Source organism: Rhinolophus sinicus, linkage group LG02, assembly GCF_036562045.2.
Source record: "Rhinolophus sinicus isolate RSC01 linkage group LG02, ASM3656204v1, whole genome shotgun sequence".
In the NCBI taxonomy this organism is placed as follows: Eukaryota; Metazoa; Chordata; class Mammalia; order Chiroptera; family Rhinolophidae; genus Rhinolophus; species Rhinolophus sinicus.
This window is the reverse complement of record NC_133752.1, coordinates 16,966,063-17,254,420: the sequence shown is the minus strand read 5'-3', so window position 1 is coordinate 17,254,420 and position 288,358 is coordinate 16,966,063. Positions and strand designations below refer to the sequence as shown.

Genomic DNA, 288,358 nt, shown 5'->3' with positions numbered 1-288,358 from the left:
CAGGAACTTTTCTAAAGAGACAACAGCTCCAGGAAACCATAAGTTAGCTGTGGGCATCTGCTATGCCATGGGGTACCAATGCCTTTTAACAGGTGTTTCACTCAAGTAAGTTCTTTCCCTCACCTCCTCCTCCGGCCCCCCTGTACTGGACCTGAAGGTTCATAATCAGTAACTAGTGAGTGGGGAGGAGGTGGAGTAAGAAGGAGAGACAAATTGACCAGTTCCCCTTATCTACTGCAAGCTTGTGTTGGGGGATGGGCCAAGTTTTAACCAGGTGTAAGCTTGTAGAGTCCCTCCCACCAGCTTTGTTGAGGTATAATTGACATATAACATTGTGTAAGTTTAAGGTGAGCAATGTTTTGATTTGATGCATTTATAAATTGCAAAGTAATCACACCACTGCATTATTAGCCAGCCACCATGTCCCCCCCATCACATAGTTACCATTTCTTTTTTTGAGGTGAGACATTTAAGATCTACTCTCTTAGCAACATTCAGGTAAGTATATGATACAGTATTATTAGCTATAATCACCATGCTGTACATCAGATCCCCAAACTTGTTAATCTTATAACTAGTAGTTTATACACTTTGACCAATATCTCTCCATTTTCCCTACCCCATAACTCCTGGTTACCACTACTCTCTATATGTCTGAGTTTGGTTTTTGTAGGTTCCGCATGTAAGGGAGATTGCACAGCATTTGTCTTTCTCTCCTGACTTATTTCACTTAGCATGACATCCTCAAGACCCATCCAAATTGGGGGAATCTGCAGTTTTGATTATTTAATTTTACATTGGATTGGTCTCTTTAATGGTTGAAAATAACCTGAGGCCTTTTTAGGATCTAAGAATGATGGGGAAAGCTATGGGGCCGCACCTGACATCTCACCCCAGAGTAGGGAAGAGGGCCAAAGGGGCAGCACCATGAATGGGCAAGGAGAGAAAGAAAAAAATGGATTCTGTGTGCCCTCTGGCAAGTCTGCTTTATTCAGTCAGCTGGTGATAAGAGTTATTATTATAAAAGTATATTGAGCGTTGCTTCCGTTTTATTTTATTCAGTTTTATTTTGTTCACAAAATCAATTGAGAATTCAGGAGGAAATGTAGAGAAAAGAAGGCAATAGAGACATTCACAGCTTACTATTGCTGGTGTTTTTAATTCCCAACGGCTGGTTGTGGAAGACCAAGAAGGAGAGATATCAGCCTGGCAATAAGACAAATTCCTGGACAAGGAGGGACTTACTAGTAGCACTGTGCTATGTCCGTATAGTAAAGCATTAGTGTCTTTTATCCTCAGAGAGCCCCGGGAGGTAGGTATAATCCCCCTATCTTATGGATGAGGAAACTGAGCCTTGAACAAGTTAAGCAGCGTGTGCAGTGACACAGCTTTCAAATAGCCAGATGGGAGCTCTAGCCCTTAATCTTACTCTGATTTGTGCTGGGTCTTAGACGTGTCCCTCCCATTCTGGTTCCTTCAAGAGGGCCCTTCTCTTGCCATAATCATAGCTGGCTTTTATTGTGCACTGAAGATATTTGTCACTGTCCTATGCACTTCGTACATTTTCTCATTTAATACTCTCATCAGCTCTACAAGATACTAGATGCTATTGTTATCCTCATCTTACCAACACAGAGAGTCAGGCAAACTTGCCTGAAAGCCATGCAAGTGGTAAATAGTGGAGCGAGGATTTATATTCAGGCAGCCTGGCACTGCAGGCAGACTCTTAACCGTAATGTTCTACCACCATGGGGTGCATGAAAACTGAGTCAAAAGGAAAAAGGACCTGCCCAATAGCTTCCCAGCCTTACAGGAAGGAGAGCAAATAGAGTCTTTCTTCTTCTCTTCTTCTTCCCCCTCTGCCACTGTCAACCCCTGCTGCTTTACTCCCATCTCAACAGGAAGGGTTCAAGGTGAATCACCGTTTCCATCTGAGGAGGATGCTGTCATTTATCTTTCTTCTGGGATTTTGCTTCATAATAACCCTCTCTCCTGTGCTTTCAAATCCACCCTGTATCCTGATTTAAGAGCTCGTGGCAGAGTCTTGCTTGGAAGACAAGCTGTCTCAGTGGGCCAGTTTGCCTAGAGAAAGGGTCATCTGGACAGGCTAAGCTGGATGAGGAAGCAGACAAAAATCTAAACTGCTGAACAGAAGAAATAAATAACATTTTTCTGGCAGGAAGAGGAGGGTCTTGATGACCTGGCAGCATTTGGGAAGCAGGAACCCAAATGGATGAAAGAACCAAAGAGAATTCTTTGAAGGCCAAATAGGTCAAGAAACTTTTAAGAAAGGGCCTCTCATTCAACTCTGTGGTTTTCTGTACTAGGCGGTGATGTAATATCCCGACCCTTGAGTGAAGTCTGCTACACCCTGTCTTGAACTGGTAGCACTTTGGGAAGTTAAGGGTTTGAAGTGATGGCCTGAGGCAACACCTTGAAGAAAGGTGCAGGTCCTCTGGAGGATGGCATCCAAAGCAGAGATGGAGAAAGCGGTGGAAGGGGGAACCTGTAACGATTATAAGAAATGTGAGCACACTCTTCTTTCCAAAGCACTTCGGTGTGCTGGGAAGAAAGCTGGAATTACGAGGGTGTGTAGGATGAGCTTTTAAGCCAGTTTCTACCTAATTCTTAAGGACCAATAGACTACAACCATCAGGAGAACTTGGGGTTGCCTGGAGTTGCATCTCCCTCCTTGTTCCACACCCTCAACTTCTTTTGCTACAGACCTCTCGGCTCATCCTCAGGCTCTTTCATCTCAACCACTCCCATTTAATGCAGAATTTAATTTCTGCCTTTGGCTCCATTTCCTGGCTTCTGATGTTCTCTCTCTTTCACAACTCATCGATTCAGAAATGGCTTCCTGGGTAAAAATCTCCCTAGGCCACTGAAATCCTGGAAACACCCCTTCTGTTTTCTACTCCACCCCCATCCTCCTCATTCAGTTTGCCATGTGCAAAAAACTGGGAGGAAGTTGGGATGCCTGTAGCTGTACCTTTTGGTACATCAGCTGCAGAAAACAACGTGCTCTAGTCATTTTAAAACAAAAAGGGATTTATTAAGGAGTACTCAGTGGCTTACAGAATTATTGGGAAGGTTGGGCTTTCAGAACAACTCTCAAAGCCATGGTACGGAACAGAGACGCCACACTAGTGACTAAATCTTCCCTCATCAGCAAGCTGCTCACCGAATGTGGAAGTGGCTGCTGGAGCTGCTGGCTGCAGAACCACTGCCACAGTCAGGAAGCCAGTACAATTGGGGCACATAGTAAGGACACCAACACCATTAAGAATACACCCTAATCAGTGAGCCCCTGGTACCGGCCTAGAATCCATACTTGCTAAATGGATGGCTAGCACCCCGCCACTAGACTCTTGCAAAGCTCCCAACTGGTGACTGGGATCATACTATTTCTGCCATGGTGGTGTTTGCCTGTAGAAACTGTACAAGCAGAAGAGTAGTGTCCGTCCTACTCTCCACCTCAAATCTTGTACTAGTGATTCCAATGAATGAATCCAAATGATATTCAGAATTCTAGCTGCAAGGAAGCCTGGGAAGTACTGTCCAGCTAGCTGACCTCTCCTGTACAGGGAGGCGCCACTGAGAGAGGTTGGAAGGGAGCTTATGCTTTGATCAGTCATGTTTACCACAGAGGGTTAACTGCATTCTTCAATGGCGCGTCAGAATCTCTTTCTCCATATAGATTTATTGCCCACCTCTTTGGAATGGCTGAGGATAGTCCTATTTGGCTCAGGGAAGAATGACTCATTATCAGACGATTATTTATCATAGATTGCATTGTAGCCTCTTCCAGTTTATTGATTCACCATAACTTAGTAATGGCTGAGGGTTGACAACCTCTTTCTCCCCAGGGCACTAAGCCACGGCATCGATGTGTTTGGTATGAGGTCCACCAGGCAGATCTCTTTTCTGGGGCAGTACCAAAAGCAGAAAGACTAAAACCCTTCAGATTTCCCCCCTCCCCAGGGGAATAAAAGAAGCAACAAGTCAAGTAGTAGATACTTTGTTTTCAGTGCCGTGTTTCAATTATTTCCATCTCTGGCGAAGCGTGAACCAGCATACACCATCTTTTTTCTTTTTCTTTTCCCAATCTTTGAGTGTTCTCCAGTTATGTCCAGCTGGTTCCAGTTGTTAGTAGACTCTTCCCAAGATAGTCCAGTCCTACTGGAAACAGGAAATACTGGAAACCTCACTAGAAAACCGGGTCCATTTCTGGCCTAGTTTTGCTAGAGTTTTGATAAGCATCCAAATTTTTGCTTGTTTATTCAAATTGAACTTATGAATCTCTTGAGATTTACTCTTTGCAATTGGTAAGCCAACAGCCTGCAGGGGGAAGAAAATCACACATTTTCTGGCCAGTCCTTGGAAAAATGTCTGTCTTTTCTCTTTGCCAGGTTTACTAATTTGCACATGTTTCAAAGCTGAGGCTGACTGGTTCAAACTGGAAAGACAATTTTCAACAACTGAAAAATTCAACAGTGAAAGTGATTTGAATTATTTCAATACCAAATTAAATCTTTAAGGTTATTGAAGGAATATGTGCATTGTTTAAAATTATATAAATTGAGTCTCAAATATATGGGTTTGATTTATAATGATAGTTAAAGATTGGATCATAGAACCATAGAACTTATATTTAGAAGGGAACTTCCAAGCCCCAACATTCAGTTATCTTGGGTTAGTGGGTGTTACTGTAAATATGATTGAGTTTTCCATTCAATATTAGGGAAACTTTGGCAAAAAAACAAGGATGCATTTGTTTAGAGGGAGGCAGTAACTAATATTAAGAAGTAAAAAAACAAAACAAAACATGACATTGCAATGTTCCTTTAGAAGGATTTGGCATTGATTCAGATTGTAGAACTAGGTACATGAACTTGCGCAAGTTATTTAACTTTTCTGAGCTTATTTCTTCATCTATATGTAGTTCAATTTTTTCTGTTCTCATCTACCTGTTGGTTAAAAAGGGCTCAACTTAAACAAAATAAAGCACATTCAAGTAATTCTTTTTCCACCGAGGCAATGGAATACTCCTCAAATCTCTCTGAGAGTCTCAGGATTGTCTTGCATTAACTCTAATGCAAGACATGGTTACCATGTTGACTGCCATGTGGAATGTACCTTTCTCTTCAGTTTCTCCCCTTCTGATGGACATCGTCGTATCCTCTAGCTACTGCTGGGCAGTCATGTCTCCTGATGGTCACCACCTCTCTAATGCCAAATTCATCCTGGTGTACCCATCAATACGTGGCATGCCTCAAAGTGCCAAAGCTATAAGGTAGTTCGTGGCTAAGTGGGGGCGAGGTTTCCTCATGCCATTTATTACTTGAGGTGTTTTTGGTTGTAGGTTAATAGAAAACTCAACCCAATCTGGATAAAACAAGTGGAATATATTGTCTGTGAGACAATAAAGTAGAAGTCCGAAGATCAGAAGGCATATGCAGCAGTGAGGCATAGGTTAAGCTGTGAGAAACAGAGACCCAAACTAAAAGTGGCTTAAATGAGCTTGATTTCTCTCACACACATACAAAGCTGGAGGTAGGAAGGCCCAGGCTTCTATTGCAACGGTACTCAACAAAATCTGGGCCAACTTTCTTCTTCCAGGCTTCTTCCAACTCACTACTCTGTCATTTTTCTATAGGGATAAACGCTGTTGTCATGGTCCAAGATGGTGGCTAGACGTCCAGCCATCACACTCATGTTCCTGCAACAGGAAGGATGGAAGGATGAAGAAGATGCCCATGCACCAGCCTTCTTGTAAGGAAGGTCCCTAGAAGTGGCCACATGACATTTCTGCTTAGACATCATCAGCCAGAGCTTAGTCACCTGGATACGCCAAACCGCAAAGAGATGTCTTGGTTCTGTAGCCACATGTGCAGCTATAACAGGGTCTCTAATACATGGAAGATGGGGAGAACAGAAACAGGGAGGAATAGTTTCTGCCGAAGCACTTTTCAGGTGGGTGAACTAGAGGGGCTTCAACTTTGTTTTCCTATGATTCTCTTGGCTTTGTTCTACTCTGTGTTTTGGCTTCACTTGAATTTGGTAACAAAGCAACTGAAGCAGTTCCAGAACATGCCAGGGAGAGGAGGTTGCTCCTGGATATTCTCCTAAAGGAATGTGAGAGAATTTTCCCACAAAACCCCAGCAAAGCTGGATTGCAGTCCCCACCCCCTTCTTTCCCTCTCACTTTTGAGCCAATGAACGGCAAGAGGAAGGGATGACGTGGACGCCTCTCAAACCCACCATCAGAGTGGGAATGGGGCCAGTTTCCCCAGAGTAAGTGTCCTCTTGAAGGAGGAAAAGAGAATAATTGAACAAAGTTGGGATTGTATTAGGAAAGAAGAAAGAAAGAGAATAGATGTCAGGCAGAAAATTTTCTAGTCTGGGCCTACAAGGGTGGCACTAAAGCTTGCTGCTTATGGCCCAGGGGCATACGCAGTTCTTAGAGAAATGGCTCTTTATTTTTTGTTTTGTTTTTATGTCCATTTATCTTCTTAGGACCCAGACACGCGTCCTTATGAGTGAGTTCAAGAATATCAATGGCAAACACCATATTTTACTTACCCTTTCAGTAAGATGTTTGGAACTGGGTTAAGATCACTGTGCTCAACTTCCCTTAGTGTGAGTTCTCGCTCATAAAGGTTTTACTCCTCCATGCAAATAGACACCTGATGGCTTACTCTACAGGCCATCGCGAGATGGGCATACCGTGTTTCCCCGAAAAGAAGACCAGGTCTTATATTAAGTTTTGCTCCAAAAGACGCATTAGGGCTTATTGTCCGGCTAGGTGTTATTTTCGGGGAAACAGGGTAGAAGCAGAGAGGGGAATGGTGGTTACCACGGGTGGGGAGGTGTGGGAAATGGGGAAATGTTGGTCAAAGAGTACAAAGTTAGACTTATGTAGGATGAATACGTCTAGACAGCTAATGTAAATCGTGTAGACTATGACTAATAATACTATATATTGAATACTGGAAATTTGCTAAGAGAATAGATTTCAGATGCTCTCGTCACACACAAAACGTGGTAGCCATGTAAAAGGAAAATATGTTAATGAACTTGACTGTAGTAATCCTTTCACTGTGTATATGTACATCAAATTATCGTGTCGAGCACCTTAAATATTTATGACTTTTATTTTTAAATATGTAAATGATGCAGTATGATACTGGCATAAAAATAATGTATTATCGTACAGACATATACACCAATGAACAGTATAGAGAGCTCAGAAATAAATCCAAGCAAAAATCCAACCAATTTTTGACAAGGGTGCCAAGAATATGTAATGGGAAAAGGATAGTCTATTCAATAAATGGTGCTAGGAAAACTGGATATCCACATGCAAAAGAATGAAATTGGACTGTTATCTTACACCATACACAAAAATCAACTCAAAATGGATTAAAGACTAAACTTAAAACCATAAAACTTCTAGAAGGAAATATATGGAAAAAGCTCCTTGACACTGTTCTTCGCAATGATTTTTTGGGTATGACACGAAAAGCTCAGACAACAAAAGCAAAAATAAGTGGTACTACGTCAAACTAAAAACTTGCTGCACCGCCAAGGAAACAATCAACAAAATAAATAGGGAACCTACAAATTGGGAGAAAATATTTGCAAACCATATATCTGATAAGGAGTTAGCATCTAAAATATATATAAGAAGCTCATGCAGCTCAATAGCAAAAAGCAAACAACCTGATTAGAAAATGGACAAAGAACTTGAATAGACATTTTTTTCAAAGAAGACATTCAAATGACGAATAGGTATATGCAAAGGTACTCAATATCACTAGTCATCAGGGAAATGCAAATCAAAACCACAAAGGGGTATCACCTCACACCTGTTAGGATGGTTATTACAAAAAAAAAGATACCAAGTGACCAAGTGTTGGTGAGGATGTGGAGAAAAGGGAGCCTGTACACTGTTGGTGGGATTGTAAATTGGTGCAGCCATTATGGAAAGCAGAGAAATTTGCACAAAAAACTAAAAATAGAACTACCAGATGATCCAGTAATTCCTCCTCTGAGTATATATCCAAAGAAAGTGAAATCAGTACCTCTAAGTATATCTGTACTTCCCTGTCCATTGCAGCATTATTCACAATAGCCAAGGTACACACACACACATATATATATATTCACATTATTGACATTATTCAGCCTTAAAAAATGAGATCCTTCCAGAAGAATTTGCAATAACATGGAGGAACCTGGAAGACATTATATTGAGTGAAAAAATAAGCCACACACAGAACAACAACAACAAAAATGCAGTGTTTCCCCGAAAATAAGACCTAGCCGGACCATCAGCTCTAATGCATCTTTTGGAGCAAAAATTAATATAAGACCAGGTCTTATTTTACTATAATATAAGATAGGGTGTTTAATATAATAATAATATAATACAATATAATATAATACAGGGTCTTATATTAATTTTTGCTCCAAAAGACATATTAGAGCTGATTAGGTCTTATTTTCGGGGCCCTGGTTTATATCAAACATCAAGACTGAGTTCCTTTTAAACTATGCCAAAAATCATGTCCCATATCGAAACACACAGGTGAAAATCTCTTTATGTTTTTCCCTCTGGGAGAAAGTGAAAGGAAGAGTCATCGTTTCATTGTCATTCAGTGGAAAGAAGTTTTGTTGAGGTTACAGACTTGAATAGATGAGTCCCTTGTGGTGCGTATCTAGCAGTATGGAAATCGAGGTGCCCTGCGAAAATTGTTTTGACACTTGTAGTTATTGAATGAAACATTATTTTAATGAAAAAGCAAGCAATTGTTAGTAAATGCAATTTAACTATAATGAGGTTGTAAAATCTTGCATTTTATCATTGATCTTATAAGGACTGCAAGTAAGAAGAAATGGTGGAAATTAAAGGTCATTTTCTTTTTATTAGACATTTAATTATAGTCTTTCCAGACGAAGCTTATTTCCTGGGTTGTTTAAACTTTGTGTAATCAAATCACCTGAGAGTGTCTGCAGATTTTTTTTTCTATTTGAATGGCAGTTATCCTATTGGCACTTCATGTATTAGTTTTAAAGTGTACTCTATAGGCTAAAGACTCTCAGATATAAGTTTATATATTTGTGCACATGTGGCATTGACATGTGTGAAATCAAATTGTGTTAAATAACTCACTATGAACCATGTGGAAATGCTGCTTCATCTGACAGAATTTATTTTCTTTGTTTGTTCTCCAGGAAGATGCCATAAGTCAGTCATTCCATACCTAGGGTGAGAATCAGGGTTTGTTTCTGCCAGGGGCTGGTGGAAAGACAGGCTCCTCTCTCTTCTCTAGCCTTATGCAAATATGTCTCCTCCCCACGCTCAGTCTTGGGGGAGAACATCCCCCTTAGACTTCATCAGAAATGACATAAAACTCACAGACCAGAATTTTCCTATTGGGAAAATCATTTTACCAAGTACTTTTACACATAGAAAGAAGCTCTCATTTTTTTTTTTTTTTTTTTTTTTGCCTTCTTTTAGCTTCTAATTTTGAGTCTCTCATGTGCTCGTCCACAGGCCTTTATGGAGCATTGTTTTATAGTGATGAATAGGACAGAGGAAGCCTCTGTTCTCATAAGGCACACATGTTCAGGGAAGAGAGTGACCCAAATCTGGTAAATAAGAGATGAAATAACCATGACAATGTTAGATAATAGAATTGCTGTAAGAAAGTGAAACAAGGTACAGTGGCCAAGAGTGGCTGAGAACCATGTTCAGTGGAATGCTCGGGAAGGTCTTGGAGGAGGAGACATTGGCCCTTGGGCCTGTCTGAAGGTATTTTATCACTTTCTACCTTGAATCATAGTCATTGATTTTAATCTGCCATTCTGTATTCTAAACTTCATAAGGGTATTATCTCTATCTAACTCATCTCTGTATCCTGTAGTGTAGCTTATGCTTCGTGCCTTCTTCTCAAGAGGTGCTCAGTCAACAGTTGTTCTATCAGCGATATTATCTCATATATATCTACAAAGCTCACAGGTCTACCAATTATTAACCATGTTATAGAGACAGGTCAAGTTACTTGATTAAGGTAGTAAGTGGGGGTATTGGAATTCCAACCAGCTCCAGCATGCTGATCTTTCTGGAAGCCCATAGGTAGTTTTTGGAGAAGCATGGGAATGCAGTTTGAGGTAGGGGATTTCAAACTTTGAAATGGAAATACCAATTTAAAAAATATAGACCACCCGGATCATGAAATGGACAAGTCTGCAGTGTGACCGTCGGGAAATGATGAGGTGGGATACAGAACAGGAGAACGGAATGTTATCTAGGTTATAGTTACCCATTTTTAGAGCCTCTGAGTGGAGAGGTGATTTAGATCGCAGTCCAAAACAAAAACAAAAAACAAAGGTTTGGCCGTTTACAATTTAATTCTAATTACCTAGTTTCTAGTAAAGCCCAACACTGTCAATGAAGTTCGTACTGGGAAGTAGGAGAGTAGAATCGTGCAAATTCAGGACATAAATGAAGAAAATTCTCCAGTTATCATCTGGTTTAACCACATATTACTTCATTGCCCTTTTGTGACTTTTGTTGGACTTGGTGATATTTTAACCTAAGTTGGAAATCTATGTTTTTCAAGGTACCCATTCCAGGGAAGAAGATGTGAACAGAGTTTTGGTAACTATTAATCAGAAATGTTTCATTAGAGAAGGAAAAGGGACAAAGTTTAGATTATGGATAGATTAGATTATGTGTTAAGTTAGTGAATGCACAGGAACTTGCACAAACAGATACTGTGGGAGAGCGGAGGAGAGAAGAAGGGGGAGGCTGTTAATTGTTTACATTCTTCGGCTTGTGAGAGTGCGATGAGCCAAGAGCACAGTTGGAGTTCAGATGGACAGAGCATCTCCTCCTCTGTGTGAATGATTTTGTCATGAGAAAAGCCACGTGCAAATGAAGGAGGAAAAGTCGCATCACTTTGGGAAAGGTTTGCTGAGGCGATTAGGAAGACTTGTGCCCTGAACAAAGGATGAGACTTATTTATAGTGCCAATGCAAATAATTTTACTTCCAATTGTGGACTTGGTAACTTCTTGAGTAATGCAGACCTGGTGCATTTCTTGCTGACTAGGACACCGGGAGTATAAATTTGACAGATGTGGGTGAATTCACATTGCCTTACTTTTTTCCAGTGAGGGTTTTCCTGTATGGATGACACCAGGAACTATTCCTCTCATGACTATATTAAAATGGCTTGAACTATCAGCAATTGTGGTGACTTGTTACTGTTATTATTTTCCTGCTTCCCTTTGCTATCAAGGTTGCATGTCTGTGAGAGACCCTGGATTAGGAGCTCCCATTTCAATTTACGGGGAATCGTGACCCTCATAAACTGTGAGATAATAAATATTTATTGTTTTTAGCCATACAGTATGGCATAATTTGTTATGCAACAATAGATAACTAATACAGAAAGAAAAAAAAAGGGAGGGTCAACAGAGATACATGAAAGAGAAAGAAACAGCTTCAATGGAGCATTCCAACTCATAGTAAATTTTAAAACAGTACATCACTAAACCTGCTTCATTGTAATTCGAAAGCCATGATAATACTTGATATATTTGTTAAACTGTTTATAAATATGAAGGACTTCGAGCATATTTTTTATATCTGTTACTTTATTGACATTCTCTATTGGAAGAGCCATTCTTATACATTTCTTTAGTTATTTAGACATGACTTCCTTTGGTTCTTTGAACATATTTAAAATAGTTGAGCATATTTTTATATCTGTTACTTTACTGACATTATTTGAAGAGCCATTCTCACATATTTCTTTAGTTATTGAGACATGACTTCCTTTGGTTCTTTGAGCATATTTAAAATAGTTGATTTCAAAGTCCAAAACTTGTGTGTCTGCAGAGATAATTTCAATGGACTATTTTTTTCCTATGTAAAGGCCATACTTTTCTTGTTTGTTTGCACATCTTGTGATTTTGTTGTTGTTGTTGAAATTGGACATTTTGAATGAGATAATGTAGCAATTCTGGAAGTCAGATTCTCCCCCAACCCCTAGGTTTAGTGTTGTTGTCATTTGTTGTATTGTTTGTTCATTTTGTGACTTTTCTGAACTAATTCTGGAAAGTCTGTATTCTTGGTCATCACTGGTTTCCCTATTGCTCTATTCCCTCTACCAACGTCCATTAGCAAGTCGTTAGAAGGATCTTTTGGCTCTATCTCCAAAATCCAGTCAAAATCTCTACACTTTTTTCCAGCTTCCACACTAGTCCAAACACCAGCTTCTCTTTTCTAGAATTCTCCTAAATGGACTTCCTGCTTCCTCTTTTGCCCCTCTAACAATCCATTCTCCACATAGCAGCCAGAATGGTTGGACTCTTCCCAGTTCATCTTGAAACACTCTACCAAGGTTGCCTCACTGTGTCCTGCATGTAATAGGTGTTAAATCAGTATCTATTTGCACATAGTCAATTAGATTCTGTTACTCCTCTGCCTAAAGCTCACCAGTGACTTCCCATTGCACTTAGAATAACACATTCACTTCCCTTCCAAGACGCCTGAGGCCCTGGCAGATAGAGCTCCTGTCCACTTCTCTGATCTCATGTCCTCCCACCCTTACCCTCCCTCAGTGGGTTCCAGCTGTCTAGGTTTCCTACAGTTGCTTAAACACACCAGGTTCATTTCCATCTTAATGTGCCTTGACCTTTTTCCTTTCTTGTTTGGAACATTCAGCCCAACATTTTCATGTGGTTGCTTCCTCTGTATTATTCACTTCTCAGCTCAAATGTGCTGTCCTCAGAAAGGTCTTTCGTGACTATCCTGTTTAAAGGAGTGACTCCCCAAGTCTGTTTCAAGTCTTCAAGTCAATCCCACAATCCTGTTTGATTATCCTCACAGCACACATCAGTATTAGAAATGATCTCCTTTATTTAATTTGTTGTCATGGTGGTAGTCTACCTTCTCCTGGAGAATATAAACACAACAGGAACAGGGCTCTTGATGGTATTATTTTCTACATGCTTGACATGTAGAAAGTAGTAATTGCTCAATAAATATTTGTTGAATGGATGAAGGAATGATTCATTGAATGAAGGAATAATGGATGGTATACACACAAAAGTAATAAAGCATGGATGCATATTAAGAGTGAGGTCTGAAATAATTATAATAACAATAGTAATAACTACCCTGTTTCCCCGAAAATAAGACCTAGCTGGATAATCAGCTCTAATGTGTCTTTTAGAGCAAAAATTAATATAAGACCGATCTTACTTTACTATAATATAAAACCGGGTCTTATATAATATATATAATATAATATAATATAATAGTGGGTATAATATAATACAAAGCAACGTCTTATATCAATTTTTGCTCCAAAAGACGCATTAGAGCTGATTGTCCAGCTAGGTCTTATTTTCGGGGAAACAGAGTATTATAAAAGCCTCAGATGGGACTGGTCCCTAGAAGCAGTCTTTGTTCTCATCTTGTTACCATAAAATAGAAGTTGGCTCTTTGTCACATCCAACCCAAACAACAACAACAAAAAAATTGAATTTCAGAAAGTATTGGTAAGTAGTAATAAAGTGTGTATGAGGCTGATTGTAAGCCCTTTACATGTATTAACTCATTTAATTCTGACGAGAACTTTATGAGACAAGTGCTATTATTATCTTTGTTTTACAAATAAGGAAACCAAAGCATGCAGATGTTCGATTAAATCATTTCAAGTTGCAAAGCCAGTGGTGTGTGAGGGGCCAGGAGTTGAAGCAAAGCATCTGGCTCCAGAGTCTGTCTTCTCAACCACCACCCTGAGGGAAAAGCTGGTGAAGACACACAGGAGAAATGGCAGACAGTGTTACATCCCACTGCACAGGGCACAACAACGGAAACCCCCATGAAGTTCTTCCTGTAATGTTTCTTTTTAGCTAATAATGGCTCCTGTTACCCCACATTTTCCTCGAATAGAACCTGTAGCTTGAGGGGTACCAGCAGTTCTGGCTGCTCCAGAATTCTCATTTCCCCCTCCCAACTCGTCTCTTCCCTCTTCCTTTTTTCTTCAGCAACACGAGCTGGCTCTCCGAAGCCTTTCCCCAACTTGCACACTCACACTCGCCATCTCTCTTAGCGTGAACACTCAGAGAGGAGTCCTCTTTAGAACCCAGTGGGGAATAAGAAATTAGTTTTTCTGCCACAACTGTATTTTCCCTTTTGTCACACTACAAATATTGATGTTAAAATTAGGATTTGGGCTGATAGTTGTGAGAGATGTAATAAGGTTTCCCCTTCTAGTTTATTTTCTTCCTCTAAAAAAAGAGAGCATGGTAATACCAACTAAATAGATTTCCTGACTCTACAAAAATCACTTACCCTCTGGCTCTGTTTGTAATTGTACCTGGGAACAAAGGCACCCTATAGAGTGAAGATGAAAGTATGCATTCAAAATAGAAAGAAACAAGCTAAATGCAGAAATAATACACTTCAGTAGATTTTAAATAGACAAAAAGATGCTAGGCCATGCTGACCCTTGGGAGGGAGAGATACTGAAAGACTTGGGTGTATTCTATTTCTGCAACACTGTAGAGCACCAAGGGATCTGTCTCCCAACCCATGTAAACTGAAGAATGCCCACCTTTCAGGGAATCAGCTGTACTTGATAAATCCTCCTGACCCTTCCCTTTTTGCCGGGTAGCCTGGTTTATCCCTGAGCGTACCCACAGACCTCCCTGCCCTGGGGAAGGTCTTAGCTCATCAACCCTGGAGCCCAGAATGACCTGTTCTGGGTGACCCTGGCCCTGAGGCTCAGGAGGAAGCTGACCCTCTGTTGAGTACCTTATCCCCACATGCCACCTCACAAGGTAGGGGCTAGAACTTCTTGTGTGTGCTTTAGGTGAAGGCATTGGGCTGCAAGTATTTTGCTTAAGTTTGGTGGTTTTAAGCCCATACTCACACTCCAGATTTCCAAAAAAAAAAAAAAGCAAGGACAAAGTATTATAATCACATAGAGTTTTGAGAATGAAATCACTTTATAAAATGTTACCACTGGAAGGCCTTTGCGGTTCTCCAATCTAATCCACTGATTGAATGGAGGAAGAGCTGAGATCTGGAAGTAAACTGACTTGCTGTTGCCAGTTAGGGGCAAACAGTGTCAGGACTCCCCATTCAATGCGCCTTACACCCCATGATGCCACCCTTCGTAAAAGCTCGATTCTGCTCAGCTTTCAAGCAGAAGCCTGTAGACAAACACATTAGCGGAAGTCACACATCAGTCTGAAGATGGCCATTTGTGAAGAAAAACCAAGGCCACCTAGAGCTGGATTGGAAAGCATAGATGTGTTACTATAACACTTCTCTTGACCCTGTGACCCCACTTACCAAATGTCCTATTACTCTTACTTCCTTTTGAGACACTTGGTTACAAGAGACATGTGTACCTGTTGTTTCCTCTCGTTTTTACTGTCTATGACTCAGTAAAATTTCCTGACTAGACGTCTCTTTAACCCCCTGTAACTGGGCTTCTGTTTCCATCACTTTGCTGAAGCTGCTTTGGCAAAAGTGATCAATGACTTCACATGACCAAAGCTGATGGCAGATTTCCACATCCTTCCTTTTCTTTCTAGAACTCTCTGCTGTGTTTGACACAGTTGGCCTTTTTCTCCATCTTCAAGTAGCTTCCTTGTTTTCTGTTGCTGCTTCCTGGTCTCCTCCTATCTCTTTGAACATTTCTGCTCAGTGTCCTTTTGGGGCTAGCTTCTAATCACTTAAAATTCTTGTTCTCCCCAGAGTTGTCTTGTTTTATTTTTATTTTTTTATGTGCTTTCTTGGAGATACCCAATCTCAATGTGTTGTTGATCTTTATCTGTTTTGGTGACATGTTGCTACAACAAACCACCTGAAACTTAGTGGTTTAAAACAACAATAAATTATGATCTCCACAGCTCTGTGAGTTAAATAGGTGATTCCTCTGATTTTTATAACATTGGCTGGGGTGCTCAGAGGGCTGATAGTTCCCAAATGGCCTCACACAGCTGGCAGTTGGTGTTGGCCACTGACTGGGAGCTCAACGAGGGCTGACATTTGAAGGCCTTGGTTTTCTTTTATACAGACCTTGTTCTCATGGATGTCAAGCTTCCTTAGAGATGGTGGCTATGTTCCCCGAGGAAAGAGGTGGAAGCTTCCAGTTCTCTTAAGATGGAGAGTTGAAAGTGCCAGATGTCCCTTCCACTGCATCATATTGGCCAAAGCAGTCACAAGGCCAGCCCAGGGGAAATAAACTCTACCTCTTGATGGGTAAGTGTGACATCGATTCTCTTATTGACCAAATGCTACTCAAGCTTCCCTGAACTCTTTGTCAACTAGGCCTGACTTTTGGACTTCCATGTACATCTGTGTTGTCCAGTTTTAGCAAGAATCCTGCTAAGTTGGTTTAGCCAGAATCCCCCATCCTCCATATCTGATCACCCTCGATATCTAATCAGATTCTTTATCTTCCACCATCCCCCAGGTGATGTGTGATCACTCTGGGTCGTCTTCAGCAAGAATCTTGCTAGGTCAGTTGAACCAGAATCCGCCCTTACCCCAAAGTTCCTTTTTAGTAATTTTTCATCAACTGACCACCCCCTACACATACACACTGCTTCTTGGCTATAAATCTCTACTCTTTCTATCTTTCATGTTATTGTAGGCAGCCAGTCACTCATTATTCTGCCAATCCACACAACTCATGTCCCTTATTCTTAAATCTTCAGTAGCAATTTCCTCACTGCCCTTTCAACATCTGTATCTCTTAAAAGCCCTTCCAGCTTCTGCCTGCTGCCAGATTCCAAAGCCAATGCCATGTGTTAGACTTTTATTATAGCAGCATGCCACTTTCAGGTACCAATTTCGGTTTCTATTGCTATGTATTAAACCATTTAAAACTAGTGATTAAAATACACCACCAACCATTTGTTATCATGATTCTGGGGGTTCATAGCTTGAGTTTCCTCGTAGCATGGCAGCTGTATGCCATCCTATGTTCCAAGAGGAGTGTTCCAAGAGGAATTAACTTAAAATTACCTGCCTTCTTAAGGCTTGAACTCAGAAGTCCCAGAATGTCTCTTCCACAGCATTCTATCAGTCCAAGCATTTACAAGTCTAGATGAAATTCAAGGGGAGGGAAACAAATTCCTCCTGTGGGTGGGGGAGTGGCATACACATTCAGGGAGGGAAGAAAGTGATGGTGGTCATCTTGGAAATTAGCTATCACAGCCTCTAGCCAAGTTTACGCTGCCAGTGCTGACATAGCTGTCTGGGTTTCAGACCCATCTACTTCCTGTACCTGGATGTTTTCTGCATGTACCTCAAATCCATATGCCTTAAACTAAACCCATCACCTTCTTTCCTGGATAGGTTTTTCATTCTATGTGCTATATTTCAGTAGATGACAGCCATCCGGGCCAGAACCCAGCATTCATCCTGGCTCCTCTAATTCTGTTACCACCCCAGTTCCCCGCTCACACGTAGCTGACCAGTTTTAACCCTTAGCGATTTCTCAAACGTGCGCCCACTCATTTCTAGTGTTATTCCAGGTCAGGCCGTCAGCATAATCCCTCGCCTGGTTCATTGCAGTGACCTCCTACATGCTCTTTGCACCTCCATTTTCATCCCTGTGGTGAAGTTGAGGTGTGGTTTGGGGCCAATTTAGCCACTTGGTGAAATAAGTAAGATATGAGAAGAAAGGAGAGGAAAAGGAGGAGGAGGAAAGGAATTGAGGAAATTAAAAAAAAAAAAAAAAGTGAAAAAGAAAAGAGGAAGAAAAGAAATCTAGTCACGCATATGTTAAAATTCTTCAGGCTGATGGTGTCATGGTTTAATTTGTATATTTAAGAAGTAAATACTATGTTTGGATTAAGAGACTAACTTTTAGTAAAAAAAAAAAATTGTAACTTCAAGATATACCTCTTGGCCCACTTTCCACACAGTTGCTGACACAGAGCCTCCCGATAAAGAACGACTAGAGAAGACAGATAAACTGGTCCCTCTCCTAGCCTGGAAAAAAGAAAAAAAATGACCTGCAACAGAGTTGCTAAAGTGACCTTTCAAATATCATACTACTCCTTTGCTTAACCCCCCTCCCTCCCCACCGCACACACAGGCCACTAAACACCTTAACTTGGCCCACAAAACACTATGCTTGGCTGGACTCTCGTGTTCATTCAACAAATGTATATGGTCTGCCTTTAATGTGTTAGGTTCCCAGATATATCTCACCCCACCCTCTTCCTCATGTTTTATACCATCCTACCCTCAAACTGCGTGTTGCTTCTTACACACACACTTTTTTTATTCCTGCTGCTTTGGTTAGTTTCCTTCTGCTTCTTCAGCTCCCTAAATCATTCTTACCCACTCCCCAAGATTCTGGGTAGAGCCTACTTTCTCTAGGCAGCCTTTATCCCCTCGACTGGACTCAGGGCTTCCCAAACACCCTGCTCATATCCATCGTCTCTGTCGTCATAATATTGGTATTACCTGTTTATGAGTCCGTCTCCCTGTAACCTTCTTGAGAAAAGAAATTACGTCTCAAGAGACACTATAACATAGTGATTTAAGGCCCAGACTCTGAAGACTTATTGTCTCAGTTTACATTCCAGCTCTACCACTTACTCCCTGGGTAATTCTGAGAAGGTACTTAGTGTTTTGGTGCCTTGTTTCAGCATCCTTGCTGTGGGTATGACACTAATAGGTATAAACATTATAGTTTTGTTATGAAGCGTAAATGAGTTAATACATATGATATACTTAAAACAGCGTCTAGCACCTGGAAGGAGGGTTGCGAACATGAGCTGCTATTCTGACTATTGTGATTGTGATGATGAGTCAGCCAGCACAGCACCTAATGCTTAATAAATAGGTGTTGACTTGAATTCCTTCTTTTTCCTGTTTTTACTTTATGGTGCAACTTTCCATTCTTTTGTCAGTTTCCACAATTCTCTGTTTAAGTCACAAGTTGTGTTTAACCTTTGAAAGGTGGGATTTCCCACCCGCACTCCCTCTGACCTGGAGACAGATGCAGAGGTAGATGAGATTCCAAGATATACTTCTGTTTGCGTCTCTTAGTGCTGGTGACTGTCTCCTTGGCTGATTGCAAAGGTTCTTTCCCAACACCAGCCAAACAGAGACAATATCTATCTGGTTGTTACTAATTCTTTATCTGCCCACATCCTGAGCAAGACAGATGGGGGAATTCTTCACATACCCAGAGGAGTCCCAAAGGTAAATGGTCAAATCTGAACGGTTGATTGCCAACCATGATTCAAAGAAAATGTGGCAATAAAAAAGCACGTGAGTCCCTCGCCATAAAAACAAGGCTCCGCCTGAAGAAGGGAGCGTTCCCTGAAAGCTAGAACCAGCCAAGAACCAGGAATAGTGAACTCGTTTCTTCGCTATCCCTCTGGTTTCCTGTATAAAAATAAAATGAGGTTAATCATGTTTGCACCTTAACTTCTGCCAATATGGCTACCCCAGTTGTCAGGGGACATTTTCCTACAGCCTTATTCTGAGAAATTCTTCTTTTTAAAAAATTCCTTGAATTTCCCTGGAACTTCCTGCCCAGGCAGTCCTGACTTCTGACTTCACTCTTATTTTTGAAAAGGTCACATGATTCCTTTGTTGCAAAGGATTACATGATTCCTTTTCTGCTTCTCCCCAGTAATAGAGAGGGAAGGGTTTTGCACTGGTCTTTTGTCCCCAATTCTCTTTATGCTTTGTGTGCATGAGGTAGTAAAGTAGTGTGGCCTTTGACCTGTGGGCTTGGCTGATCCCTGAGAACCGCTTTGTAATATCTCCTGGAGGAAAAGACTTTCTCCTGGAGCTCTTGATATGAGTGTGGCATCTGAAAGGATGGTTTTACTCTGAAAAATGTCCTTCACTCCTTTCTTGGCACTTTAGAAAATATGTCTATTTATACAATGGCAAAGAATGATTTGGTTATGTAAAAACCATAATACGATAAAATAAAAACACCCCAAAATGACAACAACCTATCTCAAAACCAAAGCAAATACAAACAGTCATATCCCTTCTCCTTATCACATAGAAGTTGAGAGTGTCATACAGATTCAGCCAGGAACAGCCTGAATTACTCTAGTGCAGTGCTTCTCCCTGGGGGCATTGCAGGAAGTTGAGCTTTCTGGGTCCCTGCCTTCTAAGAGCCAGTAGTGCCCCCATCTCCACCCCCTCCCCAGATATAGAGACAGTCCAGTAGAATTCCACAAATTTCCAAATGCCATCCCCCATCCCAGGGGGCAGTACCACATTCTACAACATACCCAGGTGAAAATCCTACACTAAAGCAAGCAAGCAAACAAAAACGTTATATTAATTTTCCACATGCCCTAAAACCTGCCCTTAGCTGAGTAATCCAGTCTAGTCCAAGTTCTCCAGGTAGGCATTTATGGTAGACACTGATTCCAACGGTTGCTGGCTAATAGGACCACCTGCTCCTGCCCTTAGCTGAGTAATCCAATTGAATCCAACCCAGTCCAATCCAGTCCAATCCAATCCAGTCCAGTCCAGTCCAACCCAACCCAACCCAACCCAACCCAACCCAACCCAACCCAACCCAACCCAACCCAACCCAATCCAATCCAATCCAATCCCATCCCATCCCAACTGGGTCGGTCAGCCTCTTTCCCTCCAGAATTGATCACTCAGAACTTGAAGTTGTCCCATGCATGTCAGCTCCTGCTGCTGAGGACACTGATTGTCCCAGTCCTTGCCTTTTCCACGGTGCATTAACTTTCCATTTTGGGGGGTTAATCTCTCAAGTATCCTTCTCTGCAATTACCTTTCTTCTTAGGCCACCCACAATTGGTTTTTGCTAGAAGCCAGAAATCCTTAGCTGATCTATCATTTGAATCCCCATTTCCCCCACTTTGCTGTGTGGTCGGTCAAATGATAGGTCAGGGGGCTCAACTATCAACCAACAGGGGAACCACCAATGGGTTCATATATTGCCAAGCGAGAGGACCAAGCACTGAGTCCTCCCTTGGAAGCATCCATGGCCGCCCATGCCTAGCAGGGATGAGAATGTCCAGGCCATGGTACTTCTTCGTCTCTGGAAAAGTCCACCCTGACTTTCAGCCAGAAAAAAAAAATTGTCTATGCTCACATATTGGCAAGATACACCTCTTGCTACAATAGACAAGATTGCTTTTCGGGGGGCTTTTGGATAACTTTCCCTAAAGCTCCCTGCATCTTTTTGTCTTTCTGTCATCTTTGCAACCCCAACAAACATTGTCCAGATCTCAAACATATGATTAGCTGTTTTTTTTTTTTTCCCTTTAAGTTCATTAGCCTTTCTGATATATTAGTAGATTATCAAAAGCAGTTTCAGTATGTCATAAAATCTGTTTGGTATTAAGTTGATACATGATGTGTTTTTCTCCATCCAGCTAAATAGTTTCCTTCAAATCTGGACCAGATGAGCACCCTGGGACTTGCATGAGCTCATGTGTGCGTCTGCATGGAATGCAGTGCACTGGGTCCCACTGGACGTGTGCACAACGCACTTGGCCCAAATGGAAATATCCTTAAGCACTGATGCCTCAATTAGGGAAAAGATAAAGAAACACGATCAGATATAAATTTGTAAAACAGTAACATCCTGGTGGTGCTCTATTTTTCGGTTCTGTGTGATGGCTGGTTTAAGCAAAATGGTGATATGCATGGACTCGCCTTTATTGAGCACCCCTTTGGGAATAGCACCCCATCTCTGCCTAGAGCTGCCTCAAACTCACTAATGCCCCATTGTGTGCTCTTGCTCATGCATTCAGTAGGTCTCTTTCGAGCATCTATATGCTAGATATAGGGAAAAGGCAAGAATAAGAAAGTCCTCTTTCAAGATACAGAGGAGGGAACAGAACTGTGACCAGACAGCTGTCCTACAGCAGGATAGATGTGTGGTCAGGCACTATTGGAGCAGGTGAAGGGCTCAAATTAGGCTGAGTGTGGATCAGCAAAGGCTTCCTAGAGAAACAACCAAGGATCAGAACCTTGAAGAACAGCCAGGAATTAGGGCTGCAGCCGGCCCATCGGGTGCCTTTGTGTGACTAAGAGAAAGGTACCCCTTCTGACAAAGGGCAGAGGACACAGCTCGGCAGGCCCACTGTGATCTGGATTTCTTTCCTCCTTACCCTCTCAGCTAGGTGCCCTTGTGACTTCAGCAGCCTGTCAGCCTTGGATGACACCCTGGGGACAACCCAAGTATATTACTTTCCTATGGCTACTGTAACAAAGGACCATAAACTGGCTCATTTAAAACAACAGAAATTTATTCTCTCCCAGTTTTGGAGGCCAGAGTCTAAACTTTAGGTATTGCCAGGGCCACACTCCTTCTGGAAGCTCTTGGGAAGAATCCTTCCTGCCTCTTGCAGCTTCTGGTGGCTCCTGGCATTGCTTGGCCTGCGGCTGCATCACTCCCATGTCTGCCTGTCTTCACTTGCCCCTCCCCTCCGCCTGTCTCTGTCCAATCTCCCTCTGCCTTTTTCCTATAAGGACACCTGTCATTGGGTGTAGGCCCAGCCAGTTCATCTAGGATGCTGTCATCTTGAGATTCTTAAGTGCACTACAGCTGCAAAGATCCTATTTCCAAGTAGGGTCCCATTCGCAGGTTCTGGAAGTTCGGACTTGGGCATGTCTTTCTGAGGTTCACTATTTAACCCACTTCGCCATGTGAAGGAGGGAAGGAAGGGGTTTTCAGACAGACGCAGAGCATGTAAAGACACAGCGATGTTTGAGGATGCTTTGGGTCCTGAGAATGGCAAGGATGCAGGACACTGGGTTCTGGGGCTTGTGTAAGAGCTGAGGCTGCCCGGGAAGCAAGGAGCCCATCATGGAGGGGCTGGTGGGCTGGCCGACAGGCTGGGACTGTGCCCCAAAGGCAGTCAGCAGGCTTTGCATGATCTTCGTTTTAAACTTAGGAAGATTACTCGGCTTGAAGGTTAGAAAATGGATTATAGGATGGCAAGACTGGAGGCGAAGAAATTCCTCCCAGAGCTTATTGCTGCTGCTCCGGTGAGGAGTTCGGTGGCCTGGCCTGTGGAGAAAAGGAGGTGATCTTGTGATTCTGAGGAAAGGGGACCTACACACAGTGATTGGTGACAGATGGGAGCTGAGTGGGAGGGAGTGAAGAATCCGGACAAGGTTTCTGTCAGTATTCCAGCCACAGCGTGGTGCCCACCCCACCATCCACGTCCACACGGCACTGGCACATGAGCAGGGTTCTTTAGAGACAAGCCATTTGTTCTTTAGAACTTGAAAATGAGTTTTCGAAACAATTGCACTTCAACTTAAAATAACATCCCTCTTGTACTGGGTTGAATAGTACACCCTCCCCCCCCTGCCCCCCCCAAATTCATGTCTACCCAGAGCCTGTGGATATGCCCTTATTTAGAAAAGGGTCTTTGCAGAAGTAATCAAGTTAGGATGAGGTCCTACTGAATTAGTATGGCCCCTAATGCAACGACAGGTGTCCGTGTACAAAGAGGGAAACTTGGACACAGAGGTACACAGGGAGAAACTTGAAATGGTGGGGGCAGAAATTGGAGCGATGTGTCTGCAAGCCAAAGAAGGCCAAGGATTCTGGCAACCAGCAAAAGCTAGGAGGAAACAAGGAAGGATTCTTCTCTAGAGCCTCTAGAGGGAGGGTAGACCTGCTGACAACTTGGTTTCAGACTTCTTGCCTCCAGAACTGTGAGAGAATACATTTCTGCTGTTTTAAGACATCCAGTTTGCGGTCATTTGTTACGGCAGCCGCAGGAAACTAATACCTCCCTGAAAGTGGATTTCCAGATTCTGTGGACAGTCATGGGGAGTGATATTTCTGGGAACTTCGATGCGGTGCCGAGGAAAGAGCATGGACTGTGGCATCAGGACATGGGGCCCAGGCCTGTGCCATGAGTCTCAGTAAGGACCTTTCCCTCAGAGGGATCTTGTGAGGATTAGATGGGAAAACAAGGATAGATGTCTATTGAAGCATTGCTTAGAATGGTCCAAAGAAAGGACAGGATGGCAGTGTGACGGGAGGGAGAAACAGTAGATTGGGTATATAAATTGTAGATTTTGCATACCATAAAATTAAAAGAAGCTATATATGTATACATATTTTATGTATGTATGTATGTATGTATGTATGTATGTATGTATGTATACACATTCACTCTACACACACATACAGTCACTCTAATGTACTGTACATAAGAAAGGTAGTGGCCATAATCTATATGCCTTTTTTCCAATGAACTGAAATATATATATATATCTGTATATACATTTTTGTGTGTGTGGAGAAAGGGAAGGAAAGATACACAACTGATGATGTTTGGTACCTCCAGGAGAAATGATAAACTTTGAAAGAGTACATCCACGGAGGGCGTGTGTATATACAGCCACCTCAACACCCACACATACACACAAAGGTAGTTCTGTTCATTATCTTTATAATCCCTTTGCTCTTTCATACCTCTTTGCTTCCCAATCTGCAGTCCCATATCTTGATAGTTAAAGGTAACAGCTTCTTTTATTTAAAAGTAGCCTTTTTAAAATTATTATTATCATTAAGTCAGTCCAGAGTTTAAGGTCATTATTTTTCTTTTTCTCTACTGTCAGGAGCTCCTTTTGCCCTGCCTCCTTTCCAAGATGGCCTCCGAGAGGGTTGGAACGGAAGGTGCTCTTTCCTGGTCCTTCCCCATCCCCAGGTATCTGTCACAAATGCCTATTGGGGTGTAGCTCAATGATTTCGTGACTTTGGGGGGCTCCCACTGCAGAAGTCCATGGGCCCATGCCTTCACTTCTTACTGAGATTCCTGCATGTAGAGGCCTGGTCCCCATTTTCCAGGTCTCCCCTGGTCTATTGGTCCTTCCACATCTTCTTCATGAAGTCACACAGAAACTCCAGTATGACATTCCATGGGAACTGGGGTGTTTCCTCCGTCTGTACGCTTACACACTCTCTCAGCCTCCTTTAAACCACATCTGGGCAGTACCTTATTACTTGGCCACTGTGATAAACATGGGGCTTCTTGAAGGGATTTCCAGTTGTCTAAGCTACACCCTGAGTACGGATCAGCAAGTCCCTGGCACTTGGAGTTCCCAATTGGTCTGCATTGTCAGACTCCCCTCCCTTCTCCCCACCTAGGCTTTTTTACCTCAAGGTGGGTGGGGATCCAGATAGAACCTCAATCTGTCCTCTTGCCTTCACCCTCCCCTCTCCCCTTCTTGACCTGTCCTGGGACTGGGTGTACTCTCTCTTCCCTTTCTGTCCCTATAGCCTTCTTTTTTTCCTTTTACCTTTTTTCCCTCCTTTCATTCTGCTTTGTGGTATTTGCCCTCTCCTGAGACAAAAAAAAAAAAAAAAAAAAAAAAAAAATGAGGAAAGGCTGCAAGGAGGGAAATGAGTCTATTGAAAGGGGAAAATACATTGACAAAATTTTCCAAAACTTTATACCTCCCTCATATCCATCTTTAAATTCTATCACTAGTTAGTATGGTGGGTTGAATGGTGGTCCCCCAAAAAATATGTCTGTACCCTAATCCCTGGTACCTTTGAATGTGACCTCATTTGGAAAAGGGTCATTGCGGGTGTAATTAAGTAAAGGATCTCGAGATGAGATCATCTTGGATTGTAGGTGGGCCCTAAACCCAATGTCAAGTTCCTTACATGAAACACACAGGGAGAAGAAGAGAAGGCCATGTGAAGACAGAGACAGTGATTGGAGTGACGCAGCCACAAGCCAAGGCACACCAAGGATTTCCTTGGAGCCCCCAGGAGCTGGCAGAGCTGAGGAGGAGCTCCCCTCTAGAGCCTCCAGAGGGACTGTGACCTGCCAACGTCTTGATTCTTTTGCTTTTTGACCTCCAGAACAGTGAGAGAAGAATTTTCTGCTGTTTTAAGCCACCAAGTTTGTGGTAATTTGTTATGGCAGCTCTAGGAAACTAATACAGATTGATAATGAGCATGAAATACTTTTGACATTAAAATAAGAAGAAAAAGGCAAATGCACATTGCCTATAGAGGACTCGGCATATGGGAAGTCTCTTGTAGTAGCTGTTCTTGTTCTAATGGGAGCCAAAAGCCTTTGCTATGTCTCCAGGGACCAAGCTGTCTTGACCTTCTTAGCAAGTACACTAATCCCTCCACCTGTTCTCGTCGCTAATATAGCTGTTCTTTCTGTCATGCCAGCATACACCCGGGATGCTGACAGAGTTCAGAATCACTGTCTTTTGATACTGATCATGCAATAAAAATGGCAAGCTGATTAGTCAGCCAGAGAGGAGAAGCCTTTTTTCCATTATAAGCATGATCTAATGCTGTAATCACCTAGCCTGCTGCCAGCGGCCAAGTGCTTGTGGTCAGGGAGAGGCCCATAACAGGTGAACTCTGTTAAAAGGCATCCTGCTGCATGGTTTCAGCTGTCCTGCAGACCAGTTTAAGCCTCATTCCCTAAAACGTAACAACCACGTAGAGTTCATGTGTCCCTGAGTTTGTTACAGCCCCCCAGGGGCATCCTTATTTAAAAATATGCAAATCACCCAAGCTTCTAACCCATTAAGACTTCGAGAAACCCAAGGCTCTTCCAAGAGTGTGGACATAACCTCCATGGTCAGTTATCATTCTCCGTCTGGATGGTGTCCCTGACCCCGAAATGGACTCAGTGCGTGCTTTACCTTGGAGGCAATGTGAACAGGAGCTTGACTGAGAAGTTGAAGGAGTATCAGTGCACAAAAGGGAACGTGAAGTTCAGTGCCAGCTAGGACCGCACACCAAGACCCAGGGCCGTGTGTCACCCGGTCCCCACTGGTCTTCCTTGACCTTCAGGTTCCCAACAGATTGCTGAGTCTGGCCCTGCTTCCTCCTCACCTCTGCACAGGGCTTCACTCTGACTTTCCTCCCCAGGGCCGGCTTCCAGCCTCCCCTTCCCTCCCTCCCACCAGAAAATACGCACATCCATTCACATCAGAACAACTCCCCACCCCTTCACTTTGCTATACGCAGCATTTGAAGGTCTCCTTGTCTAGGCGTTCCCATTCCAGAATGGAATTTCCTTTTGTACCAATAAAAGCCCAATTAAATGCTTTTTTTTTTTCCCCTACAAAAAGCCTTGGCCACCACAAACCAATTTGAATTTCCATTTTTAGCAGCACAAAGAATTGGCAGAAGCTTTGAAATTACAATTCTTCTTTAAGGGCTCCAAAGAGCCCAGATCCAACTCTCGGCCAGGATCAAAGTCCACAAACTGAGTTTCCCTCCCCTTACCTCCATTACAGGGATAGTTTCCTCCAGCCCACTGGGAACTTGGTCTTTACAAAGCAGGAGACACATTTCTTCTTCCATTTACCAGGCATTGCGTGACTTTGGGAAAGAAGGTTAACTTGTCTGAGCCTCAGATTCTCTATCTGTAAAATAGAGTTCGTAACACCTTTTGCATAGGGTTATTGTAAGAATATTTAAAGAAGGAACTTAAGAAAACTCTCGAGCATGGTGTGTGGCACACAAAAAATATTTGAGAAATCCTAAGCTCGACTTCTTCCTCTCATTATATGATTAAACAATGGTCTGCTTTGTTGCCTTATACAAGTATTGTAACGGAGTTCTAAGGACTATATGAAGGTTCAAAAACTAGTTAACAAAGATACACGAGACCCCAGAGAAGCCAAAATGCTCTGCCTTGTTGAGCTTCCTTTTAGCTGTCTTTGCACATGTCTCTACTTGTTTCTTTAATATTAATACCTAGATGTGGAATTGGCGGTCTAAGGTACATACATTTTTAGGACTCTTGCTAACCATGGCCACATTGCCCTCCAGAAAGTTTGTACCAGTTTTCATTCCCCACAGCACCATGTCAAAGTGCCTTTTTTCTTGAAGTCTTGAGTTTTTCTTAAACTTCATTAATTTGATGGGCAAAGTGTGTTCTCTCATGGTAGTTGTCGAATTGCTTTTCAAACCTGGAAAACAAGAATTTAACAAGACCAACTCACATATTTTAAAGATGAAGATCCTAAGTCAGAGAGATTAAGGGACTTGGCCAATTCCTCTAATTAGTAAGGCAGCCCAAATTCATATCCCATGTATTCTGACTCTGGAATTCTTTCCATTATATCATACCAGAGAGGGAGAGGGAGCCTGGAGGTGAAACCACTCAGGACCTACTTAATAAGAAGGCTCAATTAGATTTGAGGAAATGTGTGGTAGAGGAAAGAATCAATGAAGGGAGCTTTAATTAGCTAATTTATCATGAGATAATGAGTATCGGCATTCTCCATGTTAGCGCCACCTACTGGTGACAATTCAAGCTGGTACAGGGTCAAGTTGAAGGTAGGATGGGGAAAATCACTGGGAGATTTGGACTAGTTTAAATGGTCTTATTCTAGGAAGAAGAAGATAGAAAAAAAATTCAGTATGGAGTCACTGAGTCGTGAGCCATTGGGACTTGCACTTCTGTGGTCTCCTGAATTGCTGGGAATGAAGTTCCAATTTCCTGTAGCAGCAAAGTCAGTTTCCTGTTCCTTCCTATTGTATACACAGAATGTAAGCATCTTCATTTTTCTATAACCTCATTTCTAGTTTAAGCCCACATTCTGGTGGTGGCAGGAAACTTCATATATAGGGACTTCCAGAGAAAAATCACTCATGTTGGTGTTTACTCATTTTGGTTTCAGTCACTTAATTCAACATTTCATTCCTTTCCCTTCTTCCAGGGGTTGCAGCTAAGGTCCTGGAAGCTTAGGATTGTTGAAGTGTCAAAAATGGGGTGCCAGGGGAGTGAGGAAGGGAGGGGGCGGTCTGGTCCACAGGCATCTTGAGACTGTTGCAGGCCTGATCTCGGCTGTTGGCATCTCTTCATACTGGTACCCAGTGGCCATACTTGGGCTTCTGCCCAGGTCCCAGTTGTTAGGGGGCCCTCCATCTCAAATGTATCCTCCTCATTCCAACTTCAAGCCCTGCTCAGGTCTGCTGATCCTGTTTTAGCCATTTTGTGTCCATTTGGGGGAGGATGGCGAGCAAGGGAAATGATGTTCTTCCTACTTCTGGCTGGGGGAAAATCAGAGGGCTTTCCCAGGGCTCCGCTGCCTCTTTTGCCCTGCTGCTCTGCCTTCTCCACTGTTGCTTAGCACAGAGAACGGGGGTTGGCAACCAGTGTCCTGGAAAGGGTCAGATAGTCAACATTTTAGGCAAGCCTTCCACTCTGCCAGTACAGCAGCGAAAGCAGCCACACACAGTTTGTGAACCAATGGGCATAGCTCTGTTCCAATAACATTTTATTTACAAAAATGGTAGCACTCTGAATTTGGCCTTTGGGCGGTAGTTTGCTAACTGCTAATGTTCATCTGTGAGCCACCCCCTAACTCCAGGCACCTCCCAGAAAACAAGGCACAAATTCTCTCAGGTCTTGGCATCTCCTAAATCTATCTTGGAGATTTGTTACCCCACCACCCAAAGTCACAGGTGGGGGAGAATGCAAGGTAAGGCACCTCAGGGATTTGTCATCCTCTAGCCCTCTTCTCCCCTGTCCTCTCTCTCTAGCCAGAGCAACCATCCTCTCCTGTCTTTCCATTCTCTTGGGTGGAGTATAAACTTTATGTCATGCTCACTTGGGAGTTAGCCGTTAGACTTGATCAGACCTAGCTCTTGCACATCACAAAGCTTCACTCTGGAGGCTCTAAACTCTGTAATAAGAGGCAAGAGCCTAACTAGCTCAAGGTCAAGAACTTGATGTTTTTGTTCTCCATGACCTTCCTAATCCTTCCCTTCTCTGGGAGCAGTCGATGTCTCAAGTGCCTGGAAATAATGGTCAATGATGTCTTCTCAACTCATGTTAAGTTTGGGGCCTAGACCGAGTCCAACCCATATTCTAAGGGCAGCCCAAAAATATTTGGTTGGTGCAAAAGTAATTGTGGTTTGAAAGATTTAAAAAAAAAAAATTGCAAAAACCGCAATTACTTTTGCACCAACCTAATAAATGTTCTGGCTGTAGTCTGTTCATTTGAGTTTATCTTAGGAGGAACCGAGAAGAATAAGGTTGACCTAAGATTCTTAGGGGAAAAAAATGGCCTACTCATGTGAATAGAAATAGATGCTTTCAGGGCAAAACCGTTTAGAACAGAGCTTTTCAAACTGCAGGTCGCAACCCATTAGGATGGGTAGGCCAACTCTTTCAGTAAAGGGACAAAAAATAGTATTTTTCGCTTTGTGGGTCATACTCAACATATAACTCTCCACTCGCAGCTACTCAACTCTGCAATTATAGCGTGAAAATGATCGTGGACAGCACATAAGTGAATGAGCGTGACTAGGTTCCAATAAGACTTTACTTATGGACAATGAAATTTTAATTTCATATAATTTTCTCATGTCATGAAATCTCATTCTCCTTTTGATTTTTTCCCAACCATTTAAAAATGTAAAAGCCATTCTTAGTTCGCAGGCCATATAAAAACCGGTGGCTGGTTGGATGTGGTCCTTGGGCTGTAGTTTCCTGACCTTTGCATTAGGGGGTCAAGAAATCAATTAAGGGAGGCTGGGTCAGGGATTGAAAAAAAAAAAAAGAAATACAATAAGGGAGAATGAAGAAGACAGAAAATGTTAGACTGCAATGTACCCAGAAAAGCCTTTGTGAAATGTTTATTCCCCTTAATTCATCTATGTGTGTCCATGGAATTGTGATGCAACATTTATTTCTTACTGTGGAGTGTGGCTAAAGAAAGGTGAAAATCATCCATTTTGAGAAATATTCCTTTCTGTATGACATTTTTATCTCTGAAGAGTTACTCGTCTATTCATTCCACAGACCTCAAGATGTGATGTTCGTATTATCAGAATACAGGACAGCAAGTTCAATTTTAATTTCAGATGTAAAAATATAGTATAAATATGTCCATACTTTAGTATACTCGTAAGTATGTCCCATGCAATATTCGGGAAATAGTTATACTGAAAGTATTATTCATTTTTTTTTATGTGAAATTCAAATTTAACTGAGCAGCCTATATTTTTTCCCCTGAAATCTGACACCCCTATTTGGTATATTGGTATAGAATGAATTGTTTTCATTATTATTGTAATGATCTTAAAAGTCGGGTAAGGGCAGTCTAGTCCAGTCGGTAACTTAAAGAAAAAATCTGACATTTAAAAATTCCTCCGATATGCCAGGCGCTGTACCCTTTCACAGTAGCGTAAGTACTAACCCTCATTACAAGCTCTAAGAAAGCAACAGTTTTATTGTTTCATTTCACAAATGAGGAAACTGAAATGCAGTTTGCCCACAGCGAAGGGTGGAGCAGGGATAAAAGCATGGCTCTTCTGACTCCAGTTCCTTGCTACCTCACCAGGTTGTCCTGGGAGGTTGTTCTGAGGAAACCACGCCAGCAGATGTTGGTCCCAGCGCAGAGGAGGGGAAGGGGACAGTGGGAGATCCAGCCAAGGTGCAGCCGATAAGGAGTACGGTGCTTGTGGAGAATTTAAGCACCATGTAAAGGCGATTCAGGTCTGTTTTTGCTATCACTACAGGATGCCAGTGATAAACTACCCCTCCTTATCAGGGCAGACTTACCCACGCTACTGAATATGCCGCTACTGGGTGCATAGTTGGTGCTTAGTAAAGTTACATTCCTCTTTCTTCCTTCTGTCTTGTCTTTCTTTCTTTCTCTCAACCTGGGGTTGGCAAATAAGTTTCAAACCACTGGCCAACTCTAATTGGTGATGGCAGTCTGGGTTGTTGTGTTGAGAAAGACTCTGAAGTGGAGTCTTTGGGCAAAAGAGTGCCCTGCTTGATCAGTGATATCTGCCACGGAAGGGGAGTAAGGAGTGGCAGCACCGATCCCACGTGTTTGCCATCCTGGAGTTAGACTCTGCAACCTCCAGGCAGCAAATGGCTACACTGAGCATCTATTAACCGTGAATCCAAAGCTCCCCCAACTTAAGACAAGGGAAGGAGGGAAGAAGGAGAGAATGTCTGTCCCTGGTATCACCTCTCCCATCCCCCAAACACACACAACTCCTGCGTGACCTGGAGCTCTATGAAGTAATACAATGGAGGCAAATCAGGCAGGTAGGGAAGGCGCACGTGTCCTTGGGGCCAACAGCCAGGCGCAAATTAATGTCTCCCATCCCACAGCCTCTCACCCCCTTAAGCTTTTGTGTGTGGCTTGTGCATACTCGTAGTGTGACCAGAGGCCTCTGCTCGTGTGTGCCCTCTTGGAATCAAGGAATACCTTTTCTTGATGCAGACGTGTGTATGGCTGAAGACAGGGCTCAAAAATAGGCCGAAGGCAAGACTTTCCATTCCTCTGTATCCCCAAAGCAGTTTCCTCTTGGACACAAACCTTCATCTTCCTTAAATTCCCAAATTGAGTAACTACTTGGAAGGCTTTCTTGGGTTTTTTTATGTTAAAATTATTTTTCCAGCTGTAATTTTTCTTCAGTCTGGAATTTTGCTCTTTCTGCTTCGAACTTCATTGTAAAGCCAAGTTTAAAATCAGATTTATTATAAATAGCCTTTGTGTACGGCAGGCGTTTGGGTGTGCCATGTTTTAACCTTGAAACAGTCTCCCGTTTAGATGGCTCCATGATTCCTCTACACCTCAGTTTATCTCCCTGCCCCGGAAATTAGAGGTAATAAAAGCAAGGCAAGTCTTCAGATGGAAGGAGTTGATAAGTTTAAGAAAGCCTTCAAGGTCAAAGTAAAGGAATGTTCAAAGGCACATAAGGGCATTTGGATATTTAATAGTATTGGCAATACCTTCTTGGATCTTTAATAGCGTTGGCAATACCTTATTTTGTTGAGTCAGTACCTTGTGGGTCTAGAAATGGCTTCTAAAATTATCTGGTCAGTTTCCTCTTAGAGAGTAGTGATGTGAAGGGGCAACAATTTCTCATACAGTTCAGACCAACTTTATATTTTGTACAGAAGTCAAGATATTAGTTATGATATAAAGAATATAATCTTTTTATGATTCTGGCATATGTACATCTAAAAACTCTGGATTTATTTTTTCTTAACACAGCAGTGAGACAAGGATCTCCAAAGAAATATGCCTCTACTTGTGCTTTGTTTTGTGTTGCTTCAGCCAAATGATTTAGTGAGTCATTCATTGTCCTTTTCCCTATGGATTCAGTGTTGTTTTCCAGTCTGTCCTTAAGCCCAACTTCTGGGCTACTTGGTTGTGTCTCTTCACCAGACTTTCTGGAGCCATATTAATTCCTCCCTTGGAAACTTTGTTCCTGCTTAGATACCCCAGCTTGTCTCTCCCCCTACACCTATTCCCCTCCTCAACTTAGCCTTCAAGGTACCATGGACATCAGGTCAATCAAGCCATCCTTGACTATTTGTCCAATAGTCTAGAATTTCGCCCATCTCTGATCTCCTGTTGGGATCACTGTCAATATTCAATCTTTGTACTTGATCTCTGATGACCTCCTACAGTTGTTCAAATTTTTCTTGAGGGAAAAGACCACGTCTTATGCTTTTTCTATGTTTTCCAAGATGTCTAGTCCACGTTGGGCATCCCACAAGCAATACTGGATTGATAAATGGTTGAGAAGTCTTAATTGTGCTTACAGTTTACACATCTAAGAACAGGGAGCTTCCCTTATTCTTTGTGGTATTTGACCAGAATTTGCTCCCAGCCTTACCCGATTACAGGAAAAATAGTGTTTGAAGTAGGAAGCTAGTTCTGTGAATCCACATTTCCTTTGTTGGGCAATGATCTAGCTGCATGTGGCATGACTTTTGCTGACACATAGTGTACTCATTCTTTTCCTTTTTTTTTTTTTTTTTTTTTTTTTAATGTCAGAAGAAGACTATTTCCATTCAAGTCACAAGTGGTGAAGGGTAGTAGTGGTTTCTCTGTGACCTTGGGAGAGTCGTTTCACCACCTTCAACTGCAGTTTCCTCTTCTACAACTTTTCCAGCTCCAGTGTTCAGTGATTCTATGGTTTTGTGGCTGCTCAACTCTTCTCACGTATCATCGAACAGATTTGTTTCTATGAGAAAGGGAAGAACTCCTTAGTTCCCTCTTCATTCTCTGCTCTGGCTCTGATGTTGATGGATGGAGCTACTGACGTTAACAATCGGTGACTGGGCTTGGCCTTCTCTCTACAGAGACTGTAGCTTCTTATATCCCACTGAGCTAAAACTCAGAGCCCACCTCGACGATGGTAGCTTTAACTTGTCCACCCAGGGACATCTAGATGTTCTGGTTTAGGGAAAATTGTTCTGCTAATCTTTCTCCCTACTACTGTGTGGATATCCTTGGTAGCACCGAATCTTCTGCCTGTGGTTTTGCAGTATGGGCCAAGCCAATGCTTCTGTTAGAGTCTTTGGAAAATTCATGACATGTACTAGAAACTAATAAACCGACTACTGCAGCCTTTATTAGATGCCCTTTCTTTTACATGGTTGATGGTAAAAACAAGACTATGTACCATTGTTAGCTGTAATTTTATGAGTTGTTGCCTTTGATGACTTATGTTCCTGCCATATCATTTTAGGTGTGACATCTTGAGGACAGATGTCCTGGGTAAGACATGAGTTGATTTTCATTCATCAGAAGTTGGCCCTTGTGCTAGAGGGGAAGTAGAGGAAACCACTCCATTATTAGCCTTTCAAATGAGTGTTTATATCCCTATAAAGTAGTCTGCTTTCTGCCATGATTGAGGAGAAATCTAAAGTTAGCTCTAAGAAATAGCTATGATCTAATCTCTGCTGTGTTTAATAAGCTGTTTAAGACAAAGAAATTATTTTGTGGAATTTTTAAAAGTCATTTGATTAGATGCACTTTGGTCTTCTAGAAGGTTTGCAGCATTTTCCCTAAGAAGGCGTTGTTCAAGTGGGAAGTGACAGTGGGATTAGTCCTCCATGTTAAGTAAATTTGGCGTGTGATTTACGTGCTTATATTTCCACGCACACTCAAGAAAGCAATTCTCCTTTGAAACTTACAAAATAATGATGCCAAAAAAATAAATAAATAAATAAGTAAAAAGAAAGTCAGACTTTCAGGAGAAAGTAAATTGTTTGGATTAAAGCTGAAACCATGTGGGGCCCAGAAAATCTTGTAACATTCTGCCCATTAGAAGTTCTTCAAATAAATGTGCACATACAGAACAGAGGGAGAAAAAAAAGCCCTTCATTTGGATTCAACAGCATGTCAGCTTAATTATATTAGACAATGGTGAGCTCAATAATTCCACGTTTGATCCATTGCTGTGTGAAGTTCATTATTATCTGTTTCGAATTATTGTTCATTTCAAGAGCTGTACAATGAAAAAGCATGTAAAGACTTTGAAAGGACACTTGGTGCCTTCCCCGAAAGCTTTGTGAAACATTTCTTTGGAAACATTTCTGCTGAGACTGTGCATTGGTTGTGAGTGGGCGTAGGGGATGGGTCTCTGTGCTTCCCCTTTTCACGTTTGTTTACCTTAAGTACGTCTCCATGGACACAAGGCCTACTTCTAAGCTGACTTTGGGGTTGTCCATAAGAAGAATGAATACAAAAATACTGATGACTAAAATTCTCATATAATCCAAAAAAGTGTCGGAGAAGGCAAGGGAAACTAGGGTTCATTGAACCCCTCTTCCGGACAGGTGATTTTAAATAAATTTTCTCATTTAATCCTGAGAGCTAAATGGTATTATCTCTGTTTTACAGATGAGGGCCTTGAACTTCTGAACATTTACTCAAATGGTAAGTAACAAACCCAGATTTGAACCCAGGCCTGTCTGATTCTGAAACCCACGCTCTTTCTACAAAACCACATTGCCAGTAGTTGCAACCTTTCCTCCCACCTCCCTCAAGCATTTTCCAGAACTGTATAAAAATGGGCCATGCTTGAGGTTACCTTCTTCTGGGTAGATAAAGTGCTTCTGAGGAAAGAGATGTTAGGAAGAAAGAAAATAAGTGGCCTGGATCATCCAAGCATGAAACTGACAGCGTCAGCATCACCGTGAGCAGCTGCCCAAAAGACTTCCAGAAGGCAAGGCTGGTGCAATAAAGCCTCAGTTAGCGAACGCTCTTGTAGGAAGGCCTCCACTTACCAGATTGTTGGCTACACTCCACTTTGAAGAGAAGACAAGCTGATGGGCTGGAAAGGGTGATGCAGATCTGGGTTCAAATCTTGACCCATCCTTATGGGATCCTCTGCAAGATCCTTTACGTATTTCAGTGTGTATTTCCTAACTTCTCTGAGCCTCAGATGTAAAGAGGGTATCTTGATGGGGCAAGATCTGGCCCCCAGGTGTTTGGGGCCATGGCGAGAGCACTCACACTAAGGGAAGTGGTACTGTGTGGAGAGATGGACCCAGGAACCAGGCCTGAATGTTGGCAAAGAGATGGAGCCCAGCATTGTATTATGGCTGATACTAGAATTCAGCCCCACCCAGCAATTTAAAAACGTTGACATAATATGCCATAGCACGAGAGTGTGAGCTGCTGATTGTGGGACCCCCCCGCCCCAATCTCCCACTGTAACTGGATCTAACACAAAAGGAGCATTCTTTTTATCTCAGAGGTGACAAGATCTTGGGCATTGAGGTACAGGTGTTTTCAGCTCTCATGGTACCCAAGCAGTGGAGACAGAGATGGAACCACCAACTTGGAGGGACCCCTCCCTGGAACAGTGAGGACCTGAGACCCAAAATCCTAGCTCTGTGGGCAGTAGATGCAAGTAGACAACCAAGTGTTTTCCATGGGCACATCTAAGGGCCCCTGAGTTTTCCCAGGAATATATGGGGAGGGCAACCCATTAAATATTGTGTTTCATACTCGTGTGGTCAAAGAAGTAGGGTTTTGGAGCCATTGGAATTTAGGTGGAGGTGACGCTGAGACTGGGTTATACTCACTTGAGAAGTTACCTTTTAGGTTATTGGGATAAAGTGCAGTGCTTGGCACATAGTACGCCATCAATACATGTTAATTATTTTGGTCTGTCTGGGGTATAAGCTGGCCAAGCAGGCAAGCACGGGACCTGGGCAGAATCCTGCAGTGCTGCCCCAGAGCTCAAGGGGTGTTAAGCCAAAGAGACCAGCTATCAGGGTACGGTCTGAAAGAAACATTAGACACAGGAAAATGAGAGGTGTAAATTCATAAATTAGCTGGGAGGATGTGGAATGAGAGAGGCCAGCCATGAGGACGCCAGCTGGAAGGGCTGGAAGAGACGTGAAGAGATCTGGAGGGGTGGAGAGACATAGCCAAAGTTACGCACTCACTCAGGGCCAAGTGGGAACTGGAGCCTAAAGGCTCTCCCCTCTTCTTTTAACTTGAAAACTTTGATATTATTTTGTACTCACAGAAAAGTTACAGGAACAGTACAAAAATCCCTATTCACCGTTCACCCCTATTTCCCAAATTTTCCACTTTGCTTTACCCTCTATCTCTATCTCGGTCTCTATCTATATATCTATACATATATCCTCATCCATAGTGTATTTTTTCTGAACTATTTGAAACATGAAGCCCCTTTACATATTTCAGTGTGTTATTTCCTAAAAATAATAACCTTTATTTTATTTTATTTTATTGGGGAATATTGGGGAACAGTTTGTTTCTCCAAGACCCATTAGCTCCAAGTCGCTGTCCTTCAATCTAGTTGTGGAGGGTGCAGCTCAGCTCCAAGTCCACTCGCCATTTTCAGGGGGCACAGCCCACCATCCCATGTGGGAATTGAACCGGCAACCCTGTTGTTTAGAGCTTACGCTCTAACCAAATGAGCCATCCGGCCACCCCAAAATAACATTATTACCCATGATCAAGTTCAAGAAATTAATGTCCATCGAATATCATTATCTCATGGACAGATCTTACCCATATTTCACTGATTGTTCAAATAAAACCCTTTAAAGCAAAAGAAAATCCCAGATCATACATTACATTCAGTTGTCACATCTCTTCAGTCTTCTTGAATCCGCAATAGTTCCTTAGTCTTTGTCTTTCATGATATTGACATTTTTGAAAAATACAAGTCAGCTATTTTAGAGAATGTTTTTCAGTTGGGGTTTGTCTGATGTTTCCTCATGAGCATTTTTGGCAGGAATAACACAAACGTGATGTCGTATTCTTCCTAGTGCATCATATCAGGCGGCACATGGGGTTGATTTTTCTCATGACTCAGAATGTTCACTTTGATCATTTGGTTGTGGTGGTGCCTGCTAGGTTTCTCCATGGTAGGGTTACTGTGTTTGCTTTGTCTTTAGTAAGAATGTGGATGGCAGATACTTTGAGACTATGTAAATATTCTATTATTCCTTAAACGTGCCCGCTACTCTTACCATCCAAGGATGTTTTGCCCAAAACAATTATCATCATGATGATTTGTCAAATGGTAGAACCCAGTCTCTTGACTTCTCTGTGTCAGTTTAATGAGCAGGGCACGGGCATGTCCTTCATATATCCTCCATGCCCTCCGTGCCTTAGCTTGTGTGCTGCTTCTTTCCTGGAATGCCCTCCTATCCCTGGTCCCTCAATATTTGCCAACAACTTCTTTCAAGACCTAACTCCAGATTCATCTTCTCGAACTTTTTCCATGGTTCACTGCCATGGACAGCAACCACTCTCTTGCTTTCGTCTGTCTTAGGTTTCTGGGTATTTCTTGAAGGCTTGGCTTTTCCTTACTATGTGACTAGGGCGGCATCATCTTGAATAACATGTTTTTCAAACTATCTGTGGTGGAGGGCCAGTTTTTGAACATTTCCAAAATACTGTATGTGACTCACCACCCGAGTTCAATAGTGCCCATTGCAGCTGGTCCCAGCGCCCTGTTCACTGAGACAGGCCCACTGACCACGTGCTTGGATGTCGTGGCAAAGTCATATTGCTCTAAAAGTTTCTAGACTTAAATAAGCCAGTAACATTTTGTACTTCACATGGGCCAGTAATATTTTGAGTAGCATGTTTTGGGGTATCCTTCCCCCTCCCTACACCTGCCTCTACTCCCAGATCCAAGAGAGTTGCATAATGATAATCAGGTGAAAGATAAAAGCCTTTTCCCTCCATTCCATTTGATTTTGATCAAGATTCCTCTTTGTGACATACTTGTCACCAAAAATACCTGAGACTTCATGAGTGAAGAAACAATGAATGGGTTGGGTGAGCAGCTTGCCAGACTCTGCCAGGTTTATTGAGCGTTGTGCCCAAAGTGAGTGATAAAGCCTGCACTTGAAGATACAACTTCTGTTTGCAAGCCTGTGTTAGCCCCTGTCACAACTGACTCACAGAGGTTAGGAGTGTGGGCTCTGAATGTAGACAGACCTAAGTCCCCATCCAGTCTACCACTTGCTCCCTGTGTGGCTTTGGGCAAGTTACTTGATCTCTCTGAGCTTCAGTTTCTTATCCGTAGGGTGGAGATAATTAACAGGAAAACGGAATAAGATAATTAATACAAAGAAAACACTTCATGCGTAGCACGTACTAAGCAAGGCTTTGATAAGACACATAATGCGTGGACATTTAATTTTACTGAAGTAGCTATTTGATTATACACATGCTAATTAAGTGCCTTTATTATTAAAATTTAGGGTATTTGCCAGAAGCTGCAAAAAGAAAAAGACTCAACTTTTCTTAAAGCAGTCACAAAAGGTTTGGAAAATACACTTATCAAATGACTCAAATTAATGGAATGGAACCCACTCCACAAAGGAAGGGCTTTGAGGTTTCAGAGAAGGAAAAGTTCATATCCTGTCAAGTGATTAGGAAAGGCTTTATGAAATATTTGGTATTTCAGAGGGCCTTGAAATGTAGATAGAATTTCATAGGTCTGGGGGTAAAGAGGGCACTCTTGGCAGAAGAGAGGAAGGAGTCTGAGCATAGGTATACAGGTTACTCGTGAAACAGCAAGTTTCCAGGGGGGTTTTCTTGTAGGCTAGATTTGAGAGACTCTTGGGATATAAGCCTGGAAATATAAGTTGATGGTCGACTTTATATTTAATCTAGGAGGTAAATGGGGAACCATTGAAGGCCACTTTTTACCCCACTAATGTCAATATTTTCCTATGCTTCCAAAGTGCAGTTATACTGGAAGGCAAAGGGTCAGTGGGTCCATTAGTGCTTTCCTGGCCACCAGCAGTGGTAGGGCTCTACCCAAATCCCCTTGACTGGGCTGCTGTGCTCATTCCCCAGCTGCTCTGAGGTTGATGTGGACAGCTCAACAGCTGTCCCCTTCTCCAAGCATTACCCCTGACCAACCCAACAGGACCTGCTTAGCCCGGAAGTTAATGCGCCCCTTCTGGGTGTAACCTGCTGCGAGTGACTGATGGCAATGGGCTACACAAGGCAGCACCCACCCTGTGGTGGAAACTCACACTCCCAGAGCTACTCAGATAATCCGGCTGAAGGAGACTCCGGCTGACTCCACATCCTTGTTTAGCTCCTGTCTGCCTTCTCCAGCTTCCTTCACTCCCCTTCTCTCCGGAGAGTGCTCCGCAGTGAGTCACACACACACGTGAATCCTCATCTCAACAGCACTTCTGGGAACCTGACCTAAGATACCCCTTCTTCCAAGAAGAGCTTTCCATCTTTGCCCCCTCAACATTTTTCTTTGGTCGACCTGTGGCTCTGGGCACATGATACAACTTCTTTACATTTTTCTGGGATTTAACCAGCAAGCGATTGCTGAAAATGTCAATGACATGGCCCTGGCACCTGGAAGATAGACTGCCAGTGCCAACAGGCCTCAAAATGGTTGCAGTGGTTTGAGGAAAAGGGGGTTAATAAGGGCATGGCTTAGTCATAGCACCTGGCCCATGATGAGCATGAAACCAGGAAAACTTACAGCTTCTTATTTACTTGGGAATCTTTCAATTCAAGTGTCTAATACTCAGTCGGTTAAAACATAGCACTAGTAATGTGATCAGTAGGGCTGTCCCTTATGGGAATGTGGCAGAATAGCCCTGCCCTCCCTGTGAAGCTAGGTGTGAGCACATGACTTTGTTTTGCCAATGAGATGTGAATAGAAGTGACGGTACCCTTTCTGGGCAGAAGCGTTAAGACCCAGTGTATCTTTTTTTATGTTCTGTTTTCCTCTGCATCCTTAGAAATGGCAGCTTCTCTGTCAGCTCAGATTCCTGAGTAACTAAGATAAGCAAGGTGCTTGCTGATACACAGTTGTATTAAGCCACTAAGATTTGGGGGCTGTTTGTTACTTCAGCATACTGAATGATACAATTAATTTTTAAAAATGGCAACTAACATGCTAACTATATGCCTGACACTGTTCTAAATGCTTCTCAAATGTTAACTCATTTAATCTTCATATCAGCTCTATGAAATACATACTATTATTGTCTCCTTTTTGAGATGAGAATGTTGAGGCCCAGAGAGGGTAAGTGTCTTGCCCAAGGTTATATAATTAGTAAGTGGCAGATCCAAGATTCCAACCCAGACCGCCTGGTTCTCGATCGCTAAATGTATATCAAATACAACACATAAAAGATAATTTAATGCCTCCTATAATGTAAACGTCCAGGTGGAACCTGCTTCAGGTACAGCTGTCCAGGTACTCAAAAGGTCGATTGGAATCACTCTGTGTGTTCTGCTTTCACCTCAGATGGTCTTCCAATGAAGAGACCTCAGGTTCAAATTCTTACATTAAGTAACTACAGGGGAAAGAACTTTTCCTCCCCCAAAATTCTAGCAAAAGGATTTTAGGGAACCATCCTCCCTCCGTTTTCAGTCTGTATCATTTAGTGTGACTATCCCTGAGAAGGGGCAGATGGGTACTGAGCAGGCAATGGCAACATGTCCCGGCACATATGGAATGACCACAGCCGTGAATAACTGAGAACTTCTGTGAAACTGCCAAAGAGCCCAGGAACTCTAAAATCTGCACTTGCTGAAGTTGTAAAAATAAACAAACCCCCCAAATGAATACCAGATAGATTGTCAAACACTGCCATAGAATTAAAGGTGGCAAAATTCCAGGTTGGAAATCCTTGGGACTTGCGTGCATATTGGAAGGATTTCTGAGTTTCATTTCCTTTTTCCCCTTTTTCTTCCTTGCCCGAGTTCCTCTTGCTCTCCATGGCTTAGCTGATGCTGTATGCTCACGCACAGAGTTTTATGCACACATATATTTTTCCCAGACCCCACAGACACATCCAGGCGCACACACACACAGAGACCCAGGGACACGCGTACTTTCTTTGCCTTTGTCTTCAGAGTGGTATTAGAAGGAGCCTTAGATGAGGGATCAGGAGACCTGCCTCTCATTCAGCTCTGCTCCCTGGGAACTTGGGAATGCCACCACCTTACTCTGGGTTTCAATTTCTCCACCTGATAAAAACGTGCCCTTGGACCAGCTGATTCTAGACACCCTCCCTGCTCTCACACTGTACTTGATTCCAGCGCCCCCCATCCCACTCCCCAGCTTCCTCCCTTAGCCCCACCCCCCCGGCCTCATCACCCTTCCAGCCCCACCCCCGTCCCACTGGAGACCCCCTCTCAGTGGCTCCCCAGTGTGCAGCTCCCTCAGTCCAGCCGCAGGCTGTGTCAGGGGATAAGGGGCACAGTTGAAACCTGACAGGCCAGGCTCACCTCTAGGGGTGGTCTGCCACTGAGTTGCCGTGTAACCTTGGGCCAGGGCCTTACTCTCCCAATGAGCCTCAGTTCCTTGTAGCAAAATGGCGGTGGTAACTACAGCTCCTTTTTCCCTCCTGGGGCTGTGAGGGTTCAGTAAGACCATGCGTGTAAAGCCCATGCCAGGTGCTGGCCCATAGCAGGCTTGTGGATCGCTGCAGGTTATTATTTTCTGCCACAAAAAGCTGTGAGGAATATTATACAGCTGGTAAAACAAGGAAGTTAAAGCAGTGCTCGATAGCAACAGTAAAGGGAAGAACACACAACATGTGTTGTTTGATAGCTTTTGTTTAAAAAGAGAGGAAAGCACGAATTTAGTTGACGTAAATGTAAATAAATATACACGACACACGTCCACCCTCTAACATTACACAGGAACCTAACAGGAATGGTGACCTGTGGGAAGAAGGAAACCGAGTAAACGGGGGTCAGGGAAGATTTCACTGTACACTTCTTAATCTATGTTTACGAATTTTGTCCCAAGCAAATATAGACCCCATTCCAAAAGTTGAACTTAAAAATGTTAGAAGTAAAATAAAAGACAGCCCCCACTTATTTGCTGGAAGTTGTGAGAGCTGTGGTTGTGGGGAGAAGGGCTATTGGGCAGGTTTCAGTTTTCAGTCTGAGAGAAAGTTCACCAGACTGAGGAAATGTCACTTCCAGGCACCCTGGAAAGTTACAGTATAAAGACTTCAAATCGATGGGGGAGCCCAGTTCCTGGTCAGAGATTCCTATGAGGGAGGCAGGGCAACTGAACTGGCTTATGAGTCACCCTTTTCATCCTCATCACCATCAAGAGTATCAAATGGAACATGCGGAACATTCGTGTGGTGCTTTAAAATTGACGCCGTGGTTTCACACGTATTACCTCATTGAGTTTTCCAGCCCTACGCTGAAGTTAGCATTCAAGTTGTTATTCTTCTTCTTGTTATCTCCTTTTATGGTCTGCAGCAGGCACTGTCATTGTCCCTCCCTCAAGGCCTGGGAGCTCACCATCCTGCTGGCTTCTTCCTATGAACATGGCGTCCCTTCCTGAGGGCGTTCTCTGGCCACAAGCTCATCTCAGCCTGTGTTGGGGGCAGGCCAGAGTATCGAAGAGTTGTGCCTCTGGGAACAGCCTGACTTGTGTCTGATGGGACCTGGTGGCTAAACACCTCTTGGGTAGGACACTGAGAGCAGTGCTTCCCAGTCTCCCCGAGGTCCCAGCTGGGATTCCTCCTGAGTGGCTGCCTGCCATGATCTGCCCCTTAAAGCACCCTGGGGTAGCTCCCTTCCCTTCCCTTCCTCACATCTCCCCTCCCCTCCTGGTGCTTCATGCCATCCCCGAACAGATGGATTACATGCTGGCACATCTTTGTCTCAAGGTCATCCTCCAGGGGGGGTGGGGGGACCCCAGCCCAAGTCAAGGTACATCACTGGTGAGTGAAGGAGCAAGGAGCTGGCTGCAGCATCCCTGCCCTCTCCACCCCTCTGCTCTGCCTCCCTCCTGAGCTTTCCTGGAAGACAAAAGCCAGACCACGAGGGCAAACTTTCTCTTCAAAACTCAGGCTGAAGAAAGCTACTAAATCAAGCACAAGAGCTCTGAGCGTCCAGGAGTCAAAGCAAAGAGAAACACGAAGCCAGTTAATGAGCACAAGTGTTTAAACTTGTCTTTCAGAACAAACATTTTTAAAGTTGTTGGGATTTTTTTCCCCCTTTAACCATTCACTTCATGTTTGCAAAATAACTATAAATATTGACGAGGGCTTTTCCACAAATGTGCCACTTTGATTTTTTTAATGCCTTACTTTCCTATCCAAGAATTAAATGGTCATTTAAAATTGTCATCATTTTCTTACGAAAATGTGATCATTTGTTGAAGGGAGCTCCGTATGTTTCAAGAAGGGTAAGGGGACTGCGAGGGAAGGCTTTGAGAGGAGCGGGCATTTGGGCTGAGACCCTACAGGATGAGTGGGGGTTCCAGAAGGCAGGAAGTTGGGAGAGGATTTCCCAGACCGAAGGGCTGGCCTGTGCATATGCAAGACGCCAGGAACATGCTTCCTGAGAGCAGGGCTCTGGCTCAACTGCACCGAGTAGAATAAATGTGTGTGAGTGAACAAGCGTGACCTCCCTCCCAGAGGCAGTAAAGACTGAAAAATGGAAAGGAGTGGTGAATGGGGAAACTTGCCTGGTTTCCACCAGACCAAGACTGGGGCCCTAAATGTGGGCCTGCCCTGGCACCCACACTGCATAGGACTTTGTGTGACACCCTTGAGTCATGGGGAGTGCCCGTGGTAATAGCTGTGGACAACTCCAGGACACTAGAAGCCTTGTTCATGACCCAGCCTCCTTCCTTACGACAGAATCTAGTGAGGTGGGGTGCCATAGGGAAACCTTCTTACCAGGTCAGGGTGTCCATCCATGGAACAGAACGGGCAGTCACGAGGGCATGCGGTACTCACAGCTAGCTTGTGTGCTAAATATTTTTAAGTGATAGAAGCTCGAGATCAAAAAGCTTCGAGTCCACTGTTCTATTACAGCTCCTATCACTTGTGTTATAACTGGTGTCCCCAGAGACACGGGTTCCTGCAGGCCAGTCTGTTTCACGCATAAATGTTTCATGCATATGGAGGGTCTCTTATCCAGCATAGTGCAGGGCACACAGTAGGACCTCAGTCAACGGCTGCGGAGCAGAATGTATTCGGACGCATTCTGAGTTTCGGCATTTTCCCTACAACGAGGGAAAGGAAAAAGATGGCTTTTTACTTCAGTCATTACAGATGAGTTGGATCGGCTGGTGATCCACACTGAGTGCATCTCTGAGTGACATCCTGCCGCTCTGTGTCTCTTATTGACACCTCAGCATGATGGCCGCACTTGCAGCGGTTTCGCTGCGACAGGACTCGTCTTGCTCAGCTGAGCTGCTGCCACAGCCAACTGATCATTCAGAGTCTGAAGGGTCCATTCTCGGTGACTGATTTTTCTTCACATTGTCACCTTCCCTGAGAAACCCCCTTTCTGTCTTTCCCTGTAACATGGACCTTCATGGTAACCTTAGGAGAGGCCAGGATTCGTGTGGAACTTTGACCAAGAGGGAATGAAAATACCGGAGCATAACTTTTTGGTCGAAAATGTGTTTATGAGGCAATAAGGACAAGAATGCAATGGGTGAGGCTTTCCCTCTCCCTCTCCCCCCCTGCACGCCTCTCCCCTGCCTGCCTCCATCCTGCCCTTAGCTCACTTTAACCTTCCTCTGACATGTCTGGTTTTCTTTCCTTTAAAACTCAAAGGGAGGCTGCAGGAGTACAGCCTGCTGCCGGGGTTCAAGTCCCAGAGCTCATGCTGGCCAGCTGAGCAATTATAGGTCTGTTTCTTTGAGTGATGGTAATGAGAGTATCTCACAGGTTTGCTTGAGGACTAAATAAATTAATAACTATAAAAGACTTAGGAAACTACCTGGCACATGGTAAGGGCCGTATAAGGTTAGTTAATGTTATTCGCTGGTAGAGTTAATTCAGGCAGAAGATACTAATGAGATAAAATACATTTTGGGATGACCACATGCTGCCCTTGAAAGGATGGCCAAAGCTCCTGAGGGTTTCCGGATGGAAGGAAGCTCACCTGGGAAACAAGATGGCCTTGTGCTGGGGCAGGCTAGGAGCTAATAACTTCACGTTCTGACTTACTCGCACATAGTCTTGGCCTTGCTGTATGACCCCTGGGCAAACCAATTAATCTCCCTGGGCTTTAAGTCTTTTATCAGCTAAAAAAGAGGGAGAGGGGGAAGAAAGTAAAAAGAAAATGATAGTACTGTCTTATTTGACCGAAAAACTTGGGTCCTAAGGGAGACTGGAGGGTCTAAACAATGGTAGGTGACGTTTTAAGTAGAGGCTGGATAACAGTGGCTTATTTATTATCTTTAAAACTCCCAAGGGCCTGGGATAAGCTTGTTGCTAGATGAGACAGAAATGAGCTCTCTCAGATTGTGCTTCCAATGAACGTGAATTAATGTAAGTTAAAAATAGAAACGTATTTCCTGGAAATCGTGGTTGATCAACGTCTTCTTTATCACTTCTCTGACCACAAGGGACACAACTGTCAACCGATGGTAGCTGGCACCAATTCAATGCCAACAGGAATCCCCAATTTGGGGTGCAGTGGAGAAGGAAACTTTATTCAGTGCAAACAGCTCAATTGTAATCTAGCACGACTGTGAGAACAGCATGGCTGTGAAACAGCTTAATAGTGGTACAGCTCAATTAGGAGACAGCATGGCTGTGAGGCGGCCCTGGAGTGAGGTGGCGCTGAGGCAAGGCCTGTCTCCAGCTACACAGCTCTGCTCTGCTCCACTTTGGTCAGAGGCAACATCTTCAGTGTTTCAACGCCAGCCAGGAAACACAATCTTAAGTCTTCAGTGGAAAAGGAAAGTGTGCTCCCTGTATGATTCCAACTATATAACATTCTGCAAAAGGCACAAGGAGGAGCTGACTTATATAGAGGAAAGTCACTACCCTGATCCCTGATTTGTCCATCTTCATGCAAAGGAGGACTCCAAATCCTCACAGTTTGATTGGTCCAAAAGGCACTGTCCTGGTTGGTCAGAATGGAGATGCTCTGACTGGTTGATGAAGATGCTGATGGGGGCTCTAGCTGCATAGCTCTGATTGGATGGGGAAAGTCTCAGTTCTATTGGTTCAAATACAATTCCATGTACTCCTCTGTAAGGACTGACTCAGGCAGCAGGAACACAGTGCAAGCAGGCAGTTCAGTGCAGACTTCTCCCTGAAGTGCAATTTGCGTGAGAGGCCTCTGTGTAGAAATGGCTGCTAGGCTCTGCTTTTAAATTTGAGCCCACTTAGCCACCAGGAGCCATCCTTGGTAAGTATCTTCTTTCTCAGGGTCCACACCTTTATCTGAGGCTCAGAACACTGGGTCTGTGTTTTCCTCCCAGCTTGGAGAGCATTGCTTTTGAGACCTAAATTGTGCTGCAGGGTTGATCGAAGGGTTATTTTTCATTTGTGAAGATATTTTAAAAAGGAATAAAGATCAAGTTATATTTGGATACACACACACATGATTTATGCTAAATATTTAATCTTTTTCAGAGTAGTTACAGGTTCACAGCAAAAATGAAATGAAAGTATAGAGGTTTCCATGTAACCCCTGTCCCCACACGTACATAGCTTCCTACATTATTAGCATCCCCACCAGAGGGTACATTTGTTACAGTCGATGAAATGACGTTGACATCATATCACCTACAGTCCATATTTTACATTAGGGGTCACTCTTGGTGCTGTACATTCTATAGGTTTAGACAAATACATAATGACATGTATCCATCATTGTAATATACAGAGAATGTTCACTGCCCTAAAAATCCTCTGTGCCCTACCTACTTATTCCTCCCATCCCACCCCTGGCAACCACTGATCTTTTTATTGCCTTCATAGTTGTGCCTTTTCCAGAATGTTATATAGTTGGAATCATACAGGAGGTAACATTTTCAGACTGGTTTCTTTCATGTACTAATATGCATTTACGGTTTCCTTCATGTCTTTTCATGGCTTGATATCTGAATTCTTTTTAGTGCTAAATAATATTTCATTGTCTCCACGTACCACAGCTTATTTGTGCATTCACCTACTGAAGGACGTCTTGGTTGCTTCCAAGTTTTGGCCATTATGAATAAAGCTGCTATAAACATCCATGTACAGGTGTTTGTGTGCACATGAATTTTCAACTCCTTTAGCTAAATACCAAAGTGCATAATTGCTGGATCAAATGGTAGGAGTACATTTAGTTTTTATAAGAAATAGCCAATCTGTCTTCCAAAGTGCCTGGACCATTTTGCATCTCCACCAACAATGCATGAGGGTTCCTGTTGCTCCACATCCTCACCAGCATTGGGTGTTGTCAGTGTTCCAGATTTGGGCCATTCTAATAGGTATATAGTGGTACCTCATTGTTTAATTTGCATTTCCCTGGTAACATATAATGTGGAGCATATTTTCATATACTTGATTGTCATCTGCATTTCTTCTCTCATGAGGTGTCTGTTAAGGTCTTTGGCCCACTTTCTTAATTGCGTTTTTTGTTTTCTTACTGTTGATTTTTAAGAGTTAATTGTATATTTTGGATAACATTCCTTTCAGATGTGTCTTTTGCAAATATTTTCTCCTAGTCTGTGGCTTGCCTTCTCATTCTTTTGCCAGTGTCTTTGTCAGAGCAGAAGCATTCAAATTTCATAAAGTCCAGCTTATCCATTATTTCTTTCATGGATTGTGCCTTTGGTGTTGTATCTAAAAAGTAATCAGTATACATTTGGTTAACTATTTTTTAAAGGATTGTATTTAAAAAAAACAACAGCAACAACAATAGAAATATAGATTGGGCCTGCCCTGGACAATCTGAGATGAAGTGCAGGGGACAATTATTGATCTCACCAGCATCCATCTATCACTTTCCAGGAAGCCCTGATTTTTGTTTGTGGGCCCTATGGCTCCATGCTGAAGCCACCTTGCTTTAGGAAAGGAACATGCGCTCCAGATTAAACCAATCAATGGGCCTGAGCCTTGGCCACAGTGATTGGCTCAGTGCTGGGGAAATGTCCAAAGCCAGTCCAAGCAAAGTAAAGTTTGGGGCTCTTATTTAGAAATTTGGGACAAAAGCATTCTCTCTCTTCCTCAGAATCAGTACAGTTTCTGGTTTTGAGGAATGGAGGTACTGTAGCTGTTTTTACTACCTACAAGGTAGCCATCCTGAAAACAATATACATACAGAAGAGATCAGTGCTGGAAAAATATTAGAAAACAGAATGGGGCCCTAATAAGATTCAGACCCTCTGGAACACATTGTGCCTGAAGACTGTTCTCAATCTGGACTTTTAGGTTACATGATCCAATAAATTTACTGTATCAGTTGAGGTCTAGTCAGGAAAAGAGAAACCACACTAGATATTTCAAAACACAGGGACTTAAAAGAATTTGTTACACAAGTAAGAAATCAAAAAGAGGATGCTGAGGTAATCCAGAGATTAATAACTCCTGAGGCTAGCAGAAAAATGGGGAGAGGGTCTTGGAGGAGAGTCTCATGAGACTGGTGCTGGGTTCCCGAGAAACTGCATTGCTTGTGTTCAGTGCCTTGAAGCACTCACCACTGAAGAGGGGGCGAGATTTGACAGGGGCTCACACCTCACCGAGGTTGCCCTGATGCCCCAGAGCACAAGGTCCGGTGGGTAAGGAGACATGTGCAGCTGGCCCGCCCCCTCCCCAGGGGCCATAGCTGATGGTGGGCTCCAGTCCCTCTGCAGGGTCCTGGTGAGGGGGTGCTGTGGGTGCCAAAAGGAGCTGGGAAGTGGAGCCCACTGTTTACGCCTCCTGGAGAGAACTGAAAGACAGAAATGAAGTCCTTCTTCTTTTCTCCTGCCTCCTGATCTGCCTCTAGTGCCTCCTATCGGCAGAACCTCACGGAAAGCCAGCTGGCAGGAGAGTGTGTGAAATGTGGCTTGCAGAGAACCATCCCAGCATCCCAGCCCCAAAGAGGGACCTGACAGGTGAGAGATCAGAGGTAAAGAGCTGGCATGATGGAATAGCCAATTTGAATGGGGTTTTCTGTTACTTGCATCCAACTGATAAACCTGATTGTCATAATTACCATACTTACAGCCGTATCCCATTTTGACTTCAGCTATAATCTGGAAACTATTTTAGTAATCCTAAATTCTATCGTTTGCTTTTAAATCCTCCATTGATTGCTGGGATATTCATCTTCTGTTCTCTCTGATGAGAAGATCCAGCATGAGGCGGCCATGGTCGCTCCAAGCTGACCACTTCCCTTTTGGGAAAGCTCCTAATGAATGGGAACTTTGGGGTCCGTTGCAAGAAGAAAAATCTGAGGCTTCTTTTTAGGTTGGGAATTGGTCTAGGATGTTTTGGGCCACAAGAAACAGAAACCCTGCCTAAAGTCGCGTAAGCAATAAGAAAATGTATTATCTCACACAACTGGAACTCCAGGGGTAGGCAGCTTTTAGAAAGGGTAATGCATCAGCTCAGTTATGTTATCAGACACTGGTTCTTTCCATCTTTTCTCCCTGTATTGGTCTTTGGCTTGATTCTTCAGATAACGCCGTGACGTGGTTACAATGGCTGCCTCAATTCCAACCATGGTACCCAGGTACAATGTCAAGTAGAAGAAGAGCACCATCTTCTTTTGTGTCTCTTTTTCAAATCAAGGGTGCTGCCACCGGAAGCCCCCTACTGAGTTCCCGCCACTGGCCAGAACCAGGTCACAAGCCCACACCTAAACCCATTATCAGCAAGGACACTGGGCACACATGATTGGCTCAGACCACCCAGAATTCACTCCTGAACTGGGGATATGATATCTATATCAGTCAGGATTCAATCAGAGAGGCAGAACCTCTCGTGATTCTCTATGTGAATGTGCAATAGGATTTATTGCAGGATGTGACCTTCTGCAGTTTTGAGAGCTGGTTACACCACCTCTATATGGCTGCTGTCTTTGCATCTGATGCTGTAGCTTGCAAGTCCACAGGAAAGGAGGTGGAGGAGGGAAGGAGGGTGTAAAGGGGGACAGAGTAAGCTGGACCCCACATGATGGACTGCAGCCCAGGTCATTTCTCACAGCCCCCAACCTCGCTGTCCTGCAGGAGAAGTTGGTGTCCTTTGTCACTGAGATCCGGAATCTCCAAGGCATTGGAGAAGCCAGAGGAGGATCCAGATAGAGGTCAAGCAGTTGCAGGTCTGGCCACCACTTCTTGACACCAAGGTATTATCTTGGTGACCCGCCCCAACCTTCCCAGCTTAAAATCTGCCTTCCAAATGGTAACATGTAGGAAGGGGGATTCTGGGAAACAAACTTCAGGCTAGCCCAGCTCACACACTACAAAGCCACCATAGTAACCATCCCTGAGGAAGGGATCTTGAACAAAATTGGGGAGCTGTAAGTGAGAAAGAAGTAAGGGGAACAGATCTGGGGGAGGCAACTCAAAGTGTCTGCTGTCAGGGAAGTTTTGCAGCTGTCTCATGTTGGGATTGAATGTCAGGAGTGTGTATGTCAAGTATACATGAAAATGGAATATAACAACAGTGAGTAAATGGAAGGCTGGCTCTCTCTCACTCTCTCTCTTTCTCTGGGCTTATCAGGGGCCAAGATCTGACAGAAAACACTAGAGAAAAATAAAGTCATGCCTTCAGCATTAACTGGAGCGCCTGGCAACCTCTGAGTCACCACCTTGAGGTTTGTTCACTTCCCCTGCCTGGAACCCCCTCTCTACTTCCTGTTCTCATTCAGCAAGCACGCATTGAGCACCTACTGTGTGCTGAGTGCAGGGAATACAAGACAAGAAGGAAATGAACCCGAGCTCCTGCTTTAGGGGGGGAAACCTCGTTCCTCTGCCCCAAATCCCCCTCATTCCAGAAACCCTCCCAGATGTCTTCCCAAGCTCTCCAGCAAAATCCCGCAGCCCCTGTGCAAGGCTTCGCAGGGCTGTTAGTGATTATCTACAAGTATGTGTGTATATGGACATGTCATTTTTGTTTTTAATGAATGCTTTATTTTTGTTGGTCCCATCTTCCCCCTGGAGCGCAGAAGAACTTTGAAGGTCGGGTTTCTGTTTCCTTTGCAGCTCATAACTACGTGCCATGTGCGGGGCGGCTGTGCTCAAAAGCTGGGAGCCCCGGCCAGGGTTTCCAAAGGCAACACACAGCGTTTCCACGTGTCTTGGAAGATGCAAAATGGGTTCCTCACACAACCATTCTGTGTGGTCCTTGACAGCCCTCCCGTTATCAGTCCTATGATTGTCCCATTCTACCAGGAGGAAAGGAAGGCCCAGGGTGGTCGTGTGACTTCCCTGAGGGCTCACAGCTGGAACGTCACAGAAGGAAAGCTCTAGTCATGCTCCTGCCTCCAGGTCTACACTTAGATTCAGGGTTCCGCTGACGGGGGTGGGGGATGAGAGACGTGTGGGTGTGGATGCGGTGTCACACATTCACAGGGCGAGGGGGTCTTATTCTGTGGTGGACACTGGGCTAAGCCTTGCCACACCCCTCCAGGTGTTATTAGTATCTCCCCTTTTCAGGTGGGGAAACTGAGGCTTAAGGAGTGTGTGTAACTTGTAAGTGGCAGAGCTGAAGCTCAAACCTAAGTCTTTCTAATACCAAAATGCACGTTTTTAACTGCCATGCCATCCTGCCCTCACTGTGATCTACAATGATGTGAACTTCTAGAATTCACTTTTCCGCACCCTCAGAACTGGGTCATGGAGTTAGACCAGGGTGGAAATCCCAGCTCTGTGGCCTTGGGCAAAATATTGCATCTCTCTGAGAGTGTTTTTTCTGCTGCACAATGAAGATTAAACAAATAAAAAAAAACAAAAAAAACAGCACCAACCCCATAGGCTTGTTTGAGGATTAAATGAAAGAAAAAAATATACACGTGTATGCTTTCCACAGTGTCAGGCATGAAGCGAGTGAACAGTAACTGTAGCGTTTATTCCTATAAGAGCAGTCATGTTTATTATTGGCCTCATCCAGTCAGTCTGGCCAACAGCTTACCTACATAGCAAAGCCACCTCTCGCAGGACATTGCTCTCGCTACCAAGGACTGAATTCCAGGGAGGCTTGGATTCCGCCAGAAGCTTGTAGGAGAACCATCCCTGCAGCTGCCCAGGAAAGCCCGTGCGTGAGGCAGGGCTGCAAAACCCAGGCCTTATTGATGTCCTGTCTTCACCGGCCCCACTCAGTTGCTCCACACATGTTGCATAAATGGGAGTCATTAGCGGTGAGCCCCGTAAACACTCCCTTCTAGCCGTGCTGTGCCGCGTGTGCTGGCTGTGTGGCAACCGCTCCATCAAACCGTCAGCCTCGAAAGGAAACAGCTCTCGGCGTGGCGTGCGTACAAATAGCATGCCCTAAAAAGAGACTTGCAGGGGCCAGCAGGGCGGCTTCTCCTGGCTGTGTGGATGGACTCTGCTTTCACTCATAACCCCGGAAAGGACCAGTGCATTCAGATGAGTAATCACAGGGCTCTGGCTCAGATTTCTTCACCAGGACTTTTGAAAGTGATGACATTCTTTGCTTTTAATAAAACGTATTTATTAGGGTACCCCTACCCCAGGGTAATCGAGGGAGCAGGTTCACAGCAAAGAGGGTGACACTCTTGGATTTGCAAAGCTGAGACAACTCCATTGCATGTACCAACTCATCGTGCGTGCAAGTGGCTGCCGAGGAAAACTTGAGAAGCTGGGAGCTGTGTCAAAACACAGTCTTGCTCACTCAGAATGGGTTCTGGTGGAGCCTGGGATGAAAAGAGCCACAGCATACAGGGAGCTTATGCTAAATTGGGGTGAGGGAAGGGACAGTGGAAGCAGGAGGAAGCTGTGTGTCCCAGTGAGAGGGTGCAGAAGGTGGATGAATCAGAGAACTGAAATTAATAACCCTGATGCAACCATGTTGACCAGACCTTTCCTAAGAAGAAAATGGAATTAGATGCATTTAGCAAGTGGTTCCTTAGTTAGGGGCAGTTATGGCAGCATAAGCTCCAGAGAGCAGGTACCTCTGTCTCTCTCGCCTCAGTTTCTCCATTTGCAAAATGGAAATAAATATAGGGATCAGATGTCAGAGGAAGCAGTGTCTCTGGGCTGGGGTTATACTGGGAGCTGGCACAAAGAACGACAGTTATTGTCCCACCCTCCCCAGAGTGTCTATGAGGCCAACTCCTGATTTCTCCCGGCCCTCTGCCAACGGCAGTGGGAGGGGAAGGGGGACTCCGAAGTTCAGAGGGGCAGAAAGAGGAAGAGAAAGAAAGAGGGGGCAAGGAGAAGGCGGAACAGAGAGGAGGCAACTGGCCAGCTGGGGAGAGGAAGAGGTGGGCAGCAGCAGGCTGGCGGGAGAGCCCACCGGCAGCTTCCTCAGCCAAGCAGCCATCGGGGCCCTTGGGTCCAGCCCAGCCCTGAGGGAGGGGATGGAGGGCACAGCTGGTTCTCCCACAGTGGCACCTGAGGCTCAGGGAGACTTAAGGTTCCTTCTGCCTGCCAGTGCTGGGAAACAGCACCAGCCCCACTGGAACATTCCAGAACATTAGGCAAACACCGTGGAGGCTAGGTTGCTGTCTCCCACAATCCAGCTGGTTACTGGATTAGGAAGGCATGGGGGCATGGGTGCCTTTGGAGGACAGATCCACAGATCCCAGGATTTCAGGGGCTGGAGAAAGCCCTTCATCCTTCCCCTTTTCTGCCCATCATCCGGGTCTTCCATCCTCCAGGGAAGCAAAGGCTATTTTTCTGTCTCAGGTCTTTGTCAAAATGCTGCTTCCTGTCTTTTCTCCATCTCTTCTCTTAGGAGTTCTTTCTGGTGGTGAGAGTGGGAAATGAGGTGAAGGACATCAGACGGGAAGCAGGTGCTACAGAGGGAAATGGTAGTGGGGTGGGGGTGGGGACACCATCATTACTTGGCCAACTTTGGAGACAAGAGGGCTAATGACGTGGACTCAGATACTGGGGACAGGCAGGTCCCATAACCGAGATTCGATCAGGGGCAGGCTAAGGCCCAGGACCCGTCCTGAGCACTGTCACTGAGTCCCCACAGCGCCCCTTCTGGCTGCCCCATGAGCTGCCTCTGGGGCCGGCACTGAGCATCAGAAGCCCCAGTCCCTTTGCTCCTTCCTCCTGCGGCCCATATTCAGAAAGCTTCCTACTCTGACAATGACCCAAACCAGAATGATGTCTCTTTCTGCAGAGGGAACTCCTTATATGGCCTCCATCCCCTTAAGAACCATATTTCTTTGTCCAGATGACACCCTGCTCTGGCTTTCAAGCAGGAACCTTCTTTGCAAATTCTCCACGACAGACAGCACTGTTCCCTATTTTCCCATCTCCTGTTCCCCTTAGATTTCAGGCCACTGAAATGTATCTAAAAGAATTTATGGTTCTTCCTGAGCCTTTAGGATTTTGCTTTCTCTCTGCCCTGCTGCCCTAGCCCTGCGTTAAATGTTAATAACTTTAGAAACAAATCTAAGAGGCCATGGGGAAGCGCTAGGCTGTCATCTCCTGAAAACGCAGATGGTCTCCTCCCTCCCTGCACCTCCAACCTGCAAACCCCTGACATTTCTATAGTCTGTTTCTTTCCCTTCATCACACCACTCACCCCTCTGGCTTTATGTTTTGTTTATTACCCCTTTAAATTGCATACCCCCTTAAGAGAGAAAAAGAAAGTTTGACATGGAGAACAAAGAAAGTTAAGGCCTTTTAAAGTACTTTACAAACGGAGTAAAAAACAAGTGTGAAAGGATTTTTCAAGGAAGAAACATGCTTTTGCAATTTGCTGGAAGTTTTCCCTTGTGTTCCAGAAAAGCAGCCTCCCCATTACTCACCAGGGAGGCACGCAGGCCAGGGAGGAAGGGGGCTCAGCGAATGAAAACAGGCCTTCCCCCATCCATGTGCAAACAGCACTTAATAATCAAATTGAAAAAACACACAAATGAAATTAAAACGTTTTCCAAATGGGCTGCAGCCCTGAGGCCAGACTTCATGGGGCCATGGCTTGCGAATTTGTATCTTTGTCTTAATTGGGCTCCAGGCAAAGCCGCTGTGGGGAAAGCCAGATTCTGGTGTCAACAGGAGGGTAGGAAGGACAAAGCCAGCGGAGGCAGGGAGGCCGTAGGGAACAGCTCCGCAGCCTCTGTTACCTCCTCTCGCAGGGTATTACCCATCTCCTGGGACTCAGTTTACCCACCTGCTCAGACCTCTCCCATGTGTCAGAGAACCCTCGGTTGACCTCGTATCTGCACTGGGTTACTCACTCATTCACTCACTCAGTCACATAAGCAGATGGACCAGCTATTTTTCTCCAAAATTAAAGCAAAAATTACTTCTAAAAAACCAAAAACTTCTCTTCACCTTTCTTCCCCTTTGGCTGTGAACCCGTCTCTCTACTCCTGCTGTAGTTATGTGTACTCACGGTGTCCAATTACACCCTTCCTAATTTCTCCTGCACCCCATCCGGTCCAGCGTGCTCCCACCTCAGTCCATCAAACCCACCCTGTTGAGCTCAAGGTCAGCTGTCCCTCCTTGTGGATGAACTGAAGTCTCAGGTCTTATCCTTGACCCGCCAGCAGCAGGGACCAGCACTTCCTTGTGGAGACACTGTCCTCACTTGGCTTTTTCTGGGTTCTCCTGCTCTCCTCCGTGCTGGCCAGTCCTGCAGGCCCGCCTTGGCTGGTCTTTCCTTTCTCCTGACCTCTTGCTTCAGAGCTCCCCAATGTGTCCCTCATGGACCTTCTCTTTATATTCATCCCCTTGGTGATCTCATTCAGTCTTACGGCTTTGGAATCAGCCACTATGCTGATGCCTCCCAACATTTTATCTCCTTCCCTAGCTTCTCCTCTGAGTTTCAGACTTGTGTACCCAACTGCCTACTCAGCATCTCTACCTGGATGTCAAATAGACATTTCAAACTGAACATATTGAAAACTGAGTCAAGTCCAAAGTCTTTACAATTACCCTGCACATTCTACCCTCTTTGAAATTTGCTCTCCCACCTCCAGCAATGCTGGGCCCCTTGCAGTTCCTTCAAAGGTCAGGCAGGGTCCCCCTCTGGGGCCTTTGCACTGACTGCTCCCTCTCCTTGGAAGGCTGTACCTCCAGATAGCCACACAGCTAACTTTCGTTTTTCAATTTTTTCCTGAACCAGGATCCAATCCAAGGCATTGTTGTGGTTGAATCTCTTTAGCCTCTTTTAAGTAGAAGTTCCTCACCACTTTTTAAAAAATGATACTGATTTTTTTTAAAGAAACCATTTCCAATTGTGTTGTTCAGTGTCTGATGCTCTACAGTGGCCTGACCATCTCCTCTTTGTGTCATTTAACTTGTTCCTCTATTTCCTGTATTGCCTGTAAATATGGCCGCTTTTTAGTCCTTCTCTGTGGTGTCTCTTCGTAGCATTTGACTCATCTTCCTGTTTCCTTAAACTCTCTGCTGGTTCCCTACCTCTGTGGTTAGCAGCTCCTCAGCCAGCCTCCTCAGGGCTGCTTGCCCTTCCTCACTCATGTGGTCACCTGAACCATCATCGTTCCCCAAGTTTTTATCCCTAGCCGCCATCTCTTCTCGCTATATGCAAACTCAGTTAGTTCCATTTCTTCATCTACCCTCTTTATGCTAATGCCCCCAGATTTATAGTTCAAACTATCTGCTAAAATCTCCAGTTAAATGATAGGCATTCCCCTTTTTCTTCTTCTTCCTCCTCCTCCTCTTCCTCCTCCGCCTCCTCCTCCTCCTCCTCCTCCTCCTCTTCCTCCTCCTCTTCTTCCTCTCTCTCTCTCTCTCTCTCTCCCCCCCCCCCCAACCTCACTCTCTACGACCAACTATGCAGCAGGCATTGCAGATAAAGTCATGGACAAGACGACATAGTCCTTGCCCTCTTTGAGTTCACTGTCAGGTAAGCTAGGCTGTGAACACATGGGCTGGAAAGTGGGCAGGGGCACTGTGTGTCAGGTACAGTAGGTCACCCTGAGGACTTCGGACTATAGTTAAGAAGACCGACAAGCCCGCATCGAGCGTGATCAGCTTGCCCTCGAGGCCATCACTCAGACTGCAATGTAGGAAACAAACCTGAGGGAACAAAAGCAGATGTGCACGCCCAGGTAAGAAACAGGTGGCAGTTGATGGTGCCATCCCAGACTCAACATAGCCCAAACTTGTCGTTATCTTTTCCTAAGATCTGCTCTAGTTTTTCTAATCTAGGCACCCAGTTATCTAGGCCGAAAGCCAAGAGCCACTGCCTTCATTCAGACCTCGCAGCTGCTGCAGGGGTTGCCTACGTGACCAGTTTCCCTTTATCTTCATTGTGGAGGTGATGGCTTCTTTTTTCTCTTGCTCAACTCATTCCCTGTACCCCCGGCCCCAAACTTTCTGGAGTGGTTGCCTCCAAGGCTAAGGGACTTGAACCTTGTAATTTAAGAAGACCCTCTCTCTATGCCGTGCTTAGGGGCTGGAACATGGCTAGTCAATTTACTGGTACATCTGGACACATATCTGGAATGTTTTTAAAGACATTCCATAATCAGAATAGATGTTCATCTTAAATTTTTATTCCACCTCCTCCACCTGCAAGATCTCCAGCCGTTCAGTCTCAATTGATGAAGTAGGTAGTGACCAACACCTAAGCAGGGGGTGTTGTGGATTGGAGTGGAAAGCAAATGAAAAGCTCAAAGGGCTGGGAAGGAGCTGAGATAGGATACAGGAGCAGGTTCTCAGGTACTCTGCTGGCTGAAGCATGGCTATCAGGTTGGTCCCAATAGTGTAGAGGTTAAATATGACATGGGAGGAGTTAAGTTATTCAAGGAGCCCACTCAAAACTCAACACACGCCAGACTCAAACTGGGCTGGGCTCTAGCACTTGAATTTTATTAGGAAGTGAATGCACTTGCTTCAAAGGTGAATGCCCATATGTGGGCATGTGCATCCCTAGTTAACAGAGGCAACATTCCCCTACTGTTCCCCCCTCTCAAAGGTGAGCAGATACCTGGATTCCTCCAGCATAGAGGACAGAAGGCGAAGGAAATCTGTGAATGGATGAAAGATTGAATGCCGTACTCTGTGATGTGCTGCATGTATCATCCTCCAAGGCAGGTGCGATGCTTTCTTCTTTCTGCGAATCAAGATCTGAGGCATGGTAAAGGCCAAGGGTGCACAGTAGGATATTTGGGAAGGAAAGGGAGAGCTGATGGGGAGGGCACAGGGCCAGGAAAAGGGGGAAGAGAAGGGTGGCTGGGGAGCTAAGACCTATCTTTTAGGTTTCCCACCGTTTTCTTATAACTACTACATTCTTTGCCTGTAGAAGAGTGGCTCTTCAGAGAGCTGAGAAAATCCTTTTCAGTTCTGAAGTTGAGAATTCATTTTAACTCTGAAACTCACTCTGCTCCCCAGGTCCTCAGTCTTGGGCATAAGTGGAAAGGTCTGAGTCGGCCAGGTTGAAGGTGTAAAGGAAACTTCAGCTGGCGTGAGTCTTCCCATTAACGCTATGTAGGTAGATGAGTCACAGGGTCAGAGGGGTTGCACTTCAGAATGTTTAACCATGGTAAGTCACCTCCTCAGAGACCCCGCAGAATAAGGACCCTGTGGCAGCTAGAAAGCACTTCTGAGGTCACATGTCTGTGTTGGATCTTTCCCTGACACAAATGGACAATAAAAGTCAACAATGACTAATATTCTTTGAGTCTCCACAGAGGCTTGGCCTGAAGAACACAGAGGCAATCCTTAAAACATTTGTTCCTAAATATTTATGGAACTCTGACAGTGGGCTAGGCGTGATATCTGGAGGAGAACGATGAACAAGGTAAGCTCCCTTTTTACTCAATTATAGTTTAGTGAGGCAAGATGACACTGACACAAATGATTGTGATTCAATGAAGGAAGTATAAGAAAGCATAGTGTATGAGAGAGAGGAAGTGCAGAGGAGGGCATGGCCACCCCTCCTTGATTAAATCAGGAAAGGTACTTTTGAAATGAGTCTTGTTGGGTAAATAGGAGTTCTTCAGAAAGGGGTGAAAGATGCCTCTGAGCCAACTCGTGTGCCAGAAGGAACATGTAATAGAAAAAGACACAGGGAGAAAAAGAATAGAACGTAGGGATTCGAACAGCTCCTTGCATACCCATGTTCATAGCGTCGTGATTCGCGATAGCCAAAAGATGGAAACATTGACAGATGAAGGGATAAACAAAACGTGGTATATACATACAATGGAAGATGACGTAGCCTTAAAATGGAATGAAATTCTGACACATGTTATGACATGAATAAACCTTGAAGACATGATGCTAAGTGAAAAAAAATCCAGACACAAAAGCACAAACTTTGCATTATTCCATGAATATAAGGTCTTTAGAATAGTCAAATTCATTCAGAAAGTAGAGTGGTGCTTTACCAAGGGCCAGGGGAAGTGGGGCATGGGCAGTTTTTGTTTAATGGGTGCAGAGCTTCCGTTTGGGGTGATGAAAAGTTCTGGAGATGATGGTAGTGATGGCTGCCCAACACTGTGACTATACGTAGTGTCACTGAACTATATACCTAAAAATGGCTAAAATGGTCATTTTTATGTTGTGTAGATTTTACCACAATTTTTAAAAAAATTAACTAGAACAAAGAGATGGAGAAAGGAATGGTTGTGATGTATTTGGGAAAAGGTAAACATGTAAGTGTGGTCAGAACTTCAGGGACAGGTGAGAGACTGACAAGCTAAATTTAGTCCAGGTAATGAAAAGTGTGGTCCCTTCAGGGGGTGGGACTTCACTTTGGGGGTCATGGAAAGTTAGCATTGGTTTGAAACAGGGAAGTACCATTGTGTTGTAGGAAAGTTTCAGCTTTCAGAGAAAAAGACCAGAGGTGGAAGGCTAGCTAAGAGGCTACTGCGGTCGTCCACGTAGGAGCTGGTGAGAGCTGGAATTGCCATGGAGATAAAGAGGAGGTGAAAAGATCAAGAGATGACGTCGAACTAATGGGACTGTATGTCTGTGGAATTGAACGTGGCGTTGAGGGACCCTGGGAAGCTGAGGCTGCAGCTGAGGCTTCTGGTTTGGGTGACTGAGAGGACAGTGACACCAGCCACTTACTGAAGGGTTTCAGGAAGAAGAGAGTGTTTCGTAGGGAAGAATCCAAATTTGATTTGAGATGCATTTAAATTTACGATGCACTAGTATTTTGTGCCATGTGATTCTATCGTGTCTTTTATTGGTCTGCATTTCTTTCACTGTGTTCTTGTCTCTAAAGCTAGGTTTTTAAGCACACAGATGTGGTGCATTCATTCATTCATTCATTCATTCCACAGCATTTATTGAGCACATCCTCATTGCTGGCAACACTTATTTAATTTTCAGCTCCACATACCCCAAAACCAAGAATAAGTGGTACAGCATTTTCCTCTGAAGGCATTTCTTCCTCTGGGCATGGAATGCAGATGTTCTGCTTTTAGGGTCTCTTCACTGTACAACAGCTTCTCCCTGACCTAAAGAAAGAAGACAGGGTGTGTAGCACGGCTCTCTCTAGGCTTGACTCTCATTTAAATTCGCTCAACAACCCTGTGAGGTCAGTACCGTTATTATTTTTCAGGGAGAGAAGGGTTATAAAGGGACAACAGGTAAGTTCTGATGATGGATATGTTCAGTCTGGTGGTGATAATTAACAGGAATATACACAAGTAAAACCTTATCAGAGTGTACATTTTAAATTTGTGCCGTTCATTCCATGGTGGTTATATTTCAATTGAGCTGTTTTATACAAGTTTGGTTACAACAAAGTAACTTCTGATAAGGCGTCATTCGCTGAGGGGAAATCAGTAATTTAGTTATGAAAAACAAGCAACAAAAATCTGTCTTTCTGTGTTTCCCTTTGTTTCTTTTCTCGCCATTTAGATTCTGTTTCCCTTTTTGGCGGGGAGGGCTACGTTTTTCCCTTCCTTCTCCAGAGTTGCTTTGGTTCCAACAGAACTGGTTTTGTTTGTTTCAGGTATGATTGACATTGGTCCAATCGATCCCTTTTAGTGCACCGTCCTGTGTACTTTGACAAACAGTCAGACGTTTAGACACCACCACAATCAAGACAGAAAACATTTCCATCCAACCTCAAATTCCCTTGTGCCCTTGGAAGTCCCGTCCCCTCAGCCCCAGCTCCTGGCCAACCACTCATGTATGTTTTTTCCCTACAGTTTTGCCTTTTCCAGAATGTCATATAACTGGAATCGTATAGTGTGGGTGGCCTTTGGAGTCTGCTTCTTTCACTCGGCTCCAGGTTTCTCAGCTTCAGCACTGTTGACGTTTGGGGCCAGACAGTTCTTGGTGGGGGGGACTGTCCTTGCTGTAGAGGATGGGTATTAGCATCCCTGGCCTCTACCCCCTAGAGTCCAGTAGCATCTCCCTACCCACTTGTCACAACCAAAAATGTCATCAGACATTGCCCCATACCCCCCTTGTGGGAGCAGAATCACCGCTGACGGAGGACCACTCATCCAGCATAATGCATTTGAGATCACGCGTGTTGGTGCAGCTAGCAGTGTGGCCCTTGTCACATACACAATCGTAACTACTACCACATACTGTCCGTGCAAAACATGACAGTGCAGGCTACACCCCAAAAGAACTGACAGGACACAGAGCGAAAACACAGGCATAGGCTTCTCTGAGAGGAGGTCTGAAGATGGCAGTTTTGTTTTCCTCTGAAAACATTTCTTCCTCTAGTCGAAGACTTGAATTACAGAGCCCACTGCTCTCCATACCGTGTTTCCCCGAAAATAAGACCGGGTCTAATGTTAATTGTTGCTCCAAAAGACACATTAGAGCTTATGTTCAGCGGATGTCCTCCTGAAAAATCATGGTAGGGCTTATTTTCCAGTTAGGTCTTCTTTTCGGGGAAACACGGTAGAATAGGAGGTGTGGGTCGAAATATCTACTGCCACTGGACTTCCCACAAAGTAGCCACACTCAGGTGTCAACAACCGTGATGGGCAGTGAGCCTCCCTCACAGGCGGGGTGAGTTTCTCAGTCCATCTCTCAGTGTCTCATATATAAAACAGGGATTCTAACACTAGCAGGGAGCTTAGCACTGCCATGAGAAGGTACTAGGAAATGAAAGCAAGCAAGTGCAGCCTTCTGTAAGTGGCTGGGGCAGGCGCAGCCATCTCACCGCTCTGGTTTCCAGTCTGCTTGTTGGCTCATTTGTGCATACTTCATGCCGTCTGTCCACTAACGGCCTGTACCCACTTAATTGTGTGTGACCACACATCTGCTGTGGTGGTGAGCAGCCTGCAGTGCCCTTAAGGGGGTGGGGGAGGGCTTTCGGCAGGGAAAGGCTCTCCAAAACTCTGGAGCATGATATGGGGAGCTAACAAGGCCCTGTGCTCAGCCAGACACCGTGCATTTGAGGTTTGCGCTGATTGGATGGGGCTCTGAAGTTTCTTTTTGGAACAAGAACACTTCTACAGAAAGCAGTAGAGGAATCAGCCTTTGCATTTTCTGTTGGAGTAGTGCTGTTTATAATAATAACAATCACATGATTTTACAAAGCTGCATTTGTTGACTGATTAAGTAAATAAGTGAATACACTTAGTATACATCTGGCCCAAGGCAAGACTGGGAAAGAGATAAAGCTGGTCATGGGTGTTTCCAAACTATACTTTCTCGGAAGCCCTTTTCTTGCTGTTTAACAAACTCAACCAATATTTAACGAGCAACTCTTATGCTACAGACCCTGGGCTGGATGGTGAGAGGGCAGAAATGGCATATGTATATCAAATTATCATGTTGTACCCTTGAAAGATATTACAATTTTATTTGTCAGTTATACCTCAATAAGTGAAAAAACAACAACAATGACCAAAAAAAAAAACAGAGAGAGAGTACAGGAATGATAAAATACAGTCTTCTCCCTTCAGTAGCTGACAGTTGTGTCACAGCTGGAGACGGCTGGATTATTGTGTGATGAATGGACAATAGAGGCACAGAGGCCACCCAAGCTCTTCGTTGTCATGCTCTGCTTTTTCATGTCACATGGGCGAGACTTTATTCAGATGCTAGATCCCAGGTTAATTCATTCACCAAATAGCATGTATCAGACATTGTTCTAGGCACTGGACATATAGCACTGCGGGGGAAAAACGATAAGAATCTCTGTTTTCAGGGGTCTTACAGTTTAGTGGGGTGAGGCCCACAATACAAAAAAGAATAAATACATGATATGGTAGATCAGATGGAGAAACATAAGACAAGCAAGAGAAATGGGCGCTGCAAGGGATTGGGCTGCACTCTTCACCAGTATAGTCAGAGAAGGCCTCCCTCTTGAACAGATACTGGAAGGAGTTGGAAGGTCAGATATCTCTGGAAAGAGCATTTCAGACAGAGAAATAAGCAAGTTCAAAGGTCCTGTGGTGGAAGCATCACATCTGTGGGACAGTAAGGAGGCCAGTGTAAGTACAGTGGAGTAAGCTAGGGGGAGAGCCGGAGACAAGGTCCAGGGGTGGGGTCTCAGGTGTGGAGGGCCTTGCAGGCTATGGGGAGGACTTTGGATTTCATTCTGTGTGTGATGGTGTACACTGTGGTCTAAATGTCTGTATCCTCTCCAAATGCACGTGTTAAATCCTAACCCTCAAGGTGATGGTAGTAGGAGGTAGGGCCTTTGGGTCATGAAAGCAGAGCCCTCATTAATGGATTAGTGCTCCTATAAAAGGGACCCCGCTGAGCTCCCCTCCCCTTCCACCATGTGAGGATACAACGAGAAGTCTGTGACTCAGAAGTGGTCTATTACCCGACCATGCTGGCACCCTGATCTTCAACTTTCAGCCTTCAGGATGGTGAGAACTGGATGGTCATCACCCATCACCTTTCACAGGTGCTACTGCAATGCCTGGTCTCCCTGCCTTCCCAGCCCTCCCTACTCTCCAGATCCATACTGCTGCTAAGATCCTACAGTGTCGGCCTGGCTTGGCTGTGTGTCTTGTGCTGGCATCATCCATGTTCCCAGCTACAATGCAGCTTTGTGTGCATATGGAAAATTCCTTTCCCAAGGCTGTGCCCAGTGCCAAAGTCTGTGCTCTCAAACACAACACTAAATCACCTCCAGATCCCCAGGCTATGTCATGTCCAGGGGTTACCCTCCAGTATGCCTACCGTACAACACCACCAGTCCTTGGAAAACAACATGGAAGTATGAAATAGCACATTGGTCCTGATTATTTTTACATACCCCCTAAACTCAACCTTGGGACCACTCCACAGGAGATGGCACTCTTTGGTACTCAAAGGCACTAGAAACTTTGGGAATTTCTTCTGTTGTGGAAACTGGAAGTGGTGTCTTGTTTTCTGTTTAGACTCTATGGCTACACCACCATCTTTCCCATAGGCTGGGGAAGGCTGAGGAATCTCAGATTACATCTATTTGGATATATATGGAGGAAGAGGACATTATAAAATTTTATGAGATGCTAAAAATGACACCCATTTGAGGCTTACTAATTCAAGTATCTCCCCACCCCAACATCCCCAGGAAATAGCAGATTTGTTCCAAAAACCCAACAAGATGATTCTATGGTCTCTCTTCCCTCAGCTTGAGCTCATATGGACTCTGACTGGCATGGTCTCTATCCCACCGAGGTTAGGGTGTTCAATTCCATTTCAGATGTACTTCCTTCTTGTGTGTAGACAGTTACAGTAACAACTCCCAATGGAGCCAGGGCTCCCTCCCTGTATCCACACCCTGGTGTAATCCCCTCCCACACTGACTGGAAGCTTGGCCATGAGACTTGCTTTTGCTAATGGTACAGCAAATATAACACAAGCAGAGACTGGAAAGATGATTTTGAGTTGAGCCTTTTCCTCTCCCTTGCTGCTTTTGGAACCCAGCCATCTTGTGAAGAAGCTGAGGCTGGTCTCTGGAGATGCACGGCCCAGCTAATGACCAGCATCAATTGCCAGAAAAGTTGAGTAAGGTCGTCGTAGACTACTCACCCCATTCTGAGCTGCCAAATGACTGCAGCCCGATGACCCCAGGTGAGATGGGCAGAAGAATCACCCAGCTGAGCCCTGACCAAACTGCTGACCCACAGAGCTATGACTAAATAAAATGGTGGTTGTTTTCAGCCACTGAAGTTCTGAGGTGATGTGTTATGCAGCAAAGGCTAACTCATACAATTTTCTTTTACCTTTTGTCTTTTTCTACCGACTTACCAGCACCTTCATCCTGTTAGTCAACCCCTCTGGAAGGACAGTATCCTTTTCTCCCTTAGAGGAACCTCAGCTGAACTTTCTGCCAAAGGGTTCCATGAGCAAAGACCCAATGACTGTCCTACTACTTTCCCTCAAGAGTTAAGCCCTGACTTCATGGCATGCAAAGTTTCCTTTAATTTTTTTTTTTTTTTTGGAAAAAAATGTGGTTTTGCTTCCAAATGATGTTCCAGAGCGCTCTGGCTCACCATGGAGTAATCCCTCAGCTGGAAAGACAGTGATGCTGCTATTTCAGTGTGGCACTAGGCCCCTGGCTTCTGGATTCTGCCAGGGCTGCCGATGCTTCTTTATGGAAAACCAAATCAACTGCCCAAAACATAGAGACTCATCCCAAAGGGACATTTCAGAAAGGAGAGGCCCTCTGCTGCCTTTCCATTCTGCCTCTTTCAACGCAACCCCTCCATCCCCCCACCAAAGCTGGGTCTTCTTCCTCCAGAGTAATGAACTTCTAACCTGCTTAAGTGGAGGCCCATCTGTTGTCCCTGACCCTCTGGCCTCTCCCCACACGCATCCTAATTGTTCTCTGATGAAGGCTGAGCATAAGCCTATGTAACACTCCAAAAATGCACGGCTGGCCGACCAAACATTAACAAGAGAGACAGCTAGGAGAAAACAATATGCCTGTTTGCTCAACCTCCCTTTCTGCCGGCAGACTAATTCTGGAAGCGTTCCCACTCTCTGAGGGAAGAGGTGCTTTACTAATAATGCCAAGTGTCAAAATGGATGGCGTTTGAACAGCTTCCTCCAGCTAATGCTGTTTTTCAGGCTGTCCCTTGGTAGAAATTCCTATGGATTCTGTGCCAAAAACATCTCCCCTGGACCCAGTCAAAGGGTTGGTTTGAAGAGGGGTCACTTCTTATGGAAGTAGTTGCTTTTTATCAAGTATGGTTGTTCCCAGAAGGATTAGTTGGGCAAAGGACACTGAGGAGAAGCAGAGGCTTCCGTGGCCACCTCAGGTACTGTAGATGACTCATCAGCCACAAGGAAGGAGACTGGGGTCTGGAGTGAAACCAACAGGTTAGGCGCCCGGGGCAGCAGTCTAAACGTCAGCTGTGACCACCTCTAGAGAAATGTATTCGAGATCCAGCATTCCTGGGTCTCACCAGTCTGGGTCAAAGAAGGCTCACAATGACAACAATGGGCCTTCCACCACTTCTTCTCTCCGTCTCCCCAGAAGTTCCAGGAGCACTTCCTTCTGGTCTCCTGTCCTCAGGGAAGACTTCCTTGTCCCCCTCCCATCTAGATCATCTCTGGAATCTGTTATCTAATTTCTTCCTTCTCTGTGTCTCCACTGAGTCCTCAACATTCTCCCATAGAAAACTTCTATACTTGATTATCCTTATTTGTTTGCAGGTTTGTCTCCTTTTAACAGACTCTGGCTTCCTACAGAGATGGCACATGCCATAGTTGCTTCATATCTGCAGCTACCAACCCAGTGTATGCACTTAGTAGGCACTCAGTCAGTGCTTATTGAGTATTTAGGAACGATCCTCTTCATTTTCCATTTAACTCAGAGAAGGCAGCAGGCCCAATGTCACCCAGCAGGTGAGTGCCTGAAGCTTCATCTCAAGGTTGTCCCAATCTAAAGCCTGGGCCAGTCTAACATTCCACCTCGCCTCCCCAGGTAGTGGCCCCTGTTCACCAACTACACACACACACACACACACGCACATACAAGTCATAGGAAAGCATGAGTAGAATTACAGAGACCCAGAGACGGAGATAATCGAAGACATCAAGGAAACCAACTCAATTGTTTAATAAAAGGAACTTAAGGCCAAAGAAATGAAAGAAATCATTTGTGTGAGTTCATGTGCTTTGGACCTACTTTAAAATTTGATCTAGAGCTATTCCTGTCACTAATCATCCTCAGTTTAATTTAACTGGTAGCCCCGTGGAAGGTACATAGCTGAGCGACATTCCTGCCCTCAGAGAGATGTCAGTGCAGGAGGGAGAGTAATACAAACATAGCTGTAAGTACAGGGCAGGACGTGGGGGGTTTAAAGTGGCTCAGGCCTCAGAGGGAGGAAGCTCATGGACTTGGAAGAGTCAGGAAAGGCTTCACACAGGAGATGACAGTGACAAGAGCCTTAGAAAAGGGTGAGATGATGGACAGTTCAGGCAGGGGGCGCAGCGAGTGCAAGGGGACTGAGGTAGAAAAGGCATCCTGAACACCAGAGGAATGGTAACAGGTCTGGGTTTTACCTGACGGTGTAGGTTGGGAGGTGAGGCTGCAGGGGGGTACATGCTTAAGGTGCTGAGAGCAGGTAGGAGCCAAAGCGTCTCTACCTGGTATCTTGGAGGAGAGATGCTGCTGACAGCCCCTTTAGGGGAGTGAGCGAACGAGATGGATACCTGGGCGTTTACAGAACAGTAAGAGAAAAGGAAAGCTAAGTGATTTGGATCAGAGGTGAACAAGTTCTTTGGGCTGCACTAAGTTTAAGGCACTAATGTGCTCTTCTCTCTGGTTTCCCACTCTCCTGGGTTCCTCCTAGATGTCCACCTGCCTATGGGAGGAGGGATGACTACGTGTGCAGTGAGGAAGAGGAGACGGGGGTGGGGCGGAAATCTACATGTATGAATTCATATTGGATAGGAAAGGAATTCCAAGAGAGACCTAGGTACTGTTCAGCTTTGGTCATTCCAAACAGGATTATGCAGACAGTTCCAGACTTAGAAGCCAGACCATTACCTGGAGAAGGGGTTTCCCAAAGTCTTTTTCCTCCTCCCTTTAGTACATCAAGCCTAAACCTAAAGCTCAGAGTTCTCCAACATACAGAGTAAGACACTGAAGCCAGTCATTGGGGCTCACGGGAGTCAGAAAGGAGGAGAGAAGTAAAGAAAAATCTCACCCTTTTTCTGTACCTGAGAATGTTAAAAAAGAGGGGGAAGTGGACAGGCTGAGAAGAGCTAAGCAATCAATAGAATTGCCCAACTGTCCCCATCTCTGGGCCTGCAGAGGAAGGGTGTTAGAGCAAGGAGTATCACCCTTGGCACTTTGGGAGGAAGCCACTTCACATGCTGCCCCATTAGAAGCCAGGGCGCAGACACAGAAAAGGAGCTGCATGTGGTCAGCCTGGGAGAGGCCTGAAGTTCAGCTTTCCTGGGCCACCCTCAGTCCCATGGGTGTAGATGCTGCATGGAGAACCCATGAACCCACCAAAGGGCCGTCATGTCTTCAGGGTGGACTCCCAGCTAACAGACTGAAGAGCCAATGGAAAGAGCTAGGACTGCAACCCAGCTGAGGCTGAGTCACCAAATTGTCACCCGGAGCAGTGCCTCGGCTGGAAGAACAGGCCACACCTTCAATACTGAAGGCCAGGAGGTCAAGCATGATCCAAGCAAAACAAGGAGTTCTCCCCAAAGACCAGTGGACAGCACATATCCAAGGGCCTTTGCGGGGCCGAAGAACCCACTGGTCCCAGTGCCCTGAGGGGAGAGAGACCCCTTGCTCCATTCACTCGGCCTCCAGAGTGGAAGGAAGAGGGAGCAGGGGTATCAAACTCACTGAGTATTTTTCTTCAAGACCGAACATTATCTGAAGGTTTAAAATATCAGCTCAAAGTTGAACTGGATTGGACATTTAGTTTATCCTCCCCAGCCCACTAACTAGTAGGTGGGGCTCAGAGGAGAAAGACCAGATTAGTTCTAAGCAAAATAACGACACTCTATTTTCCCTTCACATCCGATATGTGGTGAGTTATGTTTGTGCAACCTGGCTACTCTGAGCTGGATTCTGAAGGCCTGGGGAAGGGCCCCAGGGAGGCTGTGAGGAAGGCGTCCATGGCTGCTCTGACAAGAGGGGCTCTTCATGGGGGTCTTCCTGGCAGAGTAGGAGGCCATTCCTCTCTCGTCCTGCAGAGCGGCCAGGCCTCATGAGGGGGCCTGAGGAAGAGGTGGGGTCTTGCTCCACCAGGCGGGAGCCAGGAGTAGAGCTGCCCAGCTGTGAGCAGAGGAAGAGGTACACAGCCCTGGGAGCTAATACGGAGAAGAAAATGGGAGAATGGAAAAGTAAGATGCTAGAAAGAGACTTAGGAAAACAAGAGGTGCGGGCTTAATGTCCATGAAGGGAACCAAAGCTGCGCCAGGGTCTTTGCCACAAGCCCAGAATGGAAAGTGGTTCAGAGTGCTGTTGGGAAGCTGAAATACCCAGTGGGGCTGGGCTGAAAACGTGTGGGGAAAGTCTCCAGTCTGAGCTTCCAGGCACAGAGGACGGCAGCGAGAAGGAGAAGGGGAGGGAGTCCTTGAAGGAGAACAGTAATGACTCCGTTTACTGAGCACCCACCCTGTGCTGAAATTCGGGCACAGGGTTTTGGGGAACTCTTTGCCAAGGGCATGAGACCCAGGAAGAATGTCCGGGTCTTGTGGGGGCGCAGCAGGCCTGCGGGGAAGGTTGGGAGGGCACACTCACCCAAGCAGGGTTTCCCCAGTCGGGTGTCCCTGGGGACCCACCTTCCCGGGGAGGCAGCAGTGCCCCTGCTCTGCGCCAAGGCCTGAGCAGAGGCAGCCGGCTTCCCGCGGAGCGCTGCTGCCCCCTCCTGGGAGACGCCAGACCCTTCTTGGCCGGGACCCTCCGGGCTGGGGGGTAAGAGAGGATGGGGTGGGGCGAGCTTTAGGGCGAATCCCTCTTAGCTGCCTGACTGTCCCGCTCAAACCGGCCCCTCTGTGCATCTGAGCTCAAAATCACTTCAATCCCTCCTTCCTCTTTGGGCCGCATCCTGTGTTTGCTCCGCCGGTTCTACTGTCTTGATGATTAAGGAGTCCCCCAGCGCCTGAGCCCCAGGTGCTCCCTGGTGACATAGGGTTGCCGTGAGGATGCTTGCCAAGGCGTGGCACCGTGCCTGGCCCAGGGCACTCAGTAAATGTCGTCATTATTGTTCACCTCCATCCCCCTCCCGTTCTCTTTCTCTCTGCCTTTCTCTGTCTGTAGCAGCTCAGATTGGAGATTTTTCCCAGAAAATGTTCACCGTACCTCCACTGGGTATTCTGGCTTCTCTGCACAGCTGTGGACCATTTTGCACTCTCTGGGCATGTGGCAAAGACCACAGCCCCCCTTTGCGCCCTCTCCTCAAGTTTGCACTTCTCATTTTCCTTAGTCTCTTTCTAGCATTTTACTTGCCTGCCTCCTTCTCCTTCCGTATTAGCTCCCACTACTGCATAACTCCCCCCTCACCTTCACACAAACCTTCTCCCCATCCTTAACGCGCCATCACCTCTGCCCTGACTACAAGTCCCATCACCCCCCGAGTTACCATGATCCTGACGACCCTCAGTTAACCCTGAGGCCTGGAAGGACCTCTTTGCCCCTCAACCCAATGCCTGCTTCTCAGACCTTATTTGACGGCTCTCTTGCATCCAGTGCTACTACTGACCATTCTTTCTGCAAATTCTCTCTCCCCTAAATTTCCTGAGACGCTCCCTGTTTTTCCTACGACCTTGAACCCAGTTCTCCTTCGTTTCCTTGTTGGCTCTTTTTTGTCCCCCAGCACCATCCCGTGACTCCCGCTTGGCCCTCTTGTCTTTTCATTCTACGCCCTCACCTGAGGGCTGTGATCTCATTCCCCCAGGGGTTCCAGCTGCACACCAGTCTGTCTAGCTCAGATCCTGCCTGGCTCCATATCTGCCCGTGCAGGGGAACGCTGGCCATCTCCATGAGGACAGACAGAGATACCCCCAACTCTGCAGGTCCGAAACTGGACTCACTTTCTTTCTCTTCAAGTTGGTTCTTCCACAGACACCTGGGAGACATTTTTAACTTCTTTCTCTCTCCTACTCCTCCTACCATCCAACTGGTCTCAGCATTCTGTTAATTCCATCTTATTCTACCTCATTGCCTAGAATTTCTTCTTTCACTGCCATGAACTCAACAGCAACTTAGTGGGTGCTTATTAGGTGCCGGGTACTGTTCTAAGCATTATACACATATGGCCTCATTTACTTTTAACAATCCTATGGACGTGGGAAGGAACCAAGGCATTGAGAAGTCATTTGTTCAGGGTCATATAACTAATAAGGGGTGAAGCCCAGATGGGTCCCCCAGGTCTTGCTGTCCACAGAGCCTTGTTGTTGTTTTTTAGCACTGCTGTGCAACATTATTTCAGGATTGTATTCCTTGTGTAGATTGTCACATTTTTTCTCTTACTAATTTTCCTGACTTCAGTCTTCCCTTCCCTTCAGTGGAACTATCACCAAGACATCTTTTATTTGGTAGCTTCCTAAAACTAAAAGTTAATACTGAGACTCAAGAAACCTCAGCACCATGCACCCATCTGCCCGCACCTGCCGCTTGGCACACCTTAGACCCTGCCCACTCCCTCTGCCATCAAAGCCACTGTATCACCAAGTTCTGTTCCTTCAACCTCTTAAGTGTCTCAATCCACCCACTTCTCTTCTCTCCACTCCAATTCCCCTCATTCAGGTCGCCATTTATCATCTCTGCTGTTGAATTCCATCAGATCTTTCTACCTCTGTTTTACCCAAAACCTTATATCTGTTCTCCACATTGTAGCCAGAGTTACCTTCTATTATAAATCATCAAGTTCACCATGACACTCCACTGCTGAAAACCACCACTTAACAAGTTGGTGGGCTGAGCTACCTTGGAAACCTTCACAGTATAAACACCGAGAAATTTAAATACATAGCTGAGTTTGTAAGAAAGAAAGATAAAAGCCTTCGTGTCAAAAACCAAGAGGATGCTGAAAGCGAGAATGGTCAGCACATGAGTTGATGCCACGACAGCTCTGGGAGTGAGCCTTAGGCCTTGAATGGACCCTAATGGAGGAACTGGGTTTCATCAAGGGATGCAACAAAGTGGAGCTTTGGCCTCCATATTTGGTCAATATCTTCTCTTCAGCTTCTGCTTTATCTTTGGCCTTTGGAAATTCAAAATTTCAAATTCTTGCTTTAGTGGCATCCTGGCATCCTTGAAGTTGTGCATCATCAATATTTGAGTGATTATATCCACCAGCTTATTCACCAATTTCACCAGCTTTGTCACTTGTGCCTTGCCTCTTTTCCAGGATTCAATCCAGGATACCAGACTGCATTTAGACTTATTCCGTTTTCAGCTACATATTCTGTTTTGCACGTACACGGTGGAAAGTTTGTGAACTTAATTGTCCGACTTCATATTCTTTAATCACCTCTTCATGTGATGAATTTATAATATAATTTTCTATAGACAAAGTAGAAAGATAATATAGTTTTCCCTCTAATGTGCTTAATCAAATTTGTTTTCTATTATTGGTAATTGAAATCTTTTTCTTTCAGCTTTACAATTTTTTTCAAATTTTTTATTTTTTTTTTGGTAATGGCACCTGAATGTTTAGGATTGTTGTCAACTTTGGGAAAATCTCTATGAAACTTCTTTCACCTCCAAGCTGTAAATATATAGTGTGTTTATAATTGCATTCTCAAACATATTCTTTATGGAAGAAAACTTCCATTTTAACCAGGCATTGAATAAGAATGAATCCCCCGCTTACAGTTTTACATGTCTGTTAAAAGAATTTTCCTAAGACTAGAAAGTTATAGATGGCTCTATACATCTTTAAACTTTGTTTCTCTACCATCCACATATTTTTGGTGCTGGGCATTGCAGGATGTTTTGCATCTCCATCTGTGTGCCAAGCCAGGCAACATGTGGATAGTAGGAGTATTTCTGGAAGCCATTCTAAAATCTGTATGCCCAGCAAGAACTAAACTATACATGGAAATGACTGCAAACCACCTAATATATCCCATGAAACCCAAAGTAAATGTAGACAAATTCTTCTTCCTCCTGGTCAAACCCTCAGAAGGCCCGTGGTGGTTCCAATGCCACCAACATGAGGAAACGTTGGAAAAAATTATAGTTAATTTTTAACATGTTATTTTTCTGGATTTTTATCATGTTTGTTTCATTGGTCAGCTTTCTAAAATTTGTTGTGATTTCTTTTCTCATTGTCAGTATTTACTTTCATTCTTAATTTTGTTTTCATAGCTTGTATTAGTTTTCTTGAAGAAGGCCCCAAATTGCATAAGCGTCAGGGCCCAAGAAAACTGGATTGGCCCTCAACTCAGAGAGTTCACCACTCACAGAAATCAATGAAAAGCTACTAAAAGATGATCTTCAGGAAGAAAGAAATTGAACTCAGAAGGAAGAGGTGAGATTTATGAGGCAATGAAACAAATAAGTCAATGTAGTTAAGTAATAGTAATAAGCTATTTCTCATTGCTCTGGTTACAACACGAACCCTGTAATGTGGCTGACAAGGTCCTATATGTCCTCCAGCTTTATCAGGCTCTGTTCCCACTCACCACCTACTAGAGAACAGACTTGGCTCTTTGTACATCTGCCTCCAGGCATTCTCACATTCTGTTCTTTCTCACTGGAAGACTCTTCCCCTCCCTTCTGAAGGAAGGGACAGCTGGCACTATCAGCCTAGATGATGGCCCCTTCTGTCTGCTCTGAGGCAGCCTACTGTCGCATTCTCTTGTCATTAACTCATTACTTGTCTATACCCTCCCCCCACCTCCTGTGGCAGAGACAGAGCCTGGCTCATTTCCTGACATACCCCAGCACTAGCACAGAGCCTGAAGCAAGTAGGCAATCTGTAAGTACTTACCAAATGAATGGATCCATGGTTGAACCAAAACCTTTTGTTTTTCAGCCCTTGTCGTTTTCAACTAGTGCTAACAGGTAGTAACATTAGCCCACTTCCCTGCCTTAGTGAGCAGAGCTACGTGACAACCGTCCCGTCTTTCTGATGGCTGTGCCCTTCCTTGTGCCATGTGAGGCTACAGTAGGCACTGCAGACACAGCTGGTGCCCTCCCATATCCCCAACTTACCCCGAAAGCGGCCTCCAGAGGAGTCCACACCAGTCTCAGGCGTCATGCCTCTCTCTGCTTGAGGACGGTCCCTGGCTGTGGGAGTGCTTAGAAGTGCCAAGGAGTTCAACCCCAGGTGCAAACCTTAACCAACGAGGGACAGCTTCCTTGCCCGTCAGTGGGACAATCTGAAGCATGTTCCACACAGTCTCTCAGAGGGTCCCCAAAAGGGCTGAGCTCCAGATGCCCGGAATCGCTTCCCCTCTCCCTCATGTGCTTCCTGGGCTCACCTCCCAACTAAGCTACATGCCCCACCATCCTCAACTCAGGGTCAAAGGCACGGGGCCATCATTCCAGTCACCACCTGTCACGCCCAGGAGTGGAGCCGGGGCAAGTAAGTGCAGGACCCGGGGCAGAATTTTGTTTGACCGCAGGATAGAGCTCTGGAAGACAGCGGTTTGAAAAAGAAATTCCTTATAGTCAAGAATATTGTAATAGCTATGTACAGTGTCAGCTGGGTAATAGACTTATTGGGGTTATCACTGTGTGAAGTATAGAAATGTCTCATCACTGTGTTGTTTTGTACATTTGAACTAATACCAATCAATCAATCAATCAATAGCCCAATCTGTGGGGGAAGAAAAAGAAATTCCTGAAATGCATGAACTGCGATAGAATAAATCTTTCATCTAAAAGGTCAGGAGGTTTCAAACACTGAAAAAGGAAAGTGTCAAAGCAGAACAGTTCCCAGACCCATTCAGAGGGAGAGATGTGTTGAAGCACCGTATCTGGGTTACAGAAGTTTCACTGGAGTGACTTGGGTATGGAAGCGACCCCCCCCCCCCCCCCCACACACACACACACACACACGCCCCGTCTGTGCGTTGGCCTGTCCCCTTCATTTAACACCGACAGCTGAGCCCAGAAGACGGTCGAGACTCTTAGGCTGGGACCAGCTTCCAGGGAGCTTAGAAAACCTGCTGCCACCGCCTACGTAAGCATTAGTATCAGTATTTGAAAGCAACCAGAGCCACTTCAGGCTGTGTCTGTCTTCTGACTCATTACCCAGAGGCAGGGCTCCTGGAAAGAAGCCTCCGAGGACGAGGACGGAAACAGGAGTGGTCTCCACTGTCGCCTGGTTTGCCTCTTGCTCATCTGGGAAGGAGAAGGCGACTGCTCAGTCCCTCCCAGGGTCCTTGCCAGGGCCCGGGATGCAGGGTCAACTGGCCAGGAGCAAACCATCCCCATGCGTGTGGCTCCCCTCAGGAAGAAGAGCTGCGCCAGGGGCTGGGCAGGTCCCCAGATAGTAAATATCTCTGCATTTCACAGGAGGCTTCCGGCTCCAAACCAGGGCAATGAAAGAGGAGAGTCTGGAAAGCTGAACAATTTATAGACAGATACAGAGAGAGAGAAAGGGAGAGTCTTTCTCTGGACTTGGTTGTCTGGAGAGACGCAGGCTCATGAAGAGGTTTCCAGAGAAGAGTAAAGAGGGCGGATGGTAAAACCATCAGAGGGAGGAGATGCCCGCGATCAGCAGAACGGTGCCCTTGTGCCCTGTTTGGGGACCTGTGTGTGTATATGTTTGCGACCCCCATCCCTCCTGTAACTCCAAGCTGGGGTCTGCTAAGAAAAATAACCTGGCTCGCGACGGCATTCTTCCAGCTCCACTTGAAAGTTTGAAAAACCCTCGCATAGGAAAATAACCTCAGGGAGCCAAGGCTTTCTGCACTTGGCGAAGTCCTAGACCCAAAATACACATAAGAACACTTTGCTTTGAAAGGCCTGCAGTATTCCTATCTGAGTCATCTGAAAACAAATAAAAAGAGACCTAAACAAACAAACCTAATTGTGCACAGAAACATGGCCAGGTTTCCAGCCTGGCTCCCCTTCTGTTTTCATTAGTCAGAAGCCAATATCTGCAGCTTCCATGGTGTCCAGAACAAGCAAAATATTAAAAACAAATTGCCGAGGTTTCTTCCCTTTCCCTCCTTCCTTCGTGGTGCAGCACACAGGCCAACTTCCCGACTTCTCTCCGCTTTGGCTTTCGAACCTCTTTTCCTTTAGTCCTTGGCTTTCAAACCTCTTTTCCTTCAGTCTTGATGGACAGCTGCCTGCTTCCAGGCTGCCCGTGGTGGACCAGCAACCCTAATTGTCAGGGGCATCTGTGAACATCAGCAATTACTGGACACTCAGATGAAATTTAAAAAGTAGTCTCTAGGGTCTTGAGATATTACCGTTTTTAGCAATAGTCAATGCAACTGGTTGGAAAATGAGGCCTGTCAACCCAAATTCACTCAGGATAGACCTACCGGTTGCTCCTTGCCTGCACCCTATCAGGGCCGTCTTTTACTTAATTCACCGTTAAGTAGGCATTCCATTATAATGGGCATTTCTTGGTCTTGCCTAGTCATTTTCCATTCTGACAATATCATCTAATTTTTCTTTGGAGAATCAATCCTCCCCCCCCAGATTTTAGTCCCTGTAGTTTGGTTGGGGTTTGCCTCTCGCACCCTGCTTCAGGAATGTGTGCTCCAGGCCTGGCCCATCAGATTCACCCAAACAGGGGTAGGGATGGGCACAGAAATCCAGGTTAGGCTATTGAGACACAAGCCTGGGACTTTTGCAAAGACTATTGGGAAAGGAACACACTTGTTTCTCCAGGGTTGTTAAGCTGGCAGAATGAAGTCTGAAGCCACTGGTGGTCATGATGACACATGCTTGTGTGACAGGAATAAGAGCAGAACTGAGGGATCCAGAGGACTAGGAACTCATATGACATCATCTGAATACCTGGATCCAGCCATGACTGCTCTGGACTTTCCTGTCATATGAATAACTAAACCCCCATTTTGCTGAAGCTACTTTTAGTTGGGTTGTTGTATCTTGTAGCTGAAAGAGTCCTAACACACACATGTGCATACACACCTTCTCAAAATGCCATGTGAAATTAAATTTTTGCATCTTCTAAGTGGACTATTACTTGTTTTTTAGTTTCTGGAGATAATCTTCTCAAAAGGAAGACTTTTTTTTTTTTTTTTTTTTTTTTTTTTTTAAGTGAATTTCAGTTTCAGTTAAATGTCACCGGGATGCCCAGAAGACAATCTAATTTAGCTCTGAATCCTATGAGAAAAATTGCCTCTGTCCCTGATAGTATAATAAGAGATGAATGAATTCTGTCACCTAACAAAACCCTGTAGTAATTACTGAAGAATTTCTCTGCAGTCTTTTGCTGGTCCTGATGACCAGTTCCAGGCATCGTATCCTGTGAGGCTGGGGGAACATCTAAGTCCAAGATTAGTCTGGATCCAAACCATGTGAAAAACAACAACAGTAACAAATCTCTGCCAAACAAAAAGTAAGGTAACCAATGCCACACAGACAGGATTTGGGTAACAATAAGAGCAATATATTTTCCTTGTTTTATATGCCATGAATAGGTGGGGACTTGGTCTATTGCCCCCTCCTGATAACTAACTAGAAAAAGCAACTCATGTGAACTGCTTTACTCAAATTCTCTGGTTAAGGGTAAATGTCAGGATGGGGTGGTGGGGTGGTATGTAGGAATGGAACAGGGGCCTGAGGAATTGGGCTAAGTGATCAGAAAGATGAACAGATTTTTAAACATTCGTTGTGAAAATAATAGCTATCCTTCTCCAAAGAGTTCCATCGGAGTTTGATTCAAATGTCACCTCCTCCGGGAAGCCTTCCTGCATGCTTTCATTAGAAAGTATCACTCTTTCCTGTTGCTCTTGCACAAAATTCAAAATACTTAATATTAAAAGTAAGAAGATGGAGAACATTTTAACTTACAAAAGCCTTCTTGGGGAGAAGACCAGAATAAATAATTTGATAAGTCCCTTGGATGAGGTAAGGGATAAACTCGCAAAGGGCATGCTCAAGTCACACGAGATGGTTCCTACCCTGACTTCTAAGCTTCATGTGTCTAGTTTTGCAAACAGAGAAAGAAGAAATATTTTGACGTGAGGGAGCTGAGAGAGAAAGCTGTGTCGCTTTGCATGACAAAGAGGAGCAGCACTTCTGTAAGACAATCTGGTACAAGAGGAGGGTGCTGGTGAGGCTGGGGGCTGCCCCAAGGAAGGAGTAAGCCAATGAAACACTCTTGGATGTGAGCAACGAGGAGGAGCTTTAAAGAACAGAGACATCCAGTGGGGTTGTTTAAGCTGATGATCGTGATGGGTACCGTGTACCCCTTTTTCTGTGTCCCCTATGAAGCTTCCAGTAGAGTCTCCATTGCTCACACATTTGTCTGATGTGGAACTCTGAAGGGAAAGGATTTCTGCGTGCAGGTTGACACAGACGAAAGCAGAGAAAACACACGCACACACAAATCTGAAGGTCAAGTTAACTTCTGGCTTCCATTTACCTGCTCACCTCTCCAAGCGGATGATAAAACTCCTGGGAGGAAGGGGCTATTTTCACTCACTTTAAAATCTGCACTTCAATGAATGAATGACCTAACCTTCAGGGAAACATCTGCAACAAAAATTACGGTCTGAGAGTCAAAGAAAGTTGTCAGTGATGTAACTCCTGGGGCTCCATATATATTGTGACCTAATTATCATTGTCAGTCGGACATGAGCACGAAGGAGCAGACCAGGCAGGTCCTAGTTGCTGCAGCTGGAGTGAAATGGGGCTATTTGACCTTATTGTTTTTGAATTATACATAGTTATAGTAAGCTCAGCTGAGAGCCAGACGAGTGCAGGGTCATTACCCTCCAAAGCAGACCGTGGTCCCTGGGTACATGCTGATGGTTGCGCCTGCTAATGGCTTCTGCACTTCTCAGTGTTCTCTTTGCTGCAGAATCCCCGGCAAGTTTCATTCCTGACCGGAGATGTCAGGGGGACCTCATGTGAACTGCCAGCCACTGCCTCGCTCCTGAGGTTGGAGGAAATAGCTGGGAGGCTGCCCTCACCTTCCAGGCTGGACTGGGTTGACTGCAGTCCTATTGCTTACTCACAGGCCACCCGCTTGGCTCCAGGAGGGCTCTGGCAAACCTCTATTCTGGCAGGCCGAACCCACAAGAACCCCATCATTGCTGAGCGTACCTCAAGGCATGTGGAGGGAGAATGCAGTACGGACACAGGGGAAGCCAAGGCCAGGGAGATGGCCCTGCAGGATGAGGGGAAGGGGACCCAGGCCATGGTGGACCTGAGGGGGTTGGGAGTCAGAATTTCTGGACCCCGAAATCATCCTTATGAGGCACTGATAGGTGACAATTCTGAGGAACTTGAGAGGAACTGTGGAGTCAATGGCGACCTCCAAAGCCAACCACAAGCACTGGGCTGAGAGACACGAGCTGACTGACAATTCAGACCAGCACTGCCTCCTCCAGGAAGGCCTTTCTGGTTCCTTCCACCAGCTTCTCTGTCCGTGGCTGCTGCTGAGGACCCTAGCCTAAAAGAGAACACTTCTCTACTGAATTCTTCCTGCAAGGTTTTGTTGAAGTTTAGGGCAACAGAAACACAAACCAGAGAAGGTTTGATAACTACTGCTTGAGCTTAGCATCTCTGGCAGAACTCCAGGTGACATGGGACAGTGGCACCCCTGTTCCCTAAGTGGCATCCGTGACCACAAACCTCCTCCAGAATGGCACTTCACATCACCGTACAAATCCAACAACGCTTTGGCCCCTAGGAGGAGAGGAAAGTTTCCTTCTGTCTAGACTAACACCCGTCCTTTTCTTGACCCAAAATGATGAGTCATGGGAATATCAGTTGCCTGTAGGGGAAACCCCATTGATCAAGTGATATATTGACCAATTGATCTGTTGCCTACCAGAGAAACCCCAGCCCACCCAGTGGCTGTGGTCTCATCCCCCTGACTCATAGAAGACGCAGTCAGTGCATTTCCAAAGCCTGGGTTTTTCTGCCTTCAATGACATCATATGGTGGCCACACCATCCTGGCCCAGGCTATATCTGGGTCATAGTTTTGCTTCTGGCATTAGGACCAGAGAGCAGGCTCTCTGTACCCCCCACCCCTGCCATAGCTGCCCTCCCTATCTCCTGTGACCAAAGGTAGGATAAAGGGATACCCAGCTCCCCAAAACAAATAATCATTTTCAGTTGTGATGCTGCCTAAATATGGATTAAGAAATGAAAAGGTTATCTGACTCAGCAAGGACACAGTGCTGGGAGCGTAATATTGTAAGTGTATATGTTATAGTTGCATGATAAATAGAACACTTAACTTCTCAGTCTGCATTTCAGTTACTTCATGCTGTTGGGGGTCCCTGCCACCTCCTCCAAATGATGGGTAAGCACTGGCATTAAGACTAAGAGGTCCCCCCAAGTGGTCTTTCTCAAAAGGAATAATGTGCCCCACGGACAGTGTTTCCTCTAGCCTACAACCTCCTACAACCTGGCAGATTTCCCAGCTTCAATAATTTCACATCCACTAACATTTGTTATAAATATGTAACAAAAATGTATCTGTGCCAGGCATGGAGCTGGGCACTTCATGTACAAGACTGTTGAATTCTCACAGTAATGCTGGGAAGTGGCCTCTCTTATTGTTCCTATTTGACAGACGAGGAAACTGAGGTTCAGATAGGTTAAATACACTGTCCCATGTCCCTCTCAGAATGAGTAGCTGAGGCAGGATTCAAACTCTTGTCTGATTCCAAGCCTATTCTCTTAGCTATCACGCTATATACCCTCCAAAAGAGGGCACCAAATGCAGGAGAACCTCACACCTTGGACTTGCCAGGCCCACATACATTTAAAATGTCCTGTACGTTGTTCTCATAAAAACACTAGAGCTTGGCAGACACGTGTCTTGTTTTGGGTTTTGGCCGTATACTCACTCTGACTCTGTGTTTTCCAGTTTTGCCTCAACAAAAGCCTACATGACAGCGCTTTTTAAAAATAAGATCCCATCATCCTACCCCAAACCTATTGTCAGAATCTCCAGGAGATGAGCCAGGGAATGTGTATTTCTAAAACAAATTCCCAAAGTGATGCTTATGGTCAACTAAGTGTGAGAAACTGTCTCCAACTCTCCACCCAGTCCTGCCAGATGCTGAAATGGAGGGGAGGGAAATAGAAAAGGGGTAAGTCATGGTCCTTACCTGGAAGAAACACATATTCCAGTTAGGCGGCAAGATGGAGTCAAACCCCGCAATGTGCTGCAATTAGATGATTAGCAGTGTGGTCCTAATTATGGAACAACGTTTTTCAGAACAGAGGTCAGTCATAGATTAGAAGATTCAGAGAAGAATCAATGACTTCGTAAGTTATATGAATGTCTAACCACTATGCTGCACACTTGAAACTAATGTAATATTCAATGTCAACTGTAACTGAAACATTTATTTTAATTTTTTTTAAAGAATCAAGGAGGGTGGCGTGGAAGAGGTGGAACTTAAAGTGCACTTTGTAGGATTGGAGGTGGGAGGAAGAAAAATGTATTCTAGACAGCAAGGGCATCAAGAACTAAAGAAGAGAAGGAGCTTGGCATTTCGATGAAGCAGAGAGAGGGTCAGCCAACCAATCTGGGTGTGTGGAAAGAGAATGTGCAGGAAGAAAGTTAGCCTAAGCAGGGCAGTTTCTGGCAAACGGTTTGGATGTGGGTGACAGACACTAGGGAGCCATGGTGGGCTCTGGAGTGAGGTTCACATGATAAAAGGGGTGATTAAGTAAGGTGGAGACCCCTGCGCCCCTGCTCCTTGAATTCTGAGCAGTATCGCCTCCAGCTCCAGATCAAAGACTGCACCAGAGAACACCCAGTGGTGCCTTAAATCTGGGGGCCCCCTCAGGCCTTAAGCAAGGCTTTCTCAGCAGGCCTCCTGAACCTGCAAGAGCTGTCTTCAAGTGAGGTGTCAGGCTGAGAAAAAGGCATTCAGGAACTGGGGTGGTGAGACTGCACGCCTGTACCCTAGATGCAAAAGTGAAGAAGGAGACAGTGTTGACATATATAAGATCAACATAAAGATATGCATACATCTCCCAGAGGGCAAGCCTTCAGAAAAAAACAGCAAACAGTGGAAATTCTGCGTAAGCTACCTGAGTAAGCAATTAGACGCGCCTCTAAATTATTTTGGCATCAAAGTTTGATCAACCTTTGGCAACCAAACGTGCCAAAAAAGAGAGGCTTATGCTGAAAGACATCAGGAGCCTGGTCTGATTGCCCTGACATACAGAAGAGATGAGCCAAAGCTTCCTGGAGAAAAATCAGGCCATTCTGATCAGCCAGCTTCACTGGGTGGCAACAATGTCATATCGTCCTAAAACTTAGAGGCTGAGTTTGTCAAGACTCTTGGTTTAAATGACAGGAACTCAAATTCAAAGTAGTTCAAGCAGAAGGGAAATGTACCATGGAGTGGCGTCATGGCTTCAGGCACTATATCCAGGGCACTCGTGATCTAATGATGACTCCCTGGTCATCTCTCAGCTTTGCTGTCCTCTGGTCTCATTTCCAGCACTGCTCTTCCCTGTTGTAGAAAAGGGGGGTCCACGGGCTCCAGACAAAGTCCTACAGAAGGAGGGAGGCCCCCCCTTTCCCAGGGCCCGTTTTGGTCCTTGGCCCACCCTGAACTAATCACCATGTCACCTGAATGGGGCTCTCTGATTGGCCAGCCCCAGACCCGGCCCTTGATTGACAGCCCTAGGCCTGACCCTTGATTGACAGCCCCAGAGTGGCAAAGTGTTGGGAGGAAGGAAAGCCTTCCAAAGGGAGAACCGAGGGGCAGGAAAAAAGGATCAGATGTTCTTAAGAGTGCCACAGGAGTTCTGAGTCCGGAAAGGATGTTTCTGGATGATTTCCCCAGGGACCTGGCTATATTTAAATGTTAATTTTCTCTCCTTTCCCAATACCTAGTGGTACTATTGGTGCTGAAGAGAGCAGGATTGGCAGCGTGGGATGAGGGGAGGTCTTTAAAAGACTGGATCTCTTATTTCTCTTAGGCAATAAAATGAAAGAGAAGCAATCTCCCTTCTCCCCTACAAATTGCTGGGCAGAACGGAAGGCTGTCCTCATTTCCCAAGGGCAGAGGGCTCTACACTCTCAGAAACCACGGGCCTTGGTGGAGGCAGCCAAGTTCAATGGAAGCAGAGTTCTGAGCACTGCGCCGCCCCCCTCAATCTCAACGGACAGCTACTTCCTTTGCCACTCACTCAGCGAGGGTCTGGCGAGAGGCTTCTGCCCCCAGTTGTGGGGTTCCGGATGCCCTTGGGAAGAGGAGAGGAAGCTGCAGATGGATGGTCCTGGGTTCCATGCACGCACTCCTTTGTTGCTCTTTTATTGGGTTTTATCATGTGTAAGGCAGAGCAAAAGGTTTCAAGGACAATTAGGCACTGCCGTGGCTCTGAACGCGCTTGCTGTTTACAGACATGTGTGGGAGATGAAAATTGCTTTTGCTACTGACGACAGCCACCCATTTTGAGAGAATCGTTCCTTCCTTGCCTCACATGTGTAATACCATTAATCACAGACCCCATCTCTCCCCCACCACCATCGCTGTCTCAGGCACAGATGGGCACATGAAACAACCTAAGAAACCTTTACTGGAATTTTTCCAGCTGGAGCCTGCAGGCCCCATATTCTTTTCTTGTTTTTCATGAGGATCTAAGGATGTGACCTGTGGTGCTATTAATGGAACATTTTTTCCAATTAAAATTTTGAATTGGTTACTGGCGTATATAAAAACATAATCACTTTTTAATAACTTTGCATCTAGCAACCCTGTTAAACTCATTTATTCATTCTAATAATTTGATAGTGAATTTTCTTGGGATTTTTCTTGTGGTTTCTGTACAGATGATTGTTCTCCGTGCAAATAAAAAGAGTTTTGTCTCTTTCCTTCCAATTATTATACTGCTAATTTATTTTCCTGGTCGTTGCTTTGGCTAGGAGCACCAGGAAAACATTAAATCGTTAGTTGGTTGGGAGTGGGCATATTTGTCTTGTTTCTTATTTTAATGCAAATGCTTCTAAAGTTTCACAGTTAACACCATGCAGTCATTAAAAAAAAACAAAGAAAAGGAAAATCTTTAACATGTAGTTTTAACTGAAATTTGTATATATTCCTTATAACTTTTTTATACCAATGGTAGCATACAGTACACATTGTTATGCATGTATATATGTATCTATGCCTGCATATGTTTTGAATATCTAGGAAGGATCTAGAAGAAACTGGGAACATGAGCAGCTTGCAGGGAAGGTAACTGAGTAGCCAGCAGGACATTTAGCTCTAAGTATCACTTCAGCTATACACTTAAGATTTGATGTATAATACTTTAAATGTTCTTCAGTTCAAAATACTTTCTGTGCCGTTACGGTTTCCTTTCTCTTGTTTAGAGTACATTTTTTAGTTTCCAAACTTTTGGAAGTTTGACATCCAATTTAATTGCATTGTGAACAGAGAATGTGGACCTTGTTTTATTTCTTTGAAAATATTTTGATCTAATACATGATCTGTTTCTAAGAGTTCCACATGTACTTGAAAATAATGTATTCTCTATTTAATAAATACAGTATTTTTAAATAGATTTTAAACTGTTGGATTTTTTTTGTTTGTTTAAATTTAAATCCTAAATATTTTGGATCAGCTTTAAATAACAGTCTTCTTGAGATCGGTTAAAATTTTCCGCTATGATAAATTTTTCCTGGTGATTTGGTCGGTTTTGGTTTTTATATTTTGAGGTTATATTAGGAAGGCTATACAAGTTTATGACTGGTATGTCTTCTAAGAGGGTCATTTCTTTTAATATTATATACTACCCTCCTTTGTCACTATTGATTTTTGCCTTAAATTCTATTTTGTCTGATGTACATAGTATAATACCAGATTCCTCTTGTTAATATTTGTGTGATATACTTTCTCTACCTTTATTACAATCCTTTCATGTGGCTTTGTCAGTATGCCCAGGATTTTTAAAAATTCTATCAGATAATCCCTACCTCTTCATAAGTGAATTTATTCCATTTACCTTTATCATAATTATTGATATATTTGAAGCTATTTCTACCACTTAATTTTGCATTTTCAATAGGCCATTCTTTAATTTGTTTCCTTTTTTTCTTCCACTCATTCTGCTACATTGAAAAAGTTTTCTATTTTCTATTATATATTCTGATATATTTCTATTTTTCCTCTTTTCCCTCTCTGTCGATGCAGAAGCTGTCAGTTCTGTTTATGTTCTTTTATTAACTATAATTTTAAAAAACAAATCTGAAGACATTCAGTATTTCTCTCTTCCTTATATACTTGAATAGAAACAAACTATTTTAACTATTTTTTGCTGCTCATCTTGTTATTTTTGCCTTAGTTTCGTTTTACCTTTTCTTTAAAAATACAATACTTTTGTAGTTAATAATACTGTATTGTATATTTGAAAGTTGCTAAGAGACTAAAGTTGCTAAGTTCTTAAAAGTTCTCATCACAAGAAAAAAATCTTGTAATGATGTGTAGTGATGGATTTTAACTAGACTTCTTGTAGTGATCGTTTCACAATATATACATATGTTGAATCATTATGTTGTACATCTAAAACTAATAATGTTATATGTCAATTATATCTCAATAAAAAAGAAAAACATTTAATATTTTAACCTTTCATAGTTAAGTGTACCAAAACAGATGACCGATTGATTGGTCATTGTATTGTGATTCCCAAACCTTTCTTTTGAGTTAATTTTTCTCCTTGTTGAAATATATACATTAATAATTATTTTAATGAATGTCTATGAATAATATATGTTTTTAATCTTTGTATGCCAAAACATTTCTTAATTTAGCTAGGGCTAAAATTCAAGATTGCCATTTGTTTTCCCTCATTACCTCTACAGTGAGAAGCAGTATCACTAATGATTAGGAGCATTTGGAACCAAATCAACTTGGTTTGAGTCCCAACTCCTTCCCTTACTAACTATGAGAGCTTGGGCAAGAACTATTAAACTTCTCTCTGGCTCAGTTTCTCAGCTATAAAAAGGGGATAAGACGAATCCTATCTCATAGAATTCTTGCAAGGATTCAATTAGTTGATGCACATCAAATACTTGAGGTGGTGCCTACTAGCACATTGTACCAGTGTTAGCTGTTCTAATTGCTATCTTTGACCTCTTCTGTTGCTGATGAGAAAATTACTGTCTGTCTAATTGTGGTTCCTTTTTAGGTGATCTAGCGCTTCTCTCTGATGGCTTTTAAGATTTTTCTCTCTATGTTGGACATGCTGCAACTTCACTGAGAATGCACTTGCAATCTGGAGGCTCAGTCTTTCTACCATTCTGGAAAATTTGGAACCATTACCCTTTGCTACTTCTATGTGCTGTATGTTGTAGCCTCTAAATCTATCCTGCATATTTTTTCATCATTTTTACATACTTGAAAACTTTTGTGTCCCTCTCTGTGCTATATTTTGGGTGAACTCCCTTATCTTTCAATTGACTTCTTTTCATGACTGCACCAAGTTTAGATTTTATCCAATCTATTCGATTTTTTATTTCAGAGACTGCATTTTCTATTTGCAAGATTCCTAATTGGTTCTTTTTCATATCCATCTTTTTTTTTTAATGTCTGATTATTTTTTGTAACACAATTTTTAATTCTTATTTATTTCATATTATTTCTTTACTTAATGTCTCAAAAATATTTATTTCAGACTGTTTCATTATTTTATTTCACCTAAACAATTTATCAATATTTGAGTTATTGCTTATTATCTGTTAACGATAGCTTTCTTTGTGTCTTTTGGATTTTTGATTTCCAGAGTTATTCTAAGCTTCATTTTCTCTTGTCTCTCTTATTATCTTTTTCTCTCCACGCTTCTCCTTTCTCTGTCTAGGAGTTTTGCAGTTTCCTCTGTCAGCCTTCCCTCTAATTGAACCTTATATTGATTGTAGCTTTAATGTGGGTGGCTCACTCAGTCCAGTTCCTGGTTTCTGTGCTTTCCTGGTCACGACCCTTCAGCTTCACATCAGTTATAGCCTTGAGCAGTGGTAAGGAGGAGCTTTATCAGTCTCTTGTCCTAAGTAGAGAAACCACCAGTCCTGGTTTCAGCCTTAAATTGGGCATTGGTCTCTGCCTCACCTGGAACTCTTTAGTCCCTGATTCCTGGGAGCCAGAGAGCTTACTTACACACAGGAGCCCGAGCCCACCCACCTCTGCCTGCTTTTGCTCAAGAGCCAGCAAGCCCAGGGCTCAGCCTCCCTCACTGCTGTACGTTTCTCTTCAGTTTTTGGTCTACAAAGATGATTCTCTTGTTTGTGAGTTCAGTTGTGCCTTTTCACATCTCCGGTTTGTAAAATTTTATTTATAACTGCCCTGTGTTTCTAGCAGAAACTGTGCCACAAATGGTTACTTACACCAGCACCATCTTAACCAGAAGTGTTTTCTCTTTTTTTTTTTTAAACAATGAACAATTGCTACTGTGTTGTAATAAATGAAACACAGATGAAAGGGCCACATCCACTGGCTTTCGTAATATGGACATCATGTGTGACCTTGGTCCAACTTTGTTTCCTCATTCTGGTGGAGGCTGACGTCAAGATGCTGTGGGTTGAGCAAAGATAAAAACTGGAGATACCAAGAGTGAGCACCTCTTTAAAGACATTTCCCTGGGAAAGAGATCATGGGACTTTTTTGTTATATTTAGTCAGAGAGAATTGAATGTGTATAATTATAGGATAAAAATAGGAAATAGGGGGAGTCAGAAAGGGAGACGGTTGGGAGGTGGTAATTAGAGATTAAGAGCATAATCTGAGTTCATTAGACTTGGGTTTCTCTCTCTTTTTTAAGATTTTTATTAAAAATATAGCTAACATACAATATTATATGTTTCAGGGCTACACCATAGTTATTCAATATTTATGTACCTAAAGAAGTAATCACCATGATTTTAGTCCAGCAACCATCAGACACCATGCTATGCTATCACGATATTTTTTATTATATTTCCCATGCTGTACGTTACATCCCCATGACTTATTTGTTTTATACCTGGAAATTTGGACCTCTTATCCCCAATCCCTTCCCCTCCCTTTTTAAATTTATCAATTACAGTTGATATTCAATATTATTTTATATTAATTTCAGGTGTAAAGCATAGTGGTTAGACATTTATATAATTTAAGAGGTGATCCCCCTGACTAATCTAGTACCCACCTGGCACTATCATAGTTATTACCATATGATTGACTATATTCCCTAGGCTTTATTTTATATCCCCATGACTATTTTGTAACTACCAATTTGTATTTTTTTAACCCCTTCACCTTTTTCACCCTGTCCTCAACCCCCTCTCATCTATCACCCCAACAAATCCAGTACACATTTGACACCATACATAGTTAATTACAATGTTATTGACTATATTCCTTATGCTGTACCCTACATCCCAATAACTACTTTGTAACAACCAATTTGTACTTCTTAATCCCTTCTCCTTTTTTCACCCTTACCCCAACCCCCCTCCCATCAAAATGTTTTCTATATCTATTAGTTTGTTTTTGTTTTGCTTGTTGATTTTATTCATAGATTCTATATATAGGCGAAATCACATTGCCGGTCTTTCTCTGTCTGATATACTCCACTCAGCACAACACCCTCCAGGTCCATCCATGCTGCTAGAGATGGCAAGAACCCACTCTCTTCTATGGCCGAGCAATATTCCCTGTGTATATGTACCACCTCCTCTTTAACCATTCATCATCCATCGACGGACACCCAGGCTGCCTCCACACCTTGGCCATTGTAAACAATGCTGCAATGAACATATGGATGCACACATCCCCTCAAAGTAGCATTTGGGTTTCTTGGGCTAAATTCCCTGAAGTGGGATTACTGGGTCCTTCATTGTCTCTTCTTATAGCCTTTATTTTAAAGTCTATTTTGTCTAGCATAAGTACCGTGTTTCCCCAAAAATAAGACTTGGCCGGACCATCAGCTCTAATGCATCTTTTGGAGCAAAAATTAATAGACGACCCAGTCTTATTTTAATATTATATAAGACTGGGTCTTATAATATGATATAGTATAATAATATAATATAATATAATATAATATAATATAATATAATGTAATACTGGGTGTTCTATTAATTTTTGCTCCAAAAGATGCATTAGAGCTGATTGTCCGGCTAGGTCTTATTTTCCAGGAAACACGATATTGCTACCCCAGCTTTTTTGCTTTTTTTTTTCATTTCCATTTTCATGAAATATCTTTTTCCATCCCTTTATTTTCTGTCTTTGAGTGTCTTTCAATCTGAAGTGAGTCTTCTGTAGATAACATGTGTAAGGGTTTAGTTTTCTTATCCATTCCTCCCTCCTATGTCTTTTGATTGGAGTATCCAATCCATTCACATTGGAACTACCATATTTTGCTGTGTATAATGTGCACTTTTTTACTGAAATTTGTGAGGGAAAAATAAGGATGTGCATTATACATGGGTAGGACTAATTCTATATCTATATAAATGTTTTTAGTTCTTTTTATTATGCTTATAAGTTTAAAGTGTAACTCTAGAAATCACCAACGATATCCATATGCAAAATAATACCCTGGAATACAATAATCAGTTTTGTCAAACTTACAATGAACTTGCAACACAAAGAGTTCTTGGCCTTCCATGAATAAATATCGTAAGTTTGTTACCGGTACATAAAATTTCTTGTACCTTATATCTGCTCTTGTTTTTTTGTAGTTATTTGTTACATAAAATTTATTGTACCATAATATGTTAAAAAATAAATGCTAGAATTCCTTTATAATACAAAAACAAGTACCTAAATGTAAACAAGTAAAAATTTGAATTAACATATTAAAATGAAAGATTTTTTCCCCTGAAAGTTTGAGCCAAAAACGTGGGTGCACATTATACATGGCAAAATATGGTAATTGTTGATAAATATGTAGCTATTGCTATTTTATTCATAATTTTGATTTTTTTTTTTCCATTTTTAAAGAAATTCCTCTAACATTTTTTGTAATACTAATTTGATAGTAATGAACTTCTTGAGCTTTTCCTTGTCTGGGAATCTCTTTATCTCTCCTTCAATTTTAAATGATACCCTTGCTGGGTAGTCTTGGATATAGGTCCTTGCTTTTCATCACATTAAATATTTTGTGCCATACCCTTCTGGCCTGCAAAGTTTCTGTTGAGAAATCAGCAGATACTCCCTTATAAGTTACTAGTTGCCTTTCTCTTGCTGCTTTTAGGATTCTGTCTTTGTCTTTAAACTTTACCATTTTAATTATAATGTGTCTAGGTGTGGGCCTGTTTGGGTTTATCCTATTTGGACTCTCTGCATTTCCTGGACTTGTGTGTCTATTTCCTTCACCAGGTTAGTAAAGTTTTCTGTCATTATTTCTTCAACTAGGTCCTCAATCTCTCGCTTTTCCTCTTTTCCTCTGGTATTCTTATTATGTGAATGTTGGTATGCATGATGTTGTCCCAGAGGTCTCTTAAACTATCCTCATTGTTTTGGATTCTCTTTTTCTTTTTGCTGATCTGATTGGGTGTTTTCTGCTACCTTGTCTTCCAAATGGCTAATTCAATCCCTTGCTTCATCTGGTCTGCTGGTGATTCCTCCTAGTGCATTCTTCATTTCAGTTATTGTATTCTTCACTTCTGACTGGTTGTTTTTTATGATTTCCATGTTCTTTCTTATGCTTTCTATCTCTTTGTTGAAGTTCTCTTTTTACATAATAATTACAAAAAACTAATTTCCTTAAGCATTCTTATAACCATTATTTTGAACTCTGTTTCTGGTTGGTAGCTTGCCTCCATTTAGTTTAGTTTTTTTTCTGGATTTTTCTCCTGTTCTTTCATTTGGGATGTGTTTCTTTGTTTCCTCATTTTGGCTGCCTCTCTGTGTTTGTTTCTATGTATTAGGTAGATCTGCTATGTCTCTCAGTCTTGGACAGTGGCCTTATGTAGTAGGTGTCCAGTAGGGCCCAGTGGCACAGTCTCCCTGGTCACCTGAGCCGGGTGCTCTAAGAGTGTCCCTTGTGTGGGATGTATGTGCCCTCCCTTCTGTTATAGCTGAGGCTTGATTGTTCTTGGTACATCAGTGGGTGGGATTGATGCTTAGACTGACTGCTGTAGGGTTTGGCCATATCCACAGCTTATTGGCTATTTTGTGGGAGACTTACCCCACTGATGGGATTCACCCCAGTGAGCTTTGGTGCCTGTTGAGACTGCCCTTTAGGTATGCCATTTGTGGGGCTAATTATGCAGTGTTCTGCTATGGTCTGAAGCCAACCTCCAAGTATGTTGGTACTGGGGCCTCTTGGGAGAGGCTTTGGTGCAGGCCCAGGTCAGCCAGTGCCTGTGACCAGCCAGGGGCTACCTGATAGGAGCTACAAAGTGATCCGTCATTGTTCGCTGCCTGTGCTGGACCTGGAGGTGCGTGGGTGAGGCCACCCTGTGAACTGAGGACATCTGCCACCAGTACCGGGCATGGGGTAGCTCTGCAAAATGCCAGGATATCCCAAGTCCTGCTGTCACCTGCCAGTTCCCTTAAGGTTCAGCCACTGATAATGCCTTGTGCAGTATGTAAGTTGGGTGAGGCAGGGAATCATGGAGTCACTAGAGTGGGAAGAGTTGTGGTCACCAGGTTAATGTAAATTCTGGTTTGGTGCCAGTGCTGAGCCTGGAGTGACTCAGCAAAAGTCTCAGAGCACACTGAGGCCAGTCGCCACCCACCTGGGGCCTGTCAGACTCTGATAGTTTTCCCAGAAAGAGAGCAATGTGGGTGGAGTTGGCTCTCTCGGAGAAAGTGCCTCCAGCAGTATACGAGTTGGGTGGGGCGAATTCCCAGTGAGTCAGGGCAGAGCAGTGGCGCTCAACAGGCCAATCATGTTCAGATTTGGCAGGAGGGGGCGGGCTCCACACGGGAAAGATGGCGCCTGCCTGCCGGCTGCATGCAGGTTGACCCCTCACTTTGAAAATGCTGACTGTCCTCCAGTCCTCCCCCACTGAAGCCACACACCTCATTCTGCATCCCCGTATGTCTCTGAGCCCTCCCTGAGTCACCATCCCTCCGCTGGAGCCCAAGGTGGGTGCCTGCAAGCGAGTGAGTCTGCGCACGAGCCGTTTAAGAAAACTTCTGGTTTCCCGAAGTCTCTGGCCCACTTGAATGGTTGGAATCCCTACTGTTTTTCACAGCCAAAGGTTGTAGGGGCTCCTCTTCTCGGCACCAATACTCCAGTCTGGGGAGCTGGTGTGTAGGGGGGCTGGGGTCTCTCGCTCCTCTGGGGGAACAAAGGTGGCTGAGATAGCCTTCCTGATTCTTAACTACCACACGCAGGTGTGGGGCTCGTTCCGCGTCTCTGCCCCCCCTCCTGTCAATCTCAATGTGGCTTCTTTATATTTTCAGTTGTAGGACTTCTGTTTGGCTTGACTTCAGATGGTTCTCCAGGTTCATTGTTTTATAATTTAGCTGTAATTTTAATGTGTTCATAGAATGCAGGCACAGTGTTGATCTATTCCACCATCTTGGATCTCTCCTCCAGATTTGGGTTTCAATCGCCACTTGGCCACTTATTACGTACCTTAATGTCATCATTCTGTAAAATGGGAGTAACAATAGGATCTACCTCATGGGGTTATTGAGAGGATTAAATAAGATACTATATGTGATGAATTTGGTGCAATGAATGTCACTTAGTATACACATAATATAATAACTCTCGATTATGGTCATGACTGGTGGTGGGATGGTGAATATTTATGTGTCAACTTGGCTACACCATGGTACCCAGACATTTGGTCAAATGCTAGTCTAGATGGCACTGTGAAGGTACTTTTTAGATGAGATTAATATTTGAAACAGTGGACTTTGAGTAAAGATTGTACTCCAGATGGTGGGTGGGCTACAGTCAGTCAATTGAAGGCCTTAAGAGGAAAAGACTGAGTCCTCCTCAAAGAAGAGTGAAATCTTCCTCCAGATTTCCTTCATATTTGAACTGCAATATCAAGTCTTCCTTGGGTCTCCAGGAATCTGCAAGTCTGCAGATTTCAGACTTGCCAGATCCCACAATTGTGTGAACCAATCCTTTAAAATAAATTGATCTCTCTCTCTGTACACACACATGTGTGCACACACACACACACACACACTACTGATGGTTCTGTTTCTTTGGAAAATGCTAAGACAGATGGTATAGGAGGGAAGAGAGGGAAAATCATAAACAATAGTTAACTCCTGAGGAGTCAGAGCATGAGTGCCTTAGACAAGAAGATGAGCTCCTTGGATGGTGCTCTGGAATGGAAGGGAAGTGAGGACGGGTGGAGGCAGCTGGAGTAGGGATGTACCTTTCTGATGGCTGTTCTCTCAGGGAAGTAGGAAGTGAGGTCACACCTGGGTCTATGGGGAGGCGGCTTGTAGAGGATTGTGGGAAATCAGGGTTCACTGGTGCTTGGGGGAAACACCAAGGCCCCGCCAAGGTCACAGATCATACATGGAAGCAGGAGGCCTGGTGTGGGAGGACAGTACATCCAGCTCAATTGAGGGTTGGTCTGTACAGCAGAGGGAACTGCGAGTCTGTTGGCAAGTGACAAGAGAGCTTTGGCAGAGAGTGGAGGCGAGAGCACAGCCCTTCTTGTTGGAGTTCTCCTTAAACGCCTGCCCACTCCTCGTTATGAAAGAAGAACTAGAAAGAGGATTCCCACTGAGGGATGAGGACTGCGGTCATCTTTGGCGTAGGCAAGCCTTTTCTCAGATGCCTTTCTCACATGCAACCTGGGAGCGTTGTGAAGAGGTTTCTTTTCATAACACACAGTTGAAGTGTGAAGAGCCCGAGTAACTGCTCCCAAGGTTTGCATCCAAAGAATCATACAAACCCAGACTGCTTGAGCTGGGAGAGTCTGGCAAAGGCCAAAGAGTCTCACAGGCAAGACCGACGTCTCAGCAATGCCAGGCCTGTAGATTCAGAAATCAGACTTGCAGTCCCTGGATTTGAATTTGGCGGGTCAAAAGGGACCCAGAAAATTACCCAAAGACAACAGTCCATGTGAGGGGTTTGGATGGGGGCGGGCAGTATTCCAGCCTCTGTGAGCAACTCAAGGACACTTACCTCCCAACTCCTGAGGCACTGAAGCAACCCCTCCTTCCTCCCTCCAGCTAGGGAGCAGCTGTCTAAGAGAATCCCTTTTCTCTACTGTGCTTCCTCAAAAATAAGACCGGGTCTTATGTTAATTTTTGCTCCAAAAGATGCATAAGGCTTATGTTCAGTGGATGTCATCCTGAACAATCCTGCTAGGGCTTATTTTCCGGTTAGGTCTTCTTTTCGGGGAAACATGGTACTTGTGGCCATCCCCCTTCAACCTCTACATTTTGGGCCGGCTCATCTCCTGGGCCTTACCAAGCCTGTGTCCCCTCACCTCATTTATCCTTGTGCCTGGAGAAGCCTTGGAGCTCAGCTGGTGAGTGTCTGAGCCTATGTACTCGGCTGCTTTCCCTGAGTGTCTGCTGATGCTGCAACTGAAAGGGGAGTGTGGAGGGGCTGTGGAGCAGCAGAATACCTCCCCTCCCACCTGGTCTAACTCATGGCAGCCAGGGCCAGTCAAACCAGAGAGGTGCTGGCTGGGTGGAGCTCAGGGAGGCACCCTGCTCAGCCCCTTACGACCCAGACTACAAGCAGATTTCACACATTTCTTCTTTGAAATAAAGCTGTGAAAGACTGGTTGATATGCCAATGTAGACGATGGTTGCATTACTTTCCTATAGAGACAGACATAAGTGTGAATACTGGTTCTTTGATTTCCTCCATATCTGACAACCGTAATTGAGTTAGCGTTAGTTATTGTTACTTAACATACGTAGACTGTATGTAGCAGGCATTGTGAGCTCTCAGTTGCACCCAGAGGAATTCTGTTTGTCTTGGTACGACGCCCGGCTTGGGCTGGTGGCCCAGGGATTGGTGTGCACGTATTGATTTGCTTAGGGGCAGTTGTTTGTATGTGATTAAGGGAGAAGGGGGCAGTTTTGTGCATAGGTGTCTGAAGAGGAAAGGAGAACGGTGCATGTATTAGTTAGGAACCTTTGGGTTGCCAAAAAGCAGGGACCAATTAAAGTGAGCTTCGGCAAAACTTGGGAATTGATTGTACGGATTCCAAAGTGTGCCTCGAAGCTCAAGCTCAGGGAGGCAGCAGAACCTCAGGAAAAAGCGAGAACCAGGCATTGGATGGGAGACTGTCTCTTTCCCTCTCTGCTCATCTTCTCCATCCCTGTGTTCTATCAACTATCTTTCTCTGGGCTTCATCCACGTGGTAAAACACAGGCCATCCAACAGCTCCTGGGATAAACCTGTAAAAAGAACCGCAGGAGCTCCAGCTTAGAAACCACCATGAAAAAAAGGGAGTACGGAGCTTCCAGGTGGGGGAACACGTGGAGACTCGGGGAGAGTGGTGCTACTGGAAAGGACATGGAAGCTCTGCACCCTCTCCCCATACCCTGTCCTGTGCATGTCTTCCATCTGGCTCTTCCTGAGTTACAGCCTCTTAAAATAAACCAGTAATCTAGTAAAGAGAGACAGAATGTTTCCCGGGGACAGGTCCTACTTAGGTCCCATGTTTCTTCTTCATCACTCACTATTGTCAGGGGCAGAGGGAGCTTTGACCAGCCAGGCCTGGGTTGTGGGGTCTATTAGCAGAAGCAAGGAAATGGGGAAGCTTATGGAACAGAGAAAGAAGAAACATAAATACCATAGCCCACTGCGGGGGCCGTTCCCTTCCCTGCTTCTCCCACCCCCACAGACCTATCTCAGCTCTGATGCCCAGAACTCAGGGTGGCCCCCCAAAAGCATAGCTTCACACAGAGGAGCCGTGTTTTCCTGGTGAGCCCTGGGAAGTCGCGAAATGTCTCAAAGAGGAAGCCAGAGCTGAAAAATACAAGTGAGCCTGTGCTTGAACTTATGTGGGACACCACCATGGGGGCCTCCAGACATAACCACGGGGACCTCTGGCTGGAGCTGAACCCCTGCATGGGTGTCATCCGCGGGGCATTCATATCACTAGGTGTTACTCTTTAGCCACAAACTCATGAGACCTAGAACACTAGGTCATTGGGCAGGTGAATGGTCCCTTATAATGGGCCAGCTAATTTTTTTCCACCGTTTTTACCATAATAGATAATTCTGCAGTCGGTCTCCTTGTAGTTAGATCTTCACACACATTCTTGCCTTACTATCATTTGTGAAAGTCAAAGTGAAAAAAGCCAGAAGAACAAGGCACGGATAGGGAAGCCTCTGGGTAATGAAGCAAATCTTAGCCAGGGCTCTGGGTTGCAAGCAAGAAAAACTCAAGTCAAGCCAATTTCAGCAAAAGGGATACTTATTGACTCCAGAAACCAAGGTTCCTGGAATGGAGTTGATTTCAGGCCTGACTGGATGCAGAGACTCACTATCAATCTCTCCGTGTCTCCCTATGTCCATTTCTCAGCGATGGGATATTGGGTTCTTTCCTACTGCAGAGGATGAGTTTCCTCCATATGCCTTTGGGGGTTGTGGCAAGAGGAGTGCACGTATGACCACAAGCCCGTTACATCATCCAATCTCAGTAAAAATACGCTCCTCTCTCCCAGGGCCAGGCACAGAATCCCAGAAGTCTGATGGATCTTAGCAGGGTGACATTCCCACCCCATGAACCCATCAGTGCAGCCCCGGGGAACCTACCCTCTGGCCAGAGAAAATGGGTCATGTGATCCCCCACAGACCCATGTGGAATGGAGGCGGGTCAGTTGCCAAAGGAAAGAGGAGAACTGTTACCACAATAAGTGCGTAAGAGCTGTTGGCAGTTCAAAAGAAAAGTTGAGTCCTGTAGGCTGAACAACAGTGTATCCTGCTGCAAGGGGTTTAGGGTGGGGACAAACAGGAAGTTGTCTCCATAAAAACAGAAATGAAACCCAGTCCTGTGAGTCATGGTCCACAGTGTAAACCACACTAAGGTGTGGCCCCCAGGGGGTGTTTTTGGGGATATGTTTTTGCCTTGTGGTCAGTGTAAATACAGTGAAGGACCCCATTCCCTTCTTAGAAAGATGGTATGAATGTGATGAGAACATTCTTTTCCCCCAAAACCATCACATGGCTCCTGCTTGCTTGCAAAATCCAAATCTAACTCCTCTCTAAAGTACAATTGCACTGTGATGCCACGGAAAGAGCTTGAACTTTAGGGTCAGGCAGACCCGTTTAGATCGCATACTTGGGCATGTTACTTAACCTCTCAAAGCTTCAGTTTCCCCGCTTACAGAAATGGGGTGCAATTTCTTCACAAGTGTTTGCTTTTAAGCTTTTTATTGTAGACATTTTTGAGCACATTCAAAAGTAAACACAATAGTAAAATGAATCATGAAGTACCTGTCTCCCAGCTTCAATAATTATCACCACATGAACCATCTTTTCTGATCTATATTCCCCACTTACTCTCCCCACGCCCTGCTCTTGGAATATTTTGAAACAAATCCCAGATATCATATCACTTCCTCTGTAAATGTTTCATTATGTGTCTCTAAAAAACAGGGACTTCTTTTTTCTTGAATGTAACCACTATACCATCCTCACCCCTAAAATTAACAATATTTCCTTAATATCATTCAAAAATTTGGAGTTCAAATTTCCCTAATGTCTTTTTCATGCTTGACTTAGTTGAATCAAGATTAGAGTAAGGATGAGTACATTGCATTTGGTTGATACGTCTCTTAACCTTGTTTAATCTCTAGGCTACAACAATTATCAACGCAAAGACAATCTTATTTTGATGCAAATTCTAGACATAAATTTCATTTCTGTTTCAGTCTGTACCTCTAAGACTCTCACTCGCTCCCTTTTTAGAAGACAGCCACCCTACCATTAGTACACCAAAATAATAATAATAAAACTTGTAATATCATCAGATATTCAAATTTCACCAACTGTTCACTTTTTTGAACAGTTTTCTTTTTTTGCAAATAAGAATGAGACCAAGTCCAGTCATTTAATTTGGTTGACTCGTCTAATAAATTTCTTTTCATGTCTAGGTTCCCTTCCTTTTCTGATTTTCCCCTTCCATGTTATTTGTTGAAAACACTGTGTCATTTGTTCTGTCAAGTTTCCCCTCTCAGGATTTTGCCGATTGCATTACTGCGATTCTACTTAACCTGAGGTGGGAAACGTGTGGGCTCTGGCATCACACAGCCCTGCGAGGGAACTTGGCCCTGCAACTTACTTGCTGTGTGACTGGGGACAATGTCCTGAGTTCTTCCAAGCCTCAGTTCTTTTCATCCTGAAAAAGGATAAGGATACTCAACTCTTAAAACTATTGGGAAGATTAATTAATGCATGGTAGGGATTGGGCGCAAGGCCCGGTGTGGAGTGAGGGCTAAGTTAATTTTTTTTCTGAAAAAGAGCTGTTGGGGGAAGCAACCCAAGTATCCATGGATAGATGAATGGATAAACCAAATGTGATATATCCATATAATGGAATACTCAGCCATAAAACGGAAGGAAGTACAAGGACAAACCTTAAAGACATTATGCTAAATGAAATAAGCCAGACACAAAAGGACAAACATTGTTTGATTTGTTTTCTATGAGGTAACTAAAGTAGTACAATTCATAGACACACAAAAGTGGAAAAGTGGTTGTCAGAAGCCAAGGAGAGGAGAGAAGGGGGAATTATTGTTTAATGAGCACAGAATTTCAGTTGGGGAAGATCAAAAACTTCTGAGATGGATGGTGGTGATGGGTGCACAGCCAACGTGAATGTACTTAATTCCACTGAACTGTACACTTAAAATGGTTAAAATAGTAAATTTTGTGATGTATCTTTTACCACATTTTTTTTGAAAGCTGTTAAATAAATTCGTATTGTATAGAACCATAGCCTCCAGCTACACCCTAGCCTTTCATTTCACGCCTCTTAGAGATGGCTGGCACAATTGAAATGACGGGCTGTGATCGTGAAAGAAACTCAATGTAACTGATCTGAAATCCTGGCCTGCATCCTCAAATCCATAAATGTTCATTAAGCATCCGCTCTGAGCTAGGCCTGGCCGAGGGCCATAGTTCGGGAGGAGGGGGAAACGGAGAATACAGAGAAGTCTCATAACAATTCCTGGCCTCCAAGACCTAGTTCTCATCAAAGGAGGGAAATGAGCAATAACAATACAAGGTAGCACAGGATAAGTGCTTCCTGAGGATAAACAAGAGTGAGCAGTGCTCCTAGGCCTCCAGTCCATAGCCAGTAAAAGACAGGCATACCATGTTTTTGTGCTTCCCTTTCTTGTTCTTCACAAATACTCCTTTTTTTTCTTCCCCACAATTTGAACATCTGTGGCAGCCCTGAGCTAAGCAATTCTATCAGCACCATTTTTCTAAACACGTTTGCTCACTTTGTGTCTCAGTGTCACATTTTGGTCATTCTCACAATGTTTCCAACTTTTTCATTATTATTATATTTGTTTTGGTGATCAGTGATTGGTGACTTTTAATGTTACACTCTAGCTGCCATTAAGAACATTTGTGACTCATGGGCCGAAGTCAAAATATCAATATTAAGAGGAGTTTGGAAGAAATTGATTCCAACCCTCACGAATGACTCTGAGGGATCCAAGACTTCAGTGGAGGAAGTAACTGCAGATGAGGTGGAAATAGCAAGACAGGTAGAATTAGAAAAGGAGCTTGAAGATGGGACTGAAGTTGCTGTGATCTCATGATAAAAACTGAGTGGATTTTTATCCACTCAAAAATTGAGGAGTTGGGGGTGGCCAGTTGGCTCTGTGGTTAGAGTTCAGTGCTCATAACTCCAAGGTTACCAGTTCGATTCCCACATGGGCCAGTGAGCTGCGCCCCCCCCCCCCCAACTAGATTGAAAAACAACTTGACCTGGAATTGATGGGTCCTGGAAAAACACACTGTTACCCAATATTCCCCAATAAAAATTTAAAAAATAAAAATTGAGGAGTTGCTTCTTATGGATGAGCAAAGAAAGTGGTTTATTGCGATAGAATCAACTGGCTAAGATGCTGTGAAGTTTACTGAAATGACAACAAAGGACTTAGAATATTGCACAAATTTAGTTGATAAAGCAGTGGCAGGGTTTGAGAGGATTGACTCTAATTTTGAAAGAAGTTCTGTGGGTAAAATGCTATCAAACAGCATCACGTACTATAGAAAAATCTTTCATGAAAGGAAGAGTCAATCGATTGGCAAACTTCTTCATTGTCTTATTTTAAGAAATTGTCACGGCCACCCCAACCTTCAGCAGCCACCACCCTGATCAGTCAGCAGCCATCAACATCATCGAGGCAAGACCCTGCCCCCGTGCCTCCACCAGCAAAAAGATTATAACTTGCTGCTGACTTAGATGATGGTTAGCATTTTTTGTGATATTTTAAATTAAGGTATGTACATTGCTTTTTTAGACATAATGCTATTGCTCACTTAATAGACTACAGTCTAGTGTAAACATAACTGTTATATTCATTGGGAAACCAAAAGATTCATGTGACTTGCTTTATTGCAATATTCACTTTATTGAAGTGGTCTGGAATGGAACCTTCAATATCTCTGAGGTGTACCTATTCCAAAGATTTGTCCAAAGAGTTGTCATGGAGACTGTGGCCTCTCCTGCCCCCACTTCCCTTCTTCCCCATTGCGCCACCTAGAGGCCTGGAGGAGGCCCCAACCCTGATCGCCTGAGCACCTGTGGGACAAGCAGATTCTCTTGAGAATTTGAACAAAAGCTCCCAGAGGGGAAATGGCAGGCCTGACCTGGAGCTTGACAATTGTGGAGATTCAGGCTGGGGTTGGGCTGGTCCTCTATCCAGCTCTGCAGTTAGGCAAGGATTCCCAGCATTTCTCTGGATGTTTCCAGGCCTGGAGTCTCTTCTCACACACCTGCACACAGGAGGCCACAGAGAGGATAGGCCTCTGGGGGGGTCTGTAGAGCAAAGCCGACGCTCAGAGAGGAGTGAAGGTCAGGGAGGAGTAGAGAAAGACAGACAGAGAGAGACAGGCAGGCAGACAGAGAATAGAAATTTATTTCTTACAGTTCTGGAGTCTGGAATTCCAAAATCAGGGTTCCAGCATGATCGGGTTCTAGTGAGAGCCCACTTCTGGGTTGTAGACTGCCACCTACTTGTGTCCTCGTGTGGCGGAAGAGGTGAGGGAGCTCTGCAGGTTCTCCTTTATAAGAGTGATAATCTCATTCCTGAGGGCTCCACCCTCATGAGTTAAGCACCTCCCAAAGACCCCACTTCTTAATACCATCACACTGGGCAGTAGCACTTCAACCTATGACTCTAAGGGTGGAAGGGACACAACATTTAAACAATAACAGCCCAAATCTTAATCATCATAACCTTGCAGTGCCCAGTACATAGTAGGCACTCAATAAATATTAAATGAATGAACAAGCATATTTAGGACCTATGTGAGAGGTGGAGGAAGGTCAGGCTGAAAAGGCAAGCTGAGGGCTGACAGCGAAGGACACTGAGGCCATTCCAGCTGTGGCATCTGGCCGTTCCCTGAAGGTCATGAGCTGTTGTTGTAGAGTTTCAATCCAGGAGCAATGTGATAGAAATGGTGCTTTAGGAAAATGAATCTGCTCTTGTTAGCATTGACTCTAGACCTGCTGAGACAACAAGGCATAGATAAATGGTCCACATCCATCCTTTGAAGTGCAGAGCAATTGTCCAGATGACCCACACTCTAAACTGGCTGAGCCACGAATCAGTTCAAATCTCCTGGTTGAAGAGGTCTCATTGCTCTCAATTACAAAATGCAATAATTCATACGGACCCAGTGGGGTATTATGGTAATCACTCACTGAAATCCTATAAAGCTGCCAGCTCTCCCTCCTCCCACCAAGGCTTCGGTCCTTTCAGCGTGTATCCCACCCACCAGCCCTGCGGTTAGGCAAGGATTCCCAGCAGTCGCCTGGACGTTTCCAGGCCTGGCGTCACTTCTCACAGACTCTTGGCTCTGACCCCATCTCAGATTCTGCCTGTGACCCTTTGGCTGTCTGCAATGGATTCTGGCCCTTCTCACCCAAGTTTCAGGCCCATGGACTCAACCCACGCTCCCAGCCACAAGCGACTTCCCACTCTACTGGCTTGGCTACCTGCCACCACCTTAACAGAGGTGGTGTGGCAGAATGACGAAGCCCAGGCTTGGGTTCAATCCTGGCTCAGCCACTGAAAGTTTTTAAAATTTCTCTGAACCTTGTTTTCCTCAGCTGATAACAATGCCCAACCCACAGGGCAGCTGTGGGGATTAGGGGAGGGGTTCAATCAGTGAAGTGAGACACAGACTCTACCCTTATGGAACTAACACTGTAATAGAAGAACACACCCATGTTGTTTTCGTTTATGAGAGGTGAAAATTCAGTCTAGTGAGTTCTCACCAAGTGCCTCTAGTTCAATCTCATTGACAAATGCTTCAAAGTCACCCTGCTTTCAAGCTGACCCTGAAGGTGCCATCATGGATTTTACTACACTCTGATTTTGTTACTGAAATACAGCCTTGCCTGAATTCAACACATATCTGCTACTGCAGGTATCCAAACTGAAAGTGGACAGAGAGTCAGAGTTGCCTCGTGCTTCCTTGGATAAAATGTGGTGGGCATGCATCATGGGAATGGGTGTAGCAGTTAGAAGCCACAAAACAGATGCACGTACATATAACATGGACACATGTTTTAAAAACCTGGTAGATGAGACTGAATGACATAGATTAACTAATCTATTCCTCACAAATCCCCTGAGGTATATATGCATCATTATTATCCCAACGTACCAAGGTAGAAACAGGCACAGAAAAGTTCAGTAACTTGCCCATGTTACAGTTAATAAATGGAGGAGCTAAGATTTGACCCAGGCAATCTATAGGCTTCACTCAATACGGTACTAAACACACACATACACACACACACACTCACACACACGGTGCTCACACGTAACAGCACGGTCTTTAGCACACCACCAATCTGCCCATGAACGACCAGTTTGTTCTCTATCTTGGCCCTTCCCCTGCTCCTCTCTGTATCACAGGGAACTACAGTTCCCAAGCTCCCTTGCCTCCAGCTTCCGGTTTGGTAGAGGCAGTGGGAAGCCCTGGGTGTTTCCCCTCTCTTTTTCTGTGGTATCTCCTGCAGCCCCTGTGCCTTTTCCTTGGCTTCAACTCTTTCCAGAAGGTTCCTCCCCCAATTGTTTCACATCCTCCCAGGCAGTCCCCACTTGGGAGCCTCAGCCACAAAACCTGGACTCTGGAAACATCACTCTTCCCATTGTCCCTCCAGCCCTGAGGGTGGTAGTGGTGGCTTCCCATAGTGAGTAATCTCTGGGTATCCCCATCATCGTGTTTATCTTCTCAGTTCTCCTGTCACGTGTCTAACCAATTCCCTACATTAATTCCCTCTGTTTGAAAGACCTAGAGTGGTTTCTGATTTTCTTGCTAGATACTGTGTATTATTCATATGAATTAAAAATATCTGCATGTTCTGGTGGAAGGATTGGCTCTGAGTCAAGATACCTGGCATGGAGGCCACGTTCTCCAATCTAATGTGAAACCTTGAGCTCTTTGCCTATTGTCCTTGGACTTTGTATTTCTAATTCAGTGTTGATGTTGGATTACGTGTGTGTGTGTGTATGTGTGTGTGTTTTTAAAGCACATTACTATTGAAATGCTCATATATACATACACACATATATGTACATGTACATATATGCATATGTAATGTATGTGTATACATGTTCAAGAATAGGTTTATTTTTTTCCCTCATGGATGATGTGGATTCAAGATACTATGAATCACATACAGCTGCCCATGGAGTGAACAATAAGGACAAAAAAGAGAAAACACACAAACGGAAAGTCCTGGTACTGACCTAGAATGATAACATGACAACTACCACCTGAACTTGAGGTCTCATACAAGTAGCTCTTTCTGTCCTTTTGTACATGGAGACACCTCTCAAGATTGGGTAATAATGTCTGACTTCAGACACAGCATTCACACCACAGGTCTGACCCACAGAACTGGAGGTGGGCTAGCTCCCCCATTTGAGCGTCCCAAAGGGCCTCTCAGTGCCTCTTCCAGGTCCTGTGGGAGGTGATTCCCATGTGCTGTGTGATGCCTGGCGCTCCCAGGTCAAGGGGGGAAGAAGGAGAAAACAAATATTAGAGGACAGCAAGCAGTTTCTTCCACACGGAGAAGTAACATCTTTTAGGGAAGATCTCTAGCTGGTGGGGGTTAGGCTGCCCTGTGAAGAGATCAAGAAAGGCAAGGTGAAAGAGTCTCCATGGGGAAACCCATCCTAACTGAAAAGAAGCAACTAGAAAGCAATGAATAGCAGTGAAAAGTAGTGGTCCTTAACCTTTTGACCAGCCCACGTGCTGCCATCTAGGTCTAGACACATCACTGATCATCTTTCATACATCCGCCCTGCGCGCTCCCTGAAGCAAAGGAAGCCCTTTCAGGTTTGTATTCAGAGTCACTTCTCTGTGGACCCCTCGCTGGAAAGCCTGCTCTACGGATCCAGTCGCGCCGTTGAAGGCAGCTCAGCCCAGGAAGGCTGCTGGCGCCATCTAGCGCTCAAACGGAGAACTGGCTCGGCGCGCACCGCTGAACGAGCTCTCCAGCCCACATCTATCTGCCTTTTCAAAATTTACTTCACAGCTTGCCAGTTTGCAAATATTGGGAAATCACTTTGTCTTGTAATCTTCAGGGAGTACACCTCCTGAGCCGACTGCCAGGAGCGTCCCTCAAAAGCTGCCAGACGATTACCTAACCCCAGGGGGCTCCTCGCAGATTGCACATTCTGGGAGAGTAAGACTCACCACCATCTGCACAGAATCATAGGAAACTTGGCATCCAAATTTCATCTTCAGCATCGCTCAGGGGCTACCTGAGCTTTTCCTAAGAGAAAAATCTCTCTCCTGAGGTATGAAAACATCTGCTTCCCAGAGTTCCCGACCGCCACTATCTCTAAATGACTATTTCAAAACCAGTTGTGGGTTCACATTTAAAATTGAGAGCCATGTTTTCTTTCTCCTTGTAGGGGAGAAGAGGGTAGCTGTTTAAGGCTTTCCACCCTCTGTTTCTTAAGACACTGAAATCAGGCTCAATCTTAAAAAATGAATTTTCAGCTGCAGCTGCCAGAAAAGGACTTTGATTTATTTATAATCAGCTGATGTCATTCAACAGGAAAGAATAATAACAGCACGAGAAATAAACTTGAGCACTGAGTTAGGGAGCAAGATTTGGGAACCCACAGTTGTTTTTCATTCTTGTTGTTCTGAAATAGATGAGAAATAAAGACAATAGGCAAGAGCCGAGTGTGGCATGAATGAATTCACAAATATCAAAATAATTGTTTTTGACACTGCTTCTGGGAAAGAAATAGATTAGATTTTTTTTTTCTTTTCTGTCAAAGACTCTTTCTGTTTTGACCATCAGAAATGTGTCGGAAACATCTTTCCCTAATGACTTAGTGATTTCATTTTGTCCTAAGGCCACAGTCTCACAGTAGCTCCTGTGACTCCCCACCTCCCCCCTACCCCAGAGGCAAAGGGAGGTATAGGTAGATGAAGAGGGAGATACTTCCCTCTCCCCTTTTCCAACATCAGTAACATGCCAAAGGTACTAGAAGGTATTTCATTTATCAGTTAAGGTTGGGTTTTGACAGGCCCCTTTTACTTTCCCATCAGCTTCTCAATTCAGGCAGTTTCACAGCGTCTTTTCTGCTGCTCAGCTGAGTTCTGGCAGCAGGGTTGTTCCATGCAGCCGGAGGCTGAGGAGCAGCTCAATTGCTAAGCGCTTCTCTTTGACTGCAGCCCAGACCTGTTCTGGAGGTTGTGCTGCAAATCCCGGAACAGCCCAGAGTTAACGGGACAATCCGGGCAATCTGAAGGGGGGAAGTGTGTCCTGGTTAATTATTCAGTACAGCTGGGTGGCTGCGAGCTGTTTATATATGTACTTACCTGCAGTGAATTGGAATATAGTAAAGTCAAATTCATTCATTCATTTAACAAGTGTTTATTGAGAGCCACGCTAAAGCTCTGCTGAATGCAAGTAGCTGACTAAACAGAACTACACTGGAGGGGAAGAGAGTTCCAGGCAGAGGAAGCAGCAAGTCCAACATCTAGGTCACACGGTTGGCCTGTCCAGGGAAGAGCAGGGAGGCAGGTAGAGCTGGAGGCAGGCAGGGAGGGACACGGAGGTAGGAAATGATTCTTGGAGGTAGGAGCCAGGGCTGGAAGGCCACATCATGTACAGCTTGCTAGACCACAGAGTAGATGTGGGATTTTAGTCTAGTTAGGATAGGAGCTACTACAGAGCCTGAAGACCATGTTGCTTTAAGCCCTACCAGGACCTTAAAATGCACGGCTTCTAGGATGAAACCCCCTCCTTAGTATGGCACCCAACTGGCTCCATCTCTGGGGTCTCTTCCTACCCACCCACCCCCATCTCCACACATACTGGACATAGAGCTCTTATAGCAATATCCCTTTCTCTGCCTGGCAAACTCCTACCGACCCTTCAAGACCCAGTGTTTGTCACTGCCCCCATCCCGCCTGCCTTGACTTCCCAGACTGTGAATTCTCCTCTTTGCCCCAGAGCATAGTGGACACACTCCTATTGTACAGAATCCATGCCACCTCTTTTAAGAGACCTCCTGCCCTCCAAGACTGGAGGGAGGGAACTGGGTGCCAGCCTGGGTCCAAGCAAGCAGAGTAGGTTCAGTAAGGGCTCAGTAGGTGAATAAGCAATGAATGAGTAAAGGAGTTGTTGGGGAAAGTTAACACTTGACTTCCCGTCAGCCATCCACCTGGCAGAGTGAAGGGGTGGACCAGAGCTTAGGCCGGATCCAGCTGCCTGGGTTTACATCTAGCCTCCCCCAACTACTCCCCAGGGGACTCTGGGCAAAGGGCTGTGCCTGGACGTTTTTATTTATAAAATGGGGATGATAACAATGCCACCCCCTGTCCCGTGAGCTGTTGAGAGGATTTAATTAATTAATGCATAAAAATACTTAGGACCGTGCCTATCCAGCAGTAATCATTCAGAAAATGGTAGTGTTATTATGTTGGCTGTTGCTGTTGCAAGGGAAGGCCGCTGCAGGAAGCAGGGAGCGGAAATCCTGGAGAGAGATGAGCGGGGCGACTTTGTCCCAGCTTTGCCTGGGGCAGTCTGGAGAACAACCCGTGCCATTCATAAAAGGCATGTGTCAGAGGTGCTAGAAGAAACCCTATTTCCATTCACCTCCCTTACTGTAATACCAAAGTCGAAATTGCTTTTTATTTCCAAACTCTTCTTTACCTTCTTGGGGTCAATGACTCTCCTCTTTGCCTAAGGAAGAAGCTGAGTTAGAGAGGCAGAGGTGGGGAAGTGGAATGAGGTGGGGCTTGGAGCCGCAAGACCCGGGTTGGAGTTTTCGCTCTGCCACCTGTCAGCTCAGTGGTCTTGGGGAGCAGGTTTCTTCTGAGCCTTGAGTTCCTCGGTTGTAGAGAGAAGCTGATGGCTTGAGCCCTGCCTCTGCGAGCTGTGGTTATGTAAGGGCAGTGGTTCCATGTTCAGGCTGTTCTGGCTCAAAGTCTGCCTTCTGTTAGCTGTTGATCGGGGTGAGTTATCCATTCTCTCTGTGCCTTAGTTTCCACAACTGAAAAATGGGTAATAATAGCTCCTACCCTGTTATGGGCTGAATTGTTTCCCTCCAAATTCATATCTTTGAATAAGTCTTAACCTCTAGTACATCAAAATGTGACTGTGTTTGGAGATAGGTGTTTAAGGAGGGAATTAAGGTAAAACAAGGTCATTGGGGTGGGCCCTAACCCAATATGGCAGGTGTCCTTAAAAGAAGAGGAAATTAGGGAACACACACAGAAGGAAGGCCCTGAGAAGACACAGGGAGAAGGAGGCCATCTACAAATTAAGGAGAGAAGTCTCAGGAAGAACCAGCCCTGCCAACACCTTGATCTGGGACTTGCAGCCTCCAGAATACTGAGAAAATAAATTTCTGTCGTTCAAGCCACCCCGTTCGTAGTGCTTTTCTATGGCAGCCCGAGCAGATTACGATTTACCCCATGAGGTGGTTGTGAGGTTACATGAGGTGCTTTGAATAGGCCCAGGCACGCAGCAAGGGCGCCAGGCACACCAGCTCTGCTCCTCATGAAAAAGGACCTGGTGCACACAGGGGTCAGTGGAGACGTGACTCATTGGAGGGGGGACCCCTTCTCTTGATTCACCGCAGACCCAATGAGCCTTTCAGGATTTATTGTTTGCCCACTGTGTGCCAGACCTCACATGGGAAGATGGTCTCCCTGCCTTCATGGAACTTGCCGTCTAATCTGCAGAAAGAGAGAGAACAAGGGAACCATGGAATAAATAAATCCTTACCAAAGGAACCAGGGCAAAACACGAAGTGGCAGCTGTGTGATAGAGAAAGTGGCGTCCGGCAAGGGCTGAGAAGGTGCTCAGGAGCCAGCAGTGGCTGACCTGGGGGAGAATGATGGAGCAGCGCTTTAAAAGCCTGAGGTGGGCAGGAGCTGGAAACAGGCCACAGTCAGTAAGGAGTCAGAATCCCCTCCTTCCTCCCTTTTTTAAGGGCGTGGACAGCGGAGCAGCAGCCTGGGTTTGAGCTCCAAATGTGCCTCGGTTTCCTTATTAATAAACGGGGATGGGGGGGCAGGGGGCTCATAGCAGTAGTCTCCATGGGGTTGTGAGGCTCACACTGTGTATATACTTAGTACAGTGCCTAGCACATGGGATGAGCTCTAAGCATTACTGTGTATTATCATTGCTTCATAACAATAATAAGCAACGTTTCCTTACTCTGCCAGGCATCTAAACACTGTACTTGGAATACCTCATTTAGTCTTCATAACAGCCTCAGGAGACCAGAACTGTCATAATGTCCCTTTTACAGGTGGGGAACAGGCATGTGGACACTGTGTCCAAGGTCACATAACAAAATAATGGCCAAGTCAGGATGGTTACCCGAGGCCGCTGGGCCCCAGAGAATAACACCTCTGACAAATAGCGCCCCCTCCCCAGGCTGCCCACGCCTGCTCTCCATCTGCAGGGGGAACCAAACCCTTCTCCTCCTGAGGCCTAGCAGGAGGCAAAGCTGAATTTTAAATTTCTAGTGAGTTCAGAGTCTCTGTACCCTGCCTCGTTGGTCTCTGTGGAAAGCGGTTGATATATTTTATTCTTGCACTGCTGATGGGGCAAAGCCCAGAGGAGCAGAACAGGAGGTATTTCCTCCTCGTGCTCACTGAGAAGAGAATCCAGCGCTTAATAGATTTCCTCATTACAGTTTTGGTGACGCACCATTTCTTTCCACTAAGAAGAGGAGAGACTGTGGGTGCCTGCGTGCAGCCAGGATGTCTTTGCAGACAGCTTCTAATAATGCCATAAAATCAGTAGCAGGGCAGGCCTGGCGCAGGGTGCAGTGACGCACATCAGGGCGAGTCGTGGCTGGCAGAACCCATTCCACATCTGTCCCCTGACAGCTCCAACTGCGGGGCTCCCCAGGGCTTTCTGCATGGCTCTTATGATCAAGCCCATCCCTGAGCACTTCTGTAAAGAAGGCCAACTTTGTCTTGCAGCCTCCGTCTCCACTCTCTTTGCTGTCTCAGTTAGGATGACTTGGTTGTGTTACCCTAAAACTAAAAGGCCTTTCAAAATGAGAGACAACTAGCATGTCTTTGAGATCAAAGAAGAGCTATTTGGGATGCACGGATTCGGGCAGAAAAACAAATTGTGTTCTGACTAGAAGACAAAGGCAAGGGGTAGCTGTCAGAGAGGGAAGGGGAACAATGACATCAATAGAAGGCAGGCATTTCTATTGGTGCTGATAACATAAACTAGTGACACTAATTCTAAACAATGTGTTTAGTTTTCAGTCCAGTAGTGAGAACATCTGCTTTCTTGTTATCCTTGCAAGCAGTTCTTTCGGACACGATGTGACTTTAGGCCCAGTCCAAAGGTTATTTTGCCCTGTCTTAACATTCCAAAGATGTGAGGTGTAGACATGCAAGGCAGTACCTCTGGCATGGCAGCTCCCGCTCCATTTTAAAGTGGCTCCATTTACCCTTTTTTTTTTTTTTTGACTGTTGTGAACAGTAGAGATCCAGCACAACAGTGGCTGACAGAGTACAGCTGTTTATTTCTCCCTTACATGATAGCCAGGAAGTCAGAAGTCCAGGGCCGGTGTGGTGCTTGGCCAAGCCCCCAAGGACCCAGGCTCCTTCGAGTTAATCCTCTAAATCCTGCAGGGCCACGCTCATCCCCATGGCACAACATCATAGCTAGAGCTCCAGACATCACACTCATGTCAGTGGTAGGTAGGAGAAGAAGGCAGAGAAAAAGGTCCTCATCAACCATCTTCTAAGGAAGCTTCTTAAAAAAGCCACGTGACCATTGTCTTTATTTCCCATTTAATCACATTTTGCACATACGCAGCTGCAAAGCACACTGGGAAATGGAATCTTTATGTGAGATGGGCAGGGCCTGGCTAAAAATTGTGGGATCTCTTGTTATGGAAGAAGGTGAAAATGGATATAATGTCGGTGCTATATACCAATCTCAACCACACCTCCTTTCCACCAAACTTCCCAACAGAAGCTCATTTTCTGTAATGTGCTAGGCATCACGGACTTTCCTATAAGCTAAATCACTTGGCCATTGAAGAAAAAGCGTAGAGTGGTCGGGAAGCGTTGTGTTTCTAATCCTGACTTCGCCATGTACCGGCGGTGATACCTTGGGCAAGTAACTGAACCTCAGTTTTCTAATAAAAGGAATGGGGATTGTGATACATGTGTCATAAGGGTGTCATGAGGATTACATTAGAGGGTAGGTATACTTCCTGGTACACAGTGTGTGTCCCCGGCTTTGCCAAGCTACCAAGTCTCTCAGAGCCTTAGAATCTTCACTGATAAAATGTAGATCTGCTTTATAAGTTGGCAGTGACATTTAAATTTAACACAATGCTTAGCTCTTAAAAAACATGACAATCGGGGGCTGCTCTTATGAGGCCTCTTAAAATTCCTGCAAGATGTCAAAAAAAGAAAGTAAAAGAATGTTAGAAGAAGATTTCTATGTTAGGTACAAAACTGGTTAATGTTTTGCATGGAAATGAAGCCACAGGTTATCTTTTCTACCAGGATGAAAACACCTCCATTTCTATGGGGCAAAAATCTGCTAGTTAACAAGTACCATACAGCATCCGCGCTGTATCCAACAGTAAACAGCAAAGTCAAGCACAGGTAGGTTTTCCTAAAGAAATAAATGATCCTTGATGAGCCCTGGATGCTGCTGTATGACATGGAAAGGGTATGCAGTCATTTTCTTGCTTTATTTCCAGATTTTGGAAAATTTTTTTTAGCAAAAGTAATTCTCAATTATTGAAGAGACAGCTGCGGTACTGATTCCTTAATGGTAACCGGAAGAGAATAAGAAATGGCTCCTGCCCTCCAGGTTCTCCCTGTCTGGTGTGTGTGAGTGTGTATGTGTGTGTGTGTCGTGGAGTAAGGCAGGTGAACAGTTGACTTTACTATGTGAGCACAGAGTTGGCTATCCCACCCTAGGAAGACATCCAGGAAAGCAGAAATGTGAGGAGTCAGGTAGAAAACGGGGAGAGGAACTTTCCAGACCAAAAGGTCCCTGAGAAATGGCACAGGGGTGGGGGTGGGGACCGACACAGCGAAGCAGGACTCTGGTGTTATTACAGATGAGAGGTTAATTCACTTGTTCAAAGTCCAATGGGTAGTAAGTAGAAGAACTGGCTTTTACAAAGTCCGCTCTGTCTCCACACCACCTCTCCTCTTATTGCTTTTTGAAATCTGCCCTCAAGGGATCAAAGGTCTGAGCTTAGTCATTTGCGCGTTAGTATTAATTTAAACCAGTACGTTGCTTCTCCTGGGGCGGTTTTGACTTTTAGGTGGCTTCTTTCTGAAATGAAATGAGAGGTGTTGACCTGCATTAAAGGAATGCTAGCATCCCTGAAATCCGGTACCCCCAGAGAGTCAGGCTGAAGCCATCAGCCCCAAGGAGCCAGGAGACAACATGTCTGCTTTATCACCCAGATGGCGGCTCCTCTTACAAGCCCGTTAGTTTTGATGAGAAAATGTTGGCTTCCAGGCCCACTGATGGAGGTAACAGGATCCTCTGACACATTCGGACTTATAAAATCAGATGTGGTTTAATTGCCTGAAAAGAAGTTATTTCAAGACAGGCCCTGGCCTTGCTGGAGCCTGAGATCCTTGGTGATGCAAGGGGGTCGGGGAGAACAAGAGAAACTCAGAGAGCTCTCATCATTCCACACCTAAAATTGTTCATTAGTGAAATCCCTGATGCACATAGCTGGGAAGAAAATATTGTTTCACTTCCTCGGCATTTAAGTAATTCATAATCAGATGTAACCAATGCACTTCTGTAGTATCGACACCAAATCAGGCAGGTCTCCTGACTTTGCAAACAGGCCTTTCTCGTTGCCAACCCTCCTTCCGCTGCTCACATAGCCCGTCCTCTGCCTCTCTGAGCTAGAAGACTCCTCTTTCTTTCCCCCACCTTCCAAAATCCTGGAAAGTCCAGCTGGGTCCAACCATAGCCGTCCTGTGCTTCTCACTTCCCAGAGCAGGAGACAGTGTTGTTTCTGTCTGTCCAGCAGCTTTTTTGCTCATCCATTCATTTGACGGATATTGATTGAGAGTCATGTTTTGTGCCAGACACTTGGCAATATAGCAATGAATGAAATGGCCACGATTTCCTGCTTTTATGGAGTGTAGGTTCTAGCAGCAAAACTCTTCTTCCTCCACTCCAATCAGCTTACTGTGAACGGCCCCTTTACATTCAGTTATGCATTTATTCTGTTGACAGGTATTAGTGAGGCAGGTACTAATGTGTGCCAGGCACTGTTATAGGCAACGGGGCTGCAACAGGGAATGCAAGAGACAAAGGGTTTGCCCTCTTGGAGTTTACATTGTCAAGTAGTCAGAAATTCGGGTAAAGCGATAAGGCAGATGTGAGGGTGATGGCATTAATTTAGATACTGTGATCAGGGAAGCTCTTTCTAATATAGTGAGTGGCATTCAAGCAAAGACTTGAAGGAAGCAATGCCAGGTGGACGGACGACTCCAGAGCCTGCGGATGAGGCTCCAGAGGGGCCCTGCACAAGTCTCGGGGCTGATCCCCCCAGCTGTTCTCCGAGACGGGTGGGGCAGCTTCCAGGAGCTTGTCTGATGGACGAAGAAACTGGGTTTCAGAGAAATGAACTGAGGTGAAGTCTGAAGCCAGGGCGTCCTTTTGGAGCACTGCAGGGCTGTTTCAGAGCACCTGCTTTACAAAGAGGCCCAGCGCTCTTGACCCAAGGGCTCAACCTTCCTTTTCTCCTGCTCGCTGCACGTGCTGAGAACGATGGGCATAGAACTGAGGTCTGCTCTTGGGAGTTGTGTGTGACTTTCGGCAAGCTGCTTAATTAACCTCTCTGGCCCTCTATGTTCTCGTCTATAAACTGGGGATATTAATAGAACCCACTTCCTAGGGTGGAGGTGAGGATTACATGATCGACAAAGCCCCTGCCCAGGAAATGGCACATACGCGTCCCTAGCAGTACAGACACTGGCTGAGGCACTGGTGGTGTGGAATTCTGTCCCCAGAAAAAGGTATGTTGAAGTGCTAAGTCCGGAACCTGTATATGCGACTGTATTTGGAAATAGGGTGTTTGCAGAGGTAATTAAGTTAAAATGAGGGCAGATTCAATTAGGGTGGACCCTCACACAATATGATTGGTGTTTGTATAAGAAGAAAAGAGACATACAGACAAACAGGATGAACCCCACGTGACCATAAGACAGAGATTGAAGTGATGTGTCTACAAGCCAAAGCACACCAAGGATTTCCGGCACCCAGAAGCTAACAGAAGGACCTGAAATAGATTCTCCGGCAGAGCATGACCCTGTGGACCACTTGATTTTGGGCTTCTGGCCCCCAGAGCTGTGAGAGAATAAATTTCTGTTGTTTTAAGCCACCCAGTTGGTTGTACTTTGTTAAAGCAACCACAGGAAGCTAATACAGGTGACATGAGACATCTCTGGAAGAGCTGAGTATCTGGATGGGAACCAGGGCTCGGAGTCCTGGCACCTGTTTTTTAGGATCAGATCCTTAAGAATCTGCTGATGCCTGCAGCTCTGGGGCCAGAGGATCAAATCCTGGGGGCCTGGTTTTGAAGTAGAGAGAGAAAGCTGGAGAAGACGCGATTTTAATCCTAAACCAGGGCACCTTCATCCTGTGCCTTCAGTCCTGTGACTCCAGAGGGGTATCTTGGGGTTCACTCTGAATACCGGGGCTACCCCAGACTTCCCGACTCAGAGAAAAATCAGAGTTCCCGAGCTGTTCTGGACATCACGCAAGCACTCATGAAGCCATCTGTTGGAATACAGATGAACTCTGAAGCATGGGCCTTCCCTAGCTCTTAGATGAAACTTGGACTGTAAAATGCGAGGGAGAAAGAATCAGAACATTCTGGCCAGGGTTTGGGCCAACATTCCCGAGGACTGAGTCAAGATGGGAACAGATTCCGGGGGCCCCCAGCAGTCTGCAAGCTCTCTGTAAAAATATCAACACAGGCCAAAATTAAATTGCATGGGTGGGTGCAGTATCGTTTCCTCATGGCGATTTAGAATGATATGTCTTGGGGGTGGGATGGACCTTAAACATCAGCTCATGTTGTACGGCTGTTGGAAGCAAGGGCTTTGGAGGCAGATGGAGCTGGGTTCAAGTCCCCTCTCTTTGACTCTGAGGAGTGCCAGCTCCAAGCTCTGTGACCATAGGCTTCTCTCCTCTGTATAACGGGGAACAGGTGCTAACATCCTAGGCTCTCAGGATGCATGGCGTCGTGCCTGACTCATCACAACTACTGAGAAAGTGCTAACTCCTGTTATTTATTCCAAGTCTCTGGCAGGGCTGTGTTTCCCTCTAGGAAGAGCCCTATCACTTTGTTCACATGTGTCCAGCCCATGCCTCTCTGAATACCTGTTAGAACATTCTTTGCTACAGTAAGGTGGTTCCATGTAGGGAGGCTCCCTTGTCTGAGATGTGCTCTGTTTACAGACAGGCCGTATGGTCATATGGCCCTGGGCCCTGGGCCTGCATTCAAATCCCGTGTCTCCCCCTTAGGAGCTTTATGCCCTTGAGCAGATGACTCAACCTGTCAGTTAACTGATTAAGGGTCACGCTGGTCACATGATTTAGCTGTTCAGTTCCTCAGCGTCCTCATCTGGGAGATGATAATGATGAGGATGAGGATGAGGAGGAGGATGGTGGTACCTACCTGCCACAACTGTCATAAGATTGGATAGATAACATACAGAAGGCACTTAGTTAAACGAGAGCCTGATGTATAGCAGGTGCTCAATAATTAGCTTTTATGTAACGTTCATCCCTTAGTTTGATCCTATCACGTCCCTCCCCCAGTTCCTTTTTAATCTCAGTAAACTGCATCTCAGTCCACCCAGGGACCCATCAAAACATGAGTCCCAGCTGTGGAATCAGGGTCACCCCACGGCCATGTAACCTGTGCTCTTGCTTGGGCTCTCACCTTGCTTCAATGCTCTACAATCTCCGTCTTGAAGTTCTTAATAATTCCTGAATGAGGGGCCCCAACATTTCACTTTACGTGGGACCCCACAAATTATGTAGCTGGTCCTGCCTGGAATATTGGCACCGCTGGCCTCTGGCCTTCATGCGGAAGTGCAGCTAGACAGGGCTGATTCTCACTCTGGCCCCCTCTGCCCTTGCATGGAACAGAATTGGTGAGTCTGGGGCTTGGTTGTCCGGTGCACCCCTCCTCTGTTCTCCTCATTCACCCATCCACTCCCCGTTCCTTGGTCTCCACTCGCTCCTCCAAGTCTTCCTGCTTGGCAGTGGAGCTCAGAGCTGTGCCCAGGCCTGGGTCCCATGTACCAGGCCTGTCAGGAGGGGCGTGCTCTCTCCTTTGGGGGCCTCACTTTCCTTTCCCCATGAAGATGGTAGCGCTTCACATTGGTCGGCTTGCAGTGGTGAACATGAATACTGTCTGGCAGAGTAGAAATCATAGTGGTCATGATGATTGTAGAGGAAGAATTCTGGTTTTCTAGCCTGGAAGTGGGTTGTGAGAGAAGCGGGCTTTCTGAGAGAGGAGATCTTGAGTGAAAGAGTCATTGGGTATCGGGCTTTGCTTCACTCATTAAGGAAGTCAAAAATGATCTATTCTTGTGAATTACACTGGAGAGTTTGCCCACTCGTCATTTCCCCAGGGTCTGTCATTGTCTTGCATCTCTTGTCTCTAAGAAGAGAAGAAAACTGGGTTAGTTCTCAGCAAACATGATGACCACCAGGAAATTTTTGGTCCTGCGGGTCACATAAAAAAAGTCTGCAGGAGAAGCAAATGGATTGAAGATGAAACAAGGCAGCGTGTTCTGTCAGGTGCAGTAAAAGAGCTTAAGGGATCTGTGCTTGGAGGAGGCTCACATCCCACCAAATGGTTCCCCCTGGAAGAAAGACACCAGCTAGACAACCAGGGAAAGCAGCCTGCGGCTCTAAAGCAAAACTGGGGATAGGAAGGAAACACTTTGCAGCTGCCAGAATGAGAAGAGCAACGCTTAGCCCTGGGCCTGGGGGATCCCTGAGGCTGGGGCTCAGTCACTGTAAAGAGAGGAAATAAGGCCTTGGAATTCCATTCATGCTGCTTAAATGTAAGGCCCCCACAGAGCCCAAGACTCCTAAGACCAGCAGAGGGGGCGCTGGGCTAATCTTCCATTTCACACTGAGCGAGCTGGCTTTCCCCTGGAAGAACCATCCCCAAGACACCCTCTTGGATGCGACTCCTCTAATGGAGCAGGGGCAAAGCCTCCCCCAGTTTCCCCTGGTAACCAGAGACTCCTGGGGGTATGGTCCTGAGGGCATCTCTGAATGACAGTGCAGCTGGAAGGGCAGGGGTGTCCCGGATTCCTGGGGCTGCTCCAACCACTGCAATCTGGTCCGTGACTCAGAAAGCCTGGAGGCCGGGAAGAGGTCTTTGTGGCTTAGTGACAGTCTGCAAAGTTGCTGCCTCAAATTTGCTCCTCCAGAACCCAGGCACTTCACCAGCTAGGCCCTAGAGACTGGGAGGCCTGTTGTTGCTGGAATGTTTACGGAGCCCCAAGCAGGGCCACTACAGAGAGCCAGAGAGGCAGCTGTTCTAACCACACCACACCCAGGGATGTGAAACCCCGGCTGGATCCAGGAGGTGGGGGGGACGGGACATCCCCCAAGGTTAATCCTTGGGATGGGGCTTTAAATGGGCAAGCTCTGATTGGGGCTCAGGAAGGCCGTGGAGACCTCACTCTGCGGGATGGTAGGGTGGGAGAAGTGATGGCCAGAGGAGACTGGGCTTGGCCAAGGGGCATAAGCTTGAATCCTCACCTTGCCACCTACGTTCTGGCCCAGCCTGGCCTGGAACTTCCCCCTCTCGTGGCCCAGTTCCTCGTTTCTAACTCTGAGGGCCTGGAGCAGTCTCCTGCGGAAGGTCTGATTTTCTGATGATTTGAGTTTACGACAGTGTCCTGAGCTGGCTTTGCAGAGAGCATGTGGGGAAGGAGGAAGCCGTAGAAAGCTGACTGGTGATTTCCCCAGAGAGTCTGGGGGCTGTTGGGAAAGCTCCTGCCAGGATAGGCAGCCCAGGCCCCACTTGGCAGCTGTCTCATAAGATTAGCTGAAATTTTGCATCGAGCTCATTAGAATTACCTGTAAACCGGTGGCTTTCACAACTGAGTGTCCTGGGGAGGGGAGGTTGCAAAAGCAGCTCAGCAGGGCAGGAAGCCCCACATCTAAAGGCTGAGCTGATACTAAAAAGAGGCTGTAGAAGCATATTTAATGGCACGTAAAAATGTTCGGTGATAAGGTGAAAAAAGCAGGTTATAAAAAGCAGCATATGTAGGACAATGCTCTTATTATGGGGAAGAAATATTTCCCTCTAAATGTAGACACACACACACACACACACACACACACACACACACACACACACACACAGAAAAGCCCTAAAATATAAGGAGTGATTATCTCCGAGTGTTGGGATTTCCTGTAGTTTTTATTTTATTTTGTTGTGCTTTCCGTATTTCTAAATCTTCTGTAACCATTAAAAAAAGAAAAAAATTTTTTTCCACAGAAAGCTTGAGGCAGTAACCCTGTCAAAAAACACATAATTGGCCTCATATCTACAGCCTTTCCCCAGGGAAGGTCCTGCCCACAGTCTGACTGAGGGACCACTTCCTTGGTGGCCATGTCTTAATTTATACAGACCCACAGAGGCTGCAGCATTTCTGCATTGGAGAGACTAAGCAGACAATTGGATTGGGAAGGAGCAGTGGAAGTTACATCTAAAATAAACTCAAGGAAACATCCATTGTCCCTAGAAAAGAATGGGGGAGGGGCTAAAACTGCCACAACCCTGTCCTCCAGGTTGGCCATTAAACCTTCTGGCACCTTCCTGGCATTTCCCACCCTCAGCACAGCTGATGGGACCAGCCACGGTTTAGCTGACACTAGTACATCCAATCCATGGGCTGGCCAGTGCCCCACGCATTAAAGATGAGCTGGGCCATCAGATTCCCTCTTCTGGGATTTGAACTGAGAACTTAGAAAAGAGCGAGGCAGTTAGCAGTGGGAATGGGACATGAAAGGATGTAACACATGGTAGAGTGAGGGCCGTGGCAATGCTCCTGGGTTCGAGTTAGGAGACTGGGGCCCTGCCAGCTTAGGCACACATCCTCCCAGACAGGATCTAACTCAGCTCTCACACTCAGTTGAAACTTTTCCTCTCCTGGGTGTCTTGTCTCAGCCTCACCTCACTATCTGTGCCTCGGCCATCTCTTGTTACCCATGTCTGGTCCTTTGAGGTCCCCACCCAAGACCTCAGCCCCAAGGTCCAGGTCACGACTGACTGAGGTAGCAGGTCCTCTGCTGACCAGCTGCCATCTCTGGGTACTCATCTCTCTTGTGTTGGGTTTCCAGGACCTGGAGCCCCACCCCTGGCCCCCTGGACTCCGGGCTCTGACCTGACGTGGGCCAAGCTATCCTCGTGCCGACCGTGGGCCCAGGGTGGGAGCCTATCTCTTGTGCTTGCCCCAGGGCCAGCTCGCTCTGGGCTCAGCTCATCCATCTGGGCTGCTGCTTCCTCTGTGAATCCTGTGATGTTCTAGCTATTCATTTAAAAGCCCCGCAAGACATTGAAAGGGAACACCTTATATTTAAATTTCAGAAAGGGACCCTCCTTACCCTTTGATGTTCACAACACAAACAGATCTTCAAAGGGTGTAATACTTACTTCAGCACCCCAGCTCCTCAAAAGAAAAAATGCTCCACTGCTGAAATGCATCATTTCTAATTAGAGCCTTTGCCAGGCTGCGGATACTGTGGAAATGCCCCTCCCATCTCTTCCCTCAACCCTCCCTCCCCTCTCGCCTCAGAGGCTCACCACCCCCATTTCACCTTTAGTCTAATCTCCCCACTCCCTGCCTCTCCTTCCATGACACCCACTCCCTGAGATGACACAGCTAGGACCCTTAGGAAACAGAGTCGCCTTCCAACTCTGGGATGGAGGTGCATGGGGCTATTTTTTTCTTTTAAACTATTTCTAACATATTTCCAAGTCTCAGCAGGGACATTTTCTGCACTGCCTAGGGCATTTCCAGGCTGGCTCATCTCCTACATTAGTCAGGATATGATAGGCTCTGCTGCTACAACAGGTGCACCCCCAAATCTCAGAGAAACCCAATAAAGGTTTCTTCTCCCTAAGGTGAAATCCGATGCAGTCAGCATTCCTCCTCCATCTTGATGCTGCACCGTCTTGCGACTGTGGTCTCCAACGTCCTGAGTCACTGTGTGAGAGGAAGAGAGGGGTGGAGGAGGCGTACTGGCTCCTAAACTCTTGGGCCAGTAAGTGACACATGTCATCTCTGCTCCCAATGCATTGGCTGGAGGTAGTGTGGCCCCAAGCTGACTGTAGGAAGCAGGTGGAATTTGGGGTGAGCACCAACTGCTATGTCTTTCTTTCCCAGTTGGTGGGGCTCAGGGAACATACATTGCTGTTGTGATGTTACCCTGGACGCCCCAGGAAGACCAGTCTTGTGGGAATGGGGGGTGGAGTGCTGTTAATTCTGCACTTACCCCTCCAGATCTATACTCTGTGCTTCTGAGAACTGGAATCTGCTGGATTCCTCTGCTCTTGGACTTTAGTCAGTGGAAAATGGGCACTGGGAAATCACCAGCAGGAATGGGAAGTTCCCACGGGAAATCAGGAAGCTGGAGGAGCAGGAGCGAGCAGGTGCTGTTACTTCCACTCTCTCCCGGCTGGACCTTGGTTCGGCAGCAACTGCTTCTTCTCCCTACAGCTACTGGGCGGGGAAGGTGGCCTCATTCCCTACAGAGCTCATCAGATTCCTCTTCTTCCCCTAGTCCCTCTGGCGTCCGCTGTTGCTGGCCCCTGGGTGCTTCGTCACCCTTTATTAGTTACCTTAACTCTGCCCACACCTCTGAAAATAGCATCTTTGTCCAAGCATCCGTTTCCAATAAAGAAACAGGAGAAGTAAGTTGCCTAAGATGACACAGCTCTGAATGGTAGCACTTGGATTTGAACCCAGGCAGTCTAGTTCTTGCTTTTAACATCTACCCTACAATCCTCATTCCAACCCACAGGTTAGAGAATAGATTCTCGCATGCGTTAGAACAATTAGCCCCACCCACAGAGGTCTTTGGAGGTGGTTCCTGAAGAAGAGAGGTATGACTGAGGTGAATATCCCACAAACCTAAAATCCTTCAAGGCTCAAGACCTGCTATAGACTCGACATAGCCTGCTTAAAATAGAGGAATAAATGCATGGCTCTTTGTGTGTTTTTTTGTTGTTTTTCTTTAAAATTATAATTTTAAAATAGGTAATACATGCATATTGTCTAAAATTCAAAACATATAACAGGGTATATGGGATACCAGTGAATTTCTCTTCTACCCTGGCCCAGTCACCAGTTTCTCTTCTGTAAAGCGACCCTGATTTCTTTTGTGTCCTTCCTGAGGAAGGTAGATGTATCCCCTGCCCTCACCCCCTTTTGTTTTTACCCAAATGGTAGCATGCTAAGCCCATTATTCTGTTTCTTGCTTTATCACTAAAAATATATCCTGGAGATCATTACAGCCCCGAACATGTTCTCCTTTCCTCTCCTTATTCTTCTCCTCTTTCCCTTGTGGAGAAATATATTTATTAACTAACATGAAAGGGACCACATTGCCTGTTATCTGACACCATCTTCAGAATGACCAGCTTTTAGAAGTCACCACCACTTCCCCACTCGTTATTTGTTTTTTAAAGTTTCAAACAAAAATAGGGACCCTAGTGCAACAGAGCCCCATATACTCATCACCCAGGTGCAATGAGTATCAAGAGTCTGTGATACTGACTTTATCTTTTTTCATTTAAAAGTTCTCTTTGCTTTTCTTTCTTGGCTGATGTCTCCCAACGCAAACCCAGGGCATCAGGTGATTTCACCCCTGCATTCTTCGATATGCAGTTCTAAAACATGTCAACACCGTTTCCACATAACCACAAAGCACGACTGCACCTAACAAAATCAGCAGTAAATCTCTGATATTGTCTTACTCGTATGCCTAGCCCATAAGCAAATTCCCCAATTGTCTCAAAAGTGTCCCTTTTATAGTTAGTTTGTTCAAAAAGATCCCTATATTACATTTGGTTGTTACGGCTCTTCATTCTCTTCTAATCTTTTTTTATTATTATTATTCTCTTTTAATCTTGAATACTCCTACCGCCATCTTTATTTCACACCACTAACTTGTAGAAATGGGGTCAGTTGTCCTGTAAAATGACCCACATTCTGAATTTGTTTCTCTGCTTCCTAGTGGTGCCATTGAAGCCATTTTACTTGTTCTTCTATCCCTCCATGATTCCTGTAATCGGAAGTTACCTCTAGGGGCACGACTGGCATTTGTGGCAGGAACACATCCTGGTGCTGCTGTGAGCTGCAAATTGTTTCACATCGGGAGACACACCATGTCTTACTTTCACTGACACTAAGATTGATCATTGATTTAGGTAGTGACAGCCTGATTCCTCCGTGGTCAAGTTCCCCACTAATCTTTCACCTAATGAGTTCATCCGTTGATGATCATTGTGAATCAATTACTTCCCCAGGAGTTACGAAGTGATGATTTTCTAATTATCTCATTCCTTCCACATTTATCAGGAAGAATTCTTCTGCCTGTTTTTAAAGAGCCACTGAGCTGACCTTATACACAAGTCTTGCTTTGAAAGACTTAAGACTATTTCTGCAACTCAAATTCACTCCTAAAGACCTCATTTCTCTTTCATTAAGGAAATTCCAAAGACTGTAACTTTGAACCAGAAAGCAAGCCCGAGAGGGGAATTCTAAAAATTATTTCCCCAGGGTGACATCACTGGGACCTGGCTGTCCAAGGTGCCTGGTCATTTGGGCACTTGTAAAATTCTCATTACAACAGAAATCAGTCACATTGCTTTACTACCATACCCTCATAGACACACACACACACAGAAATATTGTAAACCAGATCAAGAATTAAATCCTAATGCAGGATTTACTGTATGCAGTGTTCTTTCAAAAACCTACATGCCTAGTTTCTGCCCCGGGAGCATCCACCTTGAGAGAGGCCAGGTCAGAGTGGTGATGTGACATCCTGCTCAGAGTTCTAGGAAGATTTTGGTCAGGAAAAAGACACCGCCTGATACAGTCTGCTCTTTTCCAGAGAACTCTAAGAATGAGGCTTTGAGGAAATCTATATTTTAACAACCCTCTTGCTCACAACCTTTCCTGGGTCTGTCAGAGCAAGGTCACTGGTTCTCCTTTGCTGCACTGCTATCACACGGATGAGAGTAATTGCCCACGGATCACCTTTGGCTGAAAGCAAACAGGTTTTGGGACGCCCCCTGCCGTGGTTGCCCTCGCTCATATTTGTCTACATGACACTTCTTTGCTCATCTCTGAGCTGCTTGCTTGGGATTAGCCTGACCTATCAAAAAAAAAAAAAAATCAATCTCAGAAACAAATCAATTCCAAATCCAATAAAATCAGAGATTGCAAGAGCTGGAAAGGGGCGTGTGGGGACATCTAGGCCATCAGACTCAGAATTCTTGAGCTAAAAGGCATCTTAGCTTATCATCAATTCTCTATTTACAGATGTTGGAAACTGAAACTTAGAGGAGTGACTTACCCAGGATCCCATGACAAAGTTAAGACTGAAAACCAGGTCTTCCCACTTGAAACTTATGAACGCCCCCTCCCCATATTTGACACATTAGGAGAAAGAGGTCTGGAGGGGGTCATGTCACTTGTTCAAGGTCAAAGAGTTAGGCACTAAGAGCCTACTGTGTGCTAGGTACCATGCCAGGCATGTAATTATACCACACTGCTTCTGGAATGAGTGACTGTGTCTGTACCATTATATTTCATATACTATGCAGCTTTCCCACAGGGAAGCTCATCTGGTGGTGTGCATATTCAGCCGTTCGTCATTGCAGCTAAGTTATCTTCTAATGGGTGGAATTCACTCACTGTGCTTTTATAGGTCACTGTATGACATGACAAAAGTGTGGAACTGGGGGCTAGAGGCCCAGGTTCTGGCTCTGGCCCTTCACCCCCTTTGCCTTTACTGGCATCAGATGCCTCTTGTGTAAAATGAAGAGGTTGGATTAGTTGAGTGGTTTCCAACTGTCCTTACACCTAAAGCCTCTACTTAGATTCCTTCAAACATCAGTGACTTTGATGAATTAATAAGTTGTCCCTCCTCTTTGTAAAAATGAATCATAGACCCATAACTATTATATAACAGATTTGATCAGAATAATATGCCATAACAAGAAGAGATGCCTCTAGCCCCCCAAAATGAATGTTAACTTTTAGCCTACATGGTTTTGTCATTGGTAAATGGATGGTTTCTCTCGGGCTAGCAGAAATTGAGAGTAGTTCTTAGATCTCCCCTCTTACCTTGATTGAACTCCATCCGTAACCCACCCCAAGGAGTCTTGAGATCCACTGGGATAAAAGCTCACTACAGTCCTCTGGTTCCAAAATTCTTAAGGGGGTGAATCCTGTATCTTCCTCAGGGGTAAATATTGAGGTTTCATCTACTGGTTAATCCCAAAGCTTGTTTTTAAGAAGGTGGCTTGCAACCATAATACTTCAAACGACATCCTTGTTTCAGGGTCTGCCTTTAGCCTAAAGGAACCTACACTAAGTCAGTCCCTGAAACAAGGATGTAGGGAGGTGTCATTTATTTGGGATGTGATGTGAGAGGGGCAAGTGGGACAGGGTGAAGTAAAAAGCCAGTTACGGGTGTTAGTGAGTAGACTGCTGATGTGCACAACTGGGGCTCAGTCCATGGAGGGCCAAGAAAGCTGACATGTTTCTCTACCAACTCCCATCCCCCGCTGGTTGGGGGCTGCTCCCTGGGTTAATTCCCTGGCAATTCTGTCTCGCACCATGAATTCACGTCAGACACCCAGGAGGCATCTGCTTGTTGGGAACTGTCTGTAGGTGACCTCTAGGGTAGGTGGAGGGGTTGTCAGTGGTACATCAACAGCTTTCCAGAGAGGCTAAATTGAAAGCATCTCACAGTTAAAGTCACAACAAATATCCATTCATTCAACAAGTGTTGATTGCTGGGCACTGTTCTAGGTGCTTGGATACATCAGTGAAGAAAGGGACATGGATTTCCGCTTTTGTGGAGTGTATATTCCAACAGGACAAGAAGGAAATATACATGAAAAATAAGTGCATTATACACAGTGTTACAGAATAATATTCACAGTAAATATGTAAACTATACAGAGCTAGAGGAGGGTGAAAGGGTTTGGGGTGCCAGGTTTGGTGTGGAGATTAGGGGACCCTCTCTGAGGAAAGCTCTGAAGGAGGTCATGGAAGGAGCCCTGGGGAAATCTGTGGGAGAAAATTCGAGATGGGGAGAACAAACTCCTTGAGGTGGAAACATGAGCAGGGCCGATGCATTCCATGAGTAGTGGGTAGGCCATTCCGCCTGGAACGGAGATAACAGGAGAGAAAGTAAGAGGACAGAAGGTCAGAGGTCAGATCACAGAGGATGGCCTGGGCCTTTGGCTTTTATTGCAAGGACAAAGGAGACACTGGAGGCTTCTGAGGGAAAGAGGGACATGCCCTGCCTTGTGTTCTAACAGGATCACTCTGACCAGTGTGTGGAGAACAGCCTGAAGTGAGGTCTGTCAGTTACCCATGCTGCATAACTAATCCCCACAAACTTAGCAGCTAAAAACACAAACATACTGTCTTAGTTTCCTGGGTCAGAGGTCCGGGTGTGGGTCAGCTGGGTCCTCTGCTCAGGGTCTCCCCAGGCTGAAAATCATGGTGTCAGCTGGGGCTCCGATCTCATCTGAGGCTCAGGGTCCTCTCCCCAGGCTCACTGGCTGTTGGCAGAATTCAGATCCTTGTGGTTGCAGGACTGAGATCCCATTTTTTTGCCAGCTCTCGGCTGGGCACGGCTCTTAGCTCCTAGAGGCCACTCTCAGGTCCTTGCCACGTGGCCCCCTCCACAGACAGTTAACAACATGGCTGCTTCTTCAAAGCCAGAAGAAAATCTCTCTTTCCACCTCAAATTTCATCCTCTAGGAAGGACCCAGTCCCTCTGAAGGGCTCACCTGATTAGGTAAGGACCAACCAAGGTATCCCTCCCAGTCAGTTGATTAGGAACCTAGTCATGGGGTGACATCCCTCATATTTACAAGTCCTGCACACACTCAGAGGAGGGGAATCTTCAGGGCCATCTTAGAATTCTGCCTACCACAGGCGACAAGGATAGAAGCCGAGTTCTGTCAGGAGGTTGTTGTCATAACCCCGACAAGAGCAGACAGTGGCTTAGACATGGTGGTAACTGGAAGGGATGGGAAGGGTCAGAGCCTGGAGTTATTGGGATGGTAGAGTCCATCGGTTTCCTGTCCGTTGACTGTCAGGTGAGAGAGAGAGAGAGAGAGGAGGCAAGGACGATGCCAGGGATCTTGGCCTGAGCTGAAGGTGGGAGAGTTGTCACCTGCTGGTGATAAAAATCACCATCCAAGGTAGCCATGCCCCTTGATGCCAAGTGAGTGGTGTGAAGCAGTAAGAAGCCAAAGGGAAAAGTGATGCCCTCCAATGGCAAGGTCAGGGAAGCCTTGGAGGTGGGTACAGCATTTAAGGCATGTCTGGAAATAACTGTAGACTTTAAATAGATGAAGAGAAGAAAAGAGGGTATGCCACAGGACCAAAGACGGGCAGAGGGCTGGAGAAGGGCAGAGAAGGGCACTAAGGGTATTTCAAGGGCCATGGGTGGATTAGCTGGGCTGCACTGGAGGGTCATGTGGGTGAGCAATATGGGAAGGCAGGCAGAGTAAATCGAGGAGAAAATTCAGCCTCAAGCTAAGGCCATGATTCTATAGCAGCACAAAGAGATTTTGTTTTAGAGAAATATTCACAAAAGATGATAGGACAACATTCAGCAGATGTTTATAGTGCAACTACTATATTAGTTGGCTAGGGCTGCTGGAGTGAGGCACCACAGGCTGGGTGGCTTAAACAACAGAAATTTATTTTCTCACAGTTCTGGAGGCTAGAGGCCCAAGATCAAGTTTATTGGCAAGGTTAGTTTCTTCTGAGGTTTCTCTCCTTGGCTTAGAGATGGCTGTCTTCTTCCCGCGTCTCCCCATGGTCTTCCCCATGTGCACGTCTGTGTCTTAAGTTCCTTTTCTTAGAAGGATGACAGTTATATTGGATGAGAGTCTACCCTACTGTCCTGATTTTATTTTAATCACCTCTCTACAGACCCCGTCTCCAAAGAATCACATTCTGAGGTGTGGGGTGTTAGGACTTCCACAAACAAATTTTGAGGGGACATAATTCAGTCATGACACCTACGGTGTTTGTACAATTGTGTCAGGCATCCTAGAGACTAGAGAAGAACTGCCCTCACTTCCCACCCCTTTACTGGAAACACATTCAAAAGGCCAGGGCCTTGGGGACCGGCTATACCAAGTTCTCTGACACCCACTCACGGCAATTACCCTCATCATGACTGCAAACCACTCTGTTTGGCAAGAGCTGGTGCAAAGTTAATGAAGAGCAAAAATGGACTGAGGAGTCACATGTTTAGTTAGTGAAGAAACAGGAGTGACCCTTCGGGGCTTCTCAGTCCACCCCTCACCTGTTCCCCAGAGCCGCAGACCAAACTTTCCAAGGCGGGGACCAGCAAAAACCCAAGTCCTTGCTCTCTTGATGAAAACAAAACAAATAACAGCTTTGTGTTTGGGTATTTTATGCCTGTAATGTGAATCCACAGGGAGGGGGAGCACAAATAAAAATTTAAAAATAGCCATTTTAGAAAGCAGATTTTGCTTATTCTGCAAGATCAATCACCATTTTCCGAGTGACTTCAAAACCAGACATCGGTTATATTTTGTCTGAACACAAATGTCTTCATTTGAGCTTCTCAGAGGAGTTTACCCCTTTGGGTTTTCACTCAGCTCAGTAAGGGCAGCAAGCTGCATGCCCTACGCATGTTTACCCAACAGTCCAGCATCTCATTTATGAGGCTTAAATGGCTCTGCTGTATTCCAGGGCACATACACTTAGCAGGGAAGTTCAGAAGCTGGCAACTCACATTTGCAGAAATTGATTCCACATCTGCCTTAAGTAAACTGCTCCCTCTGATACAAGCATGCTTGCTTTTGTTCTCTCCCTTTGCGAGTCAGCGTATACTATTAGAGGTTGAAAAATAAAGGGGCTATTTTAGAAAAGAAAAAACAAGCTAAAGGTCAGCTTGAGGTTCTGAATACTGGTGTGGGTTACTGTTCCTTCTTTGAAGGAAACTGAATAACTTTGCTAAGTAATAAGACATTTCAACCCTAGCACATTTGCTCATGTTGCACAATCCTTTCGTGTGAAAATCCTGTTAGAGTAAAAGTCTCAACCAACAGAAATATCGGGAAAACTCATCTATCTAGAACAATGCAGAAAGCAAATACATACCAAAAAACCCCAAAAAAAACACCCCTCCGGGCAGCCAAAATGTCACAAAGCCCTTGCAATTTATCCATACCAGAGCTGCTCAATCCACATGAAAGGGTTTACTTTCATTTGATGCCAGATTCCAGAATTTTGGCTAACTGCTTTCCAATCTCACCAGAGACAAGAAGCAGCATATCTGAGACGAAGCCCTCGCCTGCTCCTTGCAGCTGTGAGGGAGGGTAGAGATAAGAAAAACAGAGAAGTCAAAAATCTCATAAGCACAGCAAGTAAACACTGACCCTCCCCTCAGCCCCTTAGACACAACTTCACAATAAACCCAAATCATAAAGAGGGGCTGAATTATGTTGCACACCCTTTATTTAAGGTGAAATGACATATGGAATACACATCAGAAAAATTATTAAAATATAAAATTGAGGTCCTTATCAAGACTCTTGGTGGCACATGAAAAAAGACCCAACCTAAACTGGTACAAAAAGTGAATTTATTAACATAATTTCTTAGTCCAGAGATATCCTTGCTTTAGACACAAGTGAATCTGGGAGGTATGAACATTTTCAGGACCTGACTTCTATCTCGTCTCCTTCTGTGATGGTGTTAGTCTCAGACCAGCTCTGCCCTCATGGTGGCAAGACGGCTGCCAATAGCTCCAAATCTGGTGAAAAGGAGATGCTCTTCCGTCTGACCACACACGTCAACGGGCAAAATTAACTCTGGCTAAGCCTGATTAGCTTGGTTTGGGTCACATACCCATCTTGAATCCAAACTCCCTGTGGCCAGGAGTTTGCATGTTCTGATTGGCCAAACTCGGATGACATGCCTATTCCTAGGTCATGGGGTGACGTGAGCTCCACCAAAGGCAGGAAGACAGAATGGGAGAGTGATGGGAGGGAATAGGTAAAACCTGTAACTATCTAAGCTATCCAGCAGGACTCTTCCTTGAGGGCTCTGGGTATAATTACTTTTTACATTCACAAATGATTATGTCCCATGACTTTCAGATTTTTAAAAGTGATTGTGACAATATAAAATGATTGTGATTCTGGAATTTTCAATTACATGACTGACTTCCCTTTTTGCGCCATTTGGGGTTGGGTTTTCTGTCACTTGCAACCAAAATGGTCTGGACAAAGCACCCCCCCTTTTTTTTTGCATTTTGTTTTAATCATATATGGTTACAGAGAGAACCCCAGGAAGAGGAGACTGCTGCAGACTGTTCCCCAACTCTTATAAGGAGCAAACTCCTTCTTTCTCCCCAGTATGTTCAGATGATCAGAGTTTGGGAAACATCACCTAGCAGTCTAAGCGAGGAGTGATGGGAGATCACTTTGCTTCCAGGGAGCTCCTGTCGCGGGCAGGGTGACCTCGCTGCCACTGGCTGGCTGAGAACCCCCGCTCCAGGGAAGAGAGCTGCAGAGTTACCGGGCGCCCTCTTCAGGCATATATTCACAGGAAGAGCACAGCAGGCTCCCTGGGGGTGCTGCCCCTATCTTCCCACGCACAAGGGTTGCCAACGAGCTGTGTATTTTGTCACCAACAGGCAGAACAAACTGCACAAGGCCTCCTGCACTCAGCAGGTGCGAGGTGAAGTCTAGGAGAGTGAACCGCCCGTCCCTGGCGTCCCACCCAGGCTTGGCCCAGCACCCAGGACTGCTGAGCCTGGAACTGGCGAGGGCTGAGAACACACGCTCAGATCCGTCCTCCAGGTCAGTGCTTTTCAAACTACCTGGCGTGAAGCCCAGATGTTTCTAACACCCAATCCATTACGGACCTGTACAATACGATAACATTAATTTTATTAGAAATTTTAAAATGCAAAACGTACAAAATGCAAGCTCAATTTTGTTTGAAATCAGATTCAAAAGATACAAACTACTCTGTGGAACTGCTGTTAACTTTTTAAATGCTTATTCTTTGTTTCTGTTCTTACCTCACTTGGACAGGTAACACAGCCTCACACTGCTCGGGGGAGACTGCTCAGGCTGCATTTTTAAAGTTTTCAGATCACTTCCTGCGTACAATACTTCATGTCTCTAAATTAAGTAAAACTTATCAGCTTGACTTGCCCACCACATGGTCCAAACTACCATTCCCTTCATTTGTTCCGTCACTCGTGCTTTCGATTGACTATTGGATCCATCCAGACACTGACTGAGTGCCTACACCCTGCGAAGCCCAGGCCAGAGGTGCACACAGGACAGGCAAAGCCCATGGTGCAGGTCTCCTGCCACACCTGCATCTGAGCCAAACCATCTCTCAAATACCTGCTTAGCTTTGCTGGCTTCATACCTTTGTCACTCACTGCATGTCTGAATCCCAGACATTTTTCATAGCTCTGTTCAAATGTCATCTACTCCATCAAGGATAATCATTATCAGCTATCATTAATAATAATCCGCTATCTCATTCATCTGGTCCCTGCCATGGTCCAGATGTTTGCTAGACACCTTCCATACGGTGTTCCTCATTTCCCCAACAACTCTACAGGGGAAGCTTTGCCATCCCTCTCTAAACCCAGGCTCCTCCCACAGAACAACAGTGTTCTCTGGAAAGTTTCCTGACACCACACACAATCACATAGAACTTCTTTTGCTTTTAAAGCCGGTCTTTACACCTCTTTTTAAAATGAAGCTATGGCATACATTTAGAGAAGCACAGGAATGTACGCAGCTCAGTGAATATCCAGAAACTCAATACACCGATGTAACCTGCGCCCAGATCAAGCAGAATATAGCAGCACATTGAAGACCCCCTGGGCCCCTTCCAGACCCCCTGGGCCCCTGACTACCCCTGCCCTTTCCTAAGAGCAGCACTATCCTGACTTCTGTGTGGCTTAGTTCACCCTGTTTTTATTCTTTAACTAAATGGAATCTAAAGAGCATTACTCTTGCAACTGGCTGCACTCATTCAGCATTGTTTGGGAGAGTCACTGTATTGCTCATTTTCATTGCTGTATCGTGTTCCACCATGTGGCTATCATCGTTCATTTATTCATTGTACCATAGACGGGCATTTGAGTAATTTCCGTGGCTGCTGTGAACAGGCTAGTACACGTCTTCTGGTGAACTTATGGATGCATTCCTGCCAAATTAGTAACGAGGAGTAGAACTGTGGGGACACAGGCTTTGCACATCGCCAGCCTCAGTAGATACTCTGAACCTTTTTAAAGGCATTTTTAATAGTCCATATTATTTTGTGAATTTACTGCCGTTTCCTTACTAGATTATAAGTGGTCTTTCAAGTGAATAAATACTGTTTATGCCCTGACTCATTTTAAAACGAGGGGTCTAACGTACAATAGCAGATAGAAAGCTGAAGTGACAAAGCAAATAAGAATATGAAGGTCGGGGGAAAAGGATGAAGTAAATACAATGGTCCAAATACATTTCACAAAGTCTTAGGTACTTTTAAAAAAGCTGGACAACACATGTGGTTGAGCTTCCTATCAGCCAATACAAAGAGGGAAACAAGTGGCATAAATCATTTTTCACAGGATAAATGTACAAACTATTCAGCAGTGTGGCTATTTCTGGTTCTGAGACTTAAAAAATGTCAACCCAAGTCTTCCTTAAACAGAATGTAGTTTGACATCGAAAATAAAGGATCCGACAACTTCATTTCAGTAACGACAGTAACGACAGTAAGAAATATTATCAGTTTCTCCCCGTTCCTTATAATCTCCTGCAATATGGACATGCCAAAGCACAGTTCCCTACAGTAATCTTTGAGGAAACTTATGAAACCAGATACACATTTCTCAAAATGTCTGACTAAATCCAAGGTGGAAGAAAAACCCCAACACAAAGTGTGGTCCAAGAAATTCTAGGGGTCTCTGAGAGCTTTTCAGGGGCTCAGCACTGTCAAAACTATTTCTACAATACTAAAACTAGAGCTTTTTTGGTCTTTTTTTACTCTCACTTTCTCATGAACGTGTACAGTGTAGTTTTCCATAGGCCACGTGACAAGATCAAACGCAGAAGCTAATGTGAGAACCTAGCTGTCTTCCACTAAGCCGAACACTAATGAAATTTGCAAATTTTATTTTTGTCTTGGAAAATATTTTTCATACAAAAATGTAATACTAACCTAGTAGTTTTGTTACTGATATTCTTAAATAAATATTAAAACATTTTTTTAAATTACTAATACAGTATCTATAGCTATAATCCACATAAAGAGAAACACTTTGGAATTCTCAAAAATCTAAAGAGTGTTAAAGGGTCCTGGGACCAAACAATTGGAGAATCACCAGTCTAGAGGAAGATTTCCCCAAAAGAATATTGTTGGCCCCTAGTCCCATAAGAGAATCCATGAAAAATGATGTGATCAAATACATTTGGGAAATGTTATGCCTCCTTTGGAAATCATCAAATCAGAAGCAAACAAACCTAATGTTAACTCTGTATTTCCTAAACGTATTTGACTGAGATCCCCTCTTTTGAGTGCTTCCCTGGTGGCACACCTGGGATGGATAAACCGCAAGGCCCTCAGGCAGCCCTTATCAGTAGCATCTCTTACAACCCGGCTTTTGTCAAGTGTGTGCAGCAGAGCCTGATGTTACATCTCTTGACAACATTTAGAGGGATCCTTCTATATACATCAAGGCAGCGGAGCAGAACAGAGGGCCCCTTTATCTCTGCAAAGAGATGCACCAAGGTTCGGGGTCAAGGCCAGGACAAAGATCCCACTCAGGAGACCACACTGAGTCTGTTCCATCTGACAAACAGGCAATGGAGGCCCCAGAGTTCTCCTTGATGTCACTCAAACAGTCCTTTCAGCCTGGATATCTTCCAAAGCAGATGGTACACACGCTTGCCTCAGTCATAAAGAAATCTCAATTAAGTACCCACAGGACATCTGACTTTAAGTTACACAACTTCCTGGTGCCCCTCCAAGAAAAATAGTGGTCAAATGTACCCCGAATGAATCAACTTCTTTTATTGGGTTATTAATGATCAGTCACTTAAATGTTAGGGAATGCCTACCAAAAGTGATGCCTTTGGTTTTGGAACAATCCTATTTCTTTTTGACAGTAATTACATAACTGTGCCAGTTGTCTGTTAAGCAAACTCCCAGTTCACAGTAATAAAATTGTCATCAGGCAGCCCATTTAAAGAAGGACAGTTCCCACAGAAGGAAAAGCTCAAGGAGTTCATCACCACCAAACCAGATTATAAGAAATGTTAAAGGGACTTCTTTAAGAAGGAAAAAAAGATAAAAAATATGAAGAAAATGGCAATAACTACATACCTATCAACAATTACTTTCAATGTAAATGGATTAAACGCTCCAATCAAAAGACATAGGGTGGCTGAATGATTAAGAAAACAAGACTAGGGGCTGGCCTGGTGGCTCAGGTGGTTGGAGCGTCACACTCCTAACGCTGAGGTCGCCAATTCGATTCCCACATGGCTAGTGAGCTGCACCCTCTACAGCTAAGATTGTGAACAACAGCTCTCCCTGAAGCTGGGCTGCCCTGAGCAGCCGGAGGTTGGCGTAAGCTGCCGTGGGCTGCTGTGTGCTGCTATTAGTGGCTGGCAGCCGGCAAGAGCTTCTGTGAGCGGTACCGACTACCTCGGTGGGGGGGGTGGAGCACAAGGCTCATAATACCAGCATGGGCCAGGGAGCTGTGTCCTACACAACTAGACTGAGAAACAACGGCTTGAGCAGGAGTGGGGGGGGGGGGGGTGGAGGCAGAAGGGAAAAAAAGAAGACTTTTACATACGTCCCTACAAGAGACTCACATAAGATCGAAAGACACACACAGACTGAAAGTAAAGGGATAGAAAAAGATTATTTCATGAAAATGAAAACAAACAAACAAAGAAAACCGAGGTAGCAACACTTATATCAGACAAAATGGACTTTAAAACAAAGGCTGTGTAATAAGAGACAAAGGGCCCAGTAATTCCACTTCTGGTTATTTATCCAAAGAAACTCAAAACGCTAATATGAAAAGACATATGCATTCATATGTTTACTGCAGCATTACTTACAATAGCCAAGATATGGAAGCAACCTAAGTGTCGATCAATAGATAAATGGATAAAGAAGTTGTACATATATACAATGGAATATTACTCAGCCAAAAAAAGGAATGAAATCTTACCATCTGCAATAACGTGGATGGACAGAGGGTATTATGCTAATTGAAGTAAGTCAAACAGAGAAGACAAATACCATGATTTCACTTATATGTGGAATCTAAAAAACAAGAGAAACAAACGAAACAGAAACAGACTCATAGATACAGAGAACATTTCGATGGTTGCCAGATGGAAATGGGGTTAGAGGGATGGGTGAAAAAGGGGGATTAAAAAGTACAAATTGGTATTTACAAAATAGTCAAGGGGATGTAAAGTACAGCATAGGGAACATAGTCAATAATATGGTAATAACTATGTATAGTGCCAGGTGGGTACTAGATTTGTCGGGGTTGAACACTTTGTAAGTTAAATAAATGTCTAATCACAACGTTGTACACCTGAAACTAGCATAATATTGTATGTTTACTGTAATTTAAAAATAAAAAAATTAGGGGCCAGACAGCACTAGAGAGAGAAATAAGTATTCTCACTCTCTGCAGCATCTAGTGAGGCACCTGGTAGAGAATTCCATTCAATAAATGTTTGTCTCAACAAATCTCCTTACCTTTAAAATTTTTACTTGAATCTATGCTGACAAACACCACACAGTCAAATACCTAGTCAAATATAGCCTGGTCGAGTAGTACTTCTTGGTATAATTTAATGAGTTTATAAGAAAGCATTTACAAAAAACTTACACTGTTGTGAAGTAAAAAGAACTCACTTTAATATACACATTTTCACTTCTCTTAATTCAACATTGATTTCTACTATGCATGCATTCCCATTTAGTTTGACTTGCTTCATATTTGTTTATTCCCAATATGCAGCAACCTTCAATGAGACAGTAGTTCACCTAAACTGTTTTTCTTAAAGATTACAATGAGCCTTGTCCTCGAAGCATTTTATGAACTTTAACATTTTCAACGAGCCCTATGAGGCTGCTCAGCATGGTGATTGTTCCCTGAAATTTCCTATTTGGAAGATGGAAAAACAGACTAGGGATCTTCCCCAGTCTCCTGGTTGCTTATATTCATATCACGGCACAGTTGGGTAAGTAATAGAGACTGAATAATAAGAAAATCTCCAAACACAGCTGGGTGAGATGGCTTCATTTCTAGAAAGTACACCAAATCGTTATAACCTTCCTAATGGTGATTTGTTCCAGGGTTCTTTCGATACTTCGGAAGGGAAATACTAATCTGTGTGCACAGTACTCGTTTATGGTATTATTAGTTTTCTTCTCCAGCCATTGTTCAATGGTGAGGTGATTTATTGGACTTGCTGCAGAATCGGAAGCATGAAGATGTCTTTTACGATCTGACTCGGTGACGGCCTTCTCATTTCCTGCCAAATGGATCAGACCACACTTTCAACCCTACGAAAGAAACATGAATGAAAACAGGATTCGTTTTTAAACTTCCTACCATTTCCCTCCACCCCTAACAAATAAAATGACGTCAGCTTGAGTTGTGCCACTGACGTGCAATGTGACAGCAGGGCAAGCTGCCGGCGCCCTGAGATGGAAAGGCTGAAGCCATGGCAGCCAGGACAGACTTTTAAATGGCTCAGAAATTGCCCCTCAACAGGAAGATATGTATCTGGCCTAGTTAAAAAACAACTCAATAAAAAAGAATGTTGCCACAGATTACAAGATTTTGGGTTAATAAGCTGGAAACCTCTCATTCTCAGCCAACTTGGATCATCTCAACGTAACTAACCATCCAGCCATAAAGGGAACTTTTGAGCTTTTGTATAAAGCAGAATCCCACATCAATTAAAATAGCTCACAAGTAAATAGTATTTTCCCACGAGGGTAGTGTTTAAATGGGTGCTTGTAAATAAGTCTGCAAAACAGCTATTCACACTACATATTGAATTGCACGTTACATTTTTATGCCCACTTATCAAGTGCAAAAGAGGAACGTGCAAACTTGCAAAAAGTATTCTGGAGTAAAATATTAAAATGACATCTTGGGGTGGCACCTATAAAGTGGCAACTGTTGTGAAATAAATAGCACAATCACAATCTAGCCTCTAAACTGAATCGATTTCTCCCATTGCAAAGCAGACATGCCTTCCCCCCACACACAACAGTACAAATGAGACTTTGTTTTGGTTTTTAAGTTTACCTGGTGGCTGTACATCTTCTTGAACAATACCAGCTCGATTTACGGCTTGTTCCTTCTCTGAGAAACACAACAGAAATGACTATTTAGCAAGGAGGGAGGGCAGTGGTGGTGGCAATCTTTGATTTTACATGGGACAATGACAGGAGACAATTAGAAACCAATATATATGTGAGTGCTATTAAATTCAGTGACACCATTACGCAAAGCTTTTAGGTTTGGAAGTTAGATCCTATAACCAAAAGACTGGGTACTTGCAGTAAAAGAAAGAAAGCCATACTTCAAAAGAAAAGCTCCCAACTAACATCTTTTCTGTGTGAACTCAGCATTTTTGAAAAGGCAACAAAACAACAGAAAAAGAACAATTTTGAAAGAACTGGTGGGCGTGATATTAAGAGGGGAAGGCTGCTGAATTGAAGGGACAAGTACAATTAACAAGAAAATGATGTAGTTTACATGTCTAAAATGTATTCCACTGAAGGACAAGGCCCAGAGCTAAATATGCTATGTTTTTGATAGGAAATAGAGCAGAAAATTAATCTTTGGGTGGGTGGCTTTCGTTTGGGTAATTGAAGTTTCCCTAATTGATTGCAGGTGCTGTGCCAATTAAAAAGCGTGTTTTAGCTACAGCAGCTTAGCGGATCTCTAGCAGATCTCTTTGGAGATGTCCAACAGGCAAGGGCCAAGAGAAATTGAGCATTTTATATCTGTGGGCTTCAAGCACTCTGACACATCTTTCTAAGTGATTTAGAATAAACCCCAGGCCTGTGAAAACAAAGACTTATTATTTTAAGTATCTTGACAAACAAATGGCGGCTTTTCAGGAGAAGGACTTGGAGCCAAAGGATGTTTACTACTAAATTATAGTAATTAAATGTTGCAATCCGACCTTTGTTTTAATCAGGCTGACAGTGTTTCTTTAAATCCACATTTAGCTCTTATTTAATCTTAGGCCGCTTGCTTTATTCTGGCCTCTGGCTTCTCATAAAGTACACATGCATAAAGATACAAGAAATAGGGTTTTGCCAAATCGAATATTCATTGAATTTGCTTCTCCAGCAAAGTGACAGAAAGTCAATCCTAAGTGACCTACCTGATACTTTCATCAATGCTAAGTTTTGCTTTGGCAAATAAAACATTGAGCAATAGGGATTATGCGAATCTCGATAGCCAATTCTAAGAGAGACAGAGAGAAGACAGAGCATAATGAAGCCCATTACAGACAACAGCCGACTGCTCCCACTGGGCCCCTCTGAAAAGCCACAGGTGAACTGCAACCAAGATCCCCGGGACGGAGATATACCCAAGACCTCTTCCATCTAGAGCGGATGAGCACGGAGTCGCTAGGGTGTCGGGCTTTCTCAAAGAACTCAACACAAAAGGTGATCTCATTTCCCAGGACGTTCAAGTCCTGGAGAATGGAGCCCTACAACACACCATCAACAAAGTATGGATGTGTCTCAAACATGCTCTTAGGAAACGCCAATCACTGATTGTGCCAGGGACACAGAGAGATAATTTCCCACACCTAAAAGGTCCATTCTCCAGTATTATAGAAGAGGGAAGTTTTTTTTTTTATATATAACTGATTGCATTCTAGACCTAGGGATGTAAGAAAATCAGACACCCTGGTGTACTGAACACATTCTACAGAGGCAGGTACTGCAGCGCCACAGCTGGCAGATGGCCAAACATCCAAGGAAGCTGACTTTCTGTGGCAAGGAGAGAATACCTAATGGGTTTGCACCTCTTGTAACGCAATGGAGAACTCAGTGAAGAGAAAGGAGTCCCTGCCTTCACACTTCCTTGCTAATTGCTAATGATGTTGGAGAGAGGCTGAGGATTTATTTTAAATAGGCCATAATCTCCTATAATCCTTGTCCTTATGCAATCACTTTTTTTTGTGTGTGTGGCTTGGATAGGCGATTTAAACCGATTTGCTGAACCAGTTCCTACCGAGTGATAACCGGTATTAGCATCCCATCTACGTCCCCTGGTTCTTTAATCCATTAATGTTTTATAAATATTCTAAGGCCAAAGCAGTCTTACATAAATTCATGATATGACACAAAGACACTGTTTGTGAATGCGGAATATGCTAAAAGGAAAACAAACTGGTCCCTCAGGATTTAGCAAGTGCATCTTGATGAGGTTGACAGTGAGGTTTCTATTTTGTTATGATGAGAGAAATAGCAAATGTTTCTAAACCTCAGGAAAAGGACATCGCACGAGGGAGTCGCGGTGTGACTACCAACAGATCAGGAGAAGCTAATTACTGACTTTTCAGTGGTAAGCGTGTTGCTATCAGGAGCACAATGATTCAAACGCAAATATGCGGCACTGGGCCTGGTGCTTTGCAAGGCTGGTTAGAAAAGTCCCCATTCCCGTGTCTCAGCAAGCCCGACTCTGCCCCCTGGTGCTAAGGCAGTGGTGTGATTTGTAGTTTTAATTGAGGATCATTATCTCCAGTCAGAGGGCCAAGGTCTGTTATTAAACTGGTGATGCACGCAGACCAGCAGACTTTTGCATGGTAGTAAAAGAATCCACCTAAGTCTTTGAAAATGAAAACGTATCTTTATATTTACGTCCATATTGTCCAGGTGTAGAAAATGACCTCAGGACTCCCCGCCCCCATCTCCTCCTGCCAATAAACAGTTAAAATAAAAGCAACTGGCAACCTCAGTAATTGTACAAATGGCAACATTTGAATATAGACTGGATATTAGATAACAGTATTGTATCGACATTAAAGTTCCTGGATTGGATAATTGCATTGTGATTATGTAAGAGAATGTCCCTATTCTCAGCAAACACATGTTGAAGTGTTTCGGAATGAAAGCTGACAATGTCTTCACCTTACCGTTAAGCGGTTCAGCCAGACAACAACCATAATTCTATTATATGTATATACAATTATATATACACATATGTATCTATATGTGCACGTGTGTACAGATATGTTACATTTTACATATAGGGGGAGAAAGCAAATGCAGCAAAAGGTTGACTGGTAAATCTAGGTGAAGGTATACGGGAATTTATTACACAATTCTCATGTCTTTTCTGTTGGTTTGTTTCTTTTTTTTAATAATAAAAATACACAACTGCAAAACAAGTATAAGGATGTCCAACAACATTGTGACTGTTCCACGTTAATTACTTCAAAGTGGCTTTTTAAAAGTAGCAAAAGTAAAATTTAAAAAACGCTTTCTCAGGGCTCCCATTTGGGGCTGTGGCCGAGACACACATATCATCTAGGTGTGCACCGGGGTAATCCAGAACCAGACACGCACTGGTGGCGAGTGGGAACCAGCAGCTGAGGGCGACCAAATGGCCACAGGAAGCAGTGGCCCCTCCCAATCCCGTAAACACTTGTGTTACCTCACCGGAGAGTCTAGTTGAATCCAGGAAGCTATGTAATGCCAGTGAGAAAATAAGATGTTAGTCTGTCTGTGCATCTTATTTGACTCTATGGTGAAAGGAATAAAAAGCATATTCTAAGCACCTGGCCTGTAACAGGGAAAATGCCCTTCTGGTAAGAATCATTTCCATATCAAGCGATTTCTTGTAACCCTATCCAGACTCTGTACAATAGACTTAGCTGGGAGCAGCAAGGAGCAGCAAACCACAAAACCGAGACGTAGGAGAGGTCCTCACAGCTCTTCCACAGAACCTTTCGTTTTGCTGTTAAACACTCCTTGCTGTCAGGTAAGATTAAGCAAAAGATAAGGTTGGGGAGCTCGGGTCTAGTGTCCATCCAGCAATTAATGTGCTAAATGACCTCGGACAAGTCACCTAAATGAGGACTTAAAGGAGCACAGGATTTCGGGCAAAACTATGATTTTTATGCATCTGAACATCTAATTAAAGTTAAAAATGAACAGGATCGCAGAACATGATCTTATTCGGTCTCATTTCACAGGTTGGCCTAAAACGCTTGTTGGTTTTAAAAGGCCATAGTCAGGATCACTGCCTAGTTTTCCGATACAAACACAGATTAGGCTTCAAGTACAGCCCCTGTACTCCTCCCTGCACCTGGGCTCTTCAGATAAGCCCTGCTGTGCCAACAGGGTGAGAGCTAAAAGCAGCACTGGGGATTCCTTCCGAAAGCACAGTGGTCTCCACACTGCCGGTCTGGGATCACTGACCACCAACGCCAACTGCCATCTCCCCAGTGAGTGCCCATTTCGGTACCGAGACAGCACGTGTAGAACTGACCTTGTACTTTCTGCAACGCTGAGTCGAATCTGGCTGAGTTAGGACAAGAGCTGAGGATCACACTGTATGTCAACATGAAATCCAATGAGGAATCTCGTGAGAGGGGGCTCGCCTGGTTTTAAAGCAGGGAAGATCCCTTTGGCTTTATTTTACCTAAGCAGCCTTCCTCTTTTCTGCTGACTTGTGGCTTATTCCAGAGAGGCCCTGGAACCTACCTGCCCCGACATCCGGACTGGCCAGCATGAGTCAGGCTGGCCCAGCTGAATAGCCCACTGACGTGAGCTCGAGCCCTGCGTGGCCTTGGCTCCTCCCTTGCCAGCCACTTCTCAAGGCCTGAGTGTGTGCCCTGCCCTTCCGAGAACTGTGGGCTTCTAGGTCTTCCCAGAATCCTGGGGAATACAAATGAGGGATGGTCAGAAGAGGAAGTCCCAAGAAGAGAGGCTAAGGGGAGTGGCTGAAAGGCAGGAGCCAAAGAGCACAGCCAGGAGGACTGGAGAAGGGGCTGGTCTCAGAAGACCAGGGAAAAGAGGGTTTCAAGGAGGGAGGGGCTGGCCAGTGGTTGTGCCTCTCACTCACAGATGACAGGGCTTCTACATTAGAAAGAGAACAGAAGGCACCACCTGGAAGCACCACAACGTCCCAACATCAGACCTACTGTAGCTGCAGCCATACCTGCCCGCCCTCCTGAGCTGGCGGCACAGGTGTCCTGCCTTGTGTCCAAGCCTCTCTTCTCCACCTGATCTCAAGATCTCACGCCACCTCCCACTCGACGGATGGTCTCTCTCCAGCATCTTTCTTTGCTCAGAGACTCTCCTGGCTCTCCCAGCTCTCTAGGCCAAAATTAAAACAAGACTCCCCCTCACCTCTTGACGTGCTGTGAATACTTTGTCATTCTCCTCCCCGTATAGCCAAACAGCTTTCGTCAATTTAATACACCATTTACTCTTCAATCCACTGCAATCTGCTTTCTGCCCACTACCAAACCGCTGAAAGCGTTAACAAATGACCTATGACCTTTACCCTTGTTTGATAAAGGTAATGGATAGTTTCATTCTTATCTTCCTGCCTCCAAGAAGCCTAACCCTGCTTCTTTTCATGAAGAGTTGTCTTCATGGGACTTGTTTTAATCCTCTCTCTCTGGTTGCCCTTCTTGGTCTCCCCTGAGGGCCCCCCTCCCCCCGACTGCTTGCTCTTCACACAGTGTTCACCGCCAGCTCGTCTTCCAACGCGATGCTGCCTGGGAGCCCTGACCTCCCATGACTCTGATCCCCATCCAGTGCTGATGACACTGCATCTCTAGCTCCAGCTTAGATCCAGGATCTCAGCCCCAGGCTGGCGTATCCCACTGCCTACGGGAAACCTCCCCGAGCACATCGCCACACCTACAACTCAGTACGTCCCCAAGTGAACTAGTTCGTCCCCTCACCCCCAAAACTGCTTCCTTCTTGTCTCTTAGTAAATGACAAAGACCACCATTCATCTCCTCAGCTGCTGGAGCCAGATAATTGAGTGCCATTCTCCTCCCTGGCTCACTCTTACCATCTGACTCATCAGTCACAACCCCCAATACTTCTTCCAGTCACATACCAACCTCTCCCCACCCTCCAGTGGCCACAGGAAGTACAGCCTTCCTGTACCTGGCCGTGCCTCCAGCCTTGACCTTTCCAGCCCCTCCTTCACATTACAGTGACGTCTGGAGAGTGAATCTCATCACCTCATTCTCCAGATTGAAATACGTCTGGGATCCTCCACTGGCTGGACTCTGAGGACAGCAGGGAGTTATTGAAGTATTTTAATCAAGTGAGATAATCAAATTCAAAGAACAAAGGGCATGACAATAAACTTTTCAACAGCCACAGCAGAAGACCCGGAGTTCTATATTTTTTCGGACAAAAACAATGAATTCTCCCGGTTACAAATTCTCACCAAAGAAATATTAACAGATGTATTTCAGAATGAAGAAAACTGAAACTAGAAAGGAGTTAGATGCAAGGACTGCTGAGTAAAGAATGTGGGTAAAGAGAAACAACCAATGACTGTGTAAAACACGGTGGTTGAGGGAGTAATAAACTCCAAGCAGGACTGAACTTGAACTTATACCGGAGACGTGTGGGGGAGGCTAAGGCAGTCTAGGGTCTTTGTCTGTTTCATAGGAGGGGAAAGCCATTGACTAACTTGAAACAATAATCATAAAGTAGCAAACATAGAATGTAAAACTTTCACACTATGTAGGAGAGGGAGAAAAATAAAGAAGGCTTGAAGGCAGAAAAAGGAGCAAAAACGAAGTATAGAAATAAACTAATAGAAAACAAAAAATAAAATGGAGAAAAAAATGTAAATATTATCAGTAAACATAATAAATGAAAATGAACTCAATCCAACAGTTAGATGATCAGATTGGATTAAAAAATCCAGCTGAGGGTGGTTATAAGGCATAAGAGCAAAGAAAGGCTGACTATAAGAGGATTGATATACCAGGAAAATACTAACCAAAAGAGAGTTGGTAACTATAATATCAGATAAAGTGGGGGAGGAATATTTGGGATAAAGAAGACCCCTCTATAATGATAATTAGAAACAATTCTCTAGAATATTCTAGATTGTGCGTACCTAATAACATGGCCTCAACATACCATGTTTCCCTGAAAATAAGACCTAGCCAGACAATCAGCTCTAATGCATCTTTTGGAGCAAAAATTAATATGAGACCCAGTATTATATTATATCGTATCATATTATAATAGACCAGGTCTTATAGTAAAATAAGACCTGTTTGTATTATATTATATGATGTCATATTTTATTATACCAGGTCTTATAGTAAAATAAGACCAGGTCTTATATTAATTTTTGCTCCAAAAGACACATTAGAGCTGATTGTCCAGCTAGGTCTTATTTTCGGGGAAACACGGTATCTAAATAACAGAATTAAGAAGCTTGATCTGTGATCAACATATATAGAACCTGTACCCAACAACCAGAGAACTTGTATACATCATTCCAAGCACACAGAAAACATTTGCAAAAATTGAACTCGTTTGTCCTTTTACCCCCAAATCTGCTTCCTGTACTAAGCCACAAAGCAAATCTTCACCAATATCAAAGAATCAAAATCATATAGTCCACATTCTTTGACTACAGATACAAATAAGGTGGAAATTAGCAAGAAAATAACCAGAAAGACCACCGTGGCTGCTGGTAGAGAATGGGTAGTAGGTGGGCCTGGTGGAAACAGGGAGACCAGCTCAGTGTCCAAGGGGTGGGCAGGGGAAGTGGTTAGGACAAAGGTGCAGTGAGACAGAGAAGTGCTGTCTTGCGTGGTCGGTCATGTACACTGGCACCTAACAGTGTCAGGTACAGGAATTACTAAAATTCAATTTTTTAAAAAATGAAAAGCTCAATAAATGCTAGTTGGATGTGCTGAAATGAACTGAAACCCCATCCTCCCAGCACAGTCATGAACACCTCACCTGCCTGCATCCCAGTTTACTGCCAGGCCAGCCAGCCCTGGGTCTGTCCACCTGCTTAAAACTCCTCGTCTCACATTCCTGCCCTTGTGGCTCCTTGTTTTTTAAAATGTTTTTTATGGGATGCCTAATATAAGACAATACTAGGTGTTTCCACACCTGTTATCTCAGTAAATACACCCCAAAATCTGTAAATTCAGTCCTATAAACTCCACTGCTACAGATGAGGAAACAGGCTGAGCTCAGAGAAGTACTTACCTTAAGGTCCTAATCTAGACCCTCATCTGCTTTATTTCCTTTTCTCACTCCCTTTGAGCGGCAGTAGGGAGTCATGGTGTAGTGAATAAGGGCACTGGTCCAAATCCCAGATCTGCGACTCATCGGCTGTGGGTCCTTGTACAAGTTACTTCACTGTTCCATACCCCGGTGTGTCCATACATAAAATGGGGTGATACTCACACAGTAGCTAGCCCAAAGGGTTGCTATGAGAACTAAATGGGTTAATATGTATGAAGTGCTTGGAAAAGTGCCAGACATATAGTAAACTTTAAATAAATACTAGCTGTTTAGTATTATTTATCTTTTTAAAGAATCAGTTATGACTCTCAGATAAGAGTTGGCCAAATTAATTAAAATTGAACCCAGAAAGTGGACAGGTGTAGACTGTCTTCCAGTTAAAACGCAGGTATTGTGGTCACACTCACTAAATGTTCGCTTAAAAGGCCTGATTTGTCTCAAGCGACTCAGACAACCATAGATGCTAGAGACTCCCTAGAAATCATTGCTGGGATACAAGGCACAAACCAGACCTTGATCATCTGATCTAGACCAGGACTTCTCAACTTTGCCATCATTCACATTTTGGGCTGGGTAGTTCTGTCACGAGGGTCTCTCCTGTGCATTGCAAAGTCTAGCAGCATCCCTGACCACTAGCTGCTACATGGCAGTAGCCCACTCACACCACCCCACCCTACCCCCAGTGGTGACAAGCAAGAATGTCTCCAGATAGAACCAAATGTCCCCCTGGGGCACAAAAATCACCACCAGCTGAGAGCCACTCTGCTAGCCTTCAAAACTGAAACTTTTCTAGTGGTATCCAAAGCAGACCTCCTTGTTCCAAGTTCAATTCTAGAGGCCACCATAAAAGCCTGGGGCAGGGATCCAATAAGGAAAGATGACGGAGATAAGATTATGCAGGGCTTCACACAGCCTTATTTACCCCCCATGCATAGTGCATAGGCTGGAAGGCAGAATGCACAGAGGCCATTTAAATCCTGGCTGACTGAAAAGAAGCTACAAGGAAATATGAGTGTATTTAAAATGCTCTGCCTCAAGAAACCAAATGTTGTAGCATTTGTAATGGGCAGAGCATTTAAACGGAGCTTTCGCCTTCAAATCACCAAGCTTTCAGCCTCTGCTAATATTCTCAAGGGGCAGGGTTGGCCCTCTTCCATCTTCAAGATGATTCAGGTTTCCTGGAGAACAAAATGAGTCTCTAATGCCTAATATTTTCTCCCTGACAGATGGCTTCAGATGTATCAAAGTGCTAATCCTTGCTGAGGTGTAAGTCTCAAGGAAGGAGAGTTTGGCTTTTAGAATGATAGGACTTGAATGATTAAGGAGGAAAATTACTCCCGGGATATTCACCATTGTCATGTGAGCAACCAGCTTAAAATGAAGACAGTGGAATCTGAAAAAAGATTAGAGAAAAGAGGAAAAACTCAAAACCCAGGTTAACAGTTTAGGTTTGAAACATTTTTGCCGAAAGACATCTCGGAGTGGAAACGAAGTTGCCAATAAAAAAACTTCAAGCTCACGATGATTAGGGTTGCATCTGCCTCCCCCCAACATCACCATTCCGTTTCGGTGTGCAAAAGCTCCGGAGACAGGCTCCTGGGTTGTAATATTTACCTTGCCACTCACTAGCTGTGTGACCTTGGGCATGTTGCACAGCCCCTCTGAGCCTGTTTCCGCGCCTGTACAACAGGCAGCAGCACCTACCTCAAGGTGAGGTTGTGGAAACTAAACGATCCAATGTAGTATGCCTGACCTGACACGTGGTACGCGTTCCGTGAATGTTTTTAACTATAAGTATGAACTAGTATTTAGGGTTGACCTGCTCTGTGCAGACCGCTTTCCTGACAACTTTTGAGTCTCACGGGAGGCTAGGTGGTTTTATTTTTAGATATAGAAATAGTTATGTATAGCTGAGGATGCTGAGGGTCCGAGAAATTGAGTCCCTTGTCCACGGTCACAAAACTGCGCACAGCAGAATTCGAACCCAGGTCAGCCTGACTCCCGAGCCAAGATCTTCCGAAGCCCCCACGTGGACATGACGGGGGGCGTGGGGTGAGTTACTAGGACTAGATCAGCACGCTGGGTCAGAGGTAACTCACGGTACTCCTCCGGCCGCATTAGGGGCCGGAAGTAGATGGGGTAGAAGGCGGCGCCGATCAGGGAGATGAAGCCGCCGAAAATGAGCGCAGTCCGCAGGTTCCGGGACATGGCGCCCGCCAGGCACTGCCCTGACCCGCTAAGAGCCCTGCTCTCTCGGAATCACGCCTCGCGCCGGCCAGGCCGTGACCCCGCGGGGAAGAGGCGGAGCAGCTTTCGCTTCCGGGCCTTGGGGGGCTGGGCTGGGGAGTGGGGCGGGGCGATGTGCGAGGGGTGGAGCCAGAGGCGGGAATTGGGCCCTGGGTGGAGCTGGGGCAGGTGGGGCGGGGCCTTGGTGCCCGGGCACCGCCTCCCCTGCTGTCCCTCGCCGCGCGCTGCGACCGCGGAGCGTGCAAGAGGTGGTTTGAGAGTGGAGCTTTGGTTGCGGTGGATTCTGCGGACCGTGTTCTGCCTGCTCCCCTGCCCTCTGGCTCCTACCTCAGCTGCTCCATCCATCACTTCTCTGACCTCTTGCCATTCCCTCTTTTAGCAATCACCCTTTCCTGTTCTCCTACTGATTTGATTTTAGCTACCGTCTACCAGGAGCAGGATGCTCTGTGGCTTGCAGATTTAATCCCCCTATTAGTCGGCCCGTTTTACAGGTGAGGGAACCCCGGCTTGGATGCCCGGCTTTGGACAAGTCACTTGGCCTCCTTGAGGGTGGTTTGAGGGGATTAGAGACAAAGGGGCAAATCTCCTGGCCCAGGGTGGCCTGCAGGGGGATTTTGAATCCTGAGCCACTGGGTCTTCTGGACCAAGACTAGCCTACGAGGAGTGCTGTTTTAACAACCAAGCTACAAGACTGTGGGGACAGAGCCAGGAGTGCAGTTTCCAGGCTCTCGGCCTCACGTGGAAAGGTGCTGGCTGGGGTAGTAGGTGGCCATCAGCTGTGACTGGTTGGCCATCAGCTGTAACCAGTTAGCCAGTTAGTCACTGATATAACTGCCGTGATTGCGTTGGTTGGTTGGTTGGCAGAGAAGTGGACGGCAGATTGCAGATCATGTGGATCCTACTTCTTGTGTATCGCCCAGCCGCCAGCGAGACTATAGTGGTATGACTCCCCTATCCATGGCTCCGTGGGTGTTCCTTTTTGGCTTCACCATATCCTGTGTTCTTATGTGGGGAGCGGTACCAGAGATCCCGCATGACACCTCGCGTGACAAGACCTTTTCTGACTCTGTTTTTCCATCCCTCCTCTCTCCCTGTTCTCTTTACTGGATCTCAGGGTTATAAATGAGGATGGGGGAGTAAATAGGTATCAGCGCAGGGCAGAGAGCCAATGGCCAATCCCACTGATGGGACCTTTTGGGCTCCGCCTTATTGCCTGGGGTCGGAGGCCACTGAGGACAGACACCTGCTTCCTCTTCCTATAACTGACATCCTCCATCCGTCCAGGTGGCCTGTGCCCACATAGGACCTGCCAAGGGTGTACTGGGCCACTGAGACTAAAATTCTTTGGGCTGTCACTCAATCCTTTACAGGTAAGAATGATGCCAGCAGCGGGAGGCTGGGAAGCAGAGGGGATATTCATCTTGACCCCAGCAGCATTATTTAGTCCAGAAGAGATCTACGATCTTTCAGGAATGGTGTGGCGAGCACAGGTTTCCTCTTTCATTGGAGTTTTGTAGTTGAATCAAGCTACTTATCTACCTCTGTGCTTCCAGAGCATATAAATCAGGTGTTCGATCTGTCAGCAGATTTATGAGCTATCAGCCGCGCCCCAAATGCCAGGCAAAATGCTACAGGGGACACAAAGATAAGTAAGACTTGACCCTTGCTCCCCAGGATCCTGCCATGTGGGTGCTGAGACAGGACATATACATACAACGATAACAAATGGCCCCCTGCTGCCGGTGAGTGATGTGCTCCTGCAGGTTACAGGAGTTTAGAGGAGGAAGACAGATGATTGTAGGGTGAGGCGGCTGCCTCAGGCTCTTGCAGGAGCTTGTTAGGCGAGGACAGAAGACTTCATAGCAAAGAGGGAATGAAATCATGCGTGCTTTGTGTCACAGGATAGAAAAATCCCCAGGTGTAATACACATTAGTCATTTTAGCAGCATTCTTTCCTCTTTCTGTTAATAGTACCCCGAATATCTTTTGGGAAACCACTCTTCTCTCATTCTCAATCCATGAGGTAAATGGAGGCTTCTCCCCACACCCCAATCCTTTTTTCCATTTTCGAGAATTAAACACATAACCAACCCTGACCTAACTCCTTTACCACAGAGGGTGATTAGCACGGGGCCCAAGCCTGATCATCCAACACAGTTGCACGCTTCTGGCCACATGGCCCACGTTGAACCCACCATAATCTGTCCCAGCTGCTGGAAAGATGGGTTTGAACTTGAGGGGATAAAACTCTGAAGCTGCTGGGGACCACCATGTAGAGACTGAGAATGAGGATAGCAGAAGGAGAGCTCAGAAAGAGAAAATCAGATGCTGACATGACGTTTGACTCCCTGAAGCCAGATGTGCCTAAAATGGGTCCTACCCTGGACTTCTCAGTACCGTGAGCCAATAAAGTGCCCTCTTCCCTGAGGCCAGTTGAGTTGGGTTCTGTCTTCTACAACAGACGAAGTTCCAGGTGAAATCACCATGGGTGTAATTTTATTTGCTTAACACTTTCATGAGCTGCCAGCCAAGGATTACCCTGTTTTATAGACCATATTACTGAGAGCTAGAGACCTGAACTTTCTTAAGGTCACACACCACTCACTGAGCCAGAACCAGGGTTTAGCTGTCATGATTCCTAATCTAATGAACTCCTCTATGACATCTTGCTGTCTCCATGAGCAAGATTGGCAGGATGGCTGGCTGAGCCCCACCCACAGAGCCTCTGAAAGCCAGTATGGATTGTGCCGGGGAATGGGATGTCCTGGTAAGGTACCAGCAGTGCCAGTGTGGGGCATATGAGCCACCCGCCCTCTCCAAGATGATGTGGCAAGGAACTGGTAGTTTCCCCGTTCCCTCATGCTGATCTAAAGGTTTCAGCTAGGCTGTCATCTGTACAATTACAGTAATCTATACAAATGGCACAGGCCAGCTATGCCATTTGCATAGCTTGTTAGCCTCATCACACCAAAAACTGGTTACTTATCACTTGCTTGCCACTAAGTCCTATCAAATACAAGTGTATCATTTTGATCCCAGTGTTCTCCCCATTTCTGAGAATCCCACTGACGTATAAATTCAATCAGCAAATGCTTATTGTGTGCCTACGCTGGGCAAGTTACTGGACTTGTTGATTGGGAACACAAAAAGGAAGCAGTCCACGTTTATTCATTACGCAACAAAGGTTCCCTGAGCCACGTACCATGTGCCAGTCATTTCCCAGGTGCTGGTGGATGCAGCAGTGAATTAACAGGTGAATCTGCTGTCCTCAGGCGTCTACAGTCTGGTGGGGGGATAAGATGAGGCAACGGATCATGATTGTTTTTTGGCCACTCAGCCTCCCCTGATACTAGCTCCTCATTCCTTGCAGAGAATGACCTCTCATCTTGGAATTCTTGGTTCGACTGTAAATCGAGGGGCCCTGTGTATTCCTATCAATATTAATATCAAGGCCATAGAACGCATCCCGTGTGCTAATCAGTATCACGGGTTTACCCACTCAGTACTCACGAAGCCCCATGCATGGGTCTCTCCATTTGTAGAGGAAGCTAGACTAGGCAAGAATGACTAGCTCAAGGTCACATGGCTAGTAAGTAGCAGAGCCAGGGTTCAAATCCAGGCTGTTTGGCTCCAGAGACCTACTCTTTCTGTCAGTCTACACTGCCTTGCAGAGTCAGTGAGCTCATGTTGTCTGAGTGTGGGTACAATTCCAACCAGGTCCGGTTGTTCTCTTTTTCCAAGAAATAAGAATCAAAAGATGGTGACATAAGGACAGACAACACAGGTGCAGCAGATTTCTTTCATTGCTAATGTTCTGATGAGATTTTTGCATATCTCCCACTGGCCCGTAACCCTGGAGCTTCCATCATTCCCCCTTACAGTCTGATTCTTGAGTGGCCGTTGTATTCTTGCAAGCTACCCATAAGCTTCCAGTAAACTCCCTGGACTGAAGTTAGAGTCAGTTTCAGTTGCATGCACCAGATACAGAAATTTCCACATGGCATAGACAAAGGGCTTGTGGCTTCATAGCTGTGCTAATGTTTGTGAAATCCAAAGGGAATTTGGGTCTAGGGAAGGTATTTGTGCAAAGGGAGAAAGAGCTCAGGGATGTGGGGAGACAGGATGCAAATCAAATATGTCAGGAGTCCTAGGGTGCATATTTTCATCTCAATCACTGAGAAAAAAATTAGTTTGGGCTCCTGTCCCGCACTTTCTCTTTCTTCCCTTGGATGTGAAGATTGAATGTTTGCAGGGAGCGGACCACCAGTGGTGTCTTGCACGGGTTTCAGACAGACATCAAAGTTAATCCACTCTCTGATCTAAGCAAAGTGGTGACGAGGGTTTCATGGGATAGCAGCTCCACTAATCGTGGCACTGCAGCCAGCTGAGGTATTTTTAGAATATTGTGTATTCCCAAAATGTGTCAGTACTTTCTGTGGGAAAACAACCCCACTAGAAACTTGGGGTTTCGAATAGAGCAGGATCTAATGCAGGATCCTTTGAATCCGTACTTTTGAGAATAAGAGACAAATAGGGGAAATCGTTCCTTGTTTTTACCGAGTGCTCTGACTCTCTGAGTACCTAGTCATCTGTATAAGAATTTCCCATTTAGAGCATTTGTCAAGTTTTGTTCCTTCGATATGTTCTTTACATCTAAGCGAGTTCCCCAGATGTCTGTCTTGGCTTATCTCTTGCCATACTATGCATCCACAGTTTTAACTAATATCTGTATGGCTTCCAGCTAGGGGGCTAGGCCCAGCCTTTTTGCTGCATTCCAGCCTCATGTCCCTGGTCGATATCTCAGGTACAAGGCCCACTTGCTCCTACTTCCTCCTCTTCATGCTCTTGCCACTGGCTTGGTTGGAGGCTTCCTCAGCTCTCCCTGCCTTGGCTTCCCAACTTGTCTTACACATGCCATCTTCTTCCATCATCACCTGTCTCATCCATGGGGTGACCAAGTGGTCTTCTGAAAACAGATCTCATCAACCACCACTCTTCTCAGAAGCTTCCGTGTCTCCCTAAAGTATGAATTAACTCAACCTTGACCTCAGACTTCAGTCAACAGGACATTGAAGGCCATTTGCTGCGTCTGTGTGCCTCCTCTGAGTGAAAGAACAGATCTCAATGTCTAGATTGCCATGCTCTGTGCCTGTGCCATTGCCGACTGGATCAGCATGGACGTCTGACCCAGAACAAAGGCAAAGGTCCAAACTCTCTGCCTAAATGGGGAACGGGCTGACCCAGGAAGAGTCTCTGCCTCTGGAATCTCAGCTGAAAAGTCAGGGAGAGTCGGGAGGTTGGCACAGGGAGCAGAAGTTGGACAGATGCACAGGGAGAGGCAATGAGTAAGCAGGGAGCTGTGAGCAAACCATGGCCATGAGTCAGTGAAGCTGTGAGAGAAAAGCTCAGCGAGTAGATGGGGAAAAAATTGCCTGGGAATAACAGGAAACAGAGAATGATGGAGGAGAATTGAAATGAAGATCCACATCTCTACTGCTGTGAAATAAGAAGAGATCTTAAGGCCTAGGACTTCTGGGGACTCATTTATTCATGCATTGTTTTCTACCATTTTTCTTGAGCACCCACTATGTTTCAGGTGCTAGTCTCAGCATTAAACAAAGTCCTTAGCCTCATGGAACTTACATTCTAGTTGGGGGGAGGAGTTAATAATAAATAGATTAAAAAATAAGCCAAGCTCACAGATCCAGTGCAAAAGTGCTGACCCCACAACGTTCTTGCTCTTCAAGGAACAGCATTCGATGTGGCCTGACAGGAGTAAGCGGAGGAGACAATAAGTGGAAATTAAGTAGCGAGGTGGCGGGGGCAAAAGCATCTCACAAGCCACGAAGGACTTAGGATGTTACTGTGTGTGTGCTGGGGGGCCATTGTAGAATCCTGAGCAGTCTTCCAATTCCGGTGTCTCCCGGAAGTCCAGCTACTCTATGGCTTCCAGTCTCTCCATAGATTCCTATCTTCCTTACTCACAGAGCCCCATTGTCTCCCATAAAGCCATTAACTCAGAAGAGCAGAAATGAGTTTTCCTTCCTAGCAACAAGGTGAGCCTGTCCGGAAAGTCACCACAACTTGACCCTGAGCAACTCTGTCAGCTTTGCTTTCTTCCTCTTATCCCGTTTCTCCCAGTGCTCCATTCCAGCAGCCCTGATGTGTTTACCAGGTGCTAAAGGCAGCCTGCCTTGGCTTGCCTCTGGGTCTTCATGCTGACTCTTCCTTCTCTCTGGAATGACTTTCTCCCAAGAGCCTCTTGTCACCATCCTGGCATGAAGTTGTCCTTGGTGCTCCACATGGCTCCACGGGACACATGGTCCAGAGGTTCAGTGTTGAGCGTCCTTTGCAGCCTGCTCGGTGGAGCACAGAGCATTCGGGAGCTCAGCAAGGAGTGGGACTATTTATTGAGTCTGCGTGCCTGATGTGAAACTTTCCTCCAAAATTCCAATTTTCTATCTGCCAAGAGAAGTGATGGAGATTTATGGTTCCTGTTCTAGTCCATACACCCAGGCCACGGATCTACAACTTGGAATTTCTGCCTGCTTCCTCCCGGCTAGAAGTGAATCTAGATTTACTTCCCATTATGAACAAGACCATCTCAAGGCTCAGTGAGATCCTAGTCTAAAATCTGAAAAATCAGCCTCAATTCCTGTCTTAGTCAATTCAGGCTGCTAGAACAAAACACTACAGACTACTGGGTAGTTTATAAACAACAAACATTTATTTCTCCCAGTTCTGGAAGCTGGGAAGTCCAAGAGCATGGTGTCAGCATAGTTGGGTGTGGGCCCTCTTTCTGGTTCACAGCTGGTGCCTTCTCACTGTGTCCTCACATGGTAGAAGGGGCAAGGAATCTCTCTGGAGCCCTTTTCTAAGGGTACCGATGCCAGTCGTGAAGGCTCCACCTTCACGACTTAAGCACCGCCCCAAAGCCCCACCACCTCATGCCATCACTTTGAGGGGTAGGATTTTAACAAATGAATTTGAGGGGGATACAAACATTCAGACCATAGTAGTTCCTCAATGAGAATGGGAACAGTTGGTGCAAAAAATGGAGACACAGATTTGTTTTTAGCCTTGGAAGAAAAGGCTATAGTCCCCACATCCCAGGGCTGACGATACCCTGCTCACATGCTCACCATTTCCGAAGGACATCCCCTTGGCGTGGCAGCCACGTTCTTGGGCGTTACGGAGCAGGAGAGTCTTCAGTTCTTTGAGGGCACAATTATGCAGCCGATATGTGCCTTGGGGGTGACGAAAGTATTTCATTGGTCAGCCTGGTCTGCTGACATTCTTAATTTTTTTACAGTTAATTCTCCTTGTTTCAGGTCCACTTCTGAGCCCCTAGAAGGATAAAAGGGTAGATCAGCTAATAAAAATACTGTCTCAAGACCCTAAAAAGTCTAAAATGATAGAACTCTGCCAAATAATAGAGAAATCCATTCTGAAAATACTGACTGCTGTACTTCCATAGGAAGGTCAATCAAAAATGTCATTGGGTTATATCAGAGGGAATAGTATCTAATATGGTCTCTTGGTCCTATTGAATATTTTTGCTACCCATCCCCAGAACCATTCTCCGCACAGCAGCCAGGGCTAATTTTCAGAAATTGAAGTCAGATTGTATCACCCGTTGCTAAAACACTCCCAAATCTTCCCAGGCACTTAGAACAAGACCCAAACAGCTTACCATGTCCTTAGTAGGTTCTAGATCATTTGTCCTGCCTACCTCTTCCACCTCTTCGTCCTCCATTCTCCCACATTAATGGATCCCACCATACAAGTTTCCTATTTGTTCTTGAACACGTCAGCTCTGGTCTGGCCCCTGGGCCTTTGCACTTGCAGTGTCCTCTGCCTGAAATGCCCTGGGCCTAGCTCTTGGCCTGGCTTTATTTGTTATTCAGGTATCTGTTCAAGCGGCACTGCCCCAGGTGCCCACACAGTCTAAGGTAGCCCTCACCCACCCCTCACTCTCCATCCATCCCCTTGCTTTCTTTTCTACAGTACCTCATCCTACCTGTTCACATGTTAATCACGGTCCCTCACTCTGGACTGTAAGCATCACGAGCGCAGGACATTTATCTACCTCTCCGCTGTGTCTCCAGCACCTTCCAAAATACCGGGGGTGCCAAAAAATGTACACAAGTGGACACTTGGGTCAATGTTGCTCAAGCAGTAATTTGCCATAATCAGAAGTGTCTGGATGCTGATGGTAACCACTTTGAGCCCGTCTTGTAATTGCAGAAGTCAAATGTGACTTGTATTCATCTTCAGTTATCGATAGATGTTGAATATTACAATTTTAATATAGTTTTTTCCTTTCTTAAAATGTGTATACTTTTTTTTGGCACCCTCTGTACTTGGCACATGGTAGGTATTTGTTGAATGACTGGAGATTTTCTTTTCTTATGTTCTCCTGGCATTTAAAAGACACTATTGCATAGGGAAGATACTTGGAAATTAACCTCTCTCGGGAAGGCAGGGAAAGACTTACTTCTCATTAATTATTTAATTTCCTTCAAAGCTTGGGATTGCAGGAAAATTAAAAATCTTCCTTATTCCACTTATCCCAGCCACATGTTCTCACGCCTAATCATAGCACCTGTGACTCTTACACTGCTCGCTGGTGTCTGGTCTCCCGATAGGATAAGCATGGCAAGAAAACATCTGCAGGCTATTACCTTTGGCATCTTTTGAGGTTTTAATTAATGGAGTATTTTTTTTTCTTTCTCATCCATGGTCAAGGTGTTGATTAACATGTAAAAGTGAGCGCTTTATCTTTTAGAGGAGGTTGAAGGAGGATGCTTAGAGCTGGTGAGAGACGCCAGGGTGGCCCTTTGCTGCTGGGGAGGGAATCGGCTGTGTGCCAGCTGCCTGCCCCCGCATCTGCGTTGGCCCACACCCCATGTGGGAGAATGGGCATGCACCCCCATTGTTGGCTGCAGTGGGACCTGCTGGGACGTCTCTGCTTATCAGACATTTCTCTCTGTCTACAGCATCTTTGTGGTCATAGGGGTCCCCAAGTTTTCAGTGGGTGAGGCCAGCAGGCAGCCATTCATTCTGGTATTTTGTCATTTGGGCACCTTCTTCTCAGCATTTGGGCTTCCATCCAGGTTGCCTCAGCACTTCTGCATGCCCAAGGTCTGGAAATAGTTCATCCACAGAGCTGGCTTGGCAGGCGAAGGCCTTTCAGCAGAGCAGTGGGTGGATCCGACCGCTGTGCACTCAGTGGCCCAAGGTCCAGCCCTCACTTCTCATTCCCCACCTGATCTGGCACTTTCACAGCCATGTGAGGCCTGGGGCAAGTTCTGCGTTTAGATGAAGCTTTGCAGTGAGATAGATCTGGGTTTGAATCTTTACCAGTGTATTTAACCTTCTAAGCCTCCATTTCTCTACCTGTAAATGGGGATGATAAACATAACCTACCTGACAAACTTTTTGAGGGGATTAAATGAGACACTGCATGCAAAGTGTTTAGAATGGTAAACGTCAGCTGTTATTATTTGGGTTCAGGTCTATGTGTAGCTCCTTAATGAGCGAATTCACCTCACTGGGCCTCAGTTTCCTCATCTATAAAATGGGGATAATGCCTCTTGTGGTTGAGGGATGCTAAAATGAGATTGTAAGATAAATTGTCAAGCACTGTACAAATGCCTGCTAATTTCATCAGTGAGTCATTTCATTTGCATCTACTCCTCACCGTAACCCTAAACATGGACATGTCATCTCTTTTACTCATTAAAAAAGTGTAGACATATAGAATGAGGAGAGCTGTATGCAAACACTGTTGGAAAGTTTTAAAAAAAGAAGAAAAAAAAAGAGGCAGAGAGCATTAAAATGATTATTCTGTGAATGACCAAACTATCGTCCCTCAGGGGGAAATATTTCCCAGTTTGCTTAGAGTAGCAAAAAAGAGGTAAAAAAAAAAGATCCGATGGTTATTTCAAATTTGTCTTCCCCAGGGAAATTAAACCTGAGTTATGGGGTATTTTTCATAAAGCCAGAAGAGTCTAGTATAAAACCAATAAGTGAAAAAAAAAAATCCAGACACACACTGTGAGGTGAACCTAAGTGGATTTAGATAGGGTTGTCCTTAGCACCGGGACACGCGGGCTCACCAGCATTGCTGCCACAGAACTTTCTCTGTGGCCCACCCTGCTCCATTTCCTTGGCCTGGTGGGACCTGGTTAGAGCCATAACAAGTTACCTCACCTGGCCACGTTCCAGTCTCTCTTGCAGGCAGACACCCCCCTGTTAACGGCTGATAATACTGATGGGCCTCTCAGTCTGTGTCTCTCCTGCCAGCCCTCCTCCTCCCTACCAGTAATTGATGCCACTGTGTTGAAGCAACATGTTAGTCTATGTAACTATGGTTTCTGTTTTTATTTTTTTTTAAATTTTGCTGAGTACTTTCGCAGAAAACTGATCGTTTTTAGCCTTATTGTTTGGTCTTTCTAGCCTATGGGCAATTTCAAGGGTCAGGGGCATTTCTCACTTAAATCTCTCCAGTACCTCTTTCAGCAACAGAAACTTCTTTTCTGTAGGGAACCCATTCCACAGGAGGCTCACTCGGCTCTTCCCCATTCATGTGACCCAGAACTGGCCAATCCCCGTATCCTACGCTCTTGGCCATTGTGACTGGTACGGATCACATGATCCAAATGAGCAAAGTAGGGTCTTCTCTGGATCTTTTCTGATGTTGCAACCAGGAAAGGCCATGTCTTTTCGCTGGGGTTGTTAGGCTGGGAGGATTTCAGTCAGGCTGCTGGTAGCTACTGGCCAATGGCCTGCTTGCGACACAGGTGATCCCTGATAGCTCTGTTTGCTCTCTGGATTAAGCCCTGCCTAAAGACCCTACAATAGGGTGTTATTTGAGCTAACACCCTCCACCCTGCTTTTTATGAATGAGTTCTGAATGGGGTTTCTGTCAACGCCAACTGAAAGCATTGTGATCAGCACAGCTATGTTAGCTGGTGGGTTAGGTTTCTGAAAGTCTCGAAGAATTGATGTGATGGAATGAAGGTGATGTAAAGAAAGGTGTAATGGAGAGAAGAACATAGGGTTAAGTCAGGAGTTGCCTTTAAAATAATGCCACCCATTTACGGAACACCTACGATGTGGCAGGCATTTTATATACTCTGCCTTCTTGCCACCACCCTGCATGTTGATTGTACCCATTTTAGAGAGGAGAACATTGAGGCTCAGAGGAACTAAAAGACTTGCCAAACACCACCCAGGTAGGAATGCAGCCAGGATTTTGCACTCAGATTTGGGGCCAAATAACCCTTATCACACCGGTCTGGCTAAGGCCATCACTTATTCATCCATCAGCACTGAGTGGACAGGAGATTTTTGCCTGGCGTGGTGCTAGGCAATGGTGATACAAAATGGGTAAGGTAGTGCCCGTCCTTCACAGTCCAGAGGGGGAGACCTGATTAGGTTCATTACTGTGGGTTGAATTGTATTCCCCAAAAGATATCTTGAAGCCCTCACCTCTGGTGTCTGTGGATGTGACCTTCTTTGGGACTAGGGTTTATGCAGACATAATCAAATTAAGACATGATCATTAGGTCCCAATCCCATATGAGGGATGTCCTCATGAGAAGGAAATTTAGACACAGAGACACACAGGGAAAAATGCCATGTCAAGATGGAGGCAGAGATTGGAGTGATGCATCTACAAACCAAGGAACAACAAGGATTGCCCGCTGTCACCAGCAGCTGGGAGAGAGGCCTGGAACAGATTCTCCCTATGAGCTGCCAGAAGGAACCAACCCTGGTGACACCTTGATTTAGGACTTCTAGACTTCAGAACTGTGAGGCAAGAAACATCTGTTATTTTGAGCCACTTGGTTTTGAGTTTTTAGTACTTTGGTATGGCAGTCCTAGGAAATGAATAGCATCGTCTAGGTTTCCACCTCTGAGAACCTATGTTTATCTGAATCTTGCCTAGGATTGCTCTGCCTGTGGCCCACCCAGCTGTCCTCCTGGGACAAACCTCTGTAGAGTTGCACTTTCTCCATCCATCACGTCTCGCAGGTGGGCTCCTCTTAGGCACAGCTCCCTGCCTTCACCGCAGCCGTGTGAAGTGACCACGGTTCTGTTGTGCCCAGCATTAGGACCCATCCAATATGACACCTTTCCCTTTTCCTGCCCTCTGAACACACTCTGGCCCCACTGGCTGCCTGGGGCCCCACTATTTGCTTTGGACAAACAAGTGCCTGAAGGCAACAGACAGCTAATACCAGGGCGTTTTCCTTCCTTTATATTTCAAGGCTGTTCTGTTTCCAGGATGCAGGTCTCATGATTGCTTCTTTGTGATTAATGTTGAAGCCATTTCTTGATGTACTATCTTAATAACATGGTGAAGGCCCTTGTTGCCAAATGTGACGGCACTTTTATTTGACCAGCCCTCACCCCCACCCATTCCTCCGAGTCAGGTAGGCAGCAAAGATGTGGGAGAAGACTCAAGAAGAGAGGAAATAAAGTCTGAATTATTCAGCGATTTGCCTAGAGTAGTGATTAGCTACCATTTGGACCCGCTGCCTAGCATTTTAAGCATTGGCTCAACTTCTTTAGTTTTCAACTCTCTCTCAACACTGACAGAACTCGTCTAATAAAATGCATCCACCTGCTGATGTGTTTGAAGAGCAAAATGCCAACTCATTAAAAATGGTGAAGCTCCTAGTAGCTAAAGCTTTCCCTGTGGATAAACTTAAACTTCCCATACTCCCAAAGAAGGGGACAATGTCAGTTATATCATTCTCCAGGGGGTATCTTCCTGTCAACTAGACCATCAACAACACCTCAAGGCCAAGGCCCCAATCTTACCTTTTTTTTTGGTACCTTTAAGAACATCTAACAGAGTGGGTGCTTCTGACCTGCTGTTTGCCTTAAATACAGAGATTTAATTCGGGCCACGGTGTCCCTAGTATGTTTTTATCAGGTAGGGTAGTTAAGAATTTGGAACTTGGGGCTTTGGAGTCAGACTTCCTGGATTAGAATGCTAGTTGGCTGTGTGACTTTGGGAAGGTCAGTTAACCTCTCTGAGCTCAGGCTCTTATCTGTAAGAGGAGTTGTTAGAATGAGTCGATGAGATAAATGTACCTAAAGTACTCAGCATTCAATAAAAAGAAAGATGTTATCATTAAATGGTGAGTGACATCCCTGGAAAAAGAGGATATTCTGCCTGCAAACTACCTTTGGACTGAAACTGAAATCCTTCCCTGAATCTGCCAGCCTATCCTGAAGGATTTTGGACTGGATTTTAGGCCTCCATGATCATGTGAGCCAATTCCTTAAAATAACTTTTGTTTTTCTCTCCCCTCCTCTCTCTCTCGCTAGATAGATAGTTAGTAGACGATAGATGACAGATAGATAGATAGAAGATAGCTATCTATGTAGAGCTCTCTATATGTATATGTAGATACATATATGTCTATATATGTGTATATAGACAGATATAGCTATTCCATACCTATATTCTATTTCCATATATCTATATCTGTTGTCTGTATAGCTGTCAATATACACATATATAGGCATACATATGACTCTGTACATAGATAGATTTATCTATATGTGTATGTGTATATATATAGAAAGAGAGTTGGTTCTTTCTCTACTGGTCCTATTTCTCTGAAGAGCCCCGACAAATGTACCATCCAAGGGTCCCTGTCACCAGAGGCCCTCCCTTAGGCCTCAGAGTCTTGGCAATAGAGCTGCAGTTGTGGCAGCTCTGGGTTGGCAGTGCCTCACCCAGACAGAAGAGAATGCCTGGAACTGCCTTTCAACCCACTGCACTGTAAACAAACTACCAGTCAACCATTGAACAAGCATTTCTGAGCATTCAATTTTCATTATTCCCTTGGCAAAGAAAGGTTGAACAGTGCAAATTTCTTTAAGAGATGATGAGAAAGAACTAAGAAGAAATTCCTTAGCTTCACAAATGAACACAGTCCTGGGAGCTGCTGTTCTGTACAATGAGTTACAGCAGAATCACTCTTTTAAAATAATGCACAGAATTTTAAAGTCTGTCACATTGTTATTGTGTAGTTACCTATTGCTATGTAACAAACTGCTTCGAAATTCAGTGGCTTGAAACTGTAAGTATTTGATTTGTTCATGAGCCTGAAGGTCAGCAGTTCGTGCTGGGCTCGACAGGGTGGTTCTTCTGCTGGGTCTCTTCTGGAGTCACCTGGTGTATGATGGTGTGTCTCACTCAGTTCAGGCTGCTATAACAAAAGTACCATAGACTTTGTGGCTTCAACAAAAGAAACTTATTCCTCACGAGTCTGAAGGCTGGGAAGTCCATGATTAAGGTGCTTAATCTTGGACTTCCAGTGAGGACTCTTCTTCCTGGTTGGTAGAGGGACACCTTCTCTTTGTGTCTCCTCGTGGCAGAGTCAGAGAACATCTCTCTCATGTCTTTTCTTATAAGGGCATGAATCTCATTCATGAGGGCTCCATACTCATCACCTAATTACCTCCCAAAGTCCCACCTCCAAATACCATCACATGGGGCCTTAGGGTTTCATGTGAATTTCAGGGAAACACAAACATTCAGTCCATAGCATAGGGACTAGATGGTCCAAGATGGCCTCACACACACATCTGGCAATTGGTACCAGTGGTTGGCTGGGCTTCTCTCTCCATTCGAGGTCTCATCTTCAAGATGGCTAGCCCAGGATTCCTTACCTGGTGGCCCTGTGTTCTAAGAAGGTGAAAGTGGAAGCTGCAAGGTCCTTTAAGGCCTAGGCTCAGAAGCTGCCAAAGCATCACTTCAATCGCATTCCTTTGGCCAAGGCATGTTACAAAGCCTTCCTATGTCCAAGTCAAGGAGAAGTAGACTCCATCACTTGACAGGAGGCAGTGCAAAGTAGCATAGCAAAGAGATGTGCATACGATGTGAGGATTTATTATGGCCAACTTTGCAAACAATCTACTAGGTTCACTAAGCAAATTAAACTAAACGCAGAGGGTGAGTTATATCTGGATACATCAGTGAAGGTGAGAATATGACGCGGATCAGAGCCAGAAATCAGAGGAGCATCTTGGACATGTGAGGACAGTGTCATTTATTGTGCTGTTTGATTGAGAACCAAGCAGAGAAGGTTTTTGCATTCTGCCTGATTCAAAGTCTAGTCTATAAATTTTTTCCTGTGAAATTAGATATTTGCCTCATTTCTGTCACAGCACAGCCAGAGGCATCTGGTTAGGTCTGCGAACGTATGTTCTTAGATTTTCCTTGGCAGAAATTAATTTTTTTCTTAAGAATTTTTTTCTCTCTTTCCAAGACTGAGTCTTTGGGTTAATACCAGGGATCCACAATTCATAAATTTGTTCCTCTTGGTTCATTGTTTCAAAATGAGACTTTTAATAGATTCCAAAGACTTAATAAGAGTGCTGCCTCGTCACATAACGATGTTACTGCGCCCGTGGCTGACAGGTAGTAATTTATGATTATCCTTGGCCCTGATAAGAGTCGTGCCATGCACAGTCGGTGCCTAATAGATATTAGCTATAATAACATAAGCAATGGAAGAAAGTTTGGCCCTTTGTGTCTCCACCAACCATTCATAATGCATTCTTCTATTACCATCGTTTCTGTTTTCTGTCAATTTTGTCAATTATATTTAGAAGGGAAATGTAGCTGTGTGTCTTTATGATTATTAGTTTAAATGCCCTAATTTATTCTGCCACCATGTTTCACTTAGCATAGCAAGTCAAAATATTTTTCTGTCCCTGCCGTGAAAGACTGCAGTAAGTTGATCTTGCTAACGAGAGATAATTATTAGCCTCCTCACAATGTTACCATATATGCTAGTGTTACTACATAGTCCATTGCTAAACGTGCCAGGAGGATTAATATTTCTATGAATTTGGACACGACGAGGTAGCGGGCAAAGACAGATAGGGCTGTTTTAATATTTGTTCTTGCTCCATTTGCATATCTATCACTGGTAATTTGTTAATGCTGCTGTTGCAGTCTGTGTGCAGGCCGAGAATTAATGCACCTCTCCCGAGTAGCACACCCGATTCCAAAGTGAGAACTAGGCAAGTCAGAACACTGGATGGTTCTGGCAGTCACGAGATTTGCGTTCGAGAGCAACTTCTTCGCAGGCTGATGCTTTTCTGAAAAGTTGGCAATGAAATGGCAGATTTTAAAGCATGGTTCACTGATGTTCAAGAGTTTCTTCCTCAGGTGAGCAGAGCTATTCTGGCACTTGGAGTCACACAGTTTTGGGGTTTTGTTTTGTTTTTTGCATATTTGTTTGTTATGTTGTTGTTGGGAGCAGGCATGGGGGAGGCAAGGGGATTTAAAATTCAGCAGGGGATTGCCGAGAGTCAGAGACTTGTGGGGCTGGGACAAGTCTTTGATTGCCAAGATAAGGGTCCAAAAGAAATGGAAACCTTCTGAGACACTGGAGCCCATTCATATATCAATGTGAGACATGCCCTAACCAGACTGCATATAGATATAGCATATTAAAAACATTTCATTCTTTTAACATATTTCCTGGGAATTCTATCGAGGGAAACTTCTGATAAACCACAAATAGGCAAAGGTTGGTATATTATATTAACTTGAAGTTGGCTGCCATTACTAAACATTTATGAAATATCTAGTTCAATAATTCACTGGTTCATTTAATCGCAGTCAACAAATAATTATTGAAGGTCTCGTATGGACCAGATGCATGGCTGGGCTTTGGGAATACCAGAGGAGTTTGCAGTCCAGAGGGGAACAAAGACAAGGAGACAGGCAGTTCCCATATGATGAAACTTATGGTAGGGGTCAGTGCAGAGGGCTGTGGGCACATACAGATGCCCCAGGCCCAATAGAAGGGCGTCTGGATGGGTCTGTAGAGGAAGACCTCTGAGGTGAAGTGGAAGGTGTGATGAGAGGTGAGGCAGGAGGGATAGGCAGCGCCAGGTCTGTGGGATTCAGACCCATGCTATGGAGTTTGGCCAATGGGAGGCATGGAATTCTTTAAGACACAAAGTGACAGGATCAGGCTGAGGTTGTAAAGACTATTCTGCTTGCAGTGGGAAGGTGGCATACAGATGCCTTAGGTTGGGTTGCCAAGAAGCTGAGCCTGACACTGGCTTCTTGGGCAAGCAGTTTCATGAGGGAGTGCTCTCAAGTGAAACCTGTAAAGGTGTGAGGGAAGCAGGTAGAGATGTGGTCTAGCTTCGGCCTGATCCCCTGGGGAGCTCTGGATCACGGGGGTGGGGGTGAGGATGGAAGGCAGCCTTGTGCTTCATTATCCTGCAGTCCTGACTGTGGACTGGCCCAAGAGGGGAAGCAAACCTACCAGGCACTTCCAGGGGAAATTGCCTGATGTTTTTCTCCCAGGGCAAATCTCCGAAAGGGAGCAGCCATGAGTGTTAGCAGTGGCCAGTTAGGGGGGATCTGGGCAGGGCAGCAAGAGGGAAGTAAGAGCGGTGTAGGGGGCTTTCGACATGCTCCACGTGAGGGAGATTGGGCATTATGCTGCTGGAAAGGAAAGGGCAGATCAGTTCTTCTAATGGAAAATGCATTAGGCTTTCTAGAGAGAGCTGCTAAGTAAAGGGTGAGAGCAACAGGACATAACCAGCGGTTTGGCTGAGGGCAAGACCTAAGAGGTGCAATCATCAACCATGAGAAAAAGAGGTGCACAATTCAGAATTAATCAGAGCTAAAGAGAGTGGAATTTGAGGAACACGGAGGTATGTGTCAGGCAAGGCAGGGACGGGGCTATGGCAACATTCTAAAAATAAATAATTCTCTCCGGTTTCCATCAGAGGCTCTCAAAGTAATTTGCAAACATTTGCAGGCAAGTTTTCACCGGGCTGAACTGCAGGCAAAGCTCCCTCTGACTTCACAGGGAGCTCCCAGGGGACAAGCAGTAAGGTGAGGCTTTGGTTCTGGGTAATTAAGACTTAAGGCATCCTTGTTAGCAAAGAAATGCCTGCACACATGTTGTTGAAATGCAGCCAGCTCTGCAGCCCTGCAGCCCCTCAACTGCCTGTAGCCATTAGAAACCCACTTGAGCCATCATTAATTTTGCTATCCTTCACTTTCCGAAATCAGTGGATGACATCACATTGATTAAGAGGGGCAGTCACATTACAGACAATCAGTGGAATTGTCCTGCAGTGGTTGGTGTCCTCAGAGCTGCTCACTGATGGTGGGGCTGGTGTCCTCAGCTGGGAACAGAAGTTCTCCAAAGTAGACTCAAATTCACGGTTGCCTTCTGAGTAGGTGAAATTCTTCCCAGATATGCCACCTGTGCTCCTTTCTTACATTACTCTCCATTTCTGCTTCCTTTCCTGTCCCCTTCTCTAAGATACAGTGGTCTGTTAGTCCTGAGCAGGAGGAAATCTCTCTAAAACATTCTTTGGGTCCCTCCTCTGGATCAAGGTGCAGGAGAGATGAGCAAATGAATTAGCAGATGTGTACTGAGCGTCACCATGAGCAGTGCTGTGCTGGCAGCTAGGAAGGGTACAAAGAATTCTGTAACACATGCCTGACCCTTAAAGAACCTGAAATCTTACAGAAGAGGCATATCTCTACTCAGAGTAAGATGCCTACCAACTAGGTTTAGCAGCCAGTTTTGGAGCCAGACAATCTGGGTTTGAATCTTGGCTCTGCCACATTGGCTGTGTCACCTTAGGCAAGTTATAGAATCTCTCGGTGCCTCAGTTTTTTCATCTGTAAGATGGGGATAACAATACTACCTACCTCAGAGGGTCATTGTGGGAATAAGCACATTAATGAAAGGGATTAAACCATAGTCATTACTCAATAAATGTGAGCAAAGCCACAAACACAGAGTATTCACTGTGATGAGTGCTTTATAAGCTTTATCTCATCTAAAATCCCAAACAACGTATGAGGTGGGTACCATCATTATCCTCATTTTACCAACAAGGAAGCAGAGGCTCAGAGAAGTTAAATAACTTGTATATAGCTGCAAAGCTAGAAAGTGATGGAGCGGGGATGCGTACTCAGAGCCAAGGCACGTAGCCATTATTCTAGAATGTGTCTCTTATAAGAAAATCAATGAGAACCAAATGCTTTGGGTACTCAGAAAAGGAAGAGCTCCCAGGGAACCAGGGCAATCAAGGAAGGTTTCTGCTGAGTCTTCCATTTGCATGTAGGAAATTCATTTATTTATTCAGCTGATGTTTACTGAGCACATAATATGATCAGGCACAGCACGAGATATTGTAACGCATAGTTTCTACTCGTAAGTTAAAGAGGAAGAAATTAAGGATCAACTGTTACAGCAGAAAGATGGGGGCTCTATAAAGGGTCACTCTCTCGGGGATGGGAAGATATGGAAGAAGGGAGAAGGGGAGATAAGAATTCTTAAGGAGGTGAAGACCTACAGTACAGCATGAGCAAAGCTCAGAGGGATGACAGGTTAAGGAAACCCTAAATATTTACGTGGCTGAAGCCAATGGTGAAAGTAGGTAGGATGGTAAGAAGTATTTATAATCACCAACACCCTTTGAATATTCATAGTGTGTTAAGCACTTTGCACTATCTCTTGTGTTCTTTCCCTGGACTGGGCAAACTACGGCCTGTGAGTCAAATCCAGCCCACCACTTCACCTGTTCTTATTTTCAGCCCATGAGCTAAGAACGGTTTTTACAGATGAGCATTTGCAATAGATTTGGATGATAGGAACACTAACTTTGAACCTTAATTAAGCAAAATGTTATCTTTCCCCAAAAGAGAATTCCATTGTTCTCATTAGCAGATCTGTGTTAAAAAAAAAAAAAAAAAAAAAAAAAAAGATCCTCAATTATTGTTATATTTTGAACTTTGTCAGTGCAATATTTTGTGGAAATGTATTCTCTCTCTAGTCATGGAACTCCCTCTATAAGAGGCTTAATGTTGCATCTTGACCTACAAAACCTGAAATATTTACTACCTCATCCTTTATAAGACAAGCCTGTCAATCCCTGTTCTTTCTAAATGCCCACAATTTATCATTCTTATTTAGGGATGTGGGGACCGAGGCACAGAAAGATGATGCACTGGCGTGACTCTGGTTGCAGAGCTAAACCGGGCTGCAGGTAGGATTTGAACCCAGGCATTCTCGTCCTGGGCCCACGCTCTGCACCGCATCCAGCATTTGGGGAGGTCTGGAAAAGAAGCTGAGGGCCTGAATGAAGACAAGGGGAGAGGGAATGGAGGGGACAAACTGCCCAGATGTGCAGACAAGCAAGGGGGAGTCTTCCTTGGCTGATGTGTGTCACATAGAAGCCTGGGCACCTTGTGGGTAAGCCTCCTTTCCCAAAGAATTCCTGATCAGAGATAATGGATTTCTTGCTCAGATGACTGGGCATATTCACAGTGCTGCAGGAAGAGCAGGTCTGGTGGACTGAGGGTGGGACAGAGGGGAGACTCAGCTTGGAGAAGTAGAATTGGAGATGCCTGGTGGATAAATATGTGAAGACGTCCAGTAGGAGGGCAGATAACAGGGTGTGGGCTCAGGAGCTAAGAGTAGAGTTGGGAGTCATTAGCAATGGGGGCAGAAGACTTGGAGAGTCAGAAGTCAGTCACACCCTTAGGGAATAAATGATTCCCTCTGCTAAGAGGAGTTGAAAAGTTTACCTTCTCCGAATGGGGGTGGGAACAGAGCCCTTTTGCATCTTTGAAGCTCTGGGGTAGAAGGGAGCAAGGGGTTCACTGAGTCCGGGAGAAGGAAACAAGGCTATTTTTGAAATGGGTTATCTCTGTCATCATATGCTATTAGGTTGGTGCAAAAGTAATTGTGGTTTTTGCAATTATTTTAAAACTGCAACTATTTTTGCACCAACCTAATATATCCTCACACATATACGTGTACATACACACACACTCCAAAGGAGCTTAAAGGATATGTATTTCTAAAACTCCAGTATGTACATTAATGTACACAGAATTATCTGATTAGGTTCACTGGCTATCGCCTTGAGCATGGAGAGTTCCACATAAAAGCAGAGGGAAAATGCTCAGTGTAACTGAGAACGCACGGAGAACTTTCTTCCAACGAAGTTTCAAAATAACAAAGGAAGCAACAACCTCTGGTTACATACTACCTACCTGGGAAAGTGAAAATCTTCGATTAGCTATTTAGGCCCTGCCATGCTCAGGGCCCAGAGGAAATCAGACAAGCCTAAAAGAAATTACTTCCTACCACTTTTCCTTTTCTGCTCTCCTGCTCCTCGGCCTCCCCAGCCTTGAGGAGCTGGCCTGCGTGCATGTCGGGCTGACGTGGAGATCCAGGAGATACACGTCGTGGGCAGCTTCTCACCGAGGAGCAGCCCTGCCAGAGAGGGAGAGACCCGGATGAACGCACAGTGGGGACGATGCAGCTGCCTCACTGGGGGCAGGACTGAGTCAGCCTGTGCAGCAGCACGGATTCCCATGGACCTCATGTTTTCCCAAGAATTCTTAGGGCAAATAAGGAGAAAAATGTGAGGCTGAAGTTTTAGAGGGAGTAAGGGGTTTATCGAGGTTTTGTGTGTCCCCAGTCTTTGGAATGTTTGCTTTGGGTTTCCTTGGGGCCCGTCTTGGTCTATAAAGCACAAGTTATAAAAAGATAACCTCACCGCCTCTGGCCCCCCACTCCAGGAAAGCCTGAGTCTAGGACTCATGGCAGGGTGAGGGGGTCTGAGGCAGAGTACAACTGCTCACCTGTCCCTTCACCCCACTCCTGTGTGTCCTACTCATTCATTTGCAGAGCGAGCAGCATCTGGAAAGTGGGTGCTGCGGAAAACCTGATAACATGGCAGGGTTCAGCTAACAGCTTACGGTGCTCCTGTCTCAAACGCTGACTGTCCTTTTCTTGGACAAACAATGTAGCAATAGGCTTTGGGGCATCTGTCATTTCTTTAGCCCTATTCTCCCCTGGATTTAACCCTATGAGGGGTCATCCAGGAGGCATTTTGAAAAACTGCAGCCACGCTTTGAGCTGCTAGGGTTCCACTGAATAAATGATCACTTTGTTCTAAATGGAATTGGAGATCAACTCAACAAGATCTAGGAAATCCATTCAAAGCACAAAAATAAATAAATAAATAAAAAATGATGCAACGTGGTCCCATATCTATTATGAGAATGAGATTTTCATGAGATGTCTTTCGAAGAGAAAGTGCATGTCATAAATACACAACAGCTGAATAAACTAGAACAATTATCTGTCCTGATTTGAAGGGAGCATATAATGTAGGTGGAGGAGAGACTGGTATATTTACCTCTGGACCTGATTTGATTTTAATATCATTCTTTATGAATAGTTCCCAAGTGCCTTGTCAGGAAGAGGTGCTTACTAAGCCACGGGAAGTGTCTTATAAAAATAGCAGGCAATCTAAACTGTGAATCATGCCACAGAACCCCAGTGGCCCTAGCACAACGAGATTCTGCACCGAGGTAAACAGTTGTGCAAACGTGCTCAGCATTCTGTCCATAGCAGATTCAGTGCGGCGAACCTCAGGGTGAAGGAAGGTTCATAAGGCATAACCTGGTCTAAAAGGAGTTAGCAACCCAGTGAGGAAGGAGCCAACAGATTTTAAAAATACTGTACAAGGTAAGGTTAAACCAGTAGAGATCAATTAGAAGGGATTGCTCTGAAGTTGTATTGATGACATGTCGGTCTTAGTAGAGTGTGATGGGAACAGAGAAGAGGGGAAATTAACCCAACTTAAGGGTGCAGGGGAAATGTCAAGGCAGAGACATTTGAACCGTGTCTTGAAGGATGAAGCAGAGTTTGAAAGCGGCAAGGGGAGTCTTCTCAGCAGGGCAATAGCATGAGCAAAAGTTTGGAGACATGACTCTGCATCGCTAATAAGGGAACAGCAAAGAGCTCTGCATGGCTGGACAGCACGGTGTACGTGAAAGTGACAAAGGCTGGATCTGGGAAAGAAGGCAGGGTGATAGGGCCAGACTCAGTGTGAATCTGAGACCCGAAGATTTTCAAGCTGAGAAAGACAGGAACAGATTGGTGTTTTAGATGGATTCTCTTCGGATGGTCTCTGATCTGCAGAGCAGAGCCTCTCAGTGAGATTTACGTTAAGTGTGATACGAGGTGTTGCTGTGGTTTTTCTCACTGACTCAGGAAACTAATCCATTTCCTAAAGTTCTTTGCTTACTCTCAGGGAGTATCTATACCCTAGAACCTGTAAACTACAGTTCATGGGCCATCTCGGGCCAGCCGCCTGTTTTTGTAAATAAAGTTTTATTGGAGCACAGCTACCTCATTCCACTCAGTGTTGCCTATGGCTGCTTTCCCACTCTGGTTGATTTCAAAGCAGAGTTGAGTAGATGCAACACAGACTGTATGAACCTCAAGGAGTAAAATATTTAGGATTTGCTGCTTTATAGACAAAGCATACTCTTTGGTTCTCCAAAGTCATTGCCGTCTTTCCCATTAAAACCAGAAACTTCGCAGGTAACCTTGAAGAGTGGCCTCATTACACTTTGTACTGCTCACCTCTTCCTTTCTTAAGTAGCCAAATTCAATTGCACATTTCAAGGAGAATCACATCCAAAAGAGGCAGCAAGACAGTGAGCACCAAGAACCAGGCAAGCCCGTGTTTGACCAGACTTGACACTCCATTTCTTCTCTGCAGCAGTCCCGCAGTATGAGATCAGCAGACGGCCACAGACATATCATGTATATTGACTGCAAGAGTTCCAGAACCGCTCACCGTGTCCTTATGGGTAGGGCAGAACTGATTAGGTGCTTGTGTTCATGGTCGAGCAACGGCCCCCAGAATGTACGGATTCATGAGTGGACACCAATCTGGGGGAAAACTTGAACAGTTCCTGTAAGACACCAACACATTCCTGTTCTGTTCAACATTTTTATTGGCACAAATAAATCACAAGCCATGTTTATCAATGTGGAGTTTGCCCACATTTTTTTTTTTTTTTTTTTTTTTTTTTTTTTGCCAAAAGGGGGAAATGAGGCTTCTGGAAGATGCACCAAGTTTGTCCGGTGACATCACGTGTCCCAAGTTGGGGTAGCTCAGCCGTATATCAACCAAGCTGATTTCTCAGAGGTTCTTCACGCAGAGTCATGACCACCTAACCTTTCAACAAACTATTTCATGTTCATGGAACAGCTCCTCTCCTCTGCCTGGTAAAGCACGTGCATCATTTTGGCTGAATGTGAAGAGGCTCCACTGCTGACCCTCCATCCATTTTGCCAAGACAGCATTTTTCTGAATAATCTTATTGTGGCTACACGTTCGTCTATTTGTCACTTAGATTATTTTCTAAGTCCTTTCCAGGAAACAGACCATATACTTCTTTAATATATACTTCGATCACCTGCAAGAGTTCTTGGGACCCCACGGGGAGCAATGAGTATTTGCTAACTGACTGACTGGCTCAGTGTAGCTTAAAATCCATCTTTATTTTTATATGATAGTTTAAGTGATTTAATGAGTGGCTGTCACTGACAAGACACTTGGGGACTGTGCATAAAATGACACAATAATATATAAAGATAAAGCTTGGCTCAGAGACCAACACACAGGGCTGCCTTCTGTGTACATCCACACTGCTGTTTCTACCAGAGGAAACAATTCTTCCTTTGGTCAAGGGAAGTTGTTTTCATTGATAAAAATAAGTCAATCTACATTCACTTCTACTGCCTTATGTGAATGCTTACAAAATCAGGAATCATATATAATATTCATTTCAGCAATGAATATGCAGAAAGTGCTGCATCTCTTTATTTAGGGATTTTAGACATTGCAGTCATGCTCGTCGTGGTGACTGTAGGCTTTTATAGCTAAGACAGACTCATTCCTCAAAGTCATATTTAAATATCTCAAACGGTAGTGTTGGCCTCTTGGGTATAGCACAACATACAACTGAAGAAGGAAGGTTAACCTCGCCAAAAAAAAAAAAAAAAAAAAAGTAAAGAAATGGCACAGCTGTGGATACTGCACATTAGGAAGTGGTAGGATCAGGGAAAAGAAGAACAGAGAATTCTAGCGCAGCCAAGTTTGCAATGAGAATCTGGATACTGGCTTCGTCTTAGAGCAGAGTGTGGGAGTTGTTCTCTAACTTAATGACGCTCTAAGTGAGGTATACAGTTTTTTCTCAGTGGCATGTTTTGTAGGCAAGCTTTCTCTTCTGCTCCCTTTAATAATCTAAATACCAAGTGCTGACAATCCAGATGGATACCTGGACTGAAGCACACACACAGTTTTGTACCTATGGCTTTGCTCCTGATTTTAGATATTAGGATAGTTTCATTTATTCATTCATCTATTCAATCATTTGTTCTTTCGTTCATTTGTTTAATTAAATAATCAGGAAATAAATACCCAGCACCCACGACATTGCCAAGTGTTATGGTTGGTGCTTGGAGTACAAGGATGTGTCCTGGCCAGACATTCAAATAATCACACACAAAAAAATTGTAAAACTGTATCAGTGTGAGTGGTCTGAAGGAAGAACGTGGTATGAATGATAGAAATGTGTATTAAAAGGATTTGACTTAGGGAGAGCTGGGAAGTGTCCTTGAGAAAATGAGACTGGGCTGATCTCTGTTAAATGAGCAAGTGAGTTAACTAGGTGAAGTACGGGGAGGGGGAAGATGCTGTCAAGAAAATGAAAACTGCTCGTGCAAAGGCCCTGTGGCGGGAGACAGCATGACTTACATGGGGATGGATGCAAATGAAGGTCTGTGTGGCAGGAATAGGGAAAGCAAAGGGTATGGGCAGGAACTTATAGGTCTTAAAGGAGCTTTCTCCTTATCTTAAGAGCAAAGTTGACACAAGGGGAAGAAGAAGCGGACTACAGGAAGGGATCTGATTTCACAGTATGGGTGTGGGACTCAGAGACATAAAAGGAAGAGAGTTTTAGAATTTCTTGTTCTTGCCTCTATCCAGCCCCTGGTTGATGGCTTGACTCAATTACAGGTGTCCCCCGACAGCTGTTAGCTGCCCGGCAGGCTGGTCTCCCAGGCCTAAGTGGATAATAGTGAGGGTCCTCAGGGGTGGCAGAGGGACACGCTCCAGTGGTCCAGATATGCGCACAATGAGCCATTTGGGCAGGAAGACGGTGCTTGCTGCTCGCGGATCCAAATGTATTTAGCTGTAACAGTCTGACAAGGAAGCCTGGTTTCAACGTTAATAGAACACAAGGCTCCCAACTAACTGGTATAATCTCTTTCCTGAAAGGTAACGTGTGGCCTCTGTGTGCTGGGGCATCAACTTACAACCAAGATTAAATGTAGACACATTCAAAATAAAAATGTTCTTGACTCGATTTATAATGCTAATAATACATTACGTTGTATTAGCGATTTTCGTACGCCGGATATTCAACATTCAGAGATTCAAAAGATCTGAAGGAGTATTTTCGATTCAAGCATACTAAGACCACAATAATCCTTGGAGGGACAGAATTCTAAACAGGGGAGGGCAGGAAAGAAGGGGAAAGGCACTGTTTCCTGAATGTTGGCTGTGATTGCATAGAGCAGGGTTTCTCAGCCTCGGTGCTAGTGACATTTTGGGCCGGGACATTCTTTATTCTGGGGGACTTTCCTGGGCAGTGTATGATATTTATCAGCGTTCCTCTCCTCTACCTATTAGATGCCAGTGCCACCCCTCCTCCCAGTTGTGACAACCAAAAATGCCTCCAGACATTGCCAAATGTCCCCTGGAGGGGTGGGGCAAAATCCCTCCCCCCACTTTGGAAACCACTGTAATTGATCCATAATTAACAAACCTGGAGTGGTGGTTCTACAAAAGAAAAACAAGGATGGCCAATAATTGGAAGATTGTTATGTATAATTTTTTTTTACTATTCTGTAGAATGTGACTAGAGGTTTTCCAAACTAAGATCCGTTTTACTTCTCCAACTATTTAGACACACAGCATGTGTATGAAAATAACTGCACTCGAGCCTCCCTTGAAACTCCCAACTATGGGGCAAGTCCCTTTCTAGTCATTGAGAAAAGTTGAGCTTATGATTCTGCAAGTCAACTTTGTCATTTTAAGTTTGAAATGAAAAAGTGGCGTTGCCATTTCTCCCTTTGCAGAGGAACGATAAAGGAACTGGTTGTTAGTGTTCTGTGCTCCGGAGATTTTAAATATTTCTCCCCATCTCAGCTGTGGTGGGAAAAGGGAGGGTATGAACAGCTGTGACACAATCGTTTGGGTACTTAACCACAATCTAAAGGAATGGGGAAAGCCTTGTCATATTTCCCGAGAGAGTGAAGTTCTCTGACAGGGATCAGATGCCCCCTTACCTTCTCTGCTGGGACAGACATTACCATCCAGTGGGGGCTGCTGCAACACAGAAGACTGACAACGTTTGGCTGTTGGCCTCTTACCATGCTGTACGTGAGTGACCTTGAAAATTGGCAATATCTCCTTGCATCTCCACTGTTCTTTTTCTGAAAATAAAAATAAAAGCAGTGACTGAATCCCTGTCTGAGTGTCCTGAGACTTAATGAGATCACAGTTGGGGGGGTCTGGCATTGTCATTTGAGAAGTGTTACTTCTCACCTTGATGATACTGGAGCTTTTCCAGTATTTTGCCCATTTCTTATTGTTAGATTGGTTAGGTAAGCAGATGTTTCTTTCATATAATTGGAGATGCAGGATTTAGAAAGGTCAGGGAAATACCTGTTAGTCACCCTAAACTGAAATCTGGTGAGTTGAAATTAGAAATAGACAAGTTTAAACTTATGTATATACAAAATATATAAATTATATAAACATATATACAAAATAAGTTTAAACTCTATCTAACATATATAGAGTTATGTTATATAGAGTTATATATAGTTATTTTGTTTGGTTTTTCTCTGTAATGTATAAAATAGACTCAAACTATATATATACATATCGCCAAAAAATATATATACACATTTTAAGAAAGGAAAAAACTGTATTAATATATACTGATAACAAAAGATGAATACAAGTCACGTTTGACTTCTGCAATTACAAGAGGTGATCAAAGTGGTTACCATCAGCGTCCAGACACTTCTGATTACGGCGAACTACTGCTTGAGCAACGTTGACCAAAGTGTTAACATCTCTTAAAATGTGTTTACATTTTTTTTGGCACCCCTGGTATATATATATTAGAATAAGCAAATATCCTGGGACAGGTTCATAATGTAAATAATCATAAAAATACCACCTAAAATATTAATGATACCGTGGCTTATGTGATTTGAAAAAGCTTTTGATATTTTAGATTAGAAGGTATAAGCTATGTCCACTAAAAATGTGACTGGAGTTAGAAAACTTAGTTGGTGTGAATATCAGAAAGCTCTAAACAGAAGTCATCCCAGGGAGCTCACATGTTTAATTTGGGGAAGAAGAATTTATCTACAGCCCCTGAAGGAATAGAGAGAGAGGGCGTATTTTTTCATCTGTACTGCTGCAAGCAGGAGGATTGGGCAGGAAAATATTGGTCTTTTTATAGTAAGACTGAAGAATGATCCTTGACTAAGGTTGAAATTAGCCAACTAAACTTGGGCTAGTCCAGGGGCGCAAGCAAGTAAGAACATGAGATGAACATCTTTGAAACTGGAGCATGATTTTAGAACATTCCAGTGGCAGGAGAATGGGATGTTTGTCTTATGAAAGAGGGTGGGAGGAAGAGACCTGTGAGTTTTTCAATCCTGACACTGAGAACTAGGTGCCCTGAACAGTAAGGCTTTCATTCCTGTCCAAAATGACACTAATAACCCCACATTTATGTAGTTCGCCAAGCACTTCCCCAGCCACAATTGCATTTAATCCTCAGAACAATCCTGAGAGTGGCTGTCATCATTTCAATGGATAAGGCAGCTCAGTAGGATCAAACAACTTGCTCAAAAGCCTTGATTGGGAATTAGTGGAGAACCAATTCTGTCCCACACACCAAGTTGCTTCTCTTCAAAAAATAAAAAATAAAAATTGAAAGCAGTCAGGATTCCAGGTGGAGTTGGGAATCAATAGAGCGGTTTTGTTTGCTTTTTTAAAAAAAGTTTCTTACTTCCCTACTCACCACCCTGTCCTTTTTTATTTTAATTTCCTGCTAGTGGTCTTGGGGGTAAGGTTATCTTTCATTTTAAAAAGGTAAGAAAACCTGGTTTCTTGTTAATCACCATCCTCTCCCACGCTGAAACTTCCTGTAGGTTAGTTGGCCAAATCTCAACATTAGCTGCTGGTGATGTGTCTTCGGGCGATATGTACAAGAACAAATGCATGATGTGGTTTTAATTACCATGATCTCACCCCAAACCTGCATGGATTCCAATTCACTAGTTTTAAGATACACTGAGAACAGAAAAGTCTGTTCCTGTAATTGACCAAGAAGTCTTAGCCCACGAAGGCTTGAATTTTCTGATGACAATGTGGCTGCCCTGCCTACTCTGCAGCCATTTTCACTGCATCTGAACAGCTGCCACTTTCACTTCTTTGTTTAAAATGTCTTAAGTTTCTTGCTTGTTTTTGTCCACCACTGATTTGGATGCATTTACACTTTCCGGAGAGATATTTAAGCCATTTGTGTTACAGGTTCTTGTGGCGGTTGTTTTTCATGGTGTCCTTGGCGTTTGACCTTTGTAGTTTCATTTTATTTAATACCGTAATTGATGTTCTTGCTTTGAAGTACTTCCTCACTTTTATTTTTGTCTTGAAGGCAGTATTTTTTTTTAAATGTACCCCATTCGACTATCTTCTAATAACACCCTCCATCAAAATATACTGGATTTCTATAGTAATTCATATCTATTTAGGTGTCTCCCTGTCTGTCTGTTTATCCACCTATCATCACTTATCTATATAAACAAAAACTGCTTACTCTGGAAGGTGCCAGGACAGATTACCATAGTATCCTATTAGCCCGCGGAAGAGGCCTTTTGCCACGTGGCCTCTGGTGAATATCACATGGGATTACCTCGCCAAAGTGAGACATTCAGTCATCACTTACCAATCTGCTTGGCCTTTTATGGAGTCAATTTGCTGCCTTCCCACTTCACTCAGATTTGAGAGAGTTAATTATTTAATATGTTTGTAGAGCGCATTGGGCTCCCTAGAGAAAGTGTGCCACATAAATATATATAAATGAATAATTAATTGAAGTTGAAGCCGATTACTTGGCGAGTTCTTTCTTAACTGCCGCATTTTCCTAATGAGGTGTTTTGAAGTTCCAATCTAGTTTTGGTTGCTCGCCCCTTCCTCCTTTCTGGTGCTTTCTCCTTCCTCTTCTTCATTTCCTTCTGTTTAATTCTTTTTCCCTTCTGTCACTTCTATCAGTGCCCACCATATTGTGGGCACCGGATCAAACCCAGTGAGTTAGCACCAGATCTATAGGTAAAAGCGGTGATTAACTTCAGCAGGCGTCCTAAGCTCCTCAGAACTCTAGGGTGAGATTAATAATTAGATAATGATTCTCATGCGCTGTGAAAATGAGAAGCCAGGCTCATGAAATGCTGTGCACGTTGTGGCTGATCAGTAGTCGAGAAAACCCTTGTTAACTGACTTCTGTTTCAAGTCAAACAAGAGATGCTTTTACTCTAAAAATTAATATAAATGAAATCAAATCCCTCCTACAACCTCGACTTCACTTGTGGGCTAACACAAAATAAGGAGGTTGCAGTTGAACAACACGGTTTGGAGTTTCCGTGAACTGTCTTTGAGGGAACAAAATGTAGATGGCCTAATAACGTAGATGGCGTTGGCAAAAGCGACATAATTGTTTATTGAATGTTGACATCCAAATCCTAGTTATTCCTTTACCAGAGATTAAGAGGAATTAGGGAACAGTTCACGTCCGTCCTGCTAAACCTGACCCAGTTTATTTACACTGTAATCTTACTTCAGAGCATGAGAAGGAAAATGAGCTGCTCTTATCAATTAATAGCTGAAGAAAAATTTAGATTTCAAGTTCAGTGTAAGAGCTATTTATTCCAAAGCACTACAGACACGAAGAGACACTCCTGTTCTGCTGGGGGAAGGGAGGTGGGTGGGTAGAGGGGTTGCCAAAGAGAATTTTTTTCTTTTTCTCTGAAGAATTTGAATTACTGTGCAATCTTGGGTTTTCTAGTGACCTATGTTAAAGCCCTGGGGCTAAAGCAGACCTATAATGGATCTATTTCTGAATTGTTCAGCAGTATTGGAGTTTAAAACAGCAGTCGTGGTACACGCATATAATGAGGCCAGTGCTTCCTTCTGAATCCAGAAAGGCAGTGGTCACCAGCCCTGCATGGCGTCTCAAAGTACAGAGGACAGCTAGCTCTTCCTCGGCTCACTTCCAGAATTTTCCAAAGTAGCCAGTCCTATCCTGAGCAGACACAGAAGTTGCTTCAGGTATGTAAGATAAAGGGTCAGGGAAAGAGTCTGCCCTCGCCTCCCAAATTTCCCTGCCTTGCTTTGCCCACCCCCACCCCATCTCACTATCAGAAACTCACTTCTCTGGGTTAAGGCGTTGTTTCACGTTCAAATACCTCTGGGAGGTACAACACATTCTTTTTACTAGTCGTTAATAATTTAGTGTTCATTCCACAACATTTGTTGTTTGTTGCATTTATTCATAACATGAATTAATTAGAGTCAGAGTGAGAAGTGTTGGAGTTCACTGCCGCCTTTCTACTGGTAGCACGACCCCTCTGAACCTCACCTGGCACACACCTAGAAAACCCGGGAGATGGATCAGGAGACCTCCCAAGTCACTTCTAGTCCCAGCATTGTGTACCTGTGAAATAGCTGTGGGAATGGGCACACACCAGGCAGTGGTGATGGGTGGGGGATGCCTGGGAAAGCCTGAGGCACAAAGGAATGAGCAAGGAAATTCATCAGAAAGCTCAGGGTCTTTTATCTGCTTTGTATCAACCTGTAGCCTTGGGTCCAATTTGCAGAATTCAGCACAGAGGCTGATACACAGTAGGTACCCAATAACATTGGATTTTAAAGTATAGGAAAAATGACAACACCTATTTATTAGTTTTCTAAGGCTGCTGGAACAAAGTTCTCTAAACTGGGTAGTTTTGAAACAGCAGAAGTTTATTGTCTTACAGTTCTAGAAGGCAGATGTCCAACATTAAGGCACTGACAAAGAAGGATCCCTCCTTGTGTCTTCCAGCTTCTAGAAGCCCCAGGCTTTCCTTGGCTCTTGGCAGAAAAGTTCCAATCTCTGTTCAGTCTTCATGTGGCCGTCTCCCCTCTGTGTCTTCACACTTCCATCTTCTCGTAAGAGCCCCAGTCATATTGGTTGGATTAGGACCCACCCTGTGATCTCATCTTAACTTGATTACATAGCAAAGACTCTATTTTTAAATAAGCTCATATTCACAGGTGCCAGGAGTTAGGATACAATTCAACCCATAACAATTTACTCCACAGAACTGTGGAGACAATGAACTGAAACACAGATGTGAAAGGTTTTGATGATTGGAAAGTGTTTCTGCAAATGTAGGGCTAAGGAACGCAGCTGGGATTTGAGTCTGGCCCTTTCTCCCAACCATTAGGCTACCCCCAGAGTTTCAGCGTAAGGATTCTGAAGCCCAATGTAGGGGTCTGAAGACAAATGAGGGGAAAGAGTATAGAAAATGAGGTCAACGACACAAAAAGTGAAAGTTCACTACCTTCACAGAGTTGCCTGGACCTAATTCAGGTACCAAGTGAGGGAGGTGACCTCAGATACCTGCGTGCTAATGCAGAGCTCCCAGAATGGGACCAGAAGGCAAGTGACACTGATTCATCAAGGCCACACTGGAGAGAATGGAAATCACTGGTTCACACTCATGTTTATGTCTCATTATCGTAGACTTGGAAGGTCACTTAATGAAGAAAAGCTTTAATAGGTACCAGTAAGGTGTTAAGCATCGCACTATTCAGAAGACAGATATGGTTCCTTATCTCCCAGGGCACAGGTTCGAAAGGACGCAAGGACAGCCATGCATATATTTTATGTATTGTTTTCCTTTCCCTTTTTAGGGGTTAGTGCCAGGGAAGTATTGCATTCTAGTTGATTAGGAACCGCAAGTCTAAATTTCAATTTTGGCTGAACAGTAATTTTTCCTGAAGGTTTGAATAAATCATCCAATCTGCTTCAGTTTCAACTATTTTCAGCATTTCTATTTTAATCATTAGTTTGGGCTGCTTAGGACCCCAGAGTCACCAAGCCCTTTTGTGACATAATTTGGGATGGGAATGAGGCAGGAGGCAGAAGATGCCCTGAGAACCAAACAGTAGAAATTGGGCTTGAGCTACAGCCTGAAAGATTTGGGCAAACACAAGGGGCATTAGTGAGAATGACAATTCTTTGGTTTGCTCCAGCAAGGCACGTTGTAGAATTTGCACAACTGTAGTTTTGGTAAAGATAGGAGAAATTCTCATGGAAGGAAGATGGTTTAAATTTCACTCTGATTTAATTGCAAGGAGATGAGTCAGATGAACTATCCATTCAGGTAAACCATATTACCTCAAGGAAATAAGTGCAAATAATCCATCCTGTTCCCCTTTTCACTCTGGATGCTAGGAAGCTCAAAGTTAACTATATCGTTGAGTTAAAATGTTAATATTAGCCTAGGGCACTGTTTCAGTTATCTATTGCTGTGAATAAACTACCTCCAAACTTAGTGGCTCAAAACAACAGTTTATTTTTATCTTTCATGGTTCAATGAGCTGACAGACTCAGCCGGGCAGGTCTTGCTTGGGGAGTCACATGCAGCTTCAGTTGGATGGTGGCTGGGGATAGAATCACCTGACGGCTCAATTGTGCTACTGTGTTTCCCCGAAAATAAGACCTAGCCAGACAATCAGCTCTAATGCGTCTTTTGGAGCAAAAATTAATATAAGATCCAGTATTGTATATTATATTATATTACATTATGTTATATTATATTATATTATACCGGGTATTATACTATGTTATATTTATTATATTATATATTAGACCCGGTATTATATTATATTACGTTATGTTGTTATATTATATTAAAGACCAGGTCTTATATTAAAATAAGACCAGGTCTTATATTAATTTTTGCTCCAAAAGATGCATTAGAGCTGATGGTCCGACTAGGTCTTATTTTCGGGGAAACATGGTAGATGTTCAAGATGGTTTGCTCATTCACATGTCTGGCACCTGCCTAGCTTGGGGTCTTTCACAACAGTGTGGGGTCACAGTTCACACACGGCAGCTGGCTTCCCACAGAGCAAATGCCTCCTGTGGGGACAGAGCCCCAGAAAGTAGTTTACAGGCTCTCGCCGACACCTCCCCTGGGGTTATAATGGGAGATGTGGTTCATAGGTGGGCTGTACTTTGGAGGTATGCTTCTGCAGGTATTCATAAACCTTCTAGTTTTCATTGTCTTATCAGGGATGTAGCCTTCCTTGTGGGCCTTTTTTGTAAGCAGGCAAGTGTGAATAATACACAAATGATGCTTTACTCTTGACTAGGGCTTGATAATTTACCATGCACTTACCTATGCTACCTTACCTGGCCTTCACGACTCCACGTAAATGGGAAGATGAGCAACTTATCCCCATTTTTATAGAGCTGGAGACTAAGTTTCCAAAAGGATTAGTGACCTGCCCGAGGTAACCCAGCTAGGAAGTGGTGGAATGGGCCCTGGACAGGTGTGTCCAGGCAATCTATGTTCTCAAGCACCTGGCAAAGCACTGACAGACATACGTCTAAAACCCAGGGGTGCCTTCCCTACATGCTGCACACCTGCGTGAGTCTCCATCACGCCTTCACAGCACAAGTTTAATGTAGTGGTGTGAGCTCCAGTCCTTAAGCAAAACGCCTGAGTCCAAACTGGCTCTGCCACCTTCTGGCCGTGGATCTCTGGTCTGTCCAACGACTCAGTTTCTTCATCTGTAAAATGCTACTGATGCCATGAGGAGGAAATGAATTGATACACCAAATACTTGGTAAGAACTTTAAAAAGAAATCTCAGGAAAAGCTGCAGAGGTCAGTAGCTACTAAGAGGACCCTGGTCTAGCTTCCCCTTCTATACGTTTTTCTTAGTTTTCCATGAGCCTTGCTAAGCGTCCATATAGGTACAGCTGATCTTTACATTTCGTTTTACTTGATATTGTATAGTACTGATGGACTAAAAGCCCTACGTTGATGTTAATACCTGCCTGAGCATCACGATTTCAGCTGCGGATACAGTTATAACATATTGTCAGGACTTGCAGACACAACCTTCCTTCCCAGAGCGCTCACATGCACTCACTATCTGTCCTCAATTATTTACAGTGACATCCTCTCCCTTGGTGCTCACTCTTTCCTCTTACTCTCCATCCCATGTGGATCTGCACATTCACACCCAACTTCACTCCACTTCTTTTTCACACACATGTTCTTCTCAACACGTTCACCCAAAGATATCGTTCCACTTATGGACACATGCCCTTGACCTCCTGCATCCCAGGGTAACCTCCTTCCCCAGACCCTCAGTATATAGTTTTTCTGTGCTCACTGAGCCTGAAATGTCCCATCTCCCATCCTAGGTCCCCCAAGGATGGCAGGAGAAGTTTTTGCAACCATACCCGCAAGCCAGGATGCAGACTTATGTTTGAGTGAGGAGGCGCTGGACCCCTGATGGCACCTGCTCCGGGGTGCTCAGCTCAATGAACTCTTCATCAGTGACCAGAGAGTGGACTGCCCCGCTGCCCACCTGCGCAAGGCACAAACAGCCTGTGTGCAATCAGAGAGTTTCGATAGCTGCTGCTTAGGGCAAGTGCTCCTGACAAGGCAACTTGGCTAAGGGAAGCTGCCTGCTTTTTCCCAGCTCTGGATGGGGAAGAATTGAGCTGAATATGCACCTATTCAGAAGGGTAAAGAGCCAAAAATAACCAAGAGCAGCAGTATTTCATCTGACAGGCCCAGAAATACAGTTCATTTCGGAGCAGGGTTACAGACTGAGTGATTTGGAGACCTTCAGCATTCCCATAGAAATACCTGGAAAAACTCTCAGGTTATACAAGAGCTTTCATCCCCTCTTTGCTACAGGCTCTGTGGCCCATAGGAAGGGAGTCTGTAGACTCAGACTTGAGGCTTAAAAGATGGAGTCTGGTGACCAGGACATGAGGATGGTATTTGGTAGACTATTCTAATGAAGGAAGAAATAAGGAATTGGTCAAGATGGAGGATGTGAAACAGGAAGAAGAGACAGGAAATGGATTTAGGGCAGGTAAAGCCTTGGCATTGTGAGAAAAATGGAAGGACTGGACATTAAAAATAGCATGCAGGATTTAGCTAGAGGCTGAAGGTAATCCAAGGCAGAAAAAAAAGCCATGGTTTTCCCATCGAGATGGAGAATGTGTTGTCTGACAGCAGTCTTCTATTTTTGTGTTATTCTCTTCTATTTTGATGTAAAAGGCAAATGTCACAGTTCATTCATCTTTATTCTGAATTATCTGAAATTGCAAAGGAAAGAGGTAGGAGAGGAGAAGGCTATGGGATTCCTCAGACCCTTGACTATGGGAAGAAGATGGAGGAGATAATCATGAATAAAAAAGAAATAGAAGGAAGGATGGAAGAAGATAGGAAGGAAGGATTGAAGAAAAAATGAAAAAGGACGATGATGGATTCCATTTTATTTAGTGACTATATCTGAGCGCTTTCTATACAAGGCATGGGGGGAATATAGAGAGCTGATTAAGAAACAACCTCTGCTTTCAAGGAGCTTATATTCTACTGGAGGAGACCAGGCCAACAAACCGACTACAGTATAAAGCAGGATTAGCCAATTGCCACATGGGGCTACAGGCAACGCTTGGTGGGACAAAGAGAAACGACCAATTCAGTTTAGACCTGAGGTCATGAGGATGGCTCCCTAGAGCTGTGGCATTTGCCTGGGTTCCAGTGATTTATGTAGGACGGAAGTGGGAAGAGGGAGGGTTCCTCACTGCCACGTAGTGCCCTCCCCTTACCTCCTGTAACCAAGAGTTCAGTTGTCTCTGTAGTGGCAGATCTCTGTACCCTGCATATCTTGAGTCCCTAGAAATGTGGTTTCCAAGTGTCAGCAGGACAATGCCAGTCCGAAGGTACATTACCACTGGTCCACAGCAAAATAAGACAAAGACCAGTTGGGAGTTTTTCACAAGCAAATTATATTCAGTTTAAAGGACTGTCCTTTATTACGGTATTAGGTCCTTCCTAATTGATGATAAACATGCCCTGTCTTTTTAATAAAATAATGTTGATACAAGATATTGTGAGTGTATTTGGGTATTGTTTATTTTGTTTGCTTAAAATATTTTTACTTGACAAGTTATTAGTTGGCCAGCTGCCGTGGTCCTGAGATTTTACCAATCTTAAACCATTTCAGAGTCAGAACTACTGGTCTAGGATGTCATTCAGTGCCCACCAAGGCAAGCCGATTCGACAGATATTGTGAAGCCCCATTCTCCAGAACTGGCGAACAATTTTTCTTCCACAATCATTAAAAAGTAGAGATTATACTTTGGCCTGATAGAAAAAATATAGACATGATCTGGGACAAAGTCACCAAGTCTTTTATCCTTTTGGGCACTCGATAGAATAAATAGTTTTCCACATCACACAGGAGAATTTGAAATGCTTTGGGTCTGTGGAAGGGGGACAGAGTGGTGGTGACATCTGTCAAACAAAGAAACCCTCAAAGGCTTTAAAGTGGTGGCTGCTGGATGTGAGACAAGCAGAAATGACCCTTTCCTATAAGCCAGTGGTTCTGGAAATGGGGTCTCTGGACCAGCAGCATCAGCATTAACGGGGAGCTTGTTAGGAAAGCTGCTTCTTAAGGCCCATCCAGGACTGACTGACTCCGAAATTCTACCAAAGCTGTCCAGCCACACGTGTTTTCACAAGCTGTCCTGGTGATTTGGATGCAGGCTGAAGTCTGAGAACCACTGATATAAGGCATCACCTTGCAGTGGTGACTCTGGGCCAAGAGCCTGACCCAGGGCCACAGCTCTCTGGTGACCTAAAAAAAGTAAGGGATGACTCAGCTGAGGAGCTGTGTGTGGCCAGGCCTGTAATGAGATGGCTGAGGGCCCATCCAGGACCACGGGATTCCAAAGCTGGTAGAACCCAACCCTGGGCATCCCATGTTCACAGCCAGCCTCTCCCGATGCCAGTTGTGACTTGACCGACTGTGGTGGCCACAAGGAAAGGGCTGTGCCTTCTCAGGCTCCCAATCCGTTATAAATTCCAATCCGCACAAATCCACCAGTGCCAAAGGAAGGCTTTTGCGAACTTTCGAAGGTGGGTTAACTGTTTCGGAGCAGCAGCTGCGAGCCCAAGCGGTTAGTTGTCTGAGCCACTGGGCACAGCCATGGCCTTCCCAGGGCGCCAGGGCGGGCCTCCGGCTGGGGGTCGCGCTGTTGGCCGCACCCCTGCGCCGCCTGGGCCTGTAGACGGCGGAGTCCGGTTCAGTGAGCAGCCAGTCCCAACCTGCGTCGCCAAGGCCCATGACTGGATTTTTAAAATTTTTAAAGCCGTTTATACACTTCGAGATCCTCACCTCTCTCATTTGGGGCTTGAATACAATTGCACTGGCCTAATTAATTCATTTTCTTTTCGCTCCAAAGTGGAAGCCGGGACACAGAGATGCAAATCAAATACAAACCCGCTTTGGGCGCCGATACTCCGGACAATTAAGACAAAGAGCTCGGCGGCGGCCGCGGCACCACACAAAACCCTCGGGAAACATGTACAACGTGCCGCGAACCAGCCGGCAAGCTTGGGGGCACAACTCCCGCTAAAAATGTGCGGACAGGGAGGCGGCCCCACCCCAGCAGGTGGACAGGTGGAGGTTGGCAGGGGTCAAAATCTATCCTCAAGGGCTGAAAGCTGGGCCGCTGCGTGGCGCAACTCCAGGGGGCACACTCACTCTCCCGGCGCCCAGCGGGAATGGCGCCCTCGTCAAAAAAGCAACAGAGCAAAACCCATTGCACCGGCGAGAACTAGGCTGCGCGCCCCGCAAAAGGAGAGGGCGGGGTTGGGAGAATGCTGGAGGGAGGAAAAGAATGAGAAGAGGAGGGAGAAAAAGAGAAAGTGGGGGGAAAAAAAGATGGGATTAGGAAGAGAGAGGTGACAGAGAGAAGGGAGAGGGGGGAAAGGGAAACGGAGGGGAGGAGATCGCGAAGAGGAAGAGCGGGGAAGGGGGGCGGGGGAGGACAGGAAAGAAAGGGAAAAGGGGAGCGGGCCGGGAGCCGAGCCTCCGGGGCTGGGGGCGGCGGCCAGGGGGCGGGACCGGGGTCGGCCCCCACCTGCGTGGGCGCTGGCTGCCCCGAGGGGTAGAAGCCTGGCGGCGGGAGGGAGCGGCTGGGAGGCGGGCTGGGCCGGGAGCAGAGGGGCGGGAGGGGACGGGGACTGGAAGGCGGGGAGGAGCCGGCGCTAGGCTGGGTCTGCGGGGGCGGCGACGGCGGGAGCGGCTGTGGCGGCAGCGGGTCCGGCGGCGGCGGCAGGTGGCCCCGCGCGCGGCGGCCGGCCCGGCCGGGGGCGGGCGGGAAGGTGGCGCCTCGGGCGGGGGCCGGTCCCTGCACCAGGTGACCTGTTCCGGCCCGGATCCGGGCGGCCTCGCCATGCAGCGGCGTGGCGCGGGGCTCGGGTGGCCGCGACAGCAGCAGCAACAACCCCCGCCGCCTGCGGTCGGCCCCCGGGCTGCAGCCATGGCCCCCCCAAGCGGCGGCGTTTCCCCGGGCCTCGGCGGCCGCCCTGCCTGCGCGCTGCTCCTCTTCTGCTACCTGGTGAGCGCCGGACCCTACCCGGGTCCTCCCCTTCTCGCGGGGCCCGGGGGACGCGGGTGGGGGCCTGGGACCTCCGCCACGCGAAGCGGGTGCGGTGCAGCTAGTTTTCTCTTCCTGGCCGCTGCGCCCCGGGCGCTCCCGGCACCTGGGATGGTTACCCCGGGCGCGGAGAGCGGTGCGTCGACCGGACTTGCTGCGCTGCGCTCTCGCTCGTGTCCCTTTCTCTCACTGCCGTACTCGCTCCAGACCCGGATCAGGTTCCCCTCGAGACCCGTCCTGTCCCCCACTACCTGGGAGCCTCAGTACTGCGCGTTCCTTCCCCACCCTGCCGCGCACCACTCTCCAGCCCCCTCCCGACCAGTCCTGGGCTTCCCTTACAATCTACTCGCAGTTGCTTTCCTTCCCGTGCCCAACTTCGCCCCTTTCTCTTCGCGAATGCCACCCGCCTCGACCCTCCTTTTAGTTTCCACCGGGTCCTCATGGCCGGGACCTTTTTCTGCTAATGCACTGGAGATGAACCTCGCCTTTCTAGCGTTCTTAACTCCAACATGGTCACTCTAGCCAAGTTGCGGATGCCAGAAAGAAATCTAGTTCTTTGTAACACGCTTGCTGCCAGAGTGATGACTTTAGCTGCGTCTTGAACATTGTCATTTCTGAGAATACGTTTGGCTTTTGCATGTCAGTTACAATTTCCACACTTCTTGGCTTCTGTTTTAGTCATCAACGAAATGGCAGTCACCTGTTTTTCAAAACCAGCTCATTTAAAATACCAGAGTAATTTAGACCCTCAGAAAAAAGGTGGAGAAATATCTCTCCATTCCTGCGATGGCTTTTCTTCTGGTTTGAACTCTCCTAAACAATAGTAGATTTACAGGAGGTGACACCCTTCCTGTCCAGCCTACCTTATGTTCCAGGATCCTGCAGAGATCTGGGGTTATCTCGCCATATATTACTGTAAATAAATGAAATGAAAAATGCTGAATCATGAAACTGATGCAATAGGAAACTCACAGAATGCAAAAAAAGAAAAAAAAATTGAGCAGTATCGCTGTCCAGAATTCTTTTCATTTATGTGGCATTGTCATTATTCTGAATCTTTCTTCTCAGAAGCTAAAAACTGCTTAGGAGACACTTGCAGGAATTAGAATTTGATTCCAAAAAAAAATGTGCCACCCAGCTGAAGTTTCTTTTAACACTGTCTACTTCTTGGATGTTTCATTTCTTGAAGGAAGAGGGTGTAAAAACGCAAATTGTACTTCTGCTTTAGCATCTACCTGTTGAGCAAACCATGCTTTTCTTCATATTTTAAAATTACCCAGTACCAAATTTTGTGGTTGGATTTACTTTTATTTTCATAAGTTGTCCATTAACGTGAATCATTTTTTTTTACTCATGAGATATTATTTAATATTTATGCCACAGAGTTACAGCACACAGGCTCGTAAATAAAACTGCCATAACAAGTGACAGGGTTTCAGTTTAAACAGATGATCCCTGTCCACAAGGTGCTGGTTACCCACAGAGGCAGAAATGATGTAGTAGAGAGTTGGGTGAAACATTCATGTACAGGTGGTCTGGAAAGTTCCACCTGGAAATCCTAAGACCTAGCCAAGGGAGACCTCTTCTTGACAATTCAAAGAAATCAGAGTAACGAGCAAAGCCTAGAGGCCTAGTGGAGTGGTCTGTGGGAACAGCGAGAGATGGTGTGGAACTATTATTAAAGTTCTGTATTGACCAAGGGGAATTTAAGAGCACAGATCACACAAAGGGGACAAATGACGCTGTAGGTAGTAGACTAGAGTGAGGTAGTGAAGTGGTGAGGTAAGGCTCCAAAAAGGAAGATTATAGAAAATACTGTGTGTGGGAAATAACTAGAGCATGGATGAATGTCTTGGCAGACAAGGACGGAATGGATTTTGGAACTATCATGAAGAGGGAAATGTCAGTGCTTTCTGACTATGCCTCTTCCCTTTAGATGGGCTTCAGATATGCTACTGCAAAAGAAAGACTTTGATAATCCAGAAGGGCATTTTGCAACTGAATGAGAAGCTTTTGCAAAACCCAAGGAAGCAAAAGTGTGACTTGGAGGTGGGCTTCCCCTTTTGTTCTGAAAGTCTAGACACTTGCTAGGGATTTTGCTCTAGAGGTATGTGCTACCTCAGATACTGTGGAAAGGTAAGGCTTCTCGACCTTGGAGAGGTTTAGTCTACAAATTGGGGAAAATGTAAATGTCTGCATGAAAAACATGAAACAGCCGTGGGGAGTGGAGGAGGAAATGCATAATTGCTTGCATTCTGCTCTGCAAGGAATACTGCTTGGAGGAAGTGATCGGTCTGGGGAAGGAGGGTGGGAGGGTGGAAGGTAGAGGTTGAGCGAAATAGGTAGGATCTCAGTAATATGTAGACACTAGAGAGAGAAAGCTATCCCATAATTTGGAAACAGCTGTTTTGATCCCATTCTTTAGTTACCTCAGATGAGGTAACTGAGGCTCAGAGAGGTTAAATAAGTTGTCCTGGATCACACAGGTGGTCCAAGATTGAAACCCAAATTTATCTGCTTCCAGAGTCCCAATTCTTAGCCATGCTAGCTTATTTACCTCTTAGACTTTGCTGCTTATAACCCATTCCCCTCATGCATAGATGTTTGGGCCATTAGCAAAGCTCTCACAATTAGCAGCTACTGTGCAATTGGCCAGGATGTGAGGTCATGTCTAAAGTAGCCTAAAATATACAAAGCAGGAAGCACAGGCCACAGAATACAAGCAGGATGTTAAAGAGAAAAAAAAAAAAAAAAGAGGTAAAATCAGAAGATATTTGCCATCCGTGGTGGAGAGGTAAAAGATCGGGTCTTTATATAGTCCAGAGGCAGCTGGCTGGTGGAGTTTTAGCACTTGAGTTTGTATGAATGTGTGTCCAAGTGTAGCGCCGAGTGTGCCTAGGAATGCATTCCAAAGCCAATCATCCATGATTTGGGGACCAATCCTGTTTTGTGTTATTCCTACCTATTTGCGTGTTCATAAGGGCTGAAGATTGAAAGTGGCTTTCTGAACAGATGCTTTTAAGGCCCTGCCCTCACGGGAGCACGCTTCCTGCAGCCAGGGTCCAGAGGCAGTGGACACCTCCTTCTCCATTGGCTGGGACAGAGTAACCTTCAGTAGCAGCCTAAGAACGGAACTGTGACTGTAGCTAGGATACTGCTAAAGCATGAATAATTGTGACGAGGCCTGAAAGATAAGTCACGGAACGATGCCAAATAGATTTCTGAAAAGATGATCCCTGGTTCTAGCAGCTGCCAGAAAATTCTGAGGTCACCAAAGGTCAAGATGCAGAGAGGCTTCCCAGAGAGGGTGAGGGCATTGAAAGCAAAGGGTAGTGAGATGGCTTCCACTGAGGTCACTGGTGCTAACTGGTGTGGTCCACACAGAACTTGCTCTGCTGAACAGACCCCCCTTGCTATTCTCTTATATCATTAACTCTTACCTTCCTCCAGACTTGGCTAGAACAACCCGAGGCTGCCCCAGCCCTGTCTGTGACAATGACACTTGTCGAAGTCAGTTCTGTCCATTACGAACTCTGGTCTCAAAGGTATCATTTTTTCTTAAGAGAAAACAAATCTCACAATTGCTAGTATTAATGTCAGCTGTAGAGCTGAAAAGTTCAGAGTAGACATTTACACTTGTTAGACAACCAGGGGACAAAGAAATAAGAGGACATTAACAGGGCCGGCCCGGTGGTTCAGGTGGTTGGAGCTCCGTGCTCCTAACTCCGAAGGCTGCTGGTTCGATTCCCACATGGGTCAGTGGGCTCTCAACCACGAGGTTGCCAGTTCAACTCCTCGGCAGGCTCCGCCCCCCTGCAACTAAGATTGAACACAGCACCTTGAGCTGAGCTGCCTCCCGGATGGCTCAGCTGGTTGGAGTGCATCCTCTCAACCACAAGGTTGCCGGTTCAACTCCCGCAAGGGATGGTGGGCTGTACCCCCTGCAACTAGCAACGGCAACTGGACCTGGAGATGAGCTGTGCCCTCCACAACTAAGACTGAAAGGACAACAACTTGACTTGGAAAAAAGTCCTGGAAGTACACAGTGTTCCCCAATAAAGTCCTGTTCCCCTTCCCCAATAAAATCTTAAAAAAAAAAAAAAATAAAAGAGGACATGAACAGTGCAGATATGTGTTGGGGATCGTTAGCAGATGGTTGCTGTCAAAGTCTTGTACAGAATTCTCTCTGTAAGTGGCCTTTGGTTATCCCTCTAGAAGTAGTCATTAATTCCTTACTCTGTATGTAACACAGCGCCTGGTATATCAAAACAAGGTAAAGAGGGCCTCCATTGTCCAGCTTGTGCAAGAGCGATTATGAATATTCGAAATACAGAGATCATCCTCAAACTTCACGTCAGCCAATAGCTTCCACATTCATCCTGACCAGGATTTCCTAAGCGATGGTGTGTGCCTCTTGCCTTCTAGCCCTTCTATTCCTGTTGGTAAAAGTGTAGGAGCCATGAATTAGCTGAACAGAAGCAGCCGGAGGAAAGGTAGAAGGGAAGACATAAAGAACCCAGGTATTTCACGAAGAAGATGGATAGACTCAAGTAGAACATAAATACTCTAAAGTGGATTCAGTTATTGAATTGGCTCATCCCAGTCCCCTGAGAAAGAACTGAGGGGCAGGGGGCCCGTGGAGCATGTGAGGCATTGCTGAGGAAATTCTGATTTGGCAGCTCTTGTCTCCCATCCTCACCTGAAAAATAGCTGGGGAGGTGGCTCAGTGCGGCATGTGTGTTTGCGGGTAAAGTAACATCTACCCTCCTCAGACACAAGGCAGAGTGACCAGATAGAATTTTAGCCACTCCCTACCCCTTTTTAAGATGGGAGTGAGTAAAGTCCTGAGACCCCCTCACCTGTAACCAGAAAGTGGTGAAAGTGTAGAGGTAAACGGGTGAGTTGAGGGGGCATCATTTTGGCTGTTTCTGGAAGGCAAGAGGCACACCATTGCTGAGTTTGGAATTAGCAGATAGGGATTTGAATTTTGGTTCCGCTTTTTAGTAGTTGGTTGACGTTGGGCAAGTTACTCACCCTCTCTGACTCCATTTCATTTTCTCAGCTGGAATTCTGTGTCCCTCCTAGGGCTGTTGTGAGGATTAGGTTTGAAGGGAGAAGTTCAGTGAAGCTCTTTGTGAGAGGACGAGGTTAGAATTTGAGTGGACAAGACTTACCACACCTGTCCCCATGCCTGGCACACAGGAGGTGCTCAGAGAAACCAAACCAAACCACACGGTGGTTACCTTCATATGATTTGAGTTAGAAAGAAACAGCATATCAAATCATATCAGGTGGGGAGAGGATCCAAAACACTGGAGTATTTTATTGGTCATTATTGTGATGGTTTGGGAAGGAGTACTGGGCGCCTGGGAAATATTTCCCACGGCATATCTTGATTTTGAAGTTCATATTGCCATCATTGCCCATTCTGCTTCATTGCGTGCTTTGTTGACATAAACAGAATTTTTGCTGATTGTTAGTCAACAGAAATTGGCAAAGTAGGCCTTCTAAGCCAATGCAATTACCCTTTCGACCTATGCAAAGTTTGATCCGGCTAGTTTGGAGAGAAAGCCCTCATGAACCAAAGCTTTCTGAGGTGACCCATGGGGCAGAATGGGCAGGAGTGAGAAAAACAGTCAATTATTACTTGCGTATCAGACATACCCACATACAAATGTAAGCGTAAGTGAACTTCCCATAGAGAGACTTGAATGAGGGAAGATTTTCCAATCTCTTTGTCTCTCCCTTAAATAACAAGTGGATCATGTACAGAAAAGAGCCAAGTTTTCTCAGCTCTTTAGAATAAGGGAGGGTTATTTGAATAGAGTTTCTTCTTATTGATTTTGTTTAAAGGAATCAGATGCACTCATCCTGAAAGAAGTTTAGGCCGTATTGATAGATTTTTTTTTTTTCCTCCTTCTAGAAGATGCATACATTCATCTGTTTCTCGATTCCAAGGCTGAGTTGAATGCATTTAGATCTCCTATTTTGGCTCCTTTATCATGAATACACATTAACCGACCCATTTCTTTCTTTAAAAAAAAAATAAATTTCAATACATACACAATTACACAAAGACAAAAGAATCTGTGTTTTGTGACTGTGTGTGACACTGTCAAACTTGACTTTGATTAAGCTTACTTTTGGTAGAAACAGATGTTTGAGGGCTCCTGCGTCTTTCAGAGCCCAGTTTCATTGTGCGCAGAGCAGATCAGTAGCTCCCAAGGTGAAGCGTCTATGTGGCTGCCTAAATGGCATAATTTGAGAGGCACAAAAATGTCCTCCTACACCCCAGATATCTTACTTACAGCTGCAGTGCATTTGGTCTTTGCTTTTAAGGCATTATCTCCACCAGACTGGCATAGAAATGCAGATATGTGACATTACTGCAGTATTTTGTCATTATCACATTAACATGGATGAACTTGCCAGATGAACCGGAGTTAACGGGGGGTGGAGAGATAGGACATTACAAAAATGTACTTTGTATTTTTGGTGTGGAGAAATGGGAACGTTCTAGAATGCAGGGCAGTTGTCTGAAAGGTTCAGAGGGACTGGATAGCTGGGAGGAGTCCACCCTCTGTGGGTAAGGTGGGTGCTGAAGTGCCACCTTCCCTGCTCTCACAGTCCCTCACCTCAGCTCTGACTCCTAGGGGCCCAGGGCAATGCCAGAGGGAAGGGGCTCTTTGGAAGGAGGTTGATGAGGCTGGGTGGAAAATAGAGAAATGACGAGGCCCCCCCACCACCCCCAAAAGAACTTGTGAATGTCAGGAAAGGGTAGTGGAGACTCACGGTTGGATCAAGTCCTTTGGTTTATAAGCAGGTGCCCTGGGATGGACCACTGAGACACCAGGCAGAAATGCCCGTAAACAGTACTTTATTTCATCAAGAAATACTTACCAAATCCAACTGTGTGTCAAGCTCTATCTCAGAAGCCAGAGACATAACAATGAATAAGATGTGGACTCTGACCTCATAATTTCTAAACAAAGGAAAGTTTGGGTAATTTTTAGCTCATGTTAATGCAACCTGGCATGTGAAAATACCTATGAAGGTTGGACACGTGTCATGCCTGTAGCTGAAACTCTTCAAGTTAATTGCCTTGTTTTCCTGGCAGGAAACAGCTTATAACCACACACATGACTTGAGCCAGGAAATCAGCTTCAGTTTAATCAATATTTAGAGTGTGATGTGTTGCTAATCGGTGTTGGTTTTGTGCATAACAGAGGTAGCCACAACTCATGGTGTAGCAGCTGCCCGCTGGGTCTGCTCCAATGCACGAGATGTCAGCTTCCTACGTGGCATAGGTGCCCAAAAGACTGAAGAATGTAACGCTTTCCTGAGGGATTTAGACCATGCTCCTAAAACCACGTTGATTTTTGACATCCTCCTCGGGGCCTGCACACCCGTCACGTCAAGAAAACATTGCCCCATCACTGAAGTTTTTTTTCTCTTGTATCCTAGCTGTCACTCATGCTTTTCCCACTTCTCGAATAATCTTTTCCAGCCCATGAAATCGATAAAGATGAACTGGATCTTTAAGCAAACATAATCAGTCGGGAGGGTCTGTGGGAGGAGCTAGGGCTTATGGAAGGTCTCATGTTTTACGTAATCATGAGAACCCTACCCTGGAGAACCCTACAGAAGAACTCTGTGTTTAACGAAGCTCTATGGTTCTAACTTCCTTTTCCCCTCTATAAATAGTACCTTCCACCTTGGCACACAGGCCAGAGTGCGTGTGGCTCGCCGTGTCTGCATGCACTGTGTTGCAACCCTTTCTTTATGCTCAGTAAATCCTTTTTAGTGACAAAACACCTAGTCAGTAATATTTTTCAGTCTACAAAATGATAACTTTTTGCCCAGCCCAGCTCCAACTTCTCATCTTCTTAGATCTTTCTTGAAAGAAACAATAGCAAAATGGCAATACCACCACCAGGAAACCTTAGCAAAATAACACATCAAGCCCCATCAACTACATATGTATGAAATTATGTCTAACCGGGTTATTCATCTCATTTCTCCTATATGATAATTTCTTTTAAAAAGTGTGTCTTTTGTCACTTTGCGTTCTTCAAAACTTTATCTAGAATAAAAGTTTAATAATCTTGAACAGTGGTGGACAAACTATGGCCCACAGGCCAATCCAGCCAGCCTCCTGATTTTGTAAAGTTGTACTGGATGACAGCTATGCTTATTCGCTCATGAGTTGTCTGTGGCTACTCTCTTGAAACCACAACAGAGGTGAATTGCTGCGATGGACACCGAGTAGCCTAAAAACCTAAAATGTTTACTATGTGGTCCCTTTTTACAGGAAAAGTCTGCTGACCTCAAATCTAGAATAGCGCCATCCAGTAGAAATATGATGTGAGCCACATATATAATTTCAAATTTTCTAGTAGTGACATCAAAAAAGTAAACCAAAAAACCGCAAAATTAATTTTAGTAACATATTTTATCTAACTCACTGTATCCTACTATCACTTCATATAATCAGCATAAGAGCATTGCGATAGTTTGCATCCCTTTTTAATACTGTCTTTGAAGTCCAGTGAATATTTTACACTTACAGCCCAACTCAGTTTGGACCAGCCACATTCTGCATGCGTCATGTGACTTGTGGCTCCCGGACTGGATAGTGTATGTCTAAAACCCATAAACCTTGGATTTACTTTTACTGTGCTTTGAAGCAGGTGAAAATAAAATAATGTTCATATAAGTATATGGAGATTCCTTTTAAAACCGAATTTCAAGGGAAGACCCTGGAGAGGATATGCAGTCAGGTGTCTTTACCCTTTTTCCTTCTCATCTGTCACCACCGATCTCTGCAGTGATGAGCCTGAGGTCTAGAACGTTACGGGTCGTCGGGCAGAACCGAAGCCGCGCTCAGCACACTGCGCCTATTCACGGGGAAAAGCGCAAAGTGGGCGGGTGCATTTTCAGCACCAAGATGTAAAATAATGAACGTGATTATTAACTGCACTTTGCCGTGAAACCTAGTGAAATCCAATAGTCTTTCCCCCCGGTATTCTGTTTAAAAGAGGTTTTCCCTGGAGTTCCTGGCATCAGCAATAAAAATATGATAAAAAAAATAAATAAAGTGGAGAACTTGGCCTGGGTAGCTTTTTAAAGTATACTTTATAGGAAGAGAACAAGGAAAAGTTCTTAAGTCATTCTTTGAACAAGAACGCAGCCTGATATTTAATATACCACAGTACGCCCTGGACTCTGCTTCCTGTTGTCTCCCTAAGCAAACGTTTCCTCCCCGTGGAATGGAGGAAGGGAAGCGTTGGTGGCGTGTAGAATGAGCAGTGCCAGCCACCCACTGACCGCTCTTCTGGTCCAGCTTCCATCAGCACCAGCTTCTCTGGCTTTGGCTGAACTCTGTTATGGGCTTAACCAGCTTGACTTCCATTTTGAGAAGGGGGCCGCATCTTGGCGTATCGGCCAAATGAATACACCGCCGCTTGTGGACAAATGCTGGGTGCATATTCATGTTAAAGCAGAATTCAGCCTGGAGTTCTCAGGCAGCCATGAAATGGCAACTCTTTAGTCTTGCTGTTGTGTGTGCTGCGGGCTGGAGAATGTGGGAGTGGGAGTGCAAGTGCAGAAAAGGCGCCGGGCCTCTGGGCTCGCCCTTTGCTAAGCCACCAGCTGGGTGATGTCCCAGGCCGTTGATATTTCCTCATCCATAGCATGGGGTGGGCCAGCTCATCCGCGCTAGCATTCTCTGCCTCCAATTATAAGATTATTTTTATATTTGTTTTCCTCCCTGTAATTTGGAAGTGTAAATGAGAACATAAAACAAACCTCTGCCTGTGGGGGTGGGCAGTTTGGACTGTACCCCTCTCTTTACATATTTCTTCCCACAAGTTTCCCATGACTAATGAAAAGGAATGGCCAGGCCTCCTCCTAGTCTTTCTCTGTAATTTGAAGAAGCTGCATTTCTTATTTTCATTTTTTTAGGACTGATGCTTCCATCCCCACCCCTATTTTGGGGGAATATTCATGTAGTACGAAATTCAAAAGATAAATAGGGATAGCCAGCGCAGGTCTCTCTTACCCTGTCTCCTGATCACCTCATCCCTCTCCATGAAAGAAGCCAATGCTTTGTGTACTCAAGAAAACATGTATATATTTTTTCCTTTTAAAAAAAACAAAACCCAAATGGTACTTCTGAACCTACTTTAAAAACAAAACAAACAAACAAACAAACAAAAAAAAAACCCCAAACTTTGAAGATCATGCCATTGCCTGCACATGAAGCCCTTCCTTGTTTCAATAGCCGTGTAGTACTCTGCGCGGATGTACTGTAATTTATCCTGCGCGGATGTACTGTAATGTACTGCCCTCTTTTAACGGGCAGTTAGGTTTTCCATCTTTTGCTATTATAAACACTGCTGCAATAGAAAGCTGTACCTAACATCATTTTTTACAGATTTGAGTATATTTGTAGGATAAAACCCCAGGAGAGGAATTATTGGGCCAGAGGGTGGGGACATTTATACTTTTGACAGACACTGCCTGTTTGGGGTCCACAGAGGTCACTCCCACAGCCGTACATAAGAAGCCATGATTCTTTACATTCCGGCCAGTATGCTGTGTTATTGGGCTTTTTGATCTCTGTGACTCTACTAGGTTAAACATGGCATCTCAGTGTAGTTTCAATTTGCATTTCTCTTGCTATGAGTGAGAATCTACTTATCCATGAGCTATGTCGTTTGTCCATTCTTCTTGTTTGTCAGCTTTGTTTCTAGTTGACTGTCAGTGCTTTAAAATGGAAACACCGCCCCCCTTTACAGACACCTTCATTGATTCTTTGTGTCGCTAGAATAAAAGCCCACATTCCCTGGGCAGGGATTCAGTGTCCTCCAGAGCCAGGCACTGCCTTTCTTTTCAATTTCATATCCCCTGTCCTTTTGTGTGTATCCCTCCCTTCTAGTCTCTGGCCAAACCAAACTGCTTGCTGGTCCCCCAATACCTTTGCTTCTCTGTCCCTTCTTGTCCCTGCTTAAGCTGTTCATACCACGCACAGTGTTTTCCTTTGCCTTTCCACCTAAAGAACTTCTCTTCATCCCTCAAAGCCCAAATGTAATAAGACCATTCCTTCCATAACATTTTTCCTAGATGCACCAGATTTACTGTCACCTGGGGCTGTGGTTCTTTAGGGCTGGTTTACAGTTTGGAGCACGGGCCGTCTTCAGCCTTGTGTCACTGCCACTTGGAAACATGATTCCTTGATGCCCATCTTCCTGCCCTAGCCACCTTTGCCTCTCCTACAGCCCTAAACCGGAAGTGAAGAAAGGGATCCCTATTTCTTCCTTCTTTGGAGAAGACCGCAGTGACTTTTTTCTTTAATGCTGTGGTAAAAATATTCCTAGCATAAAATCGGACCATTTTAACCATTCTGAGTGTATCATTCAGTGACATTTAGTACATTCACATTGTTGTGCCACCACCACCACCATCCATCTCCAGAACTCTTTTCGTCTTGCAAAACTGAAACTCTGTGCCTGTTAAACAGTAACTCCTCTTTGTCTTCCCCCAGCCCCTGGAAGCCACCATTCTACTTTCTGTCTCTATGAATCTGACTACTCTGGGGACCTCATATAAGTGGAATCATGCAGTATCTATTCTTTTGTGACAGGCTTATTTCACTTAGTATAATGTCCTCAAAGTTCATCCAATTGTAGCATGTGTCAGAATTTCCCTCTCCCTTAAGGCTGAATAATGTTCCATTGTGGGTATATGCCACATTTTGCTTATCCATGCAGCTATTGACAGACTTTGGGTTGTTTCCACCTTTTAGCTGGTATGAATGATGCTACTGGGCATATGGGTGTATGTCTATAAACATATCTCTTTGAGACCCTGCTTTCAACTTGTTTGGGTATACGAGTATACCCAGAAGTAGAATGCTGGATCGTACAGTAATTCTATGTTTAGTTTTGTGAGGAACCACTGTACTGTTTTCCACAGTGGCTGCACCATTTTACGTCCTCACCAGCAACGCACACGGTTTCTCTGCATCCTTTCCAACACTTGTTATTTTTGTGTGTTTGTTTTTATCATGGCCATTCTAACGGGTGTGAAGTGGTCCAAAGTAACCTTTTTGTGATTGTGTTTTGGACGCCTGACTCACAAAGTCTTATTTGGAAGAGCTCTCTCGGCACCCGTACATCAGTGCCTCACGCTCCAAACATTGCTTTCATTTTATGGCCAAACTTCCCAAATTTCTTCTGGAAGGACTGTCCACATTGAGAGGGCCTGGTCATTTAGAGAACTAGATAAACAGGGAGCTAAAATCTTTCTTGGCCCTTGTAGCATCATTCATGATGAAAGAATCAGACAACACTGTCTGTGGTCCAAGCCCACCTGTGTGTGCTTTGGAGCAATAGAAACTTCCGGCTGGTCCCTCCACCATGCATGCTCGTCCTGGCTCAGAACTCTTGGGGGAGAAAGAGGCCAGCTTGGTATCCCTGCTGTGGTCTCGCTTGGGTGCACCTTGGACTCTTCTCCCACTTTTTGATTTGGCTGCATCTCTCCAGCATTTGAAGTCAGGACAATAGTTTGGAAATGTCTGAAGCTGGATTGTCTCTTTTCACTCTAAGGCAGAGTCACTGTGATTGGCTGTGTTATGAACTAGCTCCTCCATTTGGAAACCAACTCTGGAATGACTGCCATGGAGTTTGAAAGTCACATTTTGATCAGCAGATGCTACCGAGTCTGGGGAGAGAGTTTCATGTGGCCAGATCCTCATTTGTGTTTGCGTGTGTTGGTTTTTCTCTAATTGTTCAGTAATGGTTTCAGTATGTTTTATCTTCTGCATTTGTTGCTTCATGTAGATGGATATTTTTTTATCCCAGGAAAATCACGATTCACATATCTGTTAATACAATGATTTTTAAACTTTTCATATTTCTTTGTTTCTCCCTTTTAGAATTTTGTACCGTCTTTGGGCAGGCAGACTTCCCTGACGACGTCGGTGATACCCAAAGCCGAGCAGAGCGTGGCTTATAAAGACTTTATTTATTTCACTGTCTTTGAAGGAAATGTTCGCAATATTTCTGAAGTTTCGGTTGAGTATTTATGCTCTCAGCCTTGTGTTGTGAATTTGGAAGCCGTTGTTTCATCTGATTTCAGAAGTAGCATTCCCGTGTACAAAAAAAGGTGGAAGAATGAGAAACACCTCCACACCAGCAGGACACATCTAGTCCATGTGAAATTTCCTAGCATCATGGTTTACAGAGATGATTATTTCATCAGACACTCCATTTCCGTATCCGTGGTGGTACTGCGCGCCTGGATTACTCACAAACATAGTGGTGGTGGAGCCATGAATGTTAAATTGGAGGAAAACTTGCTACACGCTGTAGCAAAGAATTATACTCTGCTGAAGACAGTGCCACCTTTTGAACGCCCTTTCAAAGACCATCAAGTGTGCCTGGAGTGGAACGTGGATTATATTTGGAGCCTTCGGGCAAACAAGATTCCCCAGTGTACCTTTGAAAATGGTAGGTCATTTGCCTTGCTAGGAACCTAACTCTCATTTCTTCAGATGGCCTGTATCATACGAGAATGGTGGGAGAAAACTCTTATGTTAGCCGTGGGGGAGATAAGGAGAATGGAGCCTGTAATTTTGGACTTCCGGGAGGAAAGAGGAAATAAAAAGGTGAAGAGAGGAGAAAGCAGGAGAGAACAGGACTGAAGATGAGAGTGCGAGAGGGACAAAGGGGCCATGGAAGGACCTTGACAGGTTTGTTTTGGATCTGCTTTAAGTTGGAAAGGAGCAGTAACGCCGTAGAAACAAGGATTGGGAAAATCTTCCTCTCATCTCCCTTCAAAAATCCCTCCAGTGTCAGTTTTAGTGCAGATGTGGCTTTTCAGCCAAGCAGACCTGGGTTCAGTCCTGGCTCTTCTACTTTCTTTCTGCCTGTGTAATTTTGGAGCTCCCAGAGCCTCAGTTTTCTTATCTATAAAATGGGGATAATAACAATCCCCTCAGAGCAGTGTTGTGAGCATCAAATGAGATATAATTTGCTTAGCACATAATCAGCACTCAGTAAAAGGTAGCCCTGAGGATGATAGAGTCCAAACTTTGTATCTGATCCTAAATACCACATGGTCACAGCCATGAAAGGATCCATACAGGAGTCGCCTGTGTCTTTTTCAGCCTCTTTTAAGCACGGGGGTTGGAGCTCTCTGGCTATTTGCACTTAGAAGAAGGGTCTGAAGCTCTCTCCATTGGTGCAAGGGGCACCTAGCACCTGCTGAGTGCCTGCCAGTTCTCTCTACCCTGCTCCCAGGTACGACCCGGGTCTGGTAGCATTTTACAAAGTGTGGCCCTAGGACACACTGCAGCAGAATCACCTAGGACTCTTGTTGCACATGCACATTCCCAGGCCCCATCCATTACCTACTCAGTCAGGATCTGTGGGCCAGGGCCCTGGAATCAGCATTTACATATCCATGACGCTGACGCACCCTACAGCTTGAGAACCTCTAGCCCAGGCGCAGAGCTGGTGAGACTAGAATTACTGTGGTCAGACCCCCAGGCGGCTTGATGGGTGGAGGAAATCCAAGGGTCTGTGACAGCACACTCTTCCATGGGACATAGCTGACACCTCAGTTTTCAAGAGAACTGGTTTGGGACAAGGTGACTTAAGGACACGGCAAAAACAATGCCTATGAGTATTTCCTGAGGCCATCCCAAAATAGCCCTGCATATAATGAAAACGTAACAGCCTGTGTAACCAAACATTGTAGCTATTCAGAGGCCACTTGCCATAGAACCATCACATTTGGCATTTTTAAAAAAATCACCTCTTTATTTTGAAATAATTATAGATTTGCAGCAAGTTGCAAAAATGGTAGCAAGTCGTGTGTGTCCTTCCCCCAGCATCCCCAATGGGCACATCTTCTGTAACTATAGTGTAGTACCAACGCCATGAAATTGATATGGATCTAATACTGTGAACTAGACTACAGACTTTATTCAGATCCCACCAGTTTTTACATGCACGTGTGTGTGTGTGTGTGTAATTCTATTCCATTATATCCTACAATTTGTTTTAATAACCTCGTTCTGTGTCTGGCTTACTCCACATTTGTGCGGTGCTTTAAATAAGAGATATCCAGAAGAAGGCAAATTCCTTTCTTGTGTGTGTGCGTTGAGGGTAGGGCGGGTGGTAATTAAATGTCTGGAATTGTTGAGCTGCATGCATTTGGATAGTCAGTGTGCATCCCTCTTCCAGGCAGAACCCCATGCTAGCCTCCGTCTGGAATGCCTTCCACGAGGGGACCTCATTTGTTAAAGAGAAGGAAGCATGGGGCACACACGTGGCCACAGTTGTGCTTCGCTTTCAATTTTGTGAGGGCTTAATGATTCCATTTCATGTTTGGCAAATCACATATTTCTCATTGAAGAATGACTGAATTGCAGGCTGGAAGTCTTCAAATGAAGTCCTTTATGAACTGACTGAGTTCTTAGGGCACCCGAACATACCCTTAAAAATGTGAAACCTCTTTTCTTCCTTTTGTTGTTCCTTCCCGTATTCACAGGGCTCAGGTGTTTCTCCTCACCTTCAGACCATTACTTTTGGGGTGAGAATCAATCCAATACGAGCATAATGCAGAGGAAAACCTTTTCTGAGTCAAAGTCACTGAGCATAGCGGGAAGCTCTGTGCACCCTCAAAACCAGCTCTGCTTACACGGCTGTGATGTGTTCATAGTAAAAGAGCGTCTGTAGCAGCCCTGTGGAAAGTGTCTATGACCTTTCTTCTTGCTATCAGCTGCGTGCTGGGAGGGACCAGGCCTCTGGCTTGTTCTTAGCAGGGACTTCTTTCTTTGGCTCTGGATGAACTAGAGTCAAGTCAGAACAACAAGATGGCACAGGGAGCAGTGGGGGCACCTTTCATGTCTGGTCACGGTCTGCAGCCAGCACTGGGGTGGGGTGTGGGGGAACATTTTCTGTGTCAAGTGCCTGGTGTCCTATGAGGGCATCTGAACTGAAGCACCGCCTGACTTGCTTTCATTTTCTTTTTCCTTTATCAAAAGCGAGTGAGCCAAAGTCCCATGCATGGTGTTCCATGAGAACGGCTGGCGTGTCCGCGCACCAAAGGCTGAGGTTAGGCTCCTGAGCTCACAGCGAGGGCTGTGTGTGTGTGTGTGTGTGTGTGTGCGCGCGTGCAGCTTATCTCCTTTGCCAGCACCCGTGCCAGGCCAGGTTGGTAGTCTGATTTTCAGTGGAGGTGCTGCAGACTTTTGTCCGTCCCTGTTGAGTAAACCTCCCCTGAGTGAGAAGTGGGCATTCTCTCAGGACACGTGTGTGCCCAGGCTCAGCCATGTGGCCTCTGGTGCACCTGTTTCTGTTGCATTCCAGGCATCTGGGGCATAGGTGGCCAGGCACACCACGCCTGTGGCTCCACTTACTGTTGTTTGTTTCCCTGGGGGAGGGGACCAGGCCTTAGCTCTTGTCCCTCCGCAGTCACACGTGTCCCTGACTCGTGCATGATCTCATCTAGAGGAAGGAATCAACCATCTGGGCTGGCAATCCTAGGTGCCCTGGACTTCTCTTCCTATCACATCCTATTGAGAGCAGTTAGCTTGGGCTGTTGCTTCCCTCTTCAGACTGTATTGCACACTCAGTTGCTTCCCACTATGTGTATTGCTGTCATTATGGTCTAAGCCCCACCAATGAGTCCCTGGCAGGACTCCGGCCACAGCCTGCCGATGGCCTCCCAGCTTTGCCCTCATTCCCCACACGGTAACCAGTGCAAGCGGGGCACGTCACCTCCTGCAGGTGGTTCCTCCCTTTGCAGTTACTGGGCAACCCACATCCCTTACCATGGCCTGTCCCTGTCTCCCTGGCCTCATCTCCTGCTGTGCTCCCCTTGCACACCTGTTCCAGCCACGTAGGCCTGCTTGCTTCTCCTTGTACATACCAAGTTCATTCCCACTCTAGGACTTGTGCGTTACTGCTCCCTCCTCAGATCACCTGCCTGGCCTGCTCCCTTCACTCTGCTCAAATGTCATCTCATCAGAGACTTCCCTGACCACCTTATCTAAGAGAACGGCCCCACCCCTGGCACCCCCACCCCTGTCATTATCACCTTTATTGTCCTTGTAGTTTTATTGCCACTAGACATTGTAATGAACTCTATTTAATTGCTTTTTTGCTGTTTGAGTGTCTCCATTCGAGAACTCAAGCTCCATTAGGCCAGGATCCCGTTTTGTTTTGTTCCGATGCCTAGCTCAGTGCCTGCAGGTGGCAGGTGTGCAGTGACTATTTGTGGACTGAGTGATGAGACTGCGTGATGAGTGCTCTTAGCCAAGGGGCATGGACCTTTTTCTCTCTTAAGATTATGTGTGACCATCACACTGTGATAGCACCCTCCCATTGCTGTGTTGCCACATTAGGGAGCGTGTGCGGGTACGGGGCTGCCGTGTGCCTTCCCTGAGGATCGCACGCACACACCGCTGCTTCCCAGGGAGAGCCCCTTTGGGCTACACTGGGTAAGGCTGTAGCCCCCCATTCAGCCATCCTCTGTAACCACACAGGCGCTCACCTTCACCCTGGGGACCTGCCCTTGGAGTTTGAGTTGGCTTAGTCTGATGCCGCGCCCCTATGCCTTGGCTGAAGCAGTGGTCCCTTTCACCTGGGATAGCTGCTGTCCCTGACTGTCCACTCCCCACCAACACCTGCCCCACAACTGCCACGTGTCGTGTCTTCCTGGCAAAATCATACTGATATTGCTGTAGGCAGCTCAGATTTCCACCCTTTCCCCACTCTACCCCAGAAGCTTTTTTTCTTTTCTGTTCTGTTTTTGATCCCCATAATCAGAAATGAGCTCTCTACCCTGTAGCCTCCCCTAGCCCACTGTTGTTATCCACCACCCTGTGTGATGTGTGTCAGGTTCTAGTCAATTAACCAAAGACTGATTGAGCGCCTACTATGTACCAATTTCTTTACTAAGTCTGGAAGTTTGAAGATGCAGGCACCATCTGTCCCTGTCTTTGGGTAGTTATGTGGAAGGGGAAACGCAGCTACCAGTAGGAACAGCTGCTTTCCATTACTGATTGCTCACTGTGTGCCAAGCACGGTGCTGAGTTCTTTAGGTGAGTATCTAACTTAGATCTGCCCAGTACACTACTGTCACATCTGCAGAGGCGGAAACTGACTCAGAGAGGTGGAGTGACTTCTCTGAGGTCACACAGCTATTCATGAGGGAGCTAGGATTTGAATCCAGGTAGTTTGGTTCCCAAATGTCACACGTAACCATTACTCTACACTCCCTATTTCTTCAAGACGTTCCTTCACCTGAAAAAGTGACTGAGTGGTCTTGATGTGTTAGGTGCGTTGTGAGCCTTCTTCACAGAAGAGGTGACATTTGAACAGAGACTGGAAGTTTTCGTAGTTAGAAAAGGAATGGAGGGAAGGGCCTCCAGGCAGAAGGGAAATGCAGCTGGATGGGGGAATGGTAATAAGTCTGCATCCCTTGAGGTTAGGGGTGGTAAATAGGTTTCATCTTGCACCCCAGCTGGGATTGATCGGGTGTGGCTCCCTAGAGCATGGTGTTGAGAAGGATTCTGAGGCTGGGTCTGTGCCTCGTGAAAAAGAGTGTCATGTGGATTGACTACCAATGTCTGCCACAGGGAATGTGGAATAGCAGGACTCAGGCTATGTTACTCGTTCAGGTAGAATTGGAAGAGCAGATGGGCCATTCAGGAAATAAGACTGGAAAGGTAGGTTGGAGCCCTGCCAAGGCGGATTAAACATGCTGTCCTATGTCTGCCTGTGTGAACATGGTTCTAGTCTTTCCTGTTCGTTCAGACACTGGAGGACATGGCAGTTCCCTTCTTTTCCACTCTCTTTTCCTTTCCCTAAAATTTTACTCTCATTTTCACATTCATCAGATTGGAAGAATGATTTCTTATAAAAAACAAACAAACTCCATTACAACAAACTAATAGAAGAGTATAAGTCGAATATTGGAGCCTGACTTTCCTTGTCTCTATAGAAATATCAGTTTATGCAGCAGGACTATTCAAGTCAATGACATGAAGATACTTTTTGTGATTGTAAGAACGATGTATTTGGCACTTTTAGGAAAAAAAGACCTAGTTCCTTTTGCTCCCCCGTTAACCACAGTGGTCTGAGTTTTTCAGTAATAACACTAATTAATACCTTGTATCTGCATTGCCATTTATGATTTCAAAACACTTTTTCCTGCACATTGTCTCATTTAATCTTCATAATATTCCCATGGGAACGAGAATAATTCTCTTCCGCTCTTTATGGAGGGGAAAGCCAAGGCTCATGGTGCTTGTTTAACTGGAATCCATGCTTCCTGATTCCTTCGCCTTTGCTATGCCACCTCTGAAATATGCTAATACAGTCCGAACCCAGGTTCTAAATGAGGAGGAACACTCCTTTTAAGTTGAATTTTTAACCGATGTGAATCATTCTGTTTTCCTCACCTATTGGACTTTGTCTCTTTGAAGCGGATGGAGCATCTGTGGAGGCCCAGGGTCGGGTGGCCTCTGAATATGGCTGGCTCCTTCTCCCTGCCTGGGTGGAAACATTCAGAGATGTTGTTCTCTTCTCTTTTAGCCAAAACAGTAATACATGGACCTGGCTAAAAAAAAAAAAAAAAAAAAAATTCAGGTAGTGTAAAAGGGTTTTGGGGCAAGAGTAAGTTTCCACCCACCCCCGTCTTCTAATCCTAGTCCTAGAGGCAAACTTCATAGCACTGGTTTCTTGTGTCTCCTTCCCGAAATGTTCCCTGCACGTGTAAGCATTACGTGGCTAGCCCCTTCTCTTTGTATACACGAAGGATACTGTAAACCGTCCCGCACTCATTAACAATACGGCAGAGACTTTCCTGTATCAGTATGTACTACACAACCTCATTCTTTTCAATAGCTGCTTAACATTCCATTGCCTGACAGTCCATCATTTATTTAACTTGTCTCCTGCTGATGGTCACACAGGTCATTTCTCGTCTTTTACTATTAACAACAAGGATTTGCCAAACATCCTCGTACATGTATTTTTGTGCACACGTTTGTAGGGAGGATAAATTACTGGGAGTGGAATACATTTTATGCTTAAGACTCTTAGTAGTGCATATGCCACAGACTTTCTTAGTCACTCACGTCCCTGCCTAGTATCTTCTGGGGGGAAATTCTGACCTAAATCATACTTGCTAGAAAGTAGAGTTTTTATTCTCAGACTTTGCCTTTAAGGAAAATAAAACACCTGATCACCACTGCCTTTTTAATGCCCTGTGTTTGGAAAGCATTATCGAGTTACTTGTGCTCTAGCTTTACTTCTTCAGGTTGGAAAATCTTACCTTCTTTTCTTCCAGGTACTGCTTACAGAGGTATAGTCACAGTTATTTCTTGCCACAAAACTGTCTTTACTTTCCCCTCCACAAATGGGCTGAGGATGTCAGCTGCATTATTGTGATGCGTTTGGAGCACATCCTGAGTAGGGCTTTGTTATGTGGAAACGGAACCTTTCCCAGAGCTGGTGTCTGTGTCAGGGCTCTGATCACTTAGTTGCACTGGCCAATGGGCTACGTGACCCTCCCAACTACCCGACTCGTGGGGGGCGGGGTTTGATATTCAAAACACTTAGCAACCAGGAAGAGGTAGGGGCCCTAGTCAGTCTCCAGGGGCGCTGGCCCTAGTGCTGAAGCAGGATGGTGCGGGAGGTCCTTGCTGAGCCAGGCTCTACCCCGAAGGAGAGGCCAGGGTAGAGGGTTGGGGGTGGGGCCCCCAATCATCTAACCAATATGGACAATATGGACACATTTCAGTTTTCAGCCACCAGTGTGGCCGCACAGGGGCATGCCAGCTGAACATTTTGTGAGATGTGATGTGGTTTAACCAAAAGCCCATTGGTCTGTAGTGGGAGACCCTGTTTGAGTCAGACCTGGATCTCTTATTAACTATACAACCTTCAATAAGACACTAACGCTTTTCTTGTCTCCAAATGCAGGCGTTTGCACCATATGATATCTAATGCCTCTTCTTGCTCCAAAATTGGAGGACATAAAACAAACAAAACCGTCAAGGGGGTGGGTAATGATGCCGTTTTCCTATCTAACTTCCTCATTCCAGAAAAAACCCAACGAAATGGATTTGGGGGAAAGATCTGAAAAAAGATAGACTATTATTTGGCTTAGACAGCACAGGGCACGTTATAGAATTGTGGAAAGTGTTGAGCCCAAGAGAGGTGCAAATCCTGACTTGGCCACCATGGTATTCCTGTGTTAGTTTATTTATTCACTCACGGAATATTTCTGGAGCTTCTAGGAAGTGTTGAGCACTGTTCTGGGCTTTGGGGATGAAATAATGAAATGAAGTAATGTCCCTGCTTTCTTGGAGCTTACATTCTAGAGAAAATTGGGCAAGCCACTTCACCGCTTTAAACCTAAGTTTTCCTACCTGTTTATTCTTTCATGGCAAATGACACTGGTATTGTCACTCCCCATTCTGGTGCCTATGAGACCCACCGCTAACCAATTAATTATAGTACTCCAAGCAGCCAGAGTCAGTTACTAGAAAATAAGCCTCTATGTTTTGCTGGGCTAGAGGAATTCTAAAGTCTTTCCCGGTGTAAAATTTCATTCCTATTAATTATTTATAATTAAATGGAAAAATAATATAATACTGAGGGGAAATTACAATAGAATTCCAAATCGTAAAACCATTGAAGCTACAGATTTGACAAGAAAACCACGATCTCTTTGGTTTTGTTTAATGTAAAAAGTACGTGTTTCTGTAAAATGATTTTTTGATCTTTGGGTCTTAGATTTTTCCCTCCGCTGTCTTTTGCTGCAAGTTCTCCTGTTCAACCTGTTTTATTTTGATCTTGGGATAAAGAGAGTGGCTCATCAACATTTACTGTTGGCTCCTTTCACTTTGGTAACCTCCTTTATGAAGCCTCCCTTTACTGGAATCAGGTTGGGCAGAATCAAATCCCATTCATTTTGATAAATGCTTCCACTACATACTGGATAAGTCAGCAGCAACCATCAGCAGAGGGGTACCTGGGGGTTGGGGGGGGGGTAACATGGCCACAGGTCTCCTGTTTCACTCAACACGATGACAGTCAAACAGGTTGGGCTGATGTCAACCTCTTGGTGACTTTTCCTCCCGGATTCCAAAGATATCAAGTCCACCATGCCCAAATTGAGCACAAGTTGTAAAGAAAAAGTTTGTAGTGTTTCTGAATTCCACCCTTTTGGGTTTCCAAACCCATCTCAACATAGCAAAACAGGTAGACTTGTGGACACCAAGGAACATTTGGCTTACTTAATTCTACTATCGTGTTTCCCCGAAAATAAGACCTAGCCAGACAATCAACTCTTATGCATCTTTTGGAGCAAAAATTAATATAAGACCCGGTCTTATTTTATTATAATATTAGACTGGGTCTTATATAAGATCCGGCCTAATATGATATGATATGATATAATATATAATATAATATAATATAATATAATATCGGGTCTTACATTAATTTTTGCTCCAAAAGATGCATTAGTGCTCATGGTCCGGCTAGGTCTTATTTTCAGGGAAACGTGGTATATATGTACATATAATAATATATACAGAAGTCTGACATTACAAAAGCTTTGCTCTTATGATTTCCAAGTTATAATGAACCAGAGGTACCTCTTTCTATGATAAAATATTTTTTTTCTCACAGAGGAACGAGAGCTGGGGTGTTCAGCATCCCAGGCTGAGGCTCCCATAATTTGTGCCCATATTGGCATTTGGTAACTTGCCTAGAAATCAACTCTTCCCTCTCTAAGAAGGCCAGGGAAATAAATTATTTTCACCATTTAATCACGGACGTTTAAACCAAGGAGCATTTTGGAGAAAGAGAAAAAATGATCTTTATTCCTAGGTTGAATTCAGTGAATTCATTTCTCTTTGGGGGGAGGGAGCATAGGAAATAAGAAATTCACATTAGACTTGTTTAAAGCAGTAGGTATTAAATATAGATGAAATAACTCAGTTCTCCCTTTGAGATTCGTTATGGACACCCTCTTCTAGAGTCACAGAATTCTCCCACATTTACAAAATAAAGTGGACGCCTCTCTAATTTTAAGGGGTATGGTTACTAATATTTGCATAGGATAATGTGTTGAGTATATTAGGAAAATCTGCACAGAAAAAAAAATCCAATGTTAAGAACGTGGATTCTGAAACCAGACTGCTTGAGTTTGAATTGCAGCTCTACCTCTTATTATATAACCTTCTCTAAGGCTCAGTTTTGTCATCTATTAAATGGGGAGGGGGGTAATAATAGAGCAATTCCATAGATTGTTGTGAAATTAAATGAGATTATTCCTGAAATGCGCTTAGCCTATTGCCTGGGCATATTTTAAGTGTTAAATAAATGTTAATTATTATTTTGGCAGCTGTGCCTCCATTTCCTCATCTGTAGACTGGGGATACTAATGAGGATTAAATGAATTTATATATATTTTTAAGTTAAATTATTATTTTACAGCCGTGTGGACCATAATGAGTGCGACTGAAGTGTTAACTGTTACTATTATTCCACAAATTCAAAATGTTTTCCTTGACATTAGAAGACAGTATGTGAAATGGTTGAGCACATAGAACCTGAGCTCAAAACGTGAAATTTGGCTCTACCACTTACTAGCTCTGTGACCGTAGGCAATTTATTTTACCACTCTAGTCCTCAGACTTTTCATCTGTAGAATGGGACTAAAAATAGAATCTCCTTTATAGGGTTGCTATGAAAACTAACTGGGCTAGCTCTGTAAAGTGCTTAGCAGGCGCTGGCATATGTTCCGTGTTCCGTACATCTTAGTTATTAGGTTGGTGCAAAAATAATTGTGGTTTAAAAGGTTAAAAATAATTGCAAAAATTGCAGTTACTTTTGCCCCAACCTAATAATACTTGCAGACAATTTCATTTAAATGTTGGATTGGAGCCAGGCAGAGGGGGTCCAGGAAGAATGTGATTTGGGAAACAATGCTTTTCTGGAGATAACTGAAAGGCAGCTGTCTGGTCCTTTGCAGATGTGGTCACCCTCCTGGGCTTTCTCTATGCGTCCAGCGGAGAGAACACAGGCATTGTGAAGAAGTTCCCGAGGTTTCAGAACCGCGAGCTGGAGGCCACCCGACACCAGCGGATCGATTATCCAGTGTAAGAATGGGCCGATGACGGGGGCTGGTGGAGCCATGCTTTTTTTATCTGAGGCTGGGAGCAGGCAAGTGGAATGAATCCCTTAAGAGGACAGATAACTCTTTTGTCATATGTTTTGGAAAAATGTTGAAATCTACACAGCTTAGGCAGAATTTGTGGACCTGAAGACCTCAAAGTATTCTTGAGTTATTCGTGCACTTAGCAATCCTCAGTTTGCCTTAGACTTTATATGTCAGTCCCCTGAATGACATGAGTGGGGGACAAGGTATTGGAATCTGAGGCCTTTGCAAGGTTCCGAGTGTAGCCAGCCACTGGCAGCACAGATTGCAGCCCTTGTTGTGCCTTTTCTGTCTTGGAAGACTGGATGAGCTGCTGGAAATCTCCCCACTTCTGATCTCCGTTGATTTCAGCAAAACCCAGATATATATATTTTATTTTTCCGCTGCTGAATTGAAGATGCTGAAAATGGTTCACCTCAGACCGGATGGATTTAGCAGAGTGATTTAATTCTTCCCATGCTGCTGGCTGTAGAAAGATCTTGACTCACTTTACTGAGCGTATGTTCTTGCTAAGCTTCCTTGTAATAACTTATCTTCATGAGCTTGCTCAGCTGGGTGGGTCAGGAGGGAGCCGTGTGGCACCATCTGTCTGCATCTTTTACCACTGATTTGGAGGCCAGATTATAAAGCCCAGAATATTCTAAAGGACTTGTTTGGATGTATCCCCAATGAACCTGAGGCCACTGCCACTTTAACCCAAACTGAATTTGTTACTGGGGTGATGGAGAGAACTCTACATTTGTTTTTACCTTGATTCCTGTTTTATGTGCAAAATTCAGTTACCCCCAGCTCCTCATCTTTGAACTACTGGTCACTAGCACAGTGTGTGACATCAAGTGTTCAGCAAATATTTGCTGAATGACTGATGGATCATATAGCTTGGCTAAATCTGTCCTAGTTAAATTGACTACTGATAATTTATCCTCATTCCGCAGATCACAGATGTACAATATATATTTTTCCAACTAAAGCAGTCCCAGTTCAGAAGTGGAACAATTAGATTAGTTGTTCCATATTGGTCCACCAGAACTGTGATACTGAACAACCTAACATGTGCCTTAAAATAGCATATATGTGTCCCAATTAGCATAGAGTGATGCCATTTGCAGAGTATGACATTTTTTTCTACCTCTGGGCTTTTGTCTTGGAAAGAAACAAAAGTGCTCAAAAAGCCCTAATTATGTGTTTTTTTCTTTTAATAATCGAAATTAGAATAGCTTCTTATCAAATCACCTCTTATTAAAATCCAGATTTTTTAAATTCTGATAAGCCTTAATCAGGAATTCAAATGGCAGGCGTGTGAGATTCTCAAAGAGGCACAGAAACAGTTTTTGGTGCAAGGTAGCATGTCTGCTAGTTTTGTACAGTGATGCTTAACTCCTGTCTCTTACAGTTTCTATAACTACTTCCTTTGTCTCAAGAATCAAGCTTTGCAAGCTGAGATCCCATGATAAACATGAAGGCAAATTCATTCCTTCGTTGGAAAGAAAGCAATTTACTTGGTCATTGTTAACTATAATTACCTGTTCTTGGATGATATCAATCTGTAGAACCTTTTTTCTCCTCACTTTTATAGGTTTACTGTTTCATTGTGGCTTTATTTACTCCACTATTGCAAGGCCAATCTCTGTGGGATTCTGTACTTTGTTGATTCTAATGAGATGTACGGCACGCCTTCTGTATTTCTTACCGAAGAGGGTAAGTATAAAACAGAACCTTAAAATGATATTGTCGTTTTCCTTATGTTCGGTCTGTTGACAAATATGTCTGCATAGAATAAGAACGATATTGTCAATGTGACAGTTTCGTGACAGGGATGGTTTTCAAATGTGGGCTTCAGATTAAACTTTTTTTCTGGACGCTTAAAGCAAATGTCTTCTTTACAAAGGAATGCACTTATGTGTTTTGTTGTTGGTTCACTCTGTTTTTGGTTAAAGGAAGAAGGAAGGTGATCTGGTCTGGTAGCTTTTTAGGACAATTATTTAAAAAATGAAGCCACTTCATTCATTCCTAAATATTTTTTGTCATTTTCCTTTTAGGCCACTTGCATATTCAAATGCATCTTGTCAAAGGAGAAGACCTTGCTGTAAAAACTAAATTCACCCTACCTTTGAAGGAGTGGTTTCGACTGGATATCTCTTTTAATGGAGGCCAGGTACCTGTATGCACGTCCCCCCATGAATCGTATCAGCATTGTCACTTAACGTTAAGCATTGCTATAAAGTCAGGGAGCAAGAAGATCTGTAAAAACAAATTTGTGGTAAATGATAAACACTTTACAACTATATACTTTTTTCGATCAAACTTTTATAGATTGGAGTTTATATCATAAGAATCCCATCCCATTTAATTGGCTTTTAAAGTGCTTCTTTCGACCATATTGTGAATGAGTAAATAATATAGCCAGTGATATAGCCACAATTATCTGAGGAATTTGGTGCTTTTCCCCTGGCAAGATAGATTTTGTGGAAATAAATGTTAAAATAGCATCAGCCATGTTTATATATGTAGTGTTATCAGATCTACAACTTTTTTTTTTTACAGAAAATTTATTGGTTAAGTTCCGTCAAGAAGTGGTTTGACAGTTTTTGGCCGTTGAAACAATTACTTATGTTGGGCATAAACAGACAAATAATAATTAACAAGCCTAAGAGATAATTCTGGCAGAACGAAGGGTCTTCATCTATTTTGTACTATAAAACACTATCACTGTTTCAAACACTCATAACACAGATTTTATGGATTATGGTAAATCTGTTGTTATAATTGAGGACAATTCCATTTTTCAACCTACATGATGTCAGTATACTACTGTTTTCCTGGTGGCTTTATTTTCTCATCAGCTTTTCTTATTGATTTGTGGTTTTCCGGTAACAAAACTGAAAGAGACGTCTTGTTTGTCTCGTGTATGAGATAATACAGACTTCCCTTGGTGGCTAGGCTTATCACATTTCCTTTTTCTGACGAGAAAAGAAATCAGGTCAATCCTTCTTGCTTTCCTGAGAAGACTCTGAAATGTTAGCTGGGATTTTTTGTACGTTTCTTTCCTTAACGATGTGAGGTGACATAGCTGTGGTCCGTGTTTTAGCTTCTCATTTACATGAGGATTACGATGGCATTGAAGCTTGATCGCTGGTTTTCTCCTGAGGAGGTCGGCTCAGTACTATGTGGCACTTAGACAGGTATCAAGCCATCAGAGCCAATCACAGGTCTTATTTTGCACCTGCTGTATGCAAGGCACTGTGCTCAAGGAGCTTATAGACTATTTATGGAAATAGCATTAAATAGGTGAAGGGATGTCATAAGGCGAGCTTAATTGCCAAATGATTCATATTGATTCAGAGAAGAGAGACAGCACTTCATGCCGGGATGCTCAGGGAACGTTGCATAGAGAAGGTTCCAACGAATGGGCAGAAATGAGATAGAGGAGAGAGCTGGGGGCATTTTAGCACATCACTGAGGGTGAGCAGATACACCAGTTTGACTGGAGTAGAAATTTACAGACTGGAGAACGCTAAAAGAAGAAAAAACTATCTTTAGGGCTAGAATGTGGAGAATCTTGAATATCATGGAATTTAGATTTCTACTTGCAAAGCAGCAGGGCGTCATGGAAGATGTTCGAGCAGAAGAGGAGTAAATCAAAGTAGTTCTTTAATTAAAGAGATGAATTCAACGGCAGAGCACATGATAGGGTAAAGCAGGAGAGAAGAATTAGGAAGACCAGATGGGGTGGAAAGAAAAAAGAAGTCGTTTTTTTTTCTTTAGTAGACTTTTTGTCTTTTTTCTTTCCATCCCATCTGGGCTCCCTAATATACATAAGTCCCGAAACAATACTTAATTATTTTTCTACACAAAATCTACCTCTGTGGTGGGGCGGCTATATTCATTGCTTTGACTACATGGACAAACTGACTTAAAGTAAATGGTTTGTTTAGAGAACTGGTTTGAGTCATTTTCTTCATATTGTATATGGCTGAACTGGGTTGGGTTTTACAGATTAGTTTGTGTTTCATGTAAGTAGATACAGTGTTGTAGTCATTTCGAGAATCTAGTTAGGGCAGCATATGTTTGGTAAACATGCTTCTGTACTAGCACTGGGGACATAAAAGGAGCCCCTTAACTCCAGAGGTTTATGTTGTAATCTAAGACAGAAGAATACATGTCAGCTAATGACATCCATGACAAAAGCATTGTCACCATTGAAATGACGTTGACGATTCTCAGGGCTTAGGGAAAGAGTGTGAGGAACAGTCGTGCATGAAGACCGTTCAGCATCAATCTTGTCTTTCCCCCAAAGGCTGTCATGGAATCTGAGTAAAATTTCAAAATGTGATCTTACACATTCCCTTGTTTTTCAATGCTATTAATAAACTTTGAAGTGCAACTACACCAAATGAACCTTTGTCTTGTAGTTTGGAAATACCCGAAACCCGACTGGGAAAAATTGCACGATAGGCCTTTTTACCACATCAAATCATTTGGAGAAATTAAATTTCTTAAGTTTTAAGATAGACACAGGGCTCGTAAACTGTTCATTTTATTTTTGCAGTCACTGAGCAGGCAAAAGACGAGGCAACACATTTTATGAGTAATTGATACCCAAGACCTGTATTTGTGATGTGAAGTGTTGAGGCATAACTTGTGTATCTCTCCTACCACAGATAGTAGTAACCACCAGCATTGGACAGGATTTGAAAAGCTACCATAATCAGACCATTAGGTAAGTGCGATCTTTCATTTGATTCAAATTTTTGCTGGATGAGGGTTAAGAAATCTTCATGCCTTAGCCTAACCCTCAACCCTAATGTTATTCCCACACCTACTTAGTCAGCTTTTCCAAGCATGGACTAATCTGCCCTGTGGCTAGTCTTTGTACTTTTTTTTTTTTTTAATTGTCCATAAACTCTCCCCGTTTCCCCCACAACCTTTCTTCTAAGCAAAAGAAACTAGTTCTCCCTCCAGATCTCGTTGTAAATTCTTCCTTTCATGGCACTTTATATAATTCATTTTCTTGGAAAATTATCTTCTACGAAGGATTCTGAAACATAAATCCAAGTATTAATGTTGCTTATTGAGAATGGTTGGTGACTTTGGCCTAGTATAAGACATAAAAGCAGACAGTCTTCATATTTATGTTTATAATCTAAATTTGAAATGTATGCAACTATTGATATTGGTGTAACTTTTCATTTTTATAGAATTGTTCTCTACAAGAGTTACAGAAACTGAGAATTGGGTCCCTTGCCTTGTATTTTATAACTTTGTAAATTTGCTTCTCTATCCCTATATGACAGCAGGTTTTATAGTGGCAGAACCATGAGACAAAAAACTCAAGACATAGATTGATAATATAATATAAAGATCAACGTGTGTGGGGTCATTTCTTCATCCTTGAGTCATTTGGATGAGTCATTTGACTACACCAAGCGCAAAGCTGCCTTTCCAAACAGACTCTACACAACCGAGATTTTCTTGAAAACTAGTCATTACAGAAAGGAAAGCAAATGGGAGAAGATAGGAATAAAAGGGCCTATACTCTAGTCCCCCACCCCCACCCCCCACCCCTGCCTCCCCATCCCCCACCATTCCTGTTTACATTACTTAAGTCAAGCTGATTTCTTTCAGGCCTTGGGCACGTAGAACAATTCTTATTTTCATGGCCGGATTAAAGGATTGAAGTTATATAGAAAAGCTAAAGTAGTGTTATTCCATAGCCTGGAAAGAAAAGGTCAGTGCTGTTTTGATAGCTATATTGTAGCATAGATGATGAGCCGAAGACCAGAGCAGACGTCTTAAAGTGCACCACGTAGATTTCGACCAATCAGAAAGCAGTCGGCAGATAGGAGTCTGGTTGTATAACATATGGCTGTGGGCTCTCTTCTCAAGAGTTCAAGAATAAAAGGCCTGGGAGTTCGCTTTGGTGCAACAGGTGATTGTGGCTCCTTTGGAAGTCTCTTCGAGTGCCCTGTTCCGTGAAGGGGGCCCCAGAAATGAAGGGTTTGTGTTTCAGGATATGAAGTCTAAAATAATACCTTCCCTTCACTCCCTTGACACCCACCTGCAACCCCAGGACATTTTTGACAACCGATTGAATTGCATAGGGTCTTTTTCATTTTTTATACAAGGGCTTCCTTTCCTCTTAAATCCCAGAAATCTCAAGGCTGATGTGAGTGAATCGTAGACAGAGAGATCACATTATGATCCAGGGCTGGGACCAGAGTAAGGTGAGAGAGGATAAAACAAAACAAAAAACAAATCCCTCAGTAATTGCATAAGTTTATGGGGGCTGCCAGAACAAAGTACCACACACTGAGTGGCTTAAACAACAAAAATGTGTTGCCTCATAGTTCCAGAGGCCAGAGGTCTGCGATCAAGATGCTGGCAGGGTCATCGCCCTCTAGGGAAGGGTCTGTTCTAGGCCTCTCTCCAGCTTCTGATAGTTCCTTGGCTTGTGGCAGCAGAACTCCAGTCTTCACATGGCTTTCTCCCTGTGTGTGTGTGTCTGTCTTTGTCCAAATTTCCCCTGATTATGAGGACACCAGTCATATGGGGTTAAGGCCTCCCCCCGCCCCCAGTATGGTTTCACCTTAACTAACTACCATGTTTCCCGGAAAATAAAGCCTAGTCGGACAATCAGCTCTAATGCATCTTTTGGAGCAAAAATTAATATAAGACCCGGTTTTATTTTACTATAATATAAGACCCAGTTTAATATAATATAATATAATATAATATAATATAATATAATATAATATAATACTGGGTCTTATATTAATTTTTGCTCCAAGAGATGCATTAGAGCTGATTGTCCAGCTAGGTCTTATTTTCGGGGAAACAGTACATTTGCAATGATCCAATTTCTAAATGAGGTCACATTCTGAGGTATTGGGGATTCCGACTTCAACATGTGAATTTGGAGGGGAGACACAGTAACAGTAATCATGATAAATGACACTTAACACAGTATTTTTAAAAATCAAAATTAATGTAAAGAACCCATGATGAACAAACTATGAAAATGTTAAGAAGAGACAAAATCAGTATAGTCATATAAGATTCCAGAGATAAGGACTGATTTCCAGGTACATACCAAGTCAACATCCCAGTTAGAGCAATGAAATGATTCCTTACCTGGGTACACTGGCAGTGCCCAGACCCTTGCGTGCCCTCACCACCATCTCAGCTGCCCTCCTGTATTCCTGGAACCTCCCCCATCAATAGTACAACTGAAGAGTTGACACGACGTCCACTGGGGTCCCTTTGGTTTGATGTTTGGAATTCTGCTTTCAGAGTGGGCCAAGCCAGTAAGGTAAATATTTTAGATGTTTATAGGTGTTCCAAGGAAAGCCTCTTAACCTTCCTTTTTATTTGTTCCTGTAATTCAAACATAATGATAGCTGCTCTCCCACAAAGTTGGTATAGGAAGATCAGTAATTAAGTGCTCAGAAGTGCAGTGCTGCACCTGATGAAAGTCTCTCAGTAACACTTGATGACAAGTAACAACTGCAGACCTGTATAGTATTGAATCCATCCATCCATCCATCCATCCATCCATCCATCCATCCATCCAGTAGATATTCACTTATCCAACATATCTACCACATACCAGATACAGTGCTGGACTCTGGGAATAAATACAGTCTGTCCATGCCCTTCATGAAGCCAAAAAAATCTAGTTGGAGGAGACAGAACTTAAATAAATTCCTAAGTAAATTTATAATTACAAACTGTGGTGAATGCGGGGCAGAAAAGGAATAAGGCGGCTTGGGAGGATGACGAAGGGTCAGAATTTAGAGCAGGTCCTGAGGAAGAGACATTGACGGTGAGAATTATGCTAAGGGGTGAGCGGGGCAGTTAATCGGAATCTCTAAGGCCCCCTATGCAAGACCCCTCGAACTGGAGCTATGTCCCAATTCTGAGTGAGGTCTGCTTAGCAACGTGGGTCATTCTTTCGGGCCACCTTATGTCCAGATAAGAGTAAAGATAGCAGGCTAGTGTATCTGAGGAAAGGAACCGGCCTGGGCTTGGGAAGAGTCTGGCTCAGGTTTTATGTCAACGAAATTGATGACCATCAAACAGTGCCCTGTGCAAGGATCTCTTGCCGAGAAATGTTGGAGACCAGACTGGAGAGATGTCCTGTTTAGTTGTATTAACAATAATTGTATATATGTGTATATATTCTAGTACCATAGGGATCAAGTAATTTATTGGTCAGTTGAAAACTTCAGTGATAGCAAAGATCCATTTAAAAAGATACCTTAAATATTTTAATGAAAAAAAGAGAAATGTACATTCATTTGCCAGGTTTTCCTTTGAGTAGGAGTCTACTGATAGAAGTTCCCTGTGATCTTCTTGCATAAACAGCATCCAATTTGTTTCTTCCAATGAAAAGAAAACTAAGGTACTTATAAAACTATCAGAGCCCAAAGTTCATCTAGATTTCTTCAATTTCTTTTTCCAGACTTTTACCATTGTCCTAATTCCACAACAATTTTCTTAGTAACCATTCTTTACTGAGTCTACCCAAAGTATTGAACTTAATTTTTATGGAATGAATAATTCTTTCTGCCCCACCCATATTTTATTGGGTAGCATAATATTAAATTGTACGATTACAATGACCATACAACAGTCATTAACAGGTTTGGGAACAAACACGTCTTACTCTTTCTAAGCATGTAACTCAAGAGATGGCATGAAACATCCAACAGTGGACTAGGTCAACCATAATAAACGTAGTTAACAGCTTGGTGTCTGCTACGTGACAGGCACTGTCCTAAATGCTTTGCTTACATATTAGTTTATTTAATCCCCACAACAACCCTGTAGGTAGGTACTATTATCATCTCCATTTATAAAATAAGATGACTAAGGCTCCAGTAAGCAAGATCCAATATGTTGTAGGGATCGCCTCTCAGGAGAGCTGGTGGGTTGGTTGAGCGGCGTTCCATTACAACAGCTTCTGCTGCACCAACATTGCTTCATAGCCACCGAGTGCCAGACTGTGTCAGGAGGGTGGTTCAGGTCTTTCCAAGGTCTTGAAAAACAGAATCAATTCACAGCTCGCAGAGGTAATAACTTTGTGGTCCCACCTGAAAAGAGGGAGGAGACCATCATCATCTCGTGGTTTTTCAAGCCTGAGATGTTGTGAAGAGAAATATCAGGAGATGAAGCACTTTTTCCCCACTTGACTTGCCTTGGTGTAAAGCTCATTTCTGCGTACTCTGGCTGCCGTCAGTTGATGCTGTCCACAAGTGCCCATTTCTTCACTCTTTAGTCTTCCTCTCTAGCCGTGTGCACCTGCTAAGGGTCAGGTTCCTTGCTAACAGTCAGTCCATCTCCTCTCCTGGGATGACCCCGGCTTTCCTGGCTCACTGATCCAACCACTGGTAGCTTGCTCTGTCCCTCTGTGTGTCACTCTGGCTCATAGCCCTCATGGCTCACCGGGCTCCTGGACGCCTGCCTGACATTTTGTGTTCTTTCCTTCTGCTTCCATCTGCCCTCTGTGCTCCCTGCTTCTTTCCTGTTTGCCTGGCTTCTCACTCAACGCCTATCTTGACCCCCACCTTGCCGTTCACATATGCTCCGATCGCACCTTGTCCACCCATTCCTATTTTAATGTTTAAATAGATAATAAATGCACATGGTTTAAAAAATCAGAAGTATCTAAAAATGTATACAGTTAGGTGTCTTGCTTCTAGCTCTGCCCCCCATCCCTCCATCCCCTACTCCCCCCACACACCAGCGGGAAATACTTGTATTAGTTTCTTGTATATGCAAATACCAAAAAAAAAAAAAATCCATTCTCCTTTTTCTTAGATAAAAGATATACCCTTTGTTCTGCACTTTTATCTTTATTTTTTCCACTTAACAATGTATCTGTCTAGGTCAGTACACTGAGCCCCTTGTCCCATTTTTAAGCGATATAGTGGAATAGCTCACATCTAGGGCCCATTGGATGGATGTGGGCCCATCTTCACTGACAGACACCCAGAGTTTTCCCATCTTTGGTGAATATAATCAATGCTTCAAGGAATAACTTTGCACATTTTATTTGCGCCAACCCATTTTTCCTTCCTGATCCTTTTAAGTCTTTCAGGACAAAGTAGACTTACAGCGAGCGCGTCGCCTGTGCTGACTTCTCGTCTTTGGCCACGACCTTTGACCTTGTTGTGGCTGCCTCCTAACTCTGAATTTACTTCACTGGTTGTCTGATGGATATGTTTTTAGTCTTCGTCCACAACCACTTTCTATCCATTCAGCAAGTTTTTTTCTTTTAGAGCATAACATTTCTAATGGTGACCAGCAAGGCCAAATAATTTTAATGATTCCCAACAATTTCCCCAATCTCAATAGCCAGTACTTTTTGAGTATTTACGGTGAGCCAGGCACTCGGCTAGATGTTTTGTCTGTATAGTTCACTTAATCTTTTTAATAGTCATATAAGTGAGGAACTAATTTACTAATGAGAAAACTCAGTCTCCGAGAGGTTAAGGGACTGGCCCACGGTCACACAGCTGGTAAAGGGCGGAGTTGGGATCCTAGTCCAAATCTGCCTTACCCCACAATGGTCTCGCCTGCTAGCGCTCAGAATGAGAGGCTTGTGTCAATTTGGGTAAGTCAATGACGGTGAATGAAAGAGTTTCTTTAAAAAGCTGTTTCAGAAACTCATAGACACAGACAATAGTTTAGTGGTTACCAGAGGGTAAGGGGAGAGGGGGGTAGGAGATGAAGGTAAAGGAGATCAAATATATGGTGATGGAAGGAGAACTGACTCTGGGTGGTGTACACACAATGGGATTTATAGATGATGTAATACAGAATTGTACACCTGAAATCGATGTAATTTTACTAACAATTGTCACCCCAATAAATTTAAAAAATAAATTAAAAAAAAAAAAGCAGTTTCCGACTTGGAGCCTTTGTGTTTTTCTGTAGCTTCCAGGAAGATTTCCATTATAATGACACTGCTGGGTACTTCATCATTGGAGGTAGCAGGTATGTGGCCAGCATTGAAGGATTTTTTGGACCCCTGAAGTACTATCGCCTCCGCACTCTGCACCCTGCACAGGTGAGCCCGGGGGTTCTAGAAGTTTCAGGTGCTCGGGGTTGATGAGCATGTGGCTCAGAGGCCTGGAACCCAGTGTAAACAGAAGACTTTCCAAGCTGGATTTCTCCACGGCTCTGTCATCAAACATTATTAATATTGAGTCTTTCCCCCCAGCTAACGTGATAATAGATTTCTGTTAACATTTGGTTCATTTAGTACTCATAAAATGGAAACCATTTACTTCCTCTGTTTTAATAACTACCGGCTTAATTATAGAATAGATTTTTATCAGGCTGTTGCCTAGCCAGTGATTAAGCAAATGAAAGGAGAGAGTCTTAGTTATTTGGTAAAGCTTCTTTTATATGCCATTATTTAAAGTAGCGGAAGAAGAGACACTAGCAAATGAGAATCTTGGTTTCGTTCACTGCTCTCTTCAGAGACGCAGGCCTTCAGCTCACACTTGTGTGGTTGGTGCAGAGGGCTTTGTGTTCAGAACTGCATCTGCCATTGGATGGCTCTCACATCCAAACCCCACCCCCAGGTGGGACTGCCCACCTCTCCAGGCCAGCACCAGCAGGGCTGCTGGGGGGACAGGAGGGCTCCCCCAGAAGGGGGCCTTCGCAGTGGTGGTGCTTTCTGCCTGGGTAAGGAGATCACTGAATACCTGAGCAAAGAACATTCTTTCATTCCTATGACGCTGTGGGGTTTGTTCTGGGAAAAGCTGGAGTCACTAGGCAAAGTCAGTTAGGAAAAATGGGGAGCCCAACGGCGGTAGGGTGCATCTTAGAATTTCTATTGAGAGACCTCTAAGAAGAGGAATAAAATGAAATTTATTTATTCATTTGTGCAGCAAATACTTGTTGAGCACCTAATATGTGCCAGGCTCTGTGCTAGGTGCTGAGGCAGGCGTCCAAGATAAATTAAGATGATAGCTTTCAAAGCTTTTTTGAAGGTGGTCCACAATAAGAAATCTATTTAATATTACGAACAGTACATATGTGTGCCCATATATACACTTACACATACACACACACATATATAACACAAAACTGAAACAAATTTTACTAGGAATACTACTCTTGCTATGTTTAATGTAGTCTGATATTTTGGGTTCTACTTTATAAAAAACAAAAATCGCTGCTGGTTACAACCCACTGAAATAATTTCATGACCCTCTAATGGGTCACAACTTGCGTTTTGAAAACCACTGAGTTGAGATAAGGCCTCCGTTCTTGAGGAGCTCCTTTTTAACAGGTAAGTCATGAAAGAATGCGGTGTGTGTATTAATTCAGGTGTGAGCACAGTGTTTAGGAGCCCTGGGGTGGGAACATCGGTTGGCATCAGCAACCAGGTGAGGGTGGGGTAGGCTGTTCGGGAAGCCATCCTGAAGTGAGGACCTTGAATCTGGCCCTTGGAGGTTGTGTAGGAGCCCACCAAGCAGAAGAAAATGGCAGGAGGACTCCCCATTAGCTGGCATAGCAGGGGTAAACTTGGCATCCCTTGGGAACTGAAGGGGAGCTGAATATGATTTTCTTGGGACAGCACGCAGTGAGGGGGCAAGAAGAGGGTGGAGGCCTGGTCTCTGGGAAATTCTGACATTTACGAAGCCCTGCAGAGAAGATGCCACCAAAAGAAGCTAGAGGGAAGTGGCCAGAGCCAGCATGTCCTTGAATTACACCCTGCTTTTGCAAATCCAGAGCGGATGATCTGTGAACAAACAAGCCAGCTGGCGATATCCATGGGAGAAGGAAATCAGCCCGAACACAGCCTCCCTCATAGGTATCGATGGGTGTTTGATCACAATCGTTGTTCATTCGATTTTCTTGTCTTCCTGTAGATTTTTAATCCCCTCCTTGAGAAGCAACTTGCTGAACAAATCAAGTTATATTATGAAAGGTGTACAGAGGTTCAAGAAATAGTGTCTGTGTACACATCCACAGTACAGCAAGGGGGCAGGAGCCAAGAAGCATGTAAGTACTGAGCGTCAGGAGAGCAATCTTTAGCTCTGTGCCTTTGTGTTAACAGGACTGGCTTCCTTCTAAGGGGGTTAAAATAGAATACATGGCTTGACCAATGGGGACAAGTATGACCTCTGCAGATGGATGCAAGTGAAAGTGTGTGTTCCGCCTGGATTTCAACAAGACCGACGGCTGACCGCAGCCCAAACTGCCTTTAACCATATGATTTGGTCTAAGAACACCAATGAGAGTATTTTGAGCCTCGCATTTCATGATTCTCATTTATAGTGAATTCTTAGGCCAGTCTAAGAAAATAAAAATGAATCGGAAAATAAATTAATCCTTAGAAACATTTGCCCATCGGTGCACTTTTGCCTGGGACCATTGATATCCGGGTATTAGCTTTCAGAAATGTTGAACAATGATTTTGTTGTGTGGGGCTTGGTTTTGTTTTTGAAATCCTTGAAGTTGACTCATTCTGGAAGCTATTGGTAATTTGCCACAGATGGAATGAACTTCAAATAGACGGCTTTCATGCCTGCTCATATTTGCACGGACATCATCTCGCTCGTATGGGGTGTTTGTCAGTTATAAAACGTGGTCCTGTCTTATGTTCCAGTGTTCCAGCTTGGATCTGGCACTTATCAATTTCTCTGTGCTATGGATCTTCCTGCTTGATATGGTGGCACTAGACTTAGTTTCATATGCTCCTTCTAGAAGAGAAGTTCCTGTGGGTCCTTTGCCATCCACAAAAGCAAATTGAGAATGTCCGTTCTGCCCACATATCTGGCCATCTTCAGGGCTGGACTTCCACATTCCAGGCCATGGGGGGATGGATGTGTCTTGAACATACACCAGTCCGATGGAGTTTGCATGAAATAGTCCCAGGGAGTGATTAGAGATGGCGATAGGTAAAGGTGGAAAGGCAGCACTTCTGCAATTCAATTTAAGAACAGGCAGTACTGGTCCCCAGCTGCTGCTCTCACCTCTGAATCATCCAGAAAATACGGTGCTGTCAGGAGAGGGGGAAGATATATAGGAATAGTAATATCCCAAACAGGAAAAAGACTGATTTTGATAACTGATGAAACATGAGGAGAGGCAGCCTGAGTTAGAAGGCCAGGCTGGCATGCTGATCTGTGTGGGAGCACTGGGGAGACTTTCCTACCATCTACTGCCTTGCCTCCCTGGGGGTCCTTGGTCTTTGCTTCTCAGCTCACACTGCCAACAAAATGGCCTAGATATTGGCCTCCTGGGGACCAGTCTGAGACCAGCTGCTCATTCCGTAGAATTATTCAACAGCCATCAGCAACTTTGGCACATTTCCCTTGGACTTGGCATGGAATTTGTAACCTCCAGGCAAAGGCATCATACCAATTTCAAATCCCTAATGCACCCCAACCCATATCCAGTAACATTACATCTGACCCCTTATTTCTCGTTCCACTTAGGGAGAAGGGATTGAGAGAGGTGAGACTCACGCTTTCCTAAGGAGAGTGGTATCTTGTGCTTCTCTTTCCTGCAGGCGACCTGCGGAACTCCTACCTGGACCTGACCCGCAGGTACGGGAGACCCTCGATGTGCAGAGCCTTCCCCTGGGAGAAGGAGCTGAGAGCCCAGCACCCCAGCTTGTTCCAGGCCTTGCTGGAAATGGGTCTGTTGATGGGTAATTACGTGTTTGCTTTGCCTTTGGATGCCGGTCAGGAAGACTCCCTCTTTCCCCCGTTTCACTCTCCCTCTTTGGTGCTATAGGCCTCCAGTTATTTTTAACCCTAGTGTTTTAGCTTTACTTCAAATTTAAATTGCTGCCCTGTCCACAACTCAGTATATCTGTGCATGTTTCCAACACTAAATACGACAGCTTACATTTAGGAATCGCTTGAGCAATTCTTTGTTTAAAGCCAAGGCCACAAGTGGACAACTTACAGCCAGAGTTGGCCCCCAAATGTGGTTGATTTGACACACACATTGTTGTCAATTAAAAAAAAAAAAGTTGCCAGTATCAAAAACCTTATGTAAAAATGCAAACGTATAGCTTTTCTCAAAAAATTCAAAGACCTGGCAATGCTAGGCTTCCATTTCTACGTGGCGGCAGTCCTGGAGGTGAGGGGTTGGCACAGGCACGCTCAGTCGGTCCACAGCCTCTTCCCTCCGTATTTCAGCACCTCCTGCCGACCTCATTCATGGGTCTTACCTGCCTGAACCCATAGGCAGGCACTTGAACTTGAGACCCCAGATATAAAGTACTCTTGAAGCGTGTATACTTCTCGAAGGTTGTGAGCTTCTGCTTAGGCCCATCGTGATCTGGGTTTGCTTAGTACTTAACTACATCCTGGAGGGCCATGAGGGCTCTTGAAATCTTGTTGTTAGGAAGAGGAGAGAAGCTGGAGGTGTTCGGCGGTGGAGGGGATGCTAAGGGGGTGATGATAGCTACCTTAGTGGTCAGGGGCAGTCCGTGGTCTTCCTGAGCATACAGCACGACCCTGAGTCAAGGCATTGTGGAAACTGACTTCTGCTTCTTGTGAGAATTTCCTAAGAATGGCAGCGTTCAGTGGGACAGATATCCTTTGCCGATAGGGACCTCCTCTCCCCTGTCCTGAAAGAATTCAAGCCATATGGGATATTTCATTTTTCATTCATTTGATACTTGCTGAGTGACTGCTCAGTTACTTGGCTATATTTCAGAGGTTAAGTAAAATAACACTGGGTCCCTACCTTGAAAAGCAAAGAAAAGACTTGAAAGCAAAGAACAATAGTAATACATCAAGACTGTGGAAAGTAAATGGTAAGAGAAGGGAGTGGTCAGCTCTACCTGAAGGGCTAGGGTGTTCAGAGAAGGCTTCCTGGAGGAGATGACACTGGGACTGATTCTTGAAGGGTCAGTGGATGTTTGCCAGAGAAGCAAGGTGGGGGTGGGAGCAGCAGACAGAGTAGCCACAGGGAGGTGGGGACAGCACAGCATTATTAATGATGCCCAAGGGGTTTGGGAGGCAGGAAAAAGGCCTGGAGAGAGGTCGGACACCATCCTGAAGAATTTGGGCTTTACCTTGTAGGTCACAAGGGCCTGTTGAAGGGTTTCAAGCAGGGGTTAGAGGGGCGATCAGATTTAGGTGTTTGAGGTCAGTCTGGCAGCAGTGGGAGGTTGGGGGAGGTGAACTAGAGGGGTTTGCAGCTGGAAGCAGGAGTCCCTTGCTGTGGTTCAGGAGGAGAAGATGCAGGCCTGAATGGAACACAGTGGTAGAGGCGGAGCGAAAGGATATAAACAGGTTGACTCTGAAGGACCCCTTCGGGGTCAGGCAAGGGAGGCCTGTAGAGTCGTGTAACAGCATAGCCTCTGCACCCAGATAGTCTGCATCCAATTTTAACTTAGTACTTCCTAGCTGTATGGGTTTGGGCAAGTCGCTTCATTTCTCCAAGCCTCTGTTTCCTCATCTGAAAAATGGGGATGATAATGGTACCTCTCTCCTAGTGTTGGGTTAAATGAATGAATATACAAGTATGTAAAATACTTAGAACAGTATCAGTACAGTAAGTTCTTTGTAAGCACTATTGACATTTTGGGCTGGATAATTCCTTGTTGTGTGGGATCTGTCCCGTGCATTACAGGATGTGGAGCTACATTTCTGGCCTCTACCCACTAGGTACCAGTAGGACTATCTCCCCTCCCACAAGGCTCTTCTCGAGTGACAACCAAAAATGTCCTCAGACATTGCCAAATGTCCCCAAGGAGGCCAAATCACTGCTGGCTGAGAACCACTGTTATATAAATGTCATGACTATTATTATCGGGCAGAGACAATTCCCCAGGTTTCCGTTGGTCGTCGTGGAGGTGGTAAAGCACCCCCTTCCCCCTCCAGACAAGCGAACAGGAGTGGGGCATCCATGCTGGACAGTGAAGGTGAAATGAGCTAAGACCATGTCTACATCAAAATTAGTTTTATGAGATTTCTGATCATATTAAAATACAGTTTTCCTGGTTGGGAACAGGAGTGAATCATTTTCACAATGCTCTTTTAAGTAAATACTCTCAATGGCATGTTTTCATGTTATGTTTACAGCTCAGAAGTTTTGTTTACAAGAATTTAGAATGATGTCTTCTCCGCGGAGGTCTGACAGTGGAATTTAATTAAAAACTGAAATCATGAGCTCCCAAACCCTAAGACTTCCTGGGCTCTGGGGCTGCAGAGCTGTCATATTGCTGCCCGGCTCCGAGGACTGCTGACCTCAAGCCCCATTCTGCCTCCAGCCCCTGTTTTTCTAGGTTACATTGTCCCGTTCGTAAGCACTGAGGAGGCTTCTGCAGAGGCAGGGCATAGAGTCCTCATTAAAATTCATCTCCAGCTGGCACACTGCCCTCGCTTGGGGCTATTACAGCGTCCTCCCCCTAACCCTGGAGAGCTTGGTGTGATGTGTTCTGCCCATTTTCTAACAAGGCTGAGAGAAATGCAGAAAATCTGATTTCGTAAGTTGAGGGTAAAAAAATAAGTGTACATTTTTAACATATCTTTTCTCTGGTCTATAAAAAGAATAGTAGTAAGTCTTGGTGTGACTGTGTATCCATTCTTGGTTCTTTCTTCACATACTTTCCCTTCCAAGTTCTTCTTGCTTTCAGTGTCTAGCTGGCTTCGGACAACTCTAGTTAATAGGAACTATGTTAAAGGGTTTCAAGCAGGAGGTAGAAGCGTGATCAGATTTGGGTTTTTGAGGTCACTCATTTTTGAGGTCACAAAGCACTGGTTTTGGAGTGCTTTGGACAACTCTAGTTAATAGGACATACGAGGTGTGACAATTAAGTTCACGAACTTATTGCAATGCTCTTGCTAACCTTTTCTGATATCAGAGGAATTATTCATTATGAATTTGTACCAACTAGACAAACAGTTAACCAAGTTTACTATTTGGAAGTGCTGGAAAGGCTGCGTGAAAAAGTTAGATGACCTCAACTTTTCACCAACAATTCATGGCTCTTGCATCATGACAATGCACCAGCTCACACGGCACTGTCTGTGAGGGAGTTTTTAGCCAGTAAACAAATAACTGTATTGGAACACCCTCTCTACTCACCTGATCTGGCCCCCAATGACTTCTTTCTTTCCCTGAAGATAAAGGAAATATTGAAAGGAACACATTTTGATGACATTCAGTACATCAAGGGTAATGTGAGAACAGCTCTGATGGCCATTCCATAAAGAGTTCCAAAATTGCTTTGAAGGGTGGAGTAAGACTGGCATTGGTGCATAGCTTCCCAAGGGGAGTACTTTGAAAGTGACCATAGTGATATTCAGCAATGAGGCATGTAGCACTTTTTCTAGGATGAGTTCATGAACTTAATTGTCAGACCTCATATGTTTGCATTATGTTTTCTGTTGCTGCCCTGAGCTGTCCAGTCCTATTGACTAGTAGACTTTGTCAGAATATCCTCATCATATTACAATTTTCATATCTTAAATAAGCTACGAGAATGGACTCAAGTATCAGATGTTTAACGCTTGGAATTCGCGCTGTGGGAACTGAATAGGTGCAGTAACAAATATAAGGAATTTAACTGTGTGAGGAACTTCTTAAGTCACTCCTATCACAAGCTTCCATTTGTTCATTCACTAAACAAGTATTGACTAAGTTACCCCTGTGTGCCAGGATAAGACAAAAGCGGGGCTGTGTTTCGAACGAGAGTTATTTAGGTAAATACAAAGAAGAATATCAGTTCCCATAGTTTCTACAAAGGGGATTCATTTGTGGAATTTTCTTTTCCCGGGCATGTTTGAGAACGTAAGACAGTGTGAGACAATGGCCTATGCGTTCTGGTTCTCCGCGACAGTCATCTTTTTCTCTTGGCAGCATCTCCTCAGATAGACAGCCGATTCCACCTCCAGGCCACCACACATGCACATTTCAGAGTTGGGAGTGTTTTTTCCCCCCACACTGTATGATTTTCGGCAGATCATCTGCTCTCACTCTAAGCCAACAACACACTTCAAAGGAACTGTGAGAACATTTCAGGGAGTGGAGAGTCCGAGGTTTGGGCTTCATCAACCACCAGTAGAAAGAACATAATGGAGTGTCCTCTGCCTTCCCACCACGTGAGGCAGGCGTGCTCACCACCTGCCAGTTGTTCCCAAAAGACTGCGCTGTATTTTCCTACTACAAAAGAGAATCGCCAACTATTTACACCCTCCCCCTTTCACGAATGTAATTTTTATATATACCGGGGGTGCCAAAAAAATCGTATACACGTTTTAAGCAATGTTAACATTTTGGTCAACATTGCTCAAGCAGTAGTTCGCCGTCATCAGAAGTGTCTGGACGCTGATGGTAACCACTTGGAGCCCCTCTTGTCAGTGCAGAAGTCAAACGTGACTTGTATTCATCTTCTGTTATTGGTATATATTAATACAGTCTTTTGCTTTCTTAAAAATGTGTGTACATTTTTTGGGCACCTCTGTGTGCGTGTATTTTGTGTGTGGTAAAATACATATAACATAGAAGTCCCCATTGCAGCCATTTTTAAGTGTACTCTTCAGTACTGTTAAGAACATTCATACTGTTGTGTGTGTAATCTCTAGAACTTTCTCATATCGTAAAACAGAAACTCTGCACCCATTAAACAACAACGCCCTAGCCCCTCTCCCCCCAGGCCCTGGTAACCACTAGTCTACTTTGAACTTGACTATTTTAGATACCTCAGATAAGTGGAATCATGCAGTATTTGTCTCTTTGTGACTGGCTTATTTCACTTAGCATAAAGTCTTCAACGTTCGTCCATGTTGTAGTGTGTGTCAGAATCTCCTTCCTTCTTAAGGCTGAATATATTGCATTGTATGTATCCTACGTTTTGTTTATCCATCATCTGTGGATAGACACTTGGGTTGCTTCTGCCTCTTGGCTCTTGTGAGTGGTGCTGCTATGAACACGGGTGTGCAAATCTCTCTTCAAGACTCAGCTTTCAGTTCTTTTGTATATATACTCAGAGGTGGGATTGCTGGATCACAGGATAAGTCTGTGTTTAATTTTTTGAGGAACTATCATACTGGTTTTCATAGAGGCTATATCATTTTCTATTTTACAGCGCACAGGGATCCAATGTCTCCACATCCTCGCCAGCACTTGTATTTTCTGGTTTTTTGATAGTAGACTTTTCCTAGTATATAAACTACAAGCATAAATTACACCTCATACCTCGTGGGTGTGAGGTGTAATTTATGCTTGTAGTATATATACTGGGAAAAGTCTGGTTTAATAGCAATTAAGAATAATGCTCTTATAGAGTGACATAATGTCTACGAAAGGGTTTCTTGGATGATAAGGTGCCCCATGGATACGAGGAATGGGGTTGCCTAAATAGAGCTCACCTCACTCTGGCTGGAGGTACCACTGTTTGATCTTATATGTATCTCTATCGCTTTCTCAGTTACAAGCTTGTTGAAGGTGGTGTAAGCAGTGTAAATAGCCCACTTGCACATCCAGCCTGCAGTGTTAGGTGCTGTGCATGTGTTAGCTGCTTAGTTATCTATCCTCCTTCCATATGACCCTACACAGCACGTGTCTGCACCCTTCCCCTCAAGGAACATACCTCACCCACACACACTGCTCAGCTCGCCTGCCCTGCACACAGCCTTCAAGTTCCAACTCAGATGCAGCCTCCTCACGTCACCTTTCCTGTCCCCTTGGACAGATGGCTCCGTCCCTCATGCTGTCCTTGCCATTTTGTGGCTTTCCGCTCTATAGTACCTGTGTTCCTGTATTCGTAGGGTTGATTTGCCTGTCTGATTCCACAGTGGAGCGTAGGTGGGCATCTCCAAAGATAGGAATGGGAATGAGGTTTTCTTTGAAGACCCTTAACAAGCAGTTGTTGACGAGCTGGATGTACTTTAAATGAATAGTGATCACATCGTAAGTACCAAACACGCCTTTGTTGGGTCAGCGAATCACTGAAGAAACAAGGAGTTTGACTTCCGGGAGACAGAAGTTCAAGGTCTGCACTAACCACACTGTGGCACGAGTCCAGACTGGCAGAGTTCTGTGGGCTTATTTGCTTTTCCTCTACATTTTTTCTTGTTTCTCGCACACTCCCTTAGCCTGTTCCCTCTCAGGAGCTGCTTTCCTGGCTTGGAAAACACCTCGACAAACATAGTTCTGTTCCCCAGATCTGTCAAGACGTTGTTCATCCACTCTCCCCTGTCAACAAAAGGAGACCAGGATCCTTCTTAGTCTGTGCACACCCATTACAAAAGAATTCTCGAAATGCGGCCCTCAGTGTTCTTGCTTTCATGTGTCTATAATCTAGTTGCTGAGATAGAACCAGGTGCCCAGAGGTAGAACAGCCCCTAGGTACACGCAAACCCCATCCAGCACCCCTGTGTTGGGTACCTCCCAGCACTGTGCTGGGCCCTAGGGCAACCGTAATGAAAAGCATAGCCCAGCCCACACGCAAATCTCTGCCAAGTGCCAGGGGATGCGGGGGAGGGAGGCTTCTTAAATGTTGACAGCTGATGCGCTAACCTGGAATAAAATGCAGCTGTCCCCTCTGGTGACTCCCACTCTGAAGTATCACAGGACGTGTTTCTTGCCTTGCAGAGTTGGCATACCTTTGAATTAAAGATGGCAGCTCTCCTCAGGGCATGCAGCGATACGCAATGCATATAGATACGGCAGAATACCCTTCCTGCCTCCGGGCTTTCCAGGGCTGTGGAACCGGATGCTGATTGCCTTGGTTGGCTCGGGAGTTATCCTGGGCTCCTCTGCCCTGAAGTTCACCATTGTCCTGGCTCTGAATGGCATCCAACACTAGACCCCATGCTCAGGTCTTCACAAGGACCATTCCGATTGGTCAACCTCTGTGTTGTTTCCTGGGGAACCTCCATTTCCTAGGAAAATGACTTCTGTCAGAGCATAGAAATCGCCCTATTAGCATTTGGGATTCTGCTAATGCTGGGATGGTAATATTTTAGTATGCGTGCTTTTTCTCTAGTTAAGAGGTGTGCTGGCTATTTCTTTTGCTCTCCTGTCACTTTTGCTTGTCAAAACGGAACGCTTTGAACTCAAAAACCCTTTGAATGGGGCTCTGGCATCCAGGGAAAAGAAGTGATAGGCATAGAGCCTGGGCTAGGAGAGGCTGCAGGAATGACAATGGCAGGAGTGGCTCAAGGCCAAAGAGCTGGTTATGGAAGGAATGAGGAAAGTGCAGGTGGGATGTGGAGGCAGGGAGGGGCAGGTGCGTGAGTCAGGTGAGCTGGCCAGCACGCCCCCCCTGGACATCTGCTCCAAGGCTAGAACTGTTTGCTTCCTTCCCTCCTTTTATCCTGGACTGGGCACCTCTGAACCCACGGGAGTTGGTGATTGTGGCTTCAGGAAATCTGAGGTCTGCCAGCAAATGGTTCTCAGGAGGCGGCCGAGTCTAAGCTGGGCTCGCCCTCCAGGGCTGACACCATCTGCGTTGTTCCTTCAGGGCCCTAGCCTGACTGCTGTCCCAGGCTTTGCAATGCTGAGGGCAGGGGAAGAGGTGCCTCCTACAGTGTGCCGGAGCATTGCTGGCTGCACTAACGTCTCTCTAATTTGTTTTTAACTCTTATTTTTGCCAACAATTGCAGTGCTTATTTGGAGACTCTAAAATGCAGAGAATGGAAGTGGCAGAAATGCAATGAGGTTACTTAATAATGCCAGGGTACTGTGTCCTTAAGAGCTGATTTTCGCTATTGTTCATTACAGAACCATCATCTTTATTTTTTTTTAATTTAAGAAAGCATACATTATACAGGTTTTTTTTTTTTTTTTAAAGTACACAGAAGCACAAAGAAGGGGCCGTACTCTTTCTGCCCAGAGAATCCCTCGTGATGGTCCTGAAAGGAAGGGAGGGAGGAAGGGAGGGAAATTACATGTATAAAATTAGAAAATTTGCACAATACAGAAAAGTACAAATAGTTTACTTCTGAGATAGAAATTAGCCACCTCCTTAGGTCTTGGGAACCCAGCGGAGCTCACCTGATCAGAATGCAAACAAAATGCCCTGTTTTTTGTTGTTGTTTTTTAAAACTAGTAAACTTGGAGAAGATCTTTTTCTGGTTAAATAACATTTTCTCCTGTTACTTTTTTTTTTCTTCTTTTCACTTTCAAACTTCTACTTTGGATGCATTACACCTTTTGGAAGCTTGAAACTGAAAATGACTTTCCTATCGATGTCCCCATTCCTTGCACAAAAAATGAGTCTGTCTTTCTCCTTCTGAATTCTCAACTAAATGCTGACTCCAGCTCCGTCAGCAAGTGGCTACCTTCTCGTTTTCTTTTTGCCTCTTTTCACGATGGATGCACAAATAGTGATCCTATGGTGTTTCTGTAAAAAAAAAAAAAAGGAGGAAAATAAACAGTGCTGTTGCTGCTTGGAAAACAGTAAGGTTTAATTAACAGCGGCGATGCCTTTGGTTTCCTTAGCTTCTGGTGTAGGAAGAAGAAAATGGGAAAATGTCTCCCTTTTCTATTTTGTTTGTTTTTCATTACACCATTAATCTCCATAAACAAGGCATGTGGTTTTTTTTTTTCAGTTACAGATCAACTAGAAAAAATACATATGCTAAACCAGATGGGTGAAATTAACAGTTTCATTAAACTGATTTTAAAATTGCCAGTTTTGCAATATCACCAAGGACGTCATGGCTTTGACTGTGCTACAGTTAGAATTCGAACTTTAAAAAACGTGCAATAAGAGCAGTTTTACTTTAGACTTACTATCTATTTTTTTTTTTTTTATTGTATTCACTGGTGCAGAAAATTGTTTAGATTCATTTGCAGAGAAAATACTGATGGGTAATATTTGGGGGAGTTCATTTTAATATGTTAAAGAACTAATGAAGCCTTTTCAACCTGCCTATGTTTCAGTCTGCAAAGCTTTTTTTGTGCTAAGGATTAGAGCTTTGTGAAAGATTCCCCTTTTGTTCCTTACTCTCCAGCAATCCCAGCTACCTGGATACTCCCGCTAATGATTTCTGGGGTTCTGTGCCAAGGGGTCAGCAAGGCAAGTGTTTCATTTGGAATTTCATTTGGTTTGGAGTCTCTCCTGTCCTTTGAGCCCACAAAGCCCATGTCTGTGGGTACTCGAGCAAAACTCATCATCTTAGTTAAGGGCTTGGCAGAGCAGGTATAAATTGTTAACAACATGCTAATGTTGCTTTGCTCAGAAAGTGCACTCAGGGGCATCTGAGATGAGTACATATTTAAAAGTAAACATAGGTAGAAGTAGGATTTATTTTGCACCTCCATTTTGAGTGCTGCAGTGCACACTGCATCCAGTGAATGTCCGTATCCTAACAGTTGAGTAGGATGGAATTCTTCTCTCAATGATGCAAAGGGAAAATCCAAAATGAGATCTCCAGACTCATGGTGGAAAAGGGTGTTTTTATTCAGATATATCCCAACAGATGAGCAGAGGGAAATGTTCAAGGGTGTTCACTGCCGTGTTGTTGGTTACAACAAAACCCCTGGAAGCAGCCCAACAGTCCGAAATAGAGAACTGGTTAGAAAAATGGCACCGCTATAGAATGCAATACTATTGAAGCTTTAGAAAGAATGACCTTCTGACAGCCATGGACAGACGTCTCTCATGGTATGTGGTTAATTTTTCAAAGTTGAGGGTCAGAATCTATAACAGCTTTTTGAAAAGAAAATGTGCCTGTATATATGCAGAGGGGTGTGTATATGAATTATTGTCGGTGCAAAGGAAAAGTCTGAAAGCATCACATGCCAAGCTTTTAACGGTGTTTATCTTCACTATTAAAGACGGATTAGGAGAGAGGGAACTTCTGTTTCTTTAGAGATCAAAAAAATACAGAAAAAGGAGAAAATTATATTTGTTCAGCAAGGTGATTTTTTTCCACTTGGGATGGAGAGAGTAAATGCAGACCCAGCGGCTCGTTCTGGGAGCCAGAAGATGAGACTTCTTATACCGGGTGGAGGTGGTGGGCAGGCTCTTTCCCTACAGTTTGGCAGACAAAGGCACATGTCCCTTTCTCAAGGGCATCCAATCCAGCCCACCTGTTTGCCCAGAGGAGCTGGCACCAGCTCATAACCAACGGCTCCGGTTTCACAATTTCATCCATGGATCCCACTGGTTTCCATGTTTAGCTTGGACCTCTGCAAGGGAATTGCCCTTAAAGAAATCCAATCTCATCTCAGAGCTCACTAGCCAAGTTTTCCCACATTGGAAACTCACCTCTCTTCATTCCCTTACGGAATGCTAATGGAGTGAATATCTTGTTGCCTCCTGAAAGTTATTAGTAACATTTTAATTTTAGATAGAAGGAAGAAAACTGTTGGACACAATTTTTTAGGCAGATAAAATTTCAGTCTGAAATAAACTGATTCTATCTCTTTAAATATAAATAGTATCTGCAATCGTATGAGGTCTTTTGTCACAGCACAGAATAGAAAGTAAACATTCATTGTCTGAGTTAGTAAACAAGAGAGATGAATAATGTAGACAGACTTTAGAAGACTTTAACACTTACATGATACGGCCATATAACTTGCTAGTTTGGGCTTAAAAGTGTTTATCAGATTTATGGGAGGATTAGGTAAAAGGAAGTTAGCATATAGCTTAAAGCAGTTGTGTAAAGAAGTCTCTACCCTGGTGGGAAGGTACTTATTAAGAAGACTGGTTGCCTATTCATTAGGAGGTAGGTATAGCAGAGTGAGTGGGAACTCTGGCTTTTGTGACCAGCAAAGCTGGATTCGGAGCTTGGCTCCGTCACTGGCCGGCTTCTGTAACTTGAGACAGGTTAGCTGACCTCTCCAGGCTTCAATCTCCTCCTCTGAAAAAAAGGAGGATGCTAATAATAGTACGACCTCGTAACATTGTTCGGATTACATGACATAATTTGCATAACTCAGTATTTGGCATCTTGTAAGTCCTCAATAAAGGTTGATTCATTCTTGTGTTTGTACTTAGAAACCCATGAGAAAAACTGGAGGCAAAAGATAAGAAGAGAGCGTCTCAAAATAAGGTTCTTTTGCTCAACTTTGTAGAGCAGCACCCAGGAACGATTTCTGAAATAAAACATGTTCTTCTTCAGAGAGTCTTGGAGGGGAAAAAAGCCTCTCTGGAAGTTTCGGTGGTCCTGATTTGGTGCTGAGTTATAGTGAGTAAATTACTCTCCTGAGGCGCTGTGTCAGCTATATAAGGCACATGCTTTTCCCCAGGATACTAGGCTGTCATTTGGTGCCAAAGAAAAAGCTATTTACAGAATGACACCGTGGCATCCCCAAAGGGTTTGATTTACCTCCCCGGAAGGTGGTATATTTCAAGGCGCTGCAGAACCAACCATATTAATAACTCAGGTGGTTTAATTGGCTTTCCCTTCTTCTTTCGAAACCATGTCAATCCCCTGGTAATTAATTGCGTGGGCTGTGACTTGTGTGCTTTCCAGTGCCAACGAGCCAAAATGAATCTGTGTTAGGAATCGGCGGAAGGATGTTTGAGAAGGCCATAGAGAGACTCTCCCGTGTGGACGGTCTTCACCAAATGAGCTCTGTCGTCCCCTTGCTGATGGATTCCAGCTGCTGTGGATATCATAAAGCATCCTACTACCTCGCAGTCTTTTATGAAACCGGATTAAATGTCCCTCAGAATCAGCTGCAGGTAGAGTATTTCATGGGTTCCAGGAATGCCCGTCACCCACGTTCTATTTGCAGAGTGATACTCTCATACCCCGGGGGGAACTGGACAGATTCACGCTCCCTAGAATCCTTTAAAACCTTTACACTCAAGAAAAACATCCTAAGGCTGTGTGCAATACAGGGTCTCCTGCTTTCAGTTTCCCCTCCTAGGCTTGGGGACATGATTGGTGTACGCTAAGGAATAGCTTGGAAAGGGCTTACCAGAATCCCAACCCTTCAAGAACAGGAGCCTCTTACCCATTTCTTGTGACTACTCTGGCTGTGAGACCGTTATCCCGTGACTTTTTAGCTAAGTGAAGTCATTTGGACCTCTAAGCCAAGTATCATCACATCCAACCTTCTACAATCAAAATTAGAAGCCATGCTAGATGGTTTCATTTTTGGTTTCGGATCCAGATTTATTACACAACTTGCCTAACATGTGGAATCACATTTTTTTTTTTTTTATAAGTACTAAATAGCCCTGGACCACTTTTAGTTTTCAAATTCGCACACTGGTTTTGGAGGTTCACACTGTTCAGACATACCCAGGTGGCTCCCTGTGTCTTTTAAGTGACTTCTCAATGCATGTCTCTGGGTAAGGAAGCTTGTGATTGATGGCATGCGTTCCGGATTCTCTGCGGCAATCTCCACAAAGGTGGAGTCATGTAAAAGATTCTAGCCCTGTCTCTGCCACAAAGTGGCTTGTTGGCCATAGACAAAGGACTTCCCCTCTCTGGGCCTCTATTTCCTCAACGACAAAATGAAGGCGTTAGACCAGTCAATCTCAAAAGGCCCTTCCCAACACTAACGTCTGACTGAGGTTGGGACATGGCCCCCTATTCAGATTATCTGGCCAACAATGATGTAGCTGAAGCAGGCCAGGGAGCCTTAGAACAGTCAGATATACAAAGAAATACTGTAAGACAAGTCAGGGGAAGGCCGGAGGAAAGGGCAAAAGGCAAGGAATTTTAAGCTGAGACATTTAGAAGGACAGATCGCTGGGAATCTGTCGACTATTAGAAAGCTATTGTGCCTTCTGAAGTTTTTGTTTTTGTTGTTGTTGTTTTAAGGCGTGTGAGAATGTTTCTGGAATAACTAGACTCATAAAGAGATGGGGCCAGATACCCTTTCAATGTTTGGATTTTATGACCCTTATCTATATAATCTTGTGAATGAACAATGTCAATTTCCTCCAAACAGGGCATGTTGTATAGTTTGGTTGGAGGCCAGGGCAGTGAGAGGCTGTCTTCAATGAATCTTGGGTACAAACACTACCAAGGTGTGGATAACTACCCCCTGGATTGGGAGCTGTCCTATGCCTACTACAGCAACATCGCCACGAAGACACCCCTTGACCAGCACACACTACAAGGAGATCAGGTACAAAAGCGAAACAGGTCTGTTTCCCAGGACTTCCTGAATTTTCCTAAAGTGTCTACATCTGTGGCTGGTTTATTCCCTGGCCTCCAGAGGATGAACATAATCGAATGGAGAGAAAAGCTGTTTTACTTTTCTCCAATGCGTATTTCTTGACTGTGTTCTCAGGCTGAATGTAGACTCTTCCATCTATGCATGAAAAGCTTCTCATGAGTGGGTGGACTGGTATGCAAAGGGGAGAGCTGGCCCTGGACAGATTTTGATTTTGCAAAAAAGAGCGTGTACCAGAAACACAGGCATCTTGTCTTCTTTGTTCTCAGACCGTGTAAAGTGGTGGGGTCTGGAGATATTAGGGGGATTGAGTCAGATTGAGTGGAGGCAGTAATCCAAAGCCTCCTCTCAATACAGAATGAGCAAGGAGGGTCTATGATATAAGGAAGCAAGCTCCCTCCCTAGCTATGGTCCTAGGCTGGGCCCTTTGAGTAGCGTCTGTCCCTGTTACATGAGTCTTGCTAGCCCAGGGCTCCCAGGGCACCGACAGCATGTGCCATCTGAAGGCTGTCTCTACCCTATCCCAGTGTAAAGACTGGACAAAGGACGCTAACTCCAGCCCCTGCCTTTGCAGGCTCACAAATCTTTTTGGCTCATTGGGCAAAGAGATCAATGGCTCACATCTGCCCCAAAGCATCATGTGTTATGTTAGACAACTGATTTGTTTGTTTCCAGAATGTTTGGATAATGGCGAATAAAAGTGTATAAGTAAAGGGGATAGTGTCAGAATAAGAGGAAAGCTGCCTGTAGTGATGGAGCTCTATTTCCAGTGTGAGTAGACCATGACGTGGTTAGCTTCTTGGATGTATTTTTATATATCCTCTTTCTCCAGAAAGGATTTAAGATGTTTTGATGGTCATAGCACTTGAGTTGATCGAGTTGAGAGGAAGTACACATAATCTATACCAGGAGTCAGCAATCCTTTTTCTGTAAAGGGCCAGATAGTAAATATTTTAGGTTTTGTCTATACAGTGTCTCTTGCAACTACTCAACTTTGCCAGAGACAATATATAAATGAATGGGGTGCCTGGGTTTGTGCAGCCATAGACAATGCATAAACTGCTTTGCTGGATTTGGCCTTGGTTGAGGCCATAAACTCTTGATTGTCCTTGCTTATGCTTGGTGAGCCTCGGGGACAGCCCTGGCTAGGTCAGAACCATGGGATCTCAGGCTGAGCGGCTAATTGGGAACCAGACCACTCACTGTTCCCCAGGTCTGCTTCTGGTTTGCAGTCAGAAACCACAGTGCGGAAAACGTGTGCTTGGATGACTGGAATGGATGATTTCTAGAAAAGAAATCTACAGTGACTGCTGCACGGTTATGAAATAAATGACTCAAAGATATATGCTGTCAGTGAACATTAAACATGAGTCAAGCTATAAAACACCAAAAGGCTGTCTATATATATAGACTTTCTAATTCCTTTAGAAAATAATGATTTTAGCGTATATAAGCTATATGCAAAATTCGACCTCCATTTGACAAGAATTAATTTATTAAGATTTTTTTAAAAGAATGATTCTGAAAAAATTCGTACAAAATCAAGCTATGAAATGATATTGCCATTGTTCTACTAAGCCTGAATGTGTTATTGATGTCCTATATGTATATATTATACTTTTAAGAATTTTAATTCAGCATAAATTAGCAACCGGGAATGGTATGTTGCTAACAAGCTCCTTTTTTTTTTTGAAGACTTGGCACATGAAATGTTATGATTATGAAAGAAAATGTTTAATTGGTCAGAACCAGAGAAGATGAATAGAAAAGATCCATCTTGCAGCTGAAAAGTCGTATGATTAAGAATTCCAGATACGAATTACACAGTTAGAAGAGTTGTATCATAGCTCATTTTCTTAAGAATGTGTAATTAATGGCTTCTTGAGAATTTAAGCAGGTAGACTTAAATGTCCTTTTGTAGAGAACCCTATTAATTCACCAGCAGAACATAACAGATGAGGAGATACGGAAAGCCAGACCTCTAATTAACAAACCAAGGATCCGTCAGAAGTTCCTTTCTTGATTCTTGTTTCATTTTCTCTTTTATGTAACTCGTGGTTCACATAATTTCATCTTCTTTATTAGTAATCTTGCTTCACATCGCTTCTTTTTGATTTAGTGGGACTCTGCTCCAGGTTAAAGAGAAAGAAGATGCTCGGGTTTTTGTTTTGTGGCTCAATCGTAAATGAGTTCCTCTCAGTCTCTCCACTTTTCAGAACTTGCTTTCCTGAAAAGTTTGGTCCCCAACCTCCTCTCTCTACTCCTGCTGGCGGGGCGGGGTTCTGATCTCATCTACACCATGGTTTCAACTGACTTCATGTACTGATGATACTCAAACCTTTCTCTCTAGCTGAGATATTTCTTATAATCTGTATCCGGGAGCATAACGTACTGCAAAGGAAACCCACCATCTCCTCCGCTCCATTCCCCACAAACACTTTAACTGATGACACCATTGTCCTGAGACGGGGTGGAGCCTTCCCCGACACTGGGTCCAGGGGGTCTGAGGACTGCAGAGTCTCCAGACATTGGACCTCCTCTCACCTGGTCAACAGGTTTTAAACCCTGCAGTACAGGATATGAACTGATCCTTCTAGAGACCTTGACCTTATAACACAGCAACAACGACAACAACAACAACACACCCCAGAAGCTACATTAGAAGCCACTGGTCTGTCTGGGACGCTGGGTCCCTGCCAGTGCCTAGCAGCTCTGCCGCCATCCTCGCTCCCACTGTTACTTCTCACACTATGGTTTCTTCTCAGATGGGTCACTTTTCCAACTGAAGCATCATTCCTGGTCACAAATGTTGGAATGAATGAACTACCAAATGCTGTTCCCTTTTAGGGGTTGTCCCTTCATCAGGTGTCTTTGTAGGTGGTCAGCTTTCACAGAAGGCCCTGGGCACGTGGCACTGACATGGTTCTTGTTGCTATGGTGACCCCAGAACTATGGAGAAGCAATCGCCTGCCTGGGCGTGGCTCCTGGGACAGACTTGCCTGGGTCAGGTCTGAGGTCTGCTGTTCACTGAGTGTGAAATCTTAGACAAGTCTACTCATCTCCTGTCTCTGTACAGTGTTTCATCTTTAAAATGGGCACCATGGTGGTCTGCATGTCACATGGTTGTTACAACATGAATAAGTTCATCTACATGACACGTGCCAGGTGGAGCCCAGCCCACAGTAGGAGCTCTCTAATATGTTTCTGGCCCCAGCACTCCCTCCTCAAATTCTATGCCTTCCACATCGTAAGGCATACAATTATCTTAGATAGATCTTCATCCCCACGAGGTAAGGCTTCGGGCTGTACAAAACCATAAATACCAATAGGAGGGCTAACGTTCTAAACTGCTGTCAGCCTTTCATACTGTAGAATGAACTACGGACCTAAAAAATGATGAGTTGCCACTACTAATAGCTTACCGTGTACCAGGCGCTCTGCTAAAATCTTTCATAAACAATCTCATTTTATTCTCATGCAACCCCATGAGGCCAGTAAGAGTATTATTCCCATTTTACAGATGAGGCAACTGAGACTCAGAGAAGCTAAAGAACTTGCCCAGAGTCACACAGCAAATGAGTAATGGAGTCTGGATTTGAACCCAGGTCTTTCCAACTCTTCGCACTATAAAATATAGTGACTAATAGGTTGAGTGCTTTCCATATAGCAGGTACCATACTAAGCTCCGTTTTATGGATGCAGAAATGGAATCGCAGGTAAATAAAGTTAGTGGCCCAAGGCCCACAGGTAGGTAGTGGTGAGTTAGAATTCCTCGTGGTCTGATGTAAAAGGTTGTGCTCTTAACAGCCCTACCTGCTGCAAAGCTCTAGGGCACTGCCCAGGGGGCCGAGGTTGGGGAACGGGGTTACAAAAGATAAAAGTATTCCTTTTTCATTGTTACGCATGGTTGGCAGGTCCCCCGGAAACATGGCCTTTTCCAAGACCTCCTTCATGACACTGTTCGTGTTCATTATGTATAAGGGGAGGCAAGGAAACAGTCTGCTATTTGCTTCCTCTCATGCATAGTTCTCTGCAGGGTGGTGAGGTACATGGGGTCCGTGGGCCCCACAGCCAGCTGGCCTGGGGGACTCCTAAGATTGAAGAAAGAACTAAATATATGACCTTGAGTAAGTTATTTAACCTCTATGGGCCTCAGTTTTCACATCAGTGAAATGGGGATATCGACAGGGACTGTCTCATGAGGTTGCAAAGATTCAGTGAGTCATTCTGGGCAAAGCAGTTAGAACAGTGCCTGGCACACAGTGCATGCTGGTTATCATGATATATTATCACTGCCAGAGAGAGGCAGAAACTCCTAAGAGTATACATTCTGCAGGGTAGGAACTGTGTCTTCATATGTTGTGTCCTTCTTTCAAGTCCCATGACAAAGTTAAGGAGGAAAAGAAGAAAAACCAGCCAAAATCAAAACACCCAAAACTCTCCAGTGGAACAAAAAACTTCCAGCTCAGAATTCCATTATTTGAGCAGCCTGAGCTTCAGCCCAATGTAAGACTCATCCAGAGGCTCGTGTCCTCCGGAGTTTGAGCTGAAGCGCTCACTCATCGGCCATACACTTGGCAAAGAGTTAGCGAGATAGAGCGGCTTGTGTCCAGGCAGGATTCCAGGACCTTCTCACCAGAGGACGCCAGGGGGGAGCTGGTCACAGCCCTGTCTTTGGACTCAAGCCAACCTGGTTTCCAGGGCCAACTCTACAATGTGACCTTGAGTTCATGGTTTCACCTTCTGTACTTCGGTTTCTTTGCCTATAAATCGAGGACAGTGCTATTTGGGTCACAGCCCTGTTGTGAAGACTAAATGAAAAGAAAAAAAGTCACAGTTGTTAAATACCCAGCACAGAGTTGGTTTCAACAAAAGGTAGTGGGCCTGGTTATTCTAATTGTTGCTCTTTGCTTGGTAACCTGCCGAGGTTAGACATCCGGCCGGAATTGATACCTGCTGGGTTCTGAGTCCTAGCACTGTCCCCTAGTGCCCCTGCAAGGGACCTCGGGCTTTATGCAGCCACAGCGGAGGAGGCGGCTAAGAGACCTTCTCAGTCACGGGGTTGCCGCCTAAAGTTTGTGAATCTAAGTGCTTTTCTTAACTAACAAACAGAAAAGGTCAGAAGGGAAATCAGCTCCTTGTTCTCTGAGGCTTCTTCCCCAAACTCATCCAGATCCAATTTTGTCACCATCTGCCTATGGCTGCCCTGGCATGGGAAGCCATTTCCTGTCCCCCTCATGGCATTGTTAGATAGAATTCATTATGTATACGGGAGACCGTGAAACAACAGGACCGGTTTTTGATAAACAGCCAACATTTATACATCAAAATGAGTCTTATTTTCTTCAGAGGAGTCAGATATCTGGGAGGCTGTGCACAAATTCCGAACAGTTTGTGAACTTTCCCTGCGGGTTCATCTTTAGAGCCTCTAGCACAGTTTTGCTCTCATCGTCAAAATTAACATGCACTCTTCTTTTCAAGGTAGATTTAATTTTTGGAAATAGCCAAAAGATATTTGCAGCTGAGCCTGCTAAATAAAAATGGTTAGTCATGCAGGATAATAACACTTTGGGAATTAAAAAAAAAGAAAAAAGGTTATACTTAGAAAATATTGATTTACCTTTTCTGATGCTATGTGTAATCTGGCTCTGAAATCAGAGGCACAAAAATAAACTTCTGAACAAGCTTTAGCAACAGATATGGAAGTGGAATAAATTTTGTTCTCCCAAGGAAAATGCTTTGATAGGAAAAAAAAATACTCATTTAGATACATTAGATGTGACACACTCATTTAAAAAGAATTTGATCTTATGACATTGTGGACACACCTCATATTTCAATTATTCTTATAGTTTTTTTCCTTGAACGATTTTCTAGTTTAAGAATAATGTCATGTCTTTTGCATGCCCAGATCATTTGGATATTTTCTTTCTCCCTTTCTTCCTTTCCTTCTTCCCTCCCTCCTTCCTTCCCTTCCTTTCTTCTTTTTTAGGCATATGTTGAAGCAATCAGACTAAAAGATGATGAAATACTCAAGGTACAAACCAAAGAAGATGGAGACGTCTTTATGTGGTTGAAACATGAAGCTACCCGAGGCAATGCAGCAGCTCAGGTAAAAATGTGGTCCACTGTCTTAGAAATTCTCGGTGCTGGTAGACCAGGTTATGCCGTGGTAACAAAATATCCCAAACTTAAGTGGCTTCAAATAGCGCTGGTTTATTTCTTGCTCACACGGCCTGTCCAGTGAGGGCTGGCATGGGCTGTGCTCTCATAGTCCCCTAGGGACCCAAGCTAACAGAGCCTTTTTTTTTTTTTTTGGCAACACATGCTTCCAAAACTATTGCAGAAGGACGATGGCCATGGCACATCACAGGCTGGCTCTTAATGCTTCTGTTCAGAAGTGTCCCAAGTCACTTCTCACATTTCATTGGCCAAAGCAAATCCCTTGGTCACTCGTGACTTCAAGTGGGCTGGTCCCACCCCAAACACAGAAAAAGGGAGAGCCACTATATTTATGATCGATCTTAAAGACTACCATTTAGTGCATCAGACATTTTAGTGCATCAGATAGAAACAAAAAGAAGCATCCTGAGGTGCAGGAGACATTAGACAAGAATTGAGAAGAAGGCCTTGAATTCAGCTAGGAGAATAGAAAATCATGTGCGGCACATTAGACTGAAAGGGTTGACCCTGTCTTGAACATCTCTTATCTTTTAGATGGACTTTTAAGAGGCACTAGAAAGGGCAGAAGTCAGGGAGAATGTCCCCTATCTGCCTTCTTGCCTTGATTTCTCTACGAAAAAAAGCTCCTGAGGGGAGCCCGCTAAGGCTGATTGCACTGGGAGGGAGGAGGTCCCCGTCCCAAAGGATTTGTCTTTGGATTTGTGCTCCTTGTGAGCACACAGTGTTGGGAAGAGCCCCTGCCTCTGCTAAGCAGGCAGAAGACCAGAAATGGCAAGAGGAAAACACAAAAGAATAAACACACTGACAAGCACACATTTCAGATACTATGGTAACCAGTTTTCCACCCTCTGTAGAGGTCTTCCTAGCATTTCAGGAGACACTTCCAGGAAGTTATAAGTATTTGGTGGTGGGGGGCGGGGGGCTGGATGAACGAAAAGGAGATGAGAGAAGAAGAGGAAAGAATAAAAGACAGTTAGGGGCCTACATGGGGCCAGAACAAAAACAGACATTGCCTCTGGCTCTCTGGCTCCATTCTTGGGTGTCTGTCCCTAGCCTGCAATCTTTCCAGTGCAGGGAGGAATTCCAGTACATTGTTCTAGAAAAGCCACTGCCAGAGCCATTCCTGAGTACTGCAGAGCTTGCATGTGCTTTCTAGCAATGGACACGACTTCCTTCCTTCATGTAACATATCTTTGTTGAGCAGCTTCTGTGAGCTTCAGTTGAGCTCTGGTGGGTGGAAGCTGAAGGGATGAGGTCAGGCAAATAACATTTTGAGGTTTCTGCCCCCACATAGCTCCCAGCCTCGAATCTGACTGTGGAGCCAGCCATATGGACCAGTGCTGGGATAGGAGGACATAGTACTATAGAGACACCCGAACTGATTCACACGTGCACAGGCCTCCACACTGTTCACTGGGCCGAGAGAATGCGCAGCACCTCCCAAAGGAGGTGGCATTGGAGGACAGAAGACTTTGGCCCTAGGTGAAGTTTACATTGATTTGTTTACATGCACGCACGCACACAGAGACACACCATTCCCAACTTGTGTTAAGGACATATTAACACAAATCCACCTTCAGGGCTCTAGCCTCCAGTTGGAAGATAACCTGTATCTACCTCATTCTTGGTTCTCAGTATAAAAACACCCCTAGCTAGGTTTGTCCTCCTGAACCTTTCGAAACCTTACGTGAAGCATGACACAGGAAAGCACTGTTCTAAATTGCTACTGTCTTGAAGCAACGATTGGCCCAGATGTTGTTCTGGGGGCAGCAAGGTGTGGCCAAGAATCCGGAAGCCGCGATCGAGTGGTACGCCAAGGGCGCCCTGGAGACGGAGGACCCTGCGTTAATATACGACTATGCCATTGTGTTATTCAAGGTAAGAATCACTCCGTTTGTCCTGAAGTTGTGCAGTTCTTATCAGACTTCCGGAGCAGTTTCCTGTAGGTGTACAGGCGAACAGGGAATCTGTAACTGACAGAACTTAGTGTACGCTTCTGTCACTCTTGATGAAAAGAGATGTTTGCTGAAAAGGCAGAGTCAGAAGCAGTCCCCTGGTCTCGTTTTCAATCATTAGTTTACATTTGGCACCTGGATTCTCTTTGCTTTTGCAAGAGCTGTGACATTCTGAAGGAGACACCTGTATTTTATGGATTGGTACATGGCCGCCAACCCCCAAAGGGGCCACAAGTTTGCCACAAGGCAGAGTTGTCATTGAGTTATAGCTTAAGCAAAGTGCGTGTTTGGGCTGGACCCAACTGTCCCGTTGATCAAAGATCTTGGTTGTAAGCCAACAGGAGAATTGGGGAGACAGGTAGGGAGAGCATTAGCCCAAGAGACAGAGGTTAGACTTTAAGTCCCTCCTCTGCTGTGTCCTTGGAGTTCTCTGAGCTCATGGGACAGTGAGGATGACCACACATTGAATGAAATGGCGTAATGAATGGACTTTCAGAACCGTAAAATACCATGTGCCTTATACAAAATAATGGTCGTTCACAGTGATTGATGGAGCGCTTATTACCTGATTTACATGCATTGGCACGTTTAATCCTCGCAACAACCTTTCGACGTAGGCACTATGGTGTAATAGTATTGCTGTTTATGTGGTAACAGGGACACAGAAAGGCTTTGTAGGTCACTCAAGGTCGTACCACGGGTACTTTTCAAACCTGATACTGGGATCCAGGCAGTCTGGCTTCAGAGTCTCTGCTCTTCACTCCCAAACACAGAGACATCATTTCACTAATCCTGGAAAAATCAAAAGCTGTTGGCTCTGGTAAGGAAACCCTTAGACCCTATGCCCATGCCCAAAGAAAGCAGCTGCCCCCGGTTAGCAAGTGTCTTCAAACAAAGCCATCGATTCATGTGGCCAGGCCCGTCTCCAGAACCACAGCTATGGACACTCACTGAATAGCAATTGGGACTTTTGCTATGTTTCTAACCTTCCAAAGCCTGAAAACCTATTGGTTTATTATGGTTTCCAAATTGATAGCCTGGACTTTCTCTTTCCAGTTGTCAAATCAACATAGAAACAATTTGACTCTTAGCCATATGCCAGTGCATTCTTGTATTTATTCAATAAACACTCGTTCAGGGCTGACTCCGTGCCAGACGGGGTGCGAGATGAAAGGACATATGGCTGCATGAGCCATGTCCCTGACATCAGGGGGCTCATACAGTGATGGGGAGGACAGGAGACAGGCTCAGGAGAGAGGCACCTGTCCACCAGAGTTGGGCCTGGCCACTGCCCAAAGTGCAGAGAAGATAAAGGCATGATTGAAACATGGCTTCTGCCCACCAGGAGCTCGCACTCTACAGGGAGAGGCAAATGCATAAATAAATTCTTCTGGGGGTAACAAAAGGGTCTGATTTCCCAAACCTTAAAGCTTTTTGGGTTTTCCTGCATTCCAACTAAGTTATCCCTGAGTGGGATGCAGGATGCCCTCATCTCAAGGAACACTGTGTTTCACCTCTGGCCAACAGGTCTCTTTAAGTGTATTCCATGTGCAAGAACCCTATGCAGAAAACGGGCTTTTCAAATGTGAAGAACAGTAATGTGCATGTGGTTTATTGTGTGGGCATTTGGCTTATTGTATGTAAAGATGGCGCCACAGTGGTGGCTGTGGTTTGGCCAAGATGGTCAGGGCCACGCCCTTTTGTATGCATATCAGGATGGAGCTTTGACTTTTCCTGCAGCAACTGTCCTCCATGAATTCATTCAATGGATATTACTGAGCCCTTACTATGTACCAGGACTCTACGTTTCTCTCAACAACTTCCAGTACTACTCACATTTGTGCGTCGTGCATAGTCTTTGTGCAAGAAATTATCCCACGTGTGATTGATAACAAGTATACTGGAAAATCCCTGGCCTGAAAGTCAGAGTATCTGAGTTCTAGTAACAGATCTAACCGTGAGGTTTTGTGTAAGTCAATCTCTCCGAGCCCCAATTTTATTCCTTTACAGCAAAGAAGTTGGAGAAGATACACTCTGGGTTCAACCAGGTTCTAACACTATGATTCCAGTGCTTTTCCAGAAGTCTGAAATGTTTGTCCCATAGCCCCCCCCCCCCCCCCGTGATTCCAAGTAGACTCGTGTCCTTTGCTCTTTCCTCTCCCTCTCTCATTAAATGAAGTAATGGTGCACTTCTGAAAAATATTTTCATCTTCTACTCTGCTTCAGCTCATCGCTTTTATTAAAGAGATACTAAGTTAAAGTCTCATGGAAACTTGGTGTATGTAATTTAACCGTTAGCTGGATTCACAGTTTTATTTGGGTCCTGAAAAATATAGAAACAAACACATCCTGCATGTTTTCTATATTGTGCAAGGAGGTTATGAATCATTATATTTTCTCAGCATAGAACTGAAAGGTACAGGGGAAAATACAGCATGGTGGTTATAAGCTTGGGCTCTGGAGCCCGCCTGCCTGGGTCAAATCCTGCCTCTACTTCTCAGTCACGGTGTGACTCCGGGCAAGTTTCTCAGGTGGGAATGATAGCAGCACCTCAGCCAAGTTTGTTGGGAGGATTCAATATGATAGGACCGTGCATGGCCTACATTAATTAACACAGCAATATTTACTCCCCTGTTTTCCCGAAAATAAGACCTAGCCGGACAATCAGCTCTAATGCGTCTTTTGGAGCAAAAATTAAGACCTGGTATTATATTATGTTATGTTATGTTATGTTATGTTATATTATATTATATCGTTATATAAGACTCAGTCTTATATTATGTTAGATCAGACCCAGTCCTATATTATAGTAAAGTAAGACTGTTATGTTATGTTATGTTATGTTATGTTATGTTATGTTATATTATATCATTATATAAGACTCAGTCTTATATTATGTTAGATCAGACCCAGTCCTATATTATAGTAAAGTAAGACTGGGTCTTATATTAATTTTTGCTCCAAAAGACGCATTAGAGCTGATTGTCCAGCTAGGTCTTATTTTCAGGGAAACACGGCAGTGCTGTCCTCATTTATTATAGAACTAAGTATTGAGTTAGAGTTAAAAGCTGGCTTCATTGCAAAGCCATGGGACGTGTGTGTCCATAAGCAGCAGCGTTTGTCATCTGGCTCCTCTGCCTGCCATTGTCATTGTCAGACCTATGTCACGAGAGAACTCAGGGACCCCTCCCACCCCACTCTCAGACCCACCATTTCCCCACGTGGTCCTGCAGCCATCTCAGCGTGGTCCCATGGAGTTCCTCTCCTGTAACGAAAACCCCAGAGCCATCTTTCTCCATGGTGCACAAACCACTTCTGCTGGAAAAATTGGATTTTGCTGGAGGAACCTTGTCAGTGTGTCAGCATCTGACCCAAGTATTCCAAGTGTTCTTGAGCTGGTTCTGAAGCTGCAGCGTTCCATCCTGGGACTCGGGTGAGGACCCAGGATGGCTGCCAACGACAGTCTAATAACTCTTAACTGTCTGACACAGATAAAGTGCTTTATCTGACTCGCAAATTAGATAATCCCCAAAGAAATGCATCCAGGATGACCAAACTCATTTAACATTACTCATGGCTTCTCCCAACAGCATCCGTGGGTCCAGGAAGGGAAAGTGAGTCCCTTGGTGATGAATGGGGACTTTTGTATGGATGCTAAGCTGGGAGGCTGAAGTTTATTGCCTCTGCTCCACAAATATAAGCAAAATAATAATGACGATTGTGATAATGATATCTAATAGCACTGCTTATCGAAATCTTTAAGATTAGGTTTTTAATTACTGTGTTTCCCTGAAAATAAGATCTACCCTCAAAATAAGCCCCAGTTAAGATCGTCAGCCAGATGGATGCATTTAGTACATTACGACGATATTCCAGAAGATGACATGACTGTAATTGAATAAATGTAGATTGTTGTACATGAAAAAAATAAGACATCCTCTGAAAATAAACCCTAATGGAGCAAAAATGAAATAAGACCCGGTCTTATTTTCGGGGAAACACAGTAAGAAGGCTTGGAGTTTATTTTCAAGTATCTTATAACAAACACTGATGTATCTGTGTGATGTTTTTGAGTGCACGCTGGGTTTATTTTCTTCATAATCATTGCTGTTTATCATTGTTTAGGGTCAAGGGGTAAAAAAGAACAGACGGCTTGCCTTAGAGTTGATGAAGAAAGCAGCTTCTAAGGTAACACTTTGGCATTGCCAGTGGGAAACATTTGCACCACACACACTTGTATCTGTTTGTCTGTCTGTCTCTCTCTGTCTCTCTCTCTGTCTCTCTGTCTCTCTCACACACAAGTCTAAAGAGTAAATGGCCAGTGTCTCCCTGCAAAGCCTGAAGGTAGAAATGGAGTGTGTGTGTGGGGGGGGAGAGGGGTCGCCAGCTTTGCAGCATTAGTCATTTTTGAGCTACACACATACAGAAACCTGCCACAATGGGGACAGCAAAATGCAAAAGCTGAATTCACCTTCATTCAATAGAATTCAGGCCAATTTTGTTTGAAGGCTAAAATTATAATCACGGCTGCCCTGATAACAAGCAGCGGGGGCTCCTTGGAAGTGAATGGATATAAATGCCATTGAATTAGGAAAATCAAAAGCCTAATTCCTTTGAAGATTAACCCTGTCATATCCAATGCCTATTTGCTTTTCCTCCCTTGGATAATGGGGCTATTTGTCAACTTTATTGCTGGGTTTGGGAATTATTTTGCTTTTGTCACTATTTACCCTTCAATGTCATCTTCAAGCCAGCTAGTTTCAATATAGCACTACAGAATGGAAGTTATAATGTCGCTTGTGAGAGGAGATACACACACACACACAAGCACATGCACACACATGCATACATATCCCTGCATGTGCAGGCATACTCACTCACGTGCACACCGATTTGCAAATAAATAGATTTGTAGAAACCATTGTAATTTCACAACTTTAACAGGCCCTTTCTAGCCCTTCTGGCTCTTGAATGTTCCTCCATCTCCAAGGCTGCTTACGTTTGCTTTGTCACAAAGATGCTTAAAGTGACCAGGCTGGGCTCCCTCATTCCCTTTTTATAGGGAGCTCAGAGTGTCTTTTTCTCTGTGGAAGTGGAAGTTGGAGCCGGGAGTAAGAGAGCCAAGAGGCTTTCCTCCACCTATGTGGCGTCCAGAGGGCATATGGCCCTGAAGCGCACAACTCCTGACCCCAATGCAAATTATAGGGCAGAAATAGAAATCAGCTGAATGTTGGTCTTTGAAAGTGTTGGTTTCAGAGTACCCTGAAATCCAGCAGTGGTGGGGTTTCCTGGCAGGTGTGAAATTTGCATCTGTTTAGCCATTCTGGCCATGAATTGGTGTCTAATGTGCTTTATTTTGCATGTATTTTTAGCGGAGCTTAGATGAGTATTGGAGGAAATGCAATTTTATGGCCTGGAGTAGTCACATCCTTAGAAGTGTTATGTGATTTCTCACTCGTTCACTTGGCAGGGAGTTATTGAGCTCCTTGTCAGGCACTGTGGTGATGGCTGCACATAGTGTGATTTTTGGAATTAGCCAGAAGCCACTTGGAGGCAAATCTGGTGACCGAGCTGTAAATGTCCAAAACAAGAGATGAGTGTTAAGATAGAAAACAAGCTTTCTTGTGAGGTTTCTGAACTAGGTCCAAATACAGCTCCTAAAGGAGTTCTGCTGACGCTGTGAGTGATAACAGGTACATTTGAATAAACCTGTGGCCTCTGGAGGTAAGCACTGCAGAAGCCATTTGGATGTGTCCGTTCTGCAGGCTTGTTCCAGAGCTGACTCTGCCTCTTTATAGTGTGGCCTGGTCTAGTACGTCATTTAAATGCACTCATTCTGCAAGACCTATCGAGAGCCTACCTTGCACCTGGTACTGTGCAGGGCTCAAGAAGAATGCTTCTATGACAGCATCCATGGCACTGAGTCTTTCCCAAGGGTCAGATTTCTTGGGGGCCTGCAAATCTGAGCCCTACTCTGGATCCTCAGGGTATAGGATTTGGGTTCCATGTTGGTGAGCATCAACATTCAAAGGGTGGCTTTCATTCATTCATCAAGTATTTATTGAGCACTTACTCTATGCCGAGAACTAATATAGGTCCTTGGGATATAAAACAAAGATACCTGCCCTCATGGAGCTTCCATTCTAATTGGCTGTGCTAGTTTCTTTCTCTTAGTCTTCCTGACACCTGGGTTCCAATGTAAAGACTAGGAGGTGTAGCCCTTTAGGAGCCATGCAGCCTGGAAAGGCTGCAGGTTGGGATCTTAGCATCAGTGGTTAAGGGTCACCTGGTCTTCATCTGTGAAAGGGGAGGTGAAAGAGACTTGATTCCACACTTGGACTCTAACTTAACAAGTCTCACAGATGCAAGGGCATTGTTTGCCTCTTGAATCCTCTTTTCCCTGCTTGTTCATGGTTTTGTGGGTCTAGCAAGAAGGAAGGGATGAGAGCACTGGATGCCCAGGTTGGCCAAGGCACACACAGCCCTGCAGGGCACCTGAGCATCCAACAACCAGGCTGGAGGCTGCCAGTGGAAGCAGGTGGGAGCACCTGGAGGTGGGAGCAGAGGAGCCACCTGAGAGCATGAGTCAGCAAGAGCAAGGAGGCTTGAGACTAGATTCAAAGGAACCAACCCTTCCCTGCTACCAGCCCAGACACAGTTCTGGCAGACACAGTTCTGAAACCCTCGTCCCTGCTCCACCATCCTCCCCTTCTGCCTCAGCTCCAAACTGTGATGCTAAACAGTCACAAAGCACCTGTGCTTTGCAAGTAGGATGTTGCAGCTGCTTCCTTCAGAGGGTTTGTTGGTGTTCAGGGCCGAGTAATCAACAGATGGGCAGACAGGTCACCTAGAAACCGTCCCCACCAAGGCAGGTTTCAGACCTCCTGTTGCAGATGAGCGCTCATGGATTTCAAGGGCACTGTTGATACTGCAGGACAATGAGAGGCCTGTTGTAGACAACGGCGTCACGTAAGAGCCCAGAGGAGCTCAGTGATGATTTGGGGGCCAGCATCACTGCTGAGCTGAAAGGCAGGAATCCAGCAGCAGGCGCCTGAAATCCACCTGGGACGACTTTGAGGCCAGCTCATGTTTTCTAGCTCTTTGCTTTTCTTTAATGCCATCTGCCCCAAGAAAACAGACAGGAAACATTTTGCTCAGACTCAGGCAGAATGCTTTCACACCAACTGATTCTCTTTCGGTTTCTTTTTTCTTTTCTTTTCTTTTTTTGAAAGTAATTTCTTTCTTGTTGTTCTAAAATCCAGGGATTGCATCAGGCAGTCAATGGTCTTGGATGGTATTACCACAAATTCAAGAAAAATTATGTCAAAGCGGCAAGGTACTGGTTAAAAGCAGAAGAAATGGGGAACCCAGATGCATCATACAATCTTGGAGTCCTGCATTTAGATGGCATTTTCCCAGGTGTTCCTGGAAGGAATCAAGTGAGTAAGACTTGAGACTAACTGGTCAGCTGGTCAGTCACTTGATCATGAAACCTTTGTGAAGGTATACTGTGTACCCAGTCCAGACAAGGCCCCGTGGGTGGTACGGGCACCACCCAAGACACAGACTCCGTCCCCAAGGAACTCAAGAGTCTAGTTAGGAAGATAAGATAGTAAAGAGCAAAGGATGGCATTTAGCCAAGTGCCAAGTGGCTGCTTGTTGATCTGACCCAAACAGTTCTGGAAAGGGGAAATTTTGAAGGCCAAAGCAGCCAGGAAGGCTTCATGGAGGAGGGAGGCTTGAAGTAGGGAGGGAGGAGGAGATGATACAAGGTGAGAATGAGCGAGAGATCAAGAGACAGTGCAGATTCATCTTACTGTAAGCAAAGAAAGCTGGGTTCCCATAGGGTGGCCTGATATGAGAACAGCTTTAACCATAATGAAAACAGCAGGGACAATCTTTAGCATTTGTTGAGCACCTCCTCTGTGCCAGACAGTTACACATGCTTTACATGTGCAGCCCCATGCATCCTATCTACTCTCGGGAACAGTTACTAGTATTACATCCACTTTCCAGAATAAGCATCCGAGGCGCTGAAAGGTTCTATAATCCACTCAGAGTCATACACTTAGGGGAGTGAGGACCTGGATGCTCATGTAAAATGGAAGCTCCTCGTCATTAATAGTAATATTGATGATGGTAATAATAATCTGAGCACCATTACATTGAACAAAATTCATTCAACACCTACCCTATGTCAGGCCCTGTTCCAGGCACTGAGGATACAGCAACAGACAGACAGTCTCTGCTCTTGGGAAGCTTACATGCCAATGGGGGAGAAAGACAATAAACTATTAAATATATAATATGAGGGTGTTACGGGGAGAAATAAAGCAGGAGAGAGAGGACAGGGAGAGTGGAGATCGGGGATGCTATTTTTTAAGGGGGAGCAGAGGTCTCTCTAACGGGACATTGTGCAGACTCCTAAAGGAGTCTTGCAGATAGCAGGGAGAACATTCTAGAAATATGGGATAAAAGCCCTGAGAAGAAGATTGAGGAATAGCAGGGAGGCCGGAGTGGCAGGAGCAGAAAGCAAAGGAGATAGGGGAAGGAGGAGATAAGGTCCCGGAGGCCCAGGTCATTGTGACAACTCCGCTGCTCTGAGCAAGATGGGAAACCACAGACCAGCTTTGAGCAGGGCAGGTTATGCTGTGTTTTAAAAGGCTCCTCCCGGATACGAGCAGAAACCGGGCTTGAAGGAAACAAGAGCGCGAGCAGGGGGTTAATGCACTGAATCCAAGTGAGAAAGGATGGGCAGTATCAGAAGAGGGGCTGAGATGTGACTGGATTCTGGATATATTTTGAAGGTCAAGGTGACAGGATTTGCTGATGATTGGCTATGAGGTGTGAGCGGGGAGAGAAGTCAGGATAATGCTGGAGCATCTGGCATTTATTGAGATGGGAAAAATGGAGAGGGCATTTAGTGAGATGGGCAAGACTGTGGCAGCAGCAGATCTGGGGGTGGGGACTCAGAAGATTATTTTTTTTGCGAAGTACTGTGCCAAACCTTGAGAACATGTTTTCTTATTTAATCCCCGCAACAACCTTTCATGCTAGGTACTATCAGACACCGCATTTTTCAGTTGAAAAAATTGAGTTAATCTCTCAGTTGGAGAGAATAACTAACATGCCCAAGGTCACACAGCTACTGTGTTTCCCCGGAAACAAGACCTAACTGGACAATCAGCTCTAATGCGTCTTTTGGAGCAAAAATTAATAAGACCCGGTCTAAGACCGGGTCTTATATTATAGTAAAATAAGACCGGGTCTTATATTAATTTTTGCTCCAAAAGACGCATTAGAGCTGATTGTCTGGCTAAGTCTTATTTTCGGGGAAACACAGTAGTAAGGAGCAGAGTTGGGATTTGAACCCAAGTCTGTCTGACTCCAAAGCCCATGCTTAAAAACGTCAGTTAACTGCCTTAGAAAAATAATAGTTATCCGTGGAACATATACCCATCTGAGTGTTTTGTTTCCCTCTACTCTTTCTGACTACATCTGAGGCTGTATATTTCTATGTATTGCAAAAACCCTCCCACACATCAGGGAGCATGGATTTTTTTTCTTTTTAATTGTCGTTTTCTAATTCTCACCTTCCTACTACAAATAGTTTTTTGTGCATGAGTTTGAAGAAAGGTCTTAAGCAAGGTTAGGAAAGCAAATGCCTGAATTTTCACTTGGTGTGACTTCTGATATGGTCTTCTGTCCTGCTGGCAGGGGTTACATGAGGATCAAATGAGATGATGAAGATATTCCTCGTTACATGTTCCCTTATTTATTGGGTAAACCTAATCAACAGAATAACTGTGGTCAAGGTTATCACATCCAGAGGCCGGCTTCTGTGATTGGCTGTTTTCATGGAATTTGACTTGGTTTTCTCAAAGATATCAGAAGTTATAAGCCTGTGATAATATCAGGCCTTAACTAACTCACCACCTTGGCTCTGGTGAAACCAGCCCAGCTAGGAGGACTCCCCCCTCAGGAGAATGACCTTTGTTCATCTCTCTTTACAGACTTTAGCTGGTGAATATTTCCATAAGGCTGCACAAGGCGGACACATCGAAGGAACCTTGTGGTGTTCTCTCTACTACATGACAGGCAACCTGGAGACGTTCCCTAGAGACCCTGAGAAGGCCGTTGTGTAAGAATCTGTCAGATGTTGTGTATGAAGGGAAAGCCATCTACAGCCGTCCCCCCTTATGCTCGGGGGATATGTTCCAAGATCCCCGGTGGATGCCTGTAACTTCGGATAGTACCAAAGGCTATACTATGTTTTTTCCTATACATACGTATATATACCTTTTCACTTAAAGCACATTACGGCTTCTCTTTGGCATATCCGAATTGCCAGCATCACTACTCTTGTGTTTGGGGGTCGTTATTAAGTAAGAATTACTTAAACACAAGCACTGCAATATCGTGACAGTTGATCTGATAACTGAGACGGCTGTTAAATGCCTGATGGGCGGGAGACTGTACAGCGTGGAGACACTAGACCAAGGAATGGTTCACATCCTGAGAAGGACGGAGTGGGATGGCTCAAGATTTCACCGCACTAGTCAGAATACCACACAGTTTAAAACTTATAAATTGTTATTTCTGGCATTTTTTAATTTAATGTTTTTAGACCCCGGTTGACCTTTGGGTAACTGAAATCTCAGAAAGCAAAAGGGGACTACTTACAGTATTATATTCACCATGCCACCCCAAAAATGGAGGTTTTTTTCTTTTTTCACTTTTTAAATTTTATTTTTATAAGTTTACATAGTTTACGTAGTTTATGATATAGTTTACATAGTTTAAAGAACCAAATAATTTGACAAGATAAAAATAAAAGCAAAATTTTAGTTAAAAATAAAAAAATAACTTGGTAAGAAAAAAACACAGCAGGAAATCTCTGCCTATTCCACTCCAGGCTCCATTTTTTGCTTCCAAGAATAAATTGTTTTCAACTTTTTATTTCTTTTATATTTGCTTCTATCGCTAAATAACATGTTTATACCACTCTTTCTTTCTTCCTTCCTTCCTTCCTTCCTTCCTTCCTTCCTTCCTTCCTTCCTTCCTTCCTTCCTTCCTTCCTTCCTCTTCTCTTCTCTTCTCTTCTCTTTCTTTCCTTCTTCTTTCCTTCTGTCCTTCTTTTCCTTCCCTTCCCCTTCCTTCTTTCCTTCCCTCCCTCCCCTCTTCCCCCCTCCCATGTTATTAGCATTTATTTGATGCTGAATTTACTCCCAGGCCATGAGTTTTTGTTTCTTCAGTTTCTTCTAGGAGATCTTTTTCTTCTCCCAGAAGAAACTGAAGTGCATCCTCCTCTTCTGGTTTAGGAACAACCTGTTCTTTTTCAGTGAGGATCATCTCACTGTGGTGGCGTGAGCTCACGTAGGGGTTAACCCGCCCATGAGCTCTGCGCTGCATCTCGGGAGCTTTGCTCACCTGGCTGTGCTCAGTGACCAGAGAGTCTCCATCTAAACCCTTAAGTGCAGCATCACTCTGCTTTTTTAAGCATGCGCAGTAAAATTTCTGCACTCTTTTTGGGCCACTGACTCTGCATCCTACCCCACTGTTTGGCCTGGGCACACCTCCCAACTCCACCATTGTAACGACGGAATGGTACGCATGCTCCTGTAACGTGACATCCTTTAGATACTAGGTAGCTGTTCAGATCTGCATACCCTTGATGGCCTGGGCAGTGTCACAAGTGTTCTTAAAATGAACATGAAGATTTGAACCTCTCGATTTACATGATTGGATGAGGTTCTCTGGGTCAAGTGAATAGCGAACCGTTTTCAGAGGTCACCTCAGGCCACTCACTGGAAGAGGCTATACCAGTATTTCTTGATATTTTCCTTATAAGCATTGTCTAATGATGTCCCACTGTGGAAGATAAAGATGTAATCCTCTCTCACTCTGCCACCTCCTCCTACCCCACACATTCACATTTCCCGCCCTCTCCTACCTTCCCAATAATCATGTGATTATTTTAGTTAAATTCGGATCAGGGCTTACGTGATTATGATCATGTAAATGCTGTTCACAGCTCAGCCATGTAATAGTGCGATGACTGCTTTTTCTTTCTTGCATGACTTCTTGTTTTCTATGGCGTAATACTTACATTTCACTGTTCTTTGGTTGCTTAGCTTTCTATGTGCTCATCATTTTCTATGTACTTGATCTCCAAAGTCTCCTATAGCCGTCTAAACCTCTTCTCAGTATGTCCAGACCCACCAGGTATTCTGTGAGTTTAATCTTCGTGGTGGTGGTGTCTGTCCTGGAGTCTGTTCAGGACAGAGCAACCCTCCTGACGTCAACTTTGTCATTGTTGTGGGGTTTCCCTTTCCTTTCATCTCCATCTTTTTTGGTTCTCTTTGCTGGACCCTCTTTATTTCTTCCTCTGTATTGGTTTACTCCTACATTTTGGTAAAGCACATCCTACCATAGCTTCCTGAAGAACGGTGAACAGGAGGCACCTTTTCAAGGTCACACATATCTGATAATGTTTTATAGGGGCTGGCAAGCTATGGCCCAGAGATGATGTGGCTCATGGCCCCCAAGGACTAAGAATGCATTTTACATTTTCAAAGGGTTGTACAGCAAACAAAGAAGAATATGCAACAGAGACCTTATGTGGCCCACAAGGCTTAAAATGTTTACTATCTGCCCTTGGTAGAAAAAAAGTTTGCACACCTCTGCTTTAGGCCACCTCACACCTACAGTCTGGCTCCCCAAAAGGACGTTTGAGAGCAAATCCAACCTGACCTGAACTCAGTAACTTGCCTTAGACAGAGTTGACATTTTTTTATTATTGTTAATTAGGATATTTTGTGTGAACATTCTTATAGTTCATGGATTTTCTTGTTATCCGTTTGTTATTGATTTCTAGCTTAATTACACTGTGATCAGAGAATATATTCTGAAGGACTTCAGTCCTTTCAAATGTGTTGAGGCTTGCTTTATGACCAGCACATGGTCGATTTTGATAGATGCTTTATGGTCTTAAAAGAGTGTGTTTTCTGAACTTGCTGGGCACGATATTCTACGTATATTATAAATTACGTCAAGTTGGTTAATTGTGTTGGCCAGATCTTCTAGATGCTTTCTGATGTGTGTATTTTTTTTTTTTTTCCTGCTTGCTCTATCAGCTATTGAAAGAAGTTGTGTTAAAATCTCCCACTATGGGGACGGCTGGTTAGCTCAGTTGGTTAGAATGCGGTACTCTTAACAAGGTTGCCTGTTCGATCCCCACATAGGCCACTGTGAGCTGCGCCCTCCACAACTAGATTGAAACAGCTACTTGACTTGGAGCTGACGGGTCCTGGAAAAACACACTCAAAATAAATGAAAGATTTTTTTAAAAAAATCTCCCACTATGAATGTACACTTATCTATCTCTCCTTTCAGTTCTGTCAATTTTGCACTATATATTTTTAATCATCTTATTAAGTCATAGAGATTGAGAATTGTTTTGCTGTCCTAGTTGACCCTTTATCATTTTATAGTGTCCTTTTTATCTGTTGATGGTTGTGGCCTTATAGTCTACTCCTTTTGGTCTTATCATATATCCATTTTTTCTGATTGGAGTTTGCATGTTCTATTTTTTTCTTGGTCCTTTTACTTTCAATTTTTCTCTGTCCTTATTTTTATGTGTCTCTTGTAAGCAGCGTGTAATTGGGTTTTGTGTATCTTTTTATTCAGTCTGACAATTTTAGTATTTAATTGGTATATTTAGACCACTTCAATTTAGTGTAATCATGGATATATTTGGTTTTAAATCTACCATTTTACTATTTATTCCCTATTTGTCCCATCTGGTTTTTGTGCCTTTTTTTTTCTCTTTTCTTTGCTATTAATCAAGTATTTTTTAAAAAAATTATTCCATATCCCCCTTTCATTAGCTTATTGTTATGTATTCTTTAGTAATCTAAAGATTACAACAGACTAGTTCATTATTAATAAACTCCTCCAGGATAAATTAGGAAACAGAAACGGAATAGGGAAACCTTATAATAAATCAGTAAATATGTTGTAACGGAGAGAGTACTAGAACTTTTTGTAAAGATTGTCTTTTTCCATATCGGTGGATACTTTTCAGGAGGAACCTTTCATGTCTTTGTTTGACAACTACTCAGCATTCATAGGAAAGGACACAGAATGCAAAGCTGTCAAAATGCATCCCCCTTTACCTTCGTAACATGCAGTTCTGGCTTGTTGCTTTATAAAAATTCTAACAAGCAAAATATTCCCCAAGTGGGATTTATTGAGATCATATGGAGAACAAAGCAATTATTTAATTTGCCACAGTTTGGATATTTTCTCTTCCCTTTCCTTTTTAGGTGGGCAAAGCACGTAGCTGAGAAAAATGGCTACTTGGGCCACGTCATTCGCAAAGGCCTCAACGCCTACCTGGAGGGCTCATGGTAAGCTCAGGAACCCACGTAACTGCCAACTTTCTCAGCCCTTACCTTTCAATCTGTCACTGGAGTCCTATGAGATGGAGTCTTCAAATGCAACTGAAAAAGCAATTTGCAGGGAAATCATGGCCTCTCAGTAATACTGTTCAGAGTATCACAGACTGATTGGCTGTTGATTGAAAAACATTGCATTTCCATGTTTAATTATACACAAAAATTAGTTCTCTAGGGGGAGCATCCACAGTCATCAAGTTGAGAGACACACGAGTCTGTTGACTTCTCTTCCCTTCAAACTTGTTTCTCTTGGTTTCAGAGTCTGGAGACAGCACAGGGGATCTTAGCTAACCCTCTGCCTCTCACTGACAGGCCATAGAAAGTCAAGGATTTCCACCTCGTTCATGGGAAGAAAAGAAAGCAGTGTGTTCAGGGCTCAGGCTACATACGTCCTTCCATAGATATTTTACTGCATCTTGTGTGGCCAGGAGCCTGAATTGCTGGAAGTCACAAGACCTTGAGTGTCATAGCCAAACAGACTTATGGCGTTAGCAATTGTCGTTCAGGTATCTGTTGGATGAAGAACACCTCATGACCCCACACAGGAAGACTTCCAGTTCCCCGCATTGGCTTTTACTTGATTTTACAAAGAAGGGCACCCCTCTCCCAGCTCTACCTGGTTTCATCTTATTTTCTTCTGTCAGTCCTAACACTCCCTCTTACTTTTCCCTTGGGCTATGTGTTCTTGGCTGGTTTATTGCCTAAATGATCTGGGTATTTCAGTAATAACTAAAAAGGCTATGTAAATCAGCACATATCCCTTCGGTCCATTGCCTCATAGACATTAGACCAGACTTATCATCAATCATACTCTGATCTGAACCTTAATTAAAACATACTCATAGGTCCAAAAGAACGTCATTTTCACCTTTGGTCCTTGGGTGCCTGCGTGGTCAACATACAGCATCTCAGTGATGGAGATTCTGAAATTAGATAATGCAGGGGAAATGACGCCAGTGAAAAAAAGCAGCAAATAAAAATGTTTATTATTATCATCTGGTGAAAGTTTATTATCTGTGGCCTCACTTGGCACAACAGGAAAAAAATTTTTTTTTTACAAAATTATTATTTTCCAATTGATATACCTTACAATTTTGTGCTGTTTTATCTTGTTTCCCGAGTGAGCTTCAGTTCATAAAACTCCCAAATTTGACTTTAACTCATTTTCTACTCTTGCCCTTCAAACTTCCCACTCTTTGCTTCCCGTAAGCTTCTTAGGGGGAAGTAAGCGTTCAAATATCAGCATGTTTATATGTGGGGTTTTCCCAAAGGGAGAGCACATCTGTAAACACCCCCAATACAACACACACACACACACACACACACACACACACCAAGATGTCTGACACTTATTTCCATAAAGAGAGTATCTGACAGTAGCTTAGCTTTCTTGATTACTTTTGAATTTATCATCACAAAGCACTTTAACATTGAAAAATTTGCTATGAAGGTCAAGATAAATTAAGATTTTTGTGGCCTGCTGTCTTTGTTAGAATATTCAGCCACAAGAGATTGAATTTTTCTTTTGATAGAGGGGATGGGGAATTAAGTGTGTCTGACACTGTTTGTGAGTTTGGGCTCAGTTCAGCATATTTTACCTTGTGCTCCTTGGGCACCTTGCTGTAGCTGCAGGAGAGGCTACATGTGGGGCTTGGGGAAGTTTGTGGCCTCATCCCTCCCTCATGTTGGAGCACCTGCAGTTTTCCACATGACCCATGTTCTGTCTGACCTCTGGGCCTTTGCACTTGCTGTTCCCTATGCCCAGAAGTCCTGCCTAACTCCTTACTCCCTTTGGTCCTTCCATCATGGTTGCTCTTTACTTATGGATTGCCCCGTGATTTGTATCCCAGTGCCCGGCACCTAGTGGCACCTGGGAAGTGCTAAAAAACTAATGAGTGAATGAAGTAAGGCAAATAGAGGGAATAAACATAACTTAAGCGCCATGGGGGATTCTGAGGAAGAAGACGTGCTATCTGGTTTGGGAGACTCAGGTCAGCCTTTAGAATGTAGATAGCAGATGATACAGCCTTGAGGGATAGGTGGAATGTCCACTTTGCCATGCAGGGAAGAGCATTTCTGGTGAAGGGAATCACAGGAACAAAAGCAAAGAGAGAGGAAAATTCTGGGAGTGTCTAGAAAAATTTCAAGCCACCGAGTTTGCCTTGAGGGTAAGATATATAAAGGGGGTGATATATAACAAGACCAAAGGGGTGCTGCTTTGTTGAATTTTGAATGGCAGGTCATACACTTTTTACTTAATTTGTGGAGCAGGAGGGAGCCATTGATAGTTTTGAGCCAGGATAGTGAACTGACAGATCTGGGTTCTGAGATGATTAACCAAACAACTGTGAATGATGGTGAAGAGAAGGGAGAGTCTGAAAGGGCTGCTAGTTCAGAATCCAGGTGAAAGGAGCTGGGCATTTGAGTTAGAGAAGAGGCATGAGCCAGTTGAGTTGTTTTTCTCTTCTTATATCATATAATAGTTGATACATGTGAAATACTACGTGATATATGTGTAGGTTCTAAAGCATAACAATGAAAGGAACACCTACTACGCTACCTAAGAAAATGAACTATTGAGGCTCTGCATGTTCCTCTCAGATTAAACCCACCCCAGTACCCAGAAGTAACCGTCACCCTGCATCTTGCATACTTTAGTTTTTTGCTACATATTTGGATATATTTATCTAAGCAATAGATTTAGTTTGTCTTGTTTCTGAGCTGTATATTATTAGAATGTTATTATATATGATTCTTCAACTGCTTTTTTAAAATTAACATTACGTTCCTGAGATTCATATGTTTTGATGCATGTCCCTCCCTGTAGGTCATTCATTTTCGCTGCTGTCATATACCACTATTTACTTACCAACTCTCACATTAACACATATTTGGGTTGTTTTCCATTTTTTTTTTTTTTTTTTTAAGAACAATGTGCCAGGAACTGTTTTTATGGATATCCTGATACATAGAAAGAGTTTTTCTGGAATATAAGCTTAGGAGTAGGGTTGCAGGGCAGGCACATGTTGGACTTTACATGATAATGCCAATTGTTTTCCAAAATGATTTTATCGGTTTACTCTCCTGTCAACCATCTACGAATTTCTATTTCTCCATATCCTTGCCAATCTTGATGCTGATGCTAAGTATTGTTAAGGACAAGTCTTAATCTGAATTCAAGGATTTTTCGTATCAACAGAAAGAAACACCTAGTACCCATCACAATGGGAAAATCTTTGTGAAAATATATTCGAGGCAAAGTGCATCTATCTCTTCCTTTTCTCCAAGCCCCCAAACCTGCCACAGGGGTTAAATAAGAAATCTATGAATGTGGCCTCCCTCAAATGTGTCTTGTTTGGGTACCATCTATTTTGCTGTAACAGAACTAAATCATCCATCAATGTCCCAAGTCCACCCCCTTTTTACATTTTCTGTGAGTGAGTTTATTCTGGATGTTACTTTCAAATTACATGTGTCAGTTTGATGAGCTTGTGCTTTTCTGTGTTGTTCCAAGATTTATATGGGATCGCTTAAAAGAGGAGCGTGCCTGAGAGAAGGACGTTTTGCTGTCTAGGCGTAATACAGGAGATAATGTTGTCATGCCTGAGGCTGCCCTTGGACACCAGGGGACGTCTGCTAAGGGGAGGCCGGCTGTCATGTTTCATTTCTGTCTGCCTTACCCCTACATGTGTTTGATCTGTGAACCGTGTGTTTTATTGTCCTTTGTGTTTTATTGTCCCACATACTTACCCCAGGAGGTCAGCCCCACCATGGTGGGCTTGAGGCAAGATAAGGAGGCATGTTAAGTTCCAGTTGAAAGAGATTCACCTTTTTGCAGTAGAGCAGGGGTCCTGAATTCCACTCAGACTAGAGGATTGTTTTTCATCCTTCCAGTTTGAGCTGTTTCAGGCATTGGCAGAAAGGAGCACAGAGAAAATAATATAATTGTTTGAGAACCTGCTCAGAGGTAGTCAGATTCACAGCTAGCAACCCAAGGATTACCATTAGGAAAGTTTATAAACATACAGAGAGTGCCAAAAATATATACACATGTTAATAAAGGAAAAAACTATTAAAATTACGCTGATGGTAACCACTTTGAGCACCTCTTGTAATTGCAGAAGTCAGATGTGACTTGTATTCATCTTTTGTTATTGGTATATATTATTACAATTTTCATAGTTTTTTCCATCCTTAAAATGTGTATACATTTTTTGACACCCTCTGTAGGTGCCCACTTTGAAGTGGGAGGGTAGCAAATATGCCCCTAACCTCAATCTGTATCCACCCCTAACCCCACCCTCATCAGAATGACTGTCTTGGGGACAATTTCACTGTAGTTCATTGGAAATATCACTTGTACCTCTAATCAGCTTCCTAAACCTTGAGGAAATTTCTGGAAGGGCAGCACAGTTTTGTAGCTTGTCTTTGGGCTTCCCACACATGGCAGATGCCACGGAAATGTTTGTTTCATGAATATGAGTATAGAAATATCTGTAATTAATACTTTTGGGCAGTTTCTATTGAAACACAATTAAGTAAGAGCCAGGTGCCGAGAGGGAGACTAAATGTGGGTAGGATTTCTGCCGAGGCGGCCTGTCTCCGAGTCTTAATAAGCTGAGAAAGTCTGGTCTTCAGCGTCCTAACCCTCGCCTATCAGTTTGCTCTTTGTTACATGAAAATGGGTGGCGGTGGAATCAGAGACCACTGGCCTCTGAAGATTGCTTCTACGAGATGGAAGACAGAGGTGCAGTTCTGTTCAGTGCTTCTATTGACATTGATGTTTTTAGACGTCTCTTTTTGATGGATAACAGTGCTTCCTCAAAGGAAATCCTTGAGGATTCTATGAAATTTCCTCCCAATGATACAGTAATTGAACAATGGAAGTTTTCCTATAAAACTTCTTTCTCCCGTCCCTTCCACCACCACCAAAATACTTCAGACACAGGATATTATCTTTTTAGAGTTTATCATAGTGACTGTTTTACAGGGATTGTCAACCTCATACACTCCCCCTCTCCCCGCCACCTCCAGTTCTAATAGTCTGCCTGATTCTGTCTAAGAAAAACTCATTTTGTTACCTTTTAATAATGTGAGTCACATTCTATCCAGTTATGGCAGCAGAGGGAGCCAGCTCAATAGTTGACCTTGGGCTGGCAAGTGTACACCATTTCATCTCCTCATCCATCCCTGGGGGGAAACTGAGGCACTGGTATAAGCCCGAGTGTCTCTGAAGACATTTGAGATTATAAGACCTTTGGAACTTACTGCAGAATGGTGAGGACTTTTCTGCTGGGCCTCCCTCATATGCCCTCTCTCTGGTCTGAGGATGCACCAAACATGGTTTTTGCAGTCCATGTGAGAAAATGCATGGGCGTCTTTTGTGGTGGTTTTGCGGCTGCACTTGGGTCTTGTTAGCTGGCTTGCCTATGCAGGGGACACTGCTTAGCCAACCTTGTGTCTCTTTAGCATGAGTCATGGCTAATTGGTCAGCTGCCTTGGGTGTCTCAGAGACCAGCAATCAGCTCACACAGCAGCCACGTGGCCCGTGGCCTGCAATATGTCTGATTGAAGGTCTGCTGTCCTAATTTGACTCCCCAATCATCTCTCTCTCTATGTCCCCTAGGGATGGTCTGGCAGAAGCTGGTTTAGCAGTGTAGGAAAGATGATTTCAGATTTCGCTTCCCTTAAGCCCTCTAACCTAATCTCCCCCCACCCTTCCTTAAGCCACTTCCTACATAGGTGAAGCTAAAATTAAGAACGACTTCTTAACGTCAACTACTTAAAATGAAAAATAAGCTTTCAAAACAACTTTTTATGGTTAAAATAAATTTTCACTCATAAACTGGGTGACACAAAGAAAATGCAGGAAATCAGATATATCAAATGCAGAATGTAAAAATAACTCATTCTCACCACCAGAGATAAGTACTGTTACATTTTGGTACATAATTTTTAGATTTTTTTCTCTGCATACGAGATACGTATATGTATCTATGCGTGTATACATGTGTGTATTCAGTTTTATTTTTCTTTCACAAACTGGAATTGCACTGTTTTTTATACAGACTTTTTAAATCACTGAGTAAGAAATTTTTCATAGCCATCTTTCTGCCACAACATCATTTTTAATGGCTGCATTGGAAAGTGGCTGCACCATGGGTTAATTTAGTCACCAATTTTCAGATGTTTAAGTTGTTTTCAGTTTTTTTATTTTTCATTTATATAAACAACTCTGCCTTAAACTCTTGCCACAGAATTTTTGCAGATGTCTCTGATGGTTTCTTTAGAATAAACCCTCACAAGGGAGAACCATTTAGCCAAGTGGTCTATGTATTCTTAAGACTTCCCACGTTGAACCATTGCATTAATTGACCCTCCCACTAGCAGTGGTTGTAGAAATATGTCCATTTCCCTAAGCATTTCCCCTTACTCTGTATTATGAATCATGTGTCAGCCTTTCAACAAATGAGAAGTGGTCTCTCATTGTTTTGCAATTATTCGATTATAGTTGTGTTGAACTTTTTTTTTCCTTATGTTTCTGACCATTGCTATCATGCCCCAGGTAAACTGCCTCTCCTTTGCCAAACTTCTGATGCACCACAAAAGTTTAGCTTTAATTAAGCTTGTTCAGAATCCTAAGCCCCATAAAGCCTTTCAACCATGCAGAGAACTCGAAAGCACAGGACTTTTTCTTAATACTACTGTCTCCTCTAAGTGAGGATGGAAGAATTCAAGGACCAAAGGCTGATGGACAGACAACCCAACCCGTATTCCATATACCATTCGGCCAGTAGAGGTAGCTGTTGTATCAACTAGCTCCCCAACCTTATCTGTCAATTCAGCCTTTAAGATAGAAAATAAATCAGTGCTTGCAGTATTTTTAACAACAGTATTTATTTTTTTTAAAAAAACAACAAACTCATGGTTTTGTGGTTTAAAAAATGCTTATTTCATGCCCTTATGTTTGAATATCAAGCTCTCTGTGAATATTAGTAAGAGCCACTATATGAAATTTATTATTAATCATCTATTTTTAGGCACGAAGCTTTGCTGTATTATGTTTTAGCAGCAGAAACTGGAATTGAAGTGTCACAGACAAATTTAGCACACATCTGTGAGGAGAGGCCAGTAAGTAAATGTATTCTTCTCAGAATAGAAGCTCTAAGGTTAAGGATGATGAATTGGGTTTTAGGGAGGCAAAATTAGTCACTTGGCCAAAATATTAATGAATTAACTTTTTCTCCCCCTTCACCCCCTAGGACCTGGCCAAGAGATATTTGGGTGTTAATTGTGTTTGGAGATACTATAATTTCTCTGTTTTTCAAATCGATGCTCCTTCATTTGGTATGTATAGAAAAACGGGTGCTAAATTGAAGTATTGGAGGCTTTTAATCTTTAGTAACAGGGAACATCTAACAGCTTTGTGTGAAGTGTGATATTTCTAAACAATTAGGAAAGAGAATAAAAAATCTCTGTTGTTAAGATCATGACTAAACGCTGCTCTCAGCCTCATGCAATGTGTGTCTCCTCGTCCATTGTCCATTGTCTTCTTGGACCCATCATTTCTCCAGGGGTTGAGCACTCAAAAGAGAAAGGTATTACGGAGAGATTCTCTGAGCCAGTGGTTTGTCTTTTTGCCTTCAGGTGTATTACCTGTCTTCTTCTGCTCTGTATGGTACAGGGCTACTCCCAAACCTACCATCCCAGACTCTTTTGCTCTGGAACTTCTGATTAGTTTCAGCCAATGGGAGGCTCTGGCGGGAGATTGCAGGTCGGGAGGGGAGAAGTCCAAGTATTGCTCCTCTCTGCTTTGGGTTGTGTCTCTGGTAGAGGCTGTATTTCCATGGTCCTGGCTCCTGCCTGGCAGTCCATGCTGTGTGGTCTTAGCTGACCCCTCGCTCAGGGATGATAGTAGATTCCCGCATTACTAATGTCTGGGTTGCCATTTGCCTTTTCAGCTGTTCCAACACCCAGGTAACCCCTTCCCAGGGTTGAAATCCCACTTTTGAACTCCCTGGCATGGATTCTGTTTTTCTGAATGGACACTGAGTGATATATACACTCTTAAACAAAACTTTTTCCTCAGAGGAAAAATAAAATATATGGCTTAAATAGAGTAATTACCCATCGGTCATCAAACCCAGGCAGCAGAATTTCAGATAGGAAATAAAGTGCCCCCCCAAATCCTTGGCTGATTGGGCTGTGAGGTTGCAGGCTGCAATTCTCACAAACAGACCCATTCAGGAGAGCGACTAAGCAAAGCAAGAAAATGTGTCCGAAATGTGAGTACTCAGCATAAAAGCCTTTTTGTTTTCTCCTTTCACACCAAAAATACCCCTTAAAGATGTTCTGTTTTGGGATTCTGGTAGGAAAACCTCTCAGTCATGGGAATGGACCAATCATTTAAAATGTCAGTCTGAAATCACACCACTTGACAAATGGACTTGTGCTTTTTGTCCTGCAGCGTATTTGAAAATGGGAGACCTTTACTACTATGGCCACCAAAACCAGTCCCAAGATCTTGAGTTGTCTGTACAGATGTACGCCCAAGCAGCACTGGATGGAGACTCACAGGTAAAAAAACAACAGCAACAACAAAAATGAGTTGTTGGTGATGCCCATTTGTGAATTTGCAAGGCCAAGAGTCCTCCCCAGTCCTCCCCAGACAGTCCTCACCTGTCTGTATATGCTTCACAGATCATGAAGTCATTTCCTGTTCATTTCCACGAGTCCCTCACAAAGACTCTGTGAAGACACTAAGCATAATGGTGAACCCGTTATTGAGTGCCTACCACGTTTCCCACACCATTCTAACAGCAATTCCGTGGGGGTGGGGATTATTACACCCATTTTATAGTAGAGGATACCAAAACTCTCACAAGGTGATATATGGCTCACGGCTAAACAATCAGGTTGTAGGTGAAGCAGCCAGAGACTGAACCCAGGTCTTCTGGCTCTAAGCCCAGGAGTCTTTCTACCAGAGTCCATCAAACCAACTCACGACGTAGAAACTCAAGAAATTGGAATTGTGCTCAAAATGGTAAATGGTTTGTTTGTATAGTTGGGTCAACAACACTTTAGTGATAGGACTTTCCTCAGTGACTTTTATTTTGAAACTTGTTATTTTGGAATATTTTTAGATTTATAGAAAAGTAGCAGAAAGAGTATGGACCATTACAGTAGCCCCTTCATCCATCTTCCCCTAATGTGAATATCTTGTATAACCACAATACATTATCAAACTAAGAAATCAACACTGGTTCAGTGCCATTAAGTGCACTTCAGACTTTATTTGGACTTCACTGGTTTTTCCACTCATGTCCTCTTTCCATTTCAGGATCTCACATTGCATTTAGTTGTCATATTTCTTTAATCTTCTTCAATCCGTGACAGTTCCTCAGTCTTTCCTTGTCTTTCATGACCTTGATACTTTTGAAGAGTACTAGCCAAGTATTTTGTAGAATGTCCCCCGGTGTGGGCCTGGCTTCGGTTTTCTCATGAATAGATTGAGATTATACATTTGGGACAAAGATAGCACAGAAATGATGTGTCCCTCTCAGTGTATCGTATGAGGTGTACATGATGTCTTATTGCTAATCAGATTGCTCTCCATACTCGATTAAGGTGGTTACTGCTGCATTTCTCCCCTGTAAAGCTAATATTTTTCTCTTTCTAATTTAATAGATATTTTGGAGATAGTGTGTGACCATGCAAATATGCTATTTCTCCTCACACTGCTGCCCACTAATTTTAGTACCCTTCAGTAGATCTTGCAACAACTATTACTGTGGTGTGTTAATGATGAGTTTCTGTTTCCCTCATTCCTTCTACATTTGTCAGTCAGAATTCTCTTGTGAGGATCTCAGGTCATTTTCACAATGGAAGTTGTTACCCTGGTAGGCAACATGTTTCTGGTGTTGTGCTTTGGGATTTGATCACAGAACAAAAGTTGGGAATTCATCGCTATCTTAGTCTTTTTTATTTTTTATTTTAAAGGAGGTACCATATCAGAGCGGTTCTTTACTTTGGGTTCAAGTCCCGCATCTCTGTCACTTCATAACAATTTGTACATGGCAAGTCACTAAATCACTGAGTCTTTGTTTTTTCATTTGTGAACTGGGAATAATAATAGCACCAACCTCATAGTTTACGAGATGTTTGATGTAAAGTACTGAGCCCAGCACTGACTATACTCAATGGATACGATCTATTCTATTATTATTCCTTCTGGAATGGAATAAGAGTTGGTGCTAAAAGGATTTGCTATAGAGCCAAACTCCCTTATATGATATCTGTTGATACTCAAAATTAGGTCTGGACCATTTTTTTTTTAAATCTGATTTTATTTTTTGGAAAGATAATGTTATAAAAACATTAAATTATAATTTTAAAAGAAAAAAAAGGATGCACCCACAAGTCTGTGACAGAGGCTCTATTCTTTCATGTCTTCATGTTCCCTTCCGTTCCTTCCACAGGCAAGTGTGTCTCTGTAATGTTACCTAGAGTGTACGTGCCACTCTTTACACATATTGTAGGAATACGTAAATTTTAGTGCACAGTCTCTTAATTATTATTCTTAACTGTGGTCTCATCTTCTGTTGAGCTAATAGACTGTGATTTCTTCAACTTTATCTTATTGGTGGACGTTTATTTTTTGTCTGCTAATTTATTCATTATTTGACACATATTTATTCAGTCCTGCCATGTCTTAGACACTGCTTAGTGGTGGGGACATAAGATAAAAAAATAGACAATATTCTTGACTTCATGGGATTTATAGTCCATTAAGGAAGACGAGGAGGTCATTTCCAATTGTGCTGTAGTTTCAGCTAGTGCTACAATGAACATTTTCATATTTCCATCTTTTATCTCCACTTGAATAATTTCTTTATAATCTGAGAGGATAGTATTACTAAGTCAAACAATCTAAATGGTTTTATGGCTACCTAGTAATAGTTTATTGCCTATTTGTTTTCTGAAAGGGTTTTGCTAATAGATCACCAAGCAGTGGTTACGTGTAGGAGAATAACTGAAATCTTGTCCGCACTAGATGTTTTCATGACTTAATTTTGCTAACTGAATAATTTTAAGTTGATACTTCTTTATTGTTTTAAATTGTATTTATTTGATTACTAATGGGAATGGACACTTTTACATATATTTGTGATAATTTACTGTTAATGTTTTTGTGTGAATTCTCTGTTCTTAGTCTTTGCCTGTTTATCTATTGGAGTTTTGATACTGTTTGTTTTTAATTTAAATTAAATTAGTTTTTTATACATTTGCCCAGTAGATAATGAATCTTAAACTATTACATTTCATATAAATATTTTCCTAGTCTGTTTTCCCATTTATTTTAATCTTATTATTTTTCCATTCTTCAAAGACTTTAAATTTTTATATAGTAATTATTTTTCTTCTAATACGTCAATTTTTAAGAGTACCTTCTTCTCAAAGAGTGGAGGAATATTCTATTTTCTCTGTGTGTGTGTATCTTAAAGATAACCACTTTCATCTATTTAGAGGTTATTTGGCAGTATGGTGGAGGTTAAGATTAGAGACTCTGGACCCTGTCTGCTTGTGTTTGAATCCCAGCTGTGCCTCTTTCCAGCTGTGTGACCTTGATACAATTCCTTAACCTCTCTGTACCTCAGTTTCCTCAACTATAAAATGGGGATGATAGTAGTACCTATTTCAATTTGTTGTTATGAGGATTAAGTAACTGTATATGCAACAGAACAATGCTTCACATAGAGCAACCACTCAGAAAATGTTAGCTTCTGTTATTTTTATCATGATTATTGCATAGGATGCTTGTGAGGGTCCTGGCATATACAACCAAAGGGAATGGTGATTTTTATTTAGATTGTTGTCAGTGGCAACTAAAAGGAAGAGTAGAAAGGAGGATATAAGTCATTAAAACATGACCATGAATTCTTTGAAAGGCAGCAAGCCAGTGAAATTTATAAAGCCCTAATGGTAAGTAACACATTGATTTTTGTTTTTTTATCTTGTCTTGCCACATTCTCAGCTCATGATGGACAGTGCATCTCCTCCAGATAGTGTAATAGTTTCCATGAGTTTCCATGCTTGATGAAGCGTTTCTACCATCAGGCTCTTAACTATGCTTTTTTATTGGACCTGCAGAGGCTGACAAAGCAGGTCCTACCTTTGAGGGTCAAGAACAAGGTACACAAGGAAGAGGTAGGGAAACATACCTAAGTAGAGGTCTGTGCCAAGGAGTCATGAGAGGAGATTTCCCATACTGGCCTAGGAAAGCTGAGACAAACGCCCGTCCGTTATTCTGTGTATGAGACTCTCTGCATTAGAATATTAGTCATGAGTAGCATCCAAGCTGCAAAAACATTTTAGATTTCTGACATGCTGATGGTGACCCAGGGCATAGTCGTAAGTGATGGACATGGCCTTCCTCTCTGCATTCTGGTTTTGTTGATGACACACAAGGGCATGTTTTCCAGCAAGTTCTGTTTTGAGAGCGTGAGCAGGAAAGGACAGATTCCCCCGGTTGACTGGCTTCTGAGCAGATGGGACCCAGCATCCTCTGAAAGCCTCCTGGTTCTCCTGCAAATAAATTTCTCAGATGCATATATTTAGGGAAACAATTCATCAATGAAGATGACAAAACCATCTGGCTCTGGGGACTGAAAAAAAAAATCTAGAGGTTGTAAAAGTTTACATTCTGATGAAGGGTGTGTGTCTGGGTTTTATTATAAGGAGTTGATGAGGCTGGTTTGTGGCTTGTTTTCAGGGATTTTTTAACCTGGCCCTGCTAATTGAGGAAGGTGCTATAATCCCACATCACATTTTGGATTTCTTGGAAATTGACCAAACTATCCATTCAAGTAATGTCTCCATCCTCCAGGAACTGTACGAAAGGTGAGTTGAGGGCTTTTTTTAATACTGTGGAATCTGGGGGAACCCAAATGGGTGCCATTTGCTGTTTGGTTAAAGTGAGCCTTCCTTTTATTTTGTTATGTTATTTGTTACAAAAAGGGCTCAGGATTTGTTTCGATTATAGAACACTCAGCTGGACCCAAACTTACTTCCCTTTTCTAGTATCTGAGGCTTAAGATCCAGAAGGAGCCTGATCTGAAGTTAAAGTGCTGACCAAGGTTTTCCACAAGAGTGGAGAAAATAACGTGTCCTATTAGACCATGCTTTTCTGCAAGAAAGGGAGGTATTCTGAGGTCTGGCTTTTGGACAGACAGACACTTGGACAGAAGCATTGCTCTGGCAGCCTGGACAGACAGACACTCGGACAGAAGCATTGCTCTGGCAGCCTCCCATGCTTCTGGGTCCTCCTTGACCTGTCAGCTTTTTATTAAGGACAGGACTGCTCTTTTTCTGAGATTTCTGCCAGGATCCTAGAATTTTAGGGCAGGCCCCATCCCCTTAGCACTGGCTCTATTGCTTTGTCTCTCATCTCAAGTGTGCCCACTTGTCTGCAGGCAGAAGGAGGTGAGTTTGAGGATCTGACAATGCCGGTCATGAGTGATGCCACCAAAGTTTGCCGACATGTCACGATGCCCTGTGCTTTTTGTCTGCAGGTGCTGGAATCACAGTAGCGAGGAGTCCCTCAGCCCTTGCTCCCTGGCATGGCTCTACTTTCACCTCCGGCTCATTTGGGGCGCTGTCCTGCACTCCGCCCTGGTAGGTACCGTCTCCCCCAAGCCCTGCCGTCTTGGTCCCTGCCCCTTGTCAGTCATCTGACATGTGTTTCGGATGTTTGCAGACCTACTTTCTGGGAACCTTCCTGCTGTCCATATTGATTGCCTGGATCGTGCAGTATTTCCAGTCTGTATCAGGTAAAGGTTTATAAAAAGCTAAGGCAACATAAAAACGTAGTGATATTTTTGTCCCCTTCCAGAAAAATAACCCTCTCCCTCCTCATGCCCTTGTCCATGCGATTTCCTTTTGTTAGGATGGTCCTTCACGGGGTGTCTCTTCTCCGTGGGGTGTATTATAATATCTGGCTGATGGAAGGCCTCCAATTTTTGTTATGTTTTTCAAAGTAAGCAGGATTATTTTTTAAAATAAGAATCTTAAGAAATTGAACTAAAATATCTTCTCCCACTGAAAATACATCTGCTATCAAAATTCTACCTCTATGTGCCTTAAAACTCAGCTCTGAGGTCCCCCGCTTCCCAGCATGAAGTCTTGTCCTATTCACTCCAGTCAAAGGATAACACATCAGTGGGATGCTAAACAAGCACCCGTGATGAATAAAAATACCCAGCCACATGGATTCAGAGGAGGGGCCGAGGAGGAATGGAAAGTGAACATGTGTTTTAGTGTGGTTTCCACTACTCACTATTATTTTTCTGAGCTAGTGGAGGGCAATAGTTAAGGAGATGGACGCCTCTGTCATTTCTATTTGGGCTTAGAGTGCAGGCTTGGCTACTTATTAGCTGTGTGACTTATGGAGAATTATTTCACCTTCCTGATCCTCCAATTTCTTATCAATAAAATGAGGTTATAATAGTAGCTACTTCCCAGGGATGTTAGAAGTGTTCAGTGAAAAAAATGCACATGACACTCAGCAAATGACAACCATAGTTAAATCTTAGCTATTATATTTATCTGGCATATGAAACCCTCTCACTAAATGTTAGCTATTATGTTTATCTCCTCTATAAGATCATAAGCTGAGTCAGAGGAATGCCTCTCATTTGTGATCACACACTTAGTAGGTACTCAAATTTACAAACGTCTCTCACGGAGGATTATATTTTGCCACCCTATTGGATGGCTGTGAAAGAACATAATCACTCATGAAGACCAACAGGGACATTTACAAATGGATACATTAAGACTGGACATGGCATTTCAGCATTCACGCAGCCATTATTTGTGTAGCAGATAATGAAAAGTGAAAGGAGTACATTTCACCTCAGATTTGGTGGTGAGACAGAAGTCACTGTGACAGAGGCTAATATGGAATCATTTCCTTCTGATTTACCTGAGGAGATGAACGGGGAACCATCAAAAGCCCTTCCAGGTTTGATGCCCTGTGGTATGCCAGCTTATAAATTTTCCTCATGCAAATTGTGTCCCGTCCCTAAATTTGTTGCCAGGTATAGCACATTTATTTTGCATCTTGTCAGTGTTTTCCATTTCAAATTATCTTTGTCATTTTTACTCTGTAGAAATATTGTTATGATTATTACAAATGCAATTCCGTTAGAGAGGCTGAAAATTGTCTTTATGATTTTATGCCAGCTGGTAGCCATGAAAATTCATGGGCTGGTGGAATTGCTTTTATCAGAAGTTGCCTCCGTTTCCTTTCGTCATGTCTTTGTTATCAGCCACTCCATAGTCTCATCTTGTCCCTCCTGCCCTTTCGTAGAATATGTCCCCTTCCTACGTGTCCCTTGCTCCTTCACACGGTTTCTTCATTTCTTTCAAACTCCTGCACATACCTCTCTCCCTGTTGACCAGCCTTTGTGAAATCTGGATGGGATCTTACAAATAAGTTAATTCTCTGCCCTTCATTTTATGAAGATGAAGAATTGGGGCCACAGGGATGAAGTGGCCGTCCCAAAAATCACAAAGTAAAGTCCATGAAAGGATGCAGGGCCGCAGAATTGGGAACTTTTTACGTTTAAAGCCGTCATGATCATCCGTCTCCAATCTGTTGTCCCCTTTCGTAAGAAATATTTTGCAGCACATTTTCGGTATCCCGAAATGCATAATAATTAACCCGCCTACATACCTATTTTTTAAATAATGCCCTAACGGCAATATAAAAGAGAAACAAAAAGAAAGCAAATATCATAAAATAATATATATTTCAATATGTAAATTCTAACCCAGTCCTTCTTAATATTAACGTGCACGTGAGTCAGCCGGGGATCTTGTTAAAAGCAGATTCTGCTTCAGTGGGCCCAGGGGTGGGCTCTGAGCTTTGCCATCTCTAACAAGCTATTGGGTGGTATACACGCTGCTGTTCCACGGAGCACACTTTGAGTCGTGAGGGTCTAGAAGTACAAAAAGCAAAAAGTCTCCACCTATTTCCAAAATGTGCCCCCACAGTGGTGCCTGCCAGCCCTGTGAGAATTAGTGTTGAGTTCAAGTATATAGTAAATCATTTTAATGTTTTACGTCCTTAGCATACGCGCCAATTTGTCAATAACTTTGAAATAAGAAGGTATGCCATCCGCGATGGGGAGATGGGCGAGGGGTGATAGAGGCCCCGTGACTGGGGACAGAAGCCACTGCAAGGGGCTCTCAGAGGGCACAGTTTTTACCACCAGTGTCTCCCGGATAAAAGAGTGCCAAGGTCCCGCCCCCTGGGAAGGCGGAGGATATGGTCGATGCTGGTACTTCGCAGCCATGGCGGCATGAAACAAGCACAGGAATGAACAGGGCCCTGACCTGAGAGTCAGGAGCCTACCTTAGGAGCCTAGCTTTGTGTAGAGACGTTGCTGTTAGTTAGGGATCTTTGTCATTTCGTGATTTGCGTTTTTCCAGTCAGCTGTTTTTAAAAATTACTGAGTTAGGGTCAAAGCTTTAAATGGAGCTGTCCATCCATTTTGCGTTCAGCTTCAATACCTCCGTTTTCCCACTGCGTTTCTATGCTCTGTGATACATAGTTGACACTTCACCGCATTTGCCACACTAAATTGTCCCGAGCTCAGAAGGCTGGCAGTGCAGGACAGTAGCAGTTCACAGCACAGGCTTGGGAGTCGTGCTGCTATGCTTCTGGCCCTGCCACTAGCCGTGTGACCTCGGGCAAGAGAAGCAGCCTATCCTTGCCTCAGTTTCCCCTTCTGTAAAATAGCAGACATAGTGCAACTACCTCCTATCGTAGTAGGGAGAACCAAACAAGCTAAAAAAACGTAATGTGCTTAGAACTCTACAAATGTTAGCTGGTGGCTCCCCAGGAGTAATGTCCTCATGGCATTTTACTTACAATGAAAGCATGCTGACACACCAGGTAGCGCCTGCACCTGAATAGCTTGGCATACCTCAGAATGACACAGTTACCAGAGCCTAGCATGTTTTTCTGTTTGCTAGACTCTTTCTAAAACATAAGATGCTTTTTTAAAGTATCTAAACAAAAATATTGACTAGTCTATCAAGGGTACCAAAACAAGTACACAAAAGATATTGCGTGCTTCTTTTATTTCCTTTAAGGGAACTTGTTTTTGACTCTTAGCTCTCATTCTACCAGGCAGCTCAGTCTATCTTGAGGCCGATGCCTCCCAGGGCCGTGCAAAGGTCCCTGGGTAACACTAGGAACACTCATATGGTCACCAGTCTGATAACAGAACACACAGTGTCCCCTGGGCTTACACTGTCCCTCCAGGTCCACTGGCTTTGCAGCTTCTGGGTCACCTTGAAGTCTCATGATCCTTGCCAAAGCTTGAGCACCATTAGCCTTTTTCTTACCAGTCTTCCTTTCTCAGATTGCTGAAGGCTCAAGGTCAGGGCTCAGAGGATGGTACAACCCACAACCAGTGCTCAGCCACTTTCCCAGACTCCAAAAAAGCTCCTCTTCCTGCCTCATTGCATTTCAAATAAAGCACTCTCCCTGTCCCCTCCCTATCAGGAATGCCAAGCGTAATTGCCTTAATGGACCCAGGCTTTTGAAAAAACAGCCAATCTCCAAACAAAGTACGTCTAGAACCATTTCCATTTCTGCCCTCCCACAAATCTCCCAAGACAAAAAAATAAAATCAAATAAAAGCATGACGCCTGGCTGACTACCTGAAGGAAGGTAAAGGCAAGAAGACGGGGAGAAAATGTACATGACCATTTCAAAAGATTCCTGCCTTACTTATTAGTGCAAACTTAATACACAGTATAAACACACAGTATAGAGCAAGATTTGCAGCACTACCAGCTCCTAAGTATAAGTAGGTAACCTTTGAAACCAATGTCACCTTATTCAAAACATTCATAATTTAAGGCAACTCATCCTTTCTTTGTGCCTAAGTGGTTACCATAGTATGAGAGGACGATGATGTGTACAAGATTAATTAAACCTTTCCCTACTCTTTTCTTGTCCTCTGTATTTCCAATTAATGAGGTTTCTGCTAAAATTACAGTAAAATGTCACAAAGTGGTGCTCATAAAAAACAAACAAAAAACAGTAGTGTTAAAGTCAGAGTGATTTGACAGTGAGGTTTCGTTGTCTCCTGTCTCATTACCCTTGGTGCCCCCCCCCCCCCCCCCCCAGTATCTCTACTCACAAGCAATGTTTAAATGACATAGATCACATATGTGTACTGGGCGCTGCTAGATCCAAAGGCCCAAAGGAAATAGATTAGATTTCCAGGGCTTCCCCCTCACTCACCCCCTTACACCCCATTTTTGAAAACATTCTACTATTTTAGGATTAACCCAATAGTCTTCTCTGAGATTCTTCTTTCCTTTATGCTCCTGTCTGGTCAACTGGCCTTACAGATGTTTTTCCTACAACGGTGCAACAACATGGGTTGGCAAGCTTTTTCTGTAAAGGGCCAGATAAACATTTGGGTCTTTGTGGGCCATCTCTGTGACAATGACTCAACTTTCCTTATGGTGCGAAACCAGCCATTGATAATACATGATAACAAATGGTATTGCTGGTTTCCAATAAAATTTTACTATGGGCATGAAAATTTGAATCTTACATGTTTTTCACGAAACATGAAATTTTCATGAAATATTACTCTTCTTTTGATTTTTGTGCAGCCATTTAAAAATGAAAAAATCATTCTTAGATTGCGAGCCATGGAGAAACAGGCAGCAAAGCTCGTTTGGCCCGTGGGGTGCAGTCTGTCTGTACTACTCAGGGCCAGCTCTTGGTCATTCTCACTAATGCACAGAAAATGGTCCCCCAAGCAGCAAGGAATCCCCAAATCACTTATCTTTGGCTTTGGAATATACTCTGTAATTTTTTAAACACCACACATATTTTCCTGGTTACCTTGATTTTAACCCAGTAATCAAATTAGCACACATTCCAGGTGAGCAGAGAAAAGAGGCCTCTTGAAAATGATGATGGGCTGCAGGGAGCTTGTCCAGCGATTCCACAGCCTCAACATGAGGGGGAAGAGTTCTCACACGGGTAATAACAAGCTTACTGTAGAAACATCAAGCATTTTTATTATGCTCTGACAAGAAGATTTAAATTGTGGCAATGCTAATTATGCATTCCTTCTACAGTTACACACTGGCACTTTTTTTTTGTTTTAATCAGAAAACTGATTGCTGATTTATGGTGTTACCATGGTGATTTAAACATTTTTTTCCCCCTGAGCTTGAAAAGGAAAAATGCATGTCTTAGTATTTCATTAACTTCCTCAGAGATCATCAGAAAGATAAATGTTAGGGCCCAAAGGGGTCTTGGGACCATCTGATCTAAGCCCCTCTATTCACAGATAAGCAAACCAAGGCCTACAAGATTCCAGCATTTTAGAAGGGAAATGTCTGCCGTTTAATATCTACTTCAAAGTCATCTATTAGTGGTAGATAAATTAGACGTGACCAGACCAGGTGTCTGGACTCCAGCAAGTGGTCTTTATACCGTATCACCAGGCTTCCTACTCCCTGCCATGGTGACAGCACCTGCCAGAGCGATGGCTGAAACCTAGAAACATCCCATCATCGTGTAACAGCAAGGTCCCTCACCCCACCACTGTCCTGTTCTTTCAGAACAGTCTCTGGAGCCACAAGATATTCTGTAGGTACCGAAAGGGATTCCTAGGAGAATTATTTTATGTATCTTGAAAAGCCAGAGGCTTTGGAGCCCATTGTTGAATTTCTGAGAATGGCCCCTTAGTACTTGGAGGTGCAACTCGTGAAGGGTTTTTCTAGAAGTCAGAGTGTCAACATAGGGTGGCATCTTCTTAAAGTCAGTACATTTCAGGATGTATTGGGACATTTAAAAATGGTCCCACCTACTGAAAATTGTACAAGACTCAAGGATTGCTAAGCTTAATTAAGATCACTGCCTAAAAGCAAACTAGCAATGGTTTGCACAAACTATGACCACTGTGCTAGCCGTACATCACGCATCACTGCAAACTGCTACCCTCATTTTCCAGATGAAGAAATGAAAGCTCAGAGAAGTTAAGTAACTTGCCCAAGAGCACTCCACTGGTAAACATCAGAGCCATTAGCTTCCTGGTTTTTCTGGCTGCAAAGTTTCTGCTGTTTTCCTAGGTTATTGGGGTCTAAAAGAGAACTGTAGGCATTCCCAAAACAAATGCACCAACTCTGTTATCAATCCTGCAAACCATGCACTGAAATTAATAAATCCTAACACATTTGCACAGTAAACCAGGTCACCAGAAGGAATCAGTAGCATTTGTTGAGTACCCGTGCCCGCCAGACAGTGTTCTAAGCACTTTACGTACATTATCTCATTTGATCCTAACAGCTCAACAAGGTGTAGACACTTTTATTTTCCCCATATTTCAGAGGCAGAAGGAGAGTGGGAAACTTGTCCCAGGTCACATAACTGACAAAGGGCACAGCAACCAGGTTCCAGAGCCCACAATCTTATAACCAAGACACCTCTTGGCCTCAGTACATAAAGCAGGGTATGTCGGCCTCAGGACTATTGGCATTTGGAACTGGATCATTCTTTGTTGTAGGGAGCTGTCCCATGCATTGTAGAATGTTTAGCAGTCTCCCTGGCCTCTACCTACTATATGCCAATAGCACCGCCCCCTCAAGCTGTGACAGCCAAAAATGTCACCTGGCATTGCCAACAGTCCCCTGAAAGGTAAACTTGCCCTATTTGGAAACCATGGACATAAAGTATAAAACTTTATAAGCCTCCCTAACGTTTATGGTGGACCAACAACGTCCTACTAAAGGTAGATTGATAAATAACTAAACCTAGTAATTATGTTTTCCAAAACTTACATACATTTATTTAAATAAAATAATTGAAACCAATGTGGTACATCATCCAAGTGGAATAAGAAAGTGAATAAAACCAACACTCCTTTCTAATTGATTGGTATAATTCATAGCTTGCATTGCATGAATGCCATGGGTGTGCAAAAGAAATAGTACCCCAGGAAGCAGACCAGAGAGTTGTTTTCTTCTTTTAATTGAAATATTTACCTGGAAGTCACAGCATAAATGCAGAACTTAGAGTCCCAGGATATTGGAACCGTGAGAGATCTTTGCATATCTATTCCAAAGTGCCTTTTGAGAGTAGGGGACACCAAAGTCCAAAGAACCTAGGTAATGGGTCCAAAACTGCTTATCCTAGTTAGTGCCAGGGTCACTAGAATTATCTCTCTTGACCTACTAGTGTCTAGGTGTGGTGGCGTGTCCTGTTGTGAATACTCACCACCTGTTGTGTGTGTGTGTGTCTGCAGCCAACCGTTCCAGTCTGACACCAGCCGGGGCCTCCCCTGACCCCTCTACTCCCCCTGCAAGTCCAGCTGTGACTCCAGCTGCAGATGCCTCCGCTCAGGACCAGCCCACAGTCACGAATAACCCAGAGCCACGTGGGTGAACTGTGCACTCCAGGTCTCTCCAGATGAGGGAGAATCCTTTCAGCAGCTGGTATTGGAGAGCTGGGGCTGGGCATTATACTGATAAACACCTTAAATGTCTTGTCAACTGGGTGTGAATTTTGCACTTGGTGTTTTTTTTGTTTTTTGTTTTTTTTGTTTTTTATCAAATTACAAGGAAGTACCCAGAGCAGACAGTGGTACCAAAGGCTATCAAATATAAGGCACATCCTGATCATAGGGGTGTGTGTAGGAGGTTAGCTGGGTCATTGCAGAAGTCCATTCCTGGTGACTCTGTGTATTGAGAGTCACAGTTTGCCCTGCGGCATATCTGAATCCTTATACACTGGGATGCATTTTCCAAATCTTAGCCCTTGTTCATTTCCTTTTTATTACATAACAAAAAAAAATTGTGATTTTTCTACAAGTTGGACAATATTCCGGTACGTGTGTTTGCCACAGCCCTGCTCCTCGAAGTCCAGTCAACATTTCAATTTGACTTCCAACACCCAGCATTTCTAAGGCACCTTAAAATAAATAGCTTGTGGCTGGAAGTGTAGGGAAGGTGATAGCTTTGTAAATTGGTTTACATTTTTCTTCTTGAACTTTTCTAAGGTTGTAGTGCTTCCGAATCATTGAATGACATTGGTGGACATTGGTTACTTTTCAATTGCAATCCATAAAATAACGTTTAGAAAATTCTTAGTATTTAAGTGTAGCCTTCTCCATGAATTACCCATTAGAATAGACTGGCAGCAGTGGAATATGCAGGAAACAAGCCTTTAGCTCACAGTCTCATCCCCACCCACTATGCCTGCCTGAGTCTGTGTAGGGGTGTGTGTGTGTGTGTGTTTGTGTGTGTGTGTGTGTGAGAGGAAGAGCAGACTGTGTAAACTGTATGCTGCTAAGGTAGTAAATAAATCAGTAACGCAATATTGTGGATCCAAACTACTCTTTGCACTACTTTATTTACAGTAGTAAATAAAAATTATTTTTATACTGTTGACTCCCGGGAAGTGGCTTTCTTTGCTTTTTCATAGTTACTGTTGTTATCATACAAAGTCCTGAGGTTCATGCATTCCCCTCAGTAGGCAAAGAAACAAAACAAAAACAGTCCTTCTTATGAAAGGGATTATTCCTGGTAACCCATTATGTTCTGTATGGAGAGGTGCCAGGGTGCTCTCTCCAGGAATCCTGAGCTCAGGACCTGGCCCCCGAGATGTTTGCACAGGATCAGACATTGTTTCAGGGCTTCTGACTGTTCTGAAGTGGGATTTATATCAATTCCGGGGTAAGTCTGGGCCCACCCTCTGTCCCTTATGCGTACTGCTCTTGTAGCAAAGCTTGTCCTTCCTGCCTCCAAAAGAGCCAGACTTTGAAGCCCACAGCCCGGGGTTCAACCTGCGGTTCTGTAATTCACTAGCTCAGTAACTATGGGTGAGTGGTTTACCCTCTCTGAGTCTCGGATTATCGTTTTGTAAAATAGTAATAAAATCCACCTCGTGAGCTTTTCATTAGACTGAAATAAGATAATATATGTAAAACCCCCAAGTCAGTGCCTTGAACATGGTGGATTGTTATTGTGAATAAGAAGTCTGAAGGGCCAGATAAAGGGCTCTTTGCTCTGCCTGGATCCTCTGTCAATGGCAAACACTCCCATTCCTCAGTGGCTGGGAACATGGGCTCCTGGCGCCTCACAGCTATACCCCTTAGTGGAAATTGTCATCAGCTGCAGGGACCTGCCCAAGGTCACGTCCCTCTAAGAGCAGCTTGTGGCCAGTGCCTTGTTGATATAAGGTAGGCTTTCTCAATCTTGGAACTATTGACATTTGGGGCTGGATGGCTCTTTGTGATGGGAGGCTGTCTTATGTATTGTAGGATATTTAGCAGTAGCATTCCTGGTCTCTACCCACTGGATGCCAGTATTCCCCTCCCCCACCCCCACCATCCCCCAGTTATGGCAGCCAAAAAATATCTCCAAACATTGCCAAATGTTCCCTCAGAGCAAAATCACATCCCTCCCCTCATCTTGAGAAAGACCGACTGTACAAAAACAAAGGCCCTTTTCCTCAATTTGGAACAGTCCTGAAGGGCCATCCCAGCTCCAGAACCCCACCCTGGTGGCAACCTCATTGTAGTTCAATTTCTGACTCTGCCCAATTCTGCCTTCCTTGTTCTCAAATAGAATTTCCTGACACTGCTCCCCTAAACCTTCACACACAACTCTGTACTTCAGAGTCTGTTTTCAAAGAGCACACCCATATTAGTCTGCTAATGTTGTCATAACAAAGTACCATAGGCTGGGTGGCTTAAAAAACAGAAATTTCTTCCTCATAGTTTTGGAGATCAAAGAGTCAGCAGGCCTGGTTTCTTCTGAAGCCTCTCCCCTTGGCTTGTAGACGACTGCCTTCTTCTGGTATCTTCACAAGGTCCTCCCCTCTGTGTGTGTCTGTGTCCTAATCTCCTCCCCTTATAAGGACACCAGTCATATTGGGTTATAGCCCACTTTCATGACCTCATTTTATGTTAATTATCTCTTTAAAGGCCTTACCTTAATCACACTCAGGTACTAGGGGTTGACACTTCAACACATGAATTTGGGGATGACACAGCTTACCCCATAACACCAACCTAAGACACCATGGGAGACTGGTTCAGGTCCAGAATATGGACGCGTGGGAGCCGTCCTGATCTGAGACAGTGGTCGAAACATGCTCATCTCCAGGCGATGCTGGAGAGAGATGGAGTAGTTCCAGCACCAAACCACTTCACATGAAGCTGGTAGGCCGCCCATCAATTCGTGTCCCAGCTTAGGCTCCTGTTCTTTTGGGAGTTCTCAGGCGTATGGTCGTTCCAGCCCATACCTTCTCAAGTTCTAAGCTCAATTCCCCCAAGGCTGGTGTCCATACTAGCTGGAATAGAACTCTTCACAGTGAAGACAACATGGGGTAGAAGGGAAGGAAAAGAGGAATGGAAGGGTTGGATCCAGAGGTGATCTTCAGTTACTTCCCTATTGTCCCCTCACCTTGGGACATTCCTAGACCAGGAGGTGCAGACCAGTAGATCGTGAAACAAATCTAGCACACAGAAGTGATTTATTTGGCCTATCAAATATATTTTTAAATTTAGATTAGTTGCTAGAATCTTAAGATTAAGGATTTGAGGCTGCCAAATGTATATAAAGATGTGAAAAAACTGGGCTTACATTGCTGCATAGCAAGAATTAGCCAAGGCTGAGTAGGTCTGCTCCTTTGAGATAGAAATATGCTTTCTGGTTTGCCTCAGTCCCCACCGTTCCCTGCTGCTTTACACCTAGCCTACTGAGGCATTTGAGTTCACAACCCATGCTTGACACTTCCTTCTCTTTGTTCTTTTTTCTTTTTAATTTTTTTTTTTATTGGGGAACAGTGTGTTTTTCCAGGACCCATCAGCTCCAAGTCAAGTCCTCATTTTTTTTTTTTTTTTCCAATCTAGCTGTGGAAGGCTCTCAGCTCCCTGGCCCAAGTGGGAATCAAACTGGAGACCTTGGTATTATGAGCACTGCACTCTGACCAACTGAGCCAACCAGCCGCCCTCTTCATTCTTAATCACTTCATTTTGACAAGTCTGAGAGAGATCCCCAAATTCTACTGCTTAATCATTGCCAAGCCTCTGAGAGCTGGGATATGGTGGTCTTTCTTTGTACTCTTTGGTAGTAAGAGATGCCAAGGTATGAGTCATTTGGAATCCCAATAAAGTGCCCAAAAAAGTTGCAGAATAATATGTCAATTAAAAAAAGTAGTGTTGGGGCCAGCCCGGTGGCTCAGGCGGTTAGAGCTCCATGCTCCTAACTCCAAAGGCTGTCGGTTCGATTCCCACATGGGCCAGTGGGCTCCCAACCACAAGGTTGCCAGTTCAATTCCTCGAGTCCTGCAAGGGATGGTGGGCAGCGCCCCCTGCAACTAAAATTGAACATGGCATCTTGAGCTGAGCTGCCTCCCCGATGGCTCAGTTGGTTGGAATGCATCCTCTCGACCACCAGGTTGCTGGTTCAACTCACGCAAGGGATGGGGGGCTGCGCCCCCTGCAACTAGAAAATGGCAACTGGACCTGGAGCTGAGCTGCGCCCTCCACAACTAAGACTGAAAGGACAACAACTTGAAGCTGAACAGCACCCTCCACAACTAAGATTGAAAGGACAACAACTTGACTTGGAAAAAAGTCCTGGAAGTACACACTGTTCCCCAGTAAAATCCTGTTCCCCTTCCCCAATAAAAATCTTAAAAAAAAAAAAAGTAGTGTTTTCCTATACCAGCATAACAAAACAGTAAAATATTAAATAATTGATAGTTATTAAAGATAAATACTTAGTAAAATACATTGTAAATTAAATATTTCATTTACAATAGCAATACAGTAATAAAATGTCTAGTAATTAACCTAACAATGAACTCACTAGATCTTTACTGAGAAAGTTAAAAAATTTTAAAGTATGTAAAAGAAGATACAAAGTAACATACCATGTTCATGGACAGAATAACAATATATAAGTGTTAATTTTCTCAAAATT

The 288,358-nt window shown here is 44.2% G+C and overlaps 2 protein-coding genes and 2 long non-coding RNA genes across 10 annotated transcripts; 3 read left to right on the top strand and 1 right to left on the bottom strand.

Moving 5' to 3' along the window:
* The first annotated feature begins 9,677 nt into the window (after nucleotides 1-9,677).
* LOC109453822 (uncharacterized) lies at nucleotides 9,678-57,858 on the top strand. Of its 3 annotated transcripts, none has more exons than XR_012492829.1 (8): nucleotides 9,678-9,820; nucleotides 16,115-16,299; nucleotides 24,658-24,746; nucleotides 35,695-35,730; nucleotides 50,035-50,143; nucleotides 51,260-51,378; nucleotides 51,756-51,849; nucleotides 52,238-57,858. It is a non-coding gene; the product is annotated as an uncharacterized LOC109453822 (long non-coding RNA). The 3 variants fall into 3 exon arrangements; XR_012492830.1 differs by having other exon boundaries at nucleotides 51,237-51,378; XR_012492831.1 differs by lacking the exon at nucleotides 24,658-24,746.
* A 78,088-nt stretch (nucleotides 57,859-135,946) lies between these two features.
* Nucleotides 135,947-147,751, bottom strand: SMIM20 (small integral membrane protein 20). Of its 2 annotated transcripts, XR_002138393.2 has the most exons (4): nucleotides 147,513-147,751; nucleotides 146,764-146,806; nucleotides 137,435-137,491; nucleotides 135,947-136,680 (listed from the first exon to the last, which is right to left on the bottom strand). XR_002138393.2 is itself a non-coding variant. In XM_019743912.2 (3 exons), the coding sequence occupies exons 1-3, from the start codon at nucleotides 147,619-147,621 to the stop codon at nucleotides 136,643-136,645; spliced, it is 204 nt and encodes a 67-aa protein (XP_019599471.1). In that variant the 5' UTR covers nucleotides 147,622-147,738; the 3' UTR covers nucleotides 135,947-136,642. The 2 variants fall into 2 exon arrangements, 1 of the variants encoding a protein (XP_019599471.1); XM_019743912.2 differs by lacking the exon at nucleotides 146,764-146,806 and having other exon boundaries at nucleotides 147,513-147,738.
* An 855-nt stretch (nucleotides 147,752-148,606) lies between these two features.
* Nucleotides 148,607-171,587, top strand: LOC141569318 (uncharacterized). 2 transcript variants are annotated; one of them, XR_012492822.1, is made up of 4 exons: nucleotides 148,607-149,030; nucleotides 163,652-163,867; nucleotides 167,661-167,939; nucleotides 168,597-171,587. It is a non-coding gene; the product is annotated as an uncharacterized LOC141569318 (long non-coding RNA). The 2 variants fall into 2 exon arrangements; XR_012492823.1 differs by lacking the exon at nucleotides 163,652-163,867 and having other exon boundaries at nucleotides 148,616-149,030.
* Nucleotides 171,588-187,005: 15,418 nt separating this feature from the next.
* SEL1L3 (SEL1L family member 3) lies at nucleotides 187,006-284,815 on the top strand. 3 transcript variants are annotated; one of them, XM_019743864.2, is made up of 24 exons: nucleotides 187,009-187,356; nucleotides 200,333-200,906; nucleotides 211,462-211,588; nucleotides 213,224-213,345; nucleotides 213,687-213,802; nucleotides 216,309-216,367; nucleotides 222,586-222,718; nucleotides 224,535-224,667; nucleotides 226,181-226,309; nucleotides 238,068-238,279; nucleotides 239,500-239,679; nucleotides 245,720-245,839; nucleotides 247,648-247,788; nucleotides 251,991-252,053; nucleotides 255,128-255,304; nucleotides 257,879-258,006; nucleotides 262,193-262,276; nucleotides 269,365-269,455; nucleotides 269,587-269,671; nucleotides 270,792-270,901; nucleotides 275,097-275,224; nucleotides 275,896-275,998; nucleotides 276,081-276,153; nucleotides 283,672-284,815. In XM_019743864.2, exons 1-24 carry the CDS (start codon nucleotides 187,192-187,194, stop codon nucleotides 283,809-283,811), a joined length of 3,393 nt encoding a protein of 1,130 aa, XP_019599423.2. In that variant the 5' UTR covers nucleotides 187,009-187,191; the 3' UTR covers nucleotides 283,812-284,815. The 3 variants fall into 3 exon arrangements, with proteins under 3 accessions (XP_019599424.2, XP_019599423.2, XP_019599422.2); XM_019743863.2 differs by having other exon boundaries at nucleotides 226,181-226,321; XM_019743865.2 differs by lacking the exons at nucleotides 269,365-269,455; nucleotides 269,587-269,671; nucleotides 275,896-275,998; nucleotides 276,081-276,153; nucleotides 283,672-284,815 and having other exon boundaries at nucleotides 187,006-187,356; nucleotides 226,181-226,321.
* Nucleotides 284,816-288,358: the final 3,543 nt, after the last annotated feature.

Bases quoted from the DNA above. Each gene is read 5' to 3' on its own strand.
- SMIM20 (XM_019743912.2), bottom strand. From the start codon at position 147,621: ATGTCCCGGAACCTGCGGACTGCGCTCATTTTCGGCGGCTTCATCTCC. The intron at 137,492-147,512 runs GTGAGTTACCTC...TGTGTTTCTCAG, and splicing joins AATGCGGCCGGAGGAGTACC to AGAAGGAACAAGCCGTAAAT. The intron at 136,681-137,434 runs GTAAACTTAAAA...TTTCTTTCGTAG, and splicing joins AGAAGATGTACAGCCACCAG to GGTTGAAAGTGTGGTCTGAT.
- SEL1L3 (XM_019743863.2), top strand. From the start codon at position 187,192: ATGCAGCGGCGTGGCGCGGGGCTCGGGTGGCCGCGACAGCAGCAGCAA. The intron at 238,280-239,499 runs GTAGAGTATTTC...TCCTCCAAACAG, and splicing joins TCCCTCAGAATCAGCTGCAG to GGCATGTTGTATAGTTTGGT. The intron at 270,902-275,096 runs GTAAAAAAACAA...GCTTGTTTTCAG, and splicing joins CACTGGATGGAGACTCACAG to GGATTTTTTAACCTGGCCCT.